At 50.6% G+C, this 288358-nt stretch overlaps 3 protein-coding genes across 9 annotated transcripts; 2 read left to right on the top strand and 1 right to left on the bottom strand.

Moving 5' to 3' along the window:
- The first annotated feature begins 64234 nt into the window (after positions 1-64234).
- On the top strand, positions 64235-109167 carry PDIA5 (protein disulfide isomerase family A member 5). 2 transcript variants are annotated; one of them, XM_073545265.1, is made up of 16 exons: positions 64235-64399; positions 77337-77463; positions 81244-81331; positions 81815-81898; positions 82127-82172; positions 82395-82548; positions 84620-84687; positions 85438-85529; positions 85725-85796; positions 88689-88825; positions 92364-92431; positions 95350-95513; positions 95592-95722; positions 102566-102636; positions 103770-103904; positions 105168-109167. In XM_073545265.1, the coding sequence occupies exons 1-16, from the start codon at positions 64340-64342 to the stop codon at positions 105246-105248; spliced, it is 1578 nt and encodes a 525-aa protein (XP_073401366.1). In that variant the 5' UTR covers positions 64235-64339; the 3' UTR covers positions 105249-109167. The 2 variants fall into 2 exon arrangements, with proteins under 2 accessions (XP_073401366.1, XP_073401367.1); XM_073545266.1 differs by lacking the exons at positions 64235-64399; positions 81244-81331 and having other exon boundaries at positions 77336-77463.
- Positions 109168-114390: 5223 nt separating this feature from the next.
- On the top strand, positions 114391-143191 carry SEC22A (SEC22 homolog A, vesicle trafficking protein). 4 transcript variants are annotated; one of them, XM_073545272.1, is made up of 7 exons: positions 114391-114517; positions 128374-128572; positions 129187-129350; positions 140272-140451; positions 141007-141125; positions 142069-142131; positions 142795-143191. In XM_073545272.1, the coding sequence occupies exons 1-7, from the start codon at positions 114409-114411 to the stop codon at positions 142993-142995; spliced, it is 1035 nt and encodes a 344-aa protein (XP_073401373.1). In that variant the 5' UTR covers positions 114391-114408; the 3' UTR covers positions 142996-143191. The 4 variants fall into 4 exon arrangements, with proteins under 4 accessions (XP_073401373.1, XP_073401375.1, XP_073401376.1 ...); XM_073545274.1 differs by lacking the exon at positions 114391-114517 and adding an exon at positions 116506-116661; XM_073545275.1 differs by lacking the exon at positions 114391-114517 and adding an exon at positions 125495-125516.
- Positions 143192-144174: 983 nt separating this feature from the next.
- On the bottom strand, positions 144175-256085 carry ADCY5 (adenylate cyclase 5). 3 transcript variants are annotated; one of them, XR_012220260.1, is made up of 22 exons: positions 254441-256085; positions 193825-193974; positions 191013-191134; positions 182374-182485; positions 182011-182138; positions 176396-176554; positions 173986-174127; positions 170413-170553; positions 167554-167576; positions 166578-166722; positions 158558-158655; positions 156733-156820; positions 155631-155747; positions 151119-151283; positions 150854-151029; positions 150081-150107; positions 149431-149563; positions 149068-149331; positions 148583-148787; positions 148060-148184; positions 144611-147973; positions 144175-144422 (listed from the first exon to the last, which is right to left on the bottom strand). XR_012220260.1 is itself a non-coding variant. In XM_073545259.1 (21 exons), the coding sequence occupies exons 1-21, from the start codon at positions 255341-255343 to the stop codon at positions 147845-147847; spliced, it is 3552 nt and encodes a 1183-aa protein (XP_073401360.1). In that variant the 5' UTR covers positions 255344-256085; the 3' UTR covers positions 144175-147844. The 3 variants fall into 3 exon arrangements, 2 of the variants coding, with proteins under 2 accessions (XP_073401360.1, XP_073401361.1); XM_073545259.1 differs by having other exon boundaries at positions 144175-147973; XM_073545260.1 differs by having other exon boundaries at positions 144175-147973; positions 150854-150975.
- Positions 256086-288358: the final 32273 nt, after the last annotated feature.

Below are 288358 nucleotides of genomic sequence, written 5' to 3'. Positions count from 1 at the left end.
GAGGAGATATCAGACTGCAGGGGGCCCATATACTGGTCTTGTACCGGTCCCCTCCTGGCTCCACCATGAGGAGATATCAGACTGCAGGGGGCCCATATACTGGTCTTGTACCGGTCCCCTCCTGGCTCCACCATGAGGAGATATCAGACCGCAGGGGGCCCATATACTGGTCTTGTACCGGTCCCCTCCTGGCTCCACCATGAGGAGATATCAGACTGCAGGGGGCCCATATACTGGTCTTGTACCGGTCCCCTCCTGGCTCCACCATGAGGAGATATCAGACCGCAGGGGGCCCATATACTGGTCTTGTACCGGTCCCCTCCTGGCTCCACCATGAGGAGATATCAGACCGCAGGGGGCCCATATACTGGTCTTGTACCGGTCCCCTCCTGGCTCCACCATGAGGAGATATCAGACTGCAGGGGGCCCATATACTGGTCTTGTACCGGTCCCCTCCTGGCTCCACCATGAGGAGATATCAGACCGCAGGGGGCCCATATACTGGTCTTGTACAGGGCCCCTCCTGGCTGCACTGATACATTGTAACAAAGGATCAGGGGAGACCATTTCCTGACCGCAGCCGGCTTGTATGGTCTGTCAGTTTTCGACCTTTGACGCCCATGTAGGGTCCGGCGGTCCCTGACTGCCAGTTACTGTTTGGGGGGCGCCTGCATTCTGGGCGCTGAAGAGCCAATTGTCTCCCACCAGAATTCCTCTCATTCCAGATAACGGCACCTACATATTCCCGGATTCCCAGTCTCCTGAGGATGATGGGAGATGTACTGACGCCAGAACAATGCTGATCATGCAGAAGATTTCCACCCTGGGGTCCAACAGGATGCAGGATCTAGGAAAATAATCCCCCAATATCCTGCAAACGAGAGTATCTGACCTCGCCCAGAGCGGGCATCGTCCTCACGGGCAGAGACCCCCTTACCGATCTGGGGCTGCAGCACACATGACAGCGTAGCGCAGCTGCATCTCAGCCGAGGTACCACAAGCCCCACAACACCGGGGTCCACGAGACCCCAACCACCGGCAGAACACGTATAATATGTAACACAGCGACAAAGTCATAAACATTGGGGGGATATCACCCGTATCCTTGAAGACCACCCATATATTCCCTGTCATGCTCCATATGCAAGAATCCGGCCCTAACAAGGACACTGCCCAATATATAGTGACCCCCTGCCTAATGTCTCACCCCCAGGACCCTGCAAACAGCACCTAATATCTCACCGCCAGGACCCTGCAAACAGCACCTAATATCTCACCGCCCAGGACCCTGCAAACAGCACCTAATATCTCACCCCCAGGACCCTGCAAACAGCACCTAATATCTCACCCCCAGGACCCTGCAAACAGCACCTAATATCTCACCGCCCAGGACCCTGCAAACAGCACCTAATATCTCACCCCCAGGACCCTGCAAACAGCAACTAATATCTCACCCCCAGGACCCTGCAAACAGCACCTAATATCTCACCGCCCAGGACCCTGCAAACAGCACCTAATATCTCACCCCCAGGACCCTGCAAACAGCAACTAATATCTCACCCCCAGGACCCTGCAAACAGCACCTAATATCTAACTCCCAGGACCCTGCAAACAGCACCTAATATCTCACCCCCAGGACCCTGCAAACAGCACCTAATATCTCACCCCCAGGACCCTGCAAACAGCACCTAATATCTCACCGCCCAGGACCCTGCAAACAGCACCTAATATCTCACCCCCAGGACCCTGCAAACAGCACCTAATATCTCACCGCCCAGGACCCTGCAAACAGCACCTAATATCTCACCCCCAGGACCCTGCAAACAGCACCTAATATCTCACCCCCAGGACCCTGCAAACAGCAACTAATATCTCACCCCCAAGACCCTGCAAACAGCACCTAATATCTCACCGCCCAGGACCCTGCAAACAGCACCTAATATCTCACCGCCCAGGACCCTGCAAACAGCACCTAATATCTCACCCCCAGGACCCTGGAAACAGCACCTAATATCTCACCCCCAGGACCCTGCAAACAGCACCTAATATCTCACCGCCCAGGACCCTGCAAACAGCACCTAATATCTCACCCCCAGGACCCTGCAAACAGCACCTAATATCTCACCCCCAGGACCCTGCAAACAGCACCTAATATCTCACCCCCAGGACCCTGCAAACAGCACCTAATATCTCACCCCCAGGACCCTGCAAACAGCACCTAATATCTCACCGCCCAGGACCCTGCAAACAGCACCTAATATCTCACCCCCAGGACCCTGCAAACAGCACCTAATATCTCACCCCCAGGACCCTGCAAACAGCACCTAATATCTCACCGCCCAGGACCCTGCAAACAGCACCTAATATCTCATTGCCCAGGACCCTGCAAACAGCCCTTAATATCTCACCCCCAGGACCGTGCAAACAGCACCTAATATCTCACCCCCAGGACCCTGCAAACAGCACCTAATATCTAACTCCCAGGACCATGCAAACAGCACCTAATATCTCACCCCCAGGACCCTGCAAACAGCACCTAATATCTCACCCCCAGGACCCTGCAAACAGCACCTAATATCTCACCCCCAGGACCCTGCAAACAGCACCTAATATCTCACCCCCAGGACCCTGCAAACAGCACCTAATATCTCACCGCCCAGGACCCTGCAAACAGCACCTAATATCTCATTGCCCAGGACCCTGCAAACAGCCCTTAATATCTCACCCCCAGGACCGTGCAAACAGCACCTAATATCTCACCCCCAGGACCCTGCAAACAGCACCTAATATCTAACTCCCAGGACCATGCAAACAGCACCTAATATCTCACCCCCAGGACCCTGCAAACAGCACCTAATATCTCACCGCCCAGGACCCTGCAAACAGCACCTAATATCTCATTGCCCAGGACCCTGCAAACAGCCCTTAATATCTCACCCCCAGGACCCTGCAAACAGCACCTAATATCTCACCGCCCAGGACCCTGCAAACAGCACCTAATATCTCACCCCCAGGACCGTGCAAACAGCACCTAATATCTCACCCCCAGGACCCTGCAAACAGCACCTAATATCTAACTCCCAGGACCATGCAAACAGCACCTAATATCTCACCCCCAGGACCCTGCAAACAGCACCTAATATCTCACCCCCAGGACCCTGCAAGCAGCACCTAATATCTCACCCTCAGAACCCTGCAAACAGCAACTACTATCTCACCCCCAAGACCCTGCAAACAGCACCTAATATCTCACCCCCCAGGACCCTGCAAACAGCACCTAATATCTCACCCCCAGGACCCTGCAAACAGCACCTAATATCTCACCACTCAGGACCCTCAAACAGCACCTAATATCTCACCCCAGGAGCCTGCAAACAGCACCTAATATCTCACCCCCATGAGCCTGCAAACAGCACCTAATATCTCACCCCCAGGACCCTGCAAACAGCACCTAATATCTCACCCCCAGGACCCTGGAAACAGCACCTAATATCTCACCCCCAGGAGCCTGCAAACAGCACCTAATATCTCACTGCCCAGGACCCTGCAAACAGCCCCTAATATCTCACCCCCAGGACCCTGCAAACAGCACCTAATATCTCACCCCCAGGAGCCTGCAAACAGCACCTAATATCTCACTGCCCAGGACCCTGCAAACAGCCCCTAATATCTCACCCCCAGGACCCTGCAAACAGCACCTAATATCTGACAGTGCAGATATGTGCCGACATCACCACCACCCATCGCGTCTTCTTTAGCTTTCGGCTAAGTTCACACTTTGGTTTCTGGCACAGATTTTTCCTGCTGATATGCTAATTAGGGTTCTCGGTGCATCCTGGGCGTGGCCAAAAGGCTCAGGGCACTGCTCCGCCCGCTTGTTTGATATGCCCCGCCTCCATCACTGGTGATTGACAGCACTGGATTACTTAAAGCAATAACTGCAAAGAGAGCAGAACAAGCCAGTGCTGTCAATCACCAGTGAGGGAGGTGGGGTATGCAACACAAGTGGGCGGAGCAGCACGTCTAGGATGCATCAAACACCCTAATTAGCAAATCTGATGTCAGCTTCGGTAAAGCGAAGACAGTGATTAAGGCACTGAAGGTGGGATTGTTGCAGGGGTGACCCCCACTATAAGAATATGGGCAGTTTGGGCGACACTCCATTTAATCTTGTTTTTATAAATATTCAGATTTCTGGCAGGAAAAAGTCTCAAAATGTGGAGGCTTCTTAGGAGATCATTTACAAGTGTGTGTGGCTCTGCAGGGGAGGGGTTGGGACCTTTGCATGGCAGGGTTGGGGGCTCTGCAGGGGAGGGGTTGGGATCTTTGCATGGCAGGGTTGGGGCTCTGCAGGGGCGGGGTTGGGATCTTTGCATGGCAGGGTTGGGGCTCTGCAGGGGCGGGGTTGGGATCTTTGCATGGCAGGGTTGGGGTCTGTGCAGGGACGGGGTTGGGATCTTTGCATGGCAGGGTTGGGGCTCTGCAGGGGCGGGGGTTGGGATCTTTGCATGGCAGGGTTGGGGCTCTGCAGGGGCGGGGTTGGGATCTTTGCATGGCAGGGTTGGGGCTCTGCAGGGGCGGGGGTTGGGATCTTTGCATGGCAGGGTTGGGGCTCTGCAGGGGCGGGGGTTGGGATCTTTGCATGGCAGGGTTGGGGGCTCTGCAGGGGCGGGGTTGTGAGCTTTGCAGGGAGAGGTTGGAAACTTTGCATGGTGGGGTTGGGGGTCCGCGGAGGTGGGGTTGGTAGCTCTGCGAGGGCGGGTGTAGTGAGCTTTGTGGGGAGGGGTTGGGAACATCGTGTGGCAGAGTTGGGGCTCTGCAGAGGCAGGGATGGGATCTTCGCATGGCAGGGTTGGGGGCTCAGCGGGGGTTTTGAGATTTGCGGGGAGAGGTTGGCAACATCGGAGGGCGGGATTGAGGCTCTGCGGAGGTGGGATTGGGATCTTGTCAGGGAGAGATTGGGGTCTTCGCGGGGCTGGGGGCTCTGCAGGGGCGGGGTTGGGAGCTTCGTGGGAAGAGATGGGGGCTCCGCGGGGAGGCTGATTGACTTTTACAACAAGAACAGTCAGAGGTGAGGCGGCAGTGTGCGCACAACACTGCGGAAACAATTATTCACACCCCAAGGATGGACGGCCACCCTCACAGTCATATTTCTCACACAGCTGAGGGTTTGTTACATCGTCATTGCTGTTCTCCCATCACATCTCTCAGCTTCACCCCACATACAGGTGTCAGACTTTCAGGACTCATCTGTGTCACATGTCCCTAAAGGTGTCCCTGCCCAGGGAAGCCTGACAGCCGGGGGCCACTCATGGATTTATATTTTCTGGATCTTATTTTCTGGGTGAGTGTTGTAAAAGCTGAAATACTGCAAACTGCAGAACTCCATATTCCACCTCTCATCAAAGGGAAAGTGGACGATACATCCCATAATAGTCCTGACATCCCACAGATCGGAAGTCAAGACCACCAGAACCATCAGATGAGAGATGGAGCCTCACGATCCCCCCAAAGAATGGACCTGCACTGTAACCAAGATGAATGTGCAGAGCGCCACCTGGTGGACATAACAGTAGAGAATCTATGAATCTATTCTATATCATATCCGAGGTTATATCAGTACTGGAGCGTTATAAGTGGGGCTGATATCAGTCACATATGGTGTAATGTCTGGGGGTTATATCAGTACTGGAGCGTAATAAGAGGGGCTGATATCAGTCACATATGGTGTAATGTCTGGGGGTTATATCAGTACTGGAGCATTATAAGAGGGGCTGATATCAGTCACATATGATGTAATGTCTGGAGGTTATATCAGTACTGGAGCGTTATAAGAGGGGCTGATATCAGTCACATATGGTGTAATGTCTGGAGGTTATATCAGTACTGGAGCATTATAAGAGGGGCTGATATCAGTCACATATGGTGTAATGTCTGGGGGTTATATCAGTACTGGAGCGTTATAAGAGGGGCTGATATCAGTCACATATGGTGTAATGTCTGGGGGTTATATCAGTACTGGAGCATTATAAGAGGGGCTGATATCAGTCACATATGGTGTAATGTCTGGGGGTTATATCAGTACTGGAGCGTTATAAGAGGGGCTGATATCAGTCACATATGGTGTAATGTCTGGGGGTTATATCAGTACTGGAGCATTATAAGAGGGGCTGATATCAGTCACATATGGTGTAATGTCTGGGGGTTATATCAGTACTGGAGCGTTATAAGAGGGGCTGATATCAGTCACATATGGTGTAATGTCTGGGGGTTATATCAGCACTGGAGCGTTATAAGAGAGGCTGATATCAGTCACATATGGTGTAATGTCTGGGGGTTATATCAGTACTGGGCGTTATAAGAGGGGCTGATATCAGTCACATATGGTGTAATGTCTGGGGGTTATATCAGTACTGGAGCATTATAAGAGGGGCTGATATCAGTCACATATGGTGTAATGTCTGGGGGTTATATCAGTACTGGAGCGTTATAAGAGGGGCTGATATCAGTCACATATGGTGTAATGTCTGGGGGTTATATCAGTACTGGAGCGTAATAAGAGGGGCTGATATCAGTCACATATGGTGTAATGTCTGGGGGTTATATCAGTACTGGAGCATTATAAGAGGGGCTGATATCCGTCACATATGGTGTAATGTCTGGGGGTTATATCAGTACTGGAGCGTTATAAGAGGGGCTGATATCAGTCACATATGGTGTAATGTCTGGAGGTTATATCAGTACTGGAGCGTAATAAGAGGGGCTGATACCAGTCACATATGGTGTAATGTCTGGGGGTTATATCAGTACTGGAGCATTATAAGAGGGGCTGATATCAGTCACATATGGTGTAATGTCTGGGGGTTATATCAGTACTGGAGCGTTATAAGAGGGGCTGATATCAGTTACATATGGTGTAATGTCTGGGGGTTATATCAGTACTGGAGCATTATAAGAGGGGCTGATATCAGTCACATATGGTGTAATGTCTGGGGGTTATATCAGTACTGGGCGTTATAAGAGGGGCTGATATCAGTCACATATGGTGTAATGTCTGGGGGTTATATCAGTACTGGAGCATTATAAGAGGGGCTGATATCAGTCACATATGGTGTAATGTCTGGAGGTTATATCAGTACTGGAGCGTAATAAGAGGGGCTGATACCAGTCACATATGGTGTAATGTCTGGGGGTTATATCAGTACTGGAGCATTATAAGAGGGGCTGATATCAGTCACATATGGTGTAATGTCTGGGGGTTATATCAGTACTGGAGCGTTATAAGAGGGGCTGATATCAGTTACATATGGTGTAATGTCTGGGGGTTATATCAGTACTGGAGCATTATAAGAGGGGCTGATATCAGTCACATATGGTGTAATGTCTGGGGGTTATATCAGCACTGGAGCGTTATAAGAGGGGCTGATATCAGTCACATAGGGTGTAATGTCTGGGGGTTATATCAGTACTGGAGCGTTATAAGAGGGGCTGATATCAGTCACATATGGTGTAATGTCTGGAGGTTTTATCAGTACTGGAGCGTTATAAGAGGGGCTATCAGTCACATATGGTGTAATGTCTGGAGGTTATATCAGTACTGGAGCATTATAAGAGGGGCTATCAGTCACATATGGTGTAATCAGTGGCGGATTATAATGAGGTCAACTTGGGCAGTTGCCCCGGGCCCAGTGGGGTTAAGGGGCCCACAGCCCAGGCCAGTAAATTGCCCCATTATAATCCGCCACCGCGCAGGGCCGGATTATAGGCAGGGCAGGAGGGGCTTCAGCCCCGGGGCCCCCACCACATTCCTGCTGGCTGCTGCAATGGCACTCCATCTTCTCCCCACCTAAAAGTGAGTGACCGTGGGGGCGGCATTATGTGCTCTGCTACCAGCAGCATCTACAAGTAGCGTGAACGCTGATACTGCTGGTAGTGAGCAAAGGCTTGTGATGAGATCACAGGAGGGAAGGTGTCAGGACCCCCGATCATGTGACCCCTGTCTCCTCCCCTCCTGTGACCTCATCACAGGTCCTGTGCGCACAGCACTGAGAGCAGCCATGTATGTGGAGTGCGGCTCTGCGGGTGGAGGTCGGTGCTGGAGGCTCCATTATTCTCTATGTGGAGTGTGGCTCTGCGGGTGGAGGTCGGTGCTGGAGGCTCCATTATTCTCTATGTGGAGTGCGGCTCTGCGGGTGGAGGTCGGTGCCGGAGGCCCCATTATTCTCTATGTGGAGTGCGGCTCTGCGGCTGGAGGTCGGTGCTGGAGGCTCCATTATTCTCTATGTAGAGTGGGGCTCTGCGGGTGGAGGTCGGTGCCGGAGGCCCCATTATTCTCTATGTGGAGTGCGGCTCTGCGGGTGGAGGTCGGTGCTGGAGGCCCCATTATTCTCTATGTGGAGTGCGGCTCTGCGGGTGGAGGTCGGTGCTGGAGGCTCCATTATTCTCTATGTGGAGTGCGGCTCTGCGGGTGGAGGTCGGTGCTGGAGGCTCCATTATTCTCTATGTGGAGTGGGGCTCTGCGGGTGGAGGTCGGTGCTGGAGGCTCCATTATTCTCTATGTGGAGTGCGGCTCTGCGGGTGGAGGTCGGTGCTGGAGGCTCCATTATTCTCTATGTGGAGTGCGGCTCTGCGGGTGGAGGTCGGTGCTGGAGGCTCCATTATTCTCTATGTGGAGTGCGGCTCTGCGGGTGGAGGTCAGTGCTGGAGGCCCCATTATTCTCTATGTGGAGTGCGGCTCTGCGGGTGGAGGTCGGTGCTGGAGGCTCCATTATTCTCTATGTGGAGTGCGGCTCTGCGGGTGGAGGTCGGTGCCGGAGGCCCCATTATTCTCTATGTGGAGTGCGGCTCTGCGGCTGGAGGTCGGTGCTGGAGGCTCCATTATTCTCTATGTAGAGTGGGGCTCTGCGGGTGGAGGTCGGTGCCGGAGGCCCCATTATTCTCTATGTGGAGTGCGGCTCTGCGGGTGGAGGTCGGTGCTGGAGGCCCCATTATTCTCTATGTGGAGTGCGGCTCTGCGGGTGGAGGTCGGTGCTGGAGGCTCCATTATTCTCTATGTGGAGTGCGGCTCTGCGGGTGGAGGTCGGTGCTGGAGGCTCCATTATTCTCTATGTGGAGTGGGGCTCTGCGGGTGGAGGTCGGTGCTGGAGGCTCCATTATTCTCTATGTGGAGTGCGGCTCTGCGGGTGGAGGTCGGTGCTGGAGGCTCCATTATTCTCTATGTGGAGTGCGGCTCTGCGGGTGGAGGTCGGTGCTGGAGGCTCCATTATTCTCTATGTGGAGTGCGGCTCTGCGGGTGGAGGTCAGTGCTGGAGGCTCCATTATTCTCTATGTGGAGTGCGGCTCTGCGGGCGGAGGTCGGTGCTGGAGGCTCCATTATTCTCTATGTGGAGTGTGGCTCTGCGGGTGGAGGTCGGTGCTGGAGGCCCCATTATTCTCTATGTGGAGTGCGGCTCTGCGGGTGGAGGTTGGTGCTGGAGGCCCCATTATTCTCTATGTGGAGTGCGGCTCTGCGGGTGGAGGCCGGTGCTGGAGGCTCCATTATTCTCTATGTGGAGTGCGGCTCTGCGGGTGGAGGTCGGTGCTGGAGGCTCCATTATTCTCTATGTGGAGTGCGGCTCTGCGGGCAAAGGTCGGTGCTGGAGGCTCCATTATTCTCTATGTGGAGTGCGGCTCTGCGGGTGGAGGTCGGTGCTGAAGGCTCCATTATTCTCTATGTGGAGTGCGGCTCTGCGGGTGGAGGTCGGTGCTGGAGGCCCCATTATTCTCTATGTGGAGTGCGGCTCTGCGGGTGGAGGCCGGTGCTGGAGGCTCCATTATTCTCTATGTGGAGTGCGGCTCTGCGGGTGGAGGTCGGTGCTGGAGGCTCCATTATTCTCTATGTGGAGTGTGGCTCTGCGGGTGGAGGTCGGTGCTGGAGGCCCCATTATTCTCTATGTGGAGTGTGGCTCTGCGAGTGGAGGTCGGTGCTGGAGGCCCCATTATTCTCTATGTGGAGTGCGGGTGGAGGTCGGTGCTGGAGGCTCCATTATTCTCTATGTGGAGTGCGGCTCTGCGGGTGGAGGTCGGTGCTGGAGGCTCCATTATTCTCTATGTAGAGTGTGGCTCTGCGGGTGGAGGTCGGTGCTGGAGGCTCCATTATTCTCTATGTGGAGTGCGGCTCTGCGGGTGGAGGTCGGTGCTGGAGGCTCCATTATTCTCTATGTGGAGTGTGGCTCTGTGGGTGGAGGTCGGTGCTGGAGGCCCCATTATTCTCTATGTGGAGTGCGGCTCTGCGGGTGGAGGTCGGTGCTGGAGGCTCCATTATTCTCTATGTGGAGTGCGGCTCTGCGGGTGGAGGTCGGTGCTGGAGGCTCCATTATTCTCTATGTGGAGTGAGGCTCTGCGGGTGGAGGTCGGTGCTGGAGGCTCCATTATTCTCTATGTGGAGTGCGGCTCTGCGGGTGGAGGTCGGTGCTGGAGGCTCCATTATTCTCTATGTGGAGTGGGGCTCTGCGGGTGGAGGTCGGTGCTGGAGGCTCCATTATTCTCTATGTGGAGTGTGGCTCTGCGGGTGGAGGTCGGTGCTGGAGGCTCCATTATTCTCTATGTGGAGTGCGGCTCTGCGGGTGGAGGTCGGTGCTGGAGGCTCCATTATTCTCTATGTGGAGTGTGGCTCTGCGGGTGGAGGTCGGTGCTGGAGGCCCCATTATTCTCTATGTGGAGTGCGGCTCTGCGGGTGGAGGTCGGTGCTGGAGGCCCCATTATTCTCTATGTAGAGTGTGGCTCTACGATTCGTGACCCCGTCACGTGACGAGGGGGGCCCACAGAGTCTGAACTGCCCCGGGCCCTGGCTACCCTTAATCCACCCCTGGGTGTAATGTCTGGCGGTTATATCAGTACTGGAGAATTATAAGAGGGGCTGATATCAGTCACATATGGTGTAATGTCTGGGGGTTATATCAGTACTGGAGCGTTATAAGAGGGGCAGATATTAGTCACGTATGGTGTAATGTCTGGGGGTTATATCAGTACTGGAGCGTTATAAGAGGGGCTGATATCAGTCACATATGGTGTAATGTCTGGAGGTTATATCAGTACTGGAGCGTTATAAGAGGGGCTGATATCAGTCACATATGGTGTAATGTCTGGGGGTTATATCAGCACTGGAGCGTTATAAGAGGGGCTGATATCAGTCACATATGGTGTAATGTCTGGAGGTTATATCAGTACTGGAGCATTATAAGAGAGGCTGATATCAGTCACATATGGTGTAATGTCTGGAGGTTATATCAGTACTGGAGCGTTATAAGAGGGGCTGATATCAGTCACATATGGTGTAATGTCTGGAGGTTATATCAGCACTGGAGCGTTATAAGAGGGGCTGATATCAGTCACATATGGTGTAATGTCTGGAGGTTATATCAGTACTGGAGCATTATAAGAGAGGCTGATATCAGTCACATATGGTGTAATGTCTGGAGGTTATATCAGTACTGGAGCGTTATAAGAGGGGCTGATATCAGTCACATATGGTGTAATGTCTGGAGGTTATATCAGGACTGGAGCGTTATAAGAGGGGCTGATATCAGTCACATATGGTGTAATGTCTGGGGGTTATATCAGTACTGGAGCATTATAAGAGAGGCTGATATCAGTCACATATGGTGTAATGTCTGGAGGTTATATCAGTACTGGAGCGTTATAAGAGGGGCTGATATCAGTCACATATGGTGTAATGTCTGGAGGTTATATCAGGACTGGAGCGTTATAAGAGGGGCTGATATCAGTCACATATGGTGTAATGTCTGGGGGTTATATCAGTACTGGAGAGTTATAAGAGGGGCAGATATCAGTCACATATGGTGTAATGTCTGGGGGTTATATCAGTACTGGAGCATTATAAGAGGGGCAGATATCAGTCACATATGGTGTAATGTCTGGGGGTTATATCAGTACTGGAGCGTTATAAGAGGGGCTGATATAACCTCAGACATTACACGATATGTGGCTGATATCAGGTATATGAAGTGTATATACTGTAGTATGAGGACACTGTATAGCGGTGTATGAGGTGTATACACTGTAGTATGAGGACACTGTATAGCGGTATATGAGGTGTATATACTGTAGTATGAGGTCACTGTATAGCGGTATATGAGGTGTATATACTGTAGTATGAGGACACTATAGCGGTATATGAGGTGTATATACTGAAGAATGAGGACACTCTATAGCGGTGTATGAGGTGTATATACTGTAGTATGAGGACACTGTATAGCGGTATATGAAGTGTATATACTGTAGTATGAGTACACTGTATAGCGGTGTATGAGGTGTATATACTATAGTATGAAGACACTGTATAGCGGTATATGAGGTGTATATACTGTGGTATGAGGACACTGTATAGCGGTATATGAGGTGTATATACTGTAGTATGAGGACACTGTATAGCGGTATATGAGGTGTATATACTGTAGTATGAGGACACTGTATAGCGGTATATGAGGTGTATATACTGAAGAATGAGGACACTCTATAGCGGTGTATGAGGTGTATACACTGTGGTATGAGTACACTGTATAGCGGTGTATGAGGTGTATATACTATAGTATGAAGACACTGTATAGCGGTATATGAGGTGTATATACTGTGGTATGAGGACACTGTATAGCGGTATATGAGGTGTATATACTGTAGTATGAGGACACTATAGCGGTGTATGAGGTGTATATACTGAAGAATGAGGACACTCTATAGCGGTGTATGAGGTGTATACACTGTGGTATGAGGACACTGTATAGCGTGTATATACTGTAGTATGAGGACACTGTATAGCGGTATATGAGGTGTATATACTGTGGTATGAGGACACTGTATAGCGGTATATGAGGTGTATATACTGTAGTATGAGGACACTGTATAGCGGTATATGAGGTGTATATACTGAAGAATGAGGACACTCTATAGCGGTGTATGAGGTGTATACACTGTGGTATGAGGACACTGTATAGCGGTATATGAGGTGTATATACTGTAGTATGAGGACACTGTATAGCGGTGTATGAGGTGTATATACTGTGGTATGAGGACACTGTATAGCGGTATATGAGGTGTATATACTGAAGAATGAGGACACTCTATAGCGGTGTATGAGGTGTATACACTGTGGTATGAGGACACTGTATAGCGGTATATGAGGTGTATATACTGTAGTATGAGGACACTGTTTAGCGGTGTATGAGGTGTATACACTGTAGTATGAGGACACTGTATAGCGGTATAGGAGGTGTATATACTGTGGTATGAGGACACTGTATAGCGGTATATGAGGTGTATATACTGTAGTATGAGGACACTGTATAGCGGTATATGAGGTGTATATACTGTAGTATGAGGACACTGTATAGCGGTATAGGAGGTGTATATACTGAAGAATGAGGACACTCTATAGCGGTGTATGAGGTGTATACACTGTGGTATGAGGACACTGTATAGCGGTATATGAGGTGTATATACTGTAGTATGAGGACACTGTTTAGCGGTGTATGAGGTGTATACACTGTAGTATGAGGACACTGTATAGCGGTATAGGAGGTGTATATACTGTGGTATGAGGACACTGTATAGCGGTATATGAGGTGTATATACTGTAGTATGAGGACACTGTATAGCGGTATATGAGGTGTATACACTGTAGTATGAGGACACTGTATAGCGGTATAGGAGGTGTATATACTGTGGTATGAGGACACTGTATAGCGGTATATGAGGTGTATATACTGTAGTATGAGGACACTGTATAGCGGTATAGGAGGTGTATATACTGTGGTATGAGGACACTGTATAGCGGTATATGAGGTGTATATACTGTAGTATGAGGACACTGTATAGCGGTATATGAGGTGTATATACTGTAGTATGAGGACACTGTATAGCGGTATATGAGGTGTATATACTGTAGTATGAGGACACTGTAAAGCGGTGTATAAGGTGTATATACTGTAGTATGAGGACACTGTATAGCGGTGTATGAGGTGTATATACTGTGGTATGAAGACACTGTATAGCGGTATATGAGGTGTATATACTGTAGTATGAGGACACTGTATAGCGGTATATGAGGTGTATATACTGCAGTATGAGGACACTGTATAGCGGTGTATGAGGTGTATATAATGTAGCATGAAGACACTGTATAGCGGTATATGAGGTGTATATACTGTGGTATGAGGACACTGTATAGCGGTATATGAGGTGTATATACTGTGGTATGAGGACACTGTATAGCGGTATATGAGGTGTATATACTGTAGTATGAGGACACTGTATAGCGGTATATGAGGTGTATATACTGTGGTATGAGGACACTGTATAGCGGTATATGACGTGTATATACTGTGGTATGAGGACACTGTATAGCGGTGTATGAGGTGAATAGACTTTTGAATAAGGACACTGTATAGCGGTATATGAGGTGTATATACTGTAGTATGAGGACACTGTATGGCGGTATATGAGGTGTATATACTGTATTATGAGGACACTATAGCGGTATATGAGGTGTATATACTGTATTATGAGGACACTATAGCGGTGTATGAGGTGTATATACTGTAGTATGAGGACACTGTATGGCGGTATATGAGGTGTACAGTGGAGAAAAAAAGTATTTAGTCAGTCAGCAATAGTGCAAGTTCCACCACTTAAAAAGATGAGAGGCGTCTGTAATTTACATCATAGGTAGACCTCAACTATGGGAGACAAACTGAGAAACAAAAATCCAGAAAATCACATTGTCTTTTTTTTTTTCATTTTATTTGCATATTATGGTGGAAAATAAGTATTTGGTCAGAAACAAAATTTCATCTCAATACTTTGTGATATATCCTTTGTTGGCAATGACAGAGGTCAAACGTTTTCTGTAAGTCTTCACAAGGTTGCCACACACTGTTGTTGGTATGTTGGCCCATTCCTCCATGCAGATCTCCTCTAGAGCAGTGATGTTTTTGTAGTATGAGGACACTGTATGGCGGTATATGAGGTGTATATACTGTATTATGAGGACACTATAGCGGTATATGAGGTGTATATACTGTAGTATGAGGACACTGTATGGCGGTATATGAGGTGTACAGTGGAGAAAAAAAGTATTTAGTCAGTCAGCAATAGTGCAAGTTCCACCACTTAAAAAGATGAGAGGCGTCTGTAATTTACATCATAGGTAGACCTCAACTATGGGAGACAAACTGAGAAAAAAAAATCCAGAAAATCACATTGTCTGTTTTTTTTTCATTTTATTTGCATATTATGGTGGAAAATAAGTATTTGGTCAGAAACAAAATTTCATCTCAATACTTTGTGATATATCCTTTGTTGGCAATGACAGAGGTCAAACGTTTTCTGTAAGTCTTCACAAGGTTGCCACACACTGTTGTTGGTATGTTGGCCCATTCCTCCATGCAGATCTCCTCTAGAGCAGTGATGTTTTTGTAGTATGAGGACACTGTATAGCGGTATATGAGGTGAATATAATGTAGTATGAGGACACTGTATAGCGGTATATGAGGTGTATATATACTGTAGTATGAGGACACTGTATAGCGGTATATGAGGTGTATACACTGTAGTATGAGGACACTGTATAGCGGTATATGAGGTGAATATACTGTAGTATGAGGACACTGTATAGCGGTATATGAGGTGTATACACTGTAGTATGAGGACACTGTATAGCGGTATATGAGGTGAATATACTGTAGTATGAGGACACTGTATAGCGGTGTATGAGGTGTATATATACTGTAGTATGAGGACACTGTATAGCGGTATATGAGGTGTATATATACTGTAGTATGAGGACACTGTATAGCGGTGTATGAGGTGTATACACTGTAGTATGAGGACACTGTATAGCGGTATATGAGGTGAATATACTGTAGTATGAGGACACTGTATAGCGGTGTATGAGGTGTATATATACTGTAGTATGAGGACACTGTATAGCGGTGTATGAGGTGTATATATACTGTAGTATGAGGACACTGTATAGTGGTGTATGAGGTGTATATATACTGTAGTATGAGGACACTGTATAGCGGTGTATGAGGTGTATATATACTGTAGTATGAGGACACTGTATAGCGGTGTATGAGGTGTATATACTGTAGTATGAGGACACTGTATAGCGGTATATGAGGTGTATATACTGTAGTATGAGGACACTGTATAGCGGTATATGAGGTGTATATAATGCAGTATGAGGACACTGTATAGCAGTGTATGAGGTGTATTTAATGTAGTACGAGGACACTGCGTAGCGGTGTATGAGGTGTATATATACTGTAGTATGAGGACACTGTATAGCGGTATATGAGGTGTATACAGTGTAGTATGAGGACACTGTATAGCGGTATATGAGGTGTATACACTGTAGTATGAGGACACTGTATAGCGGTATATGAGGTGTATATACTGTAGTATGAAGACACTGTATAGCGGTATATGAGGTGTATATACTGTAGTATGAGTACACTGTATAGCGGTATATGAGGTGTATATAATGTAGTATGAGGACACTGTATAGCGGTGTATGAGGTGTATATACTGTAGTATGAAGACACTGTATAGCGGTAGGTGAGGTGTATATAATGTAGTACGAGGACACTGCGTAGCGGCGTATGAGGTGAATATAATGTAGTATGAGGACACTGTATAGCGGTGTATGAGGTGTATATATACTGTAGTATGAGGACACTGTATAGTGGTATATGAGGTGTATACACTGTAGTATGAGGACACTGTATAGCGGTATATGAGGTGTATATACTGTAGTATGAGGACACTGTATAGCGGTGTATGAGGTGTATATACTGTAGTATGAGGACACTGTATAGCGGTATATGAGGTGTATATACTGTAGTATGAGGACACTGTATAGCGGTATATGAGGTGTATATAATGTAGTATGAGGACACTGTATAGCGGTATATGAGGTGTATATACTGTAGTATGAGGACACTGTATAGCGGTGTATGAGGTGTATATACTGTAGTATGAGGACGCTGTATAGCGGTGTATGAGGTGTATATACTGTAGTATGAGGACACTGTATAGCGGTAGGTGAGGTGTATATAACGTAGTATGAGGACACTGTATAGCGGTATATGAGGTGTATATACTGTAGTATGAGGACACTGTATAGCGGTATATGAGGTGTATATAATGTAGTATGAGGACACTGTATAGCGGTATATGAGGTGTATATACTGTAGTATGAGGACACTGTATAGCGGTGTATGAGGTGTATATACTGTAGTATGAGGACGCTGTATAGCGGTATATGAGGTGAATATACTGTAGTATGAGGACACTGTATAGCGGTATATGAGGTGAATATACTGTAGTATGAGGACGCTGTATAGCGGTGTATAAGGTGTATATACTGTAGTATGAGGACACTGTATAGCGGTATATGAGGTGAATATACTGTAGTATGAGGACGCTGTATAGCGGTATATCAGGTCTATATGCTGTTCACTGAGGACACTGTATTAGATGAATATTTAGCATGTGTGGCAGTATTATATCGACTCTATATATTAATATTATTTGGATATTGCATTCAGTGTGGCAGTATAGTAGAGTCCAGCAGTGTCATTGACAAATGTCCTGGGAAAGGGTTAATTCTGCGAGGAGAAGCCGCCGGCGCAGCAACAAAATGCAGCTTTTATGGAGTAAAGTCTGAATATGTAAATACCGTCGGATTGTAAATCGTCTTCTCTTCCTTCGCAGAATAATTAAACCTGCCAGCGACTCATCACCGCAACCAACATCCTTCTAAATGGCAGAATTTAAGTGTTTTCCATATTCATGATCAGATCTGAGTAAAATGTGAGGAGTCATTAATAAGATGGAAAAGGACGGATCCGTCTGCTGCCGGAGCTGCAATGAGAAGATGAGGGTCCGGGGTGGGAAGGGGATGAGCAGCACGAGAGGAGAGGACCTGAGCGATCACAATCTGCAAGAGAATAAACAGGTGAGGAGCTGTATGCAGCAGACGGGTGAGGAGCTGTATACAACAGACGGGTGAGGAGCTGTATACAGAAGACGGGTGAGGAGCTGTATACAGAAGACGGGTGAGGAGCTGTATACAACAGACGGGTGAGGAGCTGTATACAACAGACGGGTGAGGAGCTGTATACAGAAGACGGGTGAGGAGCTGTATACAGAAGACGGGTGAGGAGCTGTATACAACAGACGGGTGAGGAGCTGTATACAGAAGACGGGTGAGGAGCTGTATACAGAAGACGGGTGAGGAGCTGTATGCAGCAGACGGGTGAGGAGCTGTATGCAGCAGACGGGTGAGGAGCTGTATGCAGCAGACGGGTGAGGAGCTGTATACAGAAGACGGGTGAGGAGCTGTATACAGAAGACGGGTGAGGAGCTGTATACAACAGACGGGTGAGGAGCTGTATACAACAGACGGGTGAGGAGCTGTATACAGAAGACGGGTGAGGAGCTGTATACAGAAGACGGGTGAGGAGCTGTATACAGAAGACGGGTGAGGAGCTGTATACAACAGACGGGTGAGGAGCTGTATACAGAAGACGGGTGAGGAGCTGTATACAGAAGACGGGTGAGGAGCTGTATACAACAGACGGGTGAGGAGCTGTATACAGCAGACGGGTGAGGAGCTGTATACAGCAGACGGGTGAGGAGCTGTATACAACAGACGGGTGAGGAGCTGTATACAGAAGACAGGTGAGGAGCTGTATACAACAGACGGGTGAGGAGCTGTATACAGAAGACGGGTGAGGAGCTGTATACAGAAGACGGGTGAGGAGCTGTATACAGAAGACGGGTGAGGAGCTGTATACAGCAGACGGGTGAGGAGCTGTATACAACAGACGGGTGAGGAGCTGTATACAACAGACGGGTGAGGAGCTGTATACAGAAGACGGGTGAGGAGCTGTATACAACAGACGGGTGAGGAGCTGTATACAGAAGACGGGTGAGGAGCTGTATACAACAGACGGGTGAGGAGCTGTATACAGAAGACGGGTGAGGAGCTGTATACAGAAGACGGTTGAGGAGCTGTATACAGAAGACGGGAGAGGAGCTGTATACAACAGACGGGTGAGGAGCTGTATGCAGCAGACGGGTGAGGAGCTGTATACAGAAGACAGGTGAGGAGCTGTATGCAGCAGACAGGTGAGGAGCTGTATGCAGCAGACGGGTGATTAGCTGTATACAGAAGACGGGTGAGGAGCTGTATACAGAAGACGGGTGAGGAGCTGTATGCAGCAGACGGGTGAGGAGCTGTATACAACAGACGGGTGAGGAGCTGTATACAACAGACGGGTGAGGAGCTGTATGCAGCAGACGGGTGAGGAGCTGTATGCAGCAGACGGGTGAGGAGCTGTATGCAGCAGACGGGTGAGGAGCTGTATGCAGCAGACGGGTGAGGAGCTGTATGCAGCAGACGGGTGAGGAGCTGTATGCAGCAGACGGGTGAGGAGCTGTATGCAGCAGACGGGTGAGGAGCTGTATGCAGCAGACGGGTGAGGAGCTGCATGCAGCAGACGGGTGAGGAGCTGCATGCAGCAGACGGGTGAGGAGCTGCATGCAGCAGACGGGTGAGGAGCTGCATGCAGCAGACGGGTGAGGAGCTGCATGCAGCAGACGGGTGAGGAGCTGCATGCAGCAGACGGGTGAGGAGCTGCATGCAGCAGACGGGTGAGGAGCTGCATGCAGCAGACGGGTGAGGAGCTGCATGCAGCAGACGGGTGAGGAGCTGCATACAGCAGACGGGTGAGGAGCTGTATACAGCAGACAGTAGAGTCTCCTCTCTACATGATAACTTGTCGCTTCTTCTGTAGAAAACGTTGTATTCCTGGTTCTTCCAGAAAGAGAACAACGTGATAAGAGATATCAGATGAAGGTTATCAGCGGCGAGCAAGGAGGGCCGCGACCGCAGCGACACGTTCTGTGCGTTCTGCTTATCTCTGGATCACCTTCGGCCGGCGGGAGACGACACAAGAAATATCTGCAGATGTACAGGTGGCCATGACCTGCGGCAGAAGGGACAGACAACTCCAGAGGAAAAAGCTCCATCATGTCTGGGGGTAACAGGCCACTCCAGAGGAAAAGGCTCCATCATGTCTGGGAGACAGGCATCTCCAGAGGAAAGGCTCCATCATGTCTGGGGGACAGATATCTCCAGAGGAAAGGCTCCATCATGTCTGGGGGACAGGCAACTCTAGAGGAAAAGGCTCCATCATGTCTGGGAGACAGGCATCTCCAGAGGAAAGGCTCCATCATGTCTGGGGGACAGGCATCTCCAGAGGAAAGGCTCCATCATGTCTGGGGGACAGATATCTCCAGAGGAAAGGCTCCATCATGTCTGGGGGACAGGCAACTCTAGAGGAAAAGGCTCCATCATGTCTGGGAGACAGGCATCTCCAGAGTAAAAGGCTCCATCATGTCTGGGGGACAGGCAACTCTAGAGGAAAAGGCTCCATCATGTCTGGGGGACAGACATCTCCATAGGAAAAGGCTCCATCATGTCTGGGGGACAGGCAACTACAGAGGAAAAGGCTCCATCATGTCTGGGGGACAGACATCTCCAGAGGAAAAGGCTCCATCATGTCTGGGGGACAGGCAACTCTAGAGGAAAAGGCTCCATCATGTCTGGGGGACAGACATCTCCAGAGGAAAGGCTCCATCATGGCTGGGGGACAGGCAACTCTAGAGGAAAAGGCTCCATCATGTCTGGGGACAGACATCTCCAGAGGAAAAGGCTCCATCATGTCTGGGAGACAGGCATCTCCAGAGGAAAAGGCTCCATCATGGTTGGGGGACAGGCAACTCTAGAGGAAAAGGCTCCATCATGTCTGGGAGACAGGCATCTCCAGAGGAAAAAGCTCCATCATGTCTGGGGGACAGACATCTCCAGAGGAAAAGGCTCCATCATGTCTGGAGGACAGACATCTCCAGAGGAAAGGCTTCATCATGGTTGTGGGACAGGCATCTCTAGAGGAAAAGGCTCCATTATGTCTGGGGGACAGACATCTCCAGAGGAAAGGCTCCATCATGGCTGGGGGACAGGCATCTCTAGAGGAAAAGGCTCCATTATGTCTGGGGGACAGGCAACTACAGAGGAAAAGGCTCCATCATGTCTGGGAGACAGACATCTCCAGAGAAAAGGCTCCATCATGTCTGGGGGACAGGCAACTCTAGAGGAAAAGGCTCCATCATGTCTGGGGGACAGGCAACTCTAGAGGAAAAGGCTCCATCATGTCTGGGGGACAGACATCTCCAGAGGAAAAGGCTCCATCATGTCTGGGGGACAGACATCTCCAGAGGAAAAGGCTCCATCATGTCTGGGGGACAGACATCTCCAGAGGAAAAGGCTCCATCATGTCTGGGGGACAGGCAACTCTAGAGGAAAAGGCTCCATCATGTCTGGGGGACAGGCATCTCCAGCGGAAAGGGCTCCATGTCTGGGAGACAGGCATCTCCAGAGGAAAAGGCTCCATCATGTCTGGGGGTAACAGGCCCAAAGATAAACTACCACCAATGATGCAATCATCAGGCTATGTTCACACTCTGAGTATTTGCTGCCTTTTTTTCTGCAGGCAAAACATACTCTCTTGGCAATCAAGATGCTACTTAGAAAGACCAGGCTTTGCTGACTTTTTTATTGCAATTTTGGTGCAGATTCCAGGCGTCATTTGTCTACAGTACAAGTTAGTTTTATTCACCAAAAAATGTAACAAACGCAGTGATAGTTTTCTCCACATTTCTTGCACTTTCTCATTGATTTCTATGGTGAAAATGGCTGAAAATACACTGAAAGAATTGCCATGATGCAGCAGTTTTCCAATTAAGTCAGGAAAAAAAAGAGATTGTGTGCGGGAGATTTCTGAAATCTCATAGAATTGCATAGCATTAAAAAAGTGTGACTGTAGCCTCAGAGGGAGCGAGCCGAGCACGGATCATTCTGTCCTTATGCGTGAAGCTGGCGGCCTCTGCTCCTCTCAGGCCTTTGGTGTCGTCGCTGCCGTGTGACAATTCAACATGAATTTTGAGAATAATCCAAAAACGCATTTTTCACTCTTGCGCTGGGTAAGAAATTGACGGAATCCAGAAAATGCAAATTTTACCTATTGCAACGGACAAACGGAAACTAATCCTAAATTAGACAACAAATCCCCAACCTTTGATGTCGGTTTTGGTGCTGACTATTCACAGATTTTCAAGGGTCTTCAGTACTGCAGGAAGCAAAGTTTTCAGGGGCCCTATAGTCCATGGGGCCAAGGTTTAGGGCCTCACAAAGATTGCAAGGAGTGTTTATGTTGGCCCTTGTACATTAAGTGGACAAAGAAAGACTAGACACAAGCCCGCTCAGTCGCCTTCCTGCCTGCAGCTTCCCTTTTTCTTCTGCTTTTCCTTTAGTCGCAGACTTTAATGTGATGATTGTGGATTTTCGCCGGCGCAGCGCTGACCGGAGAGATGTTAATTTCTGAGCACAATTAGCCGTTATGTTAATTAGCGTGAACTCGCGGGTTCTTTACATCATCTCCCAGGATCAATCACAGACGCTTTTAGGCTTTAAGAGGCCCCAGGAGAAAAGTGGTCAGCGCGCCCCCTCCCTCCGCGGCGTCCCGGACCACCTGTATATTAATGTCAGGAGCAAAACGTGTGCTGACCTGAAAACACCGTGTTTATCCGCAATAACAGGGTCTCTGTTAACCTCTTAATGGCAGGAGTCCTGACGCACAGAGAGTACGCCCCGTAATCAGTGACAAAACAAACATGGTTGGAAGTCGGGAGTGTTATGGACGCGTTTCGCAGCGTTCTCTGAGCGGCCACTTGTCATTACTGTCACAATCAGTGCTCAGTGGAGGCTTCTGACGTAGATCCCAGGAAAACGACCTCCATCACCTGTGGGATGACCGCTGCTGCAGATCATGTTAGGCCTCATACCCATTGGCGATTAAAAAAACGGTCCGATTTCTGGACTGGAAAAAAGGGTGGAGTGTTATGCCAGTGTCATGCGATTTCTAGGCGAGTTTTTATTTTTCCATCCGTTTTTTTTCCCAGCCACTCTTTTTCTACAGTCATTTACCGGACCATTTACAGTGTTCTATACCACAGAATGGTGATGTAGCCGTTTTTGGTCCGTTTTTTTAATCGCACCCATTGACTTCTATTGGCGAAAATCGCTGCAAATCGTAGCATGCTGCTATTTTTTTCTCAGACCAATTTTGGCTGAGAAAAAAATCGCAAGTGAGATGTCACCCATTCACTAACATGGGTCAGAGTGCAATCGTCCGATTTTATCGCCAGTGAGTATGAGGCCTTATAGTGGCCATCGCTCCACGCATCGGGTGACCCCAGGGGATCGGTCTGCACATGGGTCGCACTCACATAATAATAATAATCTTTATTTTTATATAGCGCTAACATATTCCGCAGCGCTTTACACACATTTTCATCGCTGTCCCCAATGGGGCTCACAATCTAAATTCCCTATCAGTATGTCTTTGGAGTGTGGGAGGAAACCGGAGAACCCGGAGGAAACCCACGCAAACACGGGGAGAACATACAAACTCCTTGCAGATGTTGTCGGATTCGAACCCAGGACCCCAGCGCTGCAAGGCTGCAGCGCTAACCACTGAGCCACCGTGCTGCCCCTATGATATTTTTACATTTTTAAAACTCCCTGAAATACAAAGGGCCCAGCTCATTATCTGCACCTTATTCTTCTTCTAATTTGCATCTTTTATAAACTCTATTTTATGTGTTCACCTGTTGTGATGCTCATCACTGTGAGGGTCTATTATGCTGTATTACATCCCGCCATCATATACCACAGCGCTGTACAGACATTGTCCTCTCTGTCCCTACAGGGGCTCACAACCTAAACTCCCTATCAGGATGAGGAGAACATGCAACCTCCGTGCAGATGTTATCATGGTGTGATATTAACCTAGTACCCCAGAGCTGTGAAACTGTGCTAACCACTGAGCCACTGAGCCACTGCGCTGCCCTATATACAGTGCTATCCACTATGCTATCCTATATACAGTGCAGTGCTAACCACTGAGTCACCGTGCTGCCCAATATACAATACAGGCTAACCACTGAGCCACCTTGCTACCCTATATACAGTGCTAACCACTGAGCCACTGCGCTACCCTATATACAGTACAGTGCTGCCTTATATACAGCACTAACCACTGAGCCACCGTACTGCCCTATATACAGTAATATTCACTGAGCCACCGTTCTGCCCTATACATAGTACAATGCTAACCACTGAGCCGCCATGCTGCCCTATATATAGTACTAATCACTGAGCCACCGTGCTGCCCTATATATAGTACAGTGCTGACCACTGAGCCGCCATGCTGCCCTATATATAGTACTAATCACTGAGCCACTGTGCTGCCCTATATATAGTACTAATCACTGAGCCGCCGTGCTGCCCTATATATAGTACTAATCACTGAGCCACCGTGCTGCCCTATATATAGTACTAATCACTGAGCCGCTGTGCTGCCCTATATATAGTACTAATCACTGAGCCGCCGTGCTGCCCTATATACAGTGCTAACCACTGAGCCACTGCGCTACCCTATATACAGTACAGTGCTGCCTTATATACAGCACTAACCACTGAGCCACCGTACTGCCCTATATACAGTAATATTCACTGAGCCACCGTTCTGCCCTATACATAGTACAATGCTAACCACTGAGCCGCCATGCTGCCCTATATATAGTACTAATCACAGCCACCGTGCTGCCCTATATATAGTACAGTGCTGACCACTGAGCCGCCATGCTGCCCTATATATAGTACTAATCACTGAGCCACTGTGCTGCCCTATATATAGTACTAATCACTGAGCCGCCGTGCTGCCCTATATATAGTACTAATCACTGAGCCACCGTGCTGCCCTATATATAGTACTAATCACTGAGCCGCTGTGCTGCCCTATATATAGTACTAATCACTGAGCCGCCGTGCTGCCCTATATATAGTACTAATCACTGAGCCGCCGTGCTGCCCTATACATAGTACAATGCTGACCACTGAGCCGCCGTGCTGCCCTATATATAGTACTAATCACTGAGCCACCGTGCTGCCCTATATATAGTACTAATCACTGAGCCACCGTGCTGCCCTATACATAGTACAATGCTGACCACTGAGCCACCATGCTGCCCTATATATAGTACTAATCACTGAGCCACCGTGCTGCCCTATATATAGTACTAATCACTGAGCCGCTGTGCTGCCCTATATAGTACTAATCACTGAGCCGCCGTGCTGCCCTATATATAGTACTAATCACTGAGCCGCCGTGCTGCCCTATATATAGTACAGTGCTGACCACTGAGCCGCCATGCTGCCCTATATATAGTACTAATCACTGAGCCACTGTACTGCCCTATATAGTACTAATCACTGAGCCACTGTACTGCCCTATATAGTACTAATCACTGAGCCACTGTACTGCCCTATATAGTACTAATCACTGAGCCGCCATGCTGCCCTATATATAGTACTAATCACTGAGCCGCCGTGCTGACCTATATATAGTACTAATCACTGAGCCGCCGTGCTGCCCGATATATAGTACTAATCACTGAGCCGCCGTGCTGCCCTATATATAGTACAGTGCTGACCACTGAGCCACCGTGCTGCCCTATATATAGTGCTGACCACTGAGCCACCGTGCTGCCCTATATATAGTACTAATCACTGAGCCACCGTGCTGCCCTATATATAGTGCTAATCACTGAGCCGCCGTACTGCCCTATATATATAGTACTAATCACTGAGCCGCCGTGCTGCCCTATATATAGTACAGTGCTGACCACTGAGCCGCCGTGCTGCCCTATATATAGTACAGTGCTGACCACTGAGTCATCGTGCTGCCCTATATACAGTATAGTACTAATCACTGAGTCACTGTACTGCCCTATACATAGTACAATGCTGACCACTGAGCCGCCATGCTGCCCTATATAGTACTAATCACTGAGCCGCCGTGCTGCCCTATATATAGTACTAATCACTGAGCCACCATTCTGCCCTATACATAGTACAATGCTGACCAATGAGCCGCCATGCTGCCCTATATAGTACTTATCACTGAGCCGCCGTGCTGCCCTATATATAGTACTAATCACTGAGCCACCATTCTACCCTATACATAGTACAATGCTGACCAATGAGCCGCCATGCTGCCCTATATAGTACTAATCACTGAGCCGCCGTGCTACCCTATATACAGTGCTGACCACTGAGCCACCTTGCGGTTTACCGTTTCCAGGTGTTATCAGATCCATCAATTGCATTTGTTCAGAGCTTTTATGCCCGCGTCCTCCAGTCCTCTGGAGTTTTATGTCTGAATTTTTTGCTCAATTTTTGTGACATTTTAGTGGAACGTGCAATTTCTTTTTTGTGCTGAAAATGTTGAAAAAGAAGATAAAACCAAAAACAAAGAGCATTTTGGATTTTGTGCAAATTTCATAAAACACCTGAATCAAATAAGAGCGACTCCAAGGACAAAAAAGACGACGCGGCCCCTGCGGAGCGCGTCACATCCCCTGCGGCTTCACTGCAACATCAGGAGGCAACAAAGGAGAAAGAGCGACTGACTCCCCATAAAATGCTGCAGCGCCCCTCACTGGCGGATCTCCTCCTCCTCCGGGTCATCGTCCGTTGGTATCTGGATTTGTGTTTGTCTCGCTCTTTCAGTTCTCATGGGTGTAAAGTAAATGGAGCCGAGGTTTCCCAAGTGATTTTAATCATCGGTCCTTGAAGAACAGACGCCATTTCTCTGCTCTCCGGGGTTTTCCATGGACTCTTTCACACAGCCATATTGTCGCTCAGTGTCCTGTCCGCGTGTCGCAGACACTGCACCGGCTCCGGTAACAACCAACGGCCACGACCACAACTCTTCACACAAACCAATGATGTCCCATGTGAATACAGCAGCACAAACTAATCAGGACGGATTTACAGCGCAGCCTACAGCAGGACAACAACGGCAACTCCGGACGCCATGAGGACGAGCACGGGAGCGGCGACATCCACCCAGGGCTCGTGTGGCTGCAGGAACACAGGACGGTAACATCACAAGCCCTGAACGTGGATTATCCACTCACCTCCACGCTCGGCGCACATGGGGGGGATGCAGGATACCCTGCAGGACCACAGAGGGGACTTTTCGTTGCATTGTGCTGCCTTACGGTTACGCAGCTTTTGCACAAGTTTCTCAGGTTATTGTTCTTGTCGCTCACGTCCTCCCTGCAAGCAGCAGATGAAAAGGAAACGACAAAACCATCAAGATATGCAGAATGCAATTGTAACGAAAAATCAGCTGTACAGATTGCAAATATTCCTGGAAAGTAAGAAGACACCTGGAAAACTGTGAGGAACGGAAACAAAATAAAAACATATTTAGATTTGAGAGTCCTCAGTGACTGATACATTCTAATGGGGAACTGAAAAGATGGTGACAAACCGCAGCTCCGGAGACTCCTCCGGTCTCGTCATCAGGAGAGAATTACACAAACTCTGAAGAGTCACATATTACACAGAGCAGGACACAGGAATAATGCAATGGATAAGACAAGTGACGTGAAGCAGAACTGTCATTACGGGAGAGGGAGAAACAGTTGTGGCCATAAATATTGGAACAGTTCATAGATGAGGAGTGTGAAAGATTTGTTGTCCTGTGATTGGGGTCTGGTCCATGGTCCTGATGCCCCCACAAGATCTGCAGTGCACATTCCTTAATGTAGAAAGAAACAAAATAGTCACAGACAGGATCTTCTGATTCTCCAGGGCAGGTCGCCATGTGCACAACGTAGAATCATAGAATGGTAGAGTTGGAAGGGACCTCCTGGGCCATCTGGTCCAACCCCCTGCTCAAACAGGGTTCGCTAAATCATCCCAGTCAGATGTCTGTCCAGCCTCTATTTGAAGACTTCCATTGATGTAGAACTCACCACTTCTCGTGGCAGCCTGTTCCACTCATTGATCACTCTAACTGACAAAAAGTTTTTTCTAATATCTAATCTGTGTCTCCTCCCATTCAGTTTCATCCCATTGCTTCTAGTCTTTCCTTGTGCAAATGAGAATAAAGATGATCCTTCTACAATGTGACAGCCCTTTAGATATTTGTAAACAGCTATTAAGTCTCCTCTCAGTCTTCTCTTCTGCAAGCTAAACATTCCCAAATCCTGCAACCTTTCCTCCTAAGACAGGGTTTGCAGCCGGTAACCATTCTGGTTGCTCTTTTCTGAACTTGCTCCAGTTTGTTGATGTCTTTTTTAAAATGTGGTGCCCAAAACTGGACACAATATTCCAGATGAGGTCTGACCAAAGAGGAGTAGAGGGAAATAATGACTTCACGTGATCTAGACTGTATGCTTCTGTTAATACATCCTAGAATTGCATTTGCCTTTAATGCTGCTGCATCACACTGTTGACTCATGTGCAGTCTGTGATCTATTAGTATACCCAAGTCTTTTTCACATGTGCTGTTGCTTAGCCCTATTCCTCCCATTCTGTAAAGTCATGGCCAAAAGTATTGACACCCCAGCAATTCAGTCAGATAATACTCAGTTTCTTCCTGAAAATGATTGCAAACACAAATTCTTTGGTATTATCTTCATTTAATTTGTCTTAAATGAAAAAACACAAAAAGAATTGTCCTAAAGCCAAATTGGATATAATTCCACACCAAACATAAAAAAGAGGGTGGACAAAAGTATTGGCACTGTGCAAAAAATCATGTGATGCTTCTCTAATTTGTGTAATTAACAGCACCTGTAACTTACCTGTGGCACCTAACAGGTGTTGGCAATAACTAAATCACACTTGCAGCCAGGTGACATGGATTAAAGTTGACTCAACCTCTGTCCTGTGTCCTTGTGTGTACCACATTGAGCATGGAGAAAAGAAAGAAGACCAAAGAACTGTCTGAGGACTTGAGAAACCAAATTGTGAGGAAGCATGAGCAATCTCAAGGCTACAAGTCCATCTCCAAAGACCTGAATGTTCCTGTGTCTACCGTGCGCAGTGTCATCAAGAAGTGTAAAGCCCATGGCACTGTGGCTAACCTCCCTAGATGTGGACGGAAAAGAAAAATTGACAAGAGATTTCAACGCAAGATTGTGCGGATGTTGGATAAAGAACCTCGACTAACATCCAAACAAGTTCAAGCTGCCCTGCAGTCCGAGGGTACAACAGTGTCAACCCGTACTATCCGTCGGCAACTGAATGAAAAGGGACTGTATGGTAGGAGACCCAGGAAGACTCCACTTCTTACCCCGAGACATAAAAAAGCCAGGCTGGAGTTTGCCAAAACTTACCTGAAAAAGCCTAAAACGTTTTGGAAGAATGTTCTCTGGTCAGATGAGACAAAAGTAGAGCTTTTTGGGCAAAGGCATCAACATAGAGTTTACAGGAGAGAAAAAGAGGAGTTCAAAGAAAAGAACACGGTCCCTACAGTCAAACATGGCGGAGGTTCCCTGATGTTTTGGGGTTGCTTTGCTGCCTCTGGCACTAGACTGCTAGACCGTGTGCATGGCATTATGAAGTCAGAAGACTACCAACAAATGTTGCAGCATAATGTAGGGCCCAGTGTGAGAAAGCTGGGTCTCCCTCAGAGGTCATGGGTCTTCCAGCAGGACAATGACCCAAAACACACTTCAAAAAGCACTAGAAAATGGTTTGAGAGAAAGCACTGGAGACTTCTAAGGTGGCCAGCAATGAGTCCAGACCTGAATCCCATAGAACACCTGTGGAGAGATCTAAAAATGGCAGTTTGGAGAAGGCACCCTTCAAATATCAGGGACCTGGAGCAGTTTGCCAAAGAAGAATGGTCTAAAATTCCAGCAGAGCATTGTAAGAAACTCATTGATGGTTACTGGAAGCGGTTGGTCGCAGTTATTTTGGCTAAAGGTTGTGCAACCAAGTATTAGGCTGAGGGTGCCAATACTTTTATCCGGCCCATTTTTGGAGTTTTGTGTGAAATGATCAATGTTTTGCTTTTTGCTTCATTCTCTTTTGTGTTTTTTCATTTAAGACAAATTAAATGAAGATAATAATACCAAAGAATTTGTGTTTGCAATCATTTTCAGGAAGAAACTGAGTATTATCTGACAGAATTGCAGGGGTGTCAATACTTTTGGCCATGACTGTATATGCTTTTTTCATTTTTATTGCCCAGATGTAGTACTTTGTATTTTTCCTGTTAAAAAACATTCTGTTAGTTCCTGCCCACTGCTCCAGTTTATTTAAATCCTCTCTCTTCTCTAGTATTAAGCTGCTGGTGCAGTCACTATGTACATACATTACATTACTGATCCTGAGTTATATCCTGTATTATACTCCAGAGCTGCACTCACTATTTTGCTGGTGCAGTCACTGTGTACATACATTACATTACTGATCCTGAGTGACATCCTGTATTATACTCCAGAGCTGCACTCACTATTCTGCTGGTGCAGCCACTGTGTACGTACATTACTGATCCTCAGTTACATCCTGTATTATACTCCAGAGCTGCACTCACTATTCTGCTGGTGCAGCCACTGTGTACATACATTACTGATCCTGAGTTACATCCTGTATTATACTCCAGAGCTGTACTCACTATTCTGCTGGTGCAGTCACTGTGTACATACATTATTGATCCTGAGTTACATCCTGTATTATACCCCAGAGCTGCACTCACTATTCTGCTGGTGCAGTCACTGTGTACATACATTACATTACTGATCCTGAGTTACATGCTGTATTATACTCCAGAGCTGCACTCACTATTCTGCTGGTGCAGTCACTGTGTACATACATTACATTACTGATCCTGAGTTACCTCCTGTATTATACTCCAGAGCTGCACTCACTATTCTGCTGGTGCAGTCACTGTGTACATACATTACATTACTGATCCTGAGTTACATCCTGTATTATACTCCAGAGCTGCACTCACTATTGTGCTGGTGCAGTCACTGTGTACATACATTACATTACTGATCCTGAGTTACATCCTGTATTATACCCCAGAGCTGCACTCTCTATTCTGCTGGTGCAGTCACTGTGTACAGACATTACTGATCCTGAGTTACCTCCTGTATTATACTCCAGAGCTGCACTCACTATTCTGCTGGTGCAGTCACTGTGTACATACATTACATTACTGATCCTGAGTTACATCCTGTATTATACTCCAGAGCTGCACTCACTATTCTGCTGGTGCAGTCACTGTGTACATACATTACTGATCCTGAGTTACATCCTGTATTATACTCCAGAGCTGCACTCTCTATTCTGCTGGTGCAGTCACTGTGTACATACATTACTGATCCTGAGCTACATCCTGTATTATACCCCAGAGCTGCGCTCACTATTCTGCTGGTGCAGTCACTGTGTACATACATTACTGATCCGGAGTTACACCCTGTATTATACTCCAGAGCTGCACTCACTATTTTATTCCTTATTGCTGTGCCCTCATGCAGGAGCAGTCTGTATGTAGCCCATTAGCTGAGCCCCAGCAGCTTCTGCCCAGATGTCCTTGTCTGGTGACGCAGCATCGACACCTAGTGGCCACTCAGTAGATGGCGCAGCGTTATAGGGAGGCTGCTCTCACTACTGTAAGGAGAGAATCCAATATAATGTCATCATTACAAGTGGGACTATGATAACTCTGCAGGGACGTAGAACTATCAGGAGGAGCCGCCTATGTCTATAATGGACAGTTCAGAGGCCGAGGGGCCACATACCCCTGTGTTACACCCATGCAGAGGGCACCTTCCTGCACCCACAGCCCCCGACCTCTTCTTCAGTCTTTATGTGCAGCGGTGTAACATGTCAGGGAGTCTGAATGCAAAATCTCCAACAGGACCCCCAACTATCACAGCTTTTCACACTGCATTGGTCTTGTATGAGGCGCCCCCCCGAGCCCGTGTCTTTTGGTTTATCCTGTGCTGGTATCTAGGTGAATATGGAGCAAACCAGGTGATAAAAGGGGCCAGACTTAGTGAACCCGCTCCCAAAAGTGACCCGGGAGCAGGGATTAAACAACTCGAATGTGGAGGAAGAAGTCTAGGTAACTCCGCTCATTAACATCAGCGTGCGACTACAGAGTACACGGGATGATCTGGTAAAGGCAGCTTGCTGACTGTTTCCAATGGCAAAAAATGTACAAAAAAGTAATGAAGATCAATGGTAAAATGGATACAAGGTGGAGAGCCGCTCTGAAGGCGCACAATGATAGTTCTGCAGGAAGAATCGGGGCTCAGTGGTTTTCACTGTGATTTTCTATTCATCTTATGGAGATTTGTAAACTCCTCAGCGTGAGACGGGAAACCTCCAGAGAAGCCAGCGGCGAAACACTGACAGCGCCTTGTGACGACGACCCGGCCGCCATCTTTCTTTGGCATAACACATTTATATGGAGGAAAGTTGTTATTTAAAGCGGAATCCACATAAAAATCTCCTGTCAGAAACCGTTATCTGTAGGGTCCACGAGCTCGGACCCCCGCAATGAAGGCGTCCCGCGGAGCGCACTGACCCCCTCCGGCACAGCCACACAGTCTAGTCACATTTCTCACTCTTCTGCTCTGGTGATTTCACGGAGACATGTCTGGAGATGATTTGGTTGACACTTCCCCTTTAATAAGTGTTACATGCGATACAGAGCGTCCCCCCTAATGTAAACCGCCAGCAAGTACTGAGCCCGGAGCCCCCCGTACTGTGCCCGTCCCTGAGATGGCGCCGACATATTCTGCAATGCTGTACAAAGAGAGAAGTGCCAAACCCATCCCAGGAGCTGACCGAACTGTGAGCTCCGGGGTCAGGGATGATGGGAGTAGTGATGCACAGTGTGATAGGAGATTAGATTGTGAGCTCCGGGGTCAGGGATGATGGGAGTAGTGATACACTGTGTGATAGGAGATTAGATTGTGAGCTCTGGGGTCGGGGATGATGGGAGTAGTGATACACTGTGTGATGGGAGATTAGATTGTGAGCTCCGGGGTCAGGGATGATGGGAGTAGTGATACACTGTGTGACAGGAGATTAGATTGTGAGCTCTGGGGTCAGGGATGATGGGAGTAGTGATACACTGTGTGATAGGAGATTAGATTGTGAGCTCTGGGGTCGGGGATGATGGGAGTAGTGATACACTGTGTGATGGGAGATTAGATTGTGAGCTGTGGGGTCAGGGATGATGGGAGTAGTGATACACTGTGTGATAGGAGATTAGATTGTGAGCTCTGGGGTCAGGGATGATGGGAGTAGTGATACACTGTGTGATGGGAGATTAGATTGTGAGCTCTGGGGTCAGGGATGATGGGAGTAGTGATACACTGTGTGATGGGAGATTAGATTGTGAGCTCCGGGGTCAGGGATGATGGGAGTAGTGATACACTGTGTGATAGGAGATTAGATTGTGAGCTCTGGGGTCAGGGATGATGGGAGTAGTGATACACTGTGTGATAGGAGATTAGATTGTGAGCTCTGGGGTCAGGGATGATGGGAGTAGTGATACACTGTGTGATAGGAGATTAGATTGTGAGCTCTGGGGTCAGGGATGATGGGAGTAGTGATACACTGTGTGATAGATTAGATTGTGAGCTCCGGGGTCAGGGATGATGGGAGTAGTGATACACTGTGTGATAGGAGATTAGATTGTGAGCTCCGGGGTCAGGGATGATGGGAGTAGTGATACACTGTGTGATAGGAGATTAGATTGTGAGCTCCGGGGTCAGGGATGATGGGAGTAGTGATACACTGTGTGATAGGAGATTAGATTGTGAGCTCTGGGGTCAGGGATGATGGGAGTAGTGATACACTGTGTGATAGGAGATTAGATTGTGAGCTCCGGGGTCAGGGATGATGGGAGTAGTGATACACTGTGTGATAGGAGATTAGATTGTGAGCTCCGGGGTCAGGGATGATGGGAGTAGTGATACATTGTGTGATAGGAGATTAGATTGTGAGCTCTGGGGTCAGGGATGATGGGAGTAGTGATACATTGTGTGATAGGAGATTAGATTGTGAGCTTTGGGGTCAGGGATGATGGGAGTAGTGATACACTGTGTGATAGGAGATTAGATTGTGAGCTCTGGGGTCAGGGATGATGGGAGTAGTGATACACTGTGTGATAGGAGATTAGATTGTGAGCTCCGGGGTCAGGGATGATGGGAGTAGTGATACACTGTGTGATAGGAGATTAGATTGTGAGCTCTGGGGTCAGGGATGATGGGAGTAGTGATACACTGTGTGATAGGAGATTAGATTGTGAGCTCTGGGGTCAGGGATGATGGGAGTAGTGATACACTGTGTGATAGGAGATTAGATTGTGAGCTCCGGGGTCAGGGATGATGAGAGTAGTGATACATTGTGTGATAGGAGATTAGATTGTGAGCTCCGGGGTCAGGGATGATGGGAGTAGTGATACACTGTGTGATAGGAGATTAGATTGTGAGCTCCGGGGTCAGGGATGATGGGAGTAGTGATACACTGTGTGATAGGAGATTAGATTGTGAGCTCTGGGGTCAGGGATGATGGGAGTAGTGATACATTGTGTAATAGGAGATTAGATTGTGAGCTCTGGGGTCAGGGATGATGGGAGTAGTGATACATTGTGTAATAGGAGATTAGATTGTGAGCTCTGGGGTCAGGGATGATGGGAGTAGTGATAGAGAGAAAGCAAGTGCTCAGCATAAATGAGTACACCCCAAAAGATTGGTCGCAAAACTTTTCATTTCCTTCAGACTGAACATTTACTATGGGACACAGCCCTACAGAACACTCCACAAATGTCAGCCATTGATTACAAACAAGATTTGTTATTTTGCACTCAAAAAGTAATTTTCCTAACAAATTCATTCAAGACCATGAGTACAACCCAAGCAAAAAATATGAGAATACAACATTCTAACAAGAACCCCCCGGTCAGTATGATCCTTCATTACAGAAAACCCCAGCCCATTTCATGCTGTCAGCAATGGCACCACATGGAAGAGAAATGTCATGAGACAAAGAAAGGTGATGGCTACAAGAACAGCAAAGCTTTACTGATCAGTAAGATACTGGAGCAAAAGGCAAAAAAAAGTAAAAAAGATGGAGCTGCAGCATCTCACAGAGACGTCCAGGGACCACAGAAGTCACCACCTGAACGGGAGCATCTTCTGGTGAAGAGGGAAGAAAATCCACATGTAAGAGAAAGCCGAACCGGGGGACACAATCCAAAGCACAATGCAGAGAAACGGCAGCATGGGGAGCGTCCACGGAGGAAGCCGTTCCCAAAGCACTGGCACAAAAAAGCTGCCCACATGTCGGGGAGGCACATGAGCTGCCGGTGTCAGGGGGCACATGAGCTGCCGGTGTTGGGGGGAGACATGAGCTGCCGGTGTCGTTGGGGGGAAGGCACATGAGCTGCTGGTGTTGGGGGGCACCTGAGCTGCCGGTGTCAGGGGGCACATGAGCTGCCGGTGTTGGGGGGAGACATGAGCTGCCGGTGTCGTTGGGGGGAAGGCACATGAGCTGCTGGTGTTGGGGGGCACCTGAGCTGCCGGTGTCAGGGGGCACATGAGATGCCAGTGTTGGGGGGAGGCACATGACCTGCTGGTGTTGGGGTGCTCATAGGCTGCTAGCGTTGGGGGGGGGGGCACATGAGCTGCCGGTGTCGGGGGGGGGGCACCTATGGAGACCTCAGGAGACAAGTTGTCACCATTCTCCATCCAGCATCCAGGCTCAAGGCTCGTTCTGAAGATGGAGAGATGGATGCTGTAATATGTCGCCACCATGTTCCTTCCAGGTCTACAAGACTCAGTGCCGTCCTTAGACATCATCATAGCGGTCACACACTAGATGGAGGCGCTATTGATGGGGGTGTACTCATTATTACATCAACTGATTGGAGTAGAACTGACGCTTCAGTGATGAGTTATATCATAGCCTCCCTGTCCTGTTATGGGGGAAAATATTCTATGAAACTGAGAATTGTCAGAAAGTGGAAACTGCTCCGGTGTCCAGTGAGATATTGAGCAAATCTTACTTTTTACCTTCCAGTGATATGACTGATAGGGGGAGCGGGTCATACATTTCGCTTACACTGAGGACCCCCGGTGATATGACGGAGGGGGGGCATACATTTAATTTGTACTGAGGACCCCCAGTGATATGACTGATGTGGGGGGCATACATTTCACTTGCACTGAGGACCCCTGGTGATATGACGGAGGGGGGGCATACATTTAATTTGTACTGAGGAGCCCCAGTGATATGACGGAGGGGGGGCATACATTTCGCTTGCACTGAGGACCCCCGGTGATATGACGGAGGGGGGGCATACATTTCGCTTGCACTGAGGACTCCCGGTGATATGACTGATGGGGGGGCATACATTTAATTTGTACTGAGGACCCCCAGTGATATGACGGAGGGGGGGCATACATTTCGCTTGCACTGAGGACCCCCGGTGATATGACGGAGGGGGGGCATACATTTAATTTGTACTGAGGACCCCCAGTGATATGACGGAGGGGGGGCATACATTTCGCTTGCACTGAGGACTCCCGGTGATATGACTGATGGGGGGCATACATTTCACTGAGGACCCCCAGTGATATGACTGATGTGGGGGGCATACATTTCACTTGCACTGAGGACCCCCAGTGATATGACGGAGGGGGGGCATACATTTCACTTGCACTGAGGACCCCCAGTGATATGACGGAGGGGGGGCATACATTTCACTTGCACTGAGGACCCCCAGTGATATGACTGATGTGGGGGGCATACATTTCACTTGCACTGAGGACCCCCAGTGATATGACGGAGGGGGGGCATACATTTCACTTGCACTGAGGACCCCCAGTGATATGACTGATGTGGGGGGCATACATTTCACTTGCACTGAGGACCCCCAGTGATATGACTGATAGGGGGAGCGGGTCATACATTTCACTTGCACTGAGGACCCCTGGTGATATGACGGAGGGGGGGGCATACATTTAATTTGTACTGAGGACCCCCAGTGATATGACGGAGGGGGGGAATACATTTCACTTGCACTGAGGACCCCTGGTGATATGACGGAGGGGGGGGCATACATTTCACTTGCACTGAGGACCCCCAGTGATATGACTGATGTGGGGGGCATACATTTCACTTGCACTGAGGACCCCCGGTGATATGACGGAGGGGGGGCATACATTTCATTTGTACTGAGGACCCCCAGTGATATGACGGAGGGGGGGCATACATTTCACTTGCACTGAGGACCCCCAGTGATATGACTGATGTGGGGGGCATACATTTCACTTGCACTGAGGACCCCCGGTGATATGTCGGAGGGGGGGCATACATTTAATTTGTACTGAGGACCCCCAGTGATATGACGGAGGGGGGGAATACATTTAATTTGTACTGAGGACCCCCAGTGATATGACGGAGGGGGGGCATACATTTCACTGAGGACCCCCAGTGATATGACTGATGTGGGGGGCATACATTTCACTTGCACTGAGGACCCCCAGTGATATGACGGAGGGGGGGCATACATTTCACTTGCACTGAGGACCCCCAGTGATATGACGGAGGGGGGGCATACATTTCACTTGCACTGAGGACCCCCAGTGATATGACTGATGTGGGGGGCATACATTTCACTTGCACTGAGGACCCCCAGTGATATGACGGAGGGGGGGCATACATTTCACTTGCACTGAGGACCCCCAGTGATATGACTGATGTGGGGGGCATACATTTCACTTGCACTGAGGACCCCCAGTGATATGACTGATAGGGGGAGCGGGTCATACATTTCACTTGCACTGAGGACCCCCAGTGATATGACGGAGGGGGGGGCATACATTTAATTTGTACTGAGGACCCCCAGTGATATGACGGAGGGGGGGAATACATTTCACTTGCACTGAGGACCCCCAGTGATATGACTGATGTGGGGGGCATACATTTCACTTGCACTGAGGACCCCCAGTGATATGACTGATAGGGGGAGCGGGTCATACATTTCACTTGCACTGAGGACCCCCGGTGATATGACGGAGGGGGGGGCATACATTTAATTTGTACTGAGGACCCCCAGTGATATGACGGAGGGGGGGAATACATTTCACTTGCACTGAGGACCCCCAGTGATATGACTGATGTGGGGGGCATACATTTCACTTGCACTGAGGACCCCCGGTGATATGACGGAGGGGGGGCATACATTTCATTTGTACTGAGGACCCCCAGTGATATGACGGAGGGGGGGCATACATTTCACTTGCACTGAGGACCCCCAGTGATATGACTGATGTGGGGGGCATACATTTCACTTGCACTGAGGACCCCCGGTGATATGACGGAGGGGGGGCATACATTTCATTTGTACTGAGGACCCCCAGTGATATGACGGAGGGGGGGCATACATTTCACTTGCACTGAGGACCCCCAGTGATATGACTGATGTGGGGGGCATACATTTCACTTGCACTGAGGACCCCCGGTGATATGTCGGAGGGGGGGCATACATTTAATTTGTACTGAGGACCCCCAGTGATATGACGGAGGGGGGGAATACATTTAATTTGTACTGAGGACCCCCAGTGATATGACGGAGGGGGGGCATACATTTCACTGAGGACCCCCAGTGATATGACTGATGTGGGGGGCATACATTTCACTTGCACTGAGGACCCCCAGTGATATGACGGAGGGGGGGCATACATTTCACTTGCACTGAGGACCCCCAGTGATATGACGGAGGGGGGGCATACATTTCACTTGCACTGAGGACCCCCAGTGATATGACTGATGTGGGGGGCATACATTTCACTTGCACTGAGGACCCCCAGTGATATGACGGAGGGGGGGCATACATTTCACTTGCACTGAGGACCCCCAGTGATATGACTGATGTGGGGGGCATACATTTCACTTGCACTGAGGACCCCTGGTGATATGACGGAGGGGGGGGCATACATTTAATTTGTACTGAGGACCCCCAGTGATATGACGGAGGGGGGGCATACATTTCACTTGCACTGAGGACCCCCAGTGATATGACTGATGTGGGGGGCATACATTTCACTTGCACTGAGGACCCCCGGTGATATGACGGAGGGGGGGCATACATTTCATTTGTACTGAGGACCCCCAGTGATATGACGGAGGGGGGGCATACATTTCACTTGCACTGAGGACCCCCAGTGATATGACTGATGTGGGGGGCATACATTTCACTTGCACTGAGGACCCCCGGTGATATGACGGAGGGGGGGCATACATTTAATTTGTACTGAGGACCCCCGGTGATATGTCGGAGGGGGGGCATACATTTAATTTGTACTGAGGACCCCCAGTGATATGACGGAGGGGGGCATACATTTCACTTTCACTTAGGACCCCCGATGATATGACGGGGGGGCGGGTCATACATTTCACTTTCACTGAGGACCCCCGGTGATATGACGGGGGGGGCGGGTCATACATTTCACTTGCACTGAGGACTCCCGGTAATGCCGCTTACTGTGCGGGGGGGGGGACGTATGAGGGGAGGGGGTCATACAAGAGCTTTGGCTTCATTACCGTTTACTACTTAACCTTGAATCTGAGTCCAAGGAGAATTTCACAAACACGTCGCTGCGTCTTTCATTTCCTCACTTTGCTGATTTGGACAAAATAAGATTTCATGAAAACTAAAGGTATAATCCACACGGAGCAATCGGGGGTCAGAGGTGTGAGAGGAATCTGCTATCCTCCGCCGGGTTTTATCTGGATGAGAGAGGAGGAAAGTGAGATGAATAATTGATAGCGGCAGATTCAGCGCTCACTTACCCTGCAGAGTCGCCACCTCCACCATCATCATAACCACCACATCACCTCCACCATCATCATAACCACCACCACATCACCTCCACCATCATCATAACCACCACCACATCACCTCCACCATCATCATAACCACCACCACATCACCTCCACCATCATCATAACCACCACCACATCACCTCCACCATCATCATAACCACCACCACATCACCTCCACCATCATCATAACCACCACCACATCACCTCCACCATCATCATAACCACCACCACATCACCTCCACCATCATCATAACCACCACCACATCACCTCCACCATCATCATAACCACCACCACATCACCTCCACCATCATCATAACCACCATCACATCACCTCCACCATCATCACCACCATCATCATAACCTCCACCATCATCATAACCACCACCATCATCATAACCACCACCACTATCACCTCCACCATCATCATAACCACCACCATCATAACCACCACCACATCACCTCCACCATCATCATAACCACCACCACCTCCATCATCATCATCATAACTACCATCACCTCCACCATCATCATAACCACCACCATCATAACTACCACCACATCACCTCCACCATCATCATAACCACCATCACCTCCATCATCATCATCATAACCACCACCATCATCATAACCACCACTATCACCTCCACCATCATCATAACCACCACCACATCACCTCCACCATCATCATAACCACCACCAACTCCATCATCATCATTATAACTACCATCACCTCCACCATCATCATCACCTCCACCATCATCATAACCACCACCACCACCATCACCACCACATCACCTCCACCATCATCATAACCACCACATCACCTCCACCATCATAACCATCACCTCCATCATCATCATCATAACCACCACCACCATCACCTCCACCATTATCATAACCACCACCAACATCACCTCCACCATCATAACCATCACCTCCACCATCATAACCACCACCATCATCACCTCCACCATCATCATAACCACCACCATCACCATCACCTCCACCATCATAACCACCATCACCTCCATCATCATAAACCACCACCATCATCATCACCTCCACCATCATCATAACTACCACCAACATCACCTCCACCATCATCATAACCACCATCATCATCATCACCACCACCACCATCATAACCACCACCATCATAACTATCACCTCCACCATCATCATAACCACCACCATCATCATCACCTCCACTATCATCATAACCACCACCATCATCATAACCACCACCATCATCATAACCACCATCACCATCATAACCACCATCACCATCATAACCACCATCACCATCATAACCTCCACCATCATCACCTCCACTATCATCATAACCACCACCATCATCACCAACATCACCTCCATCATCATCATAACCATCACCTCCACCATCATCATAACCATCATCACCTCCATCATCATCATCATAACCACCACCTCCACCATCATCATAACCTCCACTATCATCATAACCACCATCATCACCTCCACCACCACCATCACCTCCATCATCATCATAACCACCACCACCATCATCATAACCACCACCACCATCACCTCCACTATGATCATAACCACCATCACCTCCACCATCATCATAACCACCACATCACCACCACCATCATCATAACCACCATCACCTCCACCATCATAACCACCTCCACCATTACCTCCACCATCATCATAACCACCACCACCCTCTCCATTATCATCATAACCACCATCATCTCCATCATCATCATAACCATCACCTCCACCATCATCATAGCCACCATCACCTCCATCATCATCATAACCACCACCACCACCTCCACCACCATCATAACCACCACCATCATCATAACCACCATCACCTCCACCGTCATCATAACCACCACCATCATCACCACCACCACCATCACCTCCACCATCATAATCATCACCACCACCACCACCATCATAACCTCCACCACCTCCACCATCACCTCCATCATCATCATAACCACCACCACATCACCTCCACCATCATCATCACCACCACCACCACCATCACCATAACCACCATCATCATCATAACCACCATCAGCTCCACCATCATCATAACCCCCACCATCACCTCCACCATCATAACCACCACCACCATCATCACCACAACCACCATCACCTCCACCATCATCATCATCACCACCATCATCACCTCCACCATCATGATAACCATCATAACCACCATCACCATTCAGCCACCGCCCATTAACCACTCACATCCCGAAACCGGACATCAGAGCCAAAAGCTGTGACACTGCCCCCATGAGGAGGTATCACAAAGGAGAGGATTAGATACACAGCTCAGCAGTCAGTATCTCACAGGAGAGGATTAGATAATAATAATAATAATACATTTTATTTCTATAGCGCTGACATATTCCGCAGCACTTTACATTTCAGAGGGGATTTGTACAGACAATAGACATTACAGCATAACAATAATCACATACAGTAGATTATAACAAATACCAAGAGGAGTGAGGGCCCTGCTCGCAAGCTTACAGTCTATGAGGAAAGAGGGAGACACGAAAGGTGGGTGGTAACAGTTACCCTGAATTGTATGGACCAGTCATAATGTTAAGTGTGTAGCAGTACAGACACAGAGGGCTAATGGAGGCATAAAGCATGTGGGAACATGATGCGGGGAACCTGGTTATGGTAAAACTTTTGGCTGTGCCACATAGGGATAGATTAGGTTAATGTGTTGGGGTGGTAGGCCAGTCTGAATAAATGCGTTTTCAGGACACGCTTAAAATTGTGGGGATTGGGGACTAATCGTATTGACCTGGGAAGTGCATTCCAAAGAATTGGTGCGGCACGTGTAAAGTCTTGGAGGCGGGAGTGGGAGGTTCTGACTATTGAGGATGCTAACCTCAGGTCATCAGCAGAACGGAGGGCGCGGGTAGGATGGTATACTGAAACAAGGGAGGAGATGTAGGGTGGTGCTGAGCCATGGAGGGCTTTGTGAGTGAGGGTAATAAGTTTATACTGAATTCTGGAGTGGATGGGTAGCCAGTGTAATGACTGGCACAAGGTAGAGGCATCAGTGTAACGATTGGTGAGGAATATGATCCTGGCTGCAGCATTCAAGACAGATTGGAGGGGGGAGAGTTTGGTAAGAGGGAGACCGATTAGAAGAGAGTTACAATAGTCGAGACGAGAATGAATAAGAGAAACAGTAAGAGTTTTTGCAGAGTCAAAGGTAAGAAAAGGTCGAATTCTAGAAATGTTTTTGAGGTGCAGATGACAAGAGCGAGCCAGTGATCGAATGTGGGGGGCAAAGGAAAGCTCGGAATCAAGTATGACCCCAAGACAGCGGGCATGTTGCTGGGGAGTAATAGTGGAACCACACACAGAAATGGCAATGTCGGGTATAGGTACATTAATAGAGGGAGGAAACACAAGGAGTTCAGTCTTTGACAGGTTCAGTTTCAGATATAGTGAGGACATGATGTTAGACACAGCGTTTAGACAATCGCCGGTGTTTTCTAGAAAGGCTGGCGTGATGTCAGGAGAAGAAGTGTATAATTGGGTGTCATCAGCATAGAGATGGTACTGGAAACCAAATCTACTGATTGTTTGACCAATAGGGGCAGTGTACAAGGAGAAGAGGAGGGGGCCTAGAACCGATCCTTGAGGAACCCCAACAGTAAGGGGAAGGTGAGAGGAGGAGGAACCAGCAAAAGATACAGTAAAGGAGCGGTCGGAGAGATAGGAGGAGAACCAGGAGAGAACGGTGTCCTTGAGGCCAATGGAACGGAGCATAGTGAGGAGGATCTGATGATCCACAGTGTTGAATGCTGCAGAGAGATCCAAGAGAATTAGCATGGAGTAATGACCATTTGATTTAGCTGTTAGCAGATCATTAGAGACTTTAGTGAGGGCAGTTTCAGTGGAGTGTAAAGAGCGGAAACCGGATTGGAGAGGGTCGAGAAGAGAGTTTTCTGAGAGATAGCGGATAAGACGGGAGTGGACCAGGCGTTCCAGGAGTTTAGAGATGAAGGGAAGATTAGAGACAGGTCTATAGTTAGCGGCACAGTTTTGGCCGAGGGATGGTTTTTTAAGTAGTGGATGTATGATGGCATGCTTAAATGAGAAGGGAAAAATACCAGAAGAGAGAGAGAGGTTAAATATTTTAGTTAGGTGAGGGGTGACAGCAGGGGAAAGGGACTGGAGGAGATGTGACGGAAATGGGTCACTGGTGCAAGTAGTTGGGCGAGAAGATGCAAGGAGCCTGCTTACTTCTTCTTCTGTGACTGGTTCAAAATCAGAGAGTGAGTTAGATGCAGTGGGGGAGGGAGGACAGTGCATGGTATGAGGGGATTGGGAGATAATTTCCTGTCGGATCTGGTCAATTTTTTCTTTGAAGTTATTGGCCAGATCGTCAGCTCGGAGCTCCGTGGTTGGGGCCTGCACTCTTGGATTGAGTAGAGAATGAAAAGTGTCAAAGAGACGTTTCGGGTTATTGGACAGTGAGGTGATGAGGGTGTTGAAATAGGTTTGTTTGGAGAGGTGAAGGGCAGTGTTGTATGTTCTAAGCATAAACTTAAAATGGATGAAATCTTCGGGTAGATTGGATTTTCTCCACAGACGTTCGGCGCACCTGGAGCACCGCTGCAGGAAACGTGTTTGCACCGTGTGCCAGGGTTGTCGCCGTCTGCGTTGTGGTGTTCTATTTATAGGGGGTGCAAATTCATCCAGGGCACTTTGAAGTGTTTCATTGTAATGCTTCAATGCAGAATCAGGTCATGAGAGGGAGGAGATAGGGGCCAATGAAGACTGCAAGTTCTTCATAAGTTTCTGGGTGTTAATGGCCTGTATGTTTCTATAAGTCTGGACAGTGGGGGTGACCTGAGCAGCCTGGCAGTTCTTGATAGAGAATGAAAGAAGATTGTGGTCAGAGAGCGGGAGAGGGGAGTTTGTGAAATCATCCACTGCACAAAGCCGAGAGAAGACCAAGTCGAGGGAGTTTCCGTCTTCATGCGTTGGAGAATTAGTAAGCTGCGAAAGGCCAAATGAGGAGGTTAGAGATAAAAGGTGAGTAGCAGATGGGGAGAGGGGAAGAGCAATGGGGATGTTGAAATCACCCATGATGAGGGTAGGGATGTCACAGGAGAGAAAATGTGGAAGCCAAGTGGCAAAATGATCCAGGAACTGATGGGAGGGGCCGGGAGGACGATACACCACCGCCACTTGCATGGAGAAGGGGGTGTAGAGTCTGACGGCATGGACCTCAAAAGAAGGGAAGACAAGTGAGGGTACTTGAGGGATAACCTGAAAGGTACATTTTGGTGATAGGAGCAGACCAACGCCTCCACCTGCTCTATTGTCTGATCTTGGGGTATGAGAGAAGTGAAGCCCCCCGTATGAAAGAGCAGCAGCAGCGGTAGTGTCTGACTGCTGGATCCAGGTTTCAGTAAGAGCCAGGAGGTTAAGAGAATTAGAAAGGAAAAAGTCATGAATGAAGGAGAGTTTGTTACACACTGAGCGAGAATTCCAAAGTGCACAATTAAGAGAGACAGATGGCATGCAGGGAATATTAATAAGATTAGAGGGGTTTCTGAGTGTAGCAGTCGGGAGGTTTGACTTTCTATAACATGGGGGACCAGGGTTGGGAGCAATGTCTCCTGCGACTAGGAGAAGGAGGATAGAAAGAGTGAGCAGATGGTTAAGTGATTTGTGAGAGCGTCTCTGATGTTGAATGGTGGGACTGACTGGATCTGTGCAGTTTAACAACGTGAAAAGAGCGTGAGTGCTATACATAGGAGAGGAAAGAAGCGAGGGGCCAATGTGGATGGAGTGTAGAGAGTTAATGCCAGGGCGGTGGATGTGTGTGAATGCAGCGGCCAGGATTAAAATTACACAAATGCATATGGTATATATTTGTTGTCCTCCAAATGTACAGGGAGTAGATGTATATAAATGTCCTACCTGTCTCCAGCCCTGTCTCCCTGCCATGTTATAACTGCCAGTACTTTGATAAATTGTACTTGGATAAAGTGTGCATAAATGCCCCCTGCATAAATGCTATCCCCAAGCTATGTCTGAATATATAGGAGGATAAGACTTAGAACTTTTTTTTTTTTTTTTTGGGCTCTCTCTCTTCTCGTTAATCAATCACACTAAATTGAGACACCAGGACCCAATAAAATGTTGTGGTCAAATAAACACATGTCCAGCACTACATGGATCATAAAGCACTTTGAAAAGTTTCTTGACCTCACAACATAAGGGGACAAGCAGAGTAAGTTGAAAAAAAACTATATACCATATAGAAGCTTGCAGATTAGATACACGGCTCAGCAGTCAGTATCTCACAGGAAAGGATTAGATACACGGCTCAGCAGTCAGTATCACACAAGTTGGGATTAGATACACGGTTCAACAGACAGTATCACACAGAAGGGGATTAGATACACAGCTCAGCAGACAGTATCACACAGGATAGGATTAGATACACAGCTCAGCAGACAGTATCACACAGGATAGGATTAGATACACAGCTCAGCAGACAGTATGACACAGGAAAGGATCAGATACACGGCTGCCTTTCCATGTCATGGGACTCTCTGGATACGGCACCGATGTGGCTTCACATGGAATAAACTTCTTCCTACTCGCAGATACCACCAGGGGGCGTTAAGGAGCTGACAGATTTAGGGTGGTATGCTAGGATGCTACTGGACATCTCCTTTAAGGTGTAGATGCGCTTACCGACAACACCACAGACCCAACACCGGCCACTCGAGGAGGGCACTGGCTCTAGAATCAATGCCTGCACTATACACGCACAGGGAGAGATCTGTCACTCTGGGGGGCCGGCCTGGTACCTGAGGGTTTTATGAATCATGTATCTGCTGTCAGGTTCCCTTTATTTTTTTATAGTGGACAAACCCCTTTAAAGTGTAAAGTGTAACGATCATCGGGATCCCTGAGGGTTTATTTCCAATGTGTGAGTGACACAGGAGAGTATGTTCTGTGTCATTCTGCTATCAGGAAAAGAGAGGGCTGGCAAAGACTAGCCAGTCCCCTCTGTCTCACAGCCCATGGGTAGACATAGGCCAGCCAGCCCCCTCTGTTTCACAGTCATTGAGTAGACATAGACCAGCCAGCCCCCCCGATCTCACAGCCCATGAGTAGACATAGACCAGCCAGCCCCCCCGGTCTCACAGCGCATGAGTAGACATAGACCAGCCAGCCCCCTCTGTCTCACAGTCCATGAGTAGACATAGACCAGCCAGCCCCCTCTGTCTCACAGCCCATGAGTAGACATAGACCAGCCAGCCCCCTCGGTCTCACAGCCCATGAATAGACATAGACCAGCCAGCCCCCTCTGTCTCACAGTCCATGAGTAGACATAGACCAGCCAGCCCCTTCTGTCTCACAGCCCATGAGTAGACATAGACCAGCCAGTCCCCTCTGTCTCACAGCCCATGAGTAGACATAGACCAACCAGCCCCCTCTGTCTCACAGTCCATGAGTAGACATAGACCAGCCAGCCCCCTCTGTCTCACAGCCCATGAGTAGACATAGACCAGCCAGCCCCTTCTGTCTCACAGCCCATGAGTAGACATAGACCAGCCAGCCCCCTCTGTCTCACAGCCCATGAGCAGACATAGACCAGCCAGCCCCCTCTGTCTCACAGCCCATGAGTAGACATAGACCAGCCAGCCCCCTCTGTCTCACAGCCCATGAGTAGACATAGACCAGACAGCCCCCTCTGCCTCACAGACCATGAGTAGACATAGACCAGCCAGCCCCCTCGGTCTCACAGCCCACGAGTAGATATATACCAGCCAGCCCACTCTGTCTCACAGCCCATGAGGAGACACATACCAGCCAGTCCCCTCTGTCTCACAGCCCATGAGTAGATATATACCAGCCAGCCCACTCTGTCTCACAGCCCATGAGGAGACACATACCAGCCAGTCACCTCTGTCTCACAGCCCATGAGTAGACACAGATCAGCCAGCCCCTTCGGTCTCACAGCCCATGAGTAGACACATACCTGCCAGCCCCCTCGGCCTCACAGCCCATGAGTAGACATAGACCAGCCAGCCCCCTCGGTCTCACAGCCCATGAGTAGACACATACCTGCCAGCCCCCTCTGTCTTATAGCCCATGAGTAGACATAGACCAGCCAGCCCCCTCAGTATCACAGCCCATGAGGAGACACATACCTGCTAGCCCCCTCTGTCTCACAGCCCATGAGGAGACACATACCTGCCAGCTCCCTCGGTCTCACAGCCCATGAGTAGACATAGACCAGCCAGCCCCCTCGGTCTCTCAGCCCATGAGGAGACACATACCTGCCAGCCCCCTCTGTCTCATAGCCCATGAGTAGACAAAGACCAGCCAGCCTCCTCTGTTAACAATCAGATCAGCAGCAGATGAAATGGAGCTGCAGTTTTCTAACCAGCATAGAAAGGGTCGCTAACCTCTTCAGCATCAAAGGAAACCAAATGTATTTAAGCCCTTAGTGACAGCTGATACGTATTAAAATGGTGGCCACCAAGGGCGACCCCCAGAGTCGAAAAATCTCCAAGGTCTTGACCCAGGAGAACATGATCAGGGCTGGATATGAAGTACAATATGTGACGATAAAAATAATCTCAGAATAGATGGGATCTGTTGAAGCATTCCAGAGTTATTACCACATAAAGTGACACTGGTCAGAAATGTAAAATTTGGCTAGGTCATTAAGGGGTTAATATGGGATTCAAACACACAGGCTCAATGGGAGATCTAAGGTTCACCATACACAGTGATCTTCTACCCCCAGATCTCTCAGGTAGGCGTGATACACGCGTGACATTATATATATATATATATATATATATATATACGGTGCTATGGTTACTGCGAACTCCACAATAACAAAAGGAACCACCAGCTGCCACCACTGAGCGGACGCCCATTACCAGTAACGTATGGTGTCAGGGTGCGGTTTACAGAGCAAGAGGAACAGAGCTAATAAATGTTATATATAATCCAGAAAGGCAGGCAATGTTTCTAAAATATATACAAAGATGTTACAAAATGAAACTAAACAATACAAGATATACAATTACATAAAATAAAAAGGATAAACAAAAGAAAAGTACTAGACCTGTGTCATGGAAATAGCATGGATTATAGTGGAGCGAGCTCTCCCTTTAGGAAAAAAGGACAGAACCGCAGCACACTGTGACTTCCAGGACTGACACTGAAAAAATCTCAAAATCTGCTTTTATTGGAGAAAAACCACAAACACATACCGTACCTCTCCTCGGTGAGCTCATTTGGGTCATAGGATGCGGCAAGGGTCCCAAAAATTAAGAGCTCTCCAACTTTCCGGATATCTTCTCACCTGGAGGTCCCTGACAGGAGATATTAATGCCATATTTCTCATTATGATTTTAACATTCCATAGATAGGAACCCTTCCATATATTTTGTCATCCATCAGATTTTAAGTACGCCACATTGCCAAAAATATGTTTGCCGTAACTGTAGGACCCTTGATATTCACAAAAAAACAATATTAATAACTGGGATATGGGCTCACAACAGTCTGTTTGCAGTTCTCTGACATAGGAAGGAAAAGGCCACAGGGCATCTCCACATGCCATAAATCTGTCATCTCCAAAATTCTTCTGCAAACTGTGTTTGGACTTCATGTCTGCTATCCATCAGATAACCTGCTTTAATCACATGTTCACAGCAGGGGGTCCCATCTGCCACTGGGTCATGTAGAGTGACTTAGGCCAGGTTCACATAGCGTTAATGCAGTTCCCTCAACACATAGCGTTAACGCTACTCCCTAACGTGATCGCGTTATGCGATCGCTCTAGCGCAGATGCTCCATCGGCGCTACCAGTGACGGACCCTCGAACGCTGCAGACCGCGTCCGAGGGTCCGTCACAGAATGACGGCACATCGCTAACGTATGCCGATTATGACATGCGTTAGCGATGCGCTACCTTATGGCCGTCTATGGTTGGTTAACGCATCCGTTACATAGCGCTAATGCCGCTATGTAACAGATGAGTTAAACGCACCCCCCTAATGCAATGTGGACCCAGCCTTAGAGTGCTAGCCTTGCTTCAATGTTCACTATGAGAACTAACAGAAGACTTTACAGATTTTACAATTACGCCTATGACAGGGATGTTGTGATTTGTTAGATGGAGAAGAGATGGGTCCAGTCATGATCGGGTTAATTATTTAATCTTGCCAGGTCGGGAGGTCAAACGAGAACTCTGCAGACAAGGAACAGATCCGCAGGGGAGAACTCCGCAGACACGCAACACATCTGCACGGGAGAACTCCGCAGACACGCAACACATCTGCACGGGAGAACTCCGCAGACACGCAACACATCTGCACGGGAGAACTCCGCAGACAAGGAACAGATCCGCATGGGAGGACTCCGCAGGCACGGAACAGATCCGCACGGGAGAACTCCACAGGCACGGAACAGATCCGCACGGGAGGACTCCGCAGGCACGGAACAGATCCGCACGGGAGGACTCCGCAGGCACGGAACAGATCCGCATGGGAGAACTCCGCGGACACGGAACAGATCCGCACGGGAGAACTCAGCGGACACGGAACAGATCCGCACGGGAGAACTCAGCGGACACGGAACAGATCCGCACGGGAGAACTCAATGGACACGGAACAGATCCGCACGGGAGAACTCAACGCACACGGAACAGATCCGCACGGGAGAACTCAGCGGACACGGAACAGATCCGCACGGGAGAACTCAGCGGACACGGAACAGATCCGCACGGGAGAACTCAACGGACACGGAACAGATCCGCACGGGAGAACTCAATGGACACGGAACAGATCCGCACGGGAGAACTCAACGCACACGGAACAGATCCGCACGGGAGAACTCAGCGGACACGGAACAGATCCGCACGGGAGAACTCAGCGGACACGGAACAGATCCGCACGGGAGAACTCAGCGGACAAGGAACAGATCCGCACGGGAGAACTCCGCAGACACGGAACAGATCCGCACGGGAGAACCTCACAGACACGGAACAGATCCGCACGGGAGAACTCAGCGGACACGGAACAGATCCGCACGGGAGAACGCCGCAGACAAGGAACAGATCCGCACGGGAGAACTCAGCAGACACGGAACAGATCCGCGCGGGAGGACTCCGCAGGCACGGAACAGATCCGTTTGTGTACATATATTCCCTTAAAAACTTTTATTGATAGTTTGAATAAAAAACACCAATTCCTGTGTAATCCACAAAGACAAAAAGCCCTAATCAAGGACTACAATAACCTATCTGGACACCTTCCTAGCCGTGGAGGTTGGCACCCTAGAAGAAATCGATTGTTTGGCGCCCCCATTCGGACGTCGTCTGTCCCTATCTCCCCTAACTCACCCTGGATACAAAGGTGAGAAAACAATCAATGAAAGGAATGAGATGAAGGAAGGGAAAAAAAGGTAATATGTAGAATGAATATTGATGGGCAAGAAACATATTATATCATATTAGGAGTGACCCTAAAAAGGTACTAATCTCAATAAGAGACCAACAATAAACCACATACAGCAATGCCATTGCACCCTAGACACAGGTGCTAACAAAGCAAAATATGGATATAAAATCCAAAGATAGATCACAATGCGGTTCCTAGACAATAGAAAAAGTCAAAACATGGCCCACATATAATGCTCATATGAGATAACATCTAGATATAATTTATCCCAAAAAAGAAAAAAGCATGCATGGCCATGCAGTTACTTATCAGAGAGAGTAGAAAATCGCCTCGACGCGTTTCCCCGTTGTTGCGGTTCCTCAGGAGGCCTATAACTTTAGTACCATCGATGCTGGATATGTTTTATGATGCCCCAGATACCATGATGAAAAAGGCATAGGGGCGGTCTCAGAAGAAGGGGGTTATATAGCCCTCATAGTAAACAATCTATCAGCACGCCCAATCAGCATGTCTCACACTAAGCAGTCACAGGAAGTAAAACCGCTCACTTGCCTCACCAATCAGACATCGCTTAAGAGGTAAAGACGATCCCTCTGCGTTCCATCCATAGCGTGCGTGTCAGCCCAACTGCGCATGTGTGGAGATGTCACATTCCTCCTAAACAAAGCGCCAGCTCCAAACTGCGCAAACGCTGGGGCCGCATAGATCCATAGTCAGCGTGCATGTAGGCCCAACTGCGCATGTGTGGAAACGTCGTATTCCTCCTAAACAAAGCGCCAGCTCCAAACTGCGCAAGCGCAGGGGCCGCAAGGTCAGAGATTCATCAGAACAACAGCGCATGTCCAAAATGAATGCCAGTGATATTACTCATAAAAATGAGGCCCACCATGCATAACCAGAAATAATATATTACATAATTAAAGAAAAAGGAGTTTCAAACCGTGCTAGGGCAGAACCCATTGAAGATATATCATTATACCCAAAGCGTTTATATAGAAAAAAATATAGAAAGAATCTATTTTTGAGCCAGTGCTTTTTTCTTTTTCTTTTTCAGAGAATCTGTTTAAATATGCTAAGCCTCAAAAATTGATGTAACAAACAACAAAGAGGTAGAAGTAAGCTTAAATCAGAATGAAAGATATAAATACCAAAATTAAATACATAATAATAATACTCCTCATAATTGAGCTAGTGTGCCAATAGTAACACACTACTTAGAATAGACTAGCTAAGTCTTTTCAAAACTACCCAAACCATTGAAAAAGCAAAAGGAAAGCCAAATAAATCAAAATAAATAATCATAAAAAGCAAGTATAGGATAGACATTCATTAAGGCCTTTTGGAGAGAGGGATTGGAGCCCATATATCCACTCAACTTCTCTTCTCTGTATAATTTTGTCCAAATCCCCCCCTCGGGGTTTTGGACTAACTAGCTCTATCATGCAAAATGTGATCTCCCTAAGAGATCCACCATGAACCTCATTCATGTGTCGGGCGATGGGTGTATCTCTCTTGTTCTTAACCCCTTCCTGACATCAGACGTACTATCCCGTCCATGGGACCCGGGCCCCTATGCCCATGGACGGGATAGTACGTCTACCGCGATCAGCGGCTCCCACGTGGTGAGCGCCGCTGATCGCGGCCGGGTGTCAGCTGATTATCACGGCTGACACCCGGCACAATGTGTCAGGGGCGGTCACGGACCGCCCCCGACACGTTAACCCCTTGCACACCGCGATCAAACATGATCGCGGTGTACCGGGAGTAAAAGGGAAGCATCGGCAGGGAGGGGGCTCCCTCCGTGCTTCCCTGAGCCCCCCACGGCAGCGCAATGTGCAGCGCTGCTGCGGGGGGCTCCTTTCCTCCAGGCCCCCGAATCCAAGATGGCGACGGGGGCCTGGAGGAAGCTGGCTTCCTCAGTGCCTGCAAAGCGCAGGCATGAGGAAGCCTTTTGCAGTGCCTGTGACAGATCGCTGATCTGTCACAGTGATCTGTGATGTGACACATCAGCGATCTATCACAGGACAGTGATGTCCCACCTGGGACTATGTCATAAAGTAAAAAAAAAATAAAAAAAAAGTGTAAAAATAATTTAAAAAAAATCACCAAATAAATTAGTAAAAAAAAAAAAATATTCCCCAATAAATTCATTTTTTGAAAATAAAAAAAAACCAAAACAATAAAAGTACACATATTAGGTATCGCTGCGTCCGTAACGACCCGCCCTATAAAACTGTCCCATTAGTTAACCCCTTTAGGGAACCCCTTAAAAAATAAAAATAGAAAACGAAGCAAAAAATAATGATTATCATACCGCCAAACAAAAAGTGTAATAACGCGCGATCAAAAAGACGCATATAAATATCCATGGTACCGCTGAAAACGTCATCTTGTCCCGCAAAAAACAAACCGCCACACAGCATCATCAGCGAAAAAATAAAAAAGTTATAGCTCGCAGAATAAAGCGATGCAAAAATAATTATTTTTTATATAAAATAGTTTTCATTGCATAAAACCGACAAAACATAAAAAAACGACCTAAATGAGGTATCGCTGTAACCGCACTGACCCGAAGAATAAAACCGCTTTATCAATTTTACCGCACGCGGAACGGTGTAAACGCACTCCCCCAAAAGAAATTCATGAAACGCTGGTTTTTGTTCATTCTGCGTCCCAAAAATCAGAATAAAAAGCAATCAAAAAATGTCACGTGCCCGAAAATTATACCAATAAAAACGTCAACTCGTCCCGCAAAAAATAAGACCTCACATGACTCGGTGGGTCAAAATACGGAAAAATTATAGCTCTCAATATGTGGTGATGCAAAAACTATTTTTACAATAAAAAGTGTCTTTTAGCGTGTGACAGCCACCAAACATAAAAACCGCCATAAATAGTAAATCAAACCCCCCGTTATCACCCCCTTAGTTAGGGAAAAATAATAAAATTAAAAAAATGTATTTATTTCCATTTTTCCATTAGGGTTAGGGCTAGGGTTAGGGCTAGGGTTAGGTGTTATGATTGAGTCACCGTAGGAGGCAAAAACAGAAATGCTAGCTAAGTCCAGAAAACCATAGAAGTTGGCAGCTATCGGATTGCAGACCCCTGAACCTATCAACACAACTAGCAGTAGCCGTGGGGGGTTCCTACGATGCCCTAGACCCCTCGATCACAGCCGGAGAATTAAATAGGCCTAAAGAAAGAAAGGGGAAATCTAAACTGCCCCAGAGCAGACCCCAAAGCAATAGGCAGCCCCCAACATATAATGACGGTGAAGCAAGATGAAAATACTAACACAGACAGAAAGATAGACTGAGCAAAGACGGGGCCCAAGCTAACTACATAGGAAAGGACAGGAAGGCTGCTGTCTGCAATCCGTGAAAAACCCTATGAAAATAAGAGCCAACAAACTGACAGTGAAAAAGGCCCTGAAGACGCTAGGCTTCAAAAAGCTATGTCAGCACTAAGGAATATACTGAAGACAGAGCTACAGGCAAAAGGAGATTCAGCTCACCCCAGCAGGGAATGGCAGAATACTGAAAAGCAAGGAAAACAAAAAACAAAACAAAAAGGCTAACAGGCAAAACAGAAAACTTAGCTTTAGGAGCAGGAATCAGACTGGTGTCCTAGGAGTCCACAGAGAAATCACCCGCAGGGCAGAAGGGCGTCGGCAGCCTTATATCCAGTCTGTGACTCCACTCAGCCAGTCATCCTCATTAGACTCAGGTGCCTGATAATCAGGCTCATTACCTTCCTTCACCAGAATAGGGAGTTCACCAGACCCCAGTGACGAAGGGGAAAATGAACTCACAACAGTTAGGGTTAGGGCTAGGGTTAGGGCTGAGATTAGGGTTAGGGGTGTGTTGGGGTTCGGGTTGGAGTTAGAATTGGGGGTTTCCACTGTTTGGGCACATCAGGGGCTCTCCAAATGCAACATTGCGTCTGATCTCAATTCCAGCCAATTCTGAGTTGAAAAAGTCATATGATGCTCCTTCCCTTCCAAGCTCTGCCATGCGCCCAAACAGTATTTTACCCCCACATGTAGGGTATCAGCCTACTCAGGACAAATTGCAAAACAATTTTTGGGGTCCAATTTCTCCTGTTACCCTTAGGAAAATAAAAAATTGGGGGCAAAAATATCATTTTTGTGGAAAAAAATGATTTTTTTATTTTCACGTCCGAGCGTTATAAACTTCTGTGAAGCACTTGGGGGTTCAAAGTGCTCACCACACATCTAGATAAGTTCCGTGGGGGGTCTAGTGTCCAAAATGGGGTCACTTGTGGGGAGTTTCAATAGTTTAGGTACATCAGGGGCTCTCCAAACGCACATGACACCCGCAGACCATTCCATCAAAGTCTGCATTCCAAAATGGCACTGCTTCCCTTCCGAGCCCTGACGTGTGTCCATACAGTAGTTTTCTCCCACATATGGGGTGTCAGCGTACTCATGACAAATTGGACAACAACTTTTGCAGTCCAATTTCTCCTGTTACCCTTGGGAAAATGAAAAAATTGGGGACTAATTGATCATGTTTGTGGAAAAAATACGATTTTTTTATTTTCATGCCCGAGCATTATAAACTTCTGTGAAGCCCTTGGGGGTTCAAAGTGCTCACCACACATCTAGATAAGTTCCTTAGGGGGTTCTCGTTTCCAAAATGGGGTCATTTGTGGGTGTTTCCACTGTTTAGGTACATTAGGGGCTCTCCAAAGGCAACATGACTCCCGCAGACCATTCCATCAAAGTCTGCATTCCAAAACGTCACTACTTCCCTTCCGAGCCCCGACGTGTGTCCATACAGTAGTTTTCTCCCACATATGGGGTGTCAGCGTACTCAGGACAAATTGGACAACAACTTTTGGGGTTCAATTTCTCCTGTTACCCTTGGGAAAATAAAAAAAATGGTGACTAAAAGATCATGTTTGTGAAAAAAATACGAATTTTTTATTTTCACGTCCGGGCGTTATAAACTTCTGTGAAGCACTGGGGGGTTCAAAGTTCTCACCACACATCTAGATAAGTTCCTTAGGGGGTCTAGTTTCCAAAATGGTGTCATTTGTGGGGGGTTTCCACTGTTTAGGTACATCAGGGGTTTTCCAATCGCGACATGGTGTCCGATCTCAATTCCAGCCAAAAACGTCAAATTGCGCTGCTTCCCTTCCGAGCTCTGCCATGCGCCCAAATAGTGGTTTACCCCCACATGTAGGGTATCAGCGTACTCAGGACAAATTGCACAATAACTTTTAGGGTGCTGTTACCCTTGGAAAAATAAGAATTGAGGGTGAAAAGATCATTTTTGTGGAAAAAATATGATTTTTTAATTGTACGGCTTTATGTTATAAACTTCTGTGAAGCCGTTGGGGGTTCAAAGTTCTCACCACACATCTAGATAAGTTCCTTGGGGGTCTAGTTTGAAAAATGGTGTCATTTGTGGGGGGTTTCCACTGTTTTGGTACATCAGGGGTTTTCCAATCGCGACATGATGTCCGATCTCAATTCCAGCCAATAACGTCAAATGGCACTGCTTCCCTTCCGAGCTCTGCCATGCGCCCAAATAGTGGTTTACCCCCACATGTGGGGTATCAGCATACTCAGGACAAATTGCACAATAACTTTTAGGGTCCTGTTATCCTTGGGAAAATAAAAATTGGGGTGAGAAGATCATTTTTGTGGAAAAAATATGATTTTTTAATTGTATTGCTGTACGTTATAAACTTCTGTAAAGCCCTTGTGGGTTCAAAGTTCTCACCACATATCTAGATAAGTTCCTTGGGGGGTCTAGTTTCCAAAATGGGGTCACTTGTAGGGGGTTTCCACTGTTTATGTACATCAGGGACTCTCCAAACGTGACATGGCGTCCGATCTGAATTCCTGCCAATTTTGCATTGAAAAAGTCAAACGGCGCTCCTTCCATTCTGAGCTCTGCCATGCGCCGAAACAGTCGATCCCCCCCACAAATCAGGTATCAGCGTACTCAGGACAAATTGCACAATAACTTTTCCAGTCCAATTTCTCCTGTTACCCTTGGTAAAATAAAAAAAATTGAACCTGAAATATTTTTTTTGTGAAAAAAAGTTAGATGTTCATTTTTTTTTAAATATTCAAAAAAATTCCTGTGACGCACCTAAAGGGTTAATAAACGTCTTGAATGTGGTTTTGAGCACCTTAAGGGGTGCAGTTTTTAGAATGGTGTCACTTTTGGGTATTTTCTATCATATAGACCCCTCAAAGTGGCTTCAAATGTGATGTGGTCCTAAAAATAAAATGGTGTTGTAAAAATGAGAAATCGCTGGTCAACTTTTAACCCTTATAACTTCCTAACAAAAAAAAATTTTGGTTCCAAAATTGTGCTGATGTAAAGTAAACATGTGGGAAATGTTAGTTATCAAGTTTTTTGTGTGCCGTATCTCTGTGATTTAAGGGCATAAAAATTCAAAGTTGGAAAATTGCAAAATTTTCAAAATTTTTGCCAAATTTCCGTTTTTTTCACAAATAAACGCAAGTTATTTGAATGAAATTTTACCACTAACATGAAGTACAATATGTCACGAGAAAACAATGTCAGAATCACCGGGATCCATGGAAGCGTTCCAGAGTTATGACCTCATAAAGGTACAGTGGTCAGAATTGTAAAAATTGGCCCGGTCATGAACGTGCAAACCACCCTAGGGGGTGAAGGGGTTAATCCCCGCAAGGGAGAATGCCACAGACAAGGAACAGATCCGCATGGGAGAACTCCGCAGACAAGGAACAGATCCGCACGGGAGAACTCCGCAGGCACGGAACAGATCCGCAAGGGAGAACGCCACAGACAAGGAGCAGATCTGCACGGGAGAACTCCGCAGACAAGGGACAGATCCGCACGGGAGAACTCCGCAGGCACGGAATAGATCCGCAAGGGAGAACGCCACAGACAAGGATCAGATGCGCATGGGAGAAATCCACAGACAAGGAACAGATTCGCACGGGAGAACTCCGCAGACAAGGAACAGATCCGCACGGGAGAACTCCGCAGGCACGGAACAGATTCGCACGGGAGAACTCTGCAGGCACGGAATAGATCCGCACGGGAGAACTCCGCAGGCACGGAATAGATCCGCACGGGAGAACTCCGCAGGCACGGAATAGATCCACAAGGGAGAACGCCACAGACAAGGAGCAGATCCGCATGGGAGAAATCCACAGGCACGGAATAGATCCACAAGGGAGAACGCCACAGACAAGGAGCAGATCCGCATGGGAGAACTCCGCAGGCACGGAATAGATCCGCACGGGAGAACTCCGCAGGCACGGAATAGATCCGCAAGGGAGAACTCCGCAGACAAGGAACAGATCCGCACAGGAGGACACCACAGACACGGAACAGATCCGCACGGGAGGACACCGCAGACACGGAACAGATCTGCACGGGAGGACACCGCAGACACGGAACAGATCCGCATGGGAGAACTCAGCAGACACGGGACAGCGTAATAACACGGTGTTGATTGTTGGCTCTGACATCCCTTATTACCTCTCAGTGCCGCTCGCTCTGCGGCGGCCGCCGGTTCGTTGCAGCTGAATGTCTCTAAATTCCTGATACCACACAAGCCGCCATCTGTAGAAGTTTTTACACTTTTTTACCTCAATTTTGAATATTGCAGTAGTGCCCTATAAAGGTTTGTGCACACATCGTTTTCTCAGGAGGATTCTGCTCCAAAGTCACCTGAAAAAAACACAAAATACAGAGGCATGTAAAAGTTTGTGCACCCCTGGTCAAAATTACTGCTAATGTGAACAGTTAAAGGGAACCTGTCACCCCCCCCCCCCAGGCGTTTTTAAGTAAAAGAGCCACCTTGTGCACCACTAATGCTGCATTCTGTCAAGGTGGCTCTTTTACTTAAAACCGCCTGGGGGGGGGTGACAGGTTCCCTTTAACCCCTTCACTACCAAGGGTGGTTTGCACGTTAACTCCTGGGCCAATTTTTACAATTCTGACCACTGTCCCTTTATGAGGTAATAACTCTGGAACGCTTCCATGGATCCCGGTGATTCTGACACTGTTTTCTCGTGACATATTGTACTTCATGTTACTGGTAAAATTTAATTCAAATAACTTGCGTTTATTTGTGAAAAAATGGAAATTTGGCGAAAATTTTTAAAATTTTGCAATTTTCCAACTCTGAATTTTTATGCCCTTAAATCACAGAGATATGGCACACAAAAAACTTAATAAATAACATTTCCCACATGTTTACTTTACATCAGCACAATTTTGGAACCAAAATTTTTTTTTGTTAGGAAGTTATAAGGGTTAAAAGTTGACCAGCGATTTCTCATTTTTGCAACACCATTTTATTTTTAGGACCACATCACATTTGAGGTCACTTTGAGGGGTCTATATGATAGAAAATACCCAAAAGTGACCCCATTCTAAAAACTGCACCCCATAAGGTGCTCAAAACCACATTCAAGAAGTTTATTAACCTTTTAGTTGCGTCACAGGAATTTTTTGAATATTTAAAAAAAAAATGAACATTTAACTTTTTTCACAAAAAAAGTACTCCAGGTTCAATTTTTTTTTTTCTTACCAAGGGTAATAGGAGAAATTGGACTGGAAAAGTTATTGTGCAATTTGTCCTGAGTACGCTGATACCTGATATGTGGGGGGGAACGACTGTTTCAGCGCATGGCAGAGCTCAGAATGGAAGGAGCGCCGTTTGACTTTTTCAATGCAAAATTGACTGGAATTCAGATCGGACGCCATGTCACGTTTGGAGAGCCCCTGATGTACCTAAACAGTGGAAACCCCCCACAAGTGACCCCATTTTGGAAACTAGACCCCCCAAGGAACTTATCTAGATTTTGTGGTGAGAACTTTGAACCCACAAGGGCTTCACAGAAGTTTATAACGTACAGCCGTACAATTAAAAAATCATATAATCATATTTTTTCCACAAAAATGATCTTTTCACCCTCAATTTTTATTTTCCCAAGGGTAACAGGGCCCTAGAAGTTATTGTGCAATTTGTCCTGAGTACGCCGATACCCCATATGTGGGTGTAAACGACTATTTGGGCGCATAGCAGAGCTCGGAAGGGAAGCAGCGCCATTTGACGTTTTTGGCTGGAATTGAGATCGGACACCATGTCGCGATTGGAAAACCCCTGATGTACCAAAACAGTGAAAACCCCTCACAAATGACCCCATTTTGGAAACTAGACCCCCCAAGGAACTTATCTAGATGTGTGGTGAGCACTTTGAACCCCCCCCAATGCTTCACAGAAGTTTATAACAACTGGGTGTGAAATTTAAAAAATCGTATTTTTTCAACAAACATGATATTTTAGTCACCATTTTTTTTATTTTCCCAAGGGTAGCAGGAGAAATTGGACCCCAAAAGTTGTTGTCCAATTTGTCCTGAGTACGCTGATACCCCATATGTGGGAGAAAACTACTATATGGGCACACGTCGGGGCTCGGAAGGGAAGTAGTGACGTTTTGGAATGCAGACTTTGATGGAATGGTCTGCGGGTGTCATGTTGCCTTTGGAGAGCCCCTAATGTACCTAAACAGTGGAAACCCCTGACAAATGACCCCATTTTGGAAACTAGACCCCCTGAGGAACTTATCTAGATGTGTGGTGAGCACTTTGAACCCCCAAGGGCTTCACAGAAGTTTATAACGCCCAGGCATGAAAATAAAAAAATCGTATTTTTTCCACAAACATGATCTTTTAGTCACCATTTTTTTTATTTTCCCAAGGGTAACAGGAGAAATTGGACCCCAAAAGTTGTTGTACAGTTTGTCCTGAGTACGCTGACACCCCATATGTGGGAGAAAACTACTGTATGGGCACACGTCAGGGCTCGGAAGGGAAGTAGTGACGATTTGGAATGCAGACTTTTATGGAATGCTCTGCGGGTGTCACGTTGCCTTTGGAGAGCCCCTAATGTACCTAAACAGTGGAAATCCCCCACAAATGACCCCATTTTGGAAACTAGACCCCCTAAGAAACTTATCTAGATGTGTGGTGAGCACTTTGAACCCCCCCAATGCTTCACAGAAGTTTATAACGACTGGGTGTGAAAATAAAAAAATCGTATTTTTTCCACAAACATGATCTTTTAGTCAGCAATTTTTTTATTTTCCCAAGGGTAACAGGAGAAATTGGACCCCAAAAGTTGTTGTCCAATTTGTCTTGAGTACGCTGATACCCTATATGTGGGAGAAAACTACTGTTTGGGTGCATGGCAGAGCTTGGAAGGGATGTAGTGACGTTTTGGAATGCAGACTTTGATGGAATGGTCTGCGGGTGTCATGTGCGTTTGGAGAGCCCCTGATGTACCTAAACTGTTGAAACTCCAACAAGTGACCCCATTTTGGAAACTAGACCCCCCACGGAACTTATCTAGATGTGTGGTGAGCACTTCGAATCCCCAAGTGCTTCACAGGAGTTTATAACGCCCGGGCGTGAAAATAAAAAAATCATTTTTTTCCACAAAAATGATATTTTTGGCCCCAATTTTTTATTTTCCTAAGGGTAACAGGAGAAATTGGACCCAAAAAGTTGTTGTCCAATTTGTCCTGAGTATGCGGTATGATAATAAATCATTATTTTTTCCTTTGTTTTTTATTTTTTAAGGGGTTCGCTAAAGGGGTTAACTAATGGGACAGTTTTATAGGGCTGGTCGTTACGGACATGGCGATACCAAATATGTGTACTTTTATTGTTTTTTTTTTATTTCCAAAAAATGGATTTATTAGGGAATATTTTTTTTTTTTTTTTAATTTATTTAGCGATTTTTTTAAAATTATTTTAACTTTTTTTTTTTTTTTTTTTAACTTTATTACATTGTCCCAGGGGGGGACATCACTGTCCTGTGACAGATCGCTGATCTGTCACATCACAGATCACTGTGACAGATCAGCGATCAAGGCTTCCTCGTGCCTGCGCTTTGCGTCGCCATCTTGGATCCGGGGGCCTGTAGGGAAAGAGCCCCCCGCAGCAGCGCTGCTCATTGCGCTGCCGTGGGGGGCTCAGGGAAGCACGGAGGGAGCCCCCTCCCTGCCGATGCTTCCCTTTAACCCCCGGTACACCGCGATTGTGTTTGATCGCGGTGTGCAAGGGGTTAACGTGTCGGGGACGGTCCGTGACCACCCCTGACACATAGTGCCGGGTGTCAGCTGTGATAATCAGCTGACACCCGGCCGCGATCAGCGGGGCTTACCATGTGGGCGCCGCTGATCGCTATGACGTAATATTCCGTCCATGGGAATTAGGTCCAGGGTCACATGGACAGAATATTACGTCCATTGTAGGTAAGGGGTTAATCAAGTTGAAGATGAAATGATCTAAAAGGCCTGAAGTTACAGATTACATATTTCCTTTGTATTTTACGCAAAAAAAATTTCTTCACCTTTTTACATTTTAAAAATTACAAATAGGAAAATTGGCCGATGCAAAAGTTTGTGCACCCTGCATGATTAGTACTTTTACAAGTATCTCGGCTTGTAAACACTTTTTGTAGCCAGACGAGTCTTTCAATCCTTCTCTCTGGATTTTCCTCGATTCTTCCTTGGATAATTCCTCCCGTTCTGTGAGATTCCTGGGTGGTTTCGCTTCCTCTGCTATTTTGAGGTCTCCCCACAGATTATCAATGATGTTCAGATCAGGGGACTGTGAGGGCCATTGTAAAACCTTCATCTTGCACCTTTTGAGGGCGTCTATTGTGGATTGTGACGTGTGTTTAGGATCATTATCCATTTGTAGTGGCCATCCTCTTCCTCATCCTCTTCCTCATCCTCTTCTCACCTTTAGCTTTTTTACACATGGTGTTATGTTTGCATTAAGAATTTGTGGAAATTTCAATTAATCCATTCTTTCCTCTACCTGTGAAATGTTCCCCGTGCCATTGGCGGCAACACAACCCCAAAGCGTGATTGATCCACCACCATGCTTAACGGTTGGCGAGATGTTATTTTCCTGAAATTCTGTGCCCTTTAGGCTATGTGCACACGTTGCGGATTTTCTTGTGGAAATTTCTGCGCGGTTTCTGCATCTCTTGGCAGCAAACACAGTGGAATTTCTGCAAGTTTTTGATGCGGATTTGTATGTAGAATTGTTTGTAGATTTGATAGTCAAATAAAGAAATATTATGTAAAAAAATAAAGAAAATCACGTCATTTTCAAGTCCAACCTCCATTGTTGATGTGCTTCATCCAAGATCAGCTCTATTCTCCGGCCACAGACTCCTCCGCCTTCTGACACCATTTCCTTTAAACAAATCTGCTGCGTTTTTGGCACCAAATCCGAAAATCTTGTTACATTTGCAGTTTTGCTGCAGATTTGACGGAATCAATGGAAGTCAATGGGTGAAAAACGCTGCAGATCCGCAAAAAGAATTGTCACGCTGCGGAAAATAAAGCGCTGCAAATAAGGCCGGAATCTTCCGCATCGTGTGCACGGCAGCTCTGGATCCTCATTGAGCTTGCCTTAGTATTCCTCTGTGGTTTTTGTGCATTTCCACACAGAAAAAAATGCTGCGGAAGCGCAACAAATCCGCACCGTGTGCACACAGCCTAATACGCCGCCACAAGAGGCGGAAAAACGTGACAGAACCGCACCTCCGCCAGCGAGTCACTGCTCACATTGCTCTGCAGACGCACAGAAACCGCACAAGCGGTAAAAACGTACTAACTGCATAATTCCGGGAACATAGGAGGACTTTCTGTTACAAAATGAGGTAAAACTTCCAGGGTGTCTGGTCATTGGGCTGTGGTAGAACTAGAAGTCCCAGAATGCCCAAGAACCAGACCGTCAGCATAAGACACAAGAGCACGCTGGGAGTTGTAGTCCCGCACACACAGGTTGCTCATCATCACCTGTCCCACTGCAGGAAAAACTACACGTCCCGGCATCCCCCGCGGCCGCTGAGTGCGCCTGCGCGGACAGACGTGGCAGTCACATGATGGCTTCAGCCGGGCTCTGCGGGGGGACGAGGAGGATGAGGCTGCTGCACGTCCTGGTGAGTAACTAGGTGTCCCGGGGGCCACACATGGCTCGGGGGCCTAGTGGGAAAATGCGGGACTGAGGGGAAAGACCCGAAACTTGTGCACAGGGATTTCCTCCTATACAGAGTGACCCCAACTCCTGAGCGACCCCCAGACTGGTGTATAGAGACCCCACTATATATAAGACCCTGCCATGTATAGAGACGCCCCGCTATATACTCCATTGGACCCCACTGTATACAACGAGACCACATCTCATCAGAGACCCCCGACCTGGTTTATAGAGAGGGAGACCCCCACCCTGGTGTACAGGAAGCCCACTACACACTGTGGAGACCCCCACCCTGGTGTATAGAGACCCCACTATATCCTGTACACAGGGAGACATCGTTATATAGAGCGAGACCTCCCGACCTGGTGTATAGAGACCCCACTATACATGTGAGACCCTGCCATGTATAGAGACGCCCCGCTATATACTCCATTGGACCCCACTGTATACAACGAGACCACATCTCATCAGAGACCCCCGACCTGGTTTATAGAGAGGGAGACCCCCACCCTGGTGTACAGGAAGCCCACTACACACTGTGGAGACCCCCACCCTGGTGTATAGAGACCCCACTATATCCTGTACACAGGGAGACATCGTTATATAGAGCGAGACCTCCCGACCTGGTGTATAGACACCCCACTATACATGTGAGACCCTGCCATGTATAGAGACGCCCCGCTATATACTCCATTGGACCCCACTGTATACAAGGAGACCACATCTCATCAGAGACCCCCGACCTGGTTTATAGAGAGGGAGACCCCCACCCTGGTGTACAGGAAGCCCACTGCATACTGTGGAGACCCCCACCCTGGTGTACAGGAAGCCCACTACACACTGTGGAGACCCCCACCCTGGTGTATAGAGACCCCACTATATCCTGTACACAGGGAGACATCGTTATATAGAGCGAGACCTCCCGACCTGGTGTATAGAGACCCCACTATACATGGGAGACCCTGCCATGTATAGAGACGCCCCGCTATATACTCCATAGGACCCCACTGTATACAAGGAGGCCACAACCATTCAGAGACCCCCGACCTGGTTTATAGAGAGGGAGACCCCCACCCTGGTGTACAGGAAGCCCACTACACTGGAGACCCCCAACCTGATGTATTGAGAGAGACCCCACTATATCCTGTACACAGGGAGACATCGTTATATATAGAGCGAGACCTCCCGACCTGGTGTATAGAGACCCCACTATTCATGTGAGACCCTGCCATGTATAGAGACGCCCCGCTATATACTCCATAGGACCCCACTGTATACACGGAGACCACATCTCTTCAGAGACCCCTGACCTGGTTTATAGAGAGGGAGACCCCCACCCTGGTGTACAGGAAGCCCACTACACACTGTGGAGACCCCCACCCTGGTGTATAGAGACCCCACTATACACTGTGGAGACCCCCAACCTGGTGTATAGATACCCCACTATACATGTGAGACCCTGCCATGTATAGAGACGCCCCGCTATATACTCCATAAGACCCCACTGTATACAAGGAGACCACATCTCTTCAGAGACCCCCGACCTGGTTTATAGAGAGGGAGACCCCCACCCTGGTGTACAGGAAGCCCACTACACACTGTGGAGACCCCCACCCTGGTGTATAGAGACCCCACTATACACTGTGGAGACCCCCAACCTGGTGTATAGAGACCCCACTATACATGTGAGACCCTGCCATGTATAGAGACGCCCCGCTATATACTCCATAAGACCCCACTGTATACAAGGAGACCACATCTCTTCAGAGACCCCCGACCTGGTTTATAGAGAGGGAGACCCCCACCCTGGTGTACAGGAAGCCCACTACACACTGTGGAGACCCCCAACCTGGTGTTTAGAGACCCCACTATACATGTGAGACCCTGCCATGTATAGAGACGCCCCGCTATATACTCCATAGGACCCCACTGTATACAAGGAGACCACATCTCTTCAGAGACCCCTGACCTGGTTTATAGAGAGGGACCTTTATAGAGAGGTGTACCCCCACCCTGGTGTACAGGAAGCCCACTGCATACTGTGGAGACCCCCACCCTGGTGTACAGGAAGCCCACTACACACTGTGGAGACCCCCGACCTGGTGTACAGGAAGCCCACTGCACACTGTGGAGACCCCGAACCTGGTGTATAGAGACCCCACTATATTCTGCACAGACCTTACTGTACACAGGGAGACCCCACTATATCCTGTACACAGGGAGACATCGTTATATATAGAGCGAGACCTCCCGACCTGGTGTATAGAGACCCCACTATACATGTGAGACCCTGCCATGTATAGAGACGCCCCGCTATATACTCCATAAGTCCCCACTGTATACTAGGAGGCCACAACCCTCCAGAGACCCCTGACCTGGTTTATGTGGGGTAAAATAATGCACATCCCCTGATATAAATCCAGAGTGGTCTCGTGTGCCGAGTTACACAAGCAGCCCCCTAAAGATGAGACCCTCCGAGTATGTGGGGACCCTGTCTATCCTGCATACAATGTGGTGACTCCCCTCCCTGCCCTCTGGTCATCCCTCCGCTGCTGTGTGACCCTGGAATATGCCCAATGTGGCCGGGGGGGATTTTCCAGTTCAGTCAGGATGAACAAGGAAATCCTGTATGTGACTGCACTGTGGCCCGTGTGTACGTATGTCCCCCCGGTGCAGGACGGCTGCGGTGTGACCTGTGTGTACGGTTTCTCCCCCCGGTGCAGGACGGCTGCGGTGTGACCCGTGTGTACGGTTTCTCCCCCCGGTGCAGGACGGCTGCGGTGTGACCCGTGTGTACGGTTTCTCCCCCCCGGTGCAGGACGGCTGCGGTGTGACCAGTGTGTACGTTTGTCCCCCCGGTGCAGGACGGCTGCGGTGTGACCAGTGTGTACGTTTGTCCCCCCGGTTCAGGACGGCTGCGGTGTGACCAGTGTGTACGTTTCTCCCCCGGTGCAGGACGGCTGCGGTGTGACCAGTGTGTACGTTTGTCCCCCCGGTGCAGGACGGCTGCGGTGTGACCAGTGTGTACGTTTGTCCCCCCGGTGCAGGACGGCTGCGGTGTGACCAGTGTGTACGTTTCTCCCCCGGTGCAGGACGGCTGCGGTGTGACCCGTGTGTACGTTTCTCCCCCCGGTGCAGGACGGCTGCGGTGTTAACCGTGTTTGCGTTTGTCTCCCCGGTGCTGGACGGCTGCGGTGTGACCCGTGTGTACGTTTGTCCCCCCGGTGCTGGACGGCTGCGGTGTGACCCGTGTGTGCGTTTGTCCCCCCGGTGCAGGACGGCTGCGGTGTGACCCGTGTGTACGTTTGTCCCCCCGGTGCAGGACGGCTGCGGTGTGACCCGTGTGTACGTTTGTCCCCCCGGTGCAGGACGGCTGCGGTGTGACCAGTGTGTACGTTTGTCCCCCCGGTGCAGGACGGCTGCGGTGTGACCAGTGTGTACGTTTCTCCCCCGGTGCAGGACGGCTGCGGTGTGACCCGTGTGTGCGTTTGTCCCCCCCGGTGCAGGACGGCTGCGGTGTGACCCGTGTGTACGTTTCTCCCCCCGGTGCAGGACGGCTGCGGTGTTACTCGTGTTTGCGTTTGTCTCCCCGGTGCTGGACGGCTGCGGTGTGACCCGTGTTTGCGTTTGTCTCCCCGGTGCTGGACGGCTGCGGTGTGACCCGTGTGTACGTTTGTCTCCCCGGTGCAGGACGGCTGCGGTGTGACCCGTGTGTACGTTTGTCCCCCCGGTGCAGGACGGCTGCGGTGTGACCTGTGTGTACGTTTCTCCCCCCGGTGCAGGACGGCTGCGGTGTTACCCGTGTTTGCGTTTGTCTCCCCGGTGCTGGACGGCTGCGGTGTGACCCGTGTTTGCGTTTGTCTCCCCGGTGCTGGACGGCTGCGGTGTGACCCGTGTGTACGTTTGTCTCCCCGGTGCTGGACGGCTGCGGTGTGACCCGTGTGTACGTTTGTCTCCCCGGTGCAGGACGGCTGCGGTGTGACCCGTGTGTACGTTTGTCTCCCCGGTGCAGGACGGCTGCGGTGTGACCCGTGTGTACGTTTGTCCCCCCGGTGCAAGACGGCTGCGGTGTGACCCGTGTGTACGTTTGTCCCCCCCGGTGCAGGACGGCTGCGGTGTGACCCGTGTGTACGTTTGTCTCCCCGGTTCAGGACGGCTGCGGTGTGACCCGTGTGTACGTTTGTCCCCCCGGTGCAGGACGGCTGCGGTGTGACCCGTGTGTACGGTTTCTCCCCCCCGGTGCAGGACGGCTGCGGTGTGACCAGTGTGTACGTTTGTCCCCCCGGTGCAGGACGGCTGCGGTGTGACCAGTGTGTACGTTTGTCCCCCCGGTGCAGGACGGCTGCGGTGTGACCAGTGTGTACGTTTGTCCCCCCGGTGCAGGACGGCTGCGGTGTGACCAGTGTGTACGTTTGTCCCCCCGGTGCAGGACGGCTGCGGTGTGACCAGTGTGTACGTTTGTCCCCCCGGTGCAGGACGGCTGCGGTGTGACCAGTGTGTACGTTTCTCCCCCGGTGCAGGACGGCTGCGGTGTGACCCGTGTGTACGTTTCTCCCCCCGGTGCAGGACGGCTGCGGTGTTAACCGTGTTTGCGTTTGTCTCCCCGGTGCTGGACGGCTGCGGTGTGACCCGTGTGTACGTTTGTCCCCCCGGTGCTGGACGGCTGCGGTGTGACCCGTGTGTGCGTTTGTCCCCCCGGTGCAGGACGGCTGCGGTGTGACCCGTGTGTACGTTTGTCCCCCCGGTGCAGGACGGCTGCGGTGTGACCCGTGTGTACGTTTGTCCCCCCGGTGCAGGACGGCTGCGGTGTGACCAGTGTGTACGTTTGTCCCCCCGGTGCAGGACGGCTGCGGTGTGACCAGTGTGTACGTTTGTCCCCCCGGTGCAGGACGGCTGCGGTGTGACCAGTGTGTACGTTTCTCCCCCGGTGCAGGACGGCTGCGGTGTGACCCGTGTGTGCGTTTGTCCCCCCCGGTGCAGGACGGCTGCGGTGTGACCCGTGTGTACGTTTCTCCCCCCGGTGCAGGACGGCTGCGGTGTTACTCGTGTTTGCGTTTGTCTCCCCGGTGCTGGACGGCTGCGGTGTGACCCGTGTTTGCGTTTGTCTCCCCGGTGCTGGACGGCTGCGGTGTGACCCGTGTGTACGTTTGTCTCCCCGGTGCAGGACGGCTGCGGTGTGACCCGTGTGTACGTTTGTCCCCCCGGTGCAGGACGGCTGCGGTGTGACCTGTGTGTACGTTTCTCCCCCCGGTGCAGGACGGCTGCGGTGTTACCCGTGTTTGCGTTTGTCTCCCCGGTGCTGGACGGCTGCGGTGTGACCCGTGTTTGCGTTTGTCTCCCCGGTGCTGGACGGCTGCGGTGTGACCCGTGTGTACATTTGTCTCCCCGGTGCTGGACGGCTGCGGTGTGACCCGTGTGTACGTTTGTCTCCCCGGTGCAGGACGGCTGCGGTGTGACCCGTGTGTACGTTTGTCTCCCCGGTGCAGGACGGCTGCGGTGTGACCCGTGTGTACGTTTGTCCCCCCGGTGCAGGACGGCTGCGGTGTGACCCGTGTGTACGTTTGTCCCCCCGGTGCAGGACGGCTGCGGTGTGACCCGTGTGTACGTTTGTCCCCCCGGTGCAGGACGGCTGCGGTGTGACCCGTGTGTACGTTTGTCCCCCCGGTGCAGGACGGCTGCGGTGTGACCCGTGTGTACGTTTCTCCCCCCGGTGCAGGACGGCTGCGGTGTTACCCGTGTTTGCGTTTGTCTCCCCGGTGCTGGACGGCTGCGGTGTGACCCGTGCGTACGTTTCTCCCCCCGGTGCAGGACGGCTGCGGTGTGACCCGTGTGTACGTTTGTCCCCCCGGTGCTGGACGGCTGCGGTGTGACCCGTGTGTACGTTTGTCCCCCCGGTGCAGGACGGCTGCGGTGTGACCCGTGTGTACGGTTGTCTCCCCGGTGCAGGACGGCTGCGGTGTGACCCGTGTGTACGGTTGTCTCCCCGGTGCAGGACGGCTGCGGTGTGACCCGTGTGTACGGTTGTCTCCCCGGTGCAGGACGGCTGCGGTGTGACCCGTGTGTACGGTTGTCCCCCCGGTGCAGGACGGCTGCGGTGTGACCCGTGTGTACGGTTGTCCTCTTGTTAATAGACTGCTTCAGTTTTCACCATCATCCACATCTTCTTGTCAGTAACACAAGTATTCTTGAGTTGAGCTGTTGGCCGCCTTAGGTCCGGTTGCCCTGGTGTTATCCACGTGCGTCTGGTTCGCCGGCGCAGAACGACATCACAATGCTATGATGACATTACAGCATCTCTGATGACCAGAAGAGGCGCCGTGGAGGCCGGCAGCTGACAGGAGGCTGGGACTCCTCGTGGCTGCTGGAAAAGGGTCTGCAAACCTTTTATTCTCATCTCTAGCATGTTCCACTGACACTTCTCACAGTTGAGGGTTTGCTACAATGTGTTCTCTGTGAGATCCACAAGTCTCTGTCTTCTGGTATTGCACATCTGATACATTTGTAACACACCGGGCTCTGGGTCCTCAGGATTTTAGTAAGAGTTGTTCTTTTGTTTGACAGCAAGCAGAGATCCTGCACTGGCGAGGTGCGGAGAGTGCTGCCCCCTCTCTTTTTGGGGTCACCCTTTGGGGATTGCTAGATCAGCAGTTTCCTGCTCCTCGGTGCCAATACTCCGAGGTTATTTTAAGGTTTTCTGGCTGAAGCAGGAAGCATCTTATTTCCGGCCTCATCCTTCAGTCCTGTAACTTCTGATGTGTTGTCACAGAGCTGACACTCTATCGTAGACCCAAGACCACTGTGAGATGGTGCAACCCCCTCCCCCATCCAGCCGCCGTAGAAGCCCGCGGAAGGGCACAGGAAGTGTCCGCTTCAGATGCCGAAGTCTTGGAGGAAATCCTCTGGTATGTTCTGGAGATGATACTCAGGGCAGGTCACGTCATACAATCCCGGAATTCCCTGCTCATCCGATACCATGTCTGATCCTCCAGTCACCTCCAGAGCTGCACTCACTATTCTGCTGTTACATCTATCTTATCCTCCAGTCACCTCTAGAGCTGCAGTCACTATTCTGCTGTTACATCGTGTCTTATCCTCCAGTCACCTGTCACCTCCAGAGCTGCAGTCACTATTCTGCTGTTACATTGTGTCTTATCCTCCAGTCACCTATAACCAGATAGCCCGTTACTATGTGTCAGTCTGGGGCCCCAGATGATTTTCTCAGAGGTTTGCCTCCATTGGATGCAGTGTAACAAATGCTCAGCTGTGAGCAGTGTTAGATCTGTGCAGGTTTTCGGATTGTCGCTAATCAATAACTGAGCAGAGATCCTGGCAGCAGTGGATTTTAGATGTTGCCGCGTGACGGCTCTTTCCTTTGGCAGTGATTGATCTTCGTGTACGTGGCACAGAGCCCGGTGCCGCTGCCTGTAGTGCCCGGGGCAGTAGGGGCTTCTCGTCTGGCCTCACTGTGCGTCACTGTGGTGCAGTTGGCAGTGGTGCCCCCTACTGATACTAGTCAGGATCACTGATAACTAAGATGAGGGATCAAGTCACTTGAGGGGTTTTGACCCAATAATGGGCATTGGAGGGTTAGAGATGGCCACCTGCAGATATGAGCCCACACTGGCGCCTTTGTCGGTGCCAGTCACATTCCTCTGGGTACATGATACCAGATGATTATCGGGATCGTGTGTGGCGGGTGCCAGGTGATGGGCGGGTTATGAGAGTTACTGGCAGTGCCCACCGGAGATGCATCGAGCTTGGGGTCGCTCCATCCTAGAAGAGGAGGCGACGTCTGCTTGGCACAGACCGCCTGTGCGCCCCCCATTATTAGGAGGAGCTCGTACTTGCAGGTGATAGAGGTGTGAGGCTCAGGGGGCTCCTGCTGGGTGGCATAATGCCCCCAAACCCTGGCACGGTCCCGGAGCCGGCCCTGCTGGTACCTGAATGCACCTCGTACAGCCGGGGAGCCCTGTCCACAAGAGCTGACAGTCTCCGTGCAGGCGGCTGCTGCGGTCCTGGGTTTGGCGCTGGATGATCTGAGCTGCGGCCCCTCGACGTCGTGACACGTTACTCCGGATCCGGCTCGGCTAATATTTATTTTTGCTTTCTCCTGGAACAGGAATTGTGACACGTGCGCAGCCAGAAACTGGTGTGTCCACATCAGAGGAGGCGCGACACCCGGGACCTGCGCACAGCCGGCACCGTCCATGAGATCGCCTGCAGCCGCAGAACATGCGCTTAGATTGTCAGCTCTTCTACCGACGGAGAACCCGACATTATCGCGTCATTCTTAGGCGTTTTGTTTCACATCTACTTCAGGGCCTGTGCTGCGGAGTCGGGCTCTGTTCACACATCGCTGTTGTCAGTATTTGTATGCCAAGGCCCGGAGCGTCTCCAGCGCACAGGACGGGCGTCAGGCTTCTGTTACTTTGTTTCTTGCGATTCCATTCCTGGTTTGGCAAAGAAACGTTGATGCCAAATGCCGACCCATGAAGGAGGCGTACAATGGAAGCATTCGTTGTGCTCCTCCGAGATCTGCTCCGTGCCGCGTCCCGATCGCACAGGGGAGGGTTTGCTGCAGAGTATCGGACAATCCTCGATGTTCCTTCTCTCCTGATCGCTCCTACCTGCACCGATACACTGTAGCAAACTGCAGACCTGAGAAGTAGTCGGTCCGTTCTCACGGTCAGGATCTGCTGTGGTTTTGGCGCGGCTGAATGTCCGCACCATTTCTGCACCGATTAGGCAAATTAGCGGACACGCGTTTACGTTTTTTACAGATGCGGATTTTCCTCATTATTGTAAGTCTATGGAGAAATTCTTCCTGCGTCTCTGCAGCAGAAAGTGACACGGTGCAGATGTGAAAGACGCCGCGGGTCAGCGTCCGCAGGCGCACATACACGCATGGTGGACGCGGGATTTCTAGAATTGATGCAGCAGTTTCTGACCGTGGGCAGCGATGCTTCATCCACACATTGTCAGTGAGTGTTTCCATTCCATGACAGCAAGCAGAGCTCACGACAATGAGGGAAATGAAGCAGCGAGGCTGGAAATGTAGAAGATCTGATTATGTACAAATCGCTGCCGAAGCCTCAGACCTCGTGTCACTGCCTGATTCGCTGCTGGCGTCTGTCACTGTCAGCAAATCAAGGGTTAAATAATCTCTTCACACCCAGCGCACCTAATAACCCTCCTGTCAGACAACACCCAAAACTCTCCGGATACACGGCCACATAACTGCACTATTACACCATATGTGACTGATATCAGCCCCTCTTATAACGCTCCAGTACTGATATAACCCCCAGACATTACACCATATGTGACTGATATCAGCCTCTTATAACGCTCCAGTACTGATATAACCCCCAGACATTACACCATATGTGACTGATATCAGCCTCTTATAACGCTCCAGTACTGATATAACCCCCAGACATTACACAATATGTGACTGATATCAGCCTCTTATAACGCTCCAGTACTGATATAACCTCCAGACATTACACCATATGTGACTGATATCAGCCCCTCTTATAACGCTCCAGTACTGATATAACCCCCAGACATTACACCATATGTGACTGATATCAGCCCCTCTTATAACGCTCCAGTACTGATATAACCTCCAGACATTACACCATATGTGACTGATATCAGCCCCTCTTATAACGCTCCAGCACTGATATAACCCCCAGACATTACATCATATGTGACTGATATCAGCCCCTCTTATAACGCTCCAGTACTGATATAACCCCCAGACATTACACCATATGTGACTGATATCAGCCCCTCTTATAACGCTCCAGTACTGATATAACCTCCAGACATTACACCATATGTGACTGATATCAGCCCCTCTTATAACGCTCCAGCACTGATATAACCCCCAGACATTACATCATATGTGACTGATATCAGCCCCTCTTATAACGGTCCAGCACTGATATAACCCCCAGACATTACACCATATGTGACTGATATCAGCCCCTCTTATAACGCTCCAGTACTGATATAACCCCCAGACATTACACCATATGTGACTGATATCAGCCCCTCTTATAACGCTCCAGCACTGATATAACCCCCAGACATTACACCATATGTGACTGAAATCAGCCCCTCTTATAACGCTCCAGTACTGATATAACCTCCAGACATTACACCATATGTGACTGATATCAGCCCCTCTTATAACGCTCCAGTACTGATATAACCTCCAGACATTACACCATATGTGACTGATATCAGCCCCTCTTATAATGCTCCAGTACTGATATAACCCCCAGACATTACACCATATGTGACTGATATCAGCCTCTTATAACGCTCCAGTACTGATATAACCTCCAGACATTACCCCATATGTGATTGATATCAGCCCCTCTTATAACGCTCCAGTCCTGATATAACCCCCAGACATTACATCATATGTGACTGATATCAGCCCCTCTTATAGCGCTCCAGTACTGATATAACCTCCAGACATTACACCATATGTGACTGATATCAGCCCCTCTTATAACGCTCCTGTACTGATATAACCGCCAGACATTACACCATGTGACTGAAATCAGCCCCTCTTATAACGCTCCAGTACTGATATAACCCCCAGACATTACACCATATGTGACTGATATCAGCCCCTCTTATAACGCTCCAGTACTGATATAACCCCCAGACATTACACCATATGTGACTGATATCAGCCCCTCTTATAACGCTCCAGTACTGATATAACCCCCAGACATTACACCATATGTGACTGATATCACCCCACTTATAACGCTCCAGTCCTGAAGACCTTATGTCCATCTAGTTCAGCCTATTTTTAGTGCAGCTGTTCTGCATTGTTGATACTGGGGAAGGCAAAAAACCCACAGAGTAGAAGCCAATTTTCTCCATAGGGAAAAAAATTCCTTCCCGTCAGCTGGGTCACCCATCTACCTATAATATTCTGTTATTCGTAACCTTCTATACTGTTACTCACAAGAAAAGCCTCCATTCCTTTCTTACATTCATTCAGTGAGTTGGCCATCACCACTTCCTCAGGGAGAGAATTCCAGAGCCTCACTGCTCTTACCGTGAAGAACCCTCTTCTATGCTGGTGCAGAAATTGTCTTTCCTCCAAACGAAGAGAATGCCCCCTTGTTCTTGTCACAGTCCTTGGTACAAACAGTTCATTGGAGAGATCTCTGTATTGCCCTCTGATACACTTGTACATATATATTAGGTCTCCCCTAAGTCTTCTCTTTTCTAGAGTAAATAGACCTAACAGATCTGACACCTTTAGGTTTGCTGACTCCAGATGCTCCAGCAGCTTCATTACCTGTAAGCTGCTTTATAAGATATGTTAGCAGCTGCTCTCTTAATCCGATGAATGTGTCTGGCAGAGCCTTTTTCATTATGCCTTTATCTGCTGGAACCTTCCTCATTCTGCCTTTTCCTGCATCTGTATCAGCCACAAATCTCTTCACAGTACGATGATGATGCTTAAGTATCCGTGAAGTATCTAATGCTTTCATACTTTTTTCCGAGGCATTGCGTGATGCTTTTTGGCAGCAGAGATCCTTTTTCTTTCCCATAATCCTCGACACCTGCGGCTGCTTAGTAATGTGGACCGTCCTTCATAGGGTATGTTTCCACTTGTCGGATTACATCCAGATTAGCTGCGGGTTGAATGCTGTGTACAGCCACAGCGTTCAATCTGCAGCGTCCAGATGTTACAGCATAGTGGAGGGGATTTTATGAAATCCCAGCTCCACTATGCGCGCGAACACGCTTCTGACAGCCCTGCGTACCTGGACCTGCAGCGCATCTTTTTAGACCGCAGCATGTCTCTTCACCTTGCGGAGACGCTCCGTCTAGTCTATGGATACGATACGGCGATTCCCGATGTGTTCAATGAGCACATCCTTAATCACCGCGCGTACAGAAGGGGGCGCACTTTGGGTGAAGCAGGGTTTCCGCTCCGTCCAAAGCGCTGACAATCCGGACCTTGGAGACTCAGCCTTAAGGAGTTTTCTTTTAATTGGGCAACTAATTATGACAGGGGTGTGAGATTGATGTCCGTGATCTAAAGACCCCGAGACACAAACTGTAAGGCTGTGGGAATAGCAGCACATTACGTGGCACTGACTGGCGATCACATTACGTGGCACTGACTGGCGATCACATTACGTGGCACTGACTGGCGATCACATTACGTGGCACTGACTGGCGATCTGCAGAATACTTTGCGCGCGGTGTATGTAATATCACTCACCGCGGTCGGTGTTGCGCTCCATTGTCGGCAGTAATATGCGTCACTCCGTATTGATGAGTAGGGATCCAATGTGTATAGATAAATGTATGAAATTGCTGCACTCGAGGGATGAAGTGAAGAAGGAATATGACTTCATGTAATCCACAATATTAACATTTCGGCTCTTGCAGGGGTTCCCCGGTCTAAACCGATCGCTCTGAGTGACTGCGTCCACTCATCAGGTTCCGGCCCGGAGTATGTAGAACGCGCACACACTCTGCGGTCCCGGCTCAGACACCGGCGAATCCTCGCTCGGGGCTTTCATAGGTCACTCCGAGTCACTGTAGACTTCTCCACTTGGACCCGACAGCCGCCTTAATCCAGAGTGTCATCAGCATGGTGCCGACGGCTGGGAATGGAGACGTGTAGCCCTGTGGTGGGTGCTGGTCACGCTGCTGGCGCTGTGATATGGCCGCCCATCGTTGCGTTAGCACCGCGCTCCGCACCGTCCTGGACGCCATTCGCCGTGTTATAACCTGCGTTGTTTGTCTGGATCTCAATACTAGGGCTGCTGTGAGGACTGACACCTAGAATTGTGTTCAGATTTTATTTACCGGCGGAGGGGTCTCATGATTTCCCGCTCCTCTTACAGATCATCTTTCCTTCCATCCTCCTGGCGTTAAAATTATCTCCGCTCATCGAGAAAATCAGCGACCACAAGGACTTCAAGAAGCTGCTGCGCACGCGCAATAACGTGCTGGTGCTGTACTCCAAGTCAGGTGAGGTCAGGAAGGGGCGATGACCGGCGGGTGTCGGGGGGGGGGGGGGCGATTGGGGGGGGGGGGCGATGACTGGCGGGTGTCGGGGGGGGGGGGCGATGACTGGCGGGTGTCGGGGGGGGCGATGTCGGGGGGGGGGCGATGACTGGCGGGTGTCGGGGGGGGGGGGCGATGACTGGCGGGTGTCGGGGGGGGGGGCGATGACTGGCGGGTGTCGGGGGGGGGGCGATGACTGGCGGGTGTCGGGGGGGGCGATGACTGGCGGGTGTCGGGGGGGGGCGATGACTGGCGGGTGTCGGGGGGGGCGATGACTGGCGGGTGTCGGGGGGGCGATGACTGGCGGGTGTCGGGGGGGGCGATGACTGGCGGGTGTCGGGGGGGGGGGCGATGACTGGCCGGTGTCGGGGGGGGGGGATGACTGGCGGGTGTCGGGGGGGGGGGCGATGACTGGCGGGTGTCGGGGGGGGGGGCGATGACTGGCGGGTGTCGGGGGGGGGGCGATGACTGGCGGGTGTCGGGGGGGGGGGCGATGACTGGCGGGTGTCGGGGGGGGCGATGACTGGCGGGTGTCGAGGGGGGGGCGATGACTGGCGGGTGTCGAGGGGGGGGCGATGACTGGCGGGTGTCGGGGGGGGGCGATGACTGGCGGGTGTCGGGGGGGGGCGATGACTGGCGGGTGTCGGGGGGGCGATGACTGGCGGGTGTCGGGGGGGGCGATGACTGGCGGGTGTCGGGGGGGGCGATGACTGGCGGGTGTCGGGGGAGGGGGGCGATGACTGGCGGGTGTCGGGGGGGCGATGACTGATGCTGTGAAACCAAGAGAGAAACACGCTTGCAAAATGACAGCTCTTCAAATCCCAAAAATAGAGACCCCCCCCCCCCCCATCAGACGTAAAGATGTCGCTTCTTTTATTTTCTATCCGATCTGCAGCTCTGATGTGGTGATTTTCCTGTGTAACGTCAGAACTCCGCTGTCTCATACAAAGCTCCAAATCCTCTGCATCATGAGCCCCTTAACATCCGCCGATGCGTTTTTCACGCCACTGATAAATAGGGGTATAGCGCCCCCCAGCATCGGAATGTCTCCGGGGTCTCTGCTACCAGGGCTAGATGAGACCCCAGAGCACATGATTCGGGTCGGATAATGAATAGCGGCGACCACAAAGAAAAGAGTCAGATTTCCCATTTATTTCTCTCTCCTCTGATGTGATTTAGCAATGGGGTCCCCGGAGTACCCTCAGTGTCTGCGATATCCCCCGGCCCTCTGCGTCATCTTTCAGGAAAATAATGGCGGGCGCATGCGCAGTGCACCCGCCGAGATCTGCCGGCACCTGGCAATAATAGGGGATTTCTCCTATTAGTTCATTTGATCACTGTGATAGACCCTATCACAGTGATCAAAATAAAAAGAAAAATAGTAAATAACGCCCCCCCCCCCCCCCCTTATCACCACCTTAGTTAGGGAAAAATAATAAAAGAATGTTTTTTTCCATTAGGCTTATAGTTGGGGTTATAGGGTTTGGGTTGTGTTCACTGCCGGCATGAACTCCTGTGACCTCAGCACCATTTTTTTTTCCATTCATCCTTCCCTGCTCCCGCTGTTGCCAGTGGAGCAGAGGAGAATGACAGCCGCGTTCAGCACCACATGCGGGAGAACAGTACTTACTGTAGCGCTACTCCCCCTGCGATCGTCCGTGTGGTACTGATGCGGTACACACACGGATATCCCCTGGTACAGTTGTTTTTTTTTTTTTTAATATATATACAGACACCAGTAGGGGGAGCTCACTATATACAGATTTATACAGTCACCACCAGAGGGAGCTCACTACATACAGATTTATACAGTCGCCACTAGAGGGAGCTCACAACATACAGATTTATACAGCCGCCACTAGAGGGAGCTCACAACATACAGATTTATACAGCCACCACTAGAGGGAGCTCATTACATACAGATTTATACAGTCACCACCAGAGGGAGCTCACTACATACAGATTTATACAGTCACCACTAGAGGGAGCTCACTACAGATTTATACAGCCACCACTAGAGGGAGCTCATTACATACAGATTTATACAGTCACCACCAGAGGGAGCTCACTACATACAGATTTATACAGTCACCACTAGAGGGAGCTCACTACATACAGATTTATACATCCACCACTAGAGGGAGCTCATTACATACAGATTTATACAGTCACCACCAGAGGGAGCTCACTACATACAGATTTATACAGTCACCAGTAGGGGGAGCTCACTGCATACAGATTTATACAGTCACCAGTAGGCGGAGCTCACTATATACAGATGTTATACAGTCACCACCAGAGGGAGCTCACTACATACAGATTTATACAGCCACTAGTAGGGGGAGCTCACTATATACAGATTTATACAGCCACTAGTAGGGGGAGCTCACTACATACAGATTTATACAGTCACCACTAGAGGGAGCTCACTGCATACAGATTTATACAGTCATCACTAGAGGGAGCTCCTCACATACAGATTTATACAGTCACCACTAGAGGGAGCTCCTCACATACAGATTTATACAGTCACCACTAGGGGGAGCTCACTACATACAGATTTATTCAGTCACCACTAGAGGGAGCTCCTCACATACAGATTTATACAGTCACCACCAGAGGGAGCTCACTACATACAGATTTATACAGTCACCACTAGAGGGAGCTCACTACATACAGATTTATACAGCCACCACTAGAGGGAGCTCATTACATACAGATTTATACAGTCACCACCAGAGGGAGCTCACTACATACAGATTTATACAGTCACCACTAGAGGGAGCTCACTACATACAGATTTATACAGTCACCACTAGAGGGAGCTCCTCACATACAGATTTATACAGTCACCACCAGAGGGAGCTCACTACATACAGATTTATACAGTCACCACTAGAGGGAGCTCACTACATACAGATTTATACAGCCACCACTAGAGGGAGCTCATTACATACATATTTATACAGTCACCACCAGGGGGAGCTCACTACATACAGATTTATACAGTCACCACTAGGGGGAGCTCACTGCATACAGATTTATACAGTCACCACTAGAGGGAGCTCCTCCATACAGATTTATACAGTCACCAGTAGGGGGAGCTCACTGCATACAGATTTATACAGTCACCACTAGAGGGAGCTCCTCACATACAGATTTATACAGTCACCACTAGAGGGAGCTCACTGCATACAGATTTATACAGTCATCACTAGAGGGAGCTCCTGCATACAGATTTATACAGTCACCACTAGAGAGAGCTCACTGCATACAGATTTACACAGTCACCACCAGAGGGAGCTCACTGCATACAGATTTATACAGTCATCACTAGAGGGAGCTCCTGCATACAGATTTATACAGTCACCACTAGAGGGAGCTCCTCACATACAGATTTATTCAGTCACCACTAGAGGGAGCTCCTCACATACAGATTTATACAGTCATCACTAGAGGGAGCTCCTCACATACAGATGTTATACAGTCACCACTAGAGGGAGCTCACTCACATACAGATGTTATACAGTCACCACTAGGGGGAGCTCACTACATAGATTTATACAGTCACCACTAGAGGGAGCTCCTCACATACAGATGTTATACAGTCACCACTAGAGGGAGCTCACTACATACAGATTTGCTCCTATTGACGTCGAGCTCCTCATGACTATGACGTCTTTTTCTTGGAGTGCTCTGATTAATGAACTTTATCATTAATGTTCCTTGTTTTGGGTTTTGTAGCCCAAGCTGCTGAGCGTCAGCTGAAGTTGCTGTCAGATGTGGCTCAGGATGTTCGGGGGAGAGCCACTGTATCATGGATTGACTGCGGGTAAGATGCCTGCTGTTGTTTGCAGCGTTTACCACCATCATCAAGGAACGCTCCCAGTGTGTGTTTGGGCATCTAGCGGCCATCTGAGGTTACATGGTGTCTTATACTCCAATCACATCCAGAGCTGCATTCATACTCCTTCTGGTTTCCTTCCATCAGGTTGCAGGACATTGCGTTTCCTGCTGTATCGCCTGATATAAACTCTACATCTGTCGACATACAGCACTGCAGAACATGCGCCCCCTGGAAGGAGAATGCAGGGTACTGCAGCCCGAGAGCAATCAGGACGCCTGCACGTTTTTGGATGCAGATCTGGATGTAACTAGTGTTTTACAAATGACCTAAAGAATAAAAAAACATAAAACAAAGTTACTCATTGATACATGGAGGTGTGATTGCAGCTTTGGTGAGGACTAGGGTCTCAATCTGAAGTGGTTTGGGATGTGTTCGCACCGTTCACCTTTTTCTTCTCAATATTTCCAGCGACTCGGAGAGCAGGAAACTGTGTAAGAAGATGAAAGTGGACCCCAGTGCGAAGACGGGCGGCGCGGAGCTGCTGCACTACAAGTCAGTACACCTCGGCCTGTGTGCTGCATGATGGCTGCTCCCCCGATTGTGACCCCTCTCCCTTATGAGTCGTCTCTCCCTCATCTTGCTGCTATTCTTTTACGGAGTCTTCTCCCTGTAGATCTCTGTGCTCTTATACAGATCGCCAATCTGAACAAGTGCAACTGTAGTGTAAAGCATGGAAGAAAGCCTGATCCTTCAGAGTTTACACTCAGATTTGTTTTGTAGGGACGGAACGTTTCACACGGAGTACAACAGACCGGCCACATACAAGGTAAGTGTCCTGCACCCCCAGTGTCTGAGCAATAAGAAATCTCACAAAGGACGGTCCCACATCGTTGCTGAGAGCGGAGTGACAGCCCCTTATGTGCCGCGCACTGGGGGCCGCGCACTGAGGCCTGGGGGCTGTCACCGGGGTTTCCAGGAATTTCTGTGCTAGATTATCAGATGGTCTGGACAATCAGTCGACTCTATATCATGTTTCTCCTTCCTTCAGTCCATGGTGGCTTTTCTGAAAGATCCGGAGGGGGCGCCGCTGTGGGAGGAGAATCCAGATGCCAAAGACATTGTCCATATCGATAGTGAGAAGGATTTCCGGAAGCTTCTGAAGAAGGAAGATCGTCCCCTGCTGGTGATGTTTTACGCCCCGTGTGAGTGATATGTCATCTGCTGCCGTCCCCTGTGTGTGATGTGCGCAGCGCTGATCAGCAGTATGTGTCTTCTCTGTGTCCCCGCCACTCTTCTCTCTCCTGTCTACTTTTTCGCTCTTCTCCTCTTCCCTTTTTTCTCACCTTCTTCATGTTGCTCCTCTTCCCTTTTTTCTCACCTTCTTCATGTTGCTCCTCTTCATCTTCATGTTGCTCCTCTTCTCGCCATCTTCATGTTGCTCCTCTTCTCGCCATCTTCATGTTGCTCCTCCTCTTCTCGCCATCTTCATGTTGCTCCTCCTCTTCTCGCCATCTTCATGTTGCTCCTCCTCTTCTCGCCATCTTCATGTTGCTCCTCTTCTTCTCGCCATCTTCATGTTGCTCCTCTTCTTCTCGCCATCTTCATGTTGCTCCTCTTCTTCTCGCCATCTTCATGTTGCTCCTCTTCTTCTCGCCATCTTCATGTTGCTCCTCTTATTCTCGCCAACTTCATGTTGCTCCTCTTCTCGCCAACTTCATGTTGCTCCTCTTCTTCTCGCCATCTTCATGTTGCTCCTCTTCTTCTCGCCATCTTCATGTTGCTCCTCTTCTTCTCGCCATCTTCATGTTGCTCCTCTTCTTCTCGCCATCTTCATGTTGCTCCTCTTCTTCTCTTCTCGCCATCTTCATGTGGCTCCTCTTCTTCTCTTCTCGCCATCTTCATGTGGCTCCTCTTCTTCTCTTCCCGCCATCTTCATGTGGCTCCTCTTCTTCTCTTCTCGCCATCTTCATGTGGCTCCTCTTCTTCTCTTCTCGCCATCTTCATGTGGCTCCTCTTCTTCTCGCCATCTTCATGTTGCTCCTCTTATTCTCGCCAACTTCATGTTGCTCCTCTTCTCGCCAACTTCATGTTGCTCCTCTTCTTCTCGCCATCTTCATGTTGCTCCTCTTCTTCTCGCCATCTTCATGTTGCTCCTCTTCTTCTCGCCATCTTCATGTTGTTCCTCTTCTTCTCGCCATCTTCATGTTGCTCCTCTTCTTCCCGCCATCTTCATGTTGCTCCTCTTCTTCCCGCCATCTTCATGTTGCTCCTCTTCTTCCCGCCATCTTCATGTGGCTCCTCTTCTTCTCTTCTCGCCATCTTCATGTGGCTCCTCTTCTTCTCTTCTCGCCATCTTCATGTGGCTCCTCTTCTTCTCTTCTCGCCATCTTCATGTGGCTCCTCTTCTTCTCTTCTCGCCATCTTCATGTGGCTCCTCTTCTTCTCTTCTCGCCATCTTCATGTGGCTCCTCTTCTTCTCTTCTCGCCATCTTCATGTGGCTCCTCTTCTTCTCTTCTCGCCATCTTCATGTGGCTCCTCTTCTTCTCTTCTCGCCATCTTCATGTGGCTCCTCTTCTTCTCTTCTCGCCATCTTCATGTGGCTCCTCTTCTTCTCTTCTCGCCATCTTCATGTGGCTCCTCTTCTTCTCTTCTCGCCATCTTCATGTGGCTCCTCTTCTTCTCTTCTCGCCATCTTCATGTGGCTCCTCTTCTTCTCTTCTCGCCATCTTCATGTGGCTCCTCTTGTTCTCTTCTCGCCATCTTCATGTGGCTCCTCTTGTTCTCTTCTCGCCATCTTCATGTGGCTCCTCTTCTTCTCTTCTCGCCATCTTCATGTGGCTCCTCTTCTTCTCTTCTCGCCATCTTCATGTGGCTCCTCTTCTTCTCTTCTCGCCATCTTCATGTGGCTCCTCTTCTTCTCTTCTCGCCATCTTCATGTGGCTCCTCTTCTTCTCTTCTCGCCATCTTCATGTGGCTCCTCTTCTTCTCTTCTCGCCATCTTCATGTGGCTCCTCTTCTTCTCTTCTCGCCATCTTCATGTGGCTCCTCTTCTTCTCTTCTCGCCATCTTCATGTGGCTCCTCTTCTTCTCTTCTCGCCATCTTCGTGTGGCTCCTCTTCTTCTCTTCCCGCCATCTTCGTGTGGCTCCTCTTCTCTTCCCGCCATCTTCGTGTGGCTCCTCTTCTTCTCTTCCAGCCATCTTCGTGTGGCTCCTCTTCTCGCCGTCGTGGCTCCTCTTCTCGCCATCTTCATGTTATTCCTCTTACCCACAGGGTGCGGGGTGTGTAAGCGGCTGATGCCGGCGTACCAGCAGGCGGCCTCCGATCTGAAGGGCAGCTATGTGAGTACTCTGCAGTGCAGGGCGGCCGTGTTGTACTGATTGCGGGGAAAGTTCTCCGCTCGCATGGAACTGAACTAATGACATGCAGTAGTCAGTGCCTGGACATCTATGGGGCTACACCCGGGACTGTAGCAACTCTCGCTCAGGACACTGATGTCCTCTGACAGGTGCTGAGAAGCAACTGTGAATGGTCTCTGCCAGCTCAGCCGCCGGACTCGCCAGAGGCAGCAATAATGTCGAACCGCCATCCCTGCAAGAAGTAAACGGGTTACACCAGGGGGTTCACACGGAACTAGATGTGCAAAGGTGATGCGCCTGCCTGCGACCCTGCACTTGCATATGACTGCAGGTTCCAGCATGTTCTGTCAACCGCGGTACAGGAATATCTGTAACCAAGGTCTGCGCTGACATAGCAGATTGTCGGCTCAGGAAAAAGCGATTCTTCTAAATGCCAAGCATTGTCCAATGTTTAGTGAATAAACTCATGAAGCCTAAATCCCCGGCGGACTCTAAACCCCCTCACCGGCGTCCTAAAGTCAGAGACTCGTCGTACTCCAGCAGCCGATGGGTGTGATGTATCAGATATTCTAATACAGAGAGGATTACCAACACTGATACATTGTGACAGACGCACAACCAGATGAAGACCGGAAGCAGAGATCCGGGGACGATGAGCGATGGCGCCGGCGGATAGGACGCCGCAGACGATAGATCGGAAGTAGATGATCCCAGTGTGTTCTTCTCCCTCAGGTCTTAGCAGGGATGAACGTCTTCCCTCCAGAGTTCGAGAGGCTGAAGGAGGAATACAGTGTGAAGGGTTACCCCACCGTGCTGTACTTCGAGTAAGTATTCCTGAAATGTGGAGAATGAGAATAGCCTGCAGTGGTGGAGTGATCAGCGTCCGCAGCCCCATGTCACGTGGCCCCCGCAGCCCTTATGGTCCCGACTCTCGGGGAATGAACTGTACCAATTGTCCCCCTGCATTTACAGATTTATACATGACGTCTAACTCATAAAATAATTTGTTTTATTTTCAGAAAAGGAAAATACAAGTTTAATTTTGAAAAGTACGGAGCCACAGCCAAAGACATCGCAGACTGGCTGAAAAAGTGAGTAGTTACATGAATGTCATCTGGCTCCAGGGGGAAAGTGCTTGACCGCAGGTAGGGGCACCCTGGCGGAAGGGCTCGGCCGCAGGTAGGGGCACCCCGGCGGAAGGGCTCGGCCGCAGGTAGGGGCACCCCGGCAGGAGGGCGCGGCCGCGCAGGTAGGGGCACCGCGGCGAGAGGGCGCGGCCACGCAGGTAGGGGCACCCCGGCGAGAGGGCGCGGCCGCGCAGGTAGGGGCACCCCGGCGGGAGGGCGCGGCAGTTCATGGTTACAATAGCATTGCTGGCTTGGTTTTGTTGTTTTGCCTGTCGACCTCACGCTCCCCTCACATTACAATACTGTGGTTTGTGGTTTCCTGAGTTGAGCTGGTGACAGAACTTTAGACACAGAGCCAAGCACCAACCACACGGTGACTGTGATTTCCTCATCTGACAAGAGTAGTGTTTCACTGACTGTTCACAGCGGCTGCCATGGCATTGCTGACCGCCCGCAGCATCCACTATGATGTCACTGACTGCCTTTAGTAGCCGCTATAATGTCGTAGACTTCCCGCAGCGGCCGCCATGACGTTGCTGACCGGCTGCCATGACGGCGCTGACCTCCCGCAGCGGCCGCCATGATGGTGCTGACCGGCCGCCATGACGTCGCTGACCTCCTGCAACGGCTGCCATGACGGCGCGGACCTCCCGCAGCGGCCGCCATGACGTTGCTGACCGGCTGCCATGACGGCGCTGACCTCCCACAGCGGCCGCCATGATGGTGCTGACCGGCCGCCATGACGTCACTGACCTCCTGCAACGGCTGCCATGACGGCGCGGACCTCCCGCAGCGGCCGCCATGACGTTGCTGACCGGCTGCCATGACGGCGCTGACCTCCCGCAGCGGCCGCCATGATGGTGCTGACCGGCCGCCATGACGTCGCTGACCTCCTGCAACGGCTGCCATGACGGCGCGGACCTCCCGCAGCGGCCGCCATGACGGTGCTCATCCGGCCGCCATGACGTCGCTGACCTCCCGCAACGGCTGCCATGACGGCGCGGACCTCCCGCAGCGGCCGCCATGACGGTGCTCATCCGGCCGCCATGACGTCGCTGACCTCCCGCAACGGCTGCCATGACGGCGCGGACCTCCCGCAGCGGCCGCCATGACGGTGCTCATCCGGCCGCCATGACGTCGCTGACCTCCTGCAACGGCTGCCATGACGGCGCGGACCTCCCGCAGCGGCCGCCATGACGGTGCTCATCCGGCCGCCATGACGTCGCTGACCTCCTGCAACGGCCGCCATGACGGTGCTCATCCGGCCGCCATGACGTCGCTGACCTCCTGCAACGGCTGCCATGACGGCGCGGACCTCCCGCAGCGGCCGCTATGACGGTGCTCATCCGGCCGCCATGACGTCGCTGACCTCCCGCAGCGGCCGCCATGACGGTGCTGACCGGCTGCCATGACGGCGCGGACCTCCCGCAGCGGCCGCCATGACGGTGCTGACCGGCTGCCATGACGGCGCGGACCTCCCGCAGCGGCCGCCATGACGGTGCTGACCGGCTGCCATGACGGCGCGGACCTCCCGCAGCGGCCGCCATGACGGTGCTGACCGGCTGCCATGACGGCGCGGACCTCCCGCAGCGGCCGCCATGACGGTGCTGACCGGCTGCCATGACGGCGCGGACCTCCCGCAGCGGCCGCCATGACGGTGCTGACCGGCTGCCATGACGGCGCGGACCTCCCGCAGCGGCCGCCATGACGGTGCTGACCGGCTGCCATGACGGCGCGGACCTCCCGCAGCGGCCGCCATGACGGTGCTCATCCGGCCGCCATGACGTCGCTGACCTCCTGCAACGGCCGCCATGAAGGCGCGGACCTCCCGCAGCGGCCGCCATGACGGTGCTGACCGGCCGCCATGACGTTGCTGACCGGCTGCCATGACGGCGCGGACCTCCCGCAGCGGCCGCCATGACGGCGCTGACCTCCCGCAGCGGCCGCCATGATGGTGCTCATCCGGCCGCCATGACGTCGCTGACCTCCTGCAGCGGCCGCCATGACGGCGCTGACCTCCCGCAGCGGCCGCCATGATGGTGCTCATCCGGCCGCCATGACGTCGCTGACCTCCTGCAACGGCTGCCATGACGGCGCGGACCTCCCGCCATGACGTCGCTGACCTCCTGCAGCGGCTGCCATGACGTTGCTGACCGGCTGCCATGACGGCGCGGACCTCCCGCAGAGGCCGCCATGATGGTGCTGACCGGCCGCCATGACGTTGCTGACCGGCTGCCATGACGGCGCGGACCTCCCGCAGCGGCCGTCATGATGGTGCTTACCGGCCACCATGACGTAGCTGACCGGCTGCCATGACGGCGCGGACCTCCCGCAGCGGCCGCCATGACGGTGCTGACCGGCCGCAATGACGGCGCGGACCTCCCGCAGCGGCCGCCATGACGGCGCGGACCTCCCGCAGCGGCCGCCATGACGGCGCTGACCGGCCGCCATGACGGCGCGGACCTCCCGCAGCGGCCGCCATGACGGCGCTGACCGGCCGCCATGACGGCGCGGACCTCCCGCAGCGGCCGCCATGACGGCGCTGACCGGCCGCCATGACGGCGCGGACCTCCCGCAGCGGCCGCCATGACGGCGCTGACCGGCCGCCATGACGGCGCGGTCCTCCCGCAGCGGCCGCCATGACGGCGCTGACCGGCCGCCATGACGGCGCGGACCTCCCGCAGCGGCCGCCATGACGGCGCTGACCTCCCGCAGCGGCCGCCATGACGGCGACCGACCTCCCGCCATGACGGCGCTGACCTCCTCTGTGCATGGCGTCGCCTGTGTACTCTTGGGCTATGAGGTGCCAGTGATACCAGTCTGTACTTAACCCATGCAGTGCTGCCTTTATTTCAGCCCTCAGGCTCCAGCGCCTGAACAGCCAGAAGTGCCGTGGTCGGAGCAGGACAGCGCCGTCCATCACCTGACCGACACCGACTTCGATCAGTTTGTGCGGGACCATCCGTCAGTGCTCGTCATGTTCTACGCCCCGTGTAAGTCTCATTTATTTAATTCCAGTCTTATTGTGCATCTGATGCCATCCTACTTTCCCAGACTCCTGAAGGACAGACATGCCGCAATAGCTGCACAACCCACAAATGTGTAAGAAATCCTATAAGCTCCAGTCCTTTGTGGATCCGCTCCTTCTGTGCAGACGTGACGTCCCCTTGTTCTCCGGTGTGAGGACAGAAGCGCCGCTGATCTCTTCGGGGGGATATGCAGGCGTAGTCACAGTTTGCAGCGGGGGGCGCATAGTTTTACTCCTTGTTAGAAAGCAATTTTGGGGAATTTCTGGTAATTTTTTTTCTTCTATTTTCCATTTCTCTTTCTGCTGTGAATGGAGATCACTTTGTGACATGATTGCGGATCCATCAAGTAAAACGCTCCAGATTGAGAATCCTGCAATTTGCATCTGAAAGAAATAACGTTGATTTGTGCTTTTCATGAAACCTTTCATCTGCCGGGAAACTGTAGAGACTAACATCTGTCCTGACCCAACAAGTTCTCAGCTGAGGGTTTGTTACAGTGTAGCATTGCTTGCTAGTGCCTCAGTCACAATGGGTGTCGGGGTCTCCGATCATAAACCAGAATGTTCCCATTCACTGACAACAAGCAGAGATCTGGATTCATAGAATGGTAGAGTTGGAAGGGACCTCCTGGGCCATCTGGTCCAACCCCCTGCTCAGAGCAGGATTCACTAAATCATCCCAGACAGATGTAATAAGCAGAGTTGATTCTCGGGTGTATTAGGAAGTTGGAGACGTTTTTTGGTGCAGATTTTCCGCATCTCCGCCGCTCCTGTAGTGTCTGCTCTGCCTGACGCAGCAGGTGCCGCAGCTCCTGTAGCCGTCTGCTCTGCCTGACGCAGCAGGTGCCGCAGCTCCTGTAGCGTCTGCTCTGCCTGACGCAGCAGGTGCCGCCGCTCCGCGCTCCTGTAGTGTCTGCTCTGCCTGATGCAGCAGGTGCCGCCGCTCCGCGCTCCTGTAGTGTCTGCTCTGCCTGACGCAGAAGGTGCCGCAGCTCCTGTAGTGTCTGCTCTGCCTGACGCAGCAGGTGCCGCCGCTCCGCGCTCCTGTAGCGTCTGCTCTGCCTGACGCAGCAGGTGCCGCCGCTCCCGCTCCTGTAGCGTCTGCTCTGCCTGACGCAGCAGGTGCCGCCGCTCCCGCTCCTGTAGTGTCTGCTCTGCCTGACGCAGCAGGTGCCGCCGCTCCGCGCTCCTGTAGCGTCTGCTCTGCCTGACGCAGCAGGTGCCGCCGCTCCCGCTCCTGTAGCGTCTGCTCTGCCTGACGCAGCAGGTGCCGCCGCTCCCGCTCCTGTAGCGTCTGCTCTGCCTGACGCAGCAGGTGCCGCCGCTCCGCGCTCCTGTAGCGTCTGCTCTGCCTGACGCAGCAGGTGCCGCCGCTCCGCGCTCCTGTAGCGTCTGCTCTGCCTGACGCAGCAGGTGCCGCCGCTCCGCACTCCTGTAGCGTCTGCTCTGCCTGATGCAGCAGGTGCCGCCGCTCCCCGCTCCTGTAGCGTCTGCTCTGCCTGACGCAGCAGGCGCCGCCGCTCCGCGCTCCTGTAGCGTCTGCTCTGCCTGACGCAGCAGGCTCTGCGCTCCTGTAGTGTCTGCTCTGCCTGATGCAGCAGGCGCCGCTGCTCCGTGCTCCTGTAGTGTCTGCTCTGCCTGACGCAGCAGGTGCCGCCGCTCCGCGCTCCTGTAGTGTCTGCTCTGCCTGACGCAGAAGGTGCCGCAGCTCCTGTAGTGTCTGCTCTGCCTGACGCAGCAGGTACAGCCGCTACGCGCTCCTGTAGTGTCTGCTCTGCCTGACGCAGCAGGTGCCGCCGCTCCGCGCTCCTGTAGTGTCTGCTCTGCCTGACGCAGCAGGCACCGCAGTTCCCCGCTCCTGTAGTGTCTGCTCTGCCTGACGCAGCAGGTGCCGCCGCTCCGCGCTCCTGTAGTGTCTGCTCTGCCTGACGCAGTAGGTGCCGCCGCTCCGCGCTCCTGTAGTGTCTGCTCTGCCTGACGCAGCTGGTGCCGCCGCTCCGCGCTCCTGTAGTGTCTGCTCTGCCTGACGCAGCAGGCGCCGCAGCTCCCCGCTCCTGTAGTGTCTGCTCTGCCTGACGCAGCAGGTGCCGCCGCTCCGCGCTCCTGTAGTGTCTGCTCTGCCTGACCCAGCAGGTGCCGCCGCTCCGCGCTCCTGTAGTGTCTGCTCTGCCTGACGCAGCAGGCGCCGCAGCTCCGCGCTCCTGTAGTGTCTGCTCTGCCTGACGCAGCAGGCGCCGCCGCTCCGCGCTCCTGTAGTGTCTGCTCTGCCTGAGGCAGCAGGCACCGCCGCTCTGCGCTCCTGTATTGTCTGCTCTGCCTGACGCAGCAGGTGCCGCCGCTCCGCGCTCCTGTAGTGTCTGCTCTGCCTGACGCAGAAGGTGCCGCAGCTCCTGTAGCGTCTGCTCTGCCTGACGCAGCAGGCTCCGCGCTCCTGTAGTGTCTGCTCTGCCTGACGCAGCAGGCTCCGCGCTCCTGTAGTGTCTGCTCTGCCTGATGCAGCAGGCGCCGCTGCTCCGTGCTCCTGTAGTGTCTGCTCTGCCTGATGCAGCAGGCGCCGCTGCTCCGTGCTCGGGTGCCGCCGCTCTGCGCTCCTGAAGTGTCTGCTCTGCCTGATGTAGCAGGCGCCGCCGCTCCGCGCTCCTGTAGTGTCTGCTCTTCCTGATGCAGCAGGCGCCGCCGCTCTGCGCTCCTGTAGTGTCTGCTCTGCCTGATGCAGCAGGCGCCGCCGCTCCGCGCTCCTGTAGTGTCTGCTCTTCCTGATGCAGCAGGCGCCGCTGCTCCGTGCTCCTGTAGTGTCTGCTCTGCCTGACGCAGCAGGCTCCGTGCTCCTGTAGTGTCTGCTCTGCCTGACGCAGCAGGCGCCGCTGCTCCGCGCTCCTGTAGTGTCTGCTCTGCCTGATGCAGCAGGCTCTGCCGCTCTTAGCTCTGTGTCCGTGCGCAGATAAAGACTGAGTTGCCGTTGATGCGGCCGGCACTCGTGCTGCGGGATTAAGGATCCTTCACTGCAGAGGAACAATAATTCCACTGCTCTTCATCTTTAACTCCACGTGCCGCCGCTGATATCCCACCCATGAGGCGGCTGATGATGCAGAATATAGCGGAGCACAGCGTCCTGGTGAGCGGCGCGGGGCAGAATTACCTTACCAATGCTTGGGAGAGAGCCGTAAGACCCCGCTCCGTCCTGCGCTCTCACCCGCTGATACATTCTGTGTAAGATGAGGCGGCAGATTCGGCGACGGTCATAGCCGGGGTCTGTGACCGACATGAGACTGTCACAAACGGTCCAGTCCCCGTGTCCCCACCGTCCAATCATCCGACCTGACGGTAACTCAACAGCCCAGTAATAAGCTCTCGAGTCCCTGTGCTTGTGTCTCACCCTGGGAAAGTTACAGCCGACAACCTGACAACCGTTACACCCCACACAGTGATTTGTGTCGTGCTGGTTATCAGCCAGCTCCACTGAGGCTCTGAGGATTGTGTTCTGTTTTGTTTCTTTACTTTAGGGTGCGGACATTGCAAGAAAATGAAGCCAGATTATGAAAAGGCAGCCGAAGTCCTGCGCGAGGAAAGTGTAAGGAAATCATGAGTGGGAGTCTGCCCACCCAAAACGACCTCACATGTCCCAGTGCGAATGTTACAGGATGTAGCTCAGGATCAGTAATGTATGTACACAGTGACTGCACCAGCAGAATAGTGAGTGCAGCTCTGGAGTATAATACAGGATGTAACTCAGGATCAGTAATGTAATGTATGTACACAGTGACTGCACCAGCAGAATAGTGAGTGCAGCTCTGGGGTATAATACAGGATGTAACTCAGGATCAGTAATGTATGTACACAGTGACTGCACCAGCAGAATAGTGAGTGCAGCTCTGGGGTATAATACAGGATGTAACTCAGGATCAGTAATGTATGTACACAGTGACTGCACCAGCAGAATAGTGAGTGCAGCTCTGGGGTATAATACAGGGGGTAACTCAGGATCAGTAATGTACACAGTGACTGCACCAGCAGAATAGTGAGTGCATCTCTGGGGTATAATACAGGAGGTAACTCAGGATCTGTAATGTATGTACACAGTGACTGCACCAGCAGAATAGTGAGTGCAGCTCTGGGGTATAATACAGGATGTAGCTCAGGATCAGTAATGTATGTACACAGTGACTGCACCAGCAGAATAGTGAGTGCTGCTCTGGAGTATAATACAGGATGTAACTCAGGATCAGTAATGTATGTACACAGTGACTGCACCAGCAGAATAGTGAGTGCCGCTCTGGAGTATAATACAGGATGTAACTCAGGATCAGTAATGTAATGTATGTACACAGTGATTGCACCAGCAGAATAGTGAGTGCAGCTCTGGAGTATAATACAGGATGTAACTCAGGATCAGTAATGTATGTACACAGTGACTGCACCAGCAGAATAGTGAGTGCAGCTCTGGAGTATAATACAGGATGTAACTCAGGATCAGTAATGTATGTACACAGTGACTGCACCAGCAGAATAGTGAGTGCCGCTCTGGAGTATAATACAGGATGTAACTCAGGATCAGTAATGTAATGTATGTACACAGTGATTGCACCAGCAGAATAGTGAGTGCAACTCTGGAGTATAATACAGGATGTCACTCAGGATCAGTAATGTATGTACACAGTGACTGCACCAGCAGAATAGTGAGTGCAGCTCTGGAGTATAATACAGGATGTAACTCAGGATCAGTAATGTAATGTATGTACACAGTGACTGCACCAGCAGAATAGTGAGTGCAGCTCTGGAGTATAATACAGGGTGTAACTCATGATCAGTAATGTAATGTATGTACACAGTGACTGCACCAGCAGAATAGTGAGCGCAGCTCTGGATCCGCTCTCTGCACACTGCCTCGGCTTCCTATGTAGCCTAGTTATATATACAGGTGATACTCTGTGACTGCAGTGGTGATCGTTGCTGTCTGTGTACTCGAGTCTGGTATTTTCTCGGTGGCTCATGTGATTCTTCCTGACCGCTGTGTAATTATTATTGTAGAGTAGATTTCCTGATGCTGCAGACGTGAGACTGAAGCGCGTTGTCTGCAGGGATCCTGGAGGAGTTGTGCGCCGGCTAATAGTTAATTCTCTCTCTGTGCCAATCCTCGGCTTGGAGAGCTTTGCAGGAGCGGCTGAGAGTCATGCTATTAGAAGTGTTTACCATTAGGATTGATTAAATTTGTCAAATTTAGAGAAAACAGGAGAAACCCTGATCCGAGCCGCAGGATCTGATCGCAGAGAGTAGGTTCAGGGACCGACCTGGCAAGAAGCGTTTTTGCATAAATCATAAAGATTTTCATCAAAGGTTTTATCCATTTATGTAATTAATGCTCCATTACCTGCTGCAGACGAGCGGATCACACAGCCCTGCTGCATGGGGGTTGTAGTTCATGAACTGAACAATGTGCGCTAGTTAACCTTTGTCGGTCCTTAATTTCGAATGTCGGTCCTGCGGCCCCCCCCCCGCCAGTCTTGGCCCTGCACCTCCTCCCCCCGAGTATCGTTCCTGCGTTCCTAAACCCAAACCCCCCCCCCCCCCCCCGAGTGTCGGTCCTGCGTTCCTCCCCCCCCCCCGAGTGTCGGTCCTGCGTTCCTTCCCCCCCCCCCCCGAGTGTCGGTCCTGCGTTCCTTTCCCCCCCCCCCCCGAGTGTCGGTCCTGCGTTCCTTCCCCCCCCCCCCGAGTGTCGGTCCTGCGTTCCTCCTCCCACCCCCCCCGAGTGTCGGTCCTGCGTGCGTTCCTCCCCCCCCCGAGTGTCGGTCCTGCGTTCCTTCCCCCCCCCGAGTGTCGGTCCTGCGTTCCTCCTCCCACCCCCCCCGAGTGTCGGTCCTGCGTGCGTTCCTCCCCCCCCCGAGTGTCGGTCCTGCGTTCCTCCCCCCCCCCCCCCCCGAGTGTCGGTCCTGCGTTCCTTCCCCCCCCCCCCCCGAGTGTCGGTCCTGCGTTCCTTCTCCCCCCCGAGTGTCGGTCCTGCGTTCCTCCTCCCCCCCCCCCCCCCCCCGAGTGTCGGTCCTGCGTTCCTCCCCCCCCCGAGTGTCGGTCCTGCGTTCCTCCCCCCCCCCCCCCCCCCCGAGTGTCGGTCCTGCGTTCCTCCCCCCCCCCCCCCGAGTGTCGGTCCTGCGTTCCTCCCGCCCGAGTGTCGGTCCTGCGCTCCCCCCCTCTCTCCAGTGTCGGTCCTGCGCTCCCCCCCCCCCTCTCCAGTGTCGGTCCTGTGCCCCCCCCCCCCCGAGTGTCGGTCCTGCGCTCCCCCCCCCCCTCTCTCCAGTGTCGGTCCTGTGCCCCCCCCGAGTGTCGGTCCTGCGTGCCCCCCCCCCCCCCCGAGTGTCGGTCCTGCGTCCCCCCTCTCTCCAGTGTCGGTCCTGCGCTCCCCCCCTCTCCAGTGTCGGTCCTGCGCCCCCCCCATCCCTCCCAGGGTCGCTGTCATTATTCTGCTCCCCATTATCACTGACCATCTTTTGGTTTTAGGGCTCCGGTGCGTTAGCGGCTGTGGACGCCACCGTGCATCGGTCTCTGGCTGAGAGGTTCCACGTCTCTGGATTTCCCACCTTGAAGTATTTTGCGGATGGAGAGGAGAAGTACACTGTGCCGCACCTGCGCTCCGAGCAGAAGATCCTGGAGTTCATGCACAGGTACGTGATGCGTCAGATTGGCGCCTGCTGCTGCCGTCATGTGACTTTGTAAATCATGTTGTTTTATGTTTGTCGCAGCCCCGAGGCGCCGCCACCTCCAGAGCCGGCGTGGGAAGAGAAGCCATCGAGTGTCCTCCACCTTCTGGGGGAGGACTTCAGGGAGACTCTGAAGAAGAAGAAGCACGCGCTCGTCATGTTCTACGCTCCCTGTAAGATCTCCTGCTCTCTGTAGATTAGGTGGTACTCTCATCTGTACGGTGTGCCAGCGTTTCCATCAGATCGGGTTGCATCTGCACCGCCGCTCCATCAACCTAAATGAGACCATGCTGCGTTACTCTGCAGAGCATCATCCTGGCCACTCGCTGTGCAGAGGCACCGCAGCACATCTGCTCAATGAGAAGGTCAAGGTGCATTACTCTGCAGAGCATCATCCTAGCTACTCGCTGTGCAGAGGAACCGCAGCACATCTGCTCAATGAGAAGGTCATGGTACATTACTCTGCAGTGCATCATCCTGGCCACTCACTGTGCAGAGGAACCGCAGCACATCTGCTCAATGAGAAGGTCATGGTACATTACTCTGCAGTGCATCATCCTGGCCACTCACTGTGCAGAGGAACCGCAGCACATCTGCTCAATGAGAAGGTCAAGGTGCATTACTCTGCAGAGCATCATCCTAGCTACTCGCTGTGCAGAGGAACCACAGCACATCTGCTCAATGAGAAGGTCATGGTGCATTACTCTGCAGTGCATCATCCTGGCCACTCACTGTGCAGAGGAACCGCAGCACATCTGCTCAATGGGAAGGTCATGGTGCATTACTCTGCATAGCATCATCCTGGCCACTCACTGTGCAGAGGAACCGCAGCATATCTCCTGCTCAATGAGAAGGCCATGGTGCATTACTCTGCAGAGCATCATCCCGGCCACTCACTGTGCAGTGGAACCGCAGCAAATCTGCTCAATGAGAAGGTCAAGGTGCATTACTCTGCAGAGCATCATCCTGGCCACTCGCTGTGCAGAGGAACCGCAGCACATCTGCTCAATGAGAAGGTCATGGTGCGTTACTCTGCAGAGCATCATCCTGGCCACTCACTGTGCAGAGGAACCGCAGCACATCTGCTCAATGAGAAGGTCATGGTGCATTACTCTGCAGTGCATCATCCTAGCTACTTGCTGTGCAGAGGAACCGCAGCACATCTGCTCAATGAGAAGGTCAAGGTGCATTACTCTGCAGATCATCATCCTGGCCACTCACTGTGCAGAGGAACCGCAGCACATCTGCTCAATGAGGTCATGATGCATTACTCTGCAGAGCATCATCCCGGCCACTTGCTGTGCAGAAGAACCGCAGCACATCTCACTGAGAAGGTCAAGGTGCATTACTCTGCAGAGCATCATCCTGGCCACTCACTGTGCAGAGGAACCGCAGCACATCTGCTCAATGAGAAGGTCATGGTGCATTACTCTGCAGAGCATCATCCCGGCCACTCGCTGTGCAGAGGAACCGCAGTTCATCTCAATGAGAAGGTCATGGTGCATTACTCTGCAGAGCAGCATCCTGGCCACTCACTGTGCAAAGGAACCGCAGCACATCTGCTCAACGAGAAGGTCATGGTGCATTACTCTGCAGTGCATCATCCTAGCTACTTGCTGTGCAGAGGAACCGCAGCACATCTGCTCAATGAGAAGGTCATGGTGCATTACTCTGCAGTGCATCATCCTAGCTACTTGCTGTGCAGAGGAACCGCAGCACATCTGCTCAATGAGAAGGTCAAGGTGCATTACTCTGCAGAGCATCATCCTGGCCACTCACTGTGCAGAGGAACCGCAGCACATCTGCTCAATGAGAAGGTCATGGTGCATTACTCTGCAGAGCATCATCCTGGCCACTCATTGTGCAGAGGAACCGCAGCACATCTGCTCAATGCGAAGGTCATGGTGCATTACTCTGCAGTGCATCATCCTAGCTACATGCTGTGCAGAGGAACCGCAGCAAATCTGCTCAATGAGAAGGTCATGGTGCATTAATCTGCAGAGCATCATCCTGGCCACTCATTGTGCAGAGGAACCGCAGCACATCTGCTCAATGAGAAGGTCATGGTGCATTACTCCGCAGTGCATCATCCTAGCTACTTGCTGTGCAGAGGAACCGCAGCACATCTGCTCAATGAGAAGGTCAAGGTGCATTACTCTGCAGAGTATCATCCTGGCCACTCACTGTGCAGAGGAACCGCAGCACATCTGTGCAATGCGAAGGTCATGGTGCATTACTCTGCAGTGCATCATCCTAGCTACATGCTGTGCAGAGGAACCGCAGCAAATCTGCTCAATGAGAAGGTCATGGTGCATTAGTCTGCAGAGCATCATCCTGGCCACTCACTGTGCAGAGGAACCGCAGCACATCTGCTCAATGAGAAGGTCATGGTGCATTACTCTGCAGTGCATCATCCTAGCTACTTGCTGTGCAGAGGAACCGCAGCAAATCTGCTCAATGAGAAGGTCAAGGTGCATTACTCTGCACAGCGACACTGTGGATAACTGCGGCACAACTAAGTGATTGAGTCCTTGTTGCATTATTCTGTGCTGCAGCAGCGCCCGTGCCGCCCACTCTGCAGAGGAAGAAGCGGCACAGCTACAGACTGGCGGTGGAGGCCGTGCTGCACTTCTCTAACCAGTGGCGCTCATGCTGCGCACCGTGCCGGGGAACGACAGCACAACTCCATTCAAGTGGTGGCGGCCATGCTGTGTTATACTGCACACACTTCTGGCCGTAAGATTGGAGGAAGATGCAGCTCTACATTAGGGCCATGGCCACCTTATTCTCAGATTTGGGGGACCCTGAGGCCTCACCCTCATTAATGGGGTTGTCTGGGCTGAATATTGATGCCCTGTATGTGGTCAGTACCCGGCAGTGATTGCTGCACAGTGAGTGGCGCTGCGGTCATCTATTATAGTGAGGCCCCCACATGTTACATATTGGCCCACCAGGACCGGCTTTATCGGCCATCACCAAAGGGATTTGCCCCAAATTTATGAAACCTCTGAAAAACAGTCAAAACATTAAATCTTTCTCTGCCCTGAGCCGCTTTAGTTTTATTCTAACTTTGCACCATTTCTAATTTGTTTTCTTTAGAAATTTAGAGATCAATTATATTTTTGTGGCGACCACAGCGACATTTCTCTTGTTGACTTCATCCCTGCGATTTAACGGTTTACATGCCGCTGTCAATCACTGACATCTGCATATAAAGAGCACGATTGTCGGCCCCCTGCGGCATGATTGTGGGGGGGCTGATGGGTTATCATGGCAGCCGGGGGCCTGCTGACTCCCACCTCCGTGGCTGCCGTCTGGCCTCATAAGAGAATGTCATTATATATGGACCGAGAGATCAAACGATCGCAGGGTCGAGATCGAAAGGGGACGAGACTGAAACCCACAAAATAAGGAAAGTTTTTACAATCTGGAAAAAAAATTCCGTATAGAAATTCAGTTCTCCGTCATTTCCCTCTTGAATAGTAAAGAAATAAAAATCTAACATCCGATATGGTCGCGTCCGTAAATGTCCAATCAATCGAAATAGAAAATTAATTGTGATAGACGCCGTAAATAAGAAGTTAGAGTGGCGAATAATCACCGCGTCGCGCTCTTACTCCGCCACACACAAGTCAGGCCGTCATTCCGCTGGCGGAAAACGAAGGCAGAACCCCTAGAACTTATCCTGCAAAGAAAATGTAAGAGCAAAATTGAAAAACCTTCCTGGATGGGAAAAGGGTGAACTTGGCAAATCACAAGAACAGCTGCATATTTGGCGCAGTTGGCGGTTTTCAGCGTTTTTGGCGCAGGTTTTCTGCCCATTCTCCGAGCCTGGAGCGAGCGCCAGTGACAGCCCTCACTTTCTCCTACTGCTCGGAGGATGTTGGGGGTTGTGATCTCGGTGGCCGCTGACTCCGCCATGTTTCTGGATTTCTGTGTCTGATCGCTTTGCTTTGGGAATGTTCGAGGGTCCCTGCCATTATTATCTCCTGACCCGTCCCTCTGTGATCGCCGCGGCGCAGCGGATTGGCGGTGCTAGAGCCACTCGCGCCTCGTCCTATCTTGTTGCGTTTGTTTTATTTCTTTGTGGATTTGCATTTTGCCTGATGATAAGAATTGAACAAATAGAATCTGCGCGGCGTCATCGTCTGCCGGAGGCTTCACATAAGCAGATTATCTGCCCCGAGCAAAGCGGAGAACATGACGAGTGTGCAGATCAGCCGCCGGTAAACCATTACACCTTGTGTGATAAATTGTAAGGGCGATATTAACCTCTTACTGTGTGGAGCCGGCAAAAGATCATCGATTCCGGATTTTTTTTGCCATTTAATGTAGTGTGCAAAAAATGAATATTTTGTTGGGAGTAGCCCCCCCCGGTGCTGATCAGCACCCCGGCATATCACCGGATGGGGCGATGGGAGCGCGTGCACACGAGCACCAACACCCTTGTGATTGACTGTGGCATCTAACTGGCTAAACGGCAGCGATCAGAGGCAGATGCTGCTGTACAAGGCCGTGTTCACACAGCGTAAAGGCTGCGTGCGTTTTTTTTTCTGCTGCTCTTTATCTGCAGTTTGTATTTTATCTTTTCTGCAACAAAACGCTCAAGAACTATCAGGGTGTTGTATTTTTGCACAGTTTTGCGGTGTTTCCCTCTTTGTTTGGTGCAGAGGTGAAGCAGCGGTTTTTTTTTCATGTGCTTTTATTAATACTTAAGTTTCTGCACAGTTTTTTTTTCTTTTTTTTTTTTTCCGGCTTCTCATAAATGTAGAGAAAGAACTCAACAACGGTCAGTCTGCTCATCGTCCGGGGCTTTCACCAGGTCTCATCCATCGTATGAGACGACGAGTCGCAGCATTGCCGCTACGTGTGCATGCGGCCTGACGTGGCTCCTGAGCCCGCTCCGTACCCCCGTGACTTATTTTTGTGTTTTAGGGACACACAGGGTCACTTTAGGCTCAGAAACTAAATGACAAAGTATCTGTGATGAAATGTATCCAGCACTGAGTGTCTGCACCGATACACTGTAACAAACGCTTCTTTGTGAGTAGAAATGCGACAGCAAGCAGAGCTGGACATGATGAGGGCCGGCTGCAGATTTGTGCATTTCTAGGTGTCTAGGATCCTCCATCTTTTCTCCCATTTTTTGTGCTTTCTCTGTACCTATTGCTTCGTTCCCGCCAGTGGGTGGCGCCGGCAGAGGTGAGGGCCGGGTGCAGCATCCTGGATAGGTTTCTGTGTGGTGTTCCCGCCATAAGATTGTGAGTGCGGTCCTGAGACGTCTCAGATTCTAGCTGCTGCAGATTATGGGATTTGTGGCGGTCCGCCGCCTGAGAAGCGCGGGTTAACCCTGTGTACTCTGGCAATATTCGCCTGTTGCCGACAGCACGAAGTTAATATTTAATGAGCTCGTTATGTAAGTGAAATGCCGAGTCCTGCTGATTGCCGGCAGCTCTTCTCATTCATTGTGTGATGATCCATTCTGAGCACATGCTGCTGCTTCCACTGCTGGGGGTTTGCTACAATGTATCAGTGACTGTGATCTGTGCTGAGGCTTTCACATCTAGCCTCACAGCTGTGACCAGGACTGGCATAGACTTGAAACGCGGCGGACATTTACCGCAGAGATGACGATTGTTGCAAAGTCTTTGTCATTAACGTGTGAAACAAAATTCTCCCATTTTTTTTCTTTGCATCTAAAACGGTGAAATATCCGGACGCATCGCAGACGTCTCGTGGAACCGACACATTTATTCCTCAGCCGTGTTTTACCTTTGATAAACTTTGTGAAAATTGTGACTTTTCATCCTTTTCATTGCGACTTTTGGGAAATGCGGAGAAGCGGAGTTGGAGTAAACTAACGATTTAGCGCAAACTTCACCATTTTTGACAAAGTCCACCAGAAAGCTGCGTAGTAGAAAGTAACTTCGTAAACCTCAACGTTTCTGAGCTTGTACTGATCTTCGTGCTCTGGTCACATCCAGAGCTGCATTTACATGTCTGCAGAGGGGTGCATTGTGGGAGTTCAGTGGGAGGTCACATGTCTGGTAATGGGGTGAAGCTAAAACGCCTTAAAGTGACCAATAAGGGTTTGTAAGCTGCTCTGGATGTGAATGGAGGAGGTGATGGCGCATCCCATCATGCCGACGCTTCAGCGTAGGGATCTGTGATAATGGCGCCACCCGGGCGTGTGGAGGAGAGGGCGTCATGTCAGGGGCTCCGCTCCGTTCTCCTGAGATTTCGGTTTTCCTCCAGTAATTAATGTTCTTTTCTCCTTCTTTATTGCTCATACAGAGCGGCATTAACCCCGCGTCGCCCTCTCCCAATGATGGCGCGGCTTGGATCCTCCTTTGTTTCTGACATCCCTCCAATTAGCGCGGTCCGCACCGTAATTGCAGGGACTTGCTTGGGACGTGAGCACTGTCACCGCGTCCTAATTTGTCGGTATCCGGCCGGGCGGCTCAGGAACGGGGTCTCCTGAAGCCTCGGATGTTTTCACTCCTTCACCCAACATGAGGGATCCACTGTCAGGAGCGATCAGGACGGAGATCGTCCGATCAGTGAAGCGAATGTGAAGACTGGTGACGGAGAGGGAGCGCGTCCGGCGTCGTCTATTGGCCAGATGTAATACCACGTATACCCTGCGGCGGGCGCTGCAGGACACGTGGGTATCCAGGGTCTCCCGGCTAAACCTCTTATAATGTGGATCCTTTAAGTCCTATAATGTGTAATTCTTTTCTTTTCCAGTTCCCTGGAGGCGGCCTGCAGTGTAAAGAATGGAGGTTTTCATGGTATTTCCAGGGTTGCGCGCACACATTTCTTGAGTTTATTTTAAGGATAAATCCTCTGCTGACTAATCGCCCCCAGCCGTATATTGTTACAGCTCGGAAAGTGGGAACCAGAATAAAACCTCCATTCTTTACACTGCAGGTTGTTAGAAAGTGCTGTACAACTTCCATTAGTCCCTTCTGCTGCCGTGTAACAATCCTCCTCCTCATCATCGTCTTGTTTTTCAGGGTGTCCTCACTGCAAAAACTCGATTCCTGATTTTACGACAGCAGCAAATGAATTCAAAGAAGATCGGAAGGTGAGTGCGGAGGCGAGAAAGTGCGAAGGATAGCCCATGGTGGGAAAGAGCAATTCACCTTCTGTGAGGTCTCTGCTTGCTGTCAGTGAATGGCCTGAACCAGTCCTGCGCACACAGGAGCTGGAGTTCTGGACTGCACTGACACACTGTAACAGACCCTCAGCTGTGACCCAAGAACGTTTCCACTCACTGACAGCAAGCAGAAATAGTGAAAATTCAGGAAAGTCTGTAGCGGAGCTGCACAGCTTCTCATACGGCCATTAGGGCCTGATGGATCTCTGTTGCCAGGGCATGCTGGAAGTTGTAGTTCCACAAACCGCCGGCGATGGCAGACCTCTGCTCCAGACCGTTCCTGAAGACTTCATTGGATCAGCAGTGATTATATTCTTATTGTCAGATTGGCCGCCGGTCGCATTAGACAGGAGACAGTAACCGTGCCCGTGGGGCGCCGGCGCTGCGCTCGTCTTGGTCAGAAATAATTCACGGAATGGAAATAAAATGCAAACATGGCGGCGGTCACAGACGGCGGTGATATCCGCGTGTTCTCCATGACGGGACGCCGCTCGCGTCTGATCCCAGAACTCATTTCCCTCAGTAAATTGGATCTCAGTCGCGTTTTCAGATCGGCGCCTTAATTGGATCAGGTTTTGTTTTGCGACGCAGAATTCCCTCCGGCTCGTGCCGCTGAGCCGCCGTTCACCACTGCCGCAAATCAATATGTTGATCTTCTCCAATAATCATGAAAACGAAAAACTGATTAGTCTGCAGACGAGCGGCGCCTGGAAATGTATCATGCCGTCGTCGGGTGGCCTCGCCGGGTGGCCTCGCCGAGTGCCGTCGTCGGGTGGCCTCGCCGGGTGCCGTCGTCGGGTGGCCTCGCCGGGTGCCGTCGCCGGGTGGCCTCGCCGGGTGCCGTCGCCGGGTGGCCTCGCCGGGTGCCGTCGCCGGGTGGCCTCGCCGGGTGCCGTCGCCGGGTGGCCTCGCCGGGTGGCCTCGCCGGGTGCCGTCGCCGGGTGGCCTCGCCGGGTGCCGTCGTCGGGTGGCCTCGCCGGGTGCCGTCGTCGGGTGGCCTCGCCGGGTGCCGTCGTCGGGTGCCTTCTGCTCCTTAGTTGACTCGTTGCCTTATTTTCCAGATCGGGGTCGCTGCTGTAGACTGCACCAAAGAGAAGAACCAGGACCTGTGTAAGCAGGAGGGGGTGGAGGGCTTCCCCACCTACATCTACTACAACTACGGGAAATCCACCGAGAAATACAATGGGGAGCGTTCAGTGAGTGTCCTTCTGTCTCTGCATGAGCTGTGCTGGGGCAGGGCTGTGGGCCGCTCGGGGGTGAGGGGGGCAGGGCTGGGGGCCGCGCGGCGGGTGAGGGAGGCAGGGCTGTGTGCCGCTCGGGGGTGAGGGAGGCAGGGCTGTGGGCCGCTCGGGGGTGAGGGGGGCAGGGCTGTGTGCCGCTCGGGGGTGAGGGAGGCAGGGCTGTGTGCCGCTCGGGGGTGAGGGGGGCAGGGCTGTGTGCCGCTCGGGGGTGAGGGGGGCAGGGCTGTGTGCCGCTCGGGGGTGAGGGGGGCAGGGCTGTGTGCCGCTCGGGGGTGAGGGGGGCAGGGCTGTGTGCCGCTCGGAGGTGAGGGGGGCAGGGCTGTGGGCCGCTCGGGGGTGAGGGGGGCGAGGGGGGCAGGGCTGTGGGCCGCTCGGGGGTGAGGGGGGCAGGGCTGGGGGCCGCGCGGCGGGTGAGGGAGGCAGGGCTGTGTGCCGCTCGGGGGTGAGGGAGGCAGGGCTGTGTGCCGCTCGGGGGTGAGGGAGGCAGGGCTGTGTGCCGCTCGGGGGTGAGGGGGGCAGGGCTGTGGGCCGCTCGGGGGTGAGGGGGGCAGGGCTGTGTGCCGCTCGGGGGTGAGGGGGGCAGGGCTGTGTGCCGCTCGGGGGTGAGGGGGGCAGGGCTGTGTGCCGCTCGGGGGTGAGGGGGGCAGGGCTGTGGGCCGCTCGGGGGTGAGGGGGGCAGGGCTGGGGGCCGCGCGGCGGGTGAGGGAGGCAGGGCTGTGTGCCGCTCGGGGGTGAGGGGGGCAGGGCTGTGTGCCGCTCGGGGGTGAGGGAGGCAGGGCTGTGTGCCGCTCGGGGGTGAGGGAGGCAGGGCTGTGGGCCGCTCGGGGGTGAGGGGGGCAGGGCTGTGTGCCGCTCGGGGGTGAGGGAGGCAGGGCTGTGGGCCGCTCGGGGGTGAGGGGGGCAGGGCTGTGGGCCGCTCGGGGGTGAGGGGGGCAGGGCTGTGGGCCGCTCGGGGGTGAGGGAGGCAGGGCTGTGGGCCGCTCGGGGGTGAGGGGGGCAGGGCTGTGGGCCGCTCGGGGGTGAGGGGGGCAGGGCTGGGGGCCGCGCGGCGGGTGAGGGGGGCAGGGCTGGGGGCTGCTCGGTTGTGAGGGGGGCAGGGCTGTGTGCTGCGTGGGGGTGCAGGGCTATGTGATTGGGGTGGTATGGGGGGAGTCCTGTGTGGTGCGCGTGGGGGGGTGGTGAACATGGTTCAGTGTTTTGTTTTCTTTTGTGGCTCAGGAGTCTGGGTTCGTGTCGTTCATCCGATCGCTCAGAGAGAATGATCATGTGAAACTTGGGAAGAAGAAAGAAGAACTGTGATCCTTGTCCCTCCAGTGCACTGCAGCATGGCGCTGAGTCGGCAGGGCCAGGTGGGATCGACACGCCTAATATCCACCTACCGCACTGCAAACAAACTTCACTCCCGATCTCCGGTGCACTGTATGGAGGCCAGGCACCCCCCCGATCTCCGGTGCACTGTATGGAGGCCCCCCCGATCTTCAGTGCACTGTATGAAAGCCCGGCATCCCCCCGATCTCCAGTGCACTGTATGGAGCCCCCCCCCATCTCCGGTGCACTGTATGAAGGCCCGGCATCCCCTCGATCTCCGGTGCACTGTATGAAGGCCCGGCATCCCCTCGATCTCCGGTGCACTGTATGAAGGCCCGGCATCCCCTCGATCTCCGGTGCACTGTATGAAGGCCCGGCATCCCCTCGATCTCCGGTGCACTGTATGAAGGCCCGGCATCCCCTCGATCTCCGGTGCACTGTATGGAGGCCCGGCACCCCCCGATCTCCGGTGCACTGTATAAAAGCCCGGCATCCCCTCGATCTCCGGTGCACTGTATGGAGGCACGGCACCCCCCCGATCTACGGTGCACTGTATGGAGGCCCGACACCCCCCCCATCTCCGGTGCACTGTATGGAGGCCCGACACCCCCCCCCCCCCCCGATCTCCGGTGCACTGTATGGAGGCCTGACACCCCCCCCGATCTCCGGTGCACTGTATGGAGGCCCGACACCCCCCCCCGATCTCCGGTGCACTGTATGGAGGCCCGGCATCCCCCCGATCTCCGGTGCACTGTATGAAGGCCCGGCATCCCCCGATCTCCGGTGCACTGTATGGAGGCCCTGCACCCCCCCGATCTACGGTGCACTGTATGCAGGCCGGTGCACTGTATGCAGGCCTGGCACCCCCCGATCTCCGGTGCACTGTATGGAGGCCTGGCACCCCCTGATCTCCGGTGCACTGTATGGAGGCCTGGCACCCCCTGATCTCCGGTGCACTATATGGAGGCCCGGCACCCCCCCCCCCCCCCAATCTCCGGTGCACTGTATGCAGGCCGGTGCACTGTATGGAGGCCCGGCACCCCCCCCCGATTTCCATTGCATCCAGGCTCCCTTACATGTACTGAGCACTGCTCTTCATCCAGACCCCAGAAGACTCCGCACCTGAACAACAGTGCACTGGTAATACCCGCAGCCTCCAGGACCACCACTGCCATTGTGCCCCCAGACTATTCTTCGGGCTTCCAGGACAGTACTGATGCTGCGGACAGGAGAATTGACCACTTAGAAGTTTCCGGACTCCATGGAGGCTAAAACCTGATCCTCACCTTTCTGTTGTGGATCAGATGGGAAGAGATGCCGCTGGATCTGCCTGAGAGGACACCCCCTTTTGTACGATCCTCTCCAGTTTGTCGGGGGTGCTATGTCACACCCCATGGCTCAGGGCACCCGAAATCTGAATTATGTTACTCGTTGTACCCTGAACCTGTCACCCTGTGATTCGCTCCTCTCGCTGCCCCCAACAATAACCGCAGTTTACGCTTCTGTTCTCGGACGCTTTCTCACATTTGTTTTGGATGCTGCCAATATGATGGCCAAGAATACATCATACTGCCAAAAACCCGGTCCTGGCGGGTGAGGAATGACGTCCTACAGCGCGATGTCAGTAATACTCTGAATGTCTCCCCGATTCCGCAGTGTGACCCGATCTATAGCGATAGCGACCCCGATACTGGAGTGTGACCCGATCTATAGCGATAGCGCCCCCGATACCGGAGTGTGACCCGATCTATAGTGATAGCGCCCCCGATACCGGAGTGTGACCCGATCTATAGCGATAGCGCCCCCGATACCGGAGTGTGACCCGATCTATAGCGATAGCGCCCCCGATACCGGAGTGTGACCCGATCTATAGCGATAGCGCCCCCGATACCGGAGTGTGACCCGATCTATAGCGATAGCGCCCCCGATACCGGAGTGTGACCCGATCTATAGCGATAGCGCCCCCGATACCGGAGTGTGACCCGATCTATAGCGATAGCGCCCCCGATACCGGAGTGTGACCCGATCTATAGCGATAGCGCCCCCGATACCGGAGTGTGACCCGATCTATAGCGATAGCGCCCCCGATACCGGAGTGTGACCCGATCTATAGCGATAGCGCCCCCGATACCGGAGTGTGACCCGATCTATAGCGATAGCGCCCCCGATACCGGAGTGTGACCCGATCTATAGCGATAGCGCCCCCGATACCGGAGTGTGACCCGATCTATAGCGATAGCGCCCCCGATACCGGAGTGTGACCCGATCTATAGCGATAGCGCCCCCGATACCGGAGTGTGACCCGATCTATAGCGATAGCGCCCCCGATACCGGAGTGTGACCCGATCTATAGCGATAGCGACCCCGATACCGGAGTGTGACCCGATCTATAGCGATAGCGACCCCGATACCGGAGTGTGACCCGATCTATAGCGATAGCGCCCCCGATACCTCAGTGTGACACGATCTATAGCGATAGCGCCCCCGATACCTCAGTGTGACACGATCTATAGCGATAGCGCCCCCGATACCTCAGTGTGACACGATCTATAGCGATAGCGCCCCCGATACCTCAGTGTGACACGATCTATAGCGATAGCGCCCCCGATACCGGAGTGTGACCCGATCTATAGCGATAGCGCCCCCGATACCGGAGTGTGACCCGATCTATAGCGATAGCGACCCCGATACCGGAGTGTGACCCGATCTATAGCGATAGCGCCCCCGATACCTCAGTGTGACACGATCTATAGCGATAGCGCCCCCGATACCTCAGTGTGACACGATCTATAGCGATAGCGCCCCCGATACCTCAGTGTGACACGATCTATATCGATTAGCGACCCCGATACCGGAGAGTGACAAGATCTATAGTGATGGCGCCCCCATTTATTACGGAATACTTTTCGAGCGCTTGTCACCATTTTTGGGGGGGTTAACGTTATTTCGGGAAGTTTCTTGTCCTTTGTTGCGTGTTTATTGTTCTCGGTTGCTGCAGTCGCTGAGATTGGGGGTCTGGAGGCTTTTTATGGTTCTGTGCTGACGTTCCCTCTACTGTGATGATTATGCCAAAAATTGAGATTATTTTATGCTCTGTGCTTGCGTTCCCCGCGCTCCTCCATGTTGTGCGCTGAACTGACATTAGTTACTGCATCGCCCATCTTTCCATTTGGAGCCACGGACATCGCCGGGGCACGAGGTGCACAACCGGAAGGCCAGATGTGATGGCGGCATTGTACGGTATGCGGCTCGGTGCATCGCTGCACACGAGGTCGTGATCCTCTCGGCGAGGTCAGCGGCTCCTGATGAGGGATCGGCTGCCTTTGTGCCTTAAGTGGTTTCTGCCGCCGATTTTCACGAATATTCGATTTTCCCATTTGAGCTTGAATTCACATTCTTGGTGGGATTTCTGACCCCCGAGGCAGGAGTGTGCCGCCGAGGGACTACCTGGGCAGCACTTTTATTTTTCTTTTTCCAATGACTAGATGTCTTGCTGGCAGGAGGCCGACGTTGCGTCACTCAGGGACAACACATCATACATATGGCGGCGGTATTAACCAGAACGTTACATGACTTCCATGTGAACAGACTTGATCGAGCAGGTGTAAAAAAATATATATATTTTTTCATTTTCTAAGCCAAGATGGTGGGGGGAGGGTAACGCGTTCACGGCCGAGCGTTTCGTACTGTACAGTGGAGTAAATGCAGCATATTTTTATACAGAATTAGCCCAGGATTGGTTTACAGCCCCTCGCTGCGGATACCGCCGTCTTCATTGGGCCGCAGATTCTGGTTCTGTGCGGTTCCAGGTTCTGCCCGCATCACGTACGTTCTCATCTAATGTCGTTCCTATTCTGTGTGTAACCGGTGATTTGTTTCATTGCAGAATTAAAAGTTATTTTACAGATAATTGTCTGTTTCTTTTGTTTCCGGGAAGGGAAATGGTGACACTCCATCCTTATGGCGATCAGATTGTGGCCTCGGGAGGTGTATGGCGGCATCAGAGACCCTGGGATCTGTTGCACAATCTGCCCCCATCCTGCATAATCGGGACATGACACAGGTGCCTGTCGAGGAGGACACCAGGGGGTCACGCAGATCTCACCACTGTTACCACTCTGTCAGAGGGGCGCAACTCCGCTGCCTCCAGTCGTGTGGACAATTACACAATTGTCTGAGGAGTGAAGGACGAGGCGGTGGCTGCTTCCACAACTAGGTCGGGTATTGGGGACTCACAGTGAGTGTATGGCATATACACTGCCAACGCATGGAATATATATACACTCCCCGGGGCGGTCACTGCCAGCTCCACAATAACCAAAACAACCACTCGCTGATTATTATAGCTCCATTTATTCCATGGCGCTTTACATGTGAAAAAGGGGCAAATATAGACAAGTACAATAAACATGAGCAATACAAGTCGGACACAAGTACAGGAGGAGAGGACCCTGCCCGTGAGGACTCAGTCTACAGGGGATGGGTGAGGATACAGAAGGAGAGGGTAGAGCTGGTCGTGCAGCGGTTTGGTGGATCGGTGGTTACTGCAGGTTGTTGCTTGTCGGAAGAGGTCGGTCTTCAGGTTCCTTTTGAAGGATTTCCTGGTAGGCGAGAGTCTGATATGTTTTGGTAGAGAGTTCCAGAGTAGGGGGGGAAGCACGGGAGAAATCTTGTATGCGATTGTGGGAAGAAGAGATGAGGGGGGAGTAGAGAAGGAAATCTTGTGATGATCGGAGGTTGTGTGCAGGTAAGTACCGGGAGACGAGGACACAGATGTATGGAGGACTCAGGTTGTGGATGGCTTTGTATGTCATGGTTAGGGTTTTGAACTGGAGCCTCTGGACAATAGGAAGCCAGTAAAGGGCTTGGCAGAGAGGAGAGGCTGGGGAATAGCGGGGAGACAGGTGGATTAGTCGGGCAGCAGAGTTTAGGATAGTTTGAGTGGTGCAAGAGGGGAGACCAGAGAGAAGGAGGTTGCAATAGTTGAGGCGGGAGATGATGAAGGGCATGCACAAGTGTTTTTGCAGTTTCTTGGTCAAGGAATGTACGGATCCAGGAAGGAGGAGGCAAGGGCTTGGATATGTGTCTTGAAAGAGAGGGCAGTCGAGGATCACCCCGAGGCACCGAGCATGCGGGACTGGGGAAAGTCAGCAGCCACTGACATTGATGGATAGGTCTGGTGGAGGAGTAGAGTGAAATTGGGGAAAGATGATGAATTCTGTTTTGTCCATGTTCAGTTTTAGAAAGCGAGCAGAGAAGAAAGAAAAAATACCGGACAGACATTGTGGGATTTTGGTCAGTAAGGACGTGATGTCAGGTCCAGATCGGTAGATTACGTGTCATTGGCGTAGAGATGATACTGCAAACCGTGCGATTCTATGAGCGGTCTGAGGCTGATAAATTGTGAATAGGCCGATTGGACGCCTGTTACAGGTAGCATATGGCGTAAGGGTGTGGTTTACAGAGCAAGAGGAACAGAACTACTACATTTTATATAATGAATCCCAAAAAATTGGCAGTGTTTATAAAAATACGCAAAGACTAGCTTGGCCTGTGCGAAATCTTCGCACATTGGTCGTTGGGGGCGCAGGCAATTTCAGAAAAAGCAAGCTGGTCAAATGTAGATGTATTTCATAAGCTGATGAACACAGACAGGTATTTATATATGTAGATTGGTAATACAATAAATTGTTTTGATAAGTAGAGGCCAAAAATTGTTTTCCGGTTGAGGTGCCACCTGCAGGTCATTGTGTCTTTCTTCAGGTTTATGAAAATGAATGTTTAAACTGTATTTAGTGATAAAATGGTGAATGTGTGGTTTGTTTGGCTGTTTTCTTTCTGAAGGGAGCAAGTTTACCTTTCAAATGGTGTATCATTTGTGTGTGTTGGTGCAGTATGAACGGGGATACAAAGGAATCACCGAAAAACAGTGTTTAGAAATAATAGAAGATACAAAATCGGAACAAAACAATGCAATAACAGTAAATAGGAATAATGAAAGGAAATAACGGAACCTGATTTCACAGAAATGGCTCAGCGGAGAGCGGTACTCCTCAGCAAACCGGACAGAACCACAGCAAGCAGCACCTCGCAGGACTGACAAACGACCCAACCCAAATTCTGCTTGTTTTGACCCCAAGGTTACGCCTCATACCTCCCCGTTGTGTGTCTTCGGCCCGGTTTAGGTTCTACGATGTCTGAACTTAGGAGAAAAAAAACAAAACAGCATCCAGATAATACAAGGTCTGGAAATCGCTGCCACACGTTCAGAGAAATGTATTGGACTGTTAGGCCGGGTGCACACAATCCGGAAGGGGAAGCGCATGTCCGCTGCGTCCAAATCGCTGCAGTCTATTGGGCGCAGGTGACTCTACTGATCACTGAACTGTGCGGATTCACCGTGTCCAATACATTCTACGCATGTAATTTGTTACGGAGACTAGCGTCTCCAGTAGAGAAATCGATATGCTGCGGTCTGGAGAGATGCGCCACATGTCCGTCTGCACGCATAGTGGATATGGGATTTCATGACATCCCATCCACTATGCTATAACATTTGAACGCTGCACAAGTATGCAGCAGCTACAGATCATGGGCACATACCGTTAAAGGTGTTGTCCATTTCATTGCCAATTGGCTGTTACCTTTAAAAAAAACAAACAAATGGAGCTCTTCTCCCCTTCCCCCATATCTAGTGCTGTCTCTGACTGTTGTTAGCTGTTTTTAGTTTTGGTGGTGACATCGCGCCTCGCCCCGTATCTCCTGCAAGTGCCATCGCTCCTCTCCCCGTATCTCCTGCAAGTGACATCGCGCCTCGCCCCGTATCTCCTGCAAGTGACTTCGCGCCTCGCCCCGTATCTCCTGCAAGTGACATCGCGCCTCGCCCCGTATCTCCTGCAAGTGACATCGCTCCTCGCCCCGTATCTCCTGCAAGTGACATCGTGCCTCGCCCCGTATCTCAGCTTAACACCAGGCACTGGGGTGACATCAGAGGCAGCGATGGACCTGGGAAAGGTGAATAAAGCGCCGTTGTCTGGCTGCTTGTCTGCATGGCTCAAGCTGGGGGGCTTCCCCTGAGGGGATTCCTTGTTTCTCTAGGATCCCTGCGCGGCCTTGGACTCTGACTCCTAACAGTGTTAATGACCAGCATTAATATGCCAGAACCGAGAGGCACCATGGATGATGAATGTATACCCACGGTCCCTACCATATGAGCTGGACCAAACGAGGACTGATTGTCTACATCTAATGAAGAAGGGGAGGAGGCGAAAACGCCAAAAGGACAATCACAAAGTCCATATGTGTTAAACTATAAATGCTTTAATAGATACAAATGACACCCATGTTCAGTGTAACACGGCGGGGGCGTAATGGAAGGAATCCGGAGCATGCGTTGGGATAGCTGCACTCTCCTCTCTGGGGTGCACGCTGCACTCTCTCCTCTGGCCTGCACGCTGTGCTCTCTGGGTGCGCACGCTGCGCTCTCTCCTCTCTGGGTGCGCACGCTGCGCTCTCTCCTCTCTGGGTGCGCACGCTGCGCTCTCCTCTCTGGGTGCGCACGCTGCGCTCTCCTCTCTGGGTGCGCACGCTGCGCTCTCTCCTCTCTGGGGCGCACGCTGCGCTCTCTCCTCTCTGGGTGCGCACGCTGCGCTCTCTTCTCATGTCACTAGTTCTCCGTTAGCGGCTTTTGCACTGTGATTGCTCCTTTTGTGTCTTTACATCTTCTAGAAATACTGCCATGTTATATGCCCATGTGCTCCGCCGTGTGTTACACTGAACATGGGTGTCATTTTAACCCTTGTCTACCAGACCTGTCATTTGTACCTAACAAAGCATTTATAGTTTTACACATATGGACTTTGTGATTGGCGTTTACTACCAACTGCTGAAGTGTAAAACATGGAGGACAGCAGCGTCCTCGGAGGAACGGAGGCTTTATCCCGCTGTGCTCTGTTGCTACCTCCATCGCTGGTGACGTCTCTCCCGAGGACTGGTGCCGTCTCTCTCAGTCGCTGGTGACGTCTCTATAGCTGGTGATGTCTCTCCCGAGGACTGGTGACGTCTCTATCAGTCGCTGGTGACGTCTCTCTCAGTCGCTGGTGCCGTCGCTATCAGTTGCTGGTGACGTCTCTCTGTCGCTGGTGACGTCTCTCAGTCGCTGGTGACGTCTCTATCAGTCGCTAGTGACGTCTCTATCAGTCGCTGGTGCCGTCTCTGTCAGTCGCTGGTGCCGTCTCTGTCAGTCGCTGGTGACGTCTGTCGCTGGTGCCGTCTCTCTGTCGTGTCAGTCGCTGGTGCCGTCTCTGTCAGTCGCTGGTGCCGTCTCTGTCAGTCGCTGGTGCCGTCTGTCGCTGGTGACGTCTCTCTGTCGCTGGTGCCGTCTCTATCAGTCGCTGGTGCCGTCTCTATCAGTCGCTGGTGCCGTCTCTGTCAGTCGCTGGTGCCGTCTCTGTCAGTCGCTGGTGCCGTCTCTGTCAGTCGCTGGTGCCGTCTCTGTCAGTCGCTGGTGCCGTCTCTGTCAGTCGCTGGTGACGTCTCTGTCAGTCGCTGGTGACGTCTCTGTCAGTCGCTGGTGACGTCTCTCTGTCGCTGGTGCCGTCTCTATCAGTCGCTGGTGCCGTCTCTATCAGTCGCTGGTGCCGTCTCTGTCAGTCGCTGGTGCCGTCTCTGTCAGTCGCTGGTGCCGTCTCTGTCAGTCGCTGGTGCCGTCTCTGTCAGTCGCTGGTGCCGTCTCTGTCGCTGGTGCCGTCTCTATCAGTGGCTGGTGGCGTCTCTGTCAGTGGCTGGTGGCGTCTCTGTCAGTGGCTGGTGCCGTCTCTGTCAGTGGCTGGTGGCGTCTCTGTCAGTCGCTGGTGACGTCTCTGTCGCTGGTGGCGCCTCTATCAGTCGCTGGTGACGTCTCTGTCGCTGGTGGCGCCTCTATCAGTCGCTGGTGACGTCTCTGTCGCTGGTGGCGCCTCTATCAGTCGCTGGTGACGTCTCTGTCGCTGGTGGCGCCTCTATCAGTCGCTGGTGACGTCTCTGTCACCGGCCTCCTCTATATTGCGCTGAAAAAGAACTCAGAATCTGCCGTAAAGCGTTTCCCATCCTGCACGACCGAAACCACGTGATCAATACACGACCACGTGCCCAGTCCTCTGACGCGGTCGCCATGGTGACCAACATCTCCGCTCCCAGCATGCAGCAGGCGGGACACGTCACATACGAGACAGAGAGGCCTGAACCGGCGGCGGAGACCGGAGAGAGACGAGACCGAGAAGGTGAGAGGACGGCGACACGTGGGGGAGACAAGTACAGGAGCACGGTGTGAACAGCGGCAGAGGGCGACCCCCGTCAGGCCCGGCACAGAGACTGCACCACCCCCCGTCAGGCCCGGCACAGGGACTGCACCACCCCCCGTCAGGCCCGGCACAGGGACTGCACCACCCCCCGTCAGGCCCGGCACAGGGACTGCACCACCCCCCGTCAGGCCCGGCACAGGGACTGCACCAACCCCCGTCAGGCCCGGCACAGGGACTGCACCAACCCCCGTCAGGCCCGGCACAGGGACTGCACCACCCCCCGTCAGGCCCGGCACAGGGACTGCACCACCCCCCGTCAGGCCCGGCACAGGGACTGCACCACCCCCCGTCAGGCCCGGCACAGGGACTGCACCACCCCCCGTCAGGCCCGGCACAGAGACTGCACCACCCCCCGTCAGGCCCGGCACAGGGACTGCACCACCCCCCGTCAGGCCCGGCACAGGGACTGCACCACCCCCCGTCAGGCCCGGCACAGGGACTGCACCACCCCCCGTCAGGCCCGGCACAGAGACTGCACCACCCCCCGTCAGGCCCGGCACAGGGACTGCACCAACCCCCGTCAGGCCCGGCACAGGGACTGCACCACCCCCCGTCAGGCCCGGCACAGGGACTGCACCACCCCCCGTCAGGCCCGGCACAGGGACTGCACCACCCCCCGTCAGGCCCGGCACAGGGACTGCACCACCCCCCGTCAGGCCCGGCACAGAGACTGCACCACCCCCCGTCAGGCCCGGCACAGGGACTGCACCACCCCCCGTCAGGCCCGGCACAGGGACTGCACCACCCCCCGTCAGGCCCGGCACAGGGACTGCACCACCCCCCGTCAGGCCCGGCACAGGGACTGCACCACCCCCCGTCAGGCCCGGCACAGAGACTGCACCACCCCCCGTCAGGCCCGGCACAGGGACTGCACCACCCCCCGTCAGGCCCGGCACAGGGACTGCACCACCCCCCGTCAGGCCCGGCACAGAGACTGCACCACCCCCCGTCAGGCCCGGCACAGGGACTGCACCACCCCCCGTCAGGCCCGGCACAGAGACTGCACCACCCCCCGTCAGGCCCGGCACAGGGACTGCACCAACCCCCGTCAGGCCCGGCACAGGGACTGCACCACCCCCCGTCAGGCCCGGCACAGGGACTGCACCAACCCCCGTCAGGCCCGGCACAGGGACTGCACCACCCCCCGTCAGGCCCGGCACAGGGACTGCACCAACCCCCGTCAGGCCCGGCACAGGGACTGCACCACCCCCCGTCAGGCCCGGCACAGGGACTGCACCACCCCCCGTCAGGCCCGGCACAGGGACTGCACCACCCCCCGTCAGGCCCGGCACAGGGACTGCACCACCCCCCGTCAGGCCCGGCACAGGGACTGCACCACCCCCCGTCAGGCCCGGCACAGGGACTGCACCACCCCCCGTCAGGCCCGGCACAGGGACTGCACCACCCCCCGTCAGGCCCGGCACAGGGACTGCACCACCCCCCGTCAGGCCCGGCACAGGGACTGCACCACCCCCCGTCAGGCCCGGCACAGGGACTGCACCACCCCCCGTCAGGCCCGGCACAGGGACTGCACCACCCCCCGTCAGGCCCGGCACAGGGACTGCACCACCCCCCGTCAGGCCCGGCACAGGGACTGCACCACCCCCCGTCAGGCCCGGCACAGGGACTGCACCACCCCCCGTCAGGCCCGGCACAGGGACTGCACCACCCCCCGTCAGGCCCGGCACAGGGACTGCACCACCCCCCGTCAGGCCCGGCACAGGGACTGCACCACCCCCCGTCAGGCCCGGCACAGGGACTGCACCACCCCCCGTCAGGCCCGGCACAGAGACTGCACCACCCCCCGTCAGGCCCGGCACAGGGACTGCACCACCCCCCGTCAGGCCCGGCACAGGGACTGCACCACCCCCCGTCAGGCCCGGCACAGGGACTGCACCACCCTCATCGTGCCCGCCGCTTGTACAGACAGGCTGTGCGCGGGGACAGAAGCCCCCAAAACCGGTGTCTGTGGATCGTGCTGCTGGGTCATCAGGTAGAATTACTTTCATGGCTTCTCCATTGCTGCGGTGATGGCTGGAGGCCGCTGATCATCGTCCCGGCAGGTACGTTGCATGCTCTGCAGGCACAAGCAATCTGTTCTTCTCCAGCTGGGAATAAGCGGCGGGTTCCTGAGATCAGGGCATGCTGGAAGCTGTAGTTCCACAGCAGTAGGCGAGGCAGATTGCTGCTGCTCCGAAGTCTCCCCTGATGGAACTTTAGTATCTGCGGCAGCTCCCGTCCCCCGCTGCACAGCAAAAGCCCCCGAAACTTTGCAGTACAATATCCCCCGAGCTTCGGCCGCAGAGCGTAGCACTCAGCGGAACGTCTCACCGAGGATTGACCAGACCGGATACAATGGTAACAAATCCTCAGCAGTGAGAAGTCGTAGGTCTGGACAGGTTTTCCACTTTTGGATGTGAGCAAAAAAATGCTTCCATTCAGTGACAGCAAGCAGAAAACTTAAACTATTGAGTAACTGAATGATGAAGGGCATTAGAAAGCTGCAGAGCTTCGCCGTGACGTCTCTGGGCTGCGGCGGAGAAGCAGCGGAGACCCGACTTTTTGCGCCACTCATCAGAGACCCCCACTCAGCAGACGAGTTCTCTGTACCCCCCCCCTGCTGCTTTCTACCTAGGACCGATCTCTAAACATCTGCCACACTTTCGCTCTGTAAGTCATTCGCTCGCCATCGCTGTTCTGCCCACAGCAGCTTTTTTTTTCCTTCAACATCTTGCATTTTTTTTATTATTTTTTTTCAAACTTTTCCGCAGTTCATTAAATCGTCTTCTGTGGAGGAGTTTGGGTTATTAATGTCGCATTAATGGAAACTGCAACAAGATGAGCAGAGATTTCACCAGATAAAGTCGTATCTTCAGCCAAAATCACAGAATATAGAAGAGCCATTTACTGCGCCATATTTCATGTGTAGCGGAGAGTAATGATCGAGCAAATCCATCACTGAGGAGGAGGAGGATGGGCGTTGTACCTGCAGGTTAGAAAGTAGTGATCGCAGGGGACATGGAGCATCATAAACTGCACTCAGCATCCACCAGGCCTGAAATGGCTGATAACGGGGAGTAATAGATTGTAGTCTCCTGTCCTACAGTCTCCTCCCCAGTAATGGCTGATAACGGGGAGTAATAGATTGTAGTCTCCTGTCCTACAGTCTCCTCCCCCAGTAATGGCTGATAACGGGGAGTAATAGATTGTAGTCTCCCGTCCTACAGTCTCCTCCCCAGTAATGGCTGATAACAGGGAGTAATAGATTGTAGTCTCCCGTCCTACAGTCTCCTCCCCAGTAATGGCTGATAACAGGGAGTAATAGATTGTAGGTCTTTTTTATTATTATAAAATCCTTCACGACGTTACAAAATAGAACACAACAGAACAAACATAGAACAAAAACTCCAATCAGAAACAATATGACAAAATCAGACACAAACACAAAGAAATAAACCAGAAATGGAAACAATAAGGGAAATTCTCGACCTACAAAACGGGAAAAGAAAATTAAATTAAAGAAACAAAAAAAAAAAAAAAAAAAAAACGAAAAAGGAACAAAATTACAATAATCACACCAGTACCCCCTTAAAATAATAAATAAATAAAATCATGTAAAACCCCCGACCCAGCTCCATTCACACTATTATATACAACCCTGAACTACATTTACACCGTCCTATATACAATACTATATACACTATATACAATATAAACATATGACACCAGTCCGAATATTGTACAAGACACACCTAATACCCTCTGGTCCCACTGCCTTACCTCACAGCCTCCCCCTTACACCGCCACATTCACACTTACGACAAACCTAATTACAAACATAGTATACAAAATTAACAAAATGTATATATTTTTCCTTTTATTTTATTTATTTTTTTTTTTTTTTCCTTTTTTTTGGGATTTTTTTTTTTTTTTTTTTATACACTATATATAAAACACACATCTACTCTAACTATCCCACCACCCCTGATCCAGCTCTGGCCACAAAGTTCAGGATTTCTCCGAGCTAGGATCAGGCCCCAAAGTTTTTCCCCAGGCGGGGCCTGGACCAGGCCAGATCAGTCTCTTATCACCGCTGTTGAAAACCCCCCATCCCCCCACCCAACCTAACTAAGACCCTCTATTATACACAATATATACAATACATACTTTACGCTATATACAATATATACATAAACCAACATTACAGAACATAACCTACGTACTCACCACTTAAGGCTCAAGTTCGATGCTTGCAAACCTTCTATTCAGGAGACTGAAATTCAAAACAAAACTCTAGAGTGAAAAGGCATCAGCCCACCACCAGGATATAGGAGTACTAACGGACTAAGGCACCCCGAAGGAGAAACCCCTCCAGAGATGGGCCGCCCTCCGGGCACCCAGTCTTTCATACTCCAGAGAATGGACCTTCACCAGGGCACCTAGGATGCTGCTATAAACTTCGTCTACACGGAGGATTTTACTCTGCGTCGAAACTAAAACTCGTGCGTTCCACGTGAAGTACCTGACCACTGCGCTGACTATAAATAAAGTGACTCTGTCCCTTCTCCCGAGGTCTCCGAACGCTCCATAGGCCCACTCGGCATAGGACAGAGTAGCCAGCCGCGGCCAACCAATGGAAGCTCCCACCCTGTTGTACACCTCTGTATTAAAGGGACAATGAAGCAGGAAGTGCTCCATGCTTTCCAGCATGTTAGCACAAGCCTCACGGGGGCAATTCCTGTCCTCGGAGCTCCTGTACTTCAGATTGTCCCTCACATACAACTTACCTTGGAAGCAGCGCCAAGTCAAGTCCCAGTACTTCTTGGGGATCCTATTAGAATTTAACAAACTCAACCCAACCTCTAGATCCCGACTTGGGCAGTCCTTGAGGACCAATGGACTCTGAAAATGCGAAAGCAAGACCCGCATGTCGAGGAGTTTCCTCGGTAGGGACCTCACCTCCCACATTCCCAGACCCCACCGGCGCATCATCTTCAGAACCGGGGTAACATAAGCCGGGAGATGCCCATGCGGTGTGCGAAGATCCTTCAATCTTCCCCCTGTCTCCCATTCCTGGAAGAAAGGCTGAAACCATCCCTTGCAGGAGAATACCCACGGAGGAGCCCTCTCTTTCCAGAGGTTTGCGACGTTGACCTTCAAAAAGGTGTTCACTAGGAACACCACGGGGTTCACCATATTCAACCCCCCTAGTCTCCTCGTGCGGTAAGTGACCTCCCGCTTGACTAGGTTCAGTCTATTCCCCCATAACATCTGAAAGAACAGACTGTAGACCCGAGTCCAGAGAGGCTCTGGCAAGACACAGACGCTGCCCAGGTAGATTAGTAAGGGGAGCAGGAAAGCTTTGCACAGGCCAACCCTTTCCCTCAGGGTCAAAGACCAACCCTTCCATTGGTCCACTTTTTGAGCGACACCTTTGATTCTGCCTTCCCAGTTTTTCGTGGGGTAATCACCCTGACCAAATTCGATGCCTAGGACTTTGGCGTGTTCTTGGGGTTCGGGGAGGGTGTCCGGAAGATCAAACCCGGGATCCCCGCCTCCCAGCCAGAGACTCTCACACTTGCCCTGGTTGACCTTGGACCCGGAAGCCTCCGAGTAGCTCTCCACTTCTGACATCACCACCATCGCCTCCTCTCGCGAAGAAACAAAAACGGTGACATCGTCCGCGTAGGCCACTACCCTCAGGATAGCCTCTGGCGCCACCCCGCCCATCCCCACCCCCGCCAACGGTCCACACTCGATCCTTCTGAGGAAGGGATCGATCGCAAACGCGTACAGCAATGGGCTAAGAGGGCAGCCCTGACGGACACCAGATCCTACCCCGAAAGGTTGTCCAATCCACCCATTTACCAGAGGGAAAGTCTCAGCCCCAGCGTATAAGGTCTTAAGCCAGTCCACAAACCCCCCAGGCAGACCGTACCTCAAAAGAGTGGACCAGAGGTACTCGTGGTCAACCCGTTCAAAAGCCTTTGCCTGATCCAGGGTCAGCAGGAACCCCTTCCAAAGGCCCGCCCTGCCTTGCTCCACGGCCTCTCGGACACCCAGAACAGCACTGAAAGTGCTACGGCCAGGAACGCAACAGTTCTGAGCCTCTGAAAGCAGCCGCGGCGCAAACTTCACCAGCCTGTTGAAAAGTATCTTAGCCAAAACCTTCCTGTCCACATTGAGAAGTGCTATGGGACGCCAATTCTCAATGCGTGACGGATCCTTACCCTTTGACAAAATGATCAAAGCTGACCTCCTTAATGATCTCGGCAGGGTGCCCGAGGAGAGACACTCATTAAACACCTGAGTCAAGAGGGGAACCAAGGAGTCCCTAAAGGTCCTAAAGAACTCGGATGTTAAGCCATCCGGACCTGGTGATTTTTTGGGCCTGAGCCCATCGATCGCCAGTCTCACTTCCTCTTCTTTTATCGCTTCTGCCAAAACGTCCAGCGAGAGGTCAGCCCCTGGCTCCGGAACAGCTTCAGCCAGGAAAGCCGACATCCTGTCACGATCCAGTTCCCTCCTTCCCAAGAGGTGTGAGTAGTATGAACTGACGACCTCCAAGATCCCTGATCTGGACCTCTTCAAGGATCCCGTACTGTCCATCAGCCCCGTCACTATCTTACTATTCACTGACATCTTGCAGCTTCTGTAAGGGTCGGGCGAGTAGTACTTCCCGTAGTCCCTCTCAAAAACCAAAGATGCGTGCCTATCGTACTGACACCTCTTCAGCAAGGACTTCACACCGGAGATCTCCTCGCGGCTACCTCCAGTCGAGACAAGATGCTCGAGTCTCCTCCTCAGGCTCTGATACAGGCGATCCCTGTTCAGGCTTCTGAGGTTCGAGAGTTGCCGGAAGAATTTCGCCACCCGATGTTTGAACATCTCCCACCACTCTGACTTAGTGTTACTTAGGCCCAGCAGCGGTACCTGGCTCTGAAGAAAATCCTCAAAAGACCGTCTTACAGCTTCTTCCTCAAGGAGTGATGAATTCAGCTTCCAATAACCTCTTCCCATCCTAGGAGTCTCTGTAACGTTCAGAGAAAACATAATCAAACAGTGGTCGGAGAACTCCACCTCCACAACCGACAACGGCGAGGAGACGGCTTCCTCCTTCAAATAAAACCTATCTATCCTAGACCTGCACTGACTACCTCTAAAAAAGGTGAATCCCGTGCTGCCTGTGTTGTGCCGGATGTGGACATCCACTAGGCGTGCCTCACTTACTATCCTGTTTAGCGCGACGCAATCATAAGTCAGCCGGTCCCCAGAACCTCCTCTATCACAGGGTCTCGTGACGTTGTTGAAATCCCCTCCAAAGACCACCTGCCGACTTGAAAATAAGAAAGGTTTGATCTTCAAGAAGAGACATTTGCGGTCCCACTTGGATTGGGGACCGTAGATGTTAATGAGCCGAAGCTCCTGTCCCCCCATGGAGACATCTAGGATCAAGCATCTCCCCATTTCTAATTCAATTAATCGTCTGCATTCAACCGCTGCGGTCTTAAAAAGGACCGCCACCCCGCTATACGGCTCGGCCGCAAGAGACCAGTAGGAGGGCCCATGCCTCCACTCCCTCCTTGCTTTATGCATGGTTGATAGGTCAGCCAACCTGGTCTCCTGCAAAAACAAAATGTCGGCATCAAGTTGGCCGAGAAAATGAAAGGCCGTGTACCTTGCCGCTTCTGACTTTATGCTGGCAACATTAATGGTTGCCAGCGTCAACGGTGTGGGTGCCGCCATCATGATTGATTGGATTAGATAGCCTTTTTCTTCCCACCCCCAACAGCTTCACCCTCTTCCTCAGACAATGATGAGCTTTTAGTGCGCTTAAGACACACAGACTCATCCATTCTCTCCTTACATACACTCTGGCCCTTGTCTGGTGGTCCCGAGGTAGTCCCCCCCCCCAGAGGGCCCTTTAATTGCTCCCTGAGAAGAAGACTCAGCGACCCCCTGAGCCCCAACATCCCTGTCCGCTACCTCCGGCTCCGGGCCCCTGTCCTCCCCCTCTGCAGGGGAGTCCTGGAGGGCCCCGAACCGGTTGGAGAGATCCACCAGAGGGGGGGCGGCTGGACCTTCCAATGGCACCTGGATCAGGGCCAGAGAATCAGAGGGGTCGCACTCCAGAGCGGAGGCTCGAGACCCGGACCCACTCCTGCCCTTGGTTGTTTTCCGGTTACTCTTTTTCCTTTGTTGTGACCATTCCCCCTCTCCCTCATCCAGACTGTCACCGGATGAGGGTTCCTGGGAGGACATGGCGTCTGCCTGCTCCTCCCTTTCAAGTCTCCTGACTTCCTCACTCAATTCGCTGTCTTTAGGATCCTCAGCTGCAAGTGAAGTACCTGGGTCAGGGTTTAGGGTCATTACTCCCTGCCCCCTGTTCCCATGGCGTTGTTCCTGCCGCCTGATGTTGGATGGCGGCAGCTTGCTCCTCACCGGTTCCCTGCCTCCTCCGCCCCTACTGGTCCCTTCACCGGCAAGATTAGTCCCGGCTTTCGCCTGTCCCGCACTCGCCGCTTTCAGGACTGCATTGGCAAAGGAACGCGGACAGCGACTGAATGGATGACCGAGGTCACCACACAAGTTACACCTAATCCTGCCACAGGTAGCAGCGAGATGGCCAAGGTCCCCACACAGTGCGCACTTCTGGGTGGTACACTGCGCACTGAAGTGTGTGGGGCTGCCGCACCTGTGACAGACCTTAGGCTGCCCCTGGTAGAAAATCAGGATCCTGTCCCTCCCCAAAAATGTAGAGGAAGGTATATGGGTAACAGTGTTTCCTGAAACCTTCAATTTCACCATGAAGGTCCAGGCCCCTGACCAGATACCATGGTCGTCGCGGGTCTTCTCAGGAATGCCGACGATGTCGCCATATCGACCAATCCAGGTGGAGATGTCCATGCAGGAAAGTGACTCGTTACTGGTCAAAACGGTCACCTTCCTGACCGAGTTCTGGCGGGATATTGCGACAGGGACGAAACCTTGCCATTCGGGGCGACCCCGAGCCAGCTCATGGCGAGACCAAAAAAGCTCAAGGCCCTCCGGTCTCACGAAGCTGACATCGAAGTAGGAGGTCCCATAGGGATGGATCAAGGCAAAGATGTCGTATGCCGCGAAGCCCATCCCCAGCAGGAGCTCAGCAACCTTTGACCGATCAGGACAGGCATCCTTGCTTACCCACTGGAGACGGGCCACGTTCCTACGGTTACTCCTCTGCCCCGGTGTCGGCAGAGACCAGACAGTCTCTGCCCCTCTATCTCGGAAGGCGGAAAGACCGTGTCTCTCTATCCAGAAAGACAGATCAACCTCCCTCCCCTCTACATTGATGGAACTCTCCCCTTTCTTCAGGGCGTCCAGGAAGCGCTGCTGCAAGTCACCGTCCTCAGGGCCACCAGACAAGGGCGCACTACTACCCCCAGCAGTGACAGCCCCCGAATAGCTAGGGGCTGAAGCCCTCGCCACCGCTGGGGGGGCAGTGGGACCACTACCTACTTCCCCTCCACCAACACCAGTGCTGCTCTCCTCATTCACTCCACCAATACTCCCATCATTTGCGGCACCACAACTCCCATCATTCACTCCACCACCTGTCCCATCATTCACTCCACCACTATTCCCACCATTCACTCCAGCAGTACTCCCATCATTTGCGGCACCACATCTCCTATCATTCACTCCACCACCTGTCCCATCATTCACTCCACCACTATTCACACCATTCACTCCAGCAGTACTCCCATCATTTACTCCACCAATACTCCCAACGTTTGCGGCACCACAACTCCCATTATTCACTCCACTACTACTCCCATCATTCACCCCATTACCACTGTTCTCTGCACCTTCCACAGTCACCTCCATTCCCTCCTCCCTTGTGTCTGCAGTCTCTGCACTCACACCTGCTGGGTCGGGGGAGCGGTGCAGCACCACACCCGTTTTCATTAGCTCAGTGCTGATATTGTGCAGTTCTTTTGGAGCACTGTGCCCCTTATTGTTCTGGGCTGCCTGCCCTGTAGCCACAGACTTCGGGGTGCTGGTATCACGTTTAGGGGCATGCTGTCCCCCCATCACGGCAGAGCGCACAGTGTTCCTTGCTGATAATGTTCCCTGCTTTTGCTGTGTATTTCTTTTTTTCCCGTGGCTCTGTCTCAGCTGCGCGCCTCCTCTCCTCTGTTGAGGCGCACTGCGCCCCTGTCACAACAGTGCGCCCCCCTTTCGCCGCACCATGCTCCTCGGTCCTGCCCCCCACAGCCTCAGCGTTGGCCGGCTCAGCTGCAGTGAGCAGGGATGGAGTCTGCCCACACCGTCCCCCTTTCGCAACGGCGTGGACATCCCCCCCGCTCTCCTCGGCCCCGGTGATAACCGGCTTAGCCGCAGCAGGGAGGGAAACTCCACGGGGTCCCCTATGTCCGGCGCCGTGAGTACCTCCACAGCCTCACCCCCTGCACTGTTCCCCGCACAGACGGCAGCATTGCCGGACGTCCTCCTCCTCTCCCCACCTTGCCTATGCCCCGAACCCACTGCAGAGCCCGTGCTTTTAGGTTTGGTGGGGTTTACACAGGAGGTGGTAGGTGTAACATCAGACATTGGTACATATTTGTAACTCACCACCTCCTGTGTCATCTTTTTTGTCTTCCTCCTCTTTTTGGTCTCCTCTGCTGGCTCGTCCTCCCCGAAGGAGAATCTGGTCAGGTCCACAGGAGACTCCAGCTCTCTGATCTCCCTCAACAGACCGCACTCCTCCGCTGACACTCCAGCATGGGTTGTCGGAGTCCTCTGCCGTGCCGGGAGGCCGCTTCCTTGCTGGCTCTGCGACTCTTTCTCCCGGCTTGTTCCAGCACGAGAGACTCCAGCCACGACTTCGTCGTCCTCATCCTCCTCGCTTAGGACGCCGGCTGGCAGTTCTCCCGAGGTATTTAACCCCTTCATTTCAGAGAACCGCCGCTGGTTCTTAAACCTCTCCAGGAAGGGACCTGCGCTTTTCTCAATCCCCTCCCGGAGGAGCACTAACCGGACCACCTCATCTCTGAGGGCTTTAAACCTCTGGGAGGTCGCGGGTCTTTCCTTGTTAGAGGCACGGGTGTTCAGGATCTGTGCCTCCCGCAGCTGCTCCTTCAGCCCGGTCAGTGCTTTGCCGGCGTCCTCGTACTCTCGCAACATGGCGACCACTCGGGAGGAGAAGGAGCTCGTGGACTCGCTGGAGGTCATCTCGCCCCATGATGTTGCTGGGCTCTTCTTCCTGGGGCCTGGGGTGCCCCTGTCTCCCTCTCTGGGCGGACGATGAGCCGTCTCGGGGTTGGAGTAGGTGGGTACGGTCTTTCTCATCCGACCAGATCTCCTCACGCCCTCCTGGGCCGGTTGCTGCTGCTCTCTGTCCCCCGCCGGCACAGACCGGGGAACAGAAGCCTGGGAAGCCATGCCTGGCTCCCAGGAAGCCTGCCTCTCCCTGGGGAGAAGAGAGGCAGACTCTGGGCCTCCTCCTGGAAGTCCTGGAGCTCACAAGACAGGTGCTGCTCTCAGCAGAGTGTGACTGATTGTGGGCACCTGTCCTACAGTCTCCTCCCCAGTAATGGCTGATAACAGGGAGTAATAGATTGTAGTCTCCTGTCCTACAGTCTCCTCCCCCAGTAATGGCTGATAACGGGGAGTAATAGATTGTAGTCTCCTGTCCTACAGTCTCCTCCTCCAGTAATGGCTGATAACGGGGAGTAATAGATTGTAGTCTCCTGTCCTACAGTCTCCTCCCCAGTAATGGCTGATAACGAGGAGTAATAGATTGTAGTCTCCTGTCCTACAGTCTCCTCCCCAGTAATGGCTGATAACGGGGAGTAATAGATTGTAGTCTCCTGTCCTACAGTCTCCTCCTCCAGTAATGGCTGATAACAGGGAGTAATAGATTGTAGTTTCCTGTCCTACAGTCTCCTCCCCCAGTAATGGCTGATAACGGGGAGTAATAGATTGTAGTCTCCTGTCCTACAGTCTCCTCCCCCAGTAATGGCTGATAACAGGGAATAATAGATTGTAGTCTCCTGTCCTACAGTCTCCTCCTCCAGTAATGGCTGATAACAGGGAGTAATAGATTGTAGTTTCCTGTCCTACAGTCTCCTCCCCCAGTAATGGCTGATAACGGGGAGTAATAGATTGTAGTCTCCTGTCCTACAGTCTCCTCCCCAGTAATGGCTGATAACGGGGAGTAATAGATTGTAGTCTCCTGTCCTACAGTCTCCTCCCCAGTAATGGCTGATAACAGGGAGTAATAGATTGTAGTCTCCTGTCCTACAGTCTCCTCCCCCAGTAATGGCTGATAACGGGGAGTAATAGATTGTAGTCTCCTGTCCTACAGTCTCCTCCTCCAGTAATGGCTGATAACGGGGAGTAATAGATTGTAGTCTCCTGTCCTACAGTCTCCTCCTCCAGTAATGGCTGATAACAGGGAGTAATAGATTGTAGTCTCCTGTCCTACAGTCTCCTCCCCCAGTAATTGCTGATAACAGGGAGTAATAGATTGTAGTCTCCTGCCCTACAGTCTCCTCCCCCAGTAATGGCTGATAACAGGGAGTAATAGATTGTAGTTTCCTGTCCTACAGTCTCCTCCCCCAGTAATGGCTGATAACGGGGAGTAATAGATTGTAGTCTCCTGTCCTACAGTCTCCTCCCCCAGTAATGGCTGATAACAGGGAGTAATAGATTGTAGTCTCCTGTCCTACAGTCTCCTCCCCAGTAATGGCTGATAACGGGGAGTAATAGATTGTAGTCTCCTGTCCTACAGTCTCCTCCTCCAGTAATGGCTGATAACGGGGAGTAATAGATTGTAGTCTCCTGTCCTACAGTCTCCTCCTCCAGTAATGGCTGATAACGGGGAGTAATAGATTGTAGTCTCCCGTCCTACAGTCTCCTCCCCCAGTAATGGCTGATAACGGGGAGTAATAGATTGTAGTCTCCTGTCCTACAGTCTCCTCCCCAGTAATGGCTGATAACGGGGAGTAATAGATTGTAGTCTCCTGTCCTACAGTCTCCTCCCCCAGTAATGGCTGATAACGGGGAGTAATAGATTGTAGTCTCCTGTCCTACAGTCTCCTCCCCAGTAATGGCTGATAACAGGGAGTAATAGATTGTAGTCTCCCGTCCTACAGTCTCCTCCCCCAGTAATGGCTGATAACGGGGAGTAATAGATTGTAGTCTCCTGTCCTACAGTCTCCTCCCCAGTAATGGCTGATAACAGGGAGTAATAGATTGTAGTCTCCTGTCCTACAGTCTCCTCCTCCAGTAATGGCTGATAACGGGGAGTAATAGATTGTAGTCTCCTGTCCTACAGTCTCCTCCCCAGTAATGGCTGATAACAGGGAGTAATAGATTGTAGTCTCCTGTCCTACAGTCTCCTCCCCAGTAATGGCTGGTATCGGGGAGTACATATCTCTAGGGGGCGCTGTCAGACTAGGGCAGATTCCCCGTTAGCTGCAGTATGTGAGCGCTGCTCCGGGTGCTCTCACTCCTGTTGTAACAGACTCAGCGTTTTTGTTACTTTTTATTCTTTTTAACATACATCTTATATCCATTCTAGGAGCAGAGATAGTTGGGGCCCCAAACCCTGAGGGTCCGGCCACAGAGGCAGTGTGATATGTGGGCTCACCCCTGCGGTCAGTGATGTCACTCTGTTGTAGCGGTCTGGGTCATGTCATTCGTCACATGACTGCGGGTTATGAATTTAGTGTCCCCTGTCATGTGACCTGCAAATGTTAACCCTCTGCGCTCTTTCTCTGTCCTTACAGACCTCACTCTGTTGGAAATGTCCGTCATTCTGTTTGCCTCCGTGGTCCGAGTAAGGGATGGACTCCCACTATCGGCCTCCACTGACCACGAGCAGAACATGTCCGTGCAGGAGACCAAGAAATACCTGAAGGTGCTGTCCCGAAAACTAGAGCAGCTCCCGGACCGCTGCACCATGAAGAGGGGTCCGCACCATGTCCAGTGAGTAGCCCGCTGCTGCAAGCTCTGCATGCGGCCGGGGCCCCAGATCCTGCAGCCACCAGGGGCCACATGTCTCATAAGAGATGATGGAAGTGATCCCATGCAGGTGAATGAGGTTTGTGCCTCCGTCTTCACCCACAGCAGAAACCTCTACTTGGGTTTATGATGATATGAAACCTTATTTATACAGATCCTGCGCAGAAGTCGTCCCCGGAGTGAGGGGCTCGTGCAGATCTGCGGCAGGGTCCGGCTTTATCCCAGACCAACGTGTAATAGATGTCAGGCCCCGTGTAGGGCCCCACCGAGCGTCACATAGGGGTTCTCCTTTCCCGTGCGCTGACTGGCGCCGTGGCCTCATATTCAAGTCTAAGGAACACGGCCAAGTGACTGCGGTCGTGGCCACGGTCAGAAAGCGGCAGCAAGGGACCCCTGATCGGCTTATGGTCACTGACTAACTCCTGGTGTGTAAGAGCAGCCGTGCATTTATATTGGTGGTCTCCCATCTGCACCCCCCAGTGTGCGTTGGTCAGGGCATGCTGGGAGTTGTAGTTTAGCACCTTCTCCTCGGGCCGCAGATCACTGTGATTCACCAGCGATGCTTCGTGTTGTTGCAGCTTCATCAGCTCGCTGGGCGTCAGCTACATGATGTTGTGTTCGGAGCATTACTCCGGCGTCCTCGCCTTCTGCTTCCTGGACGAGCTGCAGAGAGAGTTTATCAGCACCTACGAGATGGGTCACATCAACGCCGCCATCCGGCCATACTCCTTCATCGAGTTCGGTGAGAGATAGATCTGGTGATGGGTGCTGCTGGGTCTTGCAGGTAGAAGCTCTGTTCCCTGGGGAGGAGGGAAGGCTGTGCTCCCTGGGGGAGAGGAGGAGGAGGGAAGGCTGTGCTCCCTGGGGGAGAGGAGGAGGAGGAGGGAAGGCTGTGCTCCCTGGGGGAGAGGAGGAGGAGGGAAGGCTGTGCTCCCTGGGGGAGAGGAGGAGGAGGGAAGGCTGTGCTCCCTGGGGGAGAGGAGGAGGAGCAGGAGGGAAGGCTGTGCTCCCTGGGGGAGAGGAGGAGGAGGAGGAGCAGGAGGGAAGGCTGTGCTCCCTGGGGGAGAGGAGGAGGAGGAGGAGCAGGAGGGAAGGCTGTGCTCCCTGGGGGAGAGGAGGAGGAGCAGGAGGGAAGGCTGTGCTCCCTGGGGGAGAGGAGGAGGAGCAGGAGGGAAGGCTGTGCTCCCTGGGGGAGAGGAGGAGGAGCAGGAGGGAAGGCTGTGCTCCCTGGGGGAGAGGAGGAGGAGCAGGAGGGAAGGCTGTGCTCCCTGGGGGAGAGGAGGAGGAGGAGGAGCAGGAGGGAAGGCTGTGCTCCCTGGGGGAGAGGAGGAGGAGGAGGAGGAGGGAAGGCTGTGCTCCCTGGGGGAGAGGAGGAGGAGCAGGAGGGAAGGCTGTGCTCCCTGGGGGAGAGGAGGAGGAGCAGGAGGGAAGGCTGTGCTCCCTGGGGGAGAGGAGGAGGAGCAGGAGGGAAGGCTGTGCTCCCTGGGGGAGAGGAGGAGGAGGGAAGGCTGTGCTCCCTGGGGGAGAGGAGGAGCAAGAGGGAAGGCTGTGCTCCCTGGGGGAGAGGAGGAGGAGGAGGAGGGAAGGCTGTGCTCCCTGGGGGAGAGGAGGAGGAAGAGGGAAGGCTGTGCTCCCTGGGGGAGAGGAGGAGGAAGAAGAGGGAAGGCTGTGCTCCCTGGGGGAGAGGAGGAGGAAGAAGAGGGAAGGCTGTGCTCCCTGGGGGAGAGGAGGAGGAAGAGGGAAGGCTGTGCTCCCTGGGGGAGAGGAGGAGGAGGAGCAGGAGGGAAGGCTGTGCTCCCTGGGGGAGAGGAGGAGGAGGAGGAGGAGGAGGAGCAGGAGGGAAGGCTGTGCTCCCTGGGGGAGAGGAGGAGGAGGAGGAGCAGGAGGGAAGGCTGTGCTCCCTGGGGGAGAGGAGGAGGAGCAGGAGGGAAGGCTGTGCTCCCTGGGGGAGAGGAGGAGGAGGAGGAGCAGGAGGGAAGGCTGTGCTCCCTGGGGGAGAGGAGGAGGAGGAGGAGCAGGAGGGAAGGCTGTGCTCCCTGGGGGAGAGGAGGAGGAGGAGGAGCAGGAGGGAAGGCTGTGCTCCCTGGGGGAGAGGAGGAGCAGGAGGGAAGGCTGTGCTCCCTGGGGGAGAGGAGGAGGAGGAGGAGCAGGAGGGAAGGCTGTGCTCCCTGGGGGAGAGGAGGAGCAGGAGGGAAGGCTGTGCTCCCTGGGGGAGAGGAGGAGGAGGAGGAGCAGGAGGGAAGGCTGTGCTCCCTGGGGGAGAGGAGGAGGAGGAGGAGCAGGAGGGAAGGCTGTGCTCCCTGGGGGAGAGGAGGAGGAGGAGGAGGAGCAGGAGGGAAGGCTGTGCTCCCTGGGGGAGAGGAGGAGGAGGAGGAGGAGCAGGAGGGAAGGCTGTGCTCCCTGGGGGAGAGGAGGAGGAGGAGGAGGAGCAGGAGGGAAGGCTGTGCTCCCTGGGGGAGAGGAGGAGGAGGAGGAGGAGCAGGAGGGAAGGCTGTGCTCCCTGGGGGAGAGGAGGAGGAGGAGGAGGAGCAGGAGGGAAGGCTGTGCTCCCTGGGGGAGAGGAGGAGGAGGAGCAGGAGGGAAGGCTGTGCTCCCTGGGGGAGAGGAGGAGGAGGAGGAGGAGCAGGAGGGAAGGCTGTGCTCCCTGGGGGAGAGGAGGAGGAGGAGCAGGAGGGAAGGCTGTGCTCCCTGGGGGAGAGGAGGAGGAGGAGCAGGAGGGAAGGCTGTGCTCCCTGGGGGAGAGGAGGAGGAGGAGGAGGAGCAGGAGGGAAGGCTGTGCTCCCTGGGGGAGAGGAGGAGGAGGAGGAGGAGCAGGAGGGAAGGCTGTGCTCCCTGGGGGAGAGGAGGAGGAGGAGGAGGAGCAGGAGGGAAGGCTGTGCTCCCTGGGGGAGAGGAGGAGGAGGAGGAGGAGCAGGAGGGAAGGCTGTGCTCCCTGGGGGAGAGGAGGAGGAGGAGGAGGAGCAGGAGGGAAGGCTGTGCTCCCTGGGGGAGAGGAGGAGGAGGAGGAGGAGCAGGAGGGAAGGCTGTGCTCCCTGGGGGAGAGGAGGAGGAGGAGGAGGAGCAGGAGGGAAGGCTGTGCTCCCTGGGGGAGAGGAGGAGGAGGAGCAGGAGGGAAGGCTGTGCTCCCTGGGGGAGAGGAGGAGGAGGAGGAGCAGGAGGGAAGGCTGTGCTCCCTGGGGGAGAGGAGGAGGAGGAGGAGCAGGAGGGAAGGCTGTGCTCCCTGGGGGAGAGGAGGAGGAGGAGGAGGAGCAGGAGGGAAGGCTGTGCTCCCTGGGGGAGAGGAGGAGGAGGAGGAGGAGCAGGAGGGAAGGCTGTGCTCCCTGGGGGAGAGGAGGAGGAGGAGGAGGAGCAGGAGGGAAGGCTGTGCTCCCTGGGGGAGAGGAGGAGGAGGAGGAGCAGGAGGGAAGGCTGTGCTCCCTGGGGGAGAGGAGGAGGAGGAGGAGGAGGAGCAGGAGGGAAGGCTGTGCTCCCTGGGGGAGAGGAGGAGGAGGAGGAGCAGGAGGGAAGGCTGTGCTCCCTGGGGGAGAGGAGGAGGAGGAGGAGCAGGAGGGAAGGCTGTGCTCCCTGAGGGAGAGGAGGAGGAGGAGGAGCAGGAGGGAAGGCTGTGCTCCCTGGGGGAGAGGAGGAGGAGGAGCAGGAGGGAAGGCTGTGCTCCCTGGGGGAGAGGAGGAGGAGGAGGAGGGAAGGCTGTGCTCCCTGGGGGAGAGGAGGAGGAGGAGGAGGAGGAGCAGGAGGGAAGGCTGTGCTCCCTGGGGGAGAGGAGGAGGAGGAGGAGCAGGAGGGAAGGCTGTGCTCCCTGGGGGAGAGGAGGAGGAGGAGGAGGAGCAGGAGGGAAGGCTGTGCTCCCTGGGGGAGAGGAGGAGGAGGAGCAGGAGGGAAGGCTGTGCTCCCTGGGGGAGAGGAGGAGGAGGAGGAGGAGGAGGAGCAGGAGGGAAGGCTGTGCTCCCTGGGGGAGAGGAGGAGGAGGAGGAGCAGGAGGGAAGGCTGTGCTCCCTGGGGGAGAGGAGGAGGAGGAGGAGCAGGAGGGAAGGCTGTGCTCCCTGGGGGAGAGGAGGAGGAGGAGGAGCAGGAGGGAAGGCTGTGCTCCCTGGGGGAGAGGAGGAGGAGGAGCAGGAGGGAAGGCTGTGCTCCCTGGGGGAGAGGAGGAGGAGGAGGAGCAGGAGGGAAGGCTGTGCTCCCTGGAGGAGGAGGAGGAGGAGGAGCAGGAGGGAAGGCTGTGCTCCCTGGGGGAGAGGAGGAGGAGGAGGAGCAGGAGGGAAGGCTGTGCTCCCTGGAGGAGGAGGAGGAGCAGGAGGGAAGGCTGTGCTCCCTGGGGGAGAGGAGGAGCAGGAGGGAAGGCTGTGCTCCCTGGGGGAGAGGAGGAGGAGCAGGAGGGAAGGCTGTGCTCCCTGGGGGAGAGGAGGAGGAGGAGGAGGAGGAGGAGCAGGAGGGAAGGCTGTGCTCCCTGGGGGAGAGGAGGAGGAGGAGCAGGAGGGAAGGCTGTGCTCCCTGGGGGAGAGGAGGAGGAGGAGGAGGAGCAGGAGGGAAGGCTGTGCTCCCTGGAGGAGGAGGAGGAGGAGCAGGAGGGAAGGCTGTGCTCCCTGGGGGAGAGGAGGAGGAGGAGGAGGAGCAGGAGGGAAGGCTGTGCTCCCTGGAGGAGGAGGAGGAGGAGCAGGAGGGAAGGCTGTGCTCCCTGGGGGAGAGGAGGAGGAGGAGGAGCAGGAGGGAAGGCTGTGCTCCCTGGGGGAGAGGAGGAGGAGCAGGAGGGAAGGCTGTGCTCCCTGGGGGAGAGGAGGAGGAGGAGGAGGAGCAGGAGGGAAGGCTGTGCTCCCTGGGGGAGAGGAGGAGGAGGAGGAGGAGCAGGAGGGAAGGCTGTGCTCCCTGGGGGAGAGGAGGAGGAGGAGGAGGAGGAGCAGGAGGGAAGGCTGTGCTCCCTGGGGGAGAGGAGGAGGAGGAGGAGGAGGGAAGGCTGTGCTCCCTGGGGGAGAGGAGGAGGAGGAGCAGGAGGGAAGGCTGTGCTCCCTGGGGGAGAGGAGGAGGAGGAGGAGGAGGAGCAGGAGGGAAGGCTGTGCTCCCTGGGGGAGAGGAGGAGGAGGAGCAGGAGGGAAGGCTGTGCTCCCTGGGGGAGAGGAGGAGGAGGAGCAGGAGGGAAGGCTGTGCTCCCTGGGGGAGAGGAGGAGGAGGAGGAGCAGGAGGGAAGGCTGTGCTCCCTGGGGGAGAGGAGGAGGAGCAGGAGCAGGAGGGAAGGCTGTGCTCCCTGGGGGAGAGGAGGAGGAGCAGGAGGGAAGGCTGTGCTCCCTGGGGGAGAGGAGGAGGAGGAGCAGGAGGGAAGGCTGTGCTCCCTGGGGGAGAGGAGGAGGAGGAGCAGGAGGGAAGGCTGTGCTCCCTGGGGGAGAGGAGGAGGAGGAGGAGCAGGAGGGAAGGCTGTGCTCCCTGGGGGAGAGGAGGAGGAGGAGCAGGAGGGAAGGCTGTGCTCCCTGGGGGAGAGGAGGAGGAGGAGGAGCAGGAGGGAAGGCTGTGCTCCCTGGGGGAGAGGAGGAGGAGCAGGAGGGAAGGCTGTGCTCCCTGGGGGAGAGGAGGAGGAGGAGGAGGAGCAGGAGGGAAGGCTGTGCTCCCTGGGGGAGAGGAGGAGGAGGAGCAGGAGGGAAGGCTGTGCTCCCTGGGGGAGAGGAGGAGGAGGAGGAGGAGGAGGAGCAGGAGGGAAGGCTGTGCTCCCTGGGGGAGAGGAGGAGGAGGAGGAGCAGGAGGGAAGGCTGTGCTCCCTGGGGGAGAGGAGGAGGAGGAGGAGGAGCAGGAGGGAAGGCTGTGCTCCCTGGGGGAGAGGAGGAGGAGGAGGAGCAGGAGCAGGAGGGAAGGCTGTGCTCCCTGGGGGAGAGGAGGAGGAGGAGGAGCAGGAGGGAAGGCTGTGCTCCCTGGGGGAGAGGAGGAGGAGCAGGAGGGAAGGCTGTGCTCCCTGGGGGAGAGGAGGAGGAGGAGGAGGAGGAGCAGGAGGGAAGGCTGTGCTCCCTGGGGGAGAGGAGGAGGAGGAGGAGCAGCAGGAGGGAAGGCTGTGCTCCCTGGGGGAGAGGAGGAGGAGGAGGAGGAGGAGGAGGAGGAGGAGGAGGAGGAGCAGGAGGGAAGGCTGTGCTCCCTGGGGGAGAGGAGGAGGAGGAGGAGCAGGAGGGAAGGCTGTGCTCCCTGGGGGAGAGGAGGAGGAGCAGGAGGGAAGGCTGTGCTCCCTGGGGGAGAGGAGGAGGAGGAGGAGCAGGAGGGAAGGCTGTGCTCCCTGGGGGAGAGGAGGAGGAGGAGGAAGAGCAGGAGGGAAGGCTGTGCTCCCTGGGGGAGAGGAGGAGGAGGAGCAGGAGGGAAGGCTGTGCTCCCTGGGGGAGAGGAGGAGGAGGAGCAGGAGCAGGAGGGAAGGCTGTGCTCCCTGGGGGAGAGGAGGAGGAGCAGGAGGGAAGGCTGTGCTCCCTGGGGGAGAGGAGGAGGAGGAGGAGCAGGAGGGAAGGCTGTGCTCCCTGGGGGAGAGGAGGAGGAGGAGCAGGAGGGAAGGCTGTGCTCCCTGGGGGAGAGGAGGAGGAGGAGGAGGAGCAGGAGGGAAGGCTGTGCTCCCTGGGGGAGAGGAGGAGGAGGAGGAGGAGGAGGAGCAGGAGGGAAGGCTGTGCTCCCTGGGGGAGAGGAGGAGGAGGAGGAGGAGGAGCAGGAGGGAAGGCTGTGCTCCCTGGGGGAGAGGAGGAGGAGGAGGAGGAGGAGCAGGAGGGAAGGCTGTGCTCCCTGGGGGAGAGGAGGAGGAGGAGGAGGAGCAGGAGGGAAGGCTGTGCTCCCTGGGGGAGAGGAGGAGGAGGAGGAGCAGGAGGGAAGGCTGTGCTCCCTGGGGGAGAGGAGGAGGAGGAGCAGGAGGGAAGGCTGTGCTCCCTGGGGGAGAGGAGGAGGAGGAGGAGGAGCAGGAGGGAAGGCTGTGCTCCCTGGGGGAGAGGAGGAGGAGGAGGAGGAGGAGCAGGAGGGAAGGCTGTGCTCCCTTGGGGAGAGGAGGAGGAGGAGGAGGAGCAGGAGGGAAGGCTGTGCTCCCTGGGGGAGAGGAGGAGGAGGAGCAGGAGGGAAGGCTGTGCTCCCTGGGGGAGAGGAGGAGGAGGAGCAGGAGGGAAGGCTGTCCTCCCTGGGGGAGAGGAGGAGGAGGAGGAGCAGGAGGGAAGGCTGTGCTCCCTGGGGGAGAGGAGGAGGAGGAGGAGCAGGAGGGAAGGCTGTGCTCCCTGGGGGAGAGGAGGAGGAGGAGCAGGAGGGAAGGCTGTGCTCCCTGGGGGAGAGGAGGAGGAGGAGGAGGAGGAGGAGGGAAGGCTGTGCTCCCTGGGGGAGAGGAGGAGGAGGAGCAGGAGGGAAGGCTGTGCTCCCTGGGGGAGAGGAGGAGGAGGAGCAGGAGGGAAGGCTGTGCTCCCTGGGGGAGAGGAGGAGGAGGAGCAGGAGGGAAGGCTGTGCTCCCTGGGGGAGAGGAGGAGGAGGAGGAGGAGGAGCAGGAGGGAAGGCTGTGCTCCCTGGGGGAGAGGAGGAGGAGGAGGAGGAGCAGCAGGAGGGAAGGCTGTGCTCCCTGGGGGAGAGGAGGAGGAGGAGGAGCAGTAGGGAAGGCTGTGCTCCCTGGGGGAGAGGAGGAGGAGGAGGAGCAGGAGGGAAGGCTGTGCTCCCTGGGGGAGAGGAGGAGGAGCAGGAGGGAAGGCTGTGCTCCCTGGGGGAGAGGAGGAGGAGGAGGAGCAGGAGGGAAGGCTGTGCTCCCTGGGGGAGAGGAGGAGGAGGAGGAGCAGGAGGGAAGGCTGTGCTCCCTGGGGGAGAGGAGGAGGAGGAGGAGGGAAGGCTGTGCTCCCTGGGGGAGAGGAGGAGGAGGAGGAGGAGGGAAGGCTGTGCTCCCTGGGGGAGGGGAAGAGGGAAGGCTGTGCTCCCTGGGGGAGAGGAGGAGGAGGGAAGGCTGTGCTCCCTGGGGGAGAGGAGGAGGAGGAGGAGGGAAGGCTGTGCTCCCTGGGGGAGAGGAGGAGGAGGAGGAGGGAAGGCTGTGCTCCCTGGGGGAGAGGAGGAGGAGGAGGAGGGAAGGCTGTGCTCCCTGGGGGAGAGGAGGAGGAGGAGGAGGGAAGGCTGTGCTCCCTGGGGGAGAGGAGGAGGAGCAGGAGGGAAGGCTGTGCTCCCTGGGGGAGGGGAAGAGGGAAGGCTGTGCTCCCTGGGGGAGGGGAAGAGGGAAGGCTGTGCTCCCTGGGGGAGAGGAGGAGGAGGAGGGAAGGCTGTGCTCCCTGGGGGAGAGGAGGAGGAGGAGGGAAGGCTGTGCTCCCTGGGGGAGAGGAGGAGGAGGAGGGAAGGCTGTGCTCCCTGGGGGAGAGGAGGAGGAGGAGGGAAGGCTGTGCTCCCTGGGGGAGAGGAGGAGGAGGAGGGAAGGCTGTGCTCCCTGGGGGAGAGGAGGAGGAGGAGGCAAGGCTGTGCTCCCTGGGGGAGGGGAAGAGGGAAGGCTGTGCTCCCTGGGGGAGGGGAAGAGGGAAGGCTGTGCTCCCTGGGGGAGAGGAGGAGGAGGGAAGGCTGTGCTCCCTGGGGGAGAGGAGGAGGAGGAGGAGGGAAGGCTGTGCTCCCTGGGGGAGAGGAGGAGGAGGAGGGAAGGCTGTGCTCCCTGGGGGAGAGGAGGAGGAGGGAAGGCTGTGCTCCCTGGGGGAGAGGAGGAGGAGGAGGAGGAGGGAAGGCTGTGCTCCCTGGGGGAGGGGAAGAGGGAAGGCTGTGCTCCCTGGGGGAGAGGAGGAGGAGGAGGGAAGGCTGTGCTCTCTGGGGGAGAGGAGGAGGAGGAGGGAAGGCTGTGCTCCCTGGGGGAGAGGAGGAGGAGGAGGGAAGGCTGTGCTCCCTGGGGGAGAGGAGGAGGAGGAGGGAAGGCTGTGCTCCCTGGGGGAGGGGAAGAGGGAAGGCTGTGCTCCCTGGGGGAGAGGAGGAGGAGGGGAGGCTGTGCTCCCTGGGGGAGAGGAGGAGGAGGGAAGGCTGTGCTCCCTGGGGGAGAGGAGGAGGAGGAGGAGGGAAGGCTGTGCTCCCTGGGGGAGAGGAGGAGGAGGAGGGAAGGCTGTGCTCCCTGGGGGAGAGGAGGAGGAGGGAAGGCTGTGCTCCCTGGGGGAGAGGAGGAGGAGGAGGGAAGGCTGTGCTCCCTGGGGGAGAGGAGGAGGAGGAGGAGGGAAGGCTGTGCTCCCTGGGGGAGAGGAGGAGGAGGAGGAGGGAAGGCTGTGCTCCCTGGGGGAGAGGAGGAGGAGGAGGAGGGAAGGCTGTGCTCCCTGGGGGAGAGGAGGAGGAGGGAAGGCTGTGCTCCCTGGGGGAGAGGAGGAGGAGGGAAGGCTGTGCTCCCTGGGGGAGAGGAGGAGGAGGGAAGGCTGTGCTCCCTGGGGGAGAGGAGGAGGAGGGAAGGCTGTGCTCCCTGGGGGGAGGGGAAGAGGGAAGGCTGTGCTCCCTGGGGGGAGGGGAAGAGGGAAGGCTGTGCTCCCTGGGGGGAGAGGAGGAGGAGGAGGGAAGGCTGTGCTCCCTAGGGGGAGAGGAGGAGGAGGGAAGGCTGTGCTCCCTGGGGGAGGGGAAGAGGGAAGGCTGTGCTCCCTGGGGGAGGGGAAGAGGGAAGGCTGTGCTCCCTGGGGGAGGGGAAGAGGGAAGGCTGTGCTCCCTGGGGGAGGGGAGGAGGGAAGGCTGTGCTCTCTGCGGGAGGGGAGGAGGGAAGGCTGTGCTCTCTGCGGGAGGGGAGGAGGGAAGGCTGTGCTCTCTGGGGGAGGGGAGGGGGGAGGCTGTGCTACCTGGGTGGGGACTGTGCTCCCTGGGGGGAGGGGAAGAGGGAAGGCTGTGCTCCCTGGGGGGAGGGGAAGAGGGAAGGCTGTGCTCCCTGGGGGGAGAGGAGGAGGAGGGAAGGCTGTGCTCCCTGGGGGGAGGGGAAGAGGGAAGGCTGTGCTCCCTGGGGGGAGAGGAGGAGGAGGGAAGGCTGTGCTCCCTGGGGGGAGAGGAGGAGGAGGAGGGAAGGCTGTGCTCCCTGGGGGAGGGGAAGAGGGAAGGCTGTGCTCCCTGGGGGGAGAGGAGGAGGAGGGAAGGCTGTGCTCCCTGGGGGGAGAGGAGGAGGAGGAGGGAAGGCTGTGCTCCCTGGGGGAGGGGAAGAGGGAAGGCTGTGCTCCCTGGGGGAGGGGAAGAGGGAAGGCTGTGCTCCCTGGGGGAGAGGAGGAGGAGGAGGAGGAGGAGGGAAGGCTGTGCTCCCTGGGGGAGAGGAGGAGGAGGAGGAGGGAAGGCTGTGCTCCCTGGGGGAGAGGAGGAGGAGGAGGAGGAGGGAAGGCTGTGCTCCCTGGGGGAGAGGAGGAGGAGGAGGAGGGAAGGCTGTGCTCCCTGGGGGAGAGGAGGAGGAGGAGGAGGAGGAGGAGGGAAGGCTGTGCTCCCTGGGGGAGAGGAGGAGGAGGAGGAGGAGGGAAGGCTGTGCTCCCTGGGGGAGAGGAGGAGGAGGAGGGAAGGCTGTGCTCCCTGGGGGAGAGGAGGAGGAGGAGGAGGAGGGAAGGCTGTGCTCCCTGGGGGAGAGGAGGAGGAGGAGGGAAGGCTGTGCTCCCTGGGGGAGAGGAGGAGGAGGAGGAGGGAAGGCTGTGCTCCCTGGGGGAGGGGAAGAGGGAAGGCTGTGCTCCCTGGGGGAGGGGAGGAGGGAAGGCTGTGCTCTCTGCGGGAGGGGAGGAGGGAAGGCTGTGCTCTCTGGGGGAGGGGAGGGGGGAGGCTGTGCTACCTGGGTGGGGACTGGGCTCCCTGGGGGGGAGGGGAAGAGGGAAGGCTGTGCTCCCTGGGGGGAGGGGAAGAGGGAAGGCTGTGCTCCCTGGGGGGAGAGGAGGAGGAGGGAAGGCTGTGCTCCCTGGGGGAGGGGAAGAGGGAAGGCTGTGCTCCCTGGGGGAGGGGAAGAGGGAAGGCTGTGCTCCCTGGGGGAGGGGAAGAGGGAAGGCTGTGCTCCCTGGGGGAGGGGAGGAGGGAAGGCTGTGCTCTCTGGGGGAGGGGAGGGGGGAGGCTGTGCTACCTGGGTGGGGACTGGGCTCCCTGGGGGGGAGGGGAAGAGGGAAGGCTGTGCTCCCTGGGGGGAGGGGAAGAGGGAAGGCTGTGCTCCCTGGGGGGAGAGGAGGAGGAGGGAAGGCTGTGCTCCCTGGGGGAGGGGAAGAGGGAAGGCTGTGCTCCCTGGGGGAGGGGAAGAGGGAAGGCTGTGCTCCCTGGGGGAGGGGAAGAGGGAAGGCTGTGCTCCCTGGGGGAGGGGAGGAGGGAAGGCTGTGCTCTCTGCGGGAGGGGAGGAGGGAAGGCTGTGCTCTCTGGGGGAGGGGAGGGGGGAGGCTGTGCTACCTGGGTGGGGACTGTGCTCCCTGGGGGGAGGGGGGCTGTGCTACAGTCGCCTGGTGAATACTCAGCAGGGAACAACCTCCAGAGCGGTCGGACGAGGCTGCGCTCATGTCTGAATTGGAGCCTTCTTTGTAAATCCCATCAAATGGTGGAAAGTCGAGCGGCTTACCCCTTAACGATCCTTCATGTGATCTCAGACAGACGGGACGATGTGGGATCGGGGCTCCGGGGCCTGTACTCCCTTCTTCTTTCTCCTTCCTCTCTGCCTACAACTTTTGCACAGTGCTGCAGAACATGGTGGCAGGACACATGAGGTGGGTGTCTCCATGTTGAGCGTAGACTTTACCTTGGACATTTTTACTTTGTGCCTCCAGATAATTTCATACAAAAGACGAAGCAGAGATTCAACAACCCTCGATCACTGACCACCAAGGTGAACCTTGCCGACATGCAGACAGAAATCCGACTGCGGCCCCCCTACCAGATCTTGCAGCAAGAGCTTGGCCTGGAGAACGGGATCAACCACCGGAGAGACCCGGCCTACAAGGGGATAGGTGAGCGACGGAGGGAGGATTTACCATTCTTTCCCTCAGTCAGTAACCACCGGTCCAGCATCCTGCAGCTTATGACCATGGGGCTGTCCAGGCAGTGTTGTCAAGACCCCGTGTCTGCCTCATGGGGGTGTAACCTACCCAGTCCTATGTAGTAAGACATCGTCCTCCTCTAAAGACCCCAGAAACCATGGACAATGTCCGTCATATCTGCCAGAGGGATCATCCAACCAAGGAGGCCTCCTGACAGCTCCTAATGCCACTTTCCTTATTAATAACACATGCACACTCCTCGAAACTGAGCGTCCATGTCTACGAGGGTCAGGAGAGAGGACGGATGGGCACCTTTACATTCTGCAGGTATTCAGACTTGAGGCCAATTTTGGTTAATGATGATCCCATAGTGATCTGCCTATCGGGGGGCGGACCCCATTGTTACTGCCTTTTCCAGAACAGTGAATTAAACAAAGGGGCTCCTTCTGTGTGTCCGCCGGTCCTGTGCCCACCGGTCCTTATCGCCAATCATTGCTGTCAGTCTAACTCTGCTTCTCCCATCAGCTCCTCACCAGCGGCTGGAGCCATTGACCTTGTCGGGGATAATCTCCGGTCTCCTCAGTCTGCTGTGCGCTGGACTCAACCTCATCCGTGGGTTCCACTCTGTGGAAAGTCTCCTGCAGGTACCGTGCAGAGTGTGAGGGGGGGGGGCGCAGGGTGTGAGGGGGGAGTGGGGGGGCACGGGAACGCAGCGTGTGATGGGGCCCGCAGCCTGGGGCTCTTTAATGCTCGGAGAATGTGTGAAGTCGCCCACCTCCACCAGATGGATGCACGCAGGGAACGCTTGCTGCAATGTGCTCGCACAGGACCCCGTCACTTATCGCTCATTGCCGCCATTATGCGTCCTCCGCAGTCACGTCATCTGGGCGAATGTAGAGGGGTGTAAAGGTGTCACCGGGCAGATAGCAGAAAACAGCAGCTGCCTGTGCCGACATTTCACAGTCCTGCAGGGTGACATGACGCCTCCTTACTGTGACTGTTCGTCAGCCGCCCCAATCTCTCCAGTAACCGGGGAAGGGGTCTTTTCTATGAATATAAAGGAAACATATTTTCCAGCCCTGTATCTGGCGCAACGCTGAATCGTGGCCTCCGCAGAAATCCTGACTGGCGCGTGCACCTGGCGTCACCAGAGATTGCTGGAGTCCTTTAATGACCCAGATAAAGACGGTGACAAATGTGGGCAGCGCTTCTGCGGGTCATCACCCGCGGTTGCTCGGTCGCATGCTGCGCCGATCGCGTCCTTGTATATTTGCCTCTCTTCATATATAAATCGGTTCCATTACACGAAGATCAGGCTCCTGTGACGTAGCCGCAGTGCCCCCTGCTGGACACACTCTGGTATTTCAGGCAAAGAGGTCGAATTTAGTTTTCTACTTTAAACATATGACAAAGCCACATAAGAATAATCCAAATTGTGGATGTTGGGGGCTGGGAACGTTTGGCTCGCTGAAACAGATAATACCGCCCCATTGTGCTGCACTATCCCACTGTACTCGACAGATGGGAGTAGTGATATATTATGGGTGAAACATGGACGTTTACTAATCGTGAAACTCTATATTGCAGAATAATGATGATGTCAGCTGTGTCATTGCCTTTTTCCTGGGAACAGCCGCCTGCCTATACCAGGTAATCGTATCAGAGGGGCTCCCTGTACACAAAGATACATAAGATCGTGCCTGCAGCCATCACTAGGGGGGGCACCCTGTATACAGAGATACATGATAAGATCCTACCTGCAGCCACCACTAGGGGGAGCTCCCTGTATACAGAGATACATGATAAGATCCTGTCTGCAGCCAACACTAGGGGGAGCTCCCTGTATACAGATACATAAGATCCTGTCTGCAGCCACCACTAGGGGGAGCTCCCTGTATACAGAGATACATAAGATCCTGTCTGCAGCCACCACTAGGGGGAGCTCCCTGTATACAGAGATACACGATAAGTTCCTGTCTGCAGCCACCACTAGGGGGAGCTCCCTGTATACAGAGATACATGATAAGATCCTGTCTGTAGCCACAACTAGGGGGAGCTCCCTGTATACAGAGATACATGATAAGATCCTGTCTGCAGCCACCACTAGGGGGACCTCCCTGTATACAGAGATACATAAGATCCTGTCTGCAGCCACCACTAGGGGGAGCTCTCTGTATACAGAGATACATGATAAGATCCTGTCTGCAGCCACCACTAGGGGGAGCTCCCTGTTTACAGAGATATATTCTGCTGTTCCATGCTTTGTGCTATTTCCCACACTGTCGCAGGTGTCAGCCGCTGTGTCTCTTGCAGTGTTACCTGTTTGTGTACAGCACCAGCTGGAGGAACATGAAGTCATTCCTGGCGTTCGGTCTGATCTGTCTGTGTAACATGTACCTCTATGAACTGCGTAATCTGTGGCAGCTCTTCTTCCACGTCACTGTCGGAGCTTTCACAACTCTCCAGATCCGACTGCGGCAGCCAGAAAGTAAATCTCCCGATTATAACGTCTGACCCTGGCGCCGTCCACTGTGCTGCTGGAAGAAGTGGTCGGTCTCCATAACATCTGCCTATTATTTTTTTTTTTTGCATCCAGTGCCAGCCGTGTGTTGGCGGCGGGGCTGTACCGCTGCCTGTCCCCGGCGTTATTGCCTTTGTGAGGCAGTCTATTCTTATTCCGTTTCTAACAAATAAAACGATTTTGTTCTGACCTCGTCCCGGTGTGAAATTCTGACATAAGGCGCCGACCAGAAAAGCGACCGCGGCGTATCACCTGCGTGCTGTGTGTGTCACACTAATGCCCTGTTCACTGACAGCAAGGAAGAATTCAAGCACAATGTTTATTACATAGTTGCAGAACTTTTGCTTACGCAAGTATGGACAGCAACTTATTTACATGGGACTGCACTAGGTTTGCAAGGACTGCTGCCGTTCTCTTGGGGAGGGATCGGTAGTGGTTTTCGTCGTCCTTCACCTCTCTTTATCCAATCAGTTTCGTTTCTTCACCTGATCCTCATGTCATCTCCAGTAGTCGCATCCATCTGCTGCTTTCCTGTTAACTCTCAGGCTTCTGTATGGGGCACATGCACTGCAGATCTTTACTACCATTCACCATTAATCCTGCAGATGGATTGTCAGTTTTAGGATCGATCAGTGCCGGTGGGAGTGTTGAAGGGATCATCGGCTGGAGTGCTGGTGGGAGGACCGGCTGAAGGACAGGACCAACACTCTTCTGCTGTGGTGGGACGGATTAGTCCCCCCATCTTTGAAGCTGCTTCCTCAAATGACTGGTACAACCCGGGCCTAAAGAATGAATATTCCATCACACAGATTGTCTCTGCCTTGATGGAGGCTGATGTTGCTTGCCATAGATCCATTCTTCCTTGTAGCTCCAGTTATGTTGTGTAGGGCAAGAGTTCCGTTGAGTCCTCTCCAATTACCTCTGGAGCTGCATTCACCATTCTGCTGGTTCTGTGTACACCACTGCCCCCTGCTGATTCATTTTACCGAGAATGATCTTCGGTGGTGCACTGTGATATACTCTGTGCGGACAGGTAGTAGGGAGCAGAATTATAAATGCAGCTCTGGATGGGACTGCAGGATGTCTATTTAATGTGCAGACAGTGGAGGTCCTGGAGACAGGGGAGGTCCTGCAGAGCGTCCTCTCCCCGACCCACAAATAAACCACAAGGACAGCAGTAAAACAGCATTTAATGTAGATGTTTAGTTTCCATGGGAACTCAACGCTGCACCAAATGACCAACAAGACGTCGCCAATGTGGGAGTGGCCCGCGAGACGGTATGGAGGGTACAGGACCTGGGGGTGTGCATGTATCAATGTGGGAGTGGCCCGCTACCACGGTGTGGAGGGTACCAGACCTGGGGGTCTGCATATACCAGTGTGGGTGTGGCCCACAAGCACAGTGCGGAGGGTACAGGACCTGGGGGGTCTGCATATGCCAGTGTGGGTGTGGCCCACAAGCACGGTGCGGAGGGTACAGGACCTGGCGGTATGCATGTACCAATGTGGGAGCAGCCCGCAAGCAAAGTGCGGAGGGTGCAGGACCTGGGGGGTCTGCATGTACCAATGTGGGAGCAGCCCGTGAGCACAGTACGGAGGATACAGGACCTGGGGGACTGCATGTGCAAATGTGGGAGCAGCCCGCAAGCAAAGTGCAGAGGGTACAGGACCTGGGGGGGTCTGCATGTACCAATGTGGGAGTGGCCCGTGAGCACAGTACGGAGGATACAGGACCTGGGGGTTCTGTATGTACAAATGTGGGCACGAGCAGTGGGCTGAGGGTACGGGACCTAAGGGGGTCTACATGTACCAATGTGGGTGAGGCCCACGAGCACAGTGCAGAAGGTACAGGACCTGGGGGGTCTGTATGTACCAATGTGGACCAGACCCGCAAGCACAGTGCGGAGGGTACAGAACCTGGGGGGTCTGCATGTGCCAATGTGGGCAAGACCAACGAGCACTGTGCGGAGGGTACGAGACCTAAGGGGGTCTGCATGTACCAATGTGGGTGAGGCCTGCGAGCACAGTGCGGAGGGTACGGGATGTGTGGGGTCTGCATGTACCAATGTGGGTGAGGCGCGTGAGCACAGTGCGGCGGGTACGGGACCTAAGGGGGTCTGCATGTACCAATGTGGGTGAGGCGCGCGAGCTCAGTGCAGAGGGTACGGGACCTAAACGGGTCTGCATGTACCAATGTGGGTGAGGCCCACGAGCACAGTGCGGAGGGTACGGGACATGCGTGGTCTGCATGTACCAATGTGGGTGAGGCCTGCGAGCACAGTGCGGAGGGTACGGGATGTGTGGGGTCTGCATGTACCAATGTGGGTGAGGCGCGCGAGCTCAGTGCAGAGGGTACGGGACCTAAACGGGTCTGCATGTACCAATGTGGGTGAGGCCCACGAGCACAGTGCGGAGGGTACGGGACATGCGTGGTCTGCATGTACCAATGTGGGTGAGGCCTGCGAGCACAGTGCGGAGGGTACGGGACATGCGTGGTCTGCATGTACCAATGTGGGTGAGGCCTGCGAGCACAGTGCGGAGGGTACGGGATGTGTGGGGTCTGCATGTACCAATGTGGGTGAGGCGCGTGAGCACAGCGCAGAGGGTACGGGACCTAAACGGGTCTGCATGTACCAATGTGGGTGAGGCCCACGAGCTCAGTGCAGAGGGTACGGGACATGCGTGGTCTGCATGTACCAATGTGGGTGAGACCCACGAGCACAGTGCGGAGGGTACGGGACATGCGTGGTCTGCATGTACCAATGTGGGTGAGGCCTGCGAGCACAGTGCGGAGGGTACGGGATGTGTGGGGTCTGCATGTACCAATGTGGGTGAGGCGCGTGAGCACAGCGCAGAGGGTACGGGACCTAAACGGGTCTGCATGTACCAATGTGGGTGAGGCCCGCAAGCACAGTGCGGAGGGTACGGGACCTAAGGGGGTCTGCATGTACCAATGTGGGTGAGACCCGCGAGCACAGCGCGGAGGGTACGGGACCTAAGGGGGTCTGCATGTACCAATGTGGGTGAGGCCCGCGAGCACAGCGCGGAGGGTACGGGACCTAAGGGGGTCTGCATGTACCAATGTGGGTGAGGCTCGCGAGCACAGCGCGGAGGGAACGGGACGTGGGTGGTCTGCATGTACCAATGTGGGTGAGGCCCGCGAGCACAGCGCGGAGGGAACGGGACGTGGGTGGTCTGCATGTACCAATGTGGGTGAGGCCCGCGAGCACAGCGCGGCGGGAACGGGACGTGGGTGGTCTGCATGAACCAATGTGGGTGAGGCCCGCGAGCACACTGCAGAGGGTACGGGACATGCGGCATATGCATGTGCCAATGTGGGCTTTGCACAGATGGAAGCGTTTAACAGAGTGAATTTTAAATAATGCAACAAAGGTTTCCGAAGATTTATAGCGATGTGAACGCGTCACCTAAATGGAAAGACCGGGCAGCTTCATGGGAAGACAATATACAACCGGCGCCATATCCCCGTCACTGCCTGCAGGATAAGACGACATTCTGCCAGGAGCGACTGCTAGACAGATATCACCATCAGTGGCCCAACAGCCGCCCTCCACGAGCTGCGATGCCACCCATGGGCCCGGCTGTGGTAATGTGAGCCACTGTTTCAATACACCATCCAGGTGATACTTAAATGTGAATGAGGGCTTAAAAATTTAGATTTGCATTTGGAAACGCCTTCGTGTTTAGGGTTTGCTGCATTTTTGTACTTGTGACTTGCAACAAAAAAAGTGATTGTAAAAAAAAAAAAACCGTGATGCAATTGTCCAGCGGCAGAAATCAGTACAAAACCAAATGCACCACCCAGTTTTGCAGCACTTTCTCTGGCGTAGCTGGTGTTTGATTTACGTTCTGACACCGAGAACGGGTCATTAACGTAACCTGCCCCCGTAACGATCTGCCCCATCTGTGCCGATAACGTGATCCGCCCGAGTAACGATCCGCCCCATGTGTGCCGATAACGTGATCCACCCCAGTAACGATCCACCCCATGTGTGCCGATAACGTGATCCGCCCCATCTGTGCCGATAACGTGATCCGCCCCAGTAACGATCCGCCCCGTCTGTGCTGATAATTGCAGTATTCGGGGAGCGCTTACATTCTGCTGTATACCGCGCTGCTCGTGAAACTGCCGGGTCTGGAAGCTGAGAAATAAGAAGCGACTGGTTCTATCCTGGATGGAAAAGCGCTGTGTGCTCCGATCACTCGGCGTCAGCCTCGTATAGAATTTACAAAATATATCCTCTGGTTTGTTTTTTTTTTTCTAGATCTTCCACTAAAATATAACAAAATAAAATTACAAAAAGGTGCAGATCTCATGGCGGGTCCAGAGCATGGCCCTAAAGTGGGAAGCACCCACCACGGGGAGGAGACGCCCACACCCACCCACAGCCTGGCTTCCTCGGCATGTACGGGTGACGGGGTCACGCTCTAGCAATAGAGAGATTTGTGTCCTGCCAAGTGTGGTGTCAGGTAGTGAGAAGGTTCCTATTGCCTGGGGTCTGGTCACAAGGGAAAGGCCGTAGGGCGGTTGTGATGCATTTCGATTAATTTCTAGTCCGCCATGTACATTACCGTCGGTCTGGTACCGTAATACATTCCTTCCTTCATAGAGGAAATCAATGAGTCGTTTCAATAAATATTTCCTTCCTCTGCTTGTCTCCTGTGCTGAAGTTTATACCTTCGTCATTATCTTTGGTCGATCACCGTCAGCCTGACGGAGCTCCTGGGTCGCGTGGCTGCTCGCAGCCGTGTTGGCTCCTCGCCGGCAGGTACGGTGGACATATATCAGTGCACGGTGGTAGCTGAGCTTCTCCTGCATTGCTAACTGCTCGAGGGTCCTTCATTTAGAAAATAAGTGGTCATCTCGCCTTTGCCTTTCACTTTGACCACCCCTCGGCACTCCAGCGAGTAATTACAGGCGGCCAGCACCTGCTGGAGATCAGCGGTGACCTGAAACAAAACAGCAGCACTGAGCAAAGGAGCAGAAAGCAGCCAAATCTCAGCAGCACAGGGAGGGTCCAGCAGCCATTACCCACCTGAATCCGCTCAGGGACGCCAGTGCTGTCCATGCGACTCGCCACATTGACGGTGTTTCCCCAAATATCGTACTGGGGTTTCCGAGCTCCTATGACACCAGCAACCACAGGCCCGATGTTCAGTCCTGAGAAACAACAGCTGACGTCAGCTTCATGTGATATTTATGGGGCGTGCGGTGCCCACACTTCATCTACTGGTGCCAGCTGTCACCCATTACTCAGCGAGCGCAGACTGGGGAAGCTGAGATATGAGCTGCTGTATGTCAGATGCTCAGTATGGAGAGAGGCAGGAAGGGAAGCGCTGACCTATGACCGATGCAAATCCAACTCAGTGTGTAATAATCTGACAAACAGCAGCCTAAATCTCAGCTTCAGTTTAAAATATTAGCGCAACTCAAACCTCAAAAGAATAGTCCTGGAAAAAACGATCCACAGTGTACTGGCTGGCACAGGGCCGGTGGGCGTGGACACAGGGGATGAGTTTTCAGCTGCTCCCGACCCTCCCCTTCCCCTCTGCACCCACCGATTTTCATCTGGAAGTTGTTGAATGAGTGCTCGTTGATGTATTTCATCTGATCCATCAGTCTCATTGCGTAATCCGCCAGCGCCTTGATGTGCGACTTTCCCGCCTTGTCATAAGTCGTGTCGTTCAGTCCTGAAGCCGCCATATAGGTGCTGCCGATGGTCTTGATCTTCTCCAGCTGCCGGAACTCGTCCTCACTGATGATCTGTGAAAAGTCCGAGAGCCGTCATTAGTACATGAGCAGTGGGGTCACGGGGTCTGCACCCTGCTGCAAGGTGCTGTGGGACACGTAGTGCTTACTCCGTAAGGGCAGCGATCAAGATTCAAGACCCCGAGGGCAAAGTCATGGCAGAGCAGTCAGTGCAGCTCTGGGTGTGAGTAGGACTGGGAGTGATCTTTAGGACTGGTTCGCACACAGGAGAATTTGCACAGAATTTGGATCTAGAACAACCAGCGATAAATGACCAAGTCTCTTCCAGCCTCACCTCATCAAAGTCGGCGATGATCTCGTTGAGAAGCCGCAGACACTCCACACCTTCATTGTTGGCCTCAAGTTCCACGTAGAATTCAGAGAAGTTACTGATGGATGCGAACATGACGGCCACGCACTCACAGGACTGGTAATACAGCTCGTCGTTCCGCCGCTCCCGTGCCAGGAAGTGCGCCGCCACGTCCTTCGGGAGAATGTTGTGCAGGAGACGGCGGTTGTAGGCCTGCAGCTCCTCCATCTCCTCCTTCTCCTCGGTGGCCTGGAAGACAAGATAGGTTCGAGATCCAGGAGAGAAATTGGGGCCGTGCCCCTCGGGCGGACAGGTGACATGACCCCATAGCTGACCGCCGTCCTGTACCTGAAGCTTCCAAAGAAAGTCCAGCCGGGCCGTGGACTCCACCTGCTGAGCGTGGAGGTAGAGCGCTAGCACGAAGACGCTGATGATCACCGGCGTGGAGATCTTCAGGGTGACTCTGGGAACGCCGTCCACGCTGTGGAGACATAAGAGACGTCTAAGCAGTGGCCGCTGCCGGTAGTAATGCCGCTATCGGTATACCATCCGGGGGGGGACGGTAACATCCCGACAGTGCAGGAGGTGGTGGGATTACCACCCCGTGGGCAAAGTCACAATGTCCAGAGGTTTAGTTGGAGGACTGTGGGATGAGATCTCCTCACCGTCCCTATAAGACCCATCTGCTCCATGCTCCGAACCGGCAGCAATCAAACCTCTACTGCTACCAATTCCTAAAAGGGATATTCGGAATCCTGCTCCCACAGCTGAGAGCTGGTTACAGTGTATCAGCGCCAACCTCCTTAATAGGTGCGCTTCTCCTAATAAATCCGCTGCAGGAACTGAATCTTGTGGCTAATGCATTCTTTTGTTTGTTTGTTCTTTATTTCAAAAGATGTGAAAAGTTGTTAATTTTGGGATAAAAAGGCGATTTTTCCAGTAAAATGCACGAATGACATCCTCAGTATTAGGCAGAACGCCGAGGCCGCGCTTCTTACCAGTTCATGGTGGAGTTGGATACTTCGCTGTAAGAGAAGAAGCAGAAGAGAATCAGTACCAGGTGATGGCGGATCATCACCCTGCAGCACTGCACTACCAGCACTAGATGGCGCCATCCTCACAGCTATCACAGTACATAACCCGGATCCACTGGTAACATTTCTCCATGCAGACGGTGACATGTCGTGCCTGACATGCCGAGGTGATCGTCAGGTTTGCAGGTCACTCTCCACAAGGGAAACTGTTACCCCTTGGATCCCGGTCAGACGCCTCTCACACAGCCAAACCAGATCTCACACTTTGCACTGATGAGGGGCAGTACCCCGAAACACCGTGTCTGCTAATTGGTTTTTATCCTAAGTCATATGACAAGGCTTATTGGGGGGAGCGATATTGACTTTTAGGATTGCTACTTCCTATAGGTGGCGCTAGAGTTCTACTCCTCTTCCCTCTGAATAGACAATTTGCACTACCTACGCAGCGGTCGGCCGCACAGAACAGGCAGACGTCGGACCTCAGTCCACAGACTCCCTACAGCCAGTCAGCACCTAGAATACAGGGGGCAGATAGTTCTCTACAAAGCCTGTGAAATGAGGACACATGCCAATGCAAATCACAAGGACAATCTCTGCAGGCACTGATCAAAGGTGATGCTGGGAGATTTCAGCTCTGAAGCCAGTAGAATTGTGAGTGCTGCTCTGGAGCATAAGTAATATGCTGCAGATGATAACATGCGAGTTCCTCTTATAGAAATGCCAGGACTGATACTCACATCCCATTGGCTGCCACCAGCAGATCTGCGTTATCAAACAGCGCCACCTGCGGGACCTCCACGATAATGACGTAGACGAGCTCGATGATCAGCATCAGAATGAGCTTCCCAATGCTGCTGATCTGGAGAAAGACGGAGCAGGCCAGGAGGCTGAGCAGGACGCAGGACGTGAAGTACTGTCAGAAGACACCAGGCCTGGATCATTACCATTCATGTCCTGGCCTTATAAAGCCCCCATGTGCCATCAAGAGGGATCACAGCTTACCTCTGGAAAGTTGCAGTTGGGGGTCGGGTCCCCGCAGAATCCACCCTCAGTAGACAGGCTGTAATTAAAGGCAGAGTTCCTGACCAGACACGGGGTCACACTGTTCAGGGGGACGCTATACTCGGCAGCGAGGCAACTCCTCAGATCGGTATTACTGCACATGAACTGGAAGATGAGGAATGTTAGGTATGAGCAGCCTGAGAGCTAACAGAAAGCCAGCAGAATAGTGACTGCAGCTCTGGGGGACAATACACAATATAACAGCAGAATAGTGACTGCAGCTCTGGGGGACAATACACAATATAACAGCAAAACAGTGACTGCAGCTCTGGGGGACAATACACAATATAACAGCAGAACAGTGACTGCAGCTCTGGGGGACAATACACAATATAACAGCAAAACAGTGACTGCAGCTCTGGGGGACAATACACAATATAACAGCAGAACAGTGACTGCAGCTCTGGGGGACAATACACAATATAACAGCAGAACAGTGACTGCAGCTCTGGGGGACAATACACAATATAACAGCAGAACAGTGACTGCAGCTCTGGGGGACAATACACAATATAACAGCAGAACAGTGACTGCAGCTCTGGGGGACAATACACAATATAACAGCAGAACAGTGACTGCAGCTCTGGGGGACAATATACAATATAACAGCAGAACAGTGACTGCAGCTCTGGGGGACAATACACAATATAACAGCAGAACAGTGACTGCAGCTCTGGGGGACAATACACACTATAACAGCAGAATAGTGACTGCAGCTCTGGGGGACAATACACACTAATAAAGTGACGAAGGACGCCAGTTCCGAAACGCGCGTCGGGGAGTGCCGGGCATTACTTTAGAGGCTGTCATTATATCACGGGTATGTAACATCTTTAATCGGCTCACACATTATTGAGTATTATGTTATGGGTTATCACTTTGGGATGTGAGTCTACCACAATGGCACATTATTGATGTAGAATTATATTAGTTTTATAACCCAACTGTGGGTATAATCACTTTTGTGTTATATATATATATATTTTTTGTTTAAATATATCACTGTTTATAGTTATGCACATTTGTTATACCAATATGTGTGTGAGGCTGTGATAGATCATTAACCTACTACAATCTTTTGACAGGCCTCTTTTATTATTAATTTTTCATATATATATGTTATGATTTTAGATTAATATTTTGTATGTCCTTGGCACTTGTTTGCACAAGTTTTTAATTGCCTAAATCCGATTTATTAAAGATTATATAATATTTTAGATATATTGTGTCCTATTGTTTTATTGAATTGTCCATACATAGTGGTTTGTTTTACCATAGAATTGAATGGTCTCCATTCAAATTTTGTGACATATCAGGAAGGCTGGTTGATTGGAGCTGTATGAATATTTGCACGAGTTAATTCAATTATTCATTATATGTTGATTATATGTAGATTGGTGCAATTTTATACATTTTAAATTATATTATTTCTTTCTGCTGTGTTCATTTGTTTGACAATATAACAGCAGAACAGTGACTGCAGCTCTGGGGGACAATACACAATATAACAGCAGAACAGTGACTGCAGCTCTGGAGGTTAACACACGATATAACAGCAGAATAGTGACTGCAGCTCTGGGGGACAATCTAATATATAAAGCTCAAGTGTGTGTGTGTGTGTGTGTGTGTGTGTGTGTGTGTGTGTGTGTGTGTGTGTGTGTGTGTGTGTGTGTGTGTGTGTCCGGGATAGGCATCCGCACCGTCGCAGCTAGAACCACAATATTTGGCACAGTCACACGTCTGGACCCCGAGAGTGTCCTTGGCTATGTTGTGAGGCGAAATTTTAACCCCACGCGTTCCAATTCACCAAACAATTTTGCCCCTATCTACATAATGGGGAAAAAGTGTGTGTATCAAGCCCCGCCCCTCATTATGATGTCATAATGGTTGACTATGGGATGGAGGATGTGTGACGGGTATATGGGCACGGGACTATGGGATGGAGGATATGTATGATGGGTATATGGGCACGGGACTATGGGATGGAGGATATGTATGATGGGTATATGGGCACTGGACTATGGGATGGAGGATGTGTGATGGGTATATGGGCACTGGACTATGGGATGGGGGATATGTATGACGGGTATATGGGCACGGGACTATGGGATGGAGGATGTGTGATGGGTATATGGGCACTGGACTATGGGATGGGGGATATGTATGATGGGTATATGGGCACGGGACTATGGGATGGAGGATGTGTGATGGGTATATGGGCACTGGACTATGGGATGGAGGATATGTATGACGGGTATATGGGTACGGGACTATGGGATGGAGGATATGTATGATGGGTATATGGGCACTGGATTATAGGATGGAGGATGTGTGATGGGTATATGGACACGACTATGGGATGGAGGATATGTATGACGGGTATATGGGCACGGGACTATGGGATGGAGGATATGTATGATGGGTATATGGGCACGGGACTATGGGATGGAGGATGTGTGATGGGTATATGGGCACGGGACTATGGGATGGAGGATATGTATGACGGGTATATGGGCACGGGACTATGGGATGGAGGATATGTATGACGGGTATATGGGCATGGGACTATGGGATGGAGGATGTGTGATGGGTATATAGACACGACTATGGGATGGAGGATATGTATGATGGGTATATGGGCACTGGACTATGGGATGGAGGATATGTATGATGGGTATATGGGCACTGGACTATGGGATGGAGGATATGTATGACGGGTATATGGGCACGGGACTATGGGATGGCGGATATATATGATGGGTATATGGGCACGGGACTATGGGATGGATGATGTGTGATGGGTATATGGGCACGGGACTATGGGATGGAGGATATGTATGATGGGTATATGGGCACGGGACTATGGGATGGAGGATATGTATGATGGGTATATGGGCACTGGATTATAGGATGGAGGATGTGTGATGGGTATATGGACACGACTATGGGATGGAGGATATGTATGACGGGTATATGGGCACGGGACTATGGGATGGAGGATATGTATGATGGGTATATGGGCACGGGACTATGGGATGGAGGATGTGTGATGGGTATATGGGCACGGGACTATGGGATGGAGGATATGTATGACGGGTATATGGGCACGGGACTATGGGATGGAGGATATGTATGACGGGTATATGGGCATGGGACTATGGGATGGAGGATGTGTGATGGGTATATGGACACGACTATGGGATGGAGGATATGTATGATGGGTATATGGGCACTGGACTATGGGATGGAGGATATGTATGATGGGTATATGGGCACTGGACTATGGGATGGAGGATATGTATGACGGGTATATGGGCACGGGACTATGGGATGGCGGATATATATGATGGGTATATGGGTACGGGACTATGGGATGGATGATGTGTGATGGGTATATGGGCACTGGACTATGGGATGGAGGATATGTATGACGGGTATATGGGCATGGGACTATGGGATGGCGGATATATATGATGGGTATATGGGCACGGGACTATGGGATGGATGATGTGTGATGGGTATATGGGCACTGGACTATGGGATGGAGGATATGTATGACGGGTATATGGGCATGGGACTATGGGATGGAGGATGTGTGATGGGTATATGGGCACTGGATTATGGGATGAAGGATATGTATGATGGGTATATGGGCACTGGATTATGGGATGGAGGATATGTATGATGGGTATATGGGAACAGGACTATGGGATGGTGGATATGTATGATGGGTATATGGGCACGGGACTATGGGATGGAGGATGAGTGATGGGCATATGGGCACTGGACTATGGGATGGAGGATATGTATGATGGTTATATGGGCACTGGACTATGGGATGGAGGATATGTATGATGGGTATATGGGCACGGGACTATGGGATGGCGGATGTGTGATGGGTATATGGGCACTCGACTATGGGATGGCGAATATGTATGATGGGTATATGGGCACGGGCCTATGGGATGGTGGATATGTATGATGGGTATATGGGCACGGGACTATGGGATGGAGGATAATTATAATTTGCTATAACTAACCACAGTTAGTTACTATGCCCGGGCAGCGCCGGGCTCTTCAGCTAGTACACAATATAACAGCAGAATAGTGACTGCAGCTCTGGAGGTTAACACACGATATAACAGCAGAATAGTGACTGCAGCTCTGGAGGTTAACACATGATATAACAGCAGAATAGTGACTGCAGCTCTGGAGGTGACTGGAGGATGAGACACGATAGAACAACAGAATAGTGACTGCAGCTCTGCAGGATGAGACATGATTAAACAGCAGAATAGTGACTGCAGGTCTGGAGGATAAGGAATGATGTAACAGCAGAATAGTGAGTACAGCTCTGGAGGATAAAAGTTCCATTATCTGTGGATGTAGCCTGTGGCCGCTCTAGGTGCCACATTGTGACAGATCCTCCTCGGTGTTATCGTTCATTCTTACCATGTTAATAAATGAAGCAAGGAAGACGAGGATTATGGTTACGATTCCCACCGCCGTGCTGTTAATCCGAGATTGCACAATCTTTTTAGATAAAGTCTGGAGCGGAGCTGGGAAGAGCTGCAGAAGGAAACGGATCAGAGGTTACACCGACACCAGGAGCCAAAGCACTTCCAATCTAGTGCTGTCAGTCCTCGACCTGTTATAATGTATCAGTGTGAACAATGCTCTGTGAGCTACACACCGCAGCAGCACACATCCTGGGGGGTTTTAGACTGATCACTGCACTGTTACATTGTAACAAGCTGTCAGCTGTATTTCAGGTTTATCACTAGGGAGGCAGGACTTAGCTGACTCCTGCAGATACGGAGTATCCTATAGAAGGAGGAGGGGAAGCGCGAGAGTTTATGGGACCCTCCAGGAGGTTTCTCCCTCCCCCAACCCCCGAGACGCAGACATGGAAAATGTTGCAGCCTGTGGCGGCCTATTAGGAGGTTTTCCATCACAGCCTCAGAATATTCCGAGCGCCTCGGGTCTCTGAATGTTCTGTGTCCGGTGACTGCAGGGGATAATTTTATTACATGTCGCCTCTGGTCTGGGGACATTTATTGGGTAATGGATCTCAATTTCCCACTCGTCAGCATTAAATGTCGCTCAGACAGACAGAAATAAATGATGGCGACTCATAAAATGATAATCAAATGACTGAGAAAAGAAAAAGCAAACAAAGAGGAGCGCGAGGCGGAGGAAGGACTACAAGTCCGCACACTTCTGTACCAAGAACAGGTCTCTTGTTAGGGAAACCGCTGCGGACAATCTGCTCATTTTTTAATGCACGTTTGTTGCGTCATTTTAATGATTTTCATGTTCTTTTGAATGTGCATGACGGCGCGGCAAACACCACATCTGTTTGGCGGTAAAATCCTCCCTGCCAGTCAGAGAGCCGCGGTTCCCACGCTATCAAAAGACAGCAGGAGCGCTCAGCTGTGATCGGAGGTATATGGTTTACCTCCGGTCACTGGTGTCAGCGGATGCGACTACTGAGCCCATCATCCGACTCCTACAGCCGCTAATTACAGTGAGAGCACAGGTCGAGTCCACTCACCTTGATACAGGAGTAGATCAGGGAGACGCTCAGCACGATGAGGAGGATGAGGAAGCAGGCGAGAAAGAAGCCCAGCATGAAGGTGGAGCTGCAATCACAGACAGGGGGGGGCTGTTATTACAGACCGGACCCTCAGAACTAGCACCTGGACCAGACTATAGACACAACGTCCCCTCACGCTAAAGGTGCTCCCCAAAACCACACTGATGACCATCTGGCTCCTGAGATACCATGAGCACAACCTCAGAAAACACTGAGAACACCCACTTATGACAAATGTTAACCTGTAAGTGACTCCACAACAGAGAGGAGGAATAGAGAAACGTCTCCTTATTCCAAACGTCTCCTTAATCCAACGTCGCCTTATTCCAAACGTCGCTTTATTTCAAACGTCGCCTTATTCCAAACGTCGCCTTATTCCAAACGTCGCCTTATTCCAAACGTCGCCTTATTCCAAACGTCGCCTTATTCCAAACGTCGCCTTATTCCAAACGTCGCCTTATTCCAAACGTCGCCTTATTCCAAACGTCGCTTTATTCCAAACGTCGCTTTATTCCAAACGTCGCCTTATTCCAAACGTCGCCTTATTCCAAACGTCGCCTTATTCCAAACGTCGCCTTATTCCAAACGTCGCCTTATTCCAAACGTCGCCTTATTCCAAACGTCGCCTTATTCCAAACGTCTCCTTATTCCAAACGTCGCCTTATTCCAAACGTCTCCTTATTCCAAACGTCTCTTTATTCCAAACGTCTCCTTATTCCAAACGTCTCCTTATTCCAAACGTCTCTTTATTCCAAACGTCGCTTTATTCCAAACGTCGCCTTATTCCAAACGTCGCCTTATTCCAAACGTCGCCTTATTCCAAACGTCGCCTTATTCCAAACGTCGCCTTATTCCAAACGTCGCCTTATTCCAAACGTCTCCTTATTCCAAACGTCTCCTTATTCCAAACGTCGCCTTATTCCAAACGTCGCCTTATTCCAAACGTCGCCTTATTCCAAACGTCGCCTTATTCCAAACGTCGCCTTATTCCAAACGTCGCCTTATTCCAAACGTCGCCTTATTCCAAACGTCGCCTTATTCCAAACGTCGCCTTATTCCAAACGTCGCCTTATTCCAAACGTCGCCTTATTCCAAACGTCGCCTTATTCCAAACGTCGCCTTATTCCAAACGTCTCCTTATTCCAAACGTCGCCTTATTCCAAACGTCTCCTTATTCCAAACATCTCTTTATTCCAAACGTCTCCTTATTCCAAACGTCTCCTTATTCCAAACGTCTCTTTATTCCAAACGTCGCTTTATTCCAAACGTCGCCTTATTCCAAACGTCGCCTTATTCCAAACGTCGCCTTATTCCAAACGTCGCCTTATTCCAAACGTCGCCTTATTCCAAACGTCGCCTTATTCCAAACGTCGCCTTATTCCAAACGTCGCCTTATTCCAAACGTCTCCTTATTCCAAACGTCGCCTTATTCCAAACGTCTCCTTATTCCAAACATCTCTTTATTCCAAACGTCTCCTTATTCCAAACGTCTCCTTATTCCAAACGTCTCTTTATTCCAACGTCGCCTTATTCCAAACGTCGCTTTATTCCGCTCTGCACCAATATTACATCCTGTGTCCAGTTCAACGTGGTGAAAGATGACATCTAGCAGTACCAGGTTCAGCCACTAGAGAGTGTACAGTGCTGTGCTGCTCGGTCATGTGCTGTGAACCCGCCGGGGGACCGGTATCAGCCTATCGGTGGGCAACGGGATGTCGGACCCCACTCATATTAATGATCTTCTCTAATCCGAGCTCCAGGAACCCCCTCAAGTTTAACTTACTGTGGAACGATGATGATCTGCACAAAACAGATGAAGAGGAAGACTATAAACGCACACGAGACGTAGGCACCAAACCGATCATCCACCTGCTTGGAATACTGCAGACAAAAGGGAGGATCAGAAAGCTCAAAACATACCAAGGCACTACAACTCCCAGCACAACACCCGTCCCTCATGGTGCTATGGTCACACATTGTGTTTTGCTGCTGTGTTTTTTCTAATGGTTTAATGGATGGGTCTTACATTACAAGCAAAATCTGTGAGATTTCAGAAATCAATGCGGACATTGGTTTTATTTTCCTGACTGATTTGGAAAATTAAAAACATAAAAAAAACATATAAAAAACATACAGCGGGGCAAAAAAGTATTTAGTCAGTTTGCAATAGTGCAAGTTCCACCACTTAAAAAGATGAGAGGCGTCTGTAATTTACATCATAGGTAGACCTCAACTATGGGAGACAAACTGAGAAAAAAAAATCCAGAAAATCACATTGTCTGTTTTTTTTTCATTTTATTTGCATATTATGGTGGAAAATAAGTATTTGGTCAGAAGCAAGCAATCGAGATTTCTGGCTCTCACAGACCTGTAACTTCTTCTTTAAGAGTCTCCTCTTTCCTCCACTCATTACCTGTAGTAATGGCACCTGTTTAAACTTGTTATCAGTATAAAAAGACACCTGTGCACACCCTCAAACAGTCTGACTCCAAACTACACTATGGTGAAGACTAGAGTTGAGCGATACCGTCCGATACTTCAAAGTATCGGATCGGAATGGATCGGCCGATCTTAAAAAAAGTATCAGTATCGCCGATTCCGATACCGGAAGTCCCATTCAAGTCTATGGGACTTCCGGTATCGGAATAAGAAAAATCCTGTTTTTCCCTTGTACAGCCTCTCTGGGGTCTGTACGGGCCTTTCGGGGGGCTGTGCCGGCCTGCCAGGGGGTCTGTGCAGGCTCCGGTGGGCTGTGCCGGCCTGCCGGGGGGCTGTGCCGGCCTGCCGGGGGGCTGTGCACCCTGTGGGGGTCTGTACCGGCCTGCCGGGGGGCTGTGCCGGCCTGCCGGGGGGCTGTGCCGGCCTGCCGGGGGGCTGTGCCGGCCTGCCGGGGGGCTGTGCCGGCCTGCCGGGGGGCTGTGCTGATGTCCGGGGGTCTGTGCAAGCATCGTCCGATGGGACTACAAGTCCCATCTGGCGATGCCTGCTACCATGACAGTGATTGACACATTAGCCAATGATGGGACAGTAGTAGTCCCATCATCCGGCTAATGTGTTAAATGTTAAAAAAAAAATAAAAAAAAAAAAAAAATACTACATACATACTACATGCTACATACATACTACATGCTACATACATACTACATGCTACATACATACTACATACTACATATATACTACATACATACTACATGCATGCTACATGCATGCTACATACATGCTACATATATACTACATGCATGCTACATACATACTACATACATACTACATACATACTACATATATACTACATGCATGCTACATACATACTGCATGCTACATGCATGCTACATACATACTACATGCTACATACATACCACATATATACTACATACATACTACATACAATACATTCATACAATACATACATAGACATACAGTACATATAACATAGAGTAACATACTTACCAATACTTGTCACATTGTTCCCCGAAGCCATTGTCTTTTACGGAATAAATATTAACATAACAAACGACAAAAATACTCACCCACGATCCGAAGCAGTCCACGAGTGTGTCCCACGACGATCTTGGGTAGAGAACTGCAGCATCAGCTGTTGCTGCCGTTCTCTACGGGCTGCAGGAATCCAATGACGGAAGGTAGGTATCCTTCCGCACTGTATTCCTCCGCCACTTAAAAAAAAAAAAAAAGTCCCTAGTCTCACTTTATGCCATTGCTGCGTGGGAAATTCCCACACAGCAATGGCATAAAGTGAGACTAGGGACTTTTTTTTTTTTTAAGTGGCGGAGGAATACAGTGCTGAAGGATACCTACCTTCCGTCATTGGATTCCTGCAGCCCGTAGAGAACGGCAGCAACAGCTGATGCTGCAGTTCTCTACCCAAGATCGTCGTGGGACACACTCGTGGACTGCTTCGGATCGTGGGTGAGTATTTTTGTGGTTTGTTATGTTAATATTTATTCCGTAAAAGACAATGGCTTCGGGGAACAATGTGACAAGTATTGGTAAGTATGTTACTCTATGTTATATGTACTGTATGTCTATGTATGTATTGTATGAATGTATTGTATGTAGTATGTATGTAGTATATATGTGGTATGTATGTAGCATGTAGTATGTATGTAGTATGTATGTAGCATGCATGTAGCATGCAGTATGTATGTAGCATGCATGTAGTATATATGTAGTATGTATGTAGCATGTAGCATGCATGTAGTATGTATGTAGTATGTATGTAGTATATATGTAGTATGTATGTAGCATGTAGTATGTATGTAGCATGCATGTAGTATATATGTAGTATGTATGTAGCATGTAGTATGTATGTAGCATGCATGTAGTATGTATGTAGTATATATGTAGCATGTAGTATGTATGTAGCATGCATGTAGTATATATGTAGTATGTAGCATGTAGTATGTATGTAGCATGCATGTAGTATGTATGTAGCATGTAGTATGTATGTAGCATGCATGTAGTATATATGTAGTATGTATGTAGTATGTATGTAGTATGTATGTAGTATGTATGTAGTATATATGTGTTATGTATGTATGTAGTATGTATGTAGTATGTATGTAGTATGTATGTAGTATGTATGTAGTATGTATGTAACATGTAGTATGTATGTAGCATGCATGTAGTACAGTGGGGAAAAAAAGTATTTAGTCAGTCAGCAATAGTGCAAGTTCCACCACTTAAAAAGATGAGAGGCGTCTGTAATTTACATCATAGGTAGACCTCAACTATGGGAGACAAACTGAGAAAAAAAAATCCAGAAAATCACATGGTCTGTTTTTTTTTCATTTTATTTGCATATTATGGTGGAAAATAAGTATTTGGTCAGAAACAAAATTTCATCTCAATACTTTGTGATATATCCTTTGTTGGCAATGACAGAGGTCAAACGTTTTCTGTAAGTCTTCACAAGGTTGCCACACACTGTTGTTGGTATGTTGGCCCATTCCTCCATGCAGATCTCCTCTACAGCAGTGATGTTTTTGGCTTTTCGCTTGGCAACACGGACTTTCAACTCCCTCCAAAGGTTTTCTATAGGGTTGAGATCTGGAGACTGGCTAGGCCACTCCAGGACCTTGAAATGCTTCTTACGAAGCCACTCCTTTGTTGCCCTGGCGGTGTGCTTTGGATCATTGTCATGTTGAAAGACCCAGCCACGTTTCATCTTCAATGCCCTTGCTGATGGAAGGAGGTTTGCACTCAAAATCTCACGATACATGGCCCCATTCATTCTTTCATGTACCCAGATCAGTCGTCCTGGCCCCCTGTTTGCAGAGAAACAGCCCCAAAGCATGATGTTTCCACCACCATGCTTTACAGTAGGTATGGTGTTTGATGGATGCAACTCAGTATTCTTTTTCCTCCAAACACGACAAGTTGTGTTTCTACCAAACAGTTCCAGTTTGGTTTCATCAGACCATAGGACATTCTCCCAAAACTCCTCTGGATCATCCAAATGCTCTCTAGCAAACTTCAGACGGGCCCGGACATGTACAGGCTTAAGCAGTGGGACACGTCTGGCACTGCAGGATCTGAGTCCATGGTGGCGTAGTGTGTTACTTATGGTAGGCCTTGTTACATTGGTCCCAGCTCTCTGCAGTTCATTCACTAGGTCCCCCCGCGTGGTTCTGGGATTTTTGCTCACCGTTCTTGTGATCATTCTGACCCCACGGGGTGGGATTTTGCGTGGAGCACCAGATCGAGGGAGATTATCAGTGGTCTTGTATGTCTTCCATTTTCTAATTATTGCTCCCACAGTTGATTTCCTCACTCCAAGCTGGTTGGCTATTGCAGATTCAGTCTTCCCAGCCTGGTGCAGGGCTACAATTTTGTTTCTGGTGTCCTTTGACAGCTCTTTGGTCTTCACCATAGTGGAGTTTGGAGTCAGACTGTTTGAGGGTGTGCACAGGTGTCTTTTTATACTGATAACAAGTTTAAACAGGTGCCATTACTACAGGTAATGAGTGGAGGAAAGAGGAGACTCTTAAAGAAGAAGTTACAGGTCTGTGAGAGCCAGAAATCTTGATTGCTTGTTTCTGACCAAATACTTATTTTCCACCATAATATGCAAATAAAATGAAAAAAAAACAGACAATGTGATTTTCTGGATTTTTTTTCTCAGTTTGTCTCCCATAGTTGAGGTCTACCTATGATGTAAATTACAGACGCCTCTCATCTTTTTAAGTGGTGGAACTTGCACTATTGCTGACTGACTAAATACTTTTTTTCCCCACTGTATGTATGTAGTTTTTTTTTTTTTTTTAACATTTAACACATTAGCCGGATGATGGGACTACTACTGTCCCATCATTGGCTAATGTGTCAATCACTGTCATGGTAGCAGGCATCGCCAGATGGGACTTGTAGTCCCATCGGACGATGCTTGCACAGACCCCCGGACATCAGCACAGCCCCCCGGCAGGCCGGCACAGCCCCCCGGCAGGCCGGTACAGACCGCCACAGGGTGCACAGCCCCCCGGCAGGCCGGCACAGCCCCCCGGCAGGCCGGTACAGACCCCCACAGGGTGCACAGACCACCGGCAGGCCGGCACAGCCCCCCGGCAGGCCGGTACAGACCCCGGGCAGTCCACACAGCCCCCCGGCAGGCCGGCACAGCCCCCCGGCAGAGACCCCCGGAAGGCCCGAAATGACGACGCATCATGATGCGCACACACCGCGCATCATGATGACGTCAGGCTGTCAATCAACTTTGAACTTCCGATTCCGACTTCCGATATTGAAAAAATATCGGAAGTCGGTATCGGAATTCCGATACAGCAAGTATCGGCCGATACCCGATACTTGCGGTATCGGAATGCTCAACACTAGTGAAGACCAAAGAGCTGTCAAAGGACACCAGAAACAAAATTGTAGCCCTGCACCAGGCTGGGAAGACTGAATCTGCAATAGCCAACCAGCTTGGAGTGAAGAAATCAACTGTGGGAGCAATAATTAGAAAATGGAAGACATACAAGACCACTGATAATCTCCCTCGATCTGGTGCTCCACGCAAAATCCCACCCCGTGGGGTCAGAATGATCACAAGAACGGTGAGCAAAAATCCCCGAACCACGCGGGGGGACCTAGTGAATGAACTGCAGAGAGCTGGGACCAATGTAACAAGGCCTACCATAAGTAACACACTATGCCACCATGGACTCAGATCCTGCAGTGCCAGACGTGTCCCACTGCTTAAGCCTGTACATGTCCGGGCCCGTCTGAAGTTTGCTAGAGAGCATTTGGATGATCCAGAGGAGTTTTGGGAGAATGTCCTATGGTCTGATGAAACCAAACTGGAACTGTTTGGTAGAAACACAACTTGTCGTGTTTGGAGGACTAAGAATAATGAGTTGCATTCATCAAACACCATACCTACTGTAAAGCATGGTGGTGGAAACATCATGCTTTGGGGCTGTTTCTCTGCAAAGGGGCCAGGACGACTGATCCGGGTACATGAAAGAATGAATGGGGCCATGTATCGTGAGATTTTGAGTGCAAACCTCCTTCCATCAGCAAGGGCATTGCAGATGAAACGTGGCTGGGTCTTTCAACATGACAATGATCCAAAGCACACTGCCAGGGCAACGAAGGAGTGGCTTCGTAAGAAGCATTTCAAGGTCCTGGAGTGGCCTAGCCAGTCTCCAGATCTCAACCCTATAGAAAACCTTTGGAGGGAGTTGAAAGTCCGTGTTGCCAAGCGAAAAGCCAAAAACATCACTGCTCTAGAGGAGATCTGCATGGAGGAATGGGCCAAAATACCAACAACAGTGTGTGGCAACCTTGTGAAGACTTACAGAAAACGTTTGACCTCTGTCATTGCCAACAAAGGATATATCACAAAGTATTGAGATGAAATTTTGTTTCTGACCAAATACTTATTTTCCACCATAATATGCAAATAAAATGAAAAAAACAACAGACAATGTGATTTTCTGGATTTTTTTTTTCTGTTTGTCTCCCATAGTTGAGGTCTACCTATGATGTAAATTACAGACGCCTCTCATCTTTTTAAGTGGTGGAACTTGCACTATTGCTGACTGACTAAATACTTTTTTGCCCCACTGTATATGTGACATGCACAAGTGTGAACAAGTCGGTAAGACAATGCCCACACCACCCAATGGCTGAACCACAACAAGAGAGCACAAAATGACAAATTTGAAAAAATACTCTGCAGTAAAAAAAAAAAAAAACATATAAAAGTAATCAGCAAGTGCTGTATAACAAATACAGGGTAATGAGCTGTCTTTCACCAACAAGCCCATATACTGGGAAGCGCCTGTCGGTATCCTGTTCATTCAGACACTGTTCACATGTTCAGGTTTTGAATACATTAGATAGGGACTGCTTCGTGAAGGGTTACCGTGAAGTGGTGAAGCAGCTTGGTATGTATTTTTTGCAAAACATGTGTCGACTAAATACCCTGTATTTGTTATACAGCACTTGCTGATTACTTTTATATGTTTTTTTTTTTTTTTTACTGCAGAGTATTTTTTCAAATTTGTCATTTTGTGCTCTCTTGTTGTGATTTGGAAAATTGCAGCGTCACTTCTATCAGCGCAGGTATCAGGTTTTGCTTCGATTTGGTCCAAAAACCTAAGTAAGTTAAATCACGCTTTTTTTTTGGGGGGGGAACTAAAGTTTATCAACAGAAGCACAGCAAAACCTGGTCTTTGTAAGTAGCTTTTCTCTGCAAAAAAAAGGAGCAAAAACGCAACGTGTGAGCATAGCCTTATAGTGGTGGCTGCAGGCAGGATCTTATCATGTATCTCTGTATACAGGGAGCTCCCCCTAGTGGTGGCTGCAGACAGGATCTTATCATGTAACTCTGTATATACAGGGAGTTCCCCCTAGTGGTGACTGCAGACAGGATTTTATCACGTATCTCTGTATACAGGGAGCTCCCCCTAGTGGTGACTGCAGACAGGATCTTATCATGTATCTCTGTATACAGGGAGCTCCCCCTAGTGGTGACTGCAGACAGGATCTTATCACGTATCTCTGTATACAGGGAGCTCCCCCTAGTGGTGACTGCAGACAGGATCTTATCACGTATCTCTGTATACAGGGAGCTCCCCCTAGTGGTGACTGCAGACAGGATCTTATCACGTATCTCTGTATACAGGGAGCTCCCCCTAGTGGTGACTGCAGACAGGATCTTATCACGTATCTCTGTATACAGGGAGCTCCTCCTAGTGGTGACTGCAGACAGGATCTTATCATGTATCTCTGTATACAGGGAGCTACCCCTAGTGGTGACTGCAGACAGGATCTTATCATGTAACTCTGTATACAGGGAGTTCCCCCTAGTGGTGACTGCAGACAGGATCTTATCATATAACTCTGTATACAGGGAGCTCCCCCTAGTGGTGGCTGCAGACAGGATCTTATCATGTAACTCTGTATACAGGGAGTTCCCCCTAGTGGTGGCTGCAGACAGGATCTTATCATGTATCTCTGTATACAGGGAGATCCCCTAGTGGTGGCTGCAGACAAAATCTTATCCTATATCTCTATATACAGGGCGCTCCGCCTAGTGGTGGCTGCAGGTTATTTAGTTTTTGGCCTTCTCTCTATAACAACCCTTATGCTCTAGCACCTTGATGATGATGATGATGATGATGATGATAATATTGTGTCCTCAGTACTATGATATCATCCAGACATGAGGTCATCTTTGTACTGAGCCGTATTTGCGGCCATATCACATGGATCTAAAGGATGTCGTGCAGATTCCCGACTGGATCTAACACTACAGTAGGGAGGTCACAGGGTGAGATATTCACCTTCTTCTCCAGGTCGGGCTCCCGGAAGGTCAGTAGGATTTTACGAACGTGTTCTGAGCGCAGTCGGTCGATGCTCCGGGCATCAATAGCGCGACCCAAAAATTCGTCTACCTCATCCTCAGGGTTCATGTTCTCCTGAATATTCCTAAAAGGCCAGACATGAAAATGAGGGGTTAAGTGACTTGGAGGAGAGAATTTCTTTTTTCACATACAAGATAGTGGAGACGTGATGACCGGGACCACGAGTCACCAAGGGGCAGACCGTGGGGTCCTATAGGTACAGGGCAGAGCAAGGGGTTCTGGTTGTCAGCTCTGGGCAGGAAGGGGTTATTCCGCGCGTCTTACATTTCCCGGCTCGCGGACAGAGGAGTTCATTGCTCTGACTATGGGATGAGCCGGAGACGTTTTACCCGTGAGAAAAGCTGCGTCCCGGGGGTCCGAGCAGAAGACGCTTTTATCCCGAATATCCGGGTTGTTTGCCCAGCGACACAGCTGAGCCAACACAAGAACTACAACTCCCAGAGGAGCCAATGACCTCCAAAAATGCGTCCGCCATGCTTTCTGTAAGGGAATGGAAACCTTCTCCTTTATGTCTATATCGCTCTCCTGCCCAGAACGTTTGTTACAATGTATCAGCGCAGGTGAAACGTATCAGTCTGCAGTCACAAAGTGTGATTGTTTAGATTTGCATAGGACTGCCCAGACCCTGGAGGTTGAGGACCCTCTAATGCGCATCGTTAATCTGCCTGAAAACGGGTTAAAACTCTTCAGTAATTGTAAAAGCCTCATAATGATGGAGGTGATAATCCGGAGCGGCTGCCAGAATCCGGGATTTACAGATTACTGACAAATGGACACCAGAAGTCCAGCAATTGAGCCGCCCCTCCCCCGCTCTGACCATACAATGATGGGAAGACCCCCACCATCCGCGCTGGGACAGTGCATCCATTATCTGTGCAAAGTTCAGGACACTCACTTGTCTTTTGGATCCTCAAATCCCTGAAAAACAGGAAATAAACTTTAATCAGAAAACTGAGGATGATGAGGGTTATAGAGGATGAGAAGGGTAACGAAGTAAGATGGGTGTGATGGAGGATGATGGGTGTAACAGAGGATGATGGGTGTGATGGAGGATGAGAAGGGTAACGGAGTAAGATGGGTGTGATGGAGGATGATGGGTGTAACAGAGGATGATGGGTGTGATGGAGGATGAGAAGGGTAACGGAGTAACATGGGTGTGATGGAGGATGATGGGTGTAACAGAGGATGATGGGTGTGATGGAGGATGAGAAGGGTAACGGAGTAAGATGGGTGTGATGGAGGATGATGGGTGTAACAGAGGATGATGGGTGTGATGGAGGATGAGAAGGGTAACGGAGTAAGATGGGTGTTATGGAGGATGATGGGTGTAACAGAGGATGATGGGTGTGATGGAGGATGAGAAGGGTAACGGAGTAAGATGGGTGTTATGGAGGATGATGGGTGTAACAGAGGATGATGGGTGTGATGGAGGATGAGAAGGGTAACGGAGTAAGATGGGTGTGATGGAGGATGATGGGTGTAACAGAGGATGATGGGTGTGATGGAGGATGAGAAGGGTAACGGAGTAAGATGGGTGTTATGGAGGATGATGGGTGTAACAGAGGATGATGGGTGTGATGGAGGATGAGAAGGGTAACGGAGTAAGATGGGTGTGATGGAGGATGATGGGGGTTATAGCATGTGATGGAGGATGATGAGTAAGACAGAGTAAGATGAGTGTGACAGAGGATGATGGGTGTGACGGGGGATGATGGGTGTAATGGAGGATGATGGGGTAAGATAGGTGTGATGGAGTAAGATAAGTGTGACGGAGGATGATGGGTGTGCTGGAGGATGATGGGGGTTATAGAGGGTGATGGAGGATGATGGGTGTGAGAGTAAGATGAGTGTGATGGAGGATGATGGGTGTAATGGAGGATGATGGAGTAAGATGGGTGTGATGGAGGATGATGGGTGTAATGGAGCATGATGGGGGTGACAGAGTAGGTTGAGTGTGCTGGAGGATGATGGGTGTGCTGGAGGATGATGGATGTGCTTGAGGATGATGGATGTGCTGGAGGAGGATGGGTGTGCTGGAGGATGATGGGGGTGACAGCAAGATGAGTGTGACGGAGGATGATGGGTGTGACGGAGGATGATGGAGTAAGATAGGTGTGACGGAGGATGATGGATGTTATAGAGGGTGATGGAGGATGATGGGTGTGACGGAGGATGATGGGTGTGATAGAGGGTGATGGAGGATGATGGGTGTAATGGAGGATGATGGAGTAAGATAGGTGTGATGGAGTAAGATAAGTGTGACGGAGGATGATGGGTGTGCTGGAGGATGATGGATGTGCTGGAGGATGATGGGTGTGCTGGAGGATGATGGATGTGCTGGAGGATGATGGTTTAATGGAGCATGATGGGGGTGACAGAGTAGGTTGAGTGTGATGGAGGATGATGGGTGTGACGGAGAATGATGGGTGTGACGGAGAATGATGGGTGTGACGGAGAATGATGGGTGTGACGGAGAATGATGGGTGTGACGGAGAATGATGGGTGTGACGGAGAATGATGGGTGTAATATAGGTGTGATGGAGTAAGATAAGTGTGACGGAGGATGATGGATGTGCAGGAGGATGATGGGTTTAATGGAGCATGATGGGGGTGACAGAGTAGGTTGAGTGTGATGGAGGATGATGGGTGTGACGGAGAATGATGGGTGCAATGGAGGATGATGGGGTAAGATAGGTGTGATGGAGTAAGATAAGTGTGACGGAGGATGATGGGTGTTATAGTGGGTGATGGAGGATGATGGGTGTGATGGAGGATGATGAAGTAAGATGGGTGTGATGGCGTAAGATAGGTGTGACGGAGTAAGATGGGTGTGATGGAGGATGATGGGTGTGATGGAGCATGATGGGTGTGATGGAGCATGATGGGTGTGACGGAAGATGATGGGTGTGACGGAAGATGATGGGTGTTATAGAGGGTGGAGGAGGATGATGGGTGTGATGGAGGATGATGGAGTAAGATGGGTGTGATGGAGTAAGATAGGTGTGATGGAGGATGATGGGTGTGACGGAGAATGATGGGTGTAATGGAGGATGATGGGTGTAATGGGGGATGATGGAGTAAGATAGGTGTGATGGAGTAAGATAAGTGTGACGGAGGATGATGGGTGTTATAGAGGGTGATGGAGGATGATGGGTGTGATGGAGGATGATGGGTGTTATAGAGGGTGGAGGAGGATGATGGAGTAAGATGAGTGACGGAGGATGATGGGTGTTATAGAGGGTGGAGGAGGATGATGGGTGTGATGGAGGATGATGGGGGTGATGGAGGATGATGGAGTAAGATGGGTGTGATGGAGTAAGATAAGTGTGACGGAGGATGATGGGTGTGATGGAGGATGATGGGTGTTATAGAGGGTGGAGGAGAATGATGGGTGTGATGGAGTAAGATAAGTGTGACGGAGGGTGATGGAGGATGATAAGAGTGATGTAGGTGATTGATGAGGGTGATGCCTCATTATTAGAGTTGAGCGACTTTGGTCGGATCGGGTTTCGTGAAACCCGAATGAAACAAAATAAGTTTCAGATGAAACTCGTCCGACTAGAGCAAAAAAAGTCAGAGTTTCGTCCGACTTTTACTTCCCATTGACTTGCATTGGGGTCGGGTTTCGGACGAAACTCCGACTTTGTTTTGCTCTAGTCGGACGAGTTTCATCTGAAACTTATTTTGTTTCATTCGGGTTTCACGAAACCCGATCCGACCAAAGTCGCTCGACTCTACTCATTATCCCTCTCACCATTCTCTTCATCTCCTTGGACACTTGGTTCCCCCCCAGGTGGTTGTAGAAGTTGCGCTCCACCCCCCAGTGCGCCGGGTTGTGCCCGATGGAGTTGGTTCTCTGGCGGCTCATCTTCGCTATCATCGCCTTCTCTTCTTTCTGTAGAACAGAGGGGGACATGGGGGGGGTCACACAGCTGCAATATTGCCGCACAGAGCGACTTCTGCCCCCCGGACACCCATCCCCCATGCCGAACATTGGGATCCGGGACGTCCGCTGTAACATGGGCTTTATCCCAGGAAAGACGAGTCTCCGGGTGGTAGAGACGGGGAGGACGCTGCTTTCCTTGGCTGGTGCTCTCGCTTTATCAACCAATAACCCGCGGACGTGGATTCTGGGGCCGGTAATTTCATTACAATCGTGTTTGTCTTTCATTACATCCAGGGAAGAAAATAAATCCAGAAGTTTCCAGAACCAGAAGATTAAGGGAGTGAGGGGTGGATGATCTGGACAACCCATCGATATCGTCACCATGTGGGAACGTCCATCAATTGGAGGCTACTCCAAGTAAAAGGTCAGCGGGCCCCAGGGCAGATCAGAGGGCCCATAACCTGCTCACATAGCACTGACCAACGTGAGGCTGTCAGAGCATATTGGGAGTAGTGGTCTGCAACACCTGGACATCCCCAGGTCCAAACCCCGACACTCTCCAATAAATCTAATCTTCATAAGTAAGAGACGATCTGCAGCCGCAGGACATCACATTCACCGCTGCCGACCTGCATCTTATCAGCCGGGTACAGGTACAGGGCATGGCGGTCAGGACTGTGCCACAGAGCCAAAGGATGCAGTCGGGCCTCTTTCTGTTGGCTTGGTCTATTGGGGCGTCTGTCACTGTGTGCTACATATCATAGTGCTGGAGCAGCCCGCCTGAGAATACTAGGGGCATCATTAATAGGTTGCAAGCCAGACACTTTGCATCACGCTTCCCTGTGTGACTGGCGCCCTATGCAAGCCTTATCTATGTGCATTTTTCCTACTAGGCAGCCAACCCCTCCATGGTCTGGTAGGTGTGGGGTGGTTGTTTTTATCAGTGGTTTGCACCTGTGCTGCCCCTTGCCTTTATTAATGGAGGCCCGCTGCATCCTGCTAGATGTGCATTTGCCATCAGACAGGGTTTTGGGAAGGCCATATCTTGTGGTGTGAGTTTTTTGAATTTTTTCTATGTTAGCTCCACAGAGCCAAAGGTACAGAGCGTCCAGCTGCTATATGCACCCTTCCAGTCACCTCCAGAGCTGCAGTCACTACCTGCTATCGTATCATGTCTTATCCTCCAGAGCTGCACTCACTATTCTGCTGTTACATTGTGTCTTATTCTCCAGTCACCTCCAGAGCTGCAGTCACTATTCTGTTATTACATCGTGTTTTATTCTCCAGTCACCTCCAGAGCTGCAGTCACTGTTCTGCTATCGTATCATGTTTTATCCTCCAGAGCTGCACTCACTATTCTGCTTTTACATCATATCTTATCCTCCAGTCACCTCCAAAGCTGCACTCACAGTTCGGCAGGTTTCCATATGCCACCCTATCTTGCTGACTGAACTGTGACGTCCTCTTCTCCGCACAGACCAGCCAAGCTTGTCACTGCCTTTAACACGGATTCAGGTGAAATGACGCCTCCTGCTCTGCAGTTTTCATCCCTCTGCCTGCAGCGGCCGGACTTTGTAGAGAAAGAGCTGGCGGCATTATTAATATATCCAGACAAAGAGAGAGGGCTTTTATTATATGGAGTCACAAAGAGCGGGCACTATTAGTGGGGGAGGCAGTGTTATTGGACTGGGAACTATTAGTGGGGGGTAGTATTATTGGGCTTGGCACAATTAATGGGGGAGGCAGTATTATTGTGGCGGGCACTAATAGTGGGGGGAGACAGTATTATTGGGGCGGGCACTATTAGTGGGGGGGTAGTATTATTGGAGCCGGCACTATTAGTGGGGGGGGGCAGTATTATTGGGCTTGGCACAATTAATGGGGGAGGCAGTATTATTGGAGCCGGCACTACTAGTGGGGGAGGCAGTATTGTTGAGGTGGGCACTATTAGTGGGGGTGGGGCAGTATTATTGAGGCAGGCACTATTAGTGGGGGAGGGGCAGTATTATTGGGCTTGGCACAATTAATAGGGGAGGCAGTATTATTGTGGCGGGCACTATTAGTGGAGGGAGTCAGTATTATTGGGGCGGGCACTAATAGTGGGGGGAGGCAGTATTATTGGAGCCGGCACTATTAGTGGGGGGGGGCAGTATTATTGAGGTGGGCACTATTAGTGGTGGGGGCATTATTATTGAGGCAGATTATTGAGGCGGGCACTATTAGTGGGGGGGGCAGTATTATTGAGGTGGGCACTATTAGTGGTGGGGGCATTATTGTTGAGGCAGATTATTGAGGCGGGCACTATTAGTGGGGGGGCAGTATTATTGAGGCGGGCACTATTAGTGGGGGGGCAGTATTATTGGGGCCGGCACTATTAGTGGTGGGGGCACTATTAGTGGTGGGGGGGCAGTATTATTGGGGCCGGCACTATTAGTGGTGGGGGAGACAGTATTATTGGGGCCGTCACCATTAGTGGGGGGGGGCAGTATTATTGAGGCCGGCACTATTAGTGGGGGGGGGGCAGTATTATTGGGGCCGACACCATTAGTGGGGGAGACAGTATTATTGGGGCCGGCACTATTAGTGATGGGGGGGCAGTATTATTGGGGCCGGCACTATTAGTGGTGGGGGAGACAGTATTATTGGGGCCGGCACCATTAGTGGGGGGGCAGTATTATTGAGGCCGGCACTATTAGTGGGGGGGCAGTATTATTGGGGCCGGCACGATTAGTGGGGCTGGCACTAAAGTGGGGGGGGGCAGTATTATTGGGCTGGGCCCAAGGTCAGAGACGCATCAGCCACATGTCTACGTGTTCATTTCTGGGGGACGGATATGGGGGTCTTCATAATGGTCTGGGACAGATGGAGAAATGAATGGCTTCAAACAGAGAAGACATCATCTGTCAGAGGAGTCGGTATCCACCGCTACATGGTCAATGTATGGGAGCAATATCAGACGTGATCCTGTATATGGCGGTATTATTGTCCGTTTCGGCCATGGAATACTAGTTTGTGATCAGTAACAGTATGGAGGTTTATGTATGTGTGTGCTGGTGATATGGTCATGGGGTGGCAGTATGATCTCTCCATTATATTGTATTATTATTGGTAATATTATATATATACATATATACACAGTATATGGATTCTAACAGCAGCTCCGGGAATCCAAGCTGGTAGGGACGAGCCTCGGGTCCAGAGGTCTCCGGATATGCTCCTTAGTAAAGCGCACAGATCATGAACCAGCCCGAGAGCTCAGGTAACTGAAAAGCAGCAGAACTGTGAGTGCAGCTTTAGATGCGACTATGTTTCCCAATAGGCCACATGGACTCCCGAGAATGCCTGGTGGTAATGGCAGCCATATTGGTAGTCACCCAGCTTTCCCAGGGACAGAAACAAGTGGCTGCACAGACCCCATCCCTGGATCCTGCAGCATCTCACCCTCTTCTGGCTGCAGCGGACGATCAGGAAGGTCTCGATATTGTGCTTCTTCAGATACGGGTTGCGTTCGCCTCCGGCGCCAGGCTCCACCTCGTAATCTCCGTTCAGGTAATTCAGAGTCACCTTCGTGATGTGAATGCGGCTGAAAGCACAAAAACGGTGTCATTATTGGACCGCGAGATGAACGGTGGCAGAAACGGCGATTAGGCGTATTCTAACCAATCACTAGAGCTAGTCCTGCTCTCAGAGCTGAGGGTTTGTTACAATAGAATCTAGTCCAGCAGCATCGCACAGATCTCTCCTGTATCAGGAGCACTGGGTGCAACTGAAGCAGATCCTCAGCTGTGTGAGCAGGACCAGACCAGGGCAAGAATGTTTTATGTGACAGCAGAGACCCTCACATGAGGAGGAACTTTCTGAACTTGTTTCTCTTAGACGCCGGCACTTTCAGTCATTGTCCATTATCTGTTATTTCCATAAAATCTGCACAGTAATTGGCGCAATGATTCTGGGCGTCGCGTCATTTCCATCACATCAGCTGGAAATCGTCAGTAGTCAGATTTTGATTTTAATATTATATTTCAGGCAATTAATATGTAAATAAAGGAATATTGGAATCTGGCGCCAATATTAATGGGCTGTGACCTGCGCTGCCCTTTTATGCCGCCTGTCACCTCCTATCAATTAGATGGCAGCAGAACAAACACATCAATAATGAATGGCAGAGACAAGCACAGCGAGGGTTAAATAGGGTCATAGGGTCAACGCTCCGCAACAGTTAAAATGTCTAGTGCCGTCACGTGGAGATACGCGCCAAACACAGATCATGTGACAAGATCGCCAATAATCTCACAAGGATGAGAAGTATTAAACCAGGAAATGGGAGATTAGATTGTGAGCTCTGGGGTCAGGGATGATGGGAGTAGTGATACACTGTGTGATAGGAGATTAGATTGTGAGCTCTGGGGTCGGGGATGATGGGAGTAGTGATACATTGTGTGATAGATTAGATTGTGAGCTCTGGGGTCAGGGATGATGGGAGTAGTGATACACTGTGTGATAGGATATTAGATTGTGAGCTCTGGGGTCAGGGATGATGGGAGTAGTGATACACTGTGTGATAGGATATTAGATTGTGAGCTCTGGGGTCAGGGATGATGGGAGTAGTGATACACTGTGTGATGGGAGATTAGATTGTGAGCTCCGGGGTCAGGGATGATGGGAGTAGTGATACACTGTGTGATAGGATATTAGATTGTGAGCTCCGGGGTCAGGGATGATGGGAGTAGTGATACACTGTGTGATAGGAGATTAGATTGTGAGCTCCGGGGTCAGGGATGATGGGAGTAGTGATACACTGTGTGATAGGATATTAGATTGTGAGCTCCGGGGTCAGGGATGATGGGAGTAGTGATACACTGTGTGATAGGAGATTAGATTGTGAGCTCCGGGGTCAGGGATGATGGGAGTAGTGATACACTGTGTGATAGGATATTAGATTGTGAGCTCCGGGGTCAGGGATGATGAGAGTAGTGATACACTGTGTGATAGGAGATTAGATTGTGAGCTCCGGGGTCAGGGATGATGGGAGTAGTGATACACTGTGTGATAGGATATTAGATTGTGAGCTCCGGGGTCAGGGATGATGGGAGTAGTGATACACTGTGTGATAGGAGGTTAGATTGTGAGCTCCGGGGTCAGGGATGATGGGAGTAGTGATACACTGTGTGATAGGAGATTAGATTGTGAGCTCTGGGGTCAGGGATGATGAGAGTAGTGATACACTGTGTGATAGGAGATTAGATTGTGAGCTCCGGGGTCAGGGATGATGGGAGTAGTGATACACTGTGTGATAGGAGATTAGATTGTGAGCTCCGGGGTCAGGGATGATGGGAGTAGTGATACACTGTGTGATAGGAGATTAGATTGTGAGCTCTGGGGTCAGGGATGATGAGAGTAGTGATACACTGTGTGATAGGAGATTAGATTGTGAGCTTCGGGGTCAGGGATGATGAGAGTAGTGATACACTGTGTGATAGGAGATTAGATTGTGAGCTCTGGGGTCAGGGATGATGGGAGTAATGATACACGGTGTGATAGGAGATTAGATTGTGAGCTCTGGGGTCAGGGATGATGAGAGTAGTGATACACTGTGTGATAGGAGATTAGATTGTGAGCTCCGGGGTCAGGGATGATGAGAGTAGTGATACACTGTGTGATAGGAGATTAGATTGTGAGCTCTGGGGTCAGGGATGATGGGAGTAATGATACACGGTGTGATAGGAGATTAGATTGTGAGCTCTGGGGTCAGGGATGATGGGAGTAATGATACACGGTGTGATAGGAGATTAGATTGTGAGCTCTGGGGTCGGGGATGATGGGAGTGATACATTTTTTACTCTCCACTTACCCAGCTTTGCCTCCCGCTTCCATGTGATTGGCCAGGGTGACATCATTTGACCACACATCAAACTGCCACTTCCGCAGCCCCAGCACCCCGCAGTGCACCCGTCCACTGTGGATTCCCACTCTCATGTTCACGTTGACGCCAGTCACCTCTCTCACCAGTCTGCGGGGGAAAGAAAGTCATTGTACAGATGGAACGAAGTCAGAGCTTGTGAGGCGGAGAACAGAGGAGTCCGTGTACTTCCTACAAAGTTCGGTCATGCAATGTGAAGGAGCTACATCATGGGGAGTGTGCACCCTCTTAAAATAAGGGAACACCCGGGAAATCTAGACCTGTGATGGCTGCTGTGTGCTTTAATCTTCAGGGTGTCCATTATTTAACATCCGAGTGACTGAAGCGCTTAGGCCAGGTAGGACAGGGTTAACGCTTAGCGCTGCAGGTCGTGATTAGATGCACCTAGCAAGCTTTGACTAAGAACCAGGTGATAAGTTCACTAGGGAGTCAGTGTGCTGGAGGTTGAGCAGAGTGGAGTGTTTAAGGCGGTGATACATCTGTGTCCAGGGGAGGCTGGTTCTGGTTTTTGTTTCAAATCCATTGGAGTTTTATGAAAACAATAAAACTGCACCTGTTTGGACCAAACCGCCTGTGTGAACACTGCCTAATGCTTACGTGAGAGCGTGAATCCCTAAAATTGGTGTTTTGGATGTGGGCAGAAGTACCAAAGAGCATCGGTGATTGCAGTGTAAACATTGAAAGTCTGGGGTAAAGGCGGCCACAGCATTGCAAGCACAGTCTGAAGCCTGGAGGAGCTGTTCTGCCGGAAGGAGACATTGCTTAGGTGTCCTGGGGTCTCTACAGCAGCTCGGGGGAGTGATGGGAGCCGTCTATATGGAGTTGTGCGGAGGAGTTCCTGGGTCCGCAGTGCCAGGTGAGGATCATATAGCACCTTGGTACAGAGAGATGGTGGAACTGACCAAGTCCCAGAACCGATGGACTGCAGCGTTCACTGGCGCTGCTCCTTCTTTGCCTACTCTGCCTGCAGTACTGGCAGGGGGCCTCAGAAAATGCCAGGTGACGGTGAACGGGGTCCAAGTGACGGAACTCAGAGTTTGGTGACCCTGATAATTGCCACACTTCCGCATATGCGAACCCCTGGGAGGGGCGTGGGGGTAATTTGTATCCATATAGATGCCAACAACGATCCCAGGTGGACAAGAGCCGCGGTGTGAGGCTGCGTGTCTGCAGAGCAGCGTGTGAGGCTGCGTGTCTGCAGAGCAGCGTGTGAGGCGGCGTGTCTGCAGAGCAGCGTGTGAGGCGGCGTGTCTGCAGAGCAGCGTGTGAGGCGGCGTGTCTGCAGAGCAGCGTGTGAGGCGGCGTGTCTGCAGAGCAGCGTGTGAGGCGGCGTGTCTGCAGAGCAGCGTGTGAGGCGGCGTGTCTGCAGAGGAGCGTGTGAGGCGGCGTGTCTGCAGAGGAGCGTGTGAGGCGGCGTGTCTGCAGAGGAGCGTGTGAGGCTGCGTGTCTGCAGAGGAGCGTGTGAGGCGGCGTGTCTGCAGAGGAGCGTGTGAGGCTGCGTGTCTGCAGAGGAGCGTGTGAGGCGGCATGTCTGCAGAGGAGCGTGTGAGGCGGCGTGTCTGCAGAGGAGCGTGTGAGGCGGCGTGTCTGCAGAGGAGCGTGTGAGGCTGCGTGTCTGCAGAGCAGCGTGTGAGGCTGCGTGTCTGCAGAGCAGCGTGTGAGGCTGCGTGTCTGCAGAGGAGCGTTTGAGGCTGCGTGTCTGGAGAGCAGCGTGTGAGGCTGCAGAGCAGTATGAGACTTATGAAAGAGTTGTATGTTGTAACTTCGCTTGTAGTACTGGACTGACTGCATGTTGTAGACAGCGAGCGTCTTTGTAATGTGAGGGAAGCAGAGCCTGTGCGTGACGTGCAGGCGGCAGAGCCTGTGTGCGTGACGTGCAGGCGGCAGAGCCTGTGTGCGTGACGTGCAGGCGGCAGAGCCTGTGTGCGTGACGTGCAGGCGGCAGAGCCTGTGTGCGTGACGTGCAGGCGGCAGAGCCTGTGTGCGTGACGTGCAGGCGGCAGAGCCTGTGTGCGTGACGTGCAGGCGGCAGAGCCTGTGTGCGTGACGTGCAGGCGGCAGAGCCTGTGTGAGTGACGTCCAGGCGGCAGAGCCTGTGTGAGTGACGTCCAGGCGGCAGAGCCTGTGTGAGTGACGTCCAGGCGGCAGAGCCTGTGTGAGTGACGTCCAGGCGGCAGAGCCTGTGTGAGTGACGTCCAGGCGGCAGAGCCTGTGTGCGTGACGTCCAGGCGGCAGAGCCTGTGTGCGTGACGAGCAGGCGGCAGAGCCTGTGTTCGTGACGAGCAGGCGGCAGAGCCTGTGTTCGTGACGAGCAGGCGGCAGAGCCTGTGTTCGTGACGAGCAGGCGGCAGAGCCTGTGTGCGTGACGAGCAGGCGGCAGAGCCTGTGTGCGTGACGTGCAGGCGGCAGAGCCTGTGTGCGTGATGTGTAGGCAGCAAAGCCCTGTGGTTTCTGTGTGTTGACAGAGGGAGGGGGATATGTAGCAAAGCCAGGTGGGACAGGGTTAAATTTTAGCACTGCAGGTCTTGATTAGATGCACCTGACTAGCTATGATTAAGAACCAGGGCTTGTGGTCACTAAGTGTGTCAGTTTTCTGGATGAGCAGAATTGAGTGTGCTGCTGGTGAGTGACCAGCCAAAATGGGAGTTGTAGCAGAGAGAGAGAAAGGCATGCTGGGGTCTCTCTCTGAATGGAGAGACTGCACGGGTCAGTTGGGAAGCTGAGCAGTCTGTGTGTGGAAGTTGCAGTGTGAACTGTGCCCAGAGTTGAACACATCTGGTGCTGGAAGATGCTGGAGCTCTGGCTGAAGGTGATACTGAGATTGGTGGGACCATACCTGTTATTTGGGTGAAGTTTGCTCTAGGAGAAAAAGACTGTAGTCTGTTGGGGTAGTCCGCATGAATATATACAGTCATGGCCGAAAGTGTTGGCACCCTAGAAATTGTTCCAGAAAATGAAGTATTTTTTACAGCAAATTATTGTTATACACGTTTATTTTATTTGTGTATTACAAAACAAACTGCCAATATACTGTATTTTCCAGACTATAAGATGCACTTTTTTCCTCCAAAATTTTGGAGGAAAGTGGGGGGTGCATCTTATAGTCCGGATGCACCTTAAAGGGCACCTGTCAACACCTCCAAGAAATGAACCCTGAGGAGGTGGCACCAAATTCAAAAGCAGGACATGACTGACGGATGTCAGGCGTCTCTGTCAGGGGGGGAAAGACCTGCCCCCCTGACAAACTTCAGGTATGTCTGACCATTTTTAAAAACGATTATTTCTGCGGTGGAAGGGACGCTAAGTAAAAGAGCCACCTTGACAGAATGCAGCATTAGTGCTGCAGAAGGTGGCTCTTTTACTTAAAAACGCCTGGAGGGGGTGACAGGTTCCCTTTAAATATGTACACGAGTGTCTCCTGTGGATGGGAGAGGAATGGCATCGGTGGAGGAGTGGGTCACAGGAGGCAGGAGCTAGTGACTGCAGCTAACACTGTGCCTGCTGTTAAAGACAATTCCTATTCACTGCTCCCCGCCCAGCTCTATGCACCAAAGCCGGGAGCCGAGAGGTGGGAAAGACCATGGGCGTGTGGAGCAGTGAATAGTCATTGTCTTTAATAGCGGGAACACTGCACTGTTAGCCGCAGGGCGATCACTTGTGCCCGCTATTAAAGAGAATGAATATTCACTGCTCTCCGCCCCTATAGTCCCGGGCCTAAGGAGCAGTGAGTATTCCGGCAGCTGACGTCAGAATGCGGGATCGCGTGGCAGTAATGTCATGCACTGTTGTATGCTGAAATCAGCTGCCGTGTCAGTACAGGAAGGGAAGGTAAGTGTGTCACGACCACATTTTTTGCTTCAATTTTGTTTTATAATTTCCTTCTCTTAAACCTAGATGTCTTATGGTCCGGTGAGTCTTATAGTCTGATAAATACAGTAATAAAAAGGCAAATTGGACATAATTTAACACACAACCCCAAAAATGGGCCCAACAAAATTGTTGGCACCTTTCCAACATTGTGGGTAAACAACTTTGTTTCCAGCATGTGATGCTTGTTCACAATCACCTGTGGCAAGTAGCAGGTGTGGTCAATATGAAAATCACACCTGGAATCAGATAAAAGGGGAGAAGTTGATTCAATCTTTGCACTGAGTGCCACAGTAAGCATGGAGAACAGAAAGAGGAGAAGAGAACTGTATGAAGACTCGAGAACTAAAATCAACATTCAAAGAAATCTAAGCTGTCCTGCAGGCTCATGGGGCATCATAGTTAGAGCAAACTATCCATCTACATGTGAATGAAATGAAACGCTATGGCAGGAGACCTAGGAGGACCTCAATGCTGACACAGAGACATAAAAGCTAGACTACAGTTTCTCAAAATGTAAATGACTAAGCTAAATTCCTTCTGGGAAAGCGTCTTGTGGACAGATGAGACCAAGATAGAGCTTTTTGGTAAAGCACATCATTCTACTGTTTACCGAAAAACAGAAATAGACCTACAACGAAAAGAACCCAGTACCTACCATTAGATATGGTGGAGGGTTGCAGAGGCTTTGGGGTTGTTTTGCTGCCTCTGGCCCTGGGTGGCCTGACTATCTTCAAGGCATTATGACATCTGAAGATTGCCAAAGGATTTTGGGTGGCTATATAGTGCCCAGTGTCAGAAAGCGGGGTGTGTGTCCTAGGTCATGGGTCATCCAGCAGGACATTGATCCCAAACATACTTCAAGAAGCCCCCAGAAATGGATGGAAACAAAGCGCTGGAGAGCTCTGAAGTGGCAGCAATGAGTCCGGATCTAAATCCCAGTGATCCTCTGTGGAGAGATCTTACAATCTGTGATGGGAGAAGACGAAATACGAGACTGGGAGCAGATTGTAAGAAGAGTCCAAGATCCCGGCTGAGAGGAGGAAGAAGCTTGTGGATGGTTCTAGGAAGAGAACTGTTGTAATTATTTATTCTAATGCATGCAACCAAATATTTAGATAAGGGCGCCAACAATTTTGTCAGACCAATTTTGGGGTTTTGAGTGAAATTATGTCCAATCTGACTTTTTATCAATTTTTTTTGTGTTGTTCCATTTCACACAAAGGAAATAAACCTGATTATTACAAAACATGGGGAATTGTAATAACGTTCTGGGAGAAAAGCTTCATTGTCTGGAACAATTTCACAGGTGCCAACACTTGTGGCCATGTCTGTGCTGCTGAATGAACTGCTTTTGGCATTGAATCCCTTGGAGTTTTATAAAAGCAATAAAACAGCACCTGTCTAGACCAAACCACATTGTCTGTGTGAACGCTGCCTAATACTTATGTGAGAGCAAGTCTCCTGCACTGACACATTGTAGCAAACCTCCAGACCAGCAGATTTACATTGCTGATGTATTTATCTCTAAAATTGTGTGCACTGATACAATATAGCGGACCCTCTGCTCTGAAATAATATTAAGGCTGCATATTAGAATCTGGCTTTATACAAGAATCTATACATTCCCTGACAACAGAGGAGCTGAAGGAAAGTCTGCGAAAACGCGGCATACTCACGAGATCGCCTCGATCATATCCAGGCCCATCTCCACGCAGCAGTGAGCGTGGTCAGCGCGAGCCTCCGGCAGCCCCGACACGCAGTAATAGCAGTCGCCCAGGATCTTGATCCGCAGACAGTGGTTCTCCTGCAAAAAGTAGCGAGTCCGTGAAAAATGATGATGATGACGATACAAAGCATCACTAAGGCGAAGTCCACCCACGACTGGCACTGTGATCTGCCGCTGACGACACTGACCGGGGGCACTGGAGGGGCATATTCCTGCTCTGGCTACGGGCGCATATGGCCCATATATAAGGGAAGGAGCTAATGCGGAGTGCGCCGTTCAAAGCAGAGTTCCCACAATGTCATTGTAAACTCACAGCTGCCAGTTTATCAAATCGAGCAAAGAGTTCATTCAGCGTCATGACAAGTTCCTGCGCGGTGCACTGCGAGGCGAGGCTGGTGAACCCCTCAATGTCAGCAAACAGGATACTGGGAAATAAGAGAGAAAGAATGAGAGTGATTCAGAATATGTACAATGTATCAAATCCAGAGATGTCACCGCAGCCAATCACAAGCCAGCGTATACCACCACAAGTTAGAGATAATAAACAATGATTACAGGACAAGAGGGACCCAGAATACACAATGTCCGAACGACTGCCACCAATTCAGCTGATAGTTTCCAGAGTGAGCAGTATTATAGTAGTTATATTCTTGTACATAGGGGGCAGTATTATAGTAGTTATATTCTTGTACATAGGAGCAGTATTATAGTAGTTATATTCTTGTACATAGGCGCAGTATTATAGTAGTTATATTCTTGTACATAGGGGCAGTATTATAGTAGTTATATTCTTGTACATAGGGGGCAGTATTATAGTAGTTATATTCTTGTACATAGGGGGCAGTATTATAGTAGTTATATTCTTGTACATAGGCGCAGTATTATAGTAATTATATTCTTGTACATAGGCGCAGTATTATAGTAGTTATATTCTTGTACATAGGGGCAGTATTATAGTAGTTATATTCTTGTACATAGGGGTCAGTATTATAGTAGTTATATTCTTGTACATAGGGGGCAGTATTATAGTAGTTATATTCTTGTACATAGGGGGCAGTATTATAGTAGTTATATTCTTGTACATAGGCGCAGTATTATAGTAATTATATTCTTGTACATAGGCGCAGTATTATAGTAGTTATATTCTTGTACATAGGGGCAGTATTATAGTAGTTATATTCTTGTACATAGGGGTCAGTATTATAGTAGTTATATTCTTGTACATAGGGGGCAGTATTATAGTAGTTATATTCTTGTACATAGGCGCAGTATTATAGTAATTATATTCTTGTACATAGGCGCAGTATTATAGTAGTTATATTCTTGTACATAGGGGCAGTATTATAGTAGTTATATTCTTGTACATAGGGGGCAGTATTATAGTAGTGATATTCTTGTACATAGGGGGCAGTATAGTAGTTATATTCTTGTACATAGGGGGCAGTATTATAGTAATTATATTCTTGTACATAGGGGGCAGTATTATAGTAGTTATATTCTTGTACATAGGCGCAGTATTATAGTAGTTATATTCTTGTACATAGGGGCAGTATTATAGTAGTTATATTCTTGTACATAGGGGGCAGTATTATAGTAGCTATATTCTTGTACATAGGGGCACTATTATAGTAGTTATATTCTTGTACATAGGGGCAGCATTATAGTAGTTATATTCTTGTATATAGGAGCAGTATTATAGTAGTTATATTCTTGTATATAGAGGCAGTATTAGAGTAGTTATATTCTTGTATATAGAGGCAGTATTAGAGTAATATTCTTGTATATAGGGGCAGTATTATAGTAGTTATATTCTTGTACATAGGGGCAGTAATATAGTAGTTATATTCTTGTACATAGGGGGCAGTATTATAGTAGTTATATTCTTGTACATAGGGGGCAGTATTATAGTAGTGATATTCTTGTACATAGGGGGCAGTATTATAGTAGTTATATTCTTGTACATAGGGGGCAGTATTATAGTAGTTATATTCTTGTACATAGGAGCAGTATTATAGTAGTTATATTCTTGTATATAGAGGCAGTATTAGAGTAGTTATATTCTTGTATATAGAGGCAGTATTAGAGTAATATTCTTGTATATGGGGCAGTATTATAGTAGTTATATTCTTGTACATAGGGGCAGTAATATAGTAGTTATATTCTTGTACATAGGGGGCAGTATTATAGTAGTTATATTCTTGTACATAGGGGGCAGTATTATAGTAGTGATATTCTTGTACATAGGGGGCAGTATTATAGTAGTTATATTCTTGTACATAGGAGCAGTATTATAGTAGTTATATTCTTGTATATAGAGGCAGTATTAGAGTAGTTATATTCTTGTATATAGAGGCAGTATTAGAGTAATATTCTTGTATATAGGGGCAGTATTATAGTAGTTATATTCTTGTACATAGGGGCAGTAATATAGTAGTTATATTCTTGTACATAGGGGGCAGTATTATAGTAGTTATATTCTTGTACATAGGGGGCAGTATTATAGTAGTGATATTCTTGTACATAGGGGGCAGTATTATAGTAGTTATATTCTTGTACATAGGGGGCAGTATTATAGTAGTTATATTCTTGTACATAGGAGCAGTATTATAGTAGTTATAGTCTTGTATAAAGGGGTCAGTATTATAGTAGTTATATTCCTGTACATAGGGGCAGTATTATAGTAGTTATATGCTTGTATATAGGGGGCAGTATTAGAGTAGTTATATTCTTGTATATAGGGGCAGTATTATAGTAGTTATATTCTTGTATATAGGGGCAGTATTATAGTAGTTATATTCTTGTACATAGGGGCAGTATTATAGTAGTTATATGCTTGTATATAGGGGGCAGTATTATAGTAGTTATATTCTTGTACATAGGGGGCAGTATTATAGTAGTTATATTCTTGTACATAGCGGCAGTATTATAGTAGTTATATTCTTGTATATAGGCTCAGTATTGTAGTAGTTATATTCTTGTACATAGGGGCAGTATTATAGTAGTTATATGCTTGTATATAGGGGGCAGTATTATAGTAGTTATATTCTTGTACATAGGGGGCAGTATTATAGTAGTTATATTCTTGTACATAGGAGCAGTATTATAGTAGTTATATTCTTGTACATAGGAGCAGTATTATAGTAGTTATATTCTTGTACATAGGGGCAGTATTATAGTAGTTATATTCTTGTATATAGAGGCAGTATTATAGTAGTTATATTCTTGTATATAGAGGCAGTATTATAGTAGTTATATTCTTGTATATAGAGGCAGTATTATAGTAGTTATATTCTTGTGCATAGGGGGCAGTATTATAGTAGTTATATTCTTGTATATAGAGGCAGTATTATAGTAGTTATAATTACAGGCTGATGCAACTTCAGTGGAAATGCCTCAAGACAAGGAAATGATGCTCAGTATTGTGTGTGATCTCCACGTGCCTGTTTGACCTCCCTATGACACCTGGGCATGCTCCTGTTCAGGCGGCGGATGGTCTCCTGAGGGATCTCCTCCCAGACCTGGACTAAAGCATCCGCCAACTGCTGGACAGTCTGTGGTGCAACGTGACGTTGGTGGATGGAGCGAGACATGATGTCCCAGATGTGCTCAATCGGATTCAGGTCTGGGGAACGGGCAGGCCAGTGCATAGCTTCAATGCCTTCATCTTGCAGGAACTGCTGACACACTCCAGCCACATGAGGTCTGGCATTGTTCTGCATTAGGAGGAACCCAGGGCCAACCGCACCAGCATATGGTCTCACAAGGGGTCTGAGGATCTCATCTCGGTACCTAATGGCAGTCGGGCTACCTCTGGCGAGCACATGGAGGGCTGCGCGGGCCTCCAAAGAAATGCCACCCCACACCATTACTGACCCACTGCCAAACCGGTCATGCTGAAGGATGTTGCAGGCAGCAGATCGCTCTCCACGGCGTCTCCAGACTCTGTCACATGTGCTCAGTGTGAACCTGCTTTCACCTGTGAAGAGCACAGGGCACCAGTGGCGAATTTGCCAATCCTGGTGTTTTGTGGCAAATGCCAAGCGTCCTGCACGGAGTTGGGCTGTGAGCACAACCCCCATCTGTAGACGTCGGGCACTCAGACCATCCTCACGGAGTCGGTTTCTAACCGTTTGTGCAGACACATGCACATTTGTGGCCTGCTGGAGGTCATTTTGCAGGGCTCTGGCAGTGCTCTTCCTGTTCCTCCTCGCACAAAGGCTGAGGTAGCGGTCCTGCCATTGGGTTGTTGCCCTCCTACGGCCCCCTCCACGTCTCCTGGTGTACTGGCCTGTCTCCTGGTAGCGCCTCCAGCCTCTGGACATTACGCTGACAGACACAGCAAACCTTCTTGCCACAGCATGCATTGATGTGCCATCCTGGATGAGCTGCACTACCTGAGCCACTTGTGTGGGTTGTAGAGTCCGTATCATGCTACCACAAATGTGAAAGCACAACCAACATTCAAAAGTGACCAAAACATCAGCCAGAAAGCATTGGTATTGAGATGTGGTCTGTGGTCCCCACCTGCAGAACCACTCCTTTATTGAGGGTGTCTTGATAATTGCCAATAATTTCCATCTGTTGTCTATTCCATTTGCACAACAGCATGTGAAATTGATTGTCAATCAGTGTTGCTTCCTAAGTGGACAGTTTGATTTCACAGAAGTTTAATTTACTTGGAGTTAGATTCTGTTGTTTAAATTCTCTCTATTTTTTTGAGCAGTGTATATATATATGTACATGCAGGGTGGAGTTTTATCCTGAGTTCCAGTCCATGAATAGAATGACAGAGGTGTGGTGAGAACTGACACACTGACAGGAGGCTGTGGAGAAGTCTGCAGTAATCGTGATGGAGTTTCCTTTTTCCAGTTTGTGGTCCTGACTCTGTGACATATTTTATGATGGAGCTTAATAAAGGGCCGATCTCCTGGAGAAAGCGCATTGGAGGTGAGAAGCAGAGGTCACACGACCGATGCCGGGATCGACCACGGAATACTATGGAATATCCGACAGTAAGAATCATCCATCACGTCTCTATGGAAACTGAGAACGAGACGTCGCGCTCATAAATCCTCGCATCAGGAGCGCCGTCAGCACGGGATTCACACCGCCGCCGTGATCTCCAGACGCAGCATTGCAACAGACAGAAATCTGACAATTCCACGTGGACGACAAGAGCTGGGAAATGACCGGATCATTGCTGATAACGAGGTCGCTGTCATTGTGCACATCAGTAAAGGAGGAACAAGAAGAGTGGCGCCTCGTGGCCTCCAGTCCGGATGTTGTTACAATGGATACATCTGTAACAAACCCTCAGCTGTGACAAGTATTAGGTCAAGTGGGATTTCAGTTCTGCAGGTTAACAAAGAATTTACTAACAGCAAGCAGAGGTCTAGAAACCACTCAAGGTTTCAAATCCAAAGAACTTTTTTCACTGGCTGATTGATACATTGTAGCAGACAATCTAGAGGGGAGCGCACAGATACATTTGTAACAAACCCTCAGCTGAGAAGGACTCATCCCATGTAGTTTATGATATCAATGTAAAGAAACATAATTCTACTGACTGACAGCAAGCAGAGATCTAGAAAAAGATAAGGGGTTAAAAAAGCACAAGGGAATTGCTGGGTCCCGCAGCCTGGGAGGTAATAAGGAGCCAGGACAATTGTGACCGCAGCTCTGGAGGTGACCTGAAGATAAGATATGATGTAAGAGTAGAATCGTGTGTGCAGCCCTGGAGGTGACTGGAGGATAAGATGATATAACAGCAGAATAGTGACTGCAGCTCTGGAGGTGACTGGAGGATAAGACATGATGTAGCAGCAGAATAATGACTGCAGCTCTGGAGGTGACTGGAGGATAAGATGATGTAACAGCAGAATAGTGACTGCAGCTCTGGAGGTGACCAGAAGATAAGACACAATGTAACAGAATAGTGACTGCAGCTCTGGAGGTGACCAGAAGATAAGACATGATGTAACAGCAGAATAGTGACTGCAGCTCTGGAGGTGACTGGAAGATAAGACATGATGTAACGGCAGATTAGTGATTGCAGCTCTGGAGGTGACTGGAGAGTAAGGTCAGGTTCACATTGCGTTAACATAGCCCGTTCAACGCATAGTGTTGATGGACTGCGTTAACGCTATAGCATAACGCGATATGCGTTATGCTATACCGCTAGTGCTGATGATTCATCAGCGCTAGCGGTGACGGAGCCTCAGACGCTGCAGCCCGCGTCTGAGGCTCCGTCAGTGAATGATGGCACATCGCGAATGCGTGCCACTTTACGGCATGCTTCGCAATGTGCCACATAATGGGGCTGAATGGTAGTGTTAACGGACTGCCATAACGCAGTGTGACCCCAGCCTAAGACATGATGTAACAGCAGATTAGTGACTGCAGCTCTGGAGGTGACTAGAGGGTAAGACATGATGTAACAGCAGAATAGTGACTGCAGTTCTGGAGGTGACCAGCAGACATGATTAGGGATGAGCGAGTAGTGAAATACTCGGACTTGCTGTACTCATAACGAGTAGCGAGTCCAATGTAAGTCTATGGGAAATGCGAGTAATGGGCAGAGAATGTGTGTGCGTGGAGAAAGTGTGTGGGGGTCTGTGGGGCTGTGTGTGTGTGTGCAGGGCTGTACCGGGCTCTGCCGGACCTGTGCGGGCCTGTGCTGGCCGGGCTGTGTGCGAGCTGTACCAGTGCTGTGCGGGCATTGTCCGATGGGACTACTTGTCCCATCCGGCTATGCCCGCTACAGTGACATCATTAGCGGATGATGGGAAAGTAGTATTCAGAGAGCCGTGATGTAACAGCAGAATAGTGACCGCCGCTCTGGAGGTGACTGGAAGATAAGACGTGATGTAACAGCAGAATAGTGAGTGCAGCTCTGGAGGTGACTGGAGGATATGTGACGGGACTGTGCAGTATTGGAATATCGCTAGCTCTGGAGCTCATCCACATGTACAGGAAGTACTGGTATTTATCCAGAAGAGGCAGGAAGCTCGTACAGAATGGGCCGGAGAGAACGTTACGCTCTGCTGCGCTCGTACAATGCACTGGACACGGGAAGTGTAAAAATACCGGAGGATTGTGTAATGTGGCTATTTATAGAGACCAGAAGGGAAAAGCACAACATGGGGGGCAGTCACTGTGTACATACATTACATTACTGATCCTGAGTTACCTCCTGTATTATACTCCAGAGCTGTACTCACTATTGTGCTGGTGCAGTCACTGTGTACATACATTACATTACTGATCCTGAGTTACCTCCTGTATTATACTCCAGAGCTGTACTCACTATTGTGCTGGTGCAGTCACTGTGTACATACATTACTGATCCTGAGTTACATCCTGTATTATACCCCAGAGCTGCTCTCACTCTTCTGCTGGTGCAGTCACTGTGAACATACATTACATTACTGATCCTGAGTTACATCCTGTATTATACTCCAGAGCTGTACTCACTATTGTGCTGGTGCAATCACTGTGTACATACATTACATTACTGATCCTGAGTTACCTCCTGTATTATACTCCAGAGCTGTACTCACTATTGTGCTGGTGCAGTCACTGTGTACATACATTACTGATCCTGAGTTACATCCTGTATTATACCCCAGAGCTGCTCTCACTCTTCTGCTGGTGCAGTCACTGTGAACATACATTACATAACTGATCCTGAGTTACATCCTGTATTATACTCCAGAGCTGCACTCACTATTCTGCTGGTGCAATCACTGTGTGCATACATTACATTACTGATCCTGAGTTACATCCTGTATTATCTTCCAGAGATGCTCTCACTCTTCTGCTGGTGCAGTCACTGTGAACATACATTACATAACTGATCCTGAGTTACATCCTGTATTATACTGCAGAGCTGCACTCACTATTCTGCTGGTGCAGTCACTGTGTACATACATTACATTACTGATCCTGAGTTACATCCTGTATTATCTTCCAGAGCTGCACTCACTATTCTGCTGGTGCAGTCACTGTGTACATACATTACTGATCCCGAGTTACATCCTGTATTATACCCCAGAGCTGCACTCACTATTCTGCTGGTGCAGTCACTGTATACATACATTACATTACTGATCCTGAGTTACATGCTGTATTATACCCCAGAGCTGCACTCACTTTTCTGCTGGTTTAAATCAAGTACAGGCAATCAATCGTGCACTTTCCCATCCACTTGTTTTCCATCTATCTCCGCCCACTTCTACTTTGATTGACATTGTATGAAAACAAGAAAGTGGGAAGGTGCACTGAGCTGTTTGGCTGCCATGATGCACCGAGCAGCCGGACTTGGAAGGAACAGTCATTTTGTGCCGACAGAGGCCCATAAGAGCTGAAACCTCCCCCACGACGGCCATACACACGGCCCGGAGGGGCACAAACATTAACAGAACTCCATCCGTCCTTGGTGGCCAGGAATCAGCCTCCACCGATCCCTCCCATGATCTGTCACCCTTCTTGGTTGTGAGGTGGCGCTCTCTGGCTCCTGCCTCCTCTGCAGACACATCTGATGGGGATAGTAGTGCTCGGGATGGAGTGCTGCTCTTGCGCGCTCCGTGCTCCAGGATTTCCTTGTTAGTGGTGTGCACATCAGACGGCGGATCGCTGGAGGAACGGCGGGTGCTGCATGGAGAATGCACCCAACAGGGACGGGAATCTGTACAACGACCGCAAGATATGAGAGAGGCACCAAGCACTGGGCTGCAGAGCTTACACTCCGCACCAAGCTCCGCCCGGACAAAGCATCTGCATCCAACACATGAAAGCTGCACCATGGAGATCACATAGCCCCCAAATCATTACAGACCCCACAGAACATCAAGCACCACATTTAACCCCCATCCTCCTGCAGACCCTATAATCTTCGTATAACCCCATCCAGACCTTATACTCGTAATCTCAGACCATCCCCCATCATCCTACCTCACATTGTCATGCTTCTGGATGTAGATTTTGTGGAACATCATGTCCTCCTGTTTGGCGTTGATATCGGCCTTCATCTCCATGGCCACATGGCGTGGCAGGACAGACAGCAAGAGCCGCTCCTGGAGCAAAGCAAAGGGTTAATATGGGAGACCTCCACATCGGACCGTGGTCATACGGGGGCCGGCAGAAGACAGACTGTTCCCTTCTAGAGCCGCCCAAAATGCTGCAGAACACACAATCACAGACGCAACGCAGCGAAACAGTCCGATCCGACCGCTGACCGATCCGCCGCACAAATACCGCAGCTGATCATATGGAAACCTCCCACACATTATCAGACGCAGCAGGGGAGAAGCCTGATCTCCAGCGGATCCACTGCATCTGTACAGGTGTATATATATATATATATATATATATATATATATATATATATATATATATATATATATATATGGGCTTCTCACTAAATTAGAATTTCATCAGAAAGTGACTCTCCTCTATTCTCTAGAGTCATTACACCCAGAGGGATCTATGTCACGGGTTTATTTCTGGTAATGTTGGTGATTATGGCTTACAGCCAATGAAAACCCAAAAGTCATTATCTCAATAAATTAGAATACTTTATAACACCAGCCTGAAAAATGATTGTAAAATCTGAAATGTCGTCCTCCTGAAATGTATGATCAGTAACTGCACTCAGTACTTGGTCGGGCTCCTTTGGCATCAATTACTGCATCAATGCGGCGTGGCATGGAGGCGATCAGCCTGCGGCACTGCTGAGGGGTTATGGAAGCCCAGGTCGCTTTGATAGCAGCCTTCAGCTCGTCTGCATTGTGGGGTCTGGTGTCTCTCATCTTCCTCTTGACAATACTCCATAGATTCTCTATGGGGTTAAGGTCAGGCGAGTTTGCTGCCAATCAAGCCCCGTGATACTGTTGTGTGTACACCAGGTATTGGTACTTTTGGCCGTGTGGACAGGGGCCAAGTCCTGCTGGAGAATGACATTTCCATCTCCATAAAGCTTGTCGGCAGAGGGAAGCATGAAGAGCTCGAACATGTCCTGGTAGACGGCTGCGCTGACTTTGGTCTTGATAAAACACAGTGGACCTACACCAGCAGATGACATGGCTCCCCAAACCATCACTGATGGTGGAGACTTCACACTAGACCTCCAGCAGCTCGGATTGTGGCCTCTCCACTCTTCCTCCAGACTCTGGGATCACTGACAACAGTCCGGTTCTTCTCCTTGGCCCAGGTAAGACGCTTCTGGCGTTGTCTATTGGTCATGAGTGGCTGACACAAGGAATGTGACACTTGTGGCCCATGTCCTGGAGACGTCTGAGTGTGGTGTGAAGCAATGACTCCAGCAGCAGTCCGCTCCTTGTGAAGCTCCCCCACATTACTGAATGGCCTTTTCTTAACAATCCTTTCCAGGCTGCGGTTATCCCGGTTGCTTGTGCACCTTATTCTACCACACTTTTTCCTTCCACTCCACTGTCCATTAATATTCTTGGATCCAGCAATCTGTGAACAGCCGGCTTCTTTAGCAATGACCTTTTGTGGCTTCCCCTCCTTGTGGAGTGTGTCAGTGACGGCCTTCTGGACATCTGTCAGGTCAGCAGTCTTTCCCATGATTGTGGAGCTACTGAAACAGACTAAGGGACCTTTAAAAAACTTAGGAGCCTTTACAGGTGTTTATTGTTAATTATTCTAATTTACTGAGATAATGACGTTTGGGTTTTCAATGGCTGTAAGCCATAATCATCAACATTACCAGAAATAAACCCGTGGAATAGATCCCTCTGGGTGTAATGACTCTATAGAATATACAGCTCTGGCAAAAATTAACAGACCACTTCCAATGTTCAGTTTCTGATTTTCCTCTTTATATTTCTGAGTAAAATGTAAATTGTTCTTTTATTCTATAAACTTCTGACATGTCGTCTCCGAATTTCCCAGCAATAATTTTTGTATTTATTTTCAGAAAATGAGAAATGGTCAAAATAACAAAAAATGCAGACCTCAAATAATGCTAAGAAAACAAGTTCATAATCATTTAGAAACAACAATACTAATGTTTTACCTCAGGAAGAGTTCAGAGATCAGTATTCTGTGGAATCCCCATGATTGTTAATCCCAGCTTTCCTGCGTCTTGGCTGCTTTCCTCCAGTCTCTCACTCTGCTTTTGGGTGACCTTATGCCACTCCTGGGACACACACGTCAGCAGTTCTTCTTTGTCTGATGGCTTGTGACTCTCCATCTTCCTCCTGATTACATTCCAGAGGTTTTCAGTGGGGTTCAGGTCTGGAGATTGGGCGGCCATGACAGGGATTTAATGTGGTGGTCCTTAATTTTTGCCAGAGCTGTACGAGTTTCACTTTTTGTTTTGAAGAACTGAAATAAATTGACTTTTTGATGATATTCTAATTTAGTGAGAAGCTGCAGAGCAGAAATCTCCCAGTAGGACATGCTTGTCCCGTGTCTGCTGAGATGGATCACCACATGCTTGCTGATGGTTTCCAATAATGGCCAGTAGGAAATGTCCTCTGTACAGGCCGGCGCTGGATTCTCTGTTCTGTGACCAGAGATTATAAAAAAACAAAGCTTACAATTATTTAGTCTTGTCCCCATGGCACAGCCGGCTACAGTCTATTACTCCCTGTTATCAGCCATTTCAGCCCACATTTGAATGCCACCATTGCGCTTGCTGGTGGTGCGATCAGCAATGTGGGGTGAGATGATGATCAGCTGCACACATCAGGGAGCAGCAGGGGCGTGACTGCCTCCGGGGGGCGCTGTGGGGTCTCACCTGCTGCTGGTTCTCTCGCTGGGAGTGCAGCCGTGCCTGGATACATTCCCTCGTCTCCTGGAACGCTTGTCTCTGGGACACTTCAGCCGGGTAGTGCGTGCAAACACCAACGACATTCGTGCACACGAAGATGAGGATGTTGGACGTCAGCTGAAAGCAAAAGGACATGGAAGGTGAGAATCCACAGCAGCACAGGAACATTGGAAACACTGAGCTGGGATCAGTAGTTCTCCAAGCAGACATCGCACTTCTCTGCATTTATACACGTCACCAATATTAAATAACAAGATTCCTTCAGGTCGTCGCTGCATCACTCCCCAAATCATGATCAGTGAAGTACGGAGGGTCCAGAAGAAGTGGGCTCTGTCACCCAGACCCGGGGCTCACATGACATAATGCACTGGACTCCTGACCCGGGGCTCACATGACATAATGCACTGGACTCCTGACCCGGGGCTCACATGACATAATGCACTGGACTCCTGACCCGGGGCTCACATGACATAATGCACTGGACTCCTGACCCGGGGCTCACATGACATAATGCACTGGACTCCTGACCCGGGGCTCACATGACATAATGCACTGGACTCCTGACCCGGGGCTCACATGACATAATGCACTGGACTCCTGACCCGGGGCTCACATGACATAATGCACTGGACTCCTGACCCGGGGCTCACATGACATACTGCACTGGACCCCTGACCCGGGGCTCACATGACATACTGCACTGGACCCCTGACTCTTCCAGTTTCTACAGAGTCTGGTGGGCGGTGCTGACTACTGAGATGGGACATGTACACGTGACCTCTACAGCCACAGATATCTGACCAATTTCTGACCAATCAGACCTAGATCAATCTAAATTCAAATCTGTCTCCTCTGCTCAATCTGATGTCTGTATCGTCTGCTACATGCGAGAAAACGCAAATAAGTGACAATCACTGGACAGCAGATCTCTGCTCACCTCAGTGAATGGAAACTACACCCAGGACTGCGGCCTGGTCCTGCTCACACCGGTGGTGGCAACGTTACAATGCAGCTGTAGAAGTGCAGCTCTGAGGGTGATACAGGTGCCATCACCTCCTGCGACATCCGCTCAGCCATCATCAGGTTCTTCAATGAAATGCTGATCTAGAACCCGACTACACAGAGTCCTGGTCCCAGAACGGAGGGCGAGAGCGCAGACCACAGAACATGATGGATGGAGGCGACGGGCGGTCACCGGATACTGATGATGGAGGGGACGGACGGTCACCGGATACTGATTATGGAGAGACGAGCGGTCACCAGATACTGATGATGGAGAGACGAGCGGTCACCGGATACTGATGATGGAGGTGACGGACGATCACCAGATACTGATGATGGAGGTGATGGACGATCACCAGATACTGATGATGGAGGGGACGGGCAGTCACCAGATACTGATGATGGAGGCGACGGGCGGTCACCAGATACTGATGATGGAGGCGACAGGCGGTCACCAGATACTGATGATGGAGGAGACGGATGGTCACCAGATACTGATGATGGAGGCGACGGACGGTCACCAAATACTGATGATGGAGGAGACGGGCAGTCACCAAATACTGATGATGGAGGGGATGGGCGGTCACCAGAGACTGATGATGGAGGTGACGGGCGATCACCAGATACTGATGATGGAGAGATGGGCGGTCACCAGATACTGATGATGGAGGGGACGGGCGATCACCAGATACTGATAATGGAGGTGGTGGGCAGTCACCAGATACTGATGATGGAGGGGACGGGCGGTCACCAGATACTGATGATGGAGGTGACGGGCGGTCACCAGATACTGATGATGGAGGTGACGGGCGGTCACCAGATACTGATGATGGAGGTGACGGGCGATCACCAGATACTGATGATGGAGAGACGGGCGGTCACCAGATACTGATGATGGAGAGACGGGCGGTCACCAGATACTGATGATGGAGGTGACGGGCGGTCACCAGATACTGATGATGGAGGTGACGGGCGGTCACCAGATACTGATGATGGAGGTGACGGGCGGTCACCAGATACTGATGATGGAGGTGACGGGCGGTCACCAGATACTGATGATGGAGGTGACGGGCGGTCACCAGATACTGATGATGGAGGTGACGGGCGGTCACCAGATACTGATGATGGAGGTGACAGGCGGTCACCAGATACTGATGATGGAGGTGACGGGCGGTCACCAGATACTGATGATGGAGAGACGGGCGGTCACCAGATACTGATGATGGAGAGACGGGCGGTCACCAGATACTGATGATGGAGAGACGGGCGGTCACCCATGACATTTACATTTTTCTTCTGGTCAGACATTTTGCTAATTGATAGAAATAAACTATTAACCCTTCTATTACAGGGAGCCTCTTCCTCTGCAGCCTGTTTTCTGTGCCTGCCGAAGACTTTTGCATAGTGCTGAATGTTATACTATGTATCATAGGGAAGGGTTATGGGACTCCCCCAACTCCTGCACCTCATTTTCCATTTCGGCCTTTTTTACCGTACATGGGTTTAGACCTGATCCGCCACTGCCCGTCATGTCCGCGGCTATTTTTACTCTCGGGCCTTTGTTATGGTCTCTAATCTTCGTTGATAGAAATTATTTGCTCTAGGCTGAAAGGGGTTAAAACCCGTGGCTGGGAGCGAGGCTTTGATCCGTGGGCTGCGCACATCGCGCGTTATAAATTATTCCCCGCTACCATCGCTGAATCTCATTCGCAGTTAACACTTTGTCTGCCGCCGGCCGTGCCAGCCACCAACTGATGTGACGCACGTAAGAAAAGCTTCCTAAAGGAACAGCAACATTCAATATATCTGATGCAGCTCTGGAGGTGACTGGAGGAGGAGACATGATGTAAGGTCCTCAAATCAAGGAACAGATCACTGGTGAAGAGACACGGCGCGTACATAGTCCGGGCTTCTCTGTAGTAACATACGGATGTGAAACCTGGACGATAAAGAAACAAGAAGAAACGACGCCTTGGAAATGTGGTGGAGAAGAACGTAATCAATACTATGGACAGCAAGAAGAAGACGCGTCACTGGAAGCGAGGACCACCGAGCCACGACCTGTGGACACATCACACGGAGAGCGCGATCACTGGAGAAGGACACCACGGCCGGAAGAGCAGAAGGAACAAGGCGAAGAGGAAGAGCAGCAACCGATGGCTGGATACTAGCAGGACCTCGGCGGAGAAGACCCCGGTGACTGCACAGGATCGATCTCCCCAGAGCGTTCATCATCACGTCACCATGGCTCCAGATCCAACTGAAGGCCGTTATACAATGTCATAAGTAATGCAGCTCTGGAGGTGACCGGAGGATAAGACACGATGTAACAGCAGACTAGTGAGTGCAGCTCTGGAGGTGACTGGAGGATAAGATACAATGTAACAGCAGAATAGTGACCGCAGCTCTGGAGGTGACTGCACAGGCTTGATCTCCCCACGCAGCGTTCATCATCACGTCACCATGGCTCCAGATCCAGCTGAAGGCTGTTATATAATAACTATGGACAAATCACACCTGTAATCTGGTTAAAAAAACACTAGAAAAACAACTAAAAAATGTTGCAAAAAAATAGTAAAACCAAACCTACCTTTTGAAATTAGCGTTTTTACTGCCAACAGAGTATGCTTTGGTGCAAAGAAAAACTGCAGCAAAAACGCTGTATGTGAACATAGCCTTAAAGGGGACAATTCCAACATATCTGCGGCTCTCGTCACCACTAGAATTGGCCCTGCACGTGTGGCTCTCTCCATGCACTTGTTTGTATGGAGGACTGTGCGGAGATCTGGCTGCACACAGCTGAGAGTTTGCTGCAATGCATCAGTACAGGCAACGCCACAAACATCTCTCCTTCCTCACAGACTGATACATTGTAACAAACTCATCAGTTGTCAGAATTATCAGGGCAGGATGGTTTTCCTGTAGAGATGAATGAATGGATTCTCAGGAACCTGGACCAGCGCCACATCCATGGGAATCCCGGCGCCTCTTCTGTTTTAGGCTATGTTCACACATTGTTGTTTTTTTATGCAAATTTTCAGCTGCGTTTTAGGTATTTTCTGATAAAGGGGTTGCAAAAAACCTTGAAACGCGTAGAATAAGCCACTGCCAACTTTATTAAATGTCTGGAACTTCATCTTTTGGGCAGCGCAGACAGAAGTCCACTTATTCCTCTACAGAGTTCTTGTTCAGAAAGCTGCACACTCGGGTTCTTTTGCTCAGTATTTTGTGCAGTACCTTGAGTTTTGCCAAATGCAGCATGTCACTTCTTTCAGCATTTAGACCCACTGAAAGCAATGGGTGGTGAAAAAACGCTGCAAAAATGCAGCTATCAGGGTCTGCTGCATCTTTGGGGCCAAAACCTGATGAAGATGAACCAGATGTTTTTATGCACAAGACACAAATGTAGCATGACAAAAGCGCAGCAGAAAATGCGACAAAACTAAGCAAAATCTGCTTTTTGAGGCAAGTGTCTTACTGCCAAGAGAGCAGGTTTTGCCTTAGGAAAAACACGCACCGTTTGAACATAGCCTTATAAGCCCAGGGCGACGCCGTGTCACGCTGCCATGACGGTGTTGAGCTGGGCACTCCGGCACATGTACTCCTTCAGCTCCACGTTTCAGCCCAGGAGTGTAAACGGTGAGGATTTTATTCACTTACAGGAAGCAGAGATTTTGACTGAAACCAAAAACACTTACTAGCAATTTCTAGAACTTTTAATTCGGCCATGGATAGTTCCTTTTTGGAGGCTGCACCGGCCCTTTAATGCTCATGGCAGAGAGCAGCTTGGCCATATGGGGCATCATGTACTGTAATGGGGGCGATGTGCAGATCCCCGGTCGCATTATATATCCAGGGGGTTGCAGATGATGGAGCAGAGCGGAGTGTGCACCACTGCCAATAACTAGATCACGGCGTCCTCAGAATATCACATGTGCAGGACATTAGAAGAGACGATCCACAGCCGCTCCGGCGGCCTCACACGTCTCATCGATTGGCTGGAACGCTGTGACGTTTCTTTTCTCTACAGTCTGTCGTTCCTCTGCTACATGTGGGAATTACCTGCGCTCTGGACATCTCCATGACCCTGGTGATAAATTCTGATACATTCCGGACCGCCTAGAAATCTCTGCTTGCTGGCAGTGATCCACAACACACTTTGCCTAGATTTAGAGGCTGGAACCTGCCACGACCTATTCTGGTTCGCACAGGTGAGGTTGTCACAGTGTAAAACTAGAAAAGTCTCTGGATTCAGCGGTGGAACTTAGAATTCGTTTTAAATTGCGCCTAATCTATTATATAAAGCTCAAGTGTGTGTGTGTGTGCGCATGTATATATGTCCGGGATAGGCGTGTGTATGTCCAGGAGGGATTGGCATCCGCACCGTCGCAGCTACAGCCACAAAATTTGGCACAGTTGCACGTCTGGACCCCGAGAGCATCCTAGGCTATGTTGTGAGGCGAAATTTTAACCCCGCGCGTTCCAATTCACCAAACAATTTGGCTCCTATCTACATAATGGGGAAACAGTGTGTGCGCGTCAAGCCCTGCCCCTCATTATGATGTCATAATGGATGTGTGATGGGTATATGGGCACGGGACTATGGGATGGCGGATATGTATGATGGGTATATGGGCATGGGACTATGGGATGGTGGATATGTATGATGGGTATATGGGCATGGGACTATGGGATGGAGGATGTGTTATGGGTATATGGGCACGGGACTATGGGATGGAGGATATGTATGATGGGTATATGGGCACTGGACTATGAGATGAAGGATGTATGATGGGTATATGGGCACGGGACTATGGGATGGCGGATATGTATGATGGGTATATGGGCACGGGCCTATGGGATGGAGGATATGTATGATGGGTATATGGGCACGGGCCTATGGGATGGAGGATATGTATGATGGGTATATGGGCATGGGACTATGGGATGGAGGATATGTATGATGGGTATATGGGCACGGGACTATGGGATGGAGGATGTGTGATGGGTATATGGGCACGGGCCTATGGGATGGAGGATGTGTGATGGGTATATGGGCACGGGCCTATGGGATGGAGGATGTGTGATGGGTATATGGGCATGGGCCTATGGGATGGAGGATATGTATGATGGGTATATGGGCATGGGACTATGGGATGGAGGATGTGTGATGGGTATATGGGCACGGGACTATGGGATGGAGGATATGTATGATGGGTATGTGGGCATGGGACGGAGAATATGTATGATGGGTATATGGGCACGGGACTATGGGATGGAGGATGTGTGATGGGTATATGGGCACGGGACTATGGGATGGAGGATATGTATGATGGGTATATGGGCATGGGACGGAGAATATGTATGAAGGGTATATGGGCACGGGACTATGGGATGGAGGATGTGTGATGGGTATATGGGCATGGGACTAAGGGATGGAGGATATGTATGATGGGTATATGGGCACGGGACTATGGGATGGAGGATATGCATGATGGGTATATGGGCATGGGACTATGGGATGGAGGATTTGTGATGGGTATATGGGCACGGGACTATGGGATGGAGGATATGTATGATGGGTATATGGGCACGGGACTATGGGATGGAGGATATGTATGATGGGTATATGGGCACGGGACTATGGGATGGAGGATGTGTGATGGGTATATGAGCACGGGACTATGGGATGGAGGATATGTATGATGGGTATATGGGCACGGGACTATGGGATGGAGGATATGTATGATGGGTATATGGGCACGGGACTATGGGATGGAGGATGTGTGATGGGTATATGGGCACGGGACTATGGGATGGAGGATATGTATGATGGGTATATGGGCACGGGACTATGGGATGGAGGATGTGTGACGGGTATATGGGCACGGGACTATGGGATGGAGGATATGTATGAAGGGTATATGGACATGGGACTATGAGATGGAGGATATGTATGTTGGGTATATGGGCATGGGACTATGGGATGGAGGATGTGTGATGGGTATATGGGCACGGGACTATGGGATGGAGGATATGTATGATGGGTATATGGGCACGGGACGATGGGATGGAGGATATGTATGATGGGTATATGGGCACGGGACTATGGGATGGAGGATGTGTGATGGGTATATGGGCACGGGCCTATGGGATGGAGGATGTGTGATGGGTATATGGGCACGGGCCTATGGGATGGAGGATGTGTGATGGGTATATGGGCATGGGCCTATGGGATGGAGGATATGTATGATGGGTATATGGGCATGGGACTATGGGATGGAGGATGTGTGATGGGTATATGGGCACGGGACTATGGGATGGAGGATATGTATGATGGGTATGTGGGCATGGGACGGAGAATATGTATGATGGGTATATGGGCACGGGACTATGGGATGGAGGATGTGTGATGGGTATATGGGCACGGGACTATGGGATGGAGGATATGTATGATGGGTATATGGGTATGGGACGGAGAATATGTATGAAGGGTATATGGGCATGGGACTATGGGATGGAGGATGTGTGATGGGTATATGGGCATGGGACTAAGGGATGGAGGATATGTATGATGGGTATATGGGCACGGGACTATGGGATGGAGGATATGCATGATGGGTATATGGGCATGGGACTATGGGATGGAGGATGTGTGATGGGTATATGGGCACGGGACTATGGGATGGAGGATATGTATGATGGGTATATGGGCACGGGACTATGGGATGGAGGATATGTATGATGGGTATATGGGCACGGGACTATGGGATGGAGGATGTGTGATGGGTATATGGGCACGGGACTATGGGATGGAGGATATGTATGATGGGTATATGGGCACGGGACTATGGGATGGAGGATATGTATGATGGGTATATGGGCACGGGACTATGGGATGGAGGATGTGTGATGGGTATATGGGCACGGGACTATGGGATGGAGGATATGTATGATGGGTATATGGGCATGGGACTATGGGATGGAGGATGTGTGACGGGTATATGGGCACGGGACTATGGGATGGAGGATATGTATGAAGGGTATATGGACATGGGACTATGAGATGGAGGATATGTATGTTGGGTATATGGGCATGGGACTATGGGATGGAGGATGTGTGATGGGTATATGGGCACGGGACTATGGGATGGAGGATATGTATGATGGGTATATGGGCACGGGACGATGGGATGGAGGATATGTATGATGGGTATATGGGCACGGGACTATGGGATGGAGGATGTGTGATGGGTATATGGGCACGGGACTATGGGATGGAGGATATGTATGAAGGGTATATGGACATGGGACTATGAGATGGAGGATATGTATGATGGGTATATGGACATGGGACTATGAGATGGAGGATATGTATGATGGGTATATGGGCATGGGACTATGGGATGGAGGATGTGTGATGGGTATATGGGCACGGGACTATGGGATGGAGGATATGTATGATGGGTATATGGGCACGGGACGATGGGATGGAGGATATGTATGATGGGTATATGGGCACGGGACTATGGGATGGAGGATGTGTGATGGGTATATGGGCACGGGACTATGGGATGGAGGATATGTATGAAGGGTATATGGACATGGGACTATGAGATGGAGGATATGTATGTTGGGTATATGGGCATGGGACTATGGGATGGAGGATATGTATGATGGGTATATGGGCATGGGACTATGGGATGGAGGATAATTATAATTTGTTATAACTATCCACGTTAGTTACTATGCCCGGGCAGCGCCGGGCTCCTCAGCTAGTTAATATAAAACCTGAAACAAATGGTGAAAATCGAATGTAAAGGCCGTGCAAATCCCCATAATAAGGAGCCGCTAAGAGCCTCACGCCTCGCTGGGTGTCAGCAACCTGGAAAAATAAGCAGTATTGTCAGGAGGATGAATGTAGGGACAACGGTTCATTATTATCCAGGAAATTAAATTAGCTCCCCTCCCCCAGGAGCCAGAATGACGAGGATCCCTCATTAGTGCCCCCTGGCACCTGCACCAGTCACCTGAGAGCCCCCGGTGCTTATCCGCCAGCACAGCACCATCGGCCCCTGGAGACGGTCTCATTTATGCTGTGATAAGTCCGCAGCCGTCACATCGCCCCCCACACAGGTGCCCGCTCCTGGTGCCACCACTGCCAAGTGCCCTTGGATGAAAAGTTTTATAGTTTCTGCAAAAAAATTTTTTCAAGCTTTACAAAGCGTCCAGAGAGCACGATATCGGCGATATAAGCATGCAGCACACGATGGCTTCCAGGTGGCACGTTCCTGACATTCTGAGGGGGCAGCCTGCAGCTTTCATTCTACATCCAGGTATATACACTGGATCATACACTGCCATCGTCCCCACCATAATTCTATCTGCCCGCCGCGCTCAGCTCCCCGGATCCATCGCCTCCATTTCTTCTTTCAAGACAAACACTAAACCTACACAAAATCTGATTGGGATAAAGGAGTGTGAGGCGGCCATGACCATCATCTCGCCTGCCTAATCTTATTACCTGCAGCGTTTACAGACATTGCTAAAAGAACCAGAACTGTATAATACTGTATTCCTCTGTGCTGCGGGGAGACTGTACACCCGACTCTCCCAGAGCTGATTTATATGGTACCGTCCCTTTAAGGCAGTGCTGCCATGGGGCCACATTCCTGTAGGAGGAAGTGACATGTAGGGTCAACCAGGGGATCTGCTCCTGATCCCAGATTAGATCCCAGCATCAGGTCCTTGTGATCCAGTACTGGGAACACTGGGATGGTGTTTATCGCCCAGCGGTGCTGGTATCTTTACTGTGCGCAGTAATGTCCGCCAGGCAACGCGGAAATCACAGAAATAATCTAGAGCGGATACATAAAGAAGCAGATTGCAGAGATTAGGAGTGATAATCCTGAACCCCCGATGATATAGAGACAATATGAAGATTATAAGGGGCGCTTCTTCCCTGTAATCCGCTGTGCAGATGGCAGCAGAATGGACATATCGAATCATAAAGACGCAGAAAGTGGTGGAAGCACGAGGCTCAGGATGAGCGCGTGTGGAGGAAACGGCAGAGAGCTGACTCTGACCATGGACAACATCACACAGACGCTCAGGGGTGGTACTAACCATAATGCCCTCCCCCAAAGAACGCAGCACCACCCACAACCTGCAGCAGCAGTGTCCATACTGGTGATGTGAAATCACAGTAATGCCCATCGTGCCAGCCTCACAGTAATGCCCATCGTGCCAGCCTCACAGTGCCCGCCTCACAGTAATGCCCATCGTGCCAGCATCACGGTGCCCGTCTTACAGTAATGCCCATCGTGCCAGCCTCACGGTGCCCGCCTCACAGTAATGCCCATCGTGCCAGCCTCACGGTACCAGTCTCACAGTAATGCCCATAGTGCCAGCCTCACGGTACCCGTCTCACAATAAAGCCCATCATGCCAGCCTCATGGTGCCCGTCTTACAGTAATGTCCATCGCGCCAGCCTCATGGTGCCCATCTCACAATCATGCCCATCATGCCAGCCACATGGTGCCCGTCTCACAGCAATGCCCATCATGCCAGCCACATGGTGCCCATCTCACAATAATGCCCATCATGCCAGCCTCATGGTACCAGTCTCACAATAAAGCCAATCATGCCAGCCTCATGGTGCCCATCTTACAGTAATGCCCATCGTGCCAGCATCATGATACCTGTCTCACAATAATGTCCATCGTGCCAGCCACATGGTGCCCGTCTCACAGTAATGCCCATTGTTCCAAGCCTTACGGTACCCGTCTCACAGTAATGCCCATCATGCCAGCCACATGGTGCCCGTCTTACAGTAATGTCCATCGCGCCAGCCTCATGGTACCCATCTCACAATAAAGCCCATCATGCCAGCCACATGGTGCCCGTCTCACAGTAATGCCCATCATGCCAGCCACATGGTGCCCATCTCACAATAATGCCCATCATGCCAGCCTCATGGTACCAGTCTCACAATAAAGCCAATCATGCCAGCCTCATGGTGCCCGTCTTAGGGTATGTGCACATGCTGCAGTTTTGCTGCGGTTTTGGCCCTGCAGAACTGCAGCAATTCCGCAGACATGGTACTTTACCATGTTAGCTTATGGGTTTTCAAAACCGCAGTGCTCACGCTGCGGTTTTTTACCTGTGGAAAAGCTGCGGGTTTCTTTCCGCAGCATGTCAATTGTTTCTGCGGATTCTGCTGCGGTTTGCCACCTATTCCATTGTCCAGGTGTCAAACCGCAGGGCAAAACCGCAGGCCAATCTGCAGCAAAACCGCAGGTCACTTTACCTGCGGTTTTACCTGCGGTTCCGCGGGAAAAAGCCCGCAGGTGAATCTGCAGTGTGTGCACATACCCTTACAGTAATGCCCATCATGCCAGCATCATGATACCTGTCTCACAATAATGTCCATCGTGCCAGCCTCACGGTACCAGTCTCACAGTAATGCTCATTGTTCCAGCCTCACAGTAATGCCCATCATGCCAGCCACATGGTGCCCGTCTCACAATAATGCCCATCATACCAGACTAATGGTGCCCGTCTTACAGTAATGTCCATCGCGCCAGCCTCATGGTACCAGTCTCACAATAAAGCCAATCATGCCAGCCTCATGGTGCCCGTCTTACAGTAATGCCCATCGTGCCAGCCTCACGATGCTCGTTTTGCAGTAATGCCCATCGTGCCAGTCTCACGGTGCCCATTTTGCAGTAATGTCCATCGTGCCAGCCTCACGGTGACAGTTTTGCATTAATTGCCATTGTGCCAGTCTCACGGTGCCCATTTTGCAGTAATTCCCGTCGTGCCAGTCTCAGTGCCCGTTTCACAGTAATGCCCATCGTGCCAGCCTGTCCGTTTCACAGTAATGCCCATCGTGCCAGCCTGTCCATTTCGCAGTAATGCCCATAGTGCCAGCCTGTCCATTTCGCAGTAATGCCCATAGTGCCAGCCTCACTGTGCCCGTTTCGCAGTAATGCCCATCGTGCCAGCCTCACGGTGCCCGTTTTGCAGTAATGTCCATCGTGCCAGCCTCACGGTGCCAGTTTTGCATTAATTGCCATTGTGCCAGTCTCACGGTGCCCATTTTGCAGTAATGCCCATCGTGCCAGCCTCATGGTGCCCGTTTCGCAGTAATGCCCATTGTGCCAGCCTCACGGTGCCTGTTTCTCAGTAATGCCCATAATGCCAGCCTTACGGTTCCCATTTCTCAGTAATGCCCAGCGTGCCAGCCTCACAGTGTCCGTTTCGCAGTAATGGCCAGTGTGCCAGCCTTACGGTGCCTGTTTTGCAGTAATGCCCATAGTGCCAGCCTCATGGTGCCCGTTTCGCAGTAATGCCCATTGTGCCAGCCTCACGGTGCCTGTTTCTCAGTAATGCCCATAATGCCAGCCTTACAGTGCCCGTTTCTCAGTAATGCCCAGCGTGCCAGCCTCACAGTGCCCGTTTCGCAGTAATGGCCAGTGTGCCAGCCTTACGGTGCCTGTTTCGCAGTAATGCCCATAGTGCCAGCCTCATGGTGCCAGTTTCGCAGTAATGCCCATTGTGCCAGCCGCACGGTGCCTGTTTCGTAGTAATGCCCATTGTGCCAGCCTCACGGTGCCCATTTCGCAGTAATGCCCATCGTGCCAGCCTCACGGTGCCCATTTCGCAGTAATGCCCATCGTGCCAGCCTCACGGTGCCCATTTCGCAGTAATGCCCATCGTGCCAGCCTCACGGTGCCCATTTCGCAGTAATGTCCATTGTGCCAGCCTCACGGTACCCGTTTCGCAGTAATGCCCATCGTGCCAGCCTCATGGTGCCGGTCTCACTGTAATGCCCATCGTGCCAGCCTCACGGTGCCCGTTTCGCAGTAATGCCCAGCATGCCAGCCTCATGGTGCCGTCTCACTGTAATGCCCATCGTGCCAGACTCACGGTGCCCATTTCGCAGTAATGCCCATCGTGCCAGCCTCACGGTGCCCATTTCGCAGTAATGCCCATCGTGCCAGCCTCTCAGTGCTCACTTTGTCGTAATGCTCATCGTGCCAGCCTCACGGTGCCTGTTTCGCAGTAATGCCCATCGTGCCAGCCTCACGGTGCCTGTTTCGCAGTAATGCCCATCGTGCCAGCCTCACGGTGCCTGTTTCGCAGTAATGCCCATCGTGTCAGCCTCACGGTGCCTGTTTCGCAGTAATGCCCAGCGTGACAGGCTCATGATGCAGCAGTATCGGTTGTGTTGGCATCGCAGCGCTGATTCTATCATCCCATTTTACATTGTCCTGGCATTTCCCAAAATTCGAAGCAGCGGAGTAGAGAGGAGGAGTCAGAGCCGCGGCTTCTACGGTCGTCTGCAGAACTATAAGGGCAAACAGGTGTCGGGGTGCAGATGAGCGCGCGCTGCTAATGAGGCGCTGCTCCGATCTCCAGGATTCTCTGCCTCGGTTTCCATGATAACGACTTCCTATTAATTAGTCTTGTAGATGCAGAGAGGAAACGATCCACGGATTACTGACACCACAAGTCACACTCTGCCCCGGGGAGACGCCTAACAATCCGCTCTTCACCCAAACTGGCCGTAAAGCCCGGCAGCCACCTGACACCGTCCAAGGGCAACACCTGGCGTGTCCCAGGGGCACAGGGCAGGGGGTAACAAGACCCCTGCTCACGCCAGATGTGACCTGTTACACAGGACTGCGGGTGATATCTACTACATTATCAGTACTCAGAGTTATCACTGTGTTATCTGTGGTGTTACATAGGATTGCAGGTGACATCTACTACATTTTCTGCACTCAGTGTTATTCCTGTGTTACTTGTGGTGTTACATAGGACTGCAGGTGGCATCCACTGCATTATCTGTACTCAGCGAGTGTTACATAGGACTGCAGGTGACATGCCCCCTTCGCTGGGTACAGTGATCTCGTACTATACGAATATACTTTAGGCCGCTCTTTTCCCATCACTGATTGGTGGGTTCTCTCAGGTGAGTTGGATGCTACCTTGGGTTTCATCTCCCCCCATGACGTAGGGGCACCAGGCAGAGGAGGGTGAGTGACGCGCCGCTGACGCTCTTCTCCCAATATTCCGGGAGGAGTCGCAGTGAACACATTAATGACAATGTTGATCTTATAGGACAAATGAGTGTTGTGTTCCCATGGAGACGCCGCGTTACCTGCAGCCCCCGGCGTGAGCGAGGAATACAGCGACTCCGTGACTCTCGCTCAAAGCCACAATTCCTACAATTCTCGCAGTTTTATCCTTTTAAGGGCAAAATGCGGCCAGAAAATTGTAAGAATTTCTTTTTGCTGTGAACATTCCTATAAAGTCGTTGTCGCAGTATACGGGGGCGACAAGTGTGAAATACAGGGACCGCCGCACCAAAAACCGCACCCCGGCCTGCGCTGCCGGGAACGGATGCGTTACGTACAGGGAACAAGTGGGGTCCTGACGGGCAGCGCCCCGGTGACATCGTGAAAGGGTCCCCAATGCCCAGACAGCAGAAAGAGCCAATGGAGGTGCAGTGCACTGGGGACACTGTGGGCTTAGGAGTCCAGTGGGCGGAGTCTTAATGACTGACAGCTGTGCTTGTACGAACACGCTTAGGCCAGTTTCACACGTCCTGATATTTCCGGTGTCCGTGTGTGTAATGTGTGGCAACTGTGATAACCACACGTGTGCCGCAAGTATGACACACACGGTACCGGAAACATCAGGACGTGTGAAACCGGCCTTACAGAAATAGCTACCAATCACTAGGACCGCCCACTGGACTCCTAGTGCTAGCGAAATAGAGAATAACAATGCCATAATGCAGAACTACAGGGAACACAGAGCACAAATAGCCATAAATCAGTGTCGCCTCCCGCCGCTGCCTACAATCACCTCTCGATCGGAGGAGGCCGCGCTCCATTTTTATACCTCCCAAAGTTTATAGAATTCTGCGTTGCCTGGAAAAGCGATTAAACATTGTCATCGTTAACCAAAAATGATGGCTCCAGAGCGAAGTCCAATAAACAGGCCAGAACATTCTCGTCCCAGGACCGCTGGAATGTCTGCCAGGAATATCACACAGCATTTATACACCCTGCACTCAGCTTATCTCAGGTCTAATGCTCCAGTCACCTCCAGAGCTGCGGTCACTATTCTGCTGTTACATCGTGTCTTATCCTCCAGTCACCTCCAGAGCTGCAATCATTATTCTGCTGTTACATCGAGTCTTACCCTCCAGAGCTGCAATCATTATTCTGCTGTTACATCGTGTCTTACCCTCCAGAGCTGCAGTCACTATTCTGTTGTTACATCGTGTCTTATCCTCCAGAGCTGCAGTCACTATTCTGCTGTTACATCGTGTCTTATCCTCCAGTCACCTCCAGAGCTGCAATCATTATTCTGCTGTTACATCGTGTCTTACCCTCCAGAGCTGCAGTCACTATTCTGTTGTTACATCGTGTCTTATCCTCCAGTCACCTCCAGAGCTGCAATCATTATTCTGCTGTTACATCGAGTCTTACCCTCCAGAGCTGCAATCATTATTCTGCTGTTACATCGTGTCTTACCCTCCAGAGCTGCAGTCACTATTCTGTTGTTACATCGTGTCTTATCCTCCAGAGCTGCAGTCACTATTCTGCTGTTACATCGTGTCTTATCCTCCAGTCACCTCCAGAGCTGCAATCATTATTCTGCTGTTACATCGTGTCTTACCCTCCAGAGCTGCAGTCACTATTCTGTTGTTACATCGTGTCTTATCCTCCAGTCACCTCCAGAGCTGCAATCACTATTCTGCTGTTACATCGTGTCTTATCCTCCAGTCACCTCCAGAGCTGCAATCATTATTCTGCTGTTACATCGTGTCTTACCCTCCAGAGCTGCAGTCACTATTCTGTTGTTACATCGTGTCTTATCCTCCAGCGCTGCAGTCACTATTCTGCTGTTACATCGTGTCTTATCCTCCAGTCACCTCCAGAGCTGCAATCATTATTCTGCTGTTACATCGTGTCTTACCCTCCAGAGCTGCAATCATTATTCTGCTGTTACATCGTGTCTTACCCTCCAGAGCTGCAGTCACTATTCTGTTGTTACATCGTGTCTTATCCTCCAGCGCTGCAGTCACTATTCTGCTGTTACATTGTGTCTTATCCTCCAGTCACCTCCAGAGCTGCAATCATTATTCTGCTGTTACATCTCGTCTTACCCACCAGAGCTGCAGTCACTATTCTGCTGGAACATCATGTCTTATCCTCCAGTCACCTCCAGAGCTGCACTCACTATTCTGCTGTTACATTAGGTCATATCCTCCAGTATAATTCTGCTTCTACATCATATATAATGCTTTCCTCATATCCAGAGCTGCATTCGCCATCCTGCTCTATCCTGCCCTATTCTCCAGTTTCGCTGATGCTCCCTGCAGGACCCGACCACTTCTGAGCTCTGCTGCTGTGCATTGTGGGGTCACACTGCTAGTATGTATGTGTCCGCACAGTGCATTGTGGGGTCACACTGCTAGTATGTATGTGTCCGCACAGTGCATTGTGGGCTCACACTGCTAGTAGGTGTGTGTCAGCACAGTGCATTGTGGGCTCACACTGCTAGTAGGTGTGTGTCAGCACAGTGCATTGTGGGGGTCACACTGCTAGTAGGTGTGTGTCAGCACAGTGCATTGTGGGGGTCACACTGCTAGTAGGTGTGTGTCAGCACAGTGCATTGTGGGGGTCACACTGCTAGTAGGTGTGTGTCAGCACAGTGCATTGTGGGGGTCACACTGCTAGTAGGTGTGTCAGCACAGTGCATTGTGGGATCACACTGCTAGTAGGTGTGTGTCAGCACAGTGCATTGTGGAGTCACACTGCTCGTAGGTGTGTGTGTCAGCACAGTGCATTGTGGAGTCACACTGCTAGTACGTGTGTGTCAGCACAGTGCATTGTGGAGTCACACTGCTAGTACGTGTGTGTCAGCACAGTGCATTGTGGGGGTCACACTGCTAGTATGTGTGTCAGCACAGTGCATTGTGGGATCACACTGCTAGTAGGTGTGTGTCAGCACAGTGCATTGTGGAGTCACACTGCTAGTAGGTGTGTGTGTCAGCACAGTGCATTGTGGAGTCACACTGCTAGTAGGTGTGTGTGTGTCAGCACAGTGCATTGTGGAGTCACACTGCTAGTATGTGTGTCAGCACAGTGTATTGTGGAGTCACACTGCTAGTAGGTGTGTGTCAGCACAGTGCATTGTGGGATCACACTGCTAGTAGGTGTGTGTCAGCACAGTGCATTGTGGGATCACACTGCTAGTAGGTGTGTGTCAGCACAGTGCATTGTGGGGGTCACACTGCTAGTAGGTGTCTGTCAGCACAGTTCATTGTGGGGTCACACTGCTAGTAGGTGTGTGTCAGCACAGTGCATTGTGGAGTCACACTGCTAGTATGTGTGTGTCAGCACAGTGCATTGTGGGGTCACACTGCTAGTAGGTGTGTGTCAGCACAGTGCATTGTGGGGTCACACTGCTAGTAGGTGTGTGTCAGCACAGTGCATTGTGGGATCACACTGCTAGTATGCGTGTGTCAGCACAGTGCATTGTGGGGTCACACTGCTAGTAGGTGTGTGTCAGCACAGTGCTGCGGGATTCCCAGCAACCTGCAGCATGTATGATGATGCCCTTCACCTCTGCTGTGTACCTGCTCAGAGCTGAAGTCTACGTGTCAATGTTCTGTAGACACGGTACAGGATGGTGGGTCGGTCCTGCAGACATCATTATCATCTCCGATCCCCATTCTGGGCCTGTGAATTATTAACCCTGCTTCGCCCATTATCCCATGGAGTCTGTGCGTCAGACGTGTGACAGTGAAATGTATGAATGATATACGAGGTGCGAGTCTGCGTCACGGCGCTGATAACAGCTCCTCTCAAGTGACATTCCAGGGTCCTACGTATAATCCGCAGGCCGCTAATATTTTCTGGTAGCAGCCGCTCCTTAGTGACCTCAGTAGTCACCTTATAGGACACACGTCGCGGTGTCGCACCCTGAAGGGTTAACTCGTCCGACAACATAAAGCTCAATCACTCTGCAATAAAACATTGTGCAACTCTCAGATTTACCTTAAACTACTTTCTAAGACCTATGCTTCCTGTCACAGAATGGCAGCATCCTTGTATGCTTACACTGAAGCCTGCAGGCTGACCCTCTCACAGCTGAGGGTTTGTTACAAGTGTGTCCAGTCTGGATAATGCTCTGTGAGCTAAACACTGCAGCACAAATCTCCCTCCTGTTACAATGTACCGGCCTGAGCTCACAGAGGATTATCAACCCTGGATGCAAGTGTAACAAACACTCAGGTGTGAGAAGCGTCCGGTCCACACAAGCTTTCCAGTCACTGGCAGGACTCGGCCTTCTGCAGCGGCGCAGTGTCTGACCTTGCAGGAGGTCGTTGCGTTGTGGACGGCGCTGACACAAGGTACCGACATTGTGGCTGATTGATGACAGGTCCCAGTCATTGTTGTAGTTTCACCTTTTTTTTTTAATCTATTTTTTGGTTAGTTTTCCACCTGTTTTTCATTGTACTTTACTCTTTTAATTTTAATCTTTTTAAACCTCTATTTTATGAGTTCACCTATTATGTTCACCGATGAGCGCGGGGTTTGGGGTTTCCAGATGTTTTCAGTTGAATAATCATCTGCGACCACATAAAAACAAAGTCACAAAACATCTGCACAAATGCGCTGCAGCCCGAAGAGATCATGAACGTCTGCACAAATGCGCTGCAGTCTGGAGAGTTCATGAACGTCTGCACAAATGCGCTGCAGTCCGGACAGTTCATGAACGTCTGCACAAATGCGCTGCAGTCCGGACAGTTCATGAACGTCTGCACAAATGCGCTGCAGCCCGAAGAGTTCATGAACGTCCGCACAAATGCGCTGCAGTCCGGATAGTTCATGAACGTCTGCACAAATGCGCTGCAGCCCGAAGAGATCATGAACGTCTGCACAAATGCGCTGCAGTCCGAAGAGATCATGAACGTCTGCACAAATGCGCTGCAGTCCGAAGAGATCATGAACGTCTGCACAAATGCGCTGCAGTCCGAAGAGATCATGAACGTCTGCACAAATGCGCTGCAGTCCGGAGAGTTCATGAACGTCTGCACAAATGCGCTGCAGCCCGAAGAGATCATGAACGTCTGCACAAATGCGCTGCAGTCCGGAGAGTTCATGAACGTCTGCACAAATGCGCTGCAGCCCGAAGAGTTCATGAACGTCTGCACAAATGCGCTGCAGTCCGGAGAGTTCATGAACGTCTGCACAAATGCGCTGCAGTCCGAAGAGATCATGAATGTCTGCACAAATGCGCTGCAGTCCGGACAGTTCATGAACGTCTGCACAAATGCGCTGCAGTCTGGAGAGATCATGAACGTCTGCACAAATGCGCTGCAGTCCGGACAGTTCATGAACGTCTGCACAAATGCGCTGCAGCCCGAAGAGTTCATGAACGTCTGCACAAATGCGCTGCAGTCCGGACAGTTCATGAACGTCTGCACAAATGCGCTGCAGTCCGGAGAGATCATGAATGTCTGCACAAATGTGCTGCAGTCCGGACAGTTCATGAACGTCTGCACAAATGCGCTGCAGTCCGGAGAGTTCATGAACATCTGCACAAATGCGCTGCAGTCCGGAGAGATCATGAACGTCTGCACAAATGCGCTGCAGTCCGAAGAGATCATGAACGTCTGCACAAATGCGCTGCAGTCCGAAGAGATCATGAACGTCTGCACAAATGCGCTGCAGTCCGGAGAGTTCATGAACGTCTGCACAAATGCGCTGCAGCCCGAAGAGATCATGAACGTCTGCACAAATGCGCTGCAGTCCGGAGAGTTCATGAACGTCTGCACAAATGCGCTGCAGCCCGAAGAGTTCATGAACGTCTGCACAAATGCGCTGCAGTCCGGAGAGTTCATGAACGTCTGCACAAATGCGCTGCAGTCCGAAGAGATCATGAATGTCTGCACAAATGCGCTGCAGTCCGGACAGTTCATGAACGTCTGCACAAATGCGCTGCAGTCTGGAGAGATCATGAACGTCTGCACAAATGCGCTGCAGTCCGGACAGTTCATGAACGTCTGCACAAATGCGCTGCAGCCCGAAGAGTTCATGAACGTCTGCACAAATGCGCTGCAGTCCGGACAGTTCATGAACGTCTGCACAAATGCGCTGCAGTCCGGAGAGATCATGAATGTCTGCACAAATGTGCTGCAGTCCGGACAGTTCATGAACGTCTGCACAAATGCGCTGCAGTCCGGAGAGTTCATGAACATCTGCACAAATGCGCTGCAGTCCGGAGAGTTCATGAACGTCTGCACAAATGCGCTGCAGTCCGAAGAGATCATGAACGTCTGCACAAATGCGCTGCAGCCCGGAGAGTTCATGAACGTCTGCACAAATGCGCTGCAGTCCGGAGAGTTCATGAACGTCTGCACAAATGCGCTGCAGTCCGGACAGTTCATGAACGTCTGCACAAATGCGCTGCAGTCCGAAGAGATCATGAACGTCTGCACAAATGCGCTGCAGCCCGAAGAGATCATGAACGTCTGCACAAATGCGCTGCAGTCCGGAGAGTTCATGAACGTCTGCACAAATGCGCTGCAGTCCGGAGAGTTCATGAACGTCTGCACAAATGCGCTGCAGTCCGGACAGTTCATGAACGTCTGCACAAATGCGCTGCAGTCCGGAGAGTTCATGAACGTCTGCACAAATGCGCTGCAGTCCGGACAGTTCATGAACGTCTGCACATTTTACAGTATTTTAGTGGAACTTACAACTAAAAAGTCACCAAACAGATACAGGAAAAACAAAGAGCATCATTGATTTTGCACACAATTAAACCGTGTGCGCCATTAAGAACAATTTGGAGGAGAAAATGGCAGCAACTACCAAGAGACAAAGATAGAAAAGGATCGTAAACGTCACTCCACGGTATCAGACAAGCTGCGCGGCACGCTGCTCCGGGGAACTCTAGGAGCGTAATGCAGCCGCCATGTGACTGTTCCTAATGAGTCTGATCGATCCATCGACTCATCGTCTGACTGATGTCAGTAGGATCAGCGTTCGTGTGTGCAATCAGAGGGGAGACGGTGTCCTCTACTGACAGCACACAGGACGGGGTCAGCACGCAAATCTTCAAGGTCTGGGGAATGAATAACGTAACTGCCTCTATTACTGAGTGTGGATAGATGGCGGTACTACACAGGGGCAGAAAGCATTTATTTCTGCTGGGTATGGCATGGTGATAGGAGTATTCTGCGGTGGTATCAGTGGCAGTAGTATTACTTCGGCTTGTATGACATGATTACTCCGGCACCGGATGGTAGCATCACTTGTCATCGGCTTGTGTGCAGTATATGGTGCTGACGTATTATTACTCCCTCTAGTCTCTATCGTAGTACTACTAGGGTGTCTGCTAGTTCCTTGTGTACTATATGGCAGTATTATGTGTGATCCGATTATTGCACTGGTAGTTTTCATCTGTATAGTGCCATTATCATCTCTACGTTTAACAGCATTAATATGGCAGCACAAGGCCGAATCACATGCAGTAATTTACCAATTGTGACCGCTATGTCTTCCCTGGTAGCACAACATAAGTATATACTGAATGTGTATAGAAATATCTGCGGTGACCTGAGGGAGAAGGTTTAGGTGGTAAAAAAGTTACAATAAAATGATCATTTACAAATCTGAAAACGCAAAAAAGCAAAAAATGCAAAACATGTGCCCAGATAAATCACATTCATCAGATTACACTTCTAACAAGTGGTGGAAAGGGTTAAACATTGTCTTCTGATCTGCTGGTTGCAGTAATGTAGTTTAAGATGTCTACATTTGTTGTCATGGCAACAGGATACAGTAGTTTTTATAGAAGTCACAGAAATGATGCAAAGAAAGAACCAATAATAGTGACATTGATGCAATTCCTGGTTGAGCCAGATTCAGAGCTGGATTATTGAATGCAGTCACAATGTAGACACATTACTGATCCTGTATTATACCCCAGAGCTGCACTCACTATTCTGCTGGTGCAGTCACTGTGTACATACATTACATTACTGATCCTGAGTTACATCCTGTATTATACCCCAGAGCTGCACTCACTATTCTGCTGGTGCAGTCACTGTGTACATACATTACATTACTGATCCTGAGTTACATCCTGTATTATACTCCAGAGCTGCACTCACTATTCTGCTGGTGCAGTCACTGTGTACATACATTACATTACTGATCCTGAGTTACATCCTGTATTATACTCCAGAGCTGCACTCACTATTCTGCTGGTGCAGTCACTGTGTACATACATTACATTACTGATCCTGAGTTACATCCTGTATTATACCCCAGAGCTGCACTCACTATTCTGCTGGTGCAGTCACTGTGTACATACATTACATTACTGATCCTGAGTTACCTCCTGTATTATACCCCAGAGCTGCACTCACTATTCTGCTGGTGCAGTCACTGTGTACAGTCATATGTTAAAGTTTGGGCACCCCTATTAATGTTAACCTTTTTTTCTTTATAACAATTTCGGTTTTTGCAACAGCTATTTCAGTTTCATATATCTAATAACTGATGGACTCAGTTATATTTCTGGATTCAAATGAGGTTTATTGTACTAACAGAAAATGTGCAATCTGCATTTAAGCAAAATTTGACCGCTGCAAAAGTATGGGCACCCTTAGCATTTTCTTGATTTGAACACTCCTAACTACTTTTTACTGACTTCCTGAAGCACTAAATTGGTTTTGTAACCTCATTGAGCTTTGAACTTCATAGCCAGGTGTATCAAATCATGAGAAAAGGTATTTAAGGTGGCCACTTGCAAGTAGTTCTCCTCTTTGATTCTCCTATGAAGAGTGGCATCATGGGCTCCTCAAAACAACTCCCAAATGATCTGAAAGCAAAGATTATTCAACATAGCTTTTCAGGGGAAGGATACAAAAAGTTGTCTCAGAGATTTAACCTGTCAGTTTCCACTGTGAGGAACATAGTAAGGAAATGGAAGAACACAGGTACAGTTCTTGTTAAGCCCAGAAGTGGCAGGCCAAGAAAAATATCAGAAAGGCAGAGAAGAAGAATGGTGAGAACAGTCAAGGACAATCCACAGACCACCTCCAAAGACCGGCAGCATCATCTTGCTGCAGATGGTGTCACTGCGCATCGGTCAACAATACAGTGCACTTTGCACAAGGAGAAGCTGTATGGGAGAGTGATGCGAAAGAAGCCGTTTCTGCAAGCACGCCACAAACAGAGTCGCCTGAGGTCTGCAAAAGCACATTTGGACAAGCCAGTTACATTTTGGAAGAAGGTCCTGTGGACTGATCAAACAAAGATTGAGTTGTTTGGTCATACAAAAAGGCGTTATGCATGGAGGCTAAAAAACACAGCATTCCAAGAAAAACACTTGCTACCCACAGTAAAATTTGGTGGAGGTTCCATCATGCTTTGGGGCTGTGTGGCCAATGCCGGCACCGGGAATGTTGTTAAAGTTGAGGGTCGCATGGATTCAACTCAGTATCAGCAGATTCTTGACAATAATGTGCAAGAATCAGTGATGAAGATGAAGTTACGCAGGGGATGGATATTTCAGCAAGACAATGATCCAAAACACCGCTCCAAATCTACTCAGGCATTCATGCAGAGGAACAATTACAATGTTCTGGAATGGCCATCCCAGTCCCCAGACCTGAATATCATTGAACATCTGTGGGATGATTTGAAGCGGGCTGTCCATGCTCGGCGACCATCAAACTTAACTGAACTGGAATTGTTTTATAAACAGGAATGGTCACAAATACCTTCATCCAGGGTCCAGGAACTCATTAAGAGCTACAGGAAGCGACTAGAGGCTGTTATTTTTGCAAAAGAATCTACAAAATATTAATGTCACTTTTATGTTGAGGTGCTCATACTTTTGCACCGGTCAAATTTTGTTAAAATGCAGATTGCACATTTTCTGCTAGTACAATAAACCTCATTTGAATCCAGAAATATAACTGAGTCCATCAGTTATTAGATATATGAAACTGAAATAGCTGTTGCAAAAACCAAAATTGTTATAAAGAAAAAAGGTTAACATTAATAGGGGTGCCCAAACTTTAACATATGACTGTATATACATTACATTACTGATCCAGAGTTACCTCCTGTATTATACTCCAGAGCTGCACTCACTATTCTGCTGGTGCAGTCACTGTGTACATACATTACTGATCCTGAGTTACCTCCTGTATTATACTCCAGAGCTGCACTCACTATTCTGCTGGTGCAGTCACTGTGCACATACATTACATTACTGATCCGGAGTTACCTCCTGTATTATACTCCAGAGCTGCACTCACTATTCTGCTGGTGCAGTCACTGTGCACATACATTACTGATCCTGAGTTACTCCCAGTATTCTACTCCAGAGATGCACTCACTATTCTGCTGGTGCAGTCACTGTGTACATACATTACTGATCCTGAGTTACATCCTGTATTATACTCCAGAGCTGCACTCACTATTCTGCTGGTGCAGTCACTGTGTACATACATTACATTACTGATCCTGAGTTACATCTTGTATTATACTCCAGAGCTGCACTCACTATTCTGCTGGTGCAGTCACTGTGTACATACATTACTGATCCTGAGTTACATCCTGTATTATACTCCAGAGCTGCACTCACTATTCTGCTGGTGCAGTCACTGTGCACATACATTACATTACTGATCCGGAGTTACCTCCTGTATTATACTCCAGAGCTGCACTCACTATTCTGCTGGTGCAGTCACTGTGCACATACATTACTGATCCTGAGTTACTCCCAGTATTCTACTCCAGAGATGCACTCACTATTCTGCTGGTGCAGTCACTGTGTACATACAGGATGTAACTCAGGATCAGTAATGTAATGTATGTACACAGTGACTGCACCAGCAGAATAGTGAGTGCAGCTCTGGAGTATAATACAGGATGTAACTCAGGATCAGTAATGTATTATACTCCAGAGCTGCACTCACTATTCTGCTGGTGCAGTCACTGTGTACATACATTACATTACATTACTGATCCTGAGTTACATCCTGTATTATACTCCAGAGCTGCACTCACTATTCTGCTGGTGCAGTCACTGTGTACATACATTACTGATCCTGAGTTACATCCTGTATTATACTCCAGAGCTGCACTCACTATTCTGCTGGTGCAGTCACTGTGTACATACATTACTGATCATGAGTTACCTCCTGTATTATACCCCAGAGCTGCACTCACTATTCTGCTGGTGCAGTCACTGTGTACATACATTACTGATCCTGAGTTACACCCAGTATTATACTCCAGAGCTGCACTCACTATTCTGCTGGTGCAGTCACTGTGTACATACAGTCATGGCCAAAGGTTTAGAGAATGACACAAATATTATATTTTCACATGATCTGCTGCCCTCTGGTTTTTATGTGTGTTTGTCAGATGTTTTTATCACATACAGAAATATAATTGCAATCATATTATGAGTAGCAAAAGGTTATATTGACAGTTTGAATGAGTTAATGCAGCAAGTCAATATTTGCAGTGTTGACCCTTCTTCTTCAGGACCTCAGCAATTCTCCCTGGCATGCTCTCAATCAACTTCTGGATCAAATCCTGGCTGATAGCAGTCCATTCTTGCAAAATCAATGCTTTTATTTTGTCTGAATTTGAAGGTTTTTGTTTGTCCACCCGTCTCTTGATGATTGACCACAAGTTCTCAATGGGATTAAGATCTGGGGAGTTTCCAGGCCATGGTCCCAAAATCTCTATGTTTTGTTCCCTGAGCCATTTAGTTATCACCTTTGCTTTATGGCAAGGTGCTCCATCATGTTGAAAAAGGCATTGTTGATCGCCAAACTGCTCTTGGACGGTTGGGAGAAGTTGCTCTTGGAGGACATTCTGGTACCATTCTTTATTCATGGCTGTGTTTTTAGGCAAGACAGAGAGCCCATTCCCTTGGCTGAGAAGCCACCCCACACATGAATGGTTTCAGGATGCTTGACAGTTGGCATGAGACAAGACTGGTGGTAGCGCTCACCTGGTCTTCTCCGAATAAGCCGTTTTCCAGATGTCCCAAACAATCGAAAAGGGGATTCATCAGAGAAAATGACTTTACCCAGTCCTCAGCAGTCCACTCCCTGTACCTCTTGCAGAATATCAGTCTGTCCATGATGTTTTTCCTGGAGAGAAGTGGCTTCTTTGCTGCCCTCCTTGAGACCAGGCCTTGCTCCAAGAGTCTCCGCCTCACAGTGCGTGCAGATGCACTCACACCTGCCTGCTGCCATTCCTGAGCAAGCTCTGCACAGCTGGTAGCCCGATCCCGCAGCTGAAACACTTTTAAGAGACGGTCCTGGCGCTTGCTGGTCTTTCTTGGGCGCCCTGGAGCCATTTTGGCAACAAGGGAACCTCTCTCCTTGAAGTTCTTGATGATGCGATAGATTGTTGACTGAGGTGCAATCTTTCTAGCTGCGATACTCTTCCCTGTTAGGCCATTTTTGTGCAGTGCAATGATGACTGCACGTGTTTCTTGAGAGATAACCATGGTTAACAGAAGAGAAACAATGATGCCAAGCACCAGCCTCCTTTTAAAGTGTCCAGTGGTGTCATTCTTACATAATCATGACAGATTGATCTCCAGCCCTGTCCTCATCAACACCCACACCTGTGTTAATGGAGCAATCACTGAAACGATGTTAGCTGGTCCTTTTAAGGCAGGGCTGCAATGTTGTTGAAATGTGTTTTGGGGAATAAAGTTAATTTTCTAGGCAAATATTGACTTTGCAAGTAATTGCTGTTAAGCTGATCACTCTTTATAACATTCTGGAGTATATGCAAATTGCCATTAGAAAAAAATGAAGTGGACTTTGTAAAAATTAATATTTGTGTCATTCTCTAAACTTTTGGCCATGACTGCACATTACTGATCCTGAGTTACATCCTGTATTATACTCCAGAGCTGCACTCAGTATTTCTCCCTCTGCATTATAGTAGGTTCACATTAGCGTTTGAGTCCGCAGTGTATCATCCGCAAATGCACACAAACGTTTGTATGCGTTTTTGCATGTGTTTGCGTTATGCGCATGTATGCGATATGACAGACAAAAACTGGGCGTGCCTCATGGGATATTTATTTACATTTTGAAGAACGCATGCGTATCGATCGCATTCGTACGCATGTCCTTGCGTAAGCATGCGTTCCCATAGACAGTAATGCGTTTTTTTATCCGCATGCGCATGACTAACAGATTTTTGCCGCTTCCAAAATGCAACATGTTGCGTTAGTGGGACCCTGCCGCACACCGAAAAATGAAGCACGCTTACGCAGACGCATGTGAACTGATGAAACGCATTCCCCTGCGTACACCATGTTAAAGATAGGGAAACATGACGCATGCGGATCTATGCAGATGAAACGCTGCGCGCACAGACGCAATGTGAAACCGGCCTAAGGTGCTGCTCGCTGACAGTTTCATCTGACAAGCAGCAGAGTTCGGCATCCAGACACGAGTTTGTCTGTTTTATATAAACTATTTTAGAGTCAGGACTCAGAATATCATGGAGCTGAAAACTACTGGCTCCCTTGCAGATTAGTTAAACTTTTTAGGGTCTTGCCACAGGCTTGCTGACTGTTTCCAACAAAAAACAAGTAAGTGACGTATGTACAAAGATGACTGATTTGGCTCTAAAGTGAATATATTATTTAAAAAGGGGAAATCGTTTTGGGGGACTTCACGTTGCTTGGGTCTCTGCTCCTACCATGGTTCCATGTGACCGTTGGGATCCCTAAATCTTAAGTAAAGCAATCTCCATCAGTAGAGACGACCCGCACATTAGGAAGCCCCTGTGGCGGGATGGTCAGCCTGTAAGTAATGGCTCTCAATATCCGCAATCTGACTATTCCATGTGTCCGCAGTGTCCCAGAGCCGAACCTTCGCTCATCTGCTTCCTTCTCTCTGTAAATTATTAATATATGAAAATGGCACAAAAGATAAACAACAACAAATCAATTACACAAAAGCTTCAGGCAAACCGCGCCATGCAGCAGAGATCGTCAGCTGCAGATCCAACCACCAGACCCCAAAGGGACTGCACCAGTGATGAGAGCAGAGGAACTAATGCAGCCACTGCCCAGACAGAGGTCTCCAGACGACGGGCGTCTAACACCCACATCAACCCCCAACATCCCTGTCTACAGCATGCAGTAATCCAACAGTTACACATTTTAACACCAGGCCCCTACAAAGCATCAAATCTGCGCGGTCGTATTTATGAAATGTCCTTCAGGTGCATCCTCACACCAGAGGCCCCATGTGCACAGGTATGACAACTACCAGAACACCTCGGAGAGTTATCGCACTAGAATGCTTGGAATAAGAACTGTAGAGACTACAGCAATCTCCAGGTAATAGATTACAATGCTCCAAGAAAAATGGAATCCTGGAGTGCTGGGCTGTAACTCTAGAACATTAGACTTTAATGATCTGGGTGTTGCAGTAGACTAGAACGCTCTGCGCGCTGGAGCAGACTAGAACGCTCTGCGCGCTGGAGCAGACTAGAACGCTCTGCGCGCTGGAGCAGACTAGAACGCTCTGCGCGCTGGAGCAGACTAGAACGCTCTGCGCGCTGGAGCAGACTAGAACGCTCTGCGCGCTGGAGCAGACTAGAACGCTCTGCGCGCTGGAGCAGACTAGAATGCTCTGGGCGTTGCAGTAGACTAGAATGCTCTGTGCGCTGGAGCAGAATAGCATGCTCTGTGCGCTGGAGTAGGCAAGAATGCTCTGTGCGCTGGAGAAGAATTTTTTGAAGAGTTTTTTTTTTTGTTTTTGTTTAAATCGTAAATTTGACTTTCTGTTTTGTAAACGAAAATTTAATCAAAAAATCTTTTAAAATACGTATTCTTTTGTAATATATCTTAGGTTAACTGTTAATCATGTGGTGTCATTGAACTTTGACACTGCACCATCTGACTTGTTGGCACTCATTTTTTTGAAATCCAGCATCCTTTCAAACCTATTTATGTCTGTGATACCTGTATGTATTTGTGGTGTTTCCTGAAGAAGGGGGCATGAGACCCCTGAAACGCGTAGAATAAAACCACTGCAATCATACAGCATTCTCCTGGAATTTGTCTAAAGCGGCAGCGCGGAATATAGCTACAAACTCCCTTTGGATTCGCTGGAGTAGACTAGAATGCTCTGTGCGCTGGAGTAGACTAGAATGCCCTGCGCTGGAGTAGACTAGCATGCTCTGTGCGCTGGAGTAGACTAGCATGCTGTGTGCTGGAGTAGACTAGAATGTTCTGTGCGCTGCGGTAGACTAGCATGCTCTGTGCGCTGGAGTAGACTAGAATGCTCTGGGTGCTGCAGAAGATTAGCATGCTCCGGGCGTTTCAATAGGCTAGAATGCTTAGAGCGATTCAGTAAACTAGAATGAGCTGGGTGCTGCAGTAAAATGGAGTGCTCAGACTGTTACACTGTATTAGGGTATGTTTCCACGGTCAGGATTGGACGCTACGTACAGCCACAGCATCCAGATGTTACAGCATAGTGGAGGGGATTTTATGAAATCCCATCTCCACTATGCATGTGAACACGCATCTGGCGGCCCTGCGTTTCCAGACATTCGGAGCGTCTTTATAGACCGCATCATGTCTGGTTATCTTGCGGAGACGCTCCGTCTATGTATGGGATGCGGTGATTCCACATGGTTCAATGATCACATGTGGAATCAACGCGCGTACAAAAAGGGGCAGCGCTTTGGGCGGAGCGGGGATCTGCTGCGTTCCAAAGTGCTGCCAATCCGGAACGTGGACACCTACCCTTAGACGGCACATCGTTAATGTTTGTAAACCACTGGACGTTTCCCTTATAATCTATATACAGGCGACGGTCATCACAACTTCAGTGACAACTCAAAAGCGTCACTCCACTCATAATACTGAAGAGGAAATGTCAGGGCAAGGAGGTGCGCGCTCTAATAAACGTCTCTATGGCGATTTAATCCTCGGCTGCAGTGTCAGGAGCTCTGCTGATTATCATAGAATTGAGTTCACTATGTGCCCATGGTACCGCGGAGCTGCGCTCGCTCACCATAATCTCCAGCAAACAATCGCCAGCGGCAGCGCGGGACTCCAGCCAATCACATTTGGCTTTTATCCATGATGTAAATTAGTAAATCGGTCTGAGTCCCACAGATTGCAGTAGTTTAACCAGTGCTTGTGCCCTGTAGTGACCCACAGCGCCACATACAGCAACCTGCCATCTACGGAGACATCACCGCCTTCACTACTGAGGACTGAGGGGGCGTAGAGTCATGCGAAGCTGCTGGAAAGTATTCACACCTGTGTGGTCATATAGTCAATCACAAGACTGACAAAGAAATCCCTCATGTAAAATTATCTAATGTGATCAATTCTGACTGTCCACCTATTACAGAGAAATCATCCATAGTGGTGATCTTATCATGTATCTCTGTATACAGGGAGCTCCCCCTAGTGGTGACTGCAGACAGGATCTTATCATGCATCTCTGTATACAGGGAGCTACCCCTAGTGGTGGCTGCAGACAGGATCTTATCATGTATCTCTGTATACAAGGAGCTCCCCCTAGTGGTGGCTGCAGACAGGATCTTATCATGTATCTCTGTATACAGGAAGCTCTCCCTAGTGGTGACTACAGACAGTATCTTATGTGTCTCTGTATACAGGAAGCTCCCCCTAGTGGTGACTACAGACAGGATCTTATGTATCTCTGTATACAGGGAGCTCCCCCTAGTGGTGGCTGCAGACAGGATCTTATGTATCTCTGTATAAAGGAAGCTCTCCCTAGTGGTGACTACAGACAGGATCTTATGTATCTCTGTATACATGGAGCTCCCCCTAGTGGTGGCTGCAGACAGGATCTTATCATGTATCTCTGTATACATGGAGCTCCCCCTAGTGGTGGCTGCAGACAGGATCTTATCATGTATCTCTGTATACAGGAAGCTCTCGCTAGTGGTGGCTGCAGACAAGATCTTATCATGTATCTCTGTATACAGGGAGCTCCCCCTAGTGGTGACTACAGACAGGATCTTATCATGTATCTCTGTATACAGGGAGCTCCCCCTAGTGGTAGCTGCAGACAGGATCTTATGTATCTCTGTATACAGGGAGCTCCCCCTAGTGGTGGCTGCAGACAGGATATTATCATGTATCTCTGTATACAGGAAGCTCCCCCTAGTGGTGGCTGCAGACAGGATCTTATGTATCTCTGTATACAGGAAGCTCTCCCTAGTGGTGGCTGCAGACAGGATCTTATCATGTATCTCTGTATACAGGGAGCTCCCCCTATTGGTGGCTGCAGACAGGATCTTATCATGTATGTCTGTATACAGGGAGCTCCCCCCTAGTGGTGGCTGCAGACAGGATCTTATCATGTATCTCTGTATACAGAGAGCTCCCCCAAGTGGTGACTGCAGACAGAATTTTAGCATGTATTACTGTATGAATGAACCACCAGACCAAAAGTTAGTAAATAGAACAGCGGTTGCACATGCTCACTGCCTCCGCAAATTGTACACAGGAGTCTTTGGGAATCCCATCGTGAACACTGGCGTTTGCATCTTTTGGATCCGTAATGATCATGCATATATAACCTACAGTGGGGAAAAAAAGTATTTAGTCAGTCAGCAATAGTGCAAGTTCCACCACTTAAAAAGATGAGAGGCGTCTGTAATTTACATCATAGGTAGACCTCAACTATGGGAGACAAACTGAGAAAAAAAAAATCCAGAAAATCACATTGTCTGTTTTTTTTTTTATTTGCATATTATGATGGAAAAATAAGTATTTGGTCAGAAACAAGCAATCGAGATTTCTGGCTCTCACAGACCTGTAACTTCTTCTTTAAGAGTCTCCTCTTTCCTCCACTCATTACCTGTAGTAATGGCATCTGTTTAAACTTGTTATCAGTATAAAAAGACACCTGTGCACACCCTCAAACAGTCTGACTCCAAACTCCACTATGGTGAAGACCAAAGAGCTGTCAAAGGACACCAGAAACAAAATTGTAGCCCTGCACCAGGCTGGGAAGACTGAATCTGCAATAGCCAACCAGCTTGGAGTGAAGAAATCAACTGTGGGAGCAATAATTAGAAAATGGAAGACATACAAGACCACTGATAATCTCCCTCGATCTGGTGCTCCACGCAAAATCCCTCCCCGTGGGGTCAGAATGATCACAAGAACGGTGAGCAAAAATCCCAGAACCACGCGGGGGGACCTAGTGAATGAACTGCAGAGAGCTGGGACCAATGTAACAAGGCCTACCATAAGTAACACACTACGCCACCATGGACTCAGATCCTGCAGTGCCAGACGTGTCCCACTGCTTAAGCCTGTACATGTCCGGGCCCGTCTGAAGTTTGCTAGAGAGCATTTGGATGATCCAGACGAGTTTTGGGAGAATGTCCTATGGTCTGATGAAACCAAACTGGAACTGTTTGGTAGAAACACAACTTGTCGTGTTTGGAGGAAAAAGAATACTGCGTTGCATCCATCAAACACCATACCTACTGTAAAGCATGGTGGTGGAAACATCATGCTTTGGGGCTGTTTCTCTGCAAAGGGGCCAGGACGACTGATCCGGGTACATGAAAGAATGAATGGGGCCATGTATCGTGAGATTTTGAGTGCAAACCTCCTTCCATCAGCAAGGGCATTGCAGATGAAACGTGGCTGGGTCTTTCAACATGACAATGATCCAAAGCACACCGCCAGGGCAACGAAGGAGTGGCTTCGTAAGAAGCATTTCAAGGTCCTGGAGTGGCCTAGCCAGTCTCCAGATCTCAACCCTATAGAAAACCTTTGGAGGGAGTTGAAAGTCCGTGTTGCCAAGCAAAAAGCCAAAAACATCACTGCTCTAGAGGAGATCTGCATGGAGGAATGGGCCAACATACCAACAACAGTGTGTGGCAACCTTGTGAAGACTTACAGAAAACGTTTGACCTCTGTCATTGCCAACAAAGGATATATCACAAAGTATTGAGATGAAATTTTGTTTCTGACCAAATACTTATTTTCCACCATAATATGCAAATAAAATGAAAAAAAAAAACAGACAATTTTGATTTTCTGGATTTTTTTTTCTCAGTTTGTCTCCCATAGTTGAGGTCTACCTATGATGTAAATTACAGACGCCTCTCATCTTTTTAAGTGGTGGAACTTGCACTATTGCTGACTGACTAAATACTTTTTTCCCCACTGTATCTCCCTCCCTCTTTGTTCGCAAGCTTGTTGATGGTTTCCAGTAACATCTGATGTTCTCAGATGTCGGCACATTTGATGACATTCTTAGCTCACCATGTGAATGACTTTGTCATGTGTAATCAGTGAGGTCATCAAACACATATGACATCACTACTACTGGCATACCTCCCAACCATTCCGGATCCAGCGGGACAGTCCCGATTTGGAGACTCTGTCCCGCTGTCTTACATTTTTTGCACTAAACACTGACACTTGTGTGGTGCTCGTTCTGGCGGCCAGCTCAGTACAGCGAGGGGCTTTGGAGCCGCGGTGAGGAGACACATGGTGGATGTGAGTGCGGTGCAGGCGATAGGAGCACAATTCAGCTCTCCCCGGTGAAGATGCTGGCGGCCCGGCTGACGCAGTGTAAGAAGCGGCTGGGGCCGTCCATCTGGCTGGAGCAGTGTCCTGGTGGCGAGGAACTGGAGGTCAGCATGGTGTGGATGCAGGGCAGTGTGATCCAGGTGCGGCTGGAGCGGGAGTCCACACTGCGCCTGACCGATGACAGCCACAGCCACACCTTCACTGTGTGTGCGACCGATAAGGTGACCAAGGGGAAGCCGTGCCTGGAGCAAGGTATGCCAGCCACTGAGAGCTGGAGGGAGAGGGACCACCATGTGCCCGGACTGTATGGGGTCACACACTGCGGCTGTATGGTGCATGTCCTCCAGGAGCTCCTGTAAAGTCTCTGTATAAGAGCTCTGACTACTGCGGCCCATCAGCTCCCATGCACATGAATAGGGGCTGAGCTGCAGTACCCAGGGGTGGCCACCATATGGTGAGCGGCGCTCTGCTGTCCGCTGTGCACTGGTTACAGCTGGCTGAAGCTGGCAGTGTCCGCCCATCACTGGGCTGATGAAGACATGTCCTAAAGCCGAGGCACCACTACTGTAATACAAGAAAGCATCTTTAAAAGGCCAGCTGCAGCATCCAAAAACAGGAGACAGTGACCAGGGCCGCCATTAGGGCATTACTGCCCTGACTGGCGTATGGTGCCCGATCACCAGAGGGGGCACGCATCGGGCCCCCAGCGGCAGGATTCTGCCAGTGCAGTAACAGAAACTGCGTCCGAGAAGCAGGGCCTGCATGGCAATAGTTAAAATTGCCAGCCAATCGGAGACTGGCAGCTGGGGTCAGCGTGCACATCGCCGGCGTAGGACGTCATTGTCATTTGTCAGCGAGTGCGCTGGAAACGTCTGGAGGTATCATTGCTGCAGGAGCGCGGCCAGGTAAGGAGAAAGTTTTTTTTTTTTTTATTGAAAGTGGCAAACCGCAATGTTTCACCGGCAGGATGGAGACACGGGGGGCAGGATCGTGACGCGGTGGGCAGGATGGGAGACACGAGGGGGCAGTGTTATGAATGGGTCACAGAGGAGGAAAAAACCTAAACATGCTAAGCCCAGAAAAACCAGAGAGGTTGGTAACTATGCAGATTGCAGATCCCTGATCCTACCACACAACTAGCAGCAGCCGTGGAGCACGCCTACGATGAACCTAGATGCCTCGTCATGGCCGGAGGACTAAATAAGCCTAAAGCAAGAAAAGGGAAAACTAACTGCCCCAGAGGAGACCCCAAAGGAATAGACAGCCCCCACACATGTAGTGACGGTGAAACAAGATGAAAGCACAAACACAGGCAGGAAAATAGGCTGAGCAAACGATGGGGTCCAAACTAACTAGAGAGGATAGGAAAGGAAAGACACTGTCTGCAATCTGCCCAAAACCCTACAAAATAATGTCCAACACTTCTGATAGCAAAATTAACCCTGAAGTCACTAGACTTCTCCCACTATATCAGCACTCTGAAATATTCTGAGACAGAGCAAAAAGAGGCCAATCTAATAAGGGACAAAAAGCAAATGGGCAAATACAGATAAATAAGAGTGGAAATTCAGCACAGCCCAAGCCGGGGCTGGCTGACCACACAAAAACTGAATAGAATAACAAAATCAAGTGTGAACATTAGCAGAGAACTTAGCTAGAGCTGACTGGAACAGAGCTGAGAACCAAGACCTGACAAGCAGAAGGAATCACCAAAACCAGAGTAGGGCGTCGGCTGTCTTAAATCCAATCTGAGATTCCTGAGGTCCAATCGTCATCCTCATTATCAGGTGGCAGATCTCTACTGATTAAATCAGCCTCACTACCTCCTGTTACCATCAGAGGGAGCCTGACTGGTAGACCAGAAAATGAACTCACAACAGGGCAGGATGGGAGACAAGGGGGGGCAGGATGGAAGACAGATGGGGCAAGATCATAGGACAGATGGGACATCACATGGGGGCAGAATGAATACTCACGAGGGCAGGATCGGAGAGCATATGGCTGGAGCCAGGAATGAGACACATGGGGGCCAGGCTGGGGGATATTATTACCATAGGGTCTAATTAAAGGATACTATTACTGCAGTGATGTATTTTATTTTTTGAGGATACTGTATTAAATGGGGGACGGTCCTGTTACTGTGCAGAACGACACTGTCACCTATTTTTCTTTATCTCATGTAGTTTACTTAATTTTTTCTCAAATTCTAATGTGTTCTGCAAGCGTTACAACTTCATTACTTGTAAATATTTTTTTTTCTGTTTCTAATGATCAGCGGCGCTAAATGGGTGTGGTTGGGTGTGACTAGTTGTGAAATGGGTGTGGTCAGGGGCAGGGCCTAATTTTTGACCCTTCCTCAAAAGTTGGGAGGTAGCACTAGTGGACCATGGCGCTGCAGCGGATCGGCCTGCCTCGTGTGAACACTGCTCCAGATGCGGTGCAGGCGCCTCCTGTACAGCATCATTGTATCGGCAGATTTGAACACACAATGGTCTCTCAGGTGCAGAGAATATGCGTCAGTCTTTCCTGAATCTCGTTCGCACCTACGCCTCATGATTTCACCGATGATTCATCGCTTCCAGAAACACGTTATCCAAGTCGCAATGAACGTCGAAGTCACCGGCGTCACTGCAACAATCCAGACAGCGAAGCTCCATGACAGAATCCGGTGAATCGTCGTCCACATGGACCTTCAGGGAGACGTGACGGCAGTCAGGGGCCCCTCTGCATGTGACAGCATGGTATAAGGCAGCTCTGCTTACCGCACATCCTCCCATGACCGTGGTGCTGTGTGGGACCATATGGAGGCGACAAATATAATCACTCCGCACCCGACCATGAGAAGTGAGCAGCAAGTGAAAACTGATGGGTGGTGCATTGTGCGATGCAGGTCTGGGGCGAAGCACGACACCAATATGCGTCCTGCTCCGCACGATCACCCAAAGGAACACAATGTATCAGATCACTCCTTTAAGAAAAATCTTACAACAACTCTGCCTGACCTCCTCTGCTAAGCATTATCCACTGATAAGAATACAGAGGCGATAAAATGGCACAGTAAACAGTGACTGCACCAGCAGAATAGTGAGTGCAGCTCTGGAGTATAATACAGGATGTAACTCAGGATCAGCAATGTAATGTATGTACACAGTGACTGCACCAGCAGAATAGTGAGTGCAGCTCTGGGGTATAATACAGGAGGAAACTCCAGATCAGTAATGTATGCATGTACACAGTGACTGCACCAGCAGAATAGTGAGTGCATCTCTGGGGTATAATACAGGATGTAACTCAGGATCAGTAATGTAATGTATGTACACAGTGCCTGCTCCAGCAGAATAGTGAGTGCCGCTCTGGAGTATAATACAGGATGTAACTCAGGATCAGTAATGTAATGTATGTACACAGTGACTCCACCAGCAGAATAGTGAGTGCAGCTCTGGAGTATAATACAGGATGTAACTCAGGATCAGTAATGTAATGTATGTACACAGTGACTGCTCCAGCAGAATAGTGAGTGCCGCTCTGGAGTATAATACAGGATGTAAGTCAGGATCAGTAATGTAATGTATGTACACAGTGACTGCACCAGCAGAATAGTGAGTGCAGCTCTGGGGTATAATACAGGATGTAACTCAGGATCAGTAATGTAATGGATGTACACAGTGACTGCACCAGCAGAATAGTGAGTGCCGCTCTGGAGTATAATACAGGATGTAAGTCAGGATCAGTAATGTAATGTATGTACACAGTGACTGCACCAGCAGAATAGTGAGTGCAGCTCTGGGGTATAATACAGGATGTAACTCAGGATCAGTAATGTAATGGATGTACACAGTGACTGCACCAGCAGAATAGTGAGTGCATCTCTGGGGTATAATACAGGATGTAAGTCAGGATCAGTAATGTAATGGATGTACACAGTGACTGCACCAGCAGAATAGTGAGTGCCGCTCTGGAGTATAATACAGGATGTAACTCAGGATCAGTAATGTATTGTATGTACACAGTGACTGCACCAGCAGAATAGTGAGTGCCGCTCTGGAGTATAATACAGGATGTAACTCAGGATCAGTAATGTAATGTACACAGTGACTGCACCAGAAGAATAGTGAGTGCAGCTCTGAGGTATAATACAGGATGTAACTCAGGATCAGTAATGTAATGTATGTACACAGTGACTGCACCAGCAGAATAGTGAGTGCAGCTCTGGGGTATAATACAGGATGTAACTCAGGATCAGTAATGTAATGGATGTACACAGTGACTGCACCAGCAGAATAGTGAGTGCATCTCTGGGGTATAATACAGGATGTAAGTCAGGATCAGTAATGTAATGGATGTACACAGTGACTGCACCAGCAGAATAGTGAGTGCCGCTCTGGAGTATAATACAGGATGTAACTCAGGATCAGTAATGTATTGTATGTACACAGTGACTGCACCAGCAGAATAGTGAGTGCCGCTCTGGAGTATAATACAGGATGTAACTCAGGATCAGTAATGTAATGTACACAGTGACTGCACCAGAAGAATAGTGAGTGCAGCTCTGAGGTATAATACAGGATGTAACTCAGGATCAGTAATGTAATGTATGTACACAGTGACTGCACCAGCAGAATAGTGAGTGCAGCTCTGGGGTATAATACAGGATGTAACTCAGGATCAGTAATGTAATGTATGTACACAGTGCCTGCTCCAGCAGAATAGTGAGTGCCGCTCTGGAGTATAATACAGGATGTAACTCAGGATCAGTAATGTAATGGATGTACACAGTGACTGCACCAACAGAATAGTGAGTGCAGCTCTGGAGTATAATACAGGAGGTAACTCAGGATCAGTAATGTATGTACACAGTGACTGCACCAGCAGAATAGTGAGTGCAGCTCTGGAGTATAATACAGGAGGTAACTCAGGATCAGTAATGTATGTACACAGTGACTGCACCAGCAGAATAGTGAGTGCAGCTCTGGTGTATAATACAGGATGTAACTCAGGATCAGTAATGTAATGTATGCACACAGTGACTGCACCAGCAGAATAGTGAGTGCAGCTCTGGGGTATAATACAGGATGTAACTCAGGATCAGTAATGTAATGTATGTACACAGTGACCACACCAGCAGAATAGTGAGTGCAGCTCTGGAGGATAATACAGGATGTAACTCAGGATCAGTAATGTAATGGATGTACACAGTGACTGCACCAACAGAATAGTGAGTGCAGCTCTGGAGTATAATACAGGAGGTAACTCAGGATCAGTAATGTATGTACACAGTGACTGCACCAGCAGAATAGTGAGTGCAGCTCTGGAGTATAATACAGGAGGTAACTCAGGATCAGTAATGTATGTACACAGTGACTGCACCAGCAGAATAGTGAGTGCAGCTCTGGAGTATAATACAGGATGTAACTCAGGATCAGTAATGTAATGTATGCACACAGTGACTGCACCAGCAGAATAGTGAGTGCAGCTCTGGGGTATAATACAGGATGTAACTCAGGATCAGTAATGTAATGTATGTACACAGTGACTGCACCAGCAGAATAGTGAGTGCAGCTCTGGGGTATAATACAGGATGTAACTCAGGATCAGTAATGTAATGTATGTACACAGTGACCACACCAGCAGAATAGTGAGTGCAGCTCTGGAGGATAATACAGGATGTAACTCAGGATCAGTAATGTAATGGATGTACACAGTGACTGCACCAACAGAATAGTGAGTGCAGCTCTGGAGTATAATACAGGAGGTAACTCAGGATCAGTAATGTATGTACACAGTGACTGCACCAGCAGAATAGTGAGTGCAGCTCTGGAGTATAATACAGGAGGTAACTCAGGATCAGTAATGTATGTACACAGTGACTGCACCAGCAGAATAGTGAGTGCAGCTCTGGAGTATAATACAGGATGTAACTCAGGATCAGTAATGTAATGTATGCACACAGTGACTGCACCAGCAGAATAGTGAGTGCAGCTCTGGGGTATAATACAGGATGTAACTCAGGATCAGTAATGTAATGTATGTACACAGTGACCACACCAGCAGAATAGTGAGTGCAGCTCTGGAGGATAATACAGGATGTAACTCAGGATCAGTAGAGGGTAAGATGTAGCATTTTCTAGCTCTGCTGTCGCTGAACTTGTAATAATATAATGTGAAGCCTGGAAGCAGTTGTACGATGTAGCATCCTGTGCACACTGTATCACCTGCACAGACAGACATATACCAGGTCCTTACTCAATTCTGCCAGTTTTCCTTTGTGGAGATTTTTCTCCTTTTCTGAATCGCTCTCACATACATGTATCCTGGGAATATAAGAGATAAGCGTCCGCCCGGCTCCTGGGGGGCAGATCTTCATTACTCGTCATTATTGAAAGAGAAATAATGAATACATCACAATACTCCAGGAGCTGATTATTCTCCAGGGCAATTAACTGGTTGGGATCTGTTAATGAAATGAGATACAGAGGGAATTAAGGCAGCGGATCGGTGTCAGTACGCGATATCATGGGTTTATGATTACATGACCGCTGCCAATTGTCACCATCACTGTCATATTACAATCCTGCTCGGGGTGTTAGAGCCAGGGATCAGTGAGGAACATAAAACATCATTTATTCCAGACCAAGTCAGCAACTACCACATCCTTGTCATGTACATGATCAGGCCCCCAAAATCCAACCAGTGGCAATGAGATAGGAAAGTGAGGGAGGAGGGAGATGCAGCTGCACATTCTATCCCTCAGTTGTGGGAGGAGAGCTGAAGAATACTGACGTTTGATTGGCTGAGAGCAGCATATAATCCTGAAGACATCACCTAGCAGAAATGAAAGAGACCCCAGATCCGCCGGTTACACGACATTTCTAGAACATTGATGGATTATTTGGGGTAGCTGTTCTCTAAATAATGTTCTAAGGGTCGAAGGTCGCACCGCTTTCTGGAGGAAAGGAAATGTTTTTTTTTTTATTGTTTGTTTTTTCGGGCTGCATCTTTGAAGCAGAATCTTTTAGAATGAAGAGGATTCAAAAAGAAAGTCTGGAAGGAGACGACAGGTTAATCATAAGATACTGCACGTGAGTTCCCGCTCTGCACCTAATGCTGCTCTTTCTTTAGGGCCGGCAAGAAAAACATCCCGAGGTTTCACCTATTGTTTGAGAACAAGATCCTACAGTTCCTGCCGAGGGATCTGCACCCAGTCACACAGCGAGCCGCCGAGATCACATCGCCCCATTTAACGAATCACTATCATATCAGCGACCCCACCGAGCCTCTGGCAATCCATCATGAAATCTTGGTTTCTCGGCACAATTTGTTATAAAACAAAAACTGTGCTTTACTCATCGTCCCTGGGTCCAGCACCTGGCGCCGGGTATTGGCTGCAGCGCTGACATCATGCTGACAGCCAGTGAGCTCAGCAGCACAGACAGAAGGCCCCAGACATAGCTGCTGAGCTCACTGATTGGCTGTCGACATGATGTCAGCGCAGCCACTTACACCTGACATGGGGGCCGCGCCAGAGACGACTGTCAAAAACCGATCCACTGCCGCCAACAAGAGCAGAGGGGCCACTACTAATTACTGGGGCCACTGATTATATGGGGGACGCATACAAACTGGAAGAAAACGGACATCATGGGGAACTTCTTTATTCCATTCTAAAAACTGGCACAGGATTTATTTTCGGAAGTCCTGCTGTCTGTAGCTGCCACACGCGACTTTTTTTTTAAAGCTGCGGCGAGTCTGAACGGTGATTCGCAGCAAGATCCCCATTATTTTGAGCAGCTCAGCGGCGATACCTGCGGTTACTTTCAGAGTGGATGTGGAAGTATCCGCAGCATAGCTGCAATATGAGAACATGCCCGTACCCATTCTCTCATGCTGTTCTGCACGGGTGTCAGTGTTCCCTGTGGATCTGGAATTCTATTCGTGTATCAGGAGGATCAGGATAAACCAATGGTAAATGCTCCCCTGCCTGGAGTAACAGGATCAGTGATGGATAACCATCTGCTGCGGTGTACAGTACCATAATATCCTATGGATATTAAAAACTGCAATGCAGACGGTGCAGATTTTTCCGCGCAGTTTTCCTGCGGTTTCTAAACCGCAGAAAGAATTGACATGTCAATTCTTTCTGCGGATTCCGCTGCGGTTTGCCATCTCCTGTGGAGATGAAAAACTGCAGGGCAAAACCGCAGGCTAATCCGCAGGTCTTGTCTACCCATTAGTATATCATGAATATTACAATATATAATACTACTTGTTGGGTATATATGATCATGGTGTAATTCTCAATGTACTCATGTGCAGTTTTGGCTACTCGGGCCCTTATGTCCCCATTCGCTGGTTTTATTATTTTTATGGTTCTTCATCACGTTGTATTTGTACCTTGCCTCACTATGTGAAATAAAGCAATTTTATTAGGACCATTAGTTATTTTTTTGGATTCGTCCTCCCCCTGTGTGAGGTCTTTTGACCTACAGATTTACCTGCGGATTTAACAAAATCCGCGCGTCCAAATCCGCAGCGTGTGCACATACCCTAACAGAGCTCAAATAATACCTCCATACATTATCCAAATACTACTACTATACTACTGCATCTCACAAAATTAGAATATCATCAGAAAGTGAATTTCAGTTCTTCAAAACAAAAAGTGACTCCTCTATTCTATAGAGTCATTACACACAGAGGGATCTATGTCACGTGTTTATTTCTGGTAATGTTGAGGATTATGGCTTACAGCCAATGAAAACCCAAATGTCATTATCTCAGGAAATTATAGAATCATAGAAGTTAATGGAGAGACAAGAAGGTGAGGCAGACAGACACCAAGATGTATTGGGATATAAGTCATGTAATGGTCATAAATAGTGTTAGTCCCTTAGTACGTACACAAGACAACTTATGCGCTAAAATATAATAGGAATCCTAGAATGGTAGAGTTGGAAGGGACCTCCTGGGCCATCTGGTCCAACCCCCTGCTCAAAGCAGGATTCGCTAAATCATCCCAGTCAGATGTCTGTCCAGCCTCTGTTTGAAGACTTCCATTGAAGGAGAACTCACCACCTCTCGTGGCCGCCTGTTCCACTCATTGATCACCCTGTCAGCCTTCTGATATCTAATCTGTGTCTCCTCCCATTCAGTTTCATCCCATTGCTTCTAGTCTTTCCATGTGCAAATGAGAATAAAGTTGATCCTTCTACAATGTGACAGCCCTTTAGATATTTGTAGACAGCTATTAAGTCTCCTCTCAGTCTTCTCTTCTGCAGCTAAACATTCCCAAATCCTGCAACCTTTCCTCATAAGACAGGGTTTGCAGACCGGTCACCATTCTGGTCGCTCTTTTCTGAACTTGCTCCAGTTTGTTGATGTCTTTTATATAATGTGGCGCCCAAAACTGGACACAATATTCCAGATGAGGTCTCACCAAAGAGGAGTAGAGGGAAATAATGACTTCACGTGATCTAGACTGTATGCTTCTGTTAATACATCCTAAAATTGCATTTGCCTTTTTTGCTGCTGCATCACACTGTGTTAGAATACTTTATAACACCAGCTTGAAAAATGATTATAAAATCAGAAATGTTGGCCTATTGCTAGTGTAGGTCCACTGTGTGTTATCAAGACCAAAGTCAGCGCAGCCGTCTACCAGGACATGTTAGAGCTCTTCATGCTTCCCTCTGCCGACAAGTTTTATGGAGGTGGAAATGTCATTCTCCAGCAGGACTTGGCCCCTGTCCACACTGCCAAAAGTACCAATACCTGGAGTACACACAACAGTATCACTGGGCTTGATTGGCAGCAAACTCGCCTGACCTTAACCCCATAGAGAATCTATGGAGTATTGTCAGGAGGAAGATGAGAGACACCAGACCCAACAATGCAGACGAGCTGAAGGCTGCCATCAAAGCGACCTGGGCTTCCATAACACCTCAGCAGTGCCACAGGCTGATCGCCTCCATGCCACGCCACATTGATGCAGAAGGAGCACTGACCAAGTATTGAGGGCATTTACTGAACAGACATTTCAATAGGACAACATTCCGAATTTTCATTCATTTATCAAGCTGGTGTTATAAATTATTCTAATTTACTGAGATAATGACTTTTGGGTTTTCATTGGCTGTAAGCCATAATCATCAACATTACCAGAGATAAACCCGTGAGATAGATCACTCTGTGTGTAATGACTCTATAGAAGAGGAGAGTCACTTTTTTAATTGAAGAAAGGAAATAAATTCACTTTTTGATGATATTCTAATTTTGTGAGAAGCTCCTGTATATATTGCCCATAAAATCAGAGCTGTGGAGTCAGTAAGCCAAACCTCCGACTCCTCAATTTCCCCGACTCCGGTTGCACGACTGACTCCTCAGCATCGGTCACCAATGACATGGACATAAATAGCAGCTCTGGGGTGTAATACTGTACAGCCCTGGTCACTACTGACATGGACATAAAGAGCAGCTCTGGGGTATAATACTGCACAGCCCCTGTCACTACTGACATGGACATAAAGAGCAGCTCTGGAGTATAATACTGCACAGCCCCGGTCACCACTGACATGGACATAAAGAGCAGCTCTGGGGTATAATACTGTACAGCCCTGGTCACTACTGACATGGACATAAAGAGCAGCTCTGGGGTATAATACTGCACAGCCCCTGTCACTACTGACATGGACATAAAGAGCAGCTCTGGGGTATAATACTGCACAGCCCCGGTCACCACTGACATGGACATAAAGAGCAGCTCTGGGGTATAATACTGCACAGCCCCGGTCACTACTGACATGGATATAAAGAGCAGCTCTGGGGTATAATACTGCACAGCCCCGGTCACTACTGACATGGACATAAAGAGCAGCTCTGGGGTACAATACTGCACAACCCCGGTCACCACTGACATGGACATAAATAGCAGCTCTGGGGTATAATACTGCACAGCCCCGGTCACTACTGACATGGACATAAAGAGCAGCTCTGGGGTATAATACTGCACAGCCCCGGTCACCACTGACATGGACATAAATAGCAGCTCTGGGGTATAATACTGCACAGCCCCGGTCACCAATGACATATACATAAAGAGCAGCTCTGGGGTATAATACTGCACAGCCCCGGTCACCACTGACATGGACATAAAGAGCAGCTCTGGGGTATAATACTGCACAGCCCCAGGTCACCACTGACATGGACATAAAGAGCAGCTCTGGGGTATAATACTGCACAGCCCCGGTCACTACTGACATGGATATAAAGAGCAGCTCTGGGGTATAATACTGCACAGCCCCGGTCACTACTGACATGGACATAAAGAGCAGCTCTGGGGTACAATACTGCACAACCCCGGTCACCACTGACATGGACATAAATAGCAGCTCTGGGGTATAATACTGCACAGCCCCGGTCACTACTGACATGGACATAAAGAGCAGCTCTGGGGTATAATACTGCACAGCCCCGGTCACCACTGACATGGACATAAATAGCAGCTCTGGGGTATAATACTGCACAGCCCCGGTCACCAATGACATATACATAAAGAGCAGCTCTGGGGTATAATACTGCACAGCCCCGGTCACCACTGACATGGACATAAAGAGCAGCTCTGGGGTATAATACTGCACAGCCCCAGGTCACCACTGACATGGACATAAAGAGCAGCTCTGGGGTATAATACTGCACAGCCCCGGTCACCAATGACATGGACATAAAGAGCAGCTCTGGGGTATAATACTGCACAGCCCCGGTCACCACTGACATGGACATAAAGAGCAGCTCTGGGGTATAATACTGCACAACCCCGGTCACCACTGACATGGACATAAATAGCAGCTCTGGGGTATAATACTGCACAGCCCCGGTCACTACTGACATGGACATAAAGAGCAGCTCTGGGGTATAATACTGCACAGCCCCGGTCACCACTGACATGGACATAAATAGCAGCTCTGGGGTATAATACTGCACAGCCCCGGTCACCAATGACATATACATAAAGAGCAGCTCTGGGGTATAATACTGCACAGCCCCAGGTCACCACTGACATGGACATAAAGAGCAGCTCTGGGGTATAATACTGCACAGCCCCGGTCACTACTGACATGGACATAAAGAGCAGCTCTGGGGTATAATACTGCACAGCCCCGGTCACCAATGACATATACATAAAGAGCAGCTCTGGGGTATAATACTGCACAGCCCCGGTCACCACTGACATGGACATAAAGAGCAGCTCTGGGGTATAATACTGCACAGCCCCGGTCACCAATGACATATACATAAAGAGCAGCTCTGGGGTATAATACTGCACAGCCCCGGTCACCACTGACATGGACATAAAGAGCAGCTCTGGGGTATAATACTGCACAGCCCCAGGTCACTACTGACATGGACATAAAGTGCAGCACAGACTCATCTCCAGTAAAAGCCGAGACCCTCAGATCAGGAACAGAACAGACATTTATAGGACATTTCAGAACTTTCCCAAATTCTCAGGCCAACAGTTCCAGCACATCCTGCATTGTACTACTGCCCCCAGCGGATTATATATTTTCATAGTCGGAGTCTGTCCATTTTATACCGACTGACATCACCAAAATGGACACCGACTCCACAGCAAGGCAGAAAAGGTTGGCAAACAGAGCTCAAATAAATAATACCGCCACACAGAGTCCAAATACAAGTATACACTGTGTATATAATGCTGCCATATAGAGCTTAAATAATACCCCCATAGTCCAAATACATCCACTATATACTGAGCATATAAAATTCTGCACATGCAGAGCTCAAATAATACCTCCAACAGCATCCAAATACTACTACTATACAGTGCCCATGTGGTGTGCATATAATACTGCCATCACACACAACAGGACATTGAGATCAGTGGGAAAACAATTTGTAACATGAATAGAGTGGAAATTGCCTCTAACCGTACAATGAGCCTCTGCACGACAGGATAAAAGCCAAACCAGAAACTCCATTTGCAGACACTCTCTGGTTTGGTTTCTTATCCTGTGACGAGGATTGTTAAAGGGTCGATGTTGACTTCTAGCATTTTTACATCCAATAGGTGGCGATAGAGTTCTCCTCTTTCTCTCCGAAGAGGTTATTTGCATATTTAAGGTCCCAGGGGAGCACTGCACGGCCTGCAAGTCTCCTTACACCAGCCTGTAAGTCTCCACACAGAGAAACATGGTGGTCCATTTGCTATTTTCTAATTTATGCCACTGACAGGAAGCAGTTTTGAAAATTGTGAAAATCATAAAACACGTGGATTCACTGTTATTGTGTTCAGTAAATTCTTGGAAAATTTAGGGGGATCACAAATGAGACACTGCCCCTCCGCTAAGCTCTGCTACACAGGTGACGTGAGTGGCCACTCCAGGTGACAGGAGGATAAGCGGTAGTGAACACTCACACTCTCCAGAGAATTTCTACATTGCCACATACAGCTCAATGACCCGGAGCATCTGATAATCCGGCACAATTCATCTCCTGGTGATGCTGGAGTCATTACACCAAAGCATCCGGGGCCTAGAAACCATGACTATGAGAGCAGCAGTATAATGTGATGAGTGTCAGAGTGATCGCCCTCTGCAATAACAGTCACATTATATTATTACAGCACGAGCAGTAATCACAGGAGGACGTCTGCGCCACCGGAGTCCTCCCACCCGAATATCTGATACTAACACAACAAAGAAGTGGAGACACTAAGGCTATGTGCCCACGGTGCGTGTTAAAACGCACACCAAAAACCGGACTCCTTCCCAGAAATCGCACGTTTTTTTCCACGCAATTTCACCGCGATTATGATCGCGATTTTCGTGTGCGATATTCAAGCACTTTCCAAGCGATTTGAAGCATCGCTTGGAAAGTGATTGACAGGTTGGTCACACTCGTCAAACATAGTGTTTGACAAGTGTGACCAGGTTTTTACTATTGAGGCCGCCTATGCGGCATCAATAGTAAAAGATAGGATGTTAAAATGCTAAAAAAAAAAAAATAAAAAAAAAAAAAATCGGGGTATATTTACATTCCGGCGTCCCGCGCTGCATTCCCGGGCCACAGAGTTCCCAGTAATGCCCTGCGAGACCTGTGATGACGTAGTCTCGCGTTGCTATAGCGATCTCGCGAGACTGCTAGAGTCACGCGAGACTACGTCATTACAGGGCCTTGCTGCAAGGCATTACTGGGAACGCTTAGGCCGGGAATGCAGCGCGGGACGCCGGAATGTAAATATACCCCGATTTGTTATTTTTTATTCTTTTTTTTACAGGGGTATGGTACCCAGGGCCTGGAGGACAGTCTCCTCTCCTCCACACTGTGAGTACCAACCGCACATGAGACGCTTAACTTCCCGCATGGTGGGCATAGCCACATGCGGGAAGTAAGCGGTTCTCATGAATTCCTATGGGTGCGGAATCGCGGCAATTCTTTGCGTTTCCGCACAAAAGAATGAGCATGCTGCGATTTTTTCCGCAATGCGATTCCGCCGCGGAAAAAAACGCAGCATTAGCACAGCATGTGCGGAATACCATAGGAATGCATGGGGGGGGGGGCGTTCTGTACACGATTTTTAAACGTTTTCGCACCGAAAATCGCGGCAAAAACGCTTAAAAATCGCTACGTGGGCACACAGCCTCAAGAGAATCAGCCACAGCCGTCTTCGATATTAAACCGCCCCCAATGTCCTGGCAGTGATGCAGTGTGCATCATGGTCTTCTCAAGCAAAGCTTCCCACTATTTATCCTTATGTGATCGTCACAGACCTTCTCTCAGTCATAGGGGTGGAGCCTGCTATCTTTCCAGTCATGGTCTTCGTAAAATTATTCACGCCCGTTGCAACCCGATAGATTGCCTGGACTTCCCCGACATCCGGCAATCGTCCAGCAAATTTCATGCTTGCACACTATCGGGTCCCCGCTCACTGGATCTGGGTGTACATCTCCAGCTTCTTTTCATATCCGTGCACGCTCCGGAAGGCAGGAAGTCAGTGGCTGTGAGAGCGCACGCTCTGCGCGGCCCTCTGTTCCTGCGGTTCCAGAGCATGTATAATGTAATGACACAGGGGAAAAGTATTGAAAACGCTTAGTGAAATGTATTTCATATATAAACTTTTGTTGGTGATAAAGTTTTAAGATGCCTTCTGTAAGGAGAAACTAGTCGCAGGCATTGCTCAGGTGTTATTCTGGCCCATTCTGCCACGCAAACACTCGTCACATCATGAAGTTTCCGTGGCTCCTTCTATGATCTCTGAGCTTTAGCTCCTTCCATACATTTTCTCTTGGATTCAGGTCCGGTGATCGGCTCGGCCATTTTAGCAGATTTATTTTACTTCTCTGAAACCAATAGAGTTTCCATAGCTGTGGATTCAGGGCCATTGTCTTGCTGAAAAGTTCACCCTCGTTTCATCATCATCCTGGTGGATGGCAGCAGATTTTCATCCAGAATGTCTCGGTACATTTGTCCATTCATCCTTTCCTCAATTATATGGAGTTTGCCAGCAGTTGTCAGGACTTTCCAGGGCTTTTTGCACCCCTCTTCCTTCACATGTTCATTACTTTTTCCTTGTGTCATCATTTCTCATTATTACACATAACTCAAAGCTCTATGGATGATATATTTGCCTGTGTGGATTGAATGGGTGGGTTACAAACATCTGGTTAGAATTTCATATCAATAGCCCCTTTAGAAGTAGATTTACTTAGAAAATTGGTGACGTGTTCAATACTTATTTCACAGGTTGTATCTCCAGAGCAGAGAACCTTCAATATGTGACTAATCTCAGCCCCTTTTATAACACTCCGGCACATCACTAAAGGTTACTGTCTCCTTAAAGCAGCTTCCCTATTGGATCACATTATCTGGTTATATTATTCTTATCGTCTCTTTCTGCAGTGAGATTGTGTGCTTCAGTTCCTGCAACATATATTCTCACAGGGATCAGACCTTTGACCATCATTCCAGTCCAGGATGGCTTTCCCATGTCGAGCAGCTGGACACTGGCCACCAGAAAGTTTCTGCTCTCCTCAGAGGGAAGCTAAACATAGCAGTGAAAATATGTAACTGTGAAAGCGACGAGCGGAGGAGACTGCACAATCCACAGATATGAGAAGGATCAACATCATAACAACAGTGTATCCACCCTCAGAATAGTGAGTGCAGCTCTGGGGTATAACTCAGGATCAGTAACTTCACCAGCAGAATAGTGAGTGCAGCTCGGGAGTATAATACAGGATGTAACTCAGGATCAGTAATGTAATGTATGTACACAGTGACTGCACCAGCAGAATAGTGAGTGCAGCTCGGGAGTATAATACAGGAGGTAACTCAGGATCAGTAATGTATGTACACAGTGACTGCACCAGCAGAATAGTGAGTGCAGCTCTGGGATATAATACAGGATGTAACTCAGGATCAGTAATGTAAGTACACAGTGACTGCACCAGCAGAATAGTGAGTGCAGCTGTGGGATATAATACAGGAGGTAACTCAGGATCAGTAATGTATGTACACAGTGACTGCACCAGCAGAATAGTGAGTGCAGCTCTGGAGTATAATACAGGATGTAACTCAGGATCAGTAATGTAATGTATGTACACAGTGACTGCACCAGCAGAATAGTGAGTGCAGCTCTGGGGTATAATACAGGATATACAGTCATATGTAAAAGTTTGGGCACCCCTATTAATGTTAACCTTTTTTCTTTATAACAATTTTGGTTTTTGCAAGAGCTATTTCAGTTTCATATATCTAATAACTGATGGACTCAGTTATATTTCTGGATTCAAATGAGGTTTATTGTGCTAACAGAAAATATGCAATCTGCATTTAAACAAAATTTGACCGGTGCAAAAGTATGGGCACCCTTATCATTTTCTTGATTTGAACACTCCTAACTACTTTTTACTGACTTCCTGAAGCACTAAATTGGTTTTGTAACCTCATTGAGCTTTGAACTTCATAGCCAGGTGTATCAAATCATGAGAAAAGGTATTTAAAGTGGCCACTTGCATGTAGTTCTCCTATTTGATTCTCCTATGAAGAGTGGCATCATGGGCTCCTCAAAACAACTCTCAAATGATCTGAAAACAAAGATTATTCAACATAGCTTTTCAGGGGAAGGATACAAAAAGTTGTCTCAGAGATTTAACCTGTCAGTTTCCGCTGTGAGGAACATAGTAAGGAAATGGAAGAACACAGGTACAGTTCTTGTTAAGCCCAGAAGTGGCAGGCCAAGAAAAATATCAGAAAGGCAGAGAAGAAGAATGGTGAGAACAGTCAAGGACAATCCACAGACCACCTCCAAAGACCTGCAGCATCATCTTGCTGCGGATGGTGTCACTGTGACCGATGCTAGTACAATAAACCTCATTTGAATCCAGAAATATAACTGAGTCCATCAGTTATTAGATATATGAAACTGAAATACCTGTTGCAAAAACCAAAATTGTTATAAAGAAAAAAGGTTAACATTAATAGGGGTGCCCAAACTTTTACATATGACTGTAACTCAGGATCAGTAATGTAATGTATATATGCTGGTTACGGAGTTTTATTCTACATCTGCTTTGGGTGCCCTTACAACAGTGACCTGCAGGCTGGCAGTGCACGAGTCCCTGGTTGGCAGTACCATACCCTGAGTGTTGCCTGTGCCATGTCGGCGTACGTCCCATTGTGTCAGGGTAACAATGTATCAGTGTATAGACGGAGCGCTGACCTCCCGTATACACAGCGTCCAGCTGCAACAACAAATAATCAGATAGCTATTATTAATCTCCCAGGAATACAGAACGGAGCCAAGTCCGTGTGCAGAGCCAGAGCAGATGGCGTGTGACGGGCGCTGGATCCGACACCCAGCCGCTCACACACTGAAGTGACCACACAACTTAATCTAACATCTGCCAGGGGCATCTACAGCGCCAAGGAAAAGTGGCACAAACATTTACTACACTAGAGGAATCCCCTCCTGAAATCATCCCGAGGAGCCGCTCCACCGGCAGCTTCACTATGGTTAATGGCAGAGCCTACCCCTAAAAGAAGCACCTGACTGGAAACCATCAGCAAGCAGGACACCAACTGTTTTGTTTACTAAAGCTGTAGCTTCTTAAAATATCAATAAATACGCATGACAGGAGTACATGCTTTGGTTCCAACCTATATTTCCGACTTTCCAAATGATCAGATGCTAGATTAAAGGGTTTGTCATTATACGGGTTATTATGGTCCATTTCAGCAGAGAGAGGGTTAAATCAGAAAGGAGGAAATCACAACAGAGCGAATGCGGTGCCACGGGATGCACGCCAAGCGAGCGCAGATTGCCATGGCAACAGCAATACGAAATGTGATGAGAGGAGGGCGCAGTGCCGCTAATTACGAAGAGGGGGACGGAATAACAACAGAGTCACGTGTGTGCGCCTGTTTACACACAACGCAGCCGCCATCAGGAGACGTCGCCTCTGCGCACCTGCGTCGGCCGGACATCACCATATCTGTCCGTCACTACGAAATCATGTCATTAAAAAATGGCCCAAACCTGATGCAGCTATTCCCTCCTTGGGGGTAACTAGCAGGGCAGAAAGAACAGCAGCCCCTGCAGGACCCCAACTACACAGAGATGGCGCAGTCACAGAGGACAATGCAAGGACACACGGAGCCCGGCTGCCCCATGGTTACCCTGCCGTGAACATTACATCTGTACTGCTGCATCACTGCGCAGTGTGACGTCAGCCGTGCATTACACCTCCGGGTCACGTCAGCCGTGCATTACACCTCCGGGTCACGTCAGCCGTGCATTACACCTCCGGGTCACGTCAGCCGTGCATTACACCTCCGGGTCACGTCAGCCGTGCATTACACCTCCGGGTCACGTCAGCCGTGCATTACACCTCCGGGTCACGTCAGCCGTGCATTACACCTCCGGGTCACGTCAGCCGTGCATTACACCTCCGGGTCACGTCACATGATTGGTGCACTGTAACATCATGTGACCTGCGCTGGGATGTTACTGAGACCTCTGTGTGTGTGTTACTCTTGAGCTAGGATATCATGATGACTTTCCTGTGACATGACTGTGTGCACTCTTTTTGCACTGTGACATCACTTTGTGTATTATCCTTTGCTATAACACCATGGTTTGTATAACTATATATCTTCACTAATACAATGCCGCCATGTGCATCATCCCTATGCTCTGACGTCACAGCACGTATCATCCCTATGCTGTAATGTCACCATGTGCATAGTCCCTATGCTCCGACATCACTGGTTGCATCATCCCTGTACTGTAATATTTATTTATTGTAACTTTTCATTGCTTTTGTTTGTGCATAATTTCTCTCGTCACAACACAAACACACGATTCCACTAATGTGTGAAGTTCTCCTTTAAATCCAACAATCCAGAGGATGAGGACTTGGAAATCTAGATATATGGGAGAAATTCTGGTTACATCTGTATCACTATAAAAGAATGTGGAGGGTGGGAAACGCGCTCCACCTCCTGCATCTATAAATAACAGTATATGGGAATGAAGCGAAGCGCATGTGACCGGAGCAGGAGACGCAACGCAAGTCACTGAATGCAAAGGTGCACAGACCCTCCTGACCCTCAGCATGACACATGGAGGGGCTGATCCACGCCATGATGGGCTCTAGATCAGTTTGTGATGACCTGACTAAAGTACGACGCCCAACATCATACTGGTGATGCCTCACGATGCAGAAGCCACAGAGGATGGACAAGCAGTCGTCCAGCACTGTGGGAGCCACGGACGTAGGCAGAGTCCAGTACTTGTGTAATATCCAATGTGGATCGTAAGAGTAACCCCATCCTGCTCCCTATCAGGGGTTGTAGTACCCATAAAATCCCCAGCACGATACAAGCCACCGCGCCCGAGCTCCTATAGCACCTAGTAGGTTAGAGTCCTGCTCTCCCCCAACCCATAGTCATTCCAGGTTTAGAGACTGGGACAGATGTAAGAACAAGTTAAAACATGCAGTAAGGGGGGCCTCCCTGTTCTGGCCGGTGGGAAATGGAGATTGTAGCCCTAATAGTGCCACAGAATATTTACATAACACCGCTATAAAATACATACACAATACCCGCCAAATGGTCCCCACGTGACACCCCTGCACAGAGCCCATGTAAAACCCGCCAAGTGGTCCCCACCTTACACAGAACCCACGTAATACTCACCAAATGGTCCCAATGTGACACCGCTACACAGAGCCCATGTAAAACCCGCCAAGTGGTCCCCACCTTACACAGAACCCACGTAATACTCGCCAAACGGTCCCCACGTGACACCACTACAGAACCCATGTCATACTCACCAAATGGTCCCCATGTGACACCGCTGCACAGAACCCATGTAAAACCCGCCAAGTGGTCCCCACCTTACACAGAACCCACGTAATACTCAAACGGTCCCCACGTGACACCACTACAGAACCCATGTCATACTCACCAAATGGTCCCCATGTGACACCGCTGCAATACCTGCCAAATGGTCCCCACATGACACCGCTACACAGAACCCATGTAATACTCTCCAAACGGTTCCCACGTGATACGGCTACACAGAACCCATGTAATATTCGCCAAACAGTCCCCACGTGACACCGCTACACAGAACCCATGTAATACTCGCCAAATGGTCCCCACGTGACACCGCTACACAGAACCCATGTAATACTCGCCAAATGGTCCCCACGTGACACCGCTACACAGAACCCATGTAATACTCGCCAAATGGTTCCCACGTGACCCCGCTACACAGAACCCATATAATAACTGCCAAATGGTTCCCACGTGACACCGCTACACAGAACCCATGTAATAACTGCCAAATGGTTCCCACGTGACCCCGCTACACAGAACCCATATAATAACTGCCAAATGGTTCCCACGTGACACCGCTACACAGAACCCATGTAATACTCGCCAAATGGTTCCCACGTGACCCCGCTACACAGAACCCATATAATAACTGCCAAATGGTCCCCACGTGACACCGCTACACAGAACCCATGTAATACTCGCCAAACGGTTCCCACGTGACACCGCTACACAGAACCCTTGTAATATTCACCAAATGGTCCCCACGTGACACCGCTACACAGAACCCATGTAATACTCGCCAAACGGTTCCCACGTGACACCGCTACACAGAACCCATATACAGTTGTGGCCAAAAGTATGGACACCCCTGCAATTTTGTCAGATAATACTCAGTTTCTTCCTGAAAATGATTGCAATCACAAATTCTTTGGTATTATTATCTTCATTTAATTTGTCTTAAATGAAAAAAAACACAAAAGAGAATGAAGCAAAAAGCAAAACATTGATCATTTCACACAAAACTCCAAAAATGGGCCAGACAAAAGTATTGGCACCCTCAGCCTAATACTTGGTTGCACAACCTTTAGCCAAAATAACTGCGACCAACCGCTTCCGGTAACCATCAATGAGTTTCTTACAATGCTCTGCTGGAATTTTAGACCATTCTTCTTTGGCAAACTGCTCCAGGTCCCTGATATTTGAAGGGTGCCTTCTCCAAACTGCCATTTTTAGATCTCTCCACAGGTGTTCTATGGGATTCAGGTCTGGACTCATTGCTGGCCACCTTAGAAGTCTCCAGTGCCTTCTCTCAAACCATTTTCTAGTGCTTTTTGAAGTGTGTTTTGGGTCATTGTCCTGCTGGAAGACCCATGACCTCTGAGGGAGACCCAGCTTTCTCACACTGGGCCCTACATTATGCTGCAAAATTTGTTGGTAGTCTTCAGACTTCATAATGCCATGCACATGGTCAAGCAGTCCAGTGCCAGAGGCAGCAAAGCAACCCCAAAACATCAGGGAACCTCCGCCATGTTTGACTGTAGGGACCGTGTTCTTTTCTTTGAATGCCTCTTTTTTTTCTCCTGTAAACTCTATGTTGATGCCTTTGCCCAAAAAGCTCTACTTTTGTCTCATCTGACCAGAGATCATTCTTCCAAAACGTTTTAGGGTTTTTCAGGTAAGTTTTGGCAAACTCCAGCCTGACTTTTTTATGTCTCGGGGTAAGAAGTGGGGTCTTCCTGGGTCTCCTACCATACAGTCCCTTTTCATTCAGACGCCGACGGATAGTATGGGTTGACACTGTTGTACCCTCGGACTGCAGGGCAGCTTGAACTTGTTTGGATGTTAGTCGAGGTTCTTTATCCAACATACGCACAATCTTGCGTTGAAATCTCTTGTCAATTTTTCTTTTCCGTCCACATCTAGGGAGGTTAGCCACAGTGCCATGGGCTTTACACTTCTTGATGACACTGCGCACGGTAGACACAGGAACATTCAGGTCTTTGGAGATGGACTTGTAGCCTTGAGATTGCTCATGCTTCCTCACAATTTGGTTTCTCAAGTCCTCAGACAGTTCTTTGGTCTTCTTTCTTTTCTCCATGCTCGATGTGGTACACACAAGGACACAGGACAGAGGTTGAGTCAACTTTAATCCATGTCAACTGGCTGCAAGTGTGATTTAGTTATTGCCAACACCTGTTAGGTGCCACAGGTAAGTTACAGGTGCTGTTAATTACACAAATTAGAGAAGCATCACATGATTTTTCGAACAGTGCCAATACTTTTGTCCACCCTCTTTTTTATGTTTGGTGTGGAATTATATCCAATTTGGCTTTAGGACAATTCTTTTTGTGTTTTTTCAATTAAGACAAATTAAATGAAGATAATAATACCAAAGAATGGGTTTGCAATCATTTTCAGGAAGAAACTGAGTATTATCTGACAAAATTGCAGGGGTGTCAATACTTTTGGCCACAACTGTAATAACTGCCAAATGGTCCCCACGTGACACCGCTACACAGAACCCATGTAATACTCGCCAAACGGTTCCCACGTGACACCGCTACACAGAACCCATGTAATACTCGCCAAACGGTTCCCACGTGACACCGCTACACAGAACCCATGTAATATTCACCAAATGGTCCCCACGTGACACCGCTACACAGAACCCATGTAATACTCGCCAAATGGTTCCCACGTGACACCGCTACACAGAACCCATATAATAACTGCCAAATGGTCCCCATGTGACACCGCTACACAGAACCCATGTAATACTCGCCAAATGGTTCCCACGTGACACCGCTACACAGAACCCATGTAATACTCGCCAAACGGTTCCCACGTGACACCGCTACACAGAACCCATGTAATATTCACCAAATGGTCCCCACATGACACCGCTACACAGAACCCATATAATAACTGCCAAATGGTCCCCACGTGACACCGCTACACAGAACCCATGTAATACTCGCCAAATGGTCCCCACGTGACACCGCTACACAGAACCCATGTAATACTCGCCAAATGGTCCCCATGTGACACCGCTACACAGAACCCATGTAATACTCGCCAAATGGTTCCCACGTGACACCGCTACACAGAACCCATGTAATACTCGCCAAACGGTTCCCACGTGACACCGCTACACAGAACCCATGTAATATTCACCAAATGGTCCCCACATGACACCGCTACACAGAACCCATATAATAACTGCCAAATGGTCCCCACGTGACACCGCTACACAGAACCCATGTAATACTCGCCAAATGGTCCCCACGTGACACCGCTACACAGAACCCATGTAATAACTGCCAAATGGTCCTCATGTGACACTGCTACAAAAAGTCCATGTAATAGCCTACAAACTGTGCTAAAATAATAACTCTACACAGAAGCCATGTAATACGTGTCAAATAGTCCTTATGTGACAGCACTACACAGAACCCATGTAGTTGCCTACAAATAATTGTGCTAAAATAATACTGCTATACAGTGCCCATGTAATACCCACCAAATAGCTTCCAAACACCGCTACACAGAAGCCATGTAATAATCACATACACTGCCCATAGAATAACCACCATATAGTCACATAGTACCACTATACAGTGTCCATACAATACAGTTACCCATTTTATAAAATACAGCACTGCTGCAACCTTTTAGGAAGTCTGTTCCGGGGCCCCAGCAGTGGAAGACTTCAGTGTAATGAGCTGTTCTGCACAGATTTGATATCAATATTAATCACTGACTCGTCTTCGCCATCAACTGCACAACGGACAGAGCGCACAATAATAAGAATTCCTGCTCCTCAGCTGAGGGTTTGTTACATTGTTCAGCATCAGTGTAGGTTACACTTATCAGTCCTAAGTCCTGGACCTCTTTACCCCTCATAGAAGACGGTCAGGACTTCAGCTGTGATTATAGCATGTGGCTAGTCATCGCTGTTTGGCAGGTAAACAATGACGAGGATCTCCAGAAAAATTGGGACTTGAGTGGTGGAGGCCACCTGAAGGCTGAAGCATAGAGAACTACCAAAGCATCAGGCCTGGAGCATCTGGGGACACATAAGGATGCGAGGCTGAAGCAGGGAGAACCACCAGAGCATAAGGGCTGGAGAAGCAGGGACACCTAAGGATGTGAGGCTGAGGGAGAGAGAACCACCAGAGCATCAGGACTGGGGCGGCGGGGAACCCATTAAGATTTGAGCAGGGGCCACCTGCTGATTCAAGGCTGTGGTGGGGAGGACCACCACAGCATCAGGGCTGGAGCAGTGGGGGTCACATGCAGATTCAATGCTGTGGCAGAGGACCGCCACAGTATCTAGGCATGCTAGAGGTGCACAACTCGTTTTTTTTTTTTACCTTTTAAAGCCATCGACTGCCTTTTAAGAACTGTTCCGTCCTGTGCATAAAGTATATATCTATCATATACAGGGTGGTCCAAAAGTAGGTGGACAGTATGTGTAATAGGGTTACGAAGGGGGAGATTTATCAAACATGGTATAAAGTGAAACTAACTCAGTTGCCATTAGCAACCAATAAGATTCCACTTGTCATTCTTCACACTCTTTGGAAAATGAAAGGTGGAATCTGATTGGTTGCTAAGGGCAACTGAGTCAGTTTCACAGATCCAGTTTTCACAGATAAATCTCCCCCAAATCTGTTGTTTTCTTTTCAGATAATTCAGATAACCCATAATAGCAGATAATTTAAATACAGATCAAAGAAAATGGATTTTAAAAAAAAGAGTATTGGAAATCTCAAAATGCTGAAACCGTTAGAGCAAATTGGGGGTGAAACATTTAGCCCTCAAGCCCCAAAGAGACAAATCATTTACCGCATTCGTGACAAATTCGATGCCACTGGCTCAATCCTTAATGCTCCAAAAACTGGTCGACCCAAAACAGCCGGTACAGAAAATAAGAAACAAACTTGTTGCTGAAACATTTGTTCAGAGTCCAAAAAAGTCCACAGAAGAGTCTCTTAAGAATTGGGAATTTCACGAGCTTCCATCATGCGAATCCTGAAATCTATTGGGTGGAAGCTTATCGTCCACGTCTAACTCATGGTTTATTGGAGGATGATCCAGACAGGCGGCTGCAATGTAGTGAGATTATGCTTAACGAAAGTGAAGAAAACCCAGGAATTTTAGATCACATTCTGTGGAGTGATGACGCTTCCGTCACATGATCTGGCCATATTACCAGACAGAATTGTATTTACTGGTAGGATGAGAACATGCATGTAACATTAGAGCAACAACTAATGAGCCTGGTGTCAATGTTTGGGGTGGGATTTCAAGTTTTGGGGGTTTTGGACCATTTTTTTTTTTTTTTGATGGAACAGTCACAGGAGATAAGTATCTCGAAATTCTAATGAATCAAGTTGTTCCCCAGTTACAGCAACAGCCTAATTCAAATGACCTTTATCTCCAACAAGATGGGGCCCCTCCACATTATTCAGGAGTCGTCCGCGAGTATCCTGAAGAAACATTTCCTAGTAAATGGATTGGCCGGCACGTTCACCAGACTTGACCCCAATAGATTTTTTCTTTTGGGGGGGTACTCAAGGACAAAGTTTATAGTCGAGTGTCAGTGATTTGAAAAATTACATAAGAGATGCATTTCTAGAAATTAATACCCAAAGAGACTTGTGGAAAAAGGTTTGTCGAAGCGTAAGAGGCACAAAAGCTGTGCAAATTGTGATGGAAAACAGTGTGAGCGCCTGCGCTGACGACATTTAAGGGCTTTTGTATTATTGCGTAGAATAAAATTTAATTGTCAATGTTATGCTTGTGTTATGAAATATAATTTGATATATAAATCAAAATAAACGTTATTATTTTCTGTCCACCTGCTTTTGGACCACCCTGTATGTACACATGCGTCTTTCTGCACAATCGTCAGTTATGGTGGATGCTCCGGACACTCCTGACAGTGATCGGCTCGGATCACAGATAGTCTTTCTGCCTTAAAAGGGAAGAAATAAAATGTTTCCTCACACTGTATGATCAGGGCACGTCCAGTGTGGAGGCGCTGCTTTTCCCTCAGTTCCACTAGTGGACACCTTGAATGATCACATATGTGACGTGGACCTACACGAGGGGCAGCTGGTCTATAGCACAGCTGCATGAAAGAAAATAATGAATCTCACAACATACAATGCGAGCAAAACCAATCAGCGACCTCCCCTCCTACCGCTCTGACCCATTTCTTAGATCTGTTTCTTGGTCAGTTGAGTGACCACCGTGATGGCGGCCAGGAGGATTATCACCCCAATTTCCCCAAAACAGCTTGACAGCAAATTTTGAGATATAGTTACTGAGGGTAGATAATTGAAGGGTGATGTTACCAGTAGTCCTACTAAACTAGCGCTGCCCAGTGACAGCAAGCCTCAGATTAGTCAGGCGAACAAAATTGTTTCTGCAACTCCTCTCGACCTGCCAGAGCACAACTAGGTCACAGGCCGGTAACAGGTGTGGGTTTCTCGTCTGCGTCGTGCAGAGCCCCCAGTGCGACCCTATACTGTGGGATGAAAGGCGATGAGGATGCACTCACCTGCTTCACCAGGAATTCATCGCTTGCATTGATTTTCAGCGAGATGGCGAGATGAGTGGCGGACAGGACAATCCCGCTGAGGACTGCCGCTCTCATACGGACTGGAAGCAGAGTGTACACGGTGTAGATGAAGAACACGGTCCACCAGATCCCATCAGAGGCGGTACGGGGTCTCACCAGAAGGACGCAGACCACCTGCACCATGAAGAGGACGATGATGACAGTGTAACACGCCAGCCACATGTAGTCCTGGTGGAAGTCGTTCCGATTGCACACACCGATGAGCACTACGATGATCAGCATGGCCACGCACAGGACCACCACATAAGGCACCTGGTAGAGCTGGTGGAGGCAGTGGAAGGTGAGCAGCACCAGGCACAGCAGGATCAGCACAGACATCAGCATGGTCAGACTGCTCTGGTTCAGCCTGAAGAAGTAGCGCTGGTAAAGCTTCTCAAGTTTATCCGACTGGAACTTCTTAGAACGGAAAATCTGCAGGATATTGGTCAGACAGACCCCCATGGAAAAGTGGAACTCGGAGCCCTCCTCTGCGCCTTTACCCAATTTCTCATCCAACCCCAGCTCCACGGATTTGGGTCTCACCTCCCCCACGGGCCGCTTCTGGAGGGGCTGGTTGTTGTTTCTGCTTTCCTCCCCATGCTCCTGCCAGGCCGACCGGGATCGGAAGCCAACCTTATTGTCCGACAGGGTGTTCTTCCCCGGCTGAGGCTCGTAGTCCTCCTCGCTCCGCCACAGTCCCATCATCCGGGAGGTCTTCTTCCTAGAGTAGGAGCAGCCATTGGCCCTGGTCTCTGCTTCGCCCCAAGCTGAACGGTGCTCTGCCCCAGAACGGACGACGGTCGCCCCAAATCCTGGCGGACTCACACTGTTTGACCGAGACATGGCCCCTGATTCCAGGCCTGTGGGTCATCAGGGGGAGCCCCAAACCTCACGGCTGCAGTAGGATCTCCGGGGGGAGCGGACCCTTTCCTTCCATTGTCACCTGTGGCACCAGAATCCACCAATCACAATGATAATGATATGGAGAAGGTTCCGCGATCAGATGGATCTACTATAATCCACCAGTAGCAAGTCATCCAGACCCCCAGGAACCAGCCTCAGATCTGTGAAGATCCATCATCAGATCCCAGAGCAGCCCAACAAGACGTTCCCTTAACCCTTACTTATCAGGCAGATCAGCTCCAATCCACAGAGGATGATGGGCGCAGCAGAGAGGATGGGAGACATCCCCAGAAGATCGCACGTCCGATGGTGCCTCGGAGAGAGGGCAGGAGGGGCTGGAAGCCGCGTCCCCCAGCAGAGGCTTCAGGAGGGAGGCATGGAGTCACCCCCAGGCGCTGCAGCCAGCCTCCTCCATGCACTCCAGCGATGGAGCTGCCCCCCTCTCATGCAGTCCTCCAGCATGGAAGGCTTCTCTGCACCCACAGCCGCGATCCGCACCAGGGTCCTCACATCGCTCACAACAGATCCAAATCGCTCTTAGCTAAGTGGGATCACCTGACCTGGTAGATTGCACACGATCCAGTTGTTGGGATCTTGTTCGGATTCTAGAGCAAAAACCAGATCTTCAGCTGCGGCGACAGCGGCACCAACCGGATCCAGCACCGAGCGCTGTGGGCTTTGTAGTCTCATTGAACCGAACGGAGGGAACAAACCCCGCCCACTGCCCGCGATCAAAGACGATTGGCTCAGACGCGCTGTCAGAGTTTACGGCTGTAATCTGATTGGTCAGAAACCTGTTTAATGCCTGAAGAGTGAAACATTGTATAGAAGATATGTAACTAACGATCACCGGACCCAGGAGTGTGATACAGAGCGACTATGTATACTACACATATATTAGCCACACATAGTATATATGTACGAGAAGTACATCGTCCTAATCATTCAGTTCCGGATTCTGAATCAGCCCCATCATCTCCCCCTGTATAACATCCAGCCCCATCGCCTCCCCCCCTGTATAACATCCAGCCCCATCCCCCCCCCGTATAACATCCAGCCCCATCGCCTCCCCCCCCATGTATAACATCCAGCCCCATCGCCTCCCCCCCTGTATAACATCCAGCCCCATCGCCTCCCCCCCCATGTATAACATCCAGCCCCATCCCCCCCCCCGTATAACATCCAGCCCCATCCCCCCCCTGTATAACATCCAGCCCCATCGCCTCCCCCCCCATGTATAACATCCAGCCCCATCGCCTCCCCCCCTGTATAACATCCAGCCCCATCGCCTCCCCCCCTGTATAACATCCAGCCCCATCCCCCCCCTGTATAACATCCAGCCCCATCGCCTCCCCCCCCCATGTATAACATCCAGCCCCATCGCCTCCCCCCTGTATAACATCCAGCCCCATCGCCTCCCCCCCTGTATAACATCCAGCCCCATCGCCTCCTCCCCCATGTATAACATCCAGCCCCATCGCCTCCCCCCCTGTATAGCATCCAGCCCCATCCCCCCTGTATAACATCCAGCCCCATCGCCTCCCCCCCATGTATAACATCCAGCCCCATCGCCTCCCCCCCTGTATAACATCCAGCCCCATCCCCCCCATGTATAATATCCAGCCCCATCGCCTCCCCCCCTGTATAACATCCAGCCCCATCGCCTCCCCCCATGTATAACATCCAGCCCCATCGCCTCCCCCCTGTATAACATCCAGCCCCATCCCCCCCCTGTATAACATCCAGCCCCATCGCCTCCCCCCCATGTATAACATCCAGCCCCATCGCCTCCCCCCCTGTATAACATCCAGCCCCATCCCCCCCCTGTATAACATCCAGCCCCATCGCCTCCCCCCCATGTATAACATCCAGCCCCATCGCCTCCCCCCCTGTATAACATCCAGCCCCATCCCCCCCATGTATAACATCCAGCCCCATCGCCTCCCCCCCATGTATAACATCCAGCCCCATCGCCTCCCCCCCTGTATAACATCCAGCCCCATCCCCCCCCCCTGTATAACATCCAGCCCCATCGCCTCCTCCCCCATGTATAACATCCAGCCCCATCGCCTCCCCCCCTGTATAGCATCCAGCCCCATCCCCCCTGTATAACATCCAGCCCCATCGCCTCCCCCCCATGTATAACATCCAGCCCCATCGCCTCCCCCCCTGTATAACATCCAGCCCCATCCCCCCCATGTATAACATCCAGCCCCATCGCCTCCCCCCCTGTATAACATCCAGCCCCATCGCCTCCCCCCCATGTATAACATCCAGCCCCATCGCCTCCCCCCTGTATAACATCCAGCCCCATCCCCCCCTGTATAACATCCAGCCCCATCGCCTCCCCCCCATGTATAACATCCAGCCCCATCGCCTCCCCCCCTGTATAACATCCAGCCCCATCCCCCCCCTGTATAACATCCAGCCCCATCGCCTCCCCCCCATGTATAACATCCAGCCCCATCGCCTCCCCCCCTGTATAACATCCAGCCCCATCCCCCCCATGTATAACATCCAGCCCCATCGCCTCCCCCCCATGTATAACATCCAGCCCCATCGCCTCCCCCCCTGTATAACATCCAGCCCCATCCCCCCCCCCTGTATAACATCCAGCCCCATCGCCTCCCCCCCATGTATAACATCCGGCCCCATCGCCTCCCCCCCATGTATAACATCCAGCCCCATCGCCTCCCCCCCATGTATAACATCCAACCCCATCGCCTCCCCCCCGTGTAAAACATCCAGCCCCATCCCCCCCGTATTACACATCCAGCACCATCGCCTCCCCCCGTGTATAACATCCAGCCCCATGCCCTCCCCTCCGTGTATAACATCCAGCCCCATCGCCCCCCCATGTATAACATCCAGCCCCATCGCCTCCCCCCCATGTATAACATCCAGCCCCATCGCCTCCCCCCCCGTGTAAAACATCCAGCCATCATCCAGCACCATCGCCTCCCCCCCCGTGTATAACATCCAGCCCCATGCCCTCCCCTCCGTATATAACATCCAGCCCCATCCCCTTCCACCACCCCGTGTATAACATCCAGCCCCATTCCCTTCCAGCCCCCCGTGTATAACATGCAACCCCATCCCCTTCCACCCCCCGTGTATAACATCCAGCCCTATCCCCTTCCACCCCCCGTGTATAACATCCAGCCTCATCCCCTTCCACCACCCCCGTGTATAACATCCAGCGCCATCCCCTTCCACCCTCCCCCCCGTGTATAACATCCAGCCCCATCCCCTTCCACCCTCCCCCCATATATAACATCCAGCCCCATCCCCTTCCACCCCCTCTCCGTGTATAATATCTAGCCCCATCCCCTCCCCCGTGTATAACATCCAGCCCCATCGCCTCCCCCCGTGTATAACATCCAGCCCCATCCCCTCTCACCCCCCCTGTATAACATCCAGCCCCATCCCCCCCGTGTATAACATCCAGCCCCATCCCCTTCCACCCCCATATAACATCCAGCCCCATCCCCTTCCACCCCCCCTACGTGTATAACATCCAGCCCCATCCCCCCCCCGTATTACACATCCAGCACCATCGCCTCCCCCCGTGTATAACATCCAGCCCCATGCCCTCCCCTCCGTATATAACATCCAGCCCCATCCCCTTCCACCACCCCGTGTATAACATCCAGCCCCATTCCCTTCCAGCCCCCCGTGTATAACATGCAACCCCATCCCCTTCCACCCCCCGTGTATAACATCCAGCCCTATCCCCTTCCACCCCCCGTGTATAACATCCAGCCTCATCCCCTTCCACCACCCCCGTGTATAACATCCAGCGCCATCCCCTTCCACCCTCCCCCCCGTGTATAACATCCAGCCCCATCCCCTTCCACCCTCCCCCCATATATAACATCCAGCCCCATCCCCTTCCACCCCCTCTCCGTGTATAATATCTAGCCCCATCCCCTCCCCCGTGTATAACATCCAGCCCCATCGCCTCCCCCCGTGTATAACATCCAGCCCCATCCCCTCTCACCCCCCCTGTATAACATCCAGCCCCATCCCCCCCGTGTATAACATCCAGCCCCATCCCCTTCCACCCCCATATAACATCCAGCCCCATCCCCTTCCACCCCCCTACGTGTATAACATCCAGCCCCATCCCCCCCCCGTATTACACATCCAGCACCATCGCCTCCCCCCGTGTATAACATCCAGCCCCATGCCCTCCCCTCCGTGTATAACATCCAGCCCCATCGCCCCCCATGTATAACATCCAGCCCCATCGCCTCCCCCCCATGTATAACATCCAGCCCCATCGCCTCCCCCCCGTGTAAAACATCCAGCCATCATCCAGCACCATCGCCTCCCCCCCGTGTATAACATCCAGCCCCATGCCCTCCCCTCCGTATATAACATCCAGCCCCATCCCCTTCCACCACCCCGTGTATAACATCCAGCCCCATTCCCTTCCAGCCCCCCGTGTATAACATGCAACCCCATCCCCTTCCACCCCCCGTGTATAACATCCAGCCCTATCCCCTTCCACCCCCCGTGTATAACATCCAGCCTCATCCCCTTCCACCACCCCCGTGTATAACATCCAGCGCCATCCCCTTCCACCTTCCCCCCCGTGTATAACATCCAGCCCCATCCCCTTCCACCCTCCCCCCGTATATAACATCCAGCCCCATCCCCTTCCACCCCCTCTCCGTGTATAATATATAGCCCCATCCCCTCCCCCGTGTATAACATCCAGCCCCATCGCCTCCCCCCGTGTATAACATCCAGCCCCATCCCCTCTCACCCCCCCTGTATAACATCCAGCCCCATCCCCCCCGTGTATAACATCCAGCCCCATCCCCTTCCACCCCCATATAACATCCAGCCCCATCCCCTTCCACCCCCCTACGTGTATAACATCCAGCCCCATCCCCTTCCACCTCCATATAACATCCAGCCCCATCCCCTCCCACCCCCCCTGTATAACATGCAGCCTCCTCTCCTTCCACCCTCCCCCCGTGTATAACATCCAGCCCCATCCCCTTTCACCCCCCGTCTATAACATCCAACCCCATCCCCTTCCACCACCCCCGTGTATAACATCCAGCGCCATCCCCTTCCACCACCCCCGTGTATAACATCCAGCGCCATCCCCTTCCACCACCCCCGTGTATAACATCCAGCGCCATCCCCTTCCACCACCCCCGTGTATAACATCCAGCGCCATCCCCTTCCACCACCCCCGTGTATAACATCCAGCGCCATCCCCTTCCACCACCCCCGTGTATAACATCCAGCGCCATCCCCTTCCACCCCCCGTGTATAACATCCAGCCCCATCCCCTTCCATCCCCCCGTGTATAACATCCAGCCCCATCCCCTTCCATCCCCCCCTGTATAACATCCAGCCCCATCCCCTTCCATCCCCCCCGTGTATAACATCCAGCCCCATCCCCTTCCATCCCCCCGTGTATAACATCCAGCCCCATCCCCTTCCATCTCCCCATGTATAACATCCAGCCCCATCCCCTTCCACCCCCCCACGTGTATAACATCCAGCCCCATCCCCTTCCACCTCCATATAACATCCAGCCCCATCCCCTCCCACCCCCCCTGTATAACATCCAGCCTCCTTTCCTTTCACCCTCCCCCCGTGTATAACATCCAGCCCCATCCCCTTTCACCCCCCGTGTATAACATCCAACCCCATCCCCTTCCACCCCCCATGTATAACATCCAGCCCCATCCCCTTCCACCACCCCCGTGTATAACATCCAGCGCCATCCCCTTCCACCACCCCCGTGTATAACATCCAGCGCCATCCCCTACCACCCCCCCGTGTATAACATCCAGCCCCATCCCCTTCCATCCCCCCCATGTATAACATCCAGCCCCATCCCCTTCCATCCCCCCATGTATAACATCCAGCCCCATCCCCTTCCATCCCCCCGTGTATAACATCCAGCCCCATCCCCTTCCATCCCCCCATGTATAACATCCAGCCCCATCCCCTTCCACCCCCCCTACATGTATAACATCTAGCCCCATCCCCTTCCACCTCCATATAACATCCAGCCCCATCCCCTCTCACCCCCCCTGTATAACATCCAGCCTCCTCTCCTTCCACCCTCCCCCCGTGTATAACATCCAGCCCAATCCCCTTTCACCCCCCCGTATAATATCCAGCCCCATCCCCTTCCACCCCCCCGTGTATAATATCCAGCCCCAGCCCCTTCCACCCCCGCCCGTGTATAACATCCAGCCCCATCCCCTTCCACCCCCCCTCATGCATAATATCCAGCCCAATCACCCCTCGTGTATAACATCCAGCTCCAGCCCCATCCCCTTCCACCCCCTCATGCATAACATCCAGCCCGATCGCCCCTCGTGTATAATATCTAGCCCCATCCACTTCCACCCCCAGTGTATAACATCCAGCCCGATCACCTCCCACCCATGTATAACATCATAACATCCAGCCCCATCACCCCCTCGTGTATAAAATCCAGCCCGATCACCCCCTCTGAATAGCATCCAGGACACTCCTCCGTATATAACAGTCAGTCCCATCTCCCCCTCCCAGTGTATAACATCCAGCCCCATCACCTCCCCCCTGTATAACATCCAGCACCATCCACCCCGTGTATAACATCCAGCCCCATCAAAATGTATAACATCCAGCCCCATCCTCCCATGTCTCGAGGTAGCGCCTTCAGCCTCTGGACACTACGCTGACAGACACAGCAAACCTTCTTGCCACATCTCGCATTGATGTGCCATCCTGGATGAGCTGCACTACCTGATCCACTTGTGTGGGTTGTAGAGTCCGTCTCATGCTACCACGATTGTGAAAGCACAACCAACATTCAAAAGTGACCAAAACATCAGCCAGAAAGCATTGGTACTGAGATGTGGTCTGTGGTCCCCACCTGCAGAACCACTCCTTTATTGAGGGTGTCTTGATAATTGCCAATAATTTCTATCTGTTGTCTATTCCATTTGCACAGCAGCCTGTAAAATTGATGGTCAGTCAGTGTTGCTTCCTAAGTGGACAGTTTGATTTCACAGAAGTGTGATCTACTTGGAGTTATATTCTGTTGTTTAAGTGCTCCCTTTATTTTTTTGAGCAGTGCAATTAAAAAAATTCCTGCTAAGAATCTCTGTGAGTGCGGCTGATCACCTCAAGCTTGTTGTAGAACATTCAGCTCCATCTCCTCTCAGTGTGTAATATTTGGCAGGGGTGAACCTAGCCTCCCTGCTGCCTGAGGCGAACAGCAAAATTACGCCCCCCCCCCCCCGCGCGCACACAAAGTAAATTTTTATATCTATATTGTAAAACTGAGTACAATAGTGAACATTTTGATTTAGATAAATAGTAAAAAAAAGGTGTCCAAACACAAGGATGTCAGCGCCATCACATGCACATACAAGAACAACACAGAAGTATCCAGAACAAGGGTCATTAATGGCAATGGTAGGCCTGGCACAGGGCCAGACTGGGACAAAAATGCAGCCCTGCCACACAAATCCCACCAGCCCACAAACTATAGCACTCATCAGCCCCAATCAGTGAATTTTTGCTATACTTTGTAGTCCCCTCATCACTCTCTTGGTTATTTGAAGAGCTACATGTGAATGGCACCACAGTGCGTATGATTGACCACAGCTCCATTTACATGGTGCTCTTCACAGCTATGTTTCCCAGGATCATGGAGGTCCCAGCAGTCAGATGCACAACAAACAGTCATCCCCTATCCCCACACAATGCTCCATACAGTATTATGGGCCCCATATAATGCTCCATACAGTATTATGGGCCCTATACACTCACTGGCCACTTTATTAGGTACACCTGTCCAACTGTGTGTTAAGACTTAATTTCTAATCAGCCAATCACATGGCGGCAACTCAGTGCATTTAGGCATGTAGACATGGTCAAGACAATCTCCTGCAGTTCAAACCGAGCATCAGTATGGGGAAGAAAGGTGATTTGAGTGCCTTTGAACGTGGCAAGATTGTTGGTGCCAGAAGGGCTGGTCTGAGTATTTCAGAAACTGCTGATCTACTGGGATTTTCACGCACAACCATCTCTAGGGTTTACAGAGAATGGTCCGAAAAAGAAAAAAAATCCAGTGAGCGGCAGTTCTGTGGCCGGAAATGCCTTGTTGATGCCAGAGGTCAGAGGAGAATGGGCAGACTGGTTCGAGCTGATAGAAAGGCAAAAGTGACTCAAATTGCCACCCGTTACAACCAAGGTAGGCAGAAGAGAATCTCTGAACGCACAGTGCGTCGAACTTTGAGGCAGATGGGCTACAGCAGCAGAAGACCACACTGGGTACCACTCCTCTCAGCTAAGAACAGGCATCTGATGGCTACTTTCAGCAGGATAATGCGCCATGTCATAAAGCTCGAATCATCTCAGATTGGTTTCTTGAACATGACAATGAGTTCACTGTACTCAAATGGCCTCCTCAGTCACCAGATCTCAATCCAATAGAGCATCTTTGGGATGTGGTGGAACGGGAGATTCGCATCAGGGATGTGCAGCCGACAAATCTGCGCCAACTGTGTGATGCCATCATGTCAATATGGTCCAAAATCTCTGAGGAATGCTTCCAGCACCTTGTTGAATCTCTGCCACGAAGAATTGAGGCAGTTCTGAAGGCAAAAGGGGGTCCAACCCGTTACTAGCATGGTGTACCTAATAAAGTGGCCAGTGAGTGTATATTACTTCATACAGCATAATGGGCCCCATATCATTCTTCTCACCATACCCCGCTGCTCTGGTCGCCTCAGTGTATTCTGATCCTCAGCACTGCTTGGCACAGGGACATCATTAATTTTATGTATATACAGTCATATGTTAAAGTTTGGGCACCCCTATTAATGTTAACCTTTTTTCTTTATAACAATTTTGGTTTTTGCAACAGCTATTTCAGTTTCATATATCTAATAACTGATGGACTCAGTTATATTTCTGGATTCAAATGAGGTTTATTGTACTAACAGAAAATGTGCAATCTGCATTTAAACAAAATTTGACCGGTGCAAAAGTATGGGCACCTCAACATAAAAGTGACATTAATATTTCGTAGATCCTCCTTTTGTAAAAATAACAGCCTCTAGTCGCTTCCTGTAGCTATTAATGAGTTCCTGGATCCTGGATGAAGGTATTTGTGACCATTCCTGTTTACAAAACAATTCCAGTTCAGTTAAGTTTGATGGTCGCCGAGCAAGGACAGCCCGCTTCAAATCATCCCACAGATGTTCAATGATATTCAGGTCTGGGGACTGGCATGGCCATTCCAGAACATTGTAATTGTTCCTCTGCATGAATGCCTGAGTAGATTTGGAGCGGTGTTTTGGATCATTGTCTTGCTGAAATATCCATCCCCTGCGTAACTTCAACTTCGTCACTGATTCTTGCACATTATTGTCAAGAATATGCTGATACTGAGTTGAATCCATGCGACCCTCAACTTTAACAACATTCCCGGTGCCGGCATTGGCCACAAAGCCCCAAAGCATGATGGAACCTCCACCAAATTTTACTGTGGGTAGCAAGTGTTTTTCTTGGAATGCTGTGTTTTTTAGCCTCCATGCATAACGCCTTTTTGTATGACCAAACAACTCAATCTTTGTTTCATCAGTCCACAGGACCTTCTTCCAAAATGTAACTGGCTTGTCCAAATGTGCTTTTGCAGACCTCAGGCGACTCTGTTTGTGGCGTGCTTGCAGAAACGGCTTCTTTCGCATCACTCTCCCATACAGCTTCTCCTTGTGCAAAGTGCACTGTATTGTTGACCGATGCACAGTGACACCATCTGCAGCAAGATGATGCTGCAGGTCTTTGGAGGTGGTCTGTGGATTGTCCTTGACTGTTCTCACCATTCTTCTTCTCTGCCTTTCTGATATTTTTCTTGGCCTGCCACTTCTGGGCTTAACAAGAACTGTACCTGTGTTCTTCCATTTCCTTACTATGTTCCTCACAGTGGAAACTGACAGGTTAAATCTCTGAGACAACTTTTTGTATCCTTCCCCTGAAAAGCTATGTTGAATAATCTTTGTTTTCAGATCATTTGAGAGTTGTTTTGAGGAGCCCATGATGCCACTCTTCATAGGAGAACTACTTGCAAGTGGCCACCTTAAATACCTTTTCTCATGATTTGATACACCTGGCTTTGAAGTTCAAAGCTCAATGAGGTTACAAAACCAGTTTAGTGCTTCACGAAGTCAGTAAAAAGTAGTTAGGAGTGTTCAAATCAAGAAAATGATAAGTGTGCCCATACTTTTGCACGGTCAAATTTTGTTTAAAATGCAGATTGCACATTTTCTGTTAGTACAATAAACCTCATTTGAATCCAGAAATATAACCGAGTCCATCAGTTATTAGATATATGAAACTGAAATAGCTGTTGCAAAAACCAAAATTGTAATAAAGGAAAAAGGTTAACATTAATAGGGGTGCCCAAACTTTAACATATGATTGTAATTGTCCACTTGGACTGATAGTGATTTGTTTGTACCCTGCTGTCTGGGGCTGGCCCACTTTATGGGGGTGCTCAGGGCATATGATTATACACCAGTAAAAAGTATGAAAGGCTCAATGTGACCAGTGCCACCTAGTTTCCTACCCCTCTTATTCTACCGTTACTGTGGGCACACTGACTGGTACTGAGGAAAAGAAAGAACAGAGAGAGAGAGAAAAAAGAAAACAGAGCGAAAGAAGAGAGAGAGAGAGAGAGAGAGAGAGAGAAAGAAAGAAAGAAAGAAAGAAAGAAAGAAAAAGGGGAAAGAAAGAAAGAAGAAAGAAAGAACAGAGAGAGAAAGAAAGGGGACAGAAAAAAAGAACAGCGAGAGAGAAAAAAGAGGGAAAAGAAAGAACAGAGAGATAAAGAAAAAGAAAGAGGGGAAAGAAAGAACAGAGAGAGAAAGAAAGAAAGAGGGGAAAGAAAGTAACAACAGAGAGAAAGAAACAAAGGGGAAAGAAAGAACAGAGAGAGAAAGAAAGAGAGGACAGATAAAAAGAACAGAGAGAGAGAAAAAAAAAAGAAAGAGGGGAAAGAAAGAACAGACAGGGAGTGAGAAAGAAAGAGGGGAAAGAAAGAACAGAAAGAAAGAGAAATAAAGAAAGAACACAAAGAGAGAGAGAACAGAGAGAGAAAGAAAGAGAACAGAAAAAGAAAGGAAGAACAGAGAGAGAAAGAAAGGAAAAAAGAAAGATTAGAGAAAAAAAGAACAGAGAGAGAAAGAAAGAAAGAACAGAGAGAGAAAGAAAGATTCTATAAAGATACTATAGCAGCCCGGCTCCCATTGTAGTGCCCACCTGAGCCTCCCGATGCAGGACATATCATGATCCACTCACATGGCCGGCATCCCTGAGTCCAAGGCAATCCCGCTGTCCGCACTGTCGGAGGACACGGTGATGGATCTGAAGCATTCCCTGAAGTGCCTCCATGGTTCAGTCACAATCTCCTCCCGAAATTCCCTTATTTCCGGTAAGTTTCTAGCATGTCACTTCCGGTGGAACGTCATGTGCGAATTTTAAAGTGCTCCTCGGGGTTCCGCCATGTACCCCTGTGTCCGTGGGAAAAGTAAGCTCCCGGCCGGGGCAGACTCTCTCTCAAAATCAGGACTGTCCCGCTGGGAGGTATGGATGCTCCCCACCATACACTTTGTACACGTATGGCTCCGCACACCTCATACACATACAGTTCCACTTTTTATGCCTCCCACACACGGCTCCACCTAAACCTCGTACACATGCGGCTCTGCTCCGTACACCTTGTACACACATGGCTCCACTCCGTAAACCTTGTACACATGCGGCTTTGCTACATACACCTCGTAAACACGCGGTTCCACTCCATACACACATGGCTCCACTCCGTACACACATTGCTCTGCTCCACACACACACGGCTCAGCTCCGTACACTTCGTACACACAGGGCTCCGTTTTGTACGCCCTATACACACACAGCTCCACTCCGTACAACCATTACACACGTGGCTCCGCTCTGTACACCTCGCACAAACACGGCTCCACTCTGTACACACATGGCTCCACTCCGTAAACCTCGTACACATGCGGCTCTGCTCTGTACACCTTTTACACACGGCTCCACTCCGTAAACCTTGTACACATGCAGCTTTGCTCCATACACCTCGCATACATGTGGCTCCACTCCGTACACCCCGTACACAGGCTGCTCCGCTCCGTACAGACGCGGCTCCACTCTGTACACCTCACACACGTGCGGCTCCGCACACCTCACACACGTGCGGCTCCGCTCCGTACACCTCACACACGTGCGGCTCCGCTCCGTACACCTCACACACACATGGCTCCGCTCCGTACACCTCACACACACGTGCGGCTCCGCTCCGTACACCTCACACACGTGCGGCTCCGCTCCGTACACCTCACACACGTGCGGCTCCGCTCCGTACACCTCACACACGTGCGGCTCCGCTCCGTACACCTCACACACGTGCGGCTCCGCTCCGTACACCTCACACACGTGCGGCTCCGCTCCGTACACCTCACACACGTGCGGCTCCGCTCCGTACACCTCACACACGTGCGGCTCCGCTCCGTACACCTCACACACGTGCGGCTCTGCTCCGTACACCTCACACACACATGGCTCCGCTCCGTACACCTCACACACGTGCGGCTCCGCTCCGTACACCTCACACACACATGGCTCGGCTCCGTACACTTTGCACACACAGGGCTCTGCTACATCCACCCTGTAAACCCCTCCTGACCCCACACAGAACTTGCCTCATTCAGCACCATGACAAACCAGCACAGGAGAGCCTTGCTAGAGATGATGCATACACTGAGGCCCCTGATCATGTGACCTCAACTCCTCCCCTCCTGTGACCTCATCACAGGTCCTTGGCCAATAGAACGTAGCGGCAGAGGAGAGCAGAGACGGAGATGATTGATAGACCAAGGGCTGATGCGCACAGGACCTGTGATGAGGTAACAGGAGGGGAGGAGTCAGGGGTCACATGATCGGGGTCCCTGACTTCTTCCCTCCTGTGATCTCATCACTTACAAGCCTTTGCACGCTACATTGTAGGTGCTGCTGGTAGCAGAGCGCAAAATGGCGCCCCCTGCTGCCTGCCGCTTGGGCAGCTCACTCAAATGGCTTCATTGTAGGTGCGGCCCTGCCTCCTGGTGTATACCATCCGGGACCACTGCCTGCCCCCCCCATGTATAACACCCGGCCTCCTCGACTCCTGGTCTATATATTTTTGGTGTATGACATCCAGACCCCCCACAGATCACAGATTAACCTCTGGACCTTCCATTGCCCCCGGTGTATAGCCTCAGGCCCCCCATGTCGCCATTACTACCATGTGACAGAGCGGCCGGCGGTGCAGAGCTCCTGATACCAGTGCGGTCCTGTAATAGGAGCCGCCGGGGTAACAAGTCCGTTCATGACATTTCTATCTGTGAGGGATATTACTGAGAAGTGGAAGGAACCGCAGCAACTCAGCCACGAGGAGGAGACCCCATAACATTACAGAGCGGGGGGCCGAGTGCAGATAAGCCACCACCGCTCTGCTGACCCCATAACTGCAGAGTCCAGGCCTCCTCTGGTATCAGCACAAACACCGCGCCCCCGACTGGAGCAGCCACCTGCAGCCGTACATCACCAAGCACAATGCAAGGGCCAAAACCGCTGCGGAAACGCAGCAGAATCCGCAACGTGTGCACACAGCTTAAGATTTGTGGGGTAGCAAGCACCGCCATTGTCATGCCCCTGTCGCACCCATGTTGGCGGAGCAGAGGAAAACTGATGAGAGAACGCCAGAAGTCAGATCATTGTAGCGCAGATTTCAGTGGCACCAAAATTGTGAGACTTTTCAAAGCTTTTTGCATAAGAATACTGGCAGAAAAGCTTTGATGAATCAGGTCCATTGACTAGACTTCCACCTCATCCAACACCCTTAGGATAACCTGTAATGGAGATTGTGAGCCTAGCCTCCCCCCAACATCAGGGTCTAACCCCACAAATGCTTTTCTGGATGAAATGGTAAAAAATCCAAAATGTTGACAGAAAATCGGAAGCTGTTCTATCAGGACAGGGGCGACTCCATAGGGATGTAGGATGAGGGTCAGAAAAGGTCATGGATGAGGGCACATACTTTTCTTCATATACTGTATGAATAATAATCATGGAACCCATGGGGCGGGGATGACAACCTCTCACACATGACATACAGGCTGGTTGTCAGCAGTAATAGATTATGGTATTATCTGTGTGGATTATGCCCACCTGACCAACATATCATGTTACTATAATCCTCCCCTCCTGCAGCTGTAGATGAGATGTGGAGCAGCCAGTAATGTTGGGGGTGGTCTGCAGATTTGCTTTTTATCTTCCCTATCTCCATACCTGCGCTGTATACTTTTGGTGGTCAGAGTTTAAGGGTCATAATAAAATGATTCGGGAAAATGCACAGAGATCTTGTGGGCACAGCGCCTCCTGGTGGAGCTATACATATACATACAGTTGTGGCCAAAATATTTCAGGCTCAAGCAGCAAACTTTGGTTTCTATGGTTACTGAAGGACAATTATAAATATTCCATCAGTTTTTATCCTTTCATTGACAAGTCCATGAAGTTTCTGTAAAGCCTCAATATTGGCAGCGCTGCTCCTTATTTTCCAGATTTCTGCCCTTCTCCCTGACCGCTGGATACCGTCTCCTGGGCAGATCCTGACTGATGGCCGCCCGCTCTTGTCTTATGAGGCCTCGGAGGTTATCACAAATGCAGCCTTTTTTGATGGGTCTCTATTGGACTGAGATCTGGGGAGTTTCCTGGACCCAACATTTCAATGTTTTCTTCCCTGACCACTTAGTTATCACTTTTGCCTTGTGACTGTCACCAAAAGCTGGAAAAAGCATCATCCCCACATTGTCCTGGATGATGGGAGGAGTTGTTCTTGGGGGAGGCTTAGATCTCATCATCCCACTCTTTGCTCATGGACGTGATCTTAGGTATAAATGTGAGTGAGCCCCCTCCACAGCTGAGAAGCCCCTACATATTGTGAGTGATCCCCTCCATTATAAGTGAGCCCCCCTCCACAGCTGAGAAGCCCCTACATATTGTGAGTGATCCCCTCCATTATAAGTGAGCCCCCCTCCACAGCTGAGAAGCCCCTACATATTGTGAGTGATCCCCTCCATTATAAGTGAGCCCCCTCCACAGCTGAGAAGCCCCTACATATTGTGAGTGATCCCCTCCATTATAAGTGAGCTCCCTCCACCGCTGAGAAGCCCCTACATATTGTGAGTGATCCCCTCCATTATAAGTGAGCTCCCTCCACAGCTGAGAAGCCCCTACATATTGTGAGTGATCCCCTCCATTATAAGTGAGCCCTCTCCACAGCTGGGAAGCCCCTACATATTGTGAGTGATCCCCTCCATTATAAGTGAGCCCTCTCCACCGCTGGGAAGCCCCTACATATTGTGAGTGATCCCCTCCATTATAAGTGAGCCCTCTCCACAGCTGGGAAGCCCCTACATATTGTGAGTGATCCCCTCCATTATAAGTGAGCTCCCTCCACCGCTGAGAAGCCCCTACATATTGTGAGTGATCCCCTCCATTATAAGTGAGCCCTCTCCACAGCTGAGAAGCTCCTACATATTGTGAATGATCCCCTCCATTATAAGTGAGCTCCCTCCACCGCTGAGAAGCCCCTACATATTGTGAGTGATCCCCTCCATTATAAGTGAGCTCCCTCCACCGCTGAGAAGCCCCTACATATTGTGAGTGATCCCCTCCATTATAAGTGAGCCCCCCTCCACAGCAGAGAAGCCCCTACATATTGTGAGTGATCCCCTCCATTATAAGTGAGCCCCCCTCCACAGCTGAGAAGCCCCTACATATTGTGAGTGATCCCCTCCATTATAAGTCAGCCCTCTCCACAGATGAGAAGCTCCTACCTATTGTGAGTGAGCCCCTCCATTATAAGTGAGCCCCCCTCCACGGATGAGAAGCCCCTACATATTGTGAGTGAGCCCCTCCATTATAAGTGAGCCCCCTCCACAGATGAGAAGCCCCTACATATTGTGAGTCATCCCCTCCATTATAAGTGAGTCCTCTCCACAGCTGAGAAGCTCCTACATATTTTGAATGAGCCCCTCCATTATAAGTGAGCCCCCTCCACAGACGAGAAGCTCCTACATATTGTGAGTGAGCCCCTCCATTATAAGTGAGCCCCCTCCACGGAAGAAAAGCCCCCACACATTGCGAGTGACCCCCTCCATGGATGAGAAGCCCCCGCACATTGTGAGTGATCCTCTCCATGGATGAGAAGCCCCCGCACATTGTGAGTGATCCCCTCCATGGAGGAGAAGCCCCCGCACTTTGTGAGAGACCCCTCCATGGATGAGAAGCCCCCGCACATTGTGAGTGATCCCCTCCATGGATGAGAAGCCCCCGCACTTTGTAAGAGACCCCTCCATGGATGAGAAGACCCCGCACATTGTGAGTGACCCCCTCCATGGATGAGAAGCCCCCTCACATTGTGGGTGATCTCCTCCATGGATGAGAAGCCTCTGGGACGCCCTCTCACCCAGGGCTGTGGGGTACTCGGTACCTGGCCCGATGAGCTTCAATGGGAGATGTCACGGCAGCTGTAACCCGGCCCGTGACCCTGGGTGCTGTGGTGTAGTAACCACTGTGTCCACTAGGGGGCGCTGTGTGGAGGTTCAAAGAGAAAGGATGAGTGAGTGGCAGAATCCTGAAGGATGGTTGTATATCTCAAAGTGGGTGGCTTTGAGATGGAGACTTAGGGATATGTATTGATCAGCAATGATATTGCTGAGGTGTTATTTCAAAGTAAGGGAGAAGTCTCCAGGTAACTTGGGAGTTGGGCGGGCCAGTTACCTACAAACCCACCCAGGATTGTGTCTGAAAACGCCTGTTGTAAAAGGCTATGTGAATGCCTGAAGGACCTGTGATGAGGTCAGAGTCATGTGACCCAGGGGGCGTGGCTATGAACGATCTAGGCTGTGTGCACACGCTGCGGATTTTGCTGCGGTTCTGCAGCGGTTTTGGCCTAATCCGCAGCGTGTGCACACAGTCATAATGTGGCCAGGGTGAGTCACAAGGGGTGAATGCTGGGACCTGGTTGGTCCAGTGTGGAAGGTCCTGCAGAGATGGAGCTTACTCCCAGACAGCACGTGTGAAGTGGCTGGGAGCAATGGCGATGTGCCTGAGAGTTCCCTGGAGGGAACGAACGTGTGCAGAATGCTGCAGCCGCATGAGGAACCCTGACGTGGGTGAGATAATTGTGAGGCTAAGTGAGCCTGCGCACTGGACATTGATAATAAGAGTGAAGCATTATAATGGACGCTATGCTGGTAATGCTGTTAGGTGAACTTTCTGTTGCTGCTGTGGTTTATGAGGCGTGAATAAACCGCAAGGACTGTATGATTTGATGAAAAATCCATGCCGGAACTGGTTTTTGTTCGCTGCAAGCGAGAATCCCCTAAGTAGATGACAGCGCTACCTCACAGCGCCCATTGTAAAAGGGGTTGTTTCAGTGTGCTTATGGTGATGAAAGTTTATAAGTGATTCGTGACGCCACCTGTGGTGTTCGGCAATGGAGATGTAAGCCGACGCTGCAGACAGATCCTCTGGGACTGATGGTGTGGTGCAGCAGTGATGTTATAGCCCTCCACAGGCAGGGCTGTAGTCCCAGGGCAGAGTAGGTGAAGTGACACGTAGATGGTGTCGTGTCAAGCACACGGGATGTAGCAGTGCTGGGCAGGTTGGCGCAGGAATAAGTGGAGGACACCAGGGCTTGTAGTTCCAAAGCTTTACTCACAGTCTGTTGTACAAACAGGTGCCTGCCTCCGTGCTGTGTCCCCCGGGTCAGGGACTCAGTCAACCTCCAGGCCAGATGGAATACTCCTTTCCAACATTCCGCCAACATGTGCCTTTCTGAACATCTCCTCTTATAGCGCCTTTAAATGAAGTACTCCTAGTACTGAGTTACACTGGAGTTCCTCCTGTCCGATGTTCTTATGAACTCTACTTGTACGGCAGACAGCTGTAGCCTGCTTCGGGGACTTCTTGCTACTAAGTCCCGGCTCACTGTCCAGTTGCTGTTGTGCCCCCAAGTCTTGTGTGGGAATAAAGTGGTCACTACTTCTATTCCTCCGGTGTCTGCTGCAGGACCATTAGTATCCATACAACCTTGGGGACAGGGCCCCGGCCTTGCGCTTGGAACTTCTAGGAAGGGTTCTCTTCTAACCCACGTCCTCTGTTCCCTTTTACTCCTCACGTTCCGTACTTGTCTTTCTTTCTATGGAGAATCAGGCTTTCAGTCTATGTTGCTCTCTCTCTCTTCCTTTCCCGCTTTCCCATGCCAGCAGACCCAGGTCACTGGGATCGGCTGCAGCACTTCCATCCATCTATCTGTCAGTGTCGGCAACTGCCACGGCTGAGCAGGGCGACTTACCCACACTGCGAGAGAGCACGGGGCCCAATACGGTAGTGAAGGTTTAAGCAGACAGGACCTGAGGCATGGAAAATAGTGAGTACCAGGACCTACGATCATGTGACTGCAGGGGGCGGGGCTTAGCATCCTACTACTGCAGATGATGTAATGTACCTACTGCAGGAATACTGTAGTAGAGGATAGGAAAACGCAGGTCAGACAAGCAGAGGTCATACACGAGAGGGCGGTGTGGTACAAAAGGGATGAGCAGAGAATAGTCAAGTCACAAGCAGAGAGTCATACGAGAGGGCGGTGCGGTACAAGAGGGACAGGCAGAACTCGTAACAGGGACAGAACCATATCAAAACCAAACAAGCAACACGTTATCAGGCACAAGGCACACGTATACAAGAGGTCAACTAACTCAGCCGAGGGCAGGAGTATAACTGACACCGGACCCAGGTCCAGTGAGCATTAAATAGCCGCCCTCTGCCAGAGAGAGGCAGAAACAATTAACCCCCTGTCTGACCAGGACGGGCCAAAGCGAAACCCCGTCCTGGATCATGACACTATCCCTCTCTCCAGGGATCTTCTTCTCGCCAACTCTCTAACCAACTGACCTCTCATCCTAAACTCTTCCCGCTCCTTGTAATGTCACCTAACTCCACCCACCTCCCAGCACGTTTCGTGTTCCAAGCAGGGAGCCGCCGAAGGTGCTTTGCTACACTACTTTGTGGTGTGGGGTGCAGGTGTTGGAGCATGGTCAGGAGTCTCCACCTTACATGGATGGTGGGATATCACACCTCAGGAGGAGGTGCAGTACCTCTGTGGCAACTGGGCCTCAGGGGAGCCACACCTCCACACATTGTGAGTGACCCCCTCCATTGATGAGAAGCCCCCGCACATTGTGAGTGATCCCCTCCATGGAGGAGAAGCCCCCGCACATTGTGAGTGACCCCCTCCATGGAGGAGAAGCCCCCGCACATTGTGAGTGACCCCCTCCATGGAGGAGAAGCCCCCGCACATTGTGAGTGACCTCCTCCATGGAGGAGAAGCCCCCGCACATTGTGAGTGACCTCCTCCATGGATGAGAAGCCCCCGCACATTGTGAGTGGCCCCCTCCATGGATGAGAAGCCCCCGCACATTGTGAGTGATCCCCTCCATGGATGAGAAGCCCCCGCACATTGTGAGTGATCCCCTCCATGGATGAGAAGCCCCCACACATTGTGAGTGATCCCCTCCATGGATGAGAAGCCCCCACACATTGTGAGTGATCCCCTCCATGGATGAGAAGCCCCCACACATTGTGAGTGATCCCCTCCATGGATGAGAAGCCCCCACACATTGTGAGTGATCCCCTCCATGGATGAGAAGCCCCCGCACATTGTGAGTGATCCCCTCCATGGAGGAGAAGCCCCCACACATTGTGAGTGATCCCCTCCATGGATGAGAAGCCCCCACACATTGTGAGTGATCCCCTCCATGGATGAGAAGCCCCCGCACATTGTGAGTGACCCCCTCCATGGACGAGAAGCCCCCACACATTGTGAGTGATCCCCTCCATGGATGAGAAGCCCCCGCACATTGTGAGTGATCCCCTCCATGGAGGAGAAGCCCCCACACATTGTGAGTGATCCCCTCCATGGAGGAGAAGCCCCCACACATTGTGAGTGATCCCCTCCATGGATGAGAAGCCTCCGCACATTGTGAGTGATCCCCTCCATGGAGGAGAAGCCCCCACACATTGTGAGTGATCCCCTCCATGGATGAGAAGCCCCCACACATTGTGAGTGATCCCCTCCATGGAGGAGAAGCCCCCACACATTGTGAGTGACCCCCTCCATGGAGGAGAAGCCCCCGCACATTGTGAGTGATCCCCTCCATGGAGGAGAAGCCCCCACACATTGTGAGTGATCCCCTCCATGGATGAGAAGCCCCCGCACATTGTGAATGATCCCCTCCATGGATGAGAAGCCCCCACACATTGTGAGTGATCCCCTCCATGGATGAGAAGCCTCCACACATTGTGAGTGACCCCCTCCATGGAGGAGAAGCCCCCACACATTGTGAGTGATCCCCTCCATGGAGGAGAAGCCCCCGCACATTGTGAATGATCCCCTCCATGGATGAGAAGCCCCCACACATTGTGAGTGATCCCCTCCATGGATGAGAAGCCTCCACACATTGTGAGTGATCCCCTCCATGGATGAGAAGCCCCCGCACATTGTGAGTGATCCCCTCCATGGATGAGAAGCCTCCACACATTGTGAGTGATCCCCTCCATGGATGAGAAGCCTCCACACATTGTGAGTGACCCCCTCCATGGAGGAGAAGCCCCCACACATTCAGGTATCAGAGTCAGGTATTAGAGTCAGGTATCAGACAGAGTATTTCTGATGTTTGATTTTGATATATGATCATGTCCTAAAATGGACACTGTAGCTGTGGCTCCTAGGATGAGTTATAGTTTTGTTAAAATGATCAGAAATAGTTAATACAGTACAACTGATCATTATATAACATTAGCAAGACTGATCTTCTAGGTTACAGGAGGCTGATCTTATCACAAAGACAGGTGAGGGGCATGAACCACACCCAGAAACACTCTCTCTCTCTCATACACACATATGAGCTGTGTCTGTCTACTGTGCAATTTCAGTTTTTATTAATAATATTATTACTATTATATTTGTATTATAGAGTTGAGCGACTTTGGTCGGATCGGGTTTCGTGAATGTCATCCGCTCAATGGCGACTTTTATTCCCCATTGACTTGCATTGGGGTCGGGTTTCGGACGAAACTCCAACTTTTTTTGCCCTAGTCGGACCAGTTTCATCTGAAACAAATTTTGCTTCACGAAACCCGATCCGACCAAAGTCGCTCAACTCTGCGGTATAGCGTTTTACTACCTTCTTTTCCAGCATCAGGAGCTATAAAGAGCAAGTGTGAGACAGAGCAGGGAGCGTCCTGGAGCTGGAGGAGGGTCACTGTCTCCTCACACTTGGGATGGTGATGAACTAGTTCACTCTGAAGATTAGTTCATTTTGAACTACTCACGAACTTCCCGTCACTATGGAAGCTGCCTTGTCCTTGTCATCACTTTCTCCTGAGCGAACGCCAAATGACTGGCGTGATGTCAGCCGCTCGCTCGTGCCCGTTCTCCGTGCACATGGGCTTTTGTGACTAAGCTCATTCTCATGGCCACAAATGAATTCATCCATTTGCTCCTCACAGACTTAATGCAAATTGTCGCTATAAAAGCTGAAGCACAAAACTGAGTGAAAACCAACATTTGTGTCAGTCTCAAAACTTTTCTCCACAACTGCAGACATTTACATTTGATGTACGGTACCCACCGCCTGGGTCCGCTGACGGCTGCGCGGTGCGCCGGCGCCTCCTGGGGGTGTAATATGGAAGCGGACGTCAGTGACAGCGAGGAAGCTCTGCAGTGAGAACTGCGCCTCATCGATCTGCTGAGGGAAAATGAAAGCTGCGCTCTGATTGGTTCCTGTCTGGGCCTTCTGTAGTTATACTTCCTAGCTGCCCATAGCAACCAATCAGAATTTAGATTTCAAATCTTAAACTACTGTGGAAAAATGAAAGCTGCGCTCTGATTGGTTGCTATCTGGGCCTTCTGTAGTTATACTTCCTAGCAACCAATCAGAATTTAGATTTCAAATCTTAAACTGTGTAAAAATGAAAGTTGCACTCTGATTGGTTGCTATGGACAGGAGGCGCCCTGTGATGTACTTGATGTTCGTTTTCGGCCTCTTCTCTGTCCCGGTGAGTTCTGTGGTGATGGTGAAGACTCCCGCGTACAGGTAATGGCGCCATGTTGTGAGGGTGGCCGTGTTGCCGACATCCTAACCCTGCGTTTACCGCCACTCGCTGGAATAAACCACGTTCCGCCATTTTTAATCTTGTTATGTTATTTTCCCTCGGTCCTCGCCACGTGAGGGCTCGTATTCTGCGGACATCATGGCGCTCGCGGTTTCCTGTGAGGCCTCATTCACACGGCGCCTGTGTCCTCGTAGGGCTCGTTCTGCTCCAATGTCTCCATCCTGAGAGTCTGAAGATCCGGCCACATTCACACGTTATCCGGGAGCTTTACGATTTTTTTCACGGACCCGTCGACTCGCATTGATCGAACAGGTCTCCGATATTTGCCGCAGATCACTCGGGTCTGAGGAAAAGATCAGACATGTGAATTAACCACCCCGATATCACTCGTACGCAATGACCAGCCATCTGAGTGCAGCCTTACTCATGCGGCAGCACTCTGGCGACCAGCACGGTGGATCTTCTGCCGATGTGCGAGGACGCGCGCTGCTGCACGCTCAGTCACACTTCATAGTCTATACACATTTTATCTCACGTTTTTGGGGCGCTGCCAGTTCTGGATTCTTTTTTACACTGCGCAGGATGAACAATCACCTTTGGTTTTTACCATAATTCAGCTTTAGCCGATGATCAGGAGACGAGAGGAGCGTTACGGGCGTAAGATGAGCCCACGGATGCTGCAAAAACATTCTGAATATTAAATTACGCCTTAATTTAATATTACTGACATAAAAAGTCACATGACCTCTGCTGCCACCATCACAGCGCTGTGTACAGTGTTCTTCCACTGCGACTGATCGGCTGCAGTGGTCACGTGACATTGCTGAGACCAGCAGAGACTGAGCACTAAGAGCAGAGGAGCGGCGCTAGTCCAGGAGGGAAATCTAGATTATTTGTAATGTATACAGCACCATGGAACCATCAATAAGGGGTTGTCCGGTAGGATTCATCCCCTTTAAGATGTCCATACACAATGACTGCCTTTTGGTAACTGATAAGAGTAAATGCCTTGCCACTCCAATATAGTCATCAAAGTCTCTAAATGGGGCATAGTTTAATTACTTTTACACAATATATAGCGCTATTATTAGAAGGGGTTATTCCAGGTCCAACACTTATCACAGGATGTTTGATAGTGGGGGCCAACCACTGTGGCCTCCTACTAAACGCAAAAACTGGAGTCCTAAAATCCAGTGTGAATGGAGTGGTAGTGTGTATAAGTGACTAGCGCTCCATTCACTTCTATAGGAATAGTAGTGCACAGGTGTGACCACCGCACCATCACTTCTATAGGAGTAGTAGCGCACAGGTGTGACCACCGCTCCATTCATATCTATAGGAGTAGTAGCTCACAGGTGTGACCACTGCACCATTACTTCTATAAGAGTTGTAGCGCACAGGTGTGACCACCGCTCCATTCATATCTATAGGAGTAGTAGCTCACAGGTGTGACCACCGCACCATCACATCTATAGGAGTAGTAGCGCACAGGTGTGACCACCGCACCATCACATCTATAGGAGTAGTAGCGCACAGGTGTGACCACCGCACCATCACTTCTATAGGAGTAGTAGTGCACAGTTATGACAACTGTTCCATTCACATCTATAGGACTAGTAGCTCACAGGTGTGACCACCGCACCATCACATCTATAGGAGTAGTAGTGCACAGTTATGACAACTGTTCCATTCACATCTATAGGAGTAGTAGCTCACAGGTGTGACCACCGCACCATCACATCTATAGGAGTAGTAGTGCACAGGTGTGACCACCGCTCCATTCATATCTATAGGAGTAGTAGCACACAGGTGTGACCACCGCACCATCACATCTATAGGAGTAGTAGTGCACAGTTGTGACAACTGCTCCATTCACATCTATAGGAGTAGTAGTGCACAGGTGTGACCACCGCACCATCACATCTATAGGAGTAGTAGTGCACAGTTGTGACAACTGCTCCATTCACATCTATAGGAGTAGTAGTGCACAGGTGTGACCACTGCTTCATTCATATCTATAGTAGTAGCGTACAGTTATGACTACTGCTCCATTCACATCTATAGGAGTAGTAGCGCACAGGTGTGACCACCGCTCCATTCACATCTATAGGAGTAGTAGTGCATAGGTGTGACCACCACACCATCACTTCTATAGGAGTAGTAGTGCACAGCTATGACAACTGTTCCATTCACATCTATAGGAGTGGTAGCTCACAGGTGTGACCACCGCACCATCAAATCTATAGGAGTAGTAGTGCACAGGTCTGACCACCGCTCCATTCATATCTATAGGAGTAGTAGCATACAGGTGTGACCACCGCACCATCACATCTATAGGAGTAGTAGTGCACAGTTGTGACAACTGCTCCATTCACATCTATAGGAGTAGTAGTGCACAGGTGTGACCACTGCTCCATTCACATCTATAGGAGTAGTAGTGCATAGGTGTGACTACCGCACCATCACTTCTATAGGAGTAGTAGTGCACAGGTGTGACCACTGCTTCATTCATATCTATAGTAGTAGCGTACAGTTATGACTACTGCTCCATTCACATCTATAGGAGTAGTAGCGCACAGGTGTGACCACCGCACCATCACTTCTATAGGAGTAGTAGCGCACAGGTGTGACCACCGCACCATTCATATCTATACGAGTAGTAGCTCACAGGTGTGACCACTGCTCCATTCACTTCTATAGGAGTAGTAGCTCACAGGTGTGACCACCGCACCATCAAATCTATAGGAGCAGTAGTGCACAGTTGTGACAACTGCTCCATTCACGTCTATACTAGTAGTGCATAAGTGTGACCACCGCACCATCACTTCTATAGGAGTAGTAGCGCACAGGTGTGACCACCGCACCATCACTTCTATAGGAGTAGTAGCGCACAGGTGTGACCACCGCTCCATTCATATCTATAGGAGTAGTAGCGCACAGGTGTGACCACCGCTCCATTCATATCTATACGAGTAGTAGTGCACAGTTGTGACAACTGCTCCATTCACATCTATAGGAGTAGTAGCTCACAGGTGTGACCACCGCACCATCTATTCTATAGGAGTAGTAGTGCACAGGTGTGACCACCGCTCCATTCATATCTATAGTAGCAGTGTACAGTTATGACCACTGCTCCATTCATATCTATAGGAGTAGTAGCGCACAGGTGTGACCACCGCTCCATTCATATCTATACGAGTAGTAGTGCACAGTTATGACAACTGTTCCATTCACATCTATAGGAGTAGTAGCTCACAGGTGTGACCACCGCACCATCACATCTATAGGAGTAGTAGTGCACAGGTGTGACCACCGCTCCATTCATATCTATAGGAGTAGTAGCACACAGGTGTGACCACCGCACCATCACATCTATAGGAGTAGTAGTGCACAGTTGTGACAACTGCTCCATTCACATCTATAGGAGTAGTAGTGCACAGGTGTGACCACCGCACCATCACATCTATAGGAGTAGTAGTGCACAGTTGTGACAACTGCTCCATTCACATCTATAGGAGTAGTAGTGCACAGGTGTGACCACTGCTTCATTCATATCTATAGTAGTAGCGTACAGTTATGACTACTGCTCCATTCACATCTATAGGAGTAGTAGCGCACAGGTGTGACCACCGCTCCATTCACATCTATAGGAGTAGTAGTGCATAGGTGTGACCACCACACCATCACTTCTATAGGAGTAGTAGTGCACAGCTATGACAACTGTTCCATTCACATCTATAGGAGTGGTAGCTCACAGGTGTGACCACCGCACCATCAAATCTATAGGAGTAGTAGTGCACAGGTCTGACCACCGCTCCATTCATATCTATAGGAGTAGTAGCATACAGGTGTGACCACCGCACCATCACATCTATAGGAGTAGTAGTGCACAGTTGTGACAACTGCTCCATTCACATCTATAGGAGTAGTAGTGCACAGGTGTGACCACTGCTCCATTCACATCTATAGGAGTAGTAGTGCATAGGTGTGACTACCGCACCATCACTTCTATAGGAGTAGTAGTGCACAGGTGTGACCACTGCTTCATTCATATCTATAGTAGTAGCGTACAGTTATGACTACTGCTCCATTCACATCTATAGGAGTAGTAGCGCACAGGTGTGACCACCGCACCATCACTTCTATAGGAGTAGTAGCGCACAGGTGTGACCACCGCACCATTCATATCTATACGAGTAGTAGCTCACAGGTGTGACCACTGCTCCATTCACTTCTATAGGAGTAGTAGCTCACAGGTGTGACCACCGCACCATCAAATCTATAGGAGCAGTAGTGCACAGTTGTGACAACTGCTCCATTCACGTCTATACTAGTAGTGCATAAGTGTGACCACCGCACCATCACTTCTATAGGAGTAGTAGCGCACAGGTGTGACCACCGCACCATCACTTCTATAGGAGTAGTAGCGCACAGGTGTGACCACCGCTCCATTCATATCTATAGGAGTAGTAGCGCACAGGTGTGACCACCGCTCCATTCATATCTATACGAGTAGTAGTGCACAGTTGTGACAACTGCTCCATTCACATCTATAGGAGTAGTAGCTCACAGGTGTGACCACCGCACCATCTATTCTATAGGAGTAGTAGTGCACAGGTGTGACCACCGCTCCATTCATATCTATAGTAGCAGTGTACAGTTATGACCACTGCTCCATTCATATCTATAGGAGTAGTAGCGCACAGGTGTGACCACCGCTCCATTCATATCTATACGAGTAGTAGTGCACAGTTGTGACAACTGCTCCATTCACATCTATAGGAGTAGTAGCTCACAGGTGTGACCACCGCACCATCTATTCTATAGGAGTAGTAGTGCACAGGTGTGACCACCGCACCATCTATTCTATAGGAGTAGTAGTGCACAGGTGTGACCACCGCTCCATTCATATCTATAGTAGCAGTGTACAGTTATGACCACTGCTCCATTCACATCTATAGGAGTAGTTTGCATAGGTGTGAACACCGCTCCATTCACATCTATAGGAGTAGTAGTGCACAAGGGTGACCACTGCTTCTTTCACATCTATAGTAGTAGCGCAAAGGTGTGACCACCGCTCTATCACTTCTACGGAAGTAGTAATACAAGTGGGCACTTCTGTCACAGAAAGTGAAGTTAGTGGTGGTCACATCTCTGCACTAGCTCTCTAATCATACGGAGCACATGGGACCCATATTCTTGTGATTTGTGAAGGTTGCAGTAGTCCCGGTCCCCACAGGGCAGACCCTTAGCACCTATCCTGTGAAAAGCTGATAAATGTTTTGCCAGGATAGCTCTTCATTTCAGGTGCTGTGCAATTTAGTCCTGCATGACATTATTGATATGTATGTGCATCAAATGGCGGTATTATTTGAGCCCTGTATGACATGCTATGAGTTGACTTATATGTCTATAATAATATTACTCACTGACTATATAGCAGTATTAGATGATGTGTATGGTGGCATTATTTAATCATTATACATGTACTAGATTATGGCCCGATGCTATCGCATCAGGAGGATGCGATAGCATCACACCTCTTGCCATGTTAACCCTCAACACACACACTCCTCTCACCTTTCACCATCTCCACTCACTCTTTCACTCCACATACAACCCCTTCTCTCACTCCGTCTCTCATACTCACGCCGTCATCGCCGCTGCTCCACGATCCCCGACATCTTCTTCCGCCGGCGCCATCCTGGATCCAGACATTGTCCACGCCGGCGACATGTTCTTGCGGCGACGCCATCTTGAGTATCGTGAAATCCCGCGATACTCAAGATGGCATCGCCGCAAGAACATGTCGCCGGCGTGGACGACGTCGGGATCCAAAATGGCATTGGCGAAATCTCGCGAGTTTTCGCCGACGCCATTTTGGATCCCGACGTCGTCCTCACCGGCGACATGTTCTTGCGGCGACACCATCTTGAGTATCGCGGGATTTCGCCGATCCAAAATAGCGTCGCCGCAGGAACATGTCGCCGGCATGGATGCCGTCGGGATCCAAAATGGCGTCGGCAAAATCTCGCGAGATCTCGCCGACGCCATTTTGGATCCCGACGTCCTCCACGCCGGCGACATGTTCTTGCGGCGACGCCATCTTGACTATCGCGGGATTTCGCCGATCCAAAACATGTCGCCGGCGTGGAGGACGTCTGGATCCAGGATGGCGCCGGCGGAAGAAGATGTCGGGGATCGTGGAGCAGCGGCGATGACGGCGTGAGTATGAGAGACGGAGTGAGAGAAAGGGTCGTATGTGGAGTGAAAGAGTGAGTGGAGATGGTGAAAGGTGAGAGGAGTGTGTGTGTTGAGGAGGAGTGGTGTGTTGAGGGTTAACATGGAAAGAGGTGTGCGGTGACGTCACCGGTTACAACTGGACGGAAGTTGTTACAACCAGAAGCTGCTTAGGGCATTTATTATTATAGATGACGATTACATGAACTGTATGGCAGTACTATTTGGGCTGGATGAGATGGAAATAGTCACTCACTATATGGCAGTATTATTTGGGCTGGATGTGATGGCTAAGCTCCGCCCCCAGCCGCACCCCCTCCGGTCAGTTCCTCCTCTGATCGCATGAGGCTGCATGCAATCAGCGTATCCTATATTTAGCGTTGGATACGCTGATTGTGCGCTGGTCTGATTTTGCTGGCGCTGCGCCCTTTTGGAGAGAGCACAAAAATGCAACACAGCGTGTTTTTGCGTTGGGCGCAGCGCCAGCAAAATAAGACCAGCGCACGGTCAGCGTATCCAACGCTAAATATAGGATACGCTGATTGCATGCAGCCTGATGCGATCAGAGGAGGAACTGACCGGAGGGGGTGCGGTCAGGGGCGGGGCTTAGCGGCGGCCCTGCGCTGCGCCCAAGAACACTAGTGTGAAACTAGCCTTAGTCGCTCACTATATGGGCTGGATGTGGTGGCATTAGTCACTCACTATATGGCAGTACTATTTGGGCTGGATGTGGTGGCATTAGTCACTCACTATATGGCAGTACTATTTGGGCTGGATGTGGTGGCATTAGTCACTCACTATATGGCAGTACTATTTGGGCTGGATGTGGTGGCATTAGTCACTCTATATGGCAGTATTATGCTCTTATTATACCAAGCCCTAATGTCAGGGGAGGTCATCTCCCCCCGCTGGAGCCTGCAGGCTGCTCAATGCTTCTCCTGCCATCTACATCCTCCAACAAATATTTTTTTTCTGTATTTTGTTTCTTCTGATTTTTTTTGTTTGATAAACGACACAACAGAAATAATAAAAAAGAAAACCGCTCTGATACCGGACAGGTCTAGACACAAACACTCAGCAGAATGTTCAAATAGTGACAGTTATTTGTTAGTAGTTGTAACCATGGATACCTAAGATACTGCAATGCCCTGCACATGGGGTAAACAACATAGAGAATCAGAAGAACTATACACACTTCTAATTAGAGGTATTTGCTAATATTACTATTATTAATATTACTACACATTGGGATAGGATCTTGGAGATGGGAATACCACTTTAGCACAGAGAGGAAAGGATTACTGATGTGCATCTGTTACTCTGAAAATCTATAGTTTATACCAGTTACGATACATTTCTTGGTCCAGGAATGTATGAAATGTTCATTCCTTGACCAAGAGACTGCAAAAACGCTTGTGTATGCCCTCATCATCTCCCACCTCAACTATTGCAACCTCCTTCTTTCTGGTCTCCCCTCTAGCATCACTCCAATCTATCCTAAACTATGCTGCCTGACTAATCCACCTGTCTCCCCGTAATTTCCCAGCCTCCCCCCTATGCCAGGCCCTTCACTAGCTTACTATTGCCCAGAGGCTCCAATTCAAAACCCTAACTATGACATACAAAGTTATCCACAACCTGTCCCCTCTATACATCTGTGACATGTTCTCCTGGTATTTACCTACACACAACCTCCGATCCTCACAAGATCTCCTTCTCTACTCCCCACTTATCTCTTCTTCCCACAACCACCTACAAGACTTCTCCTGTGCTTCCCCCCTACTCTTTAACTATCTACCCCAACACATCAGACTTTCACCTACCACAGAATCCTTAAAAAAAAAACCTAAAGACCCACGTCTTCTGACAAGCCTACAGCCTGCAGTGATCCTCAGTCTACTGAACCACCTCACGACCTGCTCTACCCTCTCCTACTGTATCCTCACCCATCCCTGTAGACTGTGAGCCCTCGCGGGCAGGGTCCCCTCTCCTTCTGTACTTGTGTGTGCCTCGTGTTGCACATGTTTATTGTACTTGTCTATAATTGCCCTTTTGTCACATGTAAAGCGCCATGGAATAAATGGCGCAATAATAATAATAATTTACAATCAGAGCATATAATATTTCTATTGCCTCTAGGGGTCAGGATCGCTTTATTTATAATTAATATGTTCTATATCATTATGTCATCCCTTTAAAAGATGTTAGTGCTATTCCCGGTCATGTGACATTGTTAAGTCACCGGTCAGATCTGCTGCAGCCAATCAGCAGCCGTTACTCTGCTGTAGATCATCAATATTTCATCAAGGTGGAAAAGTACACTCCGAATAGTAACGACTGCAGCCGGACAGTGACCGTGACCGCTGACTGTCTGCAGCAGACCCTTAACACAGCAATGTCACCCGCTGGAAATAGCAGCACCAACATCGCTGGAACAGCACCGTTGCAGGAATGGAGTATCCTTTGTACTTATATAAAATGAGGTCCTGGAATGATTAAGCAGGGGTTCTGCAGTAGTGGACAATCCCTCTCATTTTACTTGCTATGTAGAAATTATTCTGTATAGAAGTCGCGCGCTAGTTATAATGTAACCCTCTATACAGTCACGCCCTTAAATCACCACATTCACACTACAACAAACCTAAACACAATATACAAAATTAACAAAAAAAAATATTTATATATATTTTTTTATCCATTTTTTTTATTTATTTTTCTTATACATAAAGCACACATCTGCACTAACTATCCTGCCACCCCTGATCCAGCTCAGGCCACAAAGTTCAGGAATTATCCGAGCTAGGATCAGGCCCCACATCTTTTTCCCAGGTGGGGCCTGGGCCAGGCCAGATCAGTCTCTTATCACCGTTGTTGAACTCCCCATCCCCCTACCCAACCTAACCAAGACCCTCTATTAAACACTATACATACATACATAAAGATATGTTTTCTATATAATCTACCTTACCTTTTTGTGGTTTATGGTTACTCCATTTGGTCTTTTTGTTTGCATGCTATTGGGAGTATTCCACATTTATTTTTATGTCCATATATTGAGGGGGAGTTAGAGTGGGTCTTTCACAATCTCCTGGCCTATTAATAGAATTATGTATGTTTTGATATTTTGGTTGATATTGTTGTTTCCTGTGTTTTTCACAGCTGACTCAAAACAAATGGACTTTCGTGCTCGCGACCAATCTTGGCTTATGCGACTTAATGAGGTTTTTAAGGAGGAGGCTCCAGTTCTTTTAGATTCACAAACTAAAGATACCAAGGAACAAATCATACGGTTGAAAAGTCTGTTTCTAAAAAGAATACGATCATGGTGGAACAGGGCTTTCTTAGAAAAATACCTTTGTAAAGGACTGATACCAAGGGGATTACGTATCCAGCTATTCCCTGCTTTCCCCGTAGATGATACCGTTTTTAAAGAAAACTGGGAGAAGATTTCTACTAGGTCCTCTAGAGCAGGGGGTCCTCAAACTACGGCCCGCGGGCCACATGCGGCCCGCCAAGGACTTTTATCCGGCCCCCCGCCAGGCCGACATTGAACTTATGAACAGCACTGCAGTTCAATGCCGGCGGGCCCTGTAATCGCGGGCGGGACGAGGCGCCAAGGAAAGGCGTTACGCAGCCCTCCCTATGCAGCAGAGCACAGTGCACACAGACTGCGTGATTATCATCACGCCGCCTGCGCGGCCTGATGACGTCACGCCGCCTGTGTGCCTGTGCAGGAAGAAGACTGAGATGAGCGGGCGCCTCTTCAGAGCAGCGGGGGACATAGGTGAGCACTTTTTTTCTTTTTTTAACGCCGGGTCCTATTGGGGTCATTTACCTGCCTAATGGGGACCTGTGCTGCCTAATGGGGACATTTACCTGCCTAATGGGGACCTGTGCTGCCTATTGGGGACCTGTGCTGCCTAATGGGGACCTGTGCTGCCTAATGGGGACATTTATCTGCCTAATGGGGACATTTACCTGCCTAATGGGGACCTGTGCTGCCTAATGGGGACATTTACCTGCCTAATGGGGACCTGTGCTGCCTATTGGGGACCTGTGCTGCCTAATGGGGACATTTATCTGCCTAATGGGGACATTTACCTGCCTAATGGGGACATTTACCTGCCTAATGGGGACCTGTGCTGCCTAATGGGGACCTGTGCTGCCTAATGGGGACCTGTGCTGCCTAATGGGGACCTGTGCTGCCTAATGGGGACATTTATCTGCCTAATGGGTACATTTACCTGCCTAATGGGGACCTGTGCTGCCTAATGGGGACATTTACCTGCCTAATGGGGACATGTGCTGCCTAATGGGGACCTGTGCTGCCTAATGGGGAGATTTATCTGCCTAATGGGGACATTTACCTGCCTAATGGGGACATTTACCTGCCTAATGGGGACCTGTGCTGCCTATTGGGGACATTTATCTGCC

The sequence above is a fragment of the Dendrobates tinctorius genome, unplaced genomic scaffold (assembly GCF_039654945.1).
Source record: "Dendrobates tinctorius isolate UK_male_01 unplaced genomic scaffold, ASM3965494v1 ptg000143l, whole genome shotgun sequence".
Lineage (NCBI taxonomy): Eukaryota > Metazoa > Chordata > Amphibia > Anura > Dendrobatidae > Dendrobates > Dendrobates tinctorius.
Note: the sequence above shows the minus strand (reverse complement) of the source record. Positions and strands in the feature narration are given on the sequence as shown.

Coding starts and splice junctions, on each gene's coding strand:
- ADCY5 (XM_073545259.1), bottom strand. CDS start 255,343: ATGTCTCGGTCAAACAGTGTGAGTCCGCCAGGATTTGGGGCGACCGTC. Junction 170,554..173,985: donor TCCGCTGCAGCCAGAAGAGG/GTGAGATGCTGC, acceptor TCTGTTCTACAG/AAAGAAGAGAAGGCGATGAT. Junction 166,723..167,553: donor TTTGAGGATCCAAAAGACAA/GTGAGTGTCCTG, acceptor CTGGCCTTTTAG/GAATATTCAGGAGAACATGA.
- PDIA5 (XM_073545265.1), top strand. CDS start 64,340: ATGATGGCTTCAGCCGGGCTCTGCGGGGGGACGAGGAGGATGAGGCTG. Junction 81,899..82,126: donor GCGGAGCTGCTGCACTACAA/GTCAGTACACCT, acceptor TTTGTTTTGTAG/GGACGGAACGTTTCACACGG. Junction 103,905..105,167: donor AATACAATGGGGAGCGTTCA/GTGAGTGTCCTT, acceptor TTTGTGGCTCAG/GAGTCTGGGTTCGTGTCGTT.
- SEC22A (XM_073545272.1), top strand. CDS start 114,409: ATGGTGACCAACATCTCCGCTCCCAGCATGCAGCAGGCGGGACACGTC. Junction 114,518..128,373: donor AGAGAGACGAGACCGAGAAG/GTGAGAGGACGG, acceptor CTGTCCTTACAG/ACCTCACTCTGTTGGAAATG. Junction 129,351..140,271: donor ATACTCCTTCATCGAGTTCG/GTGAGAGATAGA, acceptor TTGTGCCTCCAG/ATAATTTCATACAAAAGACG.